This window comes from Macaca thibetana, chromosome 6, assembly GCF_024542745.1.
Source record: "Macaca thibetana thibetana isolate TM-01 chromosome 6, ASM2454274v1, whole genome shotgun sequence".
Taxonomy (NCBI): Eukaryota; Metazoa; Chordata; class Mammalia; order Primates; family Cercopithecidae; genus Macaca; species Macaca thibetana.
The window spans coordinates 136,565,768-136,854,125 of record NC_065583.1 but is presented as its reverse complement, the minus strand read 5'-3'; the positions used below and the strand labels follow the sequence as shown (position 1 = coordinate 136,854,125).

The window sequence follows — 288,358 nt, the reverse complement described above, 5'->3', positions numbered from 1 at the left end:
TTCATTTTTCACATGATGTTTTCCCCATGTGCATGTCTGTCTCTAAATTTTCCTTTTATGAGGACGCCAGTCATACTGGATTACGCTGCACCCTTATGACATTTTAAATTGATTACCTATTTAAAGAAACTATCTCCAAAGAAAGTCACATTCTGAGCTATTGCATGTTAAGAATTCAACATACGAATTTTGGGGGGACAGAACTCAATTCATACCACCATGTATCTAAAACTCCCAGGAGAATGGAAGGAGAAGACATCTGAATTTGACTGAAGATTTAACAAGAGACTGAACTAAAAATGGCATGACTGAGTTAGCTTGTGTGTCAACCAGGCTTTAATGTGGCCCCTGTGATGGCCAACTCCTGAGAATCTTGTCTTTGTATAATCCCCTCCCCTTGAGTATGGATGGGACCTCTGACTTGCTTCTAAACAAAAGAATATGACAACATGATGGAATGTCATGACTGTGGTTATATCACTTATATAAGACACTATCTTGCTAGTAGACTCACTCTCCCTTGCTGGCTTTGAAGAAGCAAGCTTTGGTTGAAAGAAAGTTTATGGGCCAGGCACGGTGGCTCACACCTGTAATCCCAGCACTTTGGGAGGCCAAGGTGGGTGGATCATCTGAGGTCAGGAGTTTGAGACCAGCTTGACCAACACGGCGAAACCCCATCTCTACTACAAAAAATACAAAAATTAGCCAGGCATGGTGGCGTGTACCTGTCATTCCAGCTACTCAGGAGGCTGAGGCAGGAGAATCTCTTGAAACTGGGAGGCAGAAGTTGCAGTGAGCCGAGATCGTGCCACTGCACTCCAACAGCCTGGGCAACTGAACGAGACTCTGTCACACACACACAAAAAAAAAAGTTTATGAAGAGGGTCATACGACAAGAGGCTGTGGGTGAACTTCAGGAGCCGAGAGTGAGCTATCAGGAAGCTGCAGCGCTCAGTTTTACAAGCACAAGAAAATAAATTCTGCCATAACCTAAGTAACTTTGGAAATGGACCCATTGCCAATGGAGCCTCCCAAAGAGAAGCAAGCCAGGGCCAACATTTTGATTGCAGCCTTGCTGAGGACTCAGCTAAGCCATGCCCAGACTTCTGACCCGCAGAGATTGTGAGAGAGGAAATGTGTGGTGTTTTAAGCTGTTAAAAAAAGAAAGAAGGAGGAAGAGGAAGAACAAGAACAAGAAAAGTAGGAGGGGGGAGGGGAAAGGAAAAAAGGAGGAAGAAGGGAGGAGGAAAAGGCCAAGAAGGGGGAGGAGTCAAGAGAACAAAAGCTATTATTTTCCTTTCTTTCCAAGTTCCCCTCATCACAAGTCTATGATAGGGTGTGTGTGGCTTTAATTAGAATATAAGACTGCGTGGCCGGATGCGGTGGCTTATGTCTGTAATCCCAGTAGTTTGGGAGGCCAAGGCGGGTGGATCACGAGGTTAGGACATAGAGACCATCCTGGCTAACACGGTGAAATCCTGTCTCTACTAAAAATACAAAAAATTATCCGAGCATGGTGGTGGGCACCCATACTCCCAGGTACTTGGGAGGCTGAGGGAGGAGAATGGTGTGAACCCAGGAGACAGAGCTTGCAGTGAGCCGAGATCACGCCACTGCACACTCCAGCCTGGGTGACAGAGAGAGACTTGGTCTCAAAAATAAAAAGAAAAAAAAAAAAGAATGTAAGACTGCATCTTAAAACTAGATGAATTAAGCTTTGGTCACTTAAAGTAATCTACTTCAGAAAGGGATATTCAATGGAGCATCTTTGGAGATGCGTAATTAAAGAAATGTCAGAATTATTTTATATTTATATCCTACTGAATTAAGATTCCTTCCTAAAACCTGATACACACATGCACAGAAAATGTATATTTCACATCACATTCCTGATTAAAATCCTGCCAAGCACCTCTATTTTCTGCAGAATAGATGACAACTTCTTAGGCTGCCATGCCAAATGCTTAATCATTGGCCCCCACCAATTCTTCCAAGCCTAATCTCCAGCCACTACTCTGCAGACTGTAGGGACTAGGTATACCAAGTGAAATAGGTGTCCATGCAGGGCTTCCATCGAACCACCTGTTGAGTGAAGCAACACTCTGTTCTCTCTGTTAAATACATTGACACATTGAGACTTAACTACTAGCAGGCTGTCTTCTAGTGCAGTGGTTCTCAACCTTTTTGGGACCAGTGACTGGTTTTGCGGAAGACAGTTTTTTCCATGGACATGGGGAGGTGAGTTTTCAGGGGCTGAAGAGACGTGTGGTCCATTCTGGGAATCCCTCTAGCCACGGTTTCCAGAGAAGACAGACACAGCCACAAAGAGTTCCATGGCATTTAATTAAATATGAGATGGTTACATACATTGTACACTTATATAGTAAGCAGCTTTGTGAAATGTTTGTAATGCATGTGGATAATACATGGTCAAATCAGAGATCTTCACTGTAGTGAACAATGGGTATTTTAAAGAATAATCCCAACAATAAACCATGGAGCTGACAAAAATGCCTCCTGATCTGCATCATTTCCAGGAGCTCTACCACATATTCTTCCTGACCTGTTCCAAGTCTTGTAGCCCCTCTAGAAGACCTAAGAAAACACAGGTATGCACCTCTGAAACAGCCCATACTTGGCTTTTCTGAAGCAAATTCCCATGGAAACCACTGTCTGAAGGAAGAGGCAAAGGCTGGTAGGAAATCAGCCAAATAAGCCAGGGTGCCCTAGACCCAGACATGGTTGTTGGACCAAATTAGTTGTCTTTTCATTTCATGCTATGTAGAACTGGCAGTTTACACTTCTGATTAATACATTGTCTCTGATCAGGAGGTTTACTTTTTTTCTTAATAAAATCTGAAAGGAGATTGGGCAGAATCAATTAGTAATCTTACATTACACATTGTCCCTAGGTATGTAATCAAGAATTAACAGCAGTTATGATTATATGATTATAGCACATGCATTTTAAATACTGCAGTAACAGACAGATGCTCAGACACTAAATTCCAATGAAACATATGCCAAACAACATTGAGACAAAGGATTTTAGAGCTGGAGATATCTCGACGTTTCTCTATGGTCATCTCTTCATTTCTTCGAGAGATTGTCTATTTATACCAAGGAAACAAAATTACGGCTCCCAGTTCTGACTTAACGTGTGAGGTTGGGTAGTTTACCTGTCTTCTTGTGTCCCAATTTTCCCGTAAGTCAAAGAAAGTAACAATAAATACTTCAAAGAACCTCTGTGAATAAGGTATCAGAGACCTAGGTTTGGCATGAGATTTTGTGGAGCCTCCTATTTGAGATTTGACTCCCATTTCTACAAAAGGAACACCTGCCCACTGATGAAAAATGTCTTCTGCTGCCCACAAACCAGGCAGATTCTACTTTTCCTCCATGGAAATTTACATCATTTTTGTGGCATTTGCCCTGTCTCCAACAGGGCACTTTCAATATGCCTCTTTTATAGCATTTTATAATATAACAATAATTTGTTTACCAAGTTGTCATTTTCATTAGGTTTTGTAATTTATGAGGCAGAATGCCATCCTTTTGTTTGTCTTTAGGTCCCCTGTGCCTAATACTATGATTGACACGTAGCAGGCTTTCCATAAATGTCTACCAAGGAGGTGGAAGGAATGCTTATGGAAGTGCTTTGAAAATTGTAAAAGCACTAGGCAAACCTAAGGGATTATGGCATTGTATTTATTACTGCTGGTGCAGAGGAGGGCACTTCAGAAAGTAAAACATTCACCTGAAGAATAAGATGGTCTGATTTTACCAGTCCTTTAAGCCAACAGATAAGGTCCATTCATCCGCAGTTAAAACCCCATTCACAGACAACACAAAACAAAACAAACAAGAAAACTAAAATATCAGAAACACCTAGTCCCCCTAAATAAAGTAAAAACAGAACAAAGAAGAAAATTCAAAACAGAAAAAAAATAACAACAAATCTCAAACAAAACCCTAAACCTATGACCCCTTCTCTAGTTTTCTGTGCAGCATCTGCCCTTTGTGGTTCTGTGAACAGCCAGGGTTTGGAGGTCTGTGGGAGAGGGGTTTGCTGCACTTCCCTGAGCTGACATTACTGAGTTGCCTTGACTTTGAGCTAGTCATTGTAAGTCAATCTAGACCAAGAAAGGTAAGATGATAAATATCAAGCATTAATATGTCTCTTCCGTGTATCTTCAAGAATGTAGCCACAGTCAGTTCACTCATTGCATGTACTTGTGACTCTTTTTCCCTGAAGTTTGTGGCAGCATCTATTGTTGGAGAACTTGGGACAATTTGGGGATGAATTTAGGTTGGGGTAGTGTCTATACACGTGGGAGGGGTCATGCCTCCTCTCACTCATCAAACGTACCCTTGTCCAGGGTCAGCGACATGTTCCTCTGAGATCATGGATGGATGTGGTTGGGTGGTAGCAGCAAAAGAATCACAGTCTTGGTAACAAACAGGAGAAATTGTGAGTTTCTAATTTATTCCCTCTTGAGCTTATTTTCAGAAAAATGAAATCAAATGGGCTTCATGGCTTTTTCTTGCCTTCTTTACCTTCTCTTGACATGGCTGGTCATGGGACTTCACACCCACAAGACCATTTCTTCCCCTCTTTCTTTCTTATAATCATTTTAATTTAAGCGACCATATGTATGTTCACACTTGTCTGGGGGCAGTCCTAGTTTCTGCTCATTGTCCTGGAGGGATTATATGTAAGTTCCCCTTTCACTTTCCAAAGTGACTCAGTTTGGATCATAAATTATCTAAGCACACCCTGTTACTAGTGAGACCTGGCACTCAAGAATGGGGCATTCCTCAGTGAACAGAAAGGCACATGGCTCAGGGAACTGCAATTAGACTCCCAGCCATCATATCTTGGCCCCACCCTTCACTGTGTGAACAACTTGGACAAGTTACTTAACTCCTTAGTTCTGAACTTAATGATCTATAAAAAAGTGAGTAGTCATAGTAATTGCACACACCTCCCAGTATTATTGTCAGGATGGAGTGAGACAAGGTGCACAGAGCTCTCTTCCTGCCTTCCTCACTCCTCATTCATTTTCTTTACTCTTTCATTGCTTCCTCTTAAAAAAAAAACAGCTGAATCATTTAGTCACCTTAAACCTTGTGACCAAATCCACATGGTAGAAGCAGGATGCTCTTGCCTCATGTTGAGTGCCACTGAACTCAGGAAGAGTGGTCAAAGCAAGGCTTCAGAATCCTGTAGACTGTGTAGTGAGGTTTTGCTAATTTTGTCTTCTCTTTGTTGTGAGGGAGAGTAGGAACTCTAGACTTCCCCTTTAAATCATCTTTGTCACTCACGGTAAGTTCAGTCTGGGTTTCTTACACTTCACTGGTTTTGGTAGAAGCTGGACATGGTGACATACGCTTCTTCTTGATTTGATCCCAGCGAAGTAAGAATGGGCTGCCCTTGAGCAACCGGGTTCAATGTCAGGATTCCGGATTGGAGAGAAAATGGAGGGGGCAGGGTGCTGTTTGTAGTCCCAAGGCTAAGCAGGAGGTCCTGGTACACATGAGGCCCATTCTTGCCACTCTCCCTGCAGTCTAGGGACCTGGAAGAGGAGAGTATAGGGGCATCACATGCACTGACATTCCCAGCCAGGCATCTGAGGGATGAATCTCTTTCAAAACTTTCTGGGGTGATGACCACATCCTCAGATGGGCAGCTGGGGCTCTGCACATCCCCTCCAAGCCTCTGCTTCTTAGATTCTTCTAGTTGCTGAGGAAACGTATCTTGCAGAAAACCTTCCACTTCATCTCTAGCTTGAATGTCATCCACCCTATGAATCTGGCAGTCCAGGAAACTTTCGGGATTGAAACTCACATTTAAATTCTGCATGGAAAAAGCAGAAAAGGCATTAAGATGGCACCAGAGAGACACACCACCAAATGTTCAGTTCCAGAGTAGGTCTAAAGAGTTTTCTGACAGGGAATGTCACAGAATTGCCTGCATATTCCTCAATGGACTCTTTGCTTCTGGAGCTTCTGAGACACTTCAAGACTTGAAGTGACCACTGGTGTGACCTCCAGCCCCAGGGAGCCCAGAAGTTCTGAGATGTGTATCTTATTTCAGTTCCCTACTACAGCTAGGGTCTTAGGAGGGACCCTAGTTACAGGATGGATCAAATACCAAAAGGTGAGGTTCAACTGTTCCTTGTCCTGGAATATCATTCTTGGCCACCGGGATGTTGCCAACACAATACTTTTTAAGCACCAAAAGCACTCACCTTTCTTGGTTTCTTACAAAGATGTTCCAGAGTCTTCTTATGATCAGGGAGACTGGGCCATACAATAGGCTTAATTCTGAAATCAGAGAACATTGATAGATGAAGTGAATGGCAGAGGGCACAGGCACACTGAGTCTTCCCACTTACTCTAAGCCTGGAATCAGAAGAACAGATTTCTAGTCTTGGCTCTATCACAATTAGGTGGGTGACCATGGTCAAGGGACTGGTTTTCTGTGGGCCTCGGTGCCCTATCAATTCAAGGAGGGGTTGGACCAGAGACCACTGCTATCAATCCATTCCGTGAATAAGACATGACAATAATATACCTCAGGGAAAAAGCCCTAGAGGGAAGGAACACCAAGGCTTGCAAGGAGGTAGTTTTGGTGGAGCTATGGAAGTACATTTCGACCCCGTTGTTTACTTCCAATTTAAGTGTTGTCTTTTTATTCCTTCCCTTTACTGACAGCAACTCTGGCAGCTAATTTTGGTGGAAGTGGGGGAATATTTTTCAAGTTACCCAGGGAAATTGCTTAGTACTTTCAAGGCAGTACTTTTCAAATTAAGGTATTTGTAATCCTGGGAATATATAGCCTTCTGCCCAGGGCATTCTCCTAGTATAGTAAGTAACTTAACAAGTGCCTGTTTAAAACATCATTTTTATGATGAAACAAACATAGCCTTAGCATGGATTAGAACACAAAATCCCATGAATTTATATGTTTAAAGTCAAGACTTCAAGTGCATTGTGCATTTGCCATGAATGATGGCTTCTGCAGCCTTTAGGAGATACTGGAAGAAAAGCTTGGGAAACATTGCATTACAGAATTCTTACTTTGGGGACAGGGTTTGCCTAATGTCCAGTTTATACATTTTTGCCTCTTATGAAATTAACTGTGGAAATTCACTGAGGATAGGTAGGGATATTGGGCACTAAATTTGTGAAATGCCTTAATCCCCTTTGTGGTTTTCTCATCAATAAATGGGACTCAAGCTCTGACTGTCTGTGATCCCACACAATCACCCTTTTTATTAGTTGAAGAAGGTCACCTTTTTTTCCATAACACACAGGCCAAGATGACCAACAGAGCCACAGAGAAAAAACTCAAAATGCTGATGGTTAGTAAGATAGGATCCATCTCCCCTGGAAAGCAAGAATAGATCGTAGTGAGCATTCAGTAGCCATGCAGTGGGGGTAGGGTCTCAGGATGCTTTGCATTTACTTAGTAATGTGGGCCGACTTACTACTTCCTGAAAGTTGCTTTTGAGTTAACAGAAAGATGTGACAGCTTTATAGAGGGAGTTTGGTTTAAAAGGCATTGACTTGGGTGACCAGGCCTAGAGCATCTGCCACTTGAAATGTAAACGTGATCTAGCATCAAAGGTACCAATGTTCTCTTCCCTTCTTAACTTTCTACCAATGGAAAGAAGCCAGAGCAGGAGATGATGAAAGAGATGTTCACCCCTGTTGCAAATTCTAGGGAGGGGATGTCTCAGTTCCTAGACATTCTCAGTTCCAGTCCCAAGGACATCTTCATCCTTCTGGAAAAGGACAGCCACACCTGTCCACATACCTGACACCAATAAAGGTGCTTCTTAGAGGGGCCTTAAAGACTGCAACCATTGGGGTCCCAGGCTAGATTGGTTAACTGGAGGTAGTGGGTGGGGATTTTGTTCAAAATGTATGGCAGCTTCCAGGAACACAGATGGCCTGTACTAATTCTCAGGTAATAAGGACCCCGCTCCCTCTGCTTCCTTGTTCTTTACAAAAGGGGCAAAGATAGCAGGCAAGTCATTCTCCAAACAAAGTGTAAGACTGTCCTCCAGGGGTGTCCTATTTTGCAGGTTAGTTTCAACAATCTTCCTCTCACTTGCTCCCACACTTTGACATGCAAAGCACTCTGGGGGAACAAAAACTCTACCACCATTCCTTACCTGGGCTATTGTTGATCTCTGGAGTTCTGAAGTAGTAACTTGGACTCCATTCACTCCAGAAGCCTTTAAAATAGTGATCAGGGATGGATCGAACTTTAATCTCATACATTGCTTCAGGTTGGAGGTTTCTCTGCAGGAGTGTCAGCTTTGTGCTGGATAAATTCACATGCTAGAGAGTAGAGGGCAGTTACATTCTTAGGATGGGAAAAGAGGTGTTGTCTAAATCTCCCACATCATTTCAAGTGGGATTCCTTTAGTCCCATAAGCATTCTCTCAAGGTTGTCTCATATTTGTTAGAATAAGGAGCTCTGATATGTAAAGGAGTCAACAGCAAAATTAGAGACAGAATCTGAGCTGATAAAGGATGTTGTGAGTAGTCTAGGAAGAGAGTGAAATGATGGGTCTTATTCAGGTGAGTTAGGCACTGCCCAGACTCTCCCTTTCCACACTTCAATATCTTCTTCTTTTCTCTCTATCCTTTTGCATATCAAGGGGAGAAGAAAGGTTAGGTTAGGTTAGTAAGCAGGAATCATTTCTCTCCAGAAAGATGCCATTTTACATTGTGAATAGTGATATAGAGACAAAAGCCTCCCCCACACAGTGTATTATCTTTAAGATAAAAAAACTCTATAAATTTGATAGATAAAAAGTAGTCCATTGTTATTTATATCTGTATTTATTTAATAATTAGTTCATTTCATGTATTTATTGAATTTATTCCATATTTCATGAGATTGTTCCCAAACTTTTTGCTCATTTTTCTATTGTGATTTTTTTAATGAATTATAAGAGTTTGTTATCTATTAATGATACTAACCATCTATCAGCTGTTTATGTGGCAATTTAAGCCTACTTTTAAATTTGCATTTTTGATTTTTGATTATTATGTGTGTTGACATATGTAAGCCTCTACATTTTATGTAGTCACATGTCTCAATCCTTTCCTTCCTTCTACAGCTTTGATGCTTAGAATGTTCTTCTTCATGTCAAGATTATGTAAACATTTGGCTATATTTTTTCTAGTTTGTTTAGAGTTTCACTTTCATATAATTTCCTTAAATCATCTGTTATTTTGTTGTTGTTATATGAAGGCGGCTAGGCATTTATCATAATTTTTTTTAATTAAAATATTTTTGGCTGGCGTGGCGGCTTATGCCTGTAATCCTCAGCACTTTGGGAGGCCAAGGTGGGTGGATCACCTGAGGTGAGGAGTTCAAGACCAGTCTGGCCAACATGGTGAAACCCCAGCTCTACAAAAATACAAAAATTAGCCAGGCATGATGGTGGGTGCCTGTAATTCCAGGTACTTGGGAGGCTGAGACAAGAGAATTGCTTGAACCTGGGAGGCGGAGATTACAGTGAGCCAAGATCGCGCCATTGCACTCCAGCCTGGATGACCGAGCAAGATTTCGTCTCAAAGAAAAAAAAAAAAAATTTTTTTTTTTTTTTTTAGTTAACTAATTGTCCTGGAAGCATTTATTCATAATCCTTCCTTTCTCCAGTAAGTTGCTTTTCCATTGGTGCAATTTTCAGATGAATAATGAAAGATGGCAGGATCAAGGGTGGGGTGGGTAAGTAGAAGGAGGGAGCAGGTGGCTTGGGGCAGGTGTTACATTTATGCAAGTGGCATCTTGCATCTTACTGCAAACAAACAAGGCCAATCTTGGCCGGAAAAAAGAGGACAGCAAGAATAAGAAGGCCTTGAGAAAGAGAAATCATCATCTCTCCTCTTCGTCTCTGAGGTGCAGAAAGAACAAAAGTTAGGCTGGTGGGTTAAGAGAAATCTCATAACCTGGTACACTCCACTCTTCTGCCACCTCCTCCCCAAAATAAATTTCAGGGACTGCCAAATCATTCCAACCTCAACAAATCATGAAGAGAGCATCTAAGTAACCCTCCTGATTATGAAGAAAAATTAAGCTGTTACTTCAAAAACAAAGACCTTGGGCTTTAAAATATAAACAAAGCAAAGACAAACATTATGCCTCTCTTCCTTACCTCATGGTGGTCCCATGAATCCCATAAGCCAGAATGTGGCTATGACTTGGTGATCATAACCAGATACACATTTTTGCCAGATTTGCCTATGAAAGCGGCACTAAACATGATACTTTTTGAGGCCCCTGAATACAGAGGATTAATTTGGCCTCAATCTTTATTGTTATCCATCTCACTAATGTAGAAACATTCTGAAGACCAAAATTAGAGCAGAAAAAATAACCAGAGCTAGAAGAGTATGCACCAGGGAAGATCCAGGTTTTTGTGGGGCCAATATTGGGAGCTTCTTTCAGTAGAAGGTAGGTTTTGAAAGCAAAATTGTTGGGTCCTCCCAGGGGAAATGCACCAGTAGGCCAACAAAATAGAAAACATGAATAAGTTTTTATTTTATTAATGTAGATGAACTACATACCATCCATTTGTTTTCATCCTTTTCCTGGCGGTAAGCTACATCGTGCATTAAAACTTTTACATACTTCTTTTGCAAGTGTGATGTATTAAATGTCACCACAAAGTCATTGGCTCCTTCACGATAGATGACACTTAGGTCGAAAGGAGCCTCAGGTTTAACTGGAAAAGAAAAAGAAATAAATTCTGTCTAAAGGGCAGCCAAGGAAATAATTATAGTATTTAAAATTCATCCCCTCTGCAAATCACTTTGACGCTTTTTGTGTCAGTAAATGGCCAACTATTCAGAAAACCATTTCTTCTTCTTGGGTTTAAATCCAGGCCACATTCTCCAGCCTCCCTTGCAGTGGGGTGTGGCCTTGTGAATGAAGTGGGCGGAAGAAATGCACACCCACTTCCATCCTGGCCCAGACACACACCCATATGTGACTCCTCGGCTGTGCCCTCTTCCACTACTTGGAGTCCTGCATTACAGACGGTGGAGCCACAGGATGGAAAGTGCCCTGAATACTGCTTGGAGAAGCCCCAGTTGCAGGTTAGAAACATCCATTTTGACTCTGATGTGAGTGAGAAATAAACTTACGGTGTTTGAGATATCATATGTTTGGGGGCTTATTTGTTACAGCAGCTTGTGTTAATTTTACACTATAACACATCCTCTTTGCTTTTGAATATTGGAGAACTTGTTACTAATGAGCCCCAAAGCAGGAGTATTTAAACTCTGAGTCTTCATTCTTGTAATAAAATTAGGTTATATGCTGTGAACCTTGCACCTCATCTCAGCTACAGTGACATGAAGGGTCTGCATCCTGGCCCTGGCTAAGACCTTCCAGAGTGGTCTCAGGGGGTCCCCTCTGTCAGTCTCACTGACTTAATGCTGAAGGAATGTCTTAATTCCTCTTGGGCTTCCTCCTACTGCCTTCCTGCCTTGCAGAGTTGCTGTTAGAATCAAATGCTCCACACATGCTAAGCTGTTGGAGGGAGATCAGTATCACTTCAGGTAGAACAAACCCAGAGAAAGGTATTGATTTCCTAGAAAGGTCCTGAGACTTCCCTGTCCTGGCCTCTTGGCTGCTCATTGATCACAGCCTGGGAAGTTAGCTGTCTGGGGATGGGGGTGCTACTTTTTGCATGACTGATCTCGGGCGCAGTTGTTCACAAGAGGATGTGGGTTCATCAAACTTTCACTCAGTAGAGTGTGAGCTGGGATTTAGAGCTGCTTGCCAGCCCAATAAAACGCAGAGTTTGGCCCAGTTCTTGTTGTAGTCACTTGTTCATAGTGGTGACTGCCTGTTTCTGCTGCTTTGCCTTAGAGGTACTGAAAAAAAAGCAGTGACTTCGTTTTTCACCCTTGGATCCGTTATAAAAGGGAAGTTTATCAAAAGGAAAGATGCCCTGGACCTAGAGGGAAGCAGGAGGAAAGGCAGTGGGTGGACAACAGCCCAACAGAGAATGCTGCCAATGCTTTTGCCCCTCTCCCCGGTTCCTGCCCTCCATTCCATTCTCAACAACGCCTTCTGAGCTGAAGCCCCTGCCCCGTGCCCATGTTTTAATAATAGAGGAATTAAAGGGAGAACCCATCTCCTAAGTACTGCATGCTTTGCTTATGCTGTCTTCAAACAACAGTCACTTATCACCAGCATATTGATAAGGAAACTGAATTTCAGAGAAGTTAATTATGTTCAGGTCCCTGTAAAATGGTTTAAAGGGATTCAAATTCATTTCTTTGATTCTGAGGCTCACTCTTCTTCATTTAGCTTTTGTTTCTCTACCTTGTTACATATCACAATGGCTGGTCCTGGTGCCCTCTGGACAGTTCTGCCTCAAGCCCAAATGATTTCTCTGAGCAAATTAGAAAAAGGGTCTCATTCGTCAAGCAATATTTTAGAGGGAATACATCCTTGTACAATCTGAACAATCATATCAATCTACTCTGCCCAGAGAAGTGGGAAGGCAGGAAGCTTCCCTCTTCAGCCTTACTGGGTTGGGAGACACCTAAACAAGGGGAAGTGAGGGTGCAGGTGGTGGCAGGGGAGCGCTAGCTCTGGGGCTCAATCAGAAGCATCCAGTTTAAATTCACTTAAATGGTAGTTCCATTAATGAAGTGTCCCATTAGGACCTAGGAGATGCTACTGTGAGACATGCCTCCACCACCTCTCATCCTGCTTGTCCAGGAGTGCTTTCTATAGCCCGAAGGGACTCACACCACCCCTTCCAAAGGGACCTGTGCTATCAGCAGTGTGTGTACCGTACCTCTCCCCATTGCCGTTCGGATGAGGCATGTCAGATTTACAGTCTTCTGGGGGATGGAGACTGTAAGTGCATTAAGCATGTGGGATATGGGGATTTGGAGGTGGCAGGTGTCACCTGGAGACTCTTGGTGTGTTGTTAGTGCTTATGTGCATGTAAATGCTTGCATGCTGGTGTGGAGTTTTGTAAGAATGGGCTCTCCCCTGATGCTCCAGAACCTCTGCCTTCTCTGCTCACTCTCAGAGAAGTGAATGTATATTTGCAATGTAAATGGTGAAACTTTAGATATGGTGCTCTATCCATAGAGGCCTCATCTCCAAATGATCAGAACCCAACTTTTTCATAACCTCAGATATACCCTGTTGTTGTCATCCCTGGTCCTTTGCCACTAATCAGGACCCACACTTGTCATGGCCAACACTGCTTCTGTGTGGCCAACATGCACAGCCATCTGCCTAATGTCTCTTTTCTACTACATTTGCTTTTTCACAAGTTAATTGTTCACACATGGAACTTCTGCTTTAACTCTCTATTTTACCATCTTAGTGAAACAAAACTGAGACAAAGCTGAGCTAGATTTCTCACTCTTTCCTGTCTTTAATGAGTATTGCTCTCTTACCTTTAATTTTATTTTTGAGTGCTGAAGTGGGTGCGAATAGGGAATGCTAAAGGTATTTTTTTAGACATGGTTAACATTTAAATCAGTAGACTTTGAGTAAAGTAGATTGCCTTCCATGATGTGGTGGGCATCACCCCATCAGTAGAAGGCCTCTAGAGCAAAGACTGAGGTTCCTTGAAGAAGAAGGAAGTCTGTCTCAAGAGTACGATACAGAAAATCCGCTTGAGTTTCTTGCCCTGCGGAATTTAGACTCAGTACTGCACTCTTTCCTGCATTTCTAGCCTACTGGCTTGCCTTATGGATTTTTGCAATTGCCAGTTCCCACAACTACAAAAGTCAGTTTCTTAATAGAAATCTCTCCTGTCAATTATCTATCGATCTGTCTGTCTGTCTGTCTATCTATCTATCTATCTATCTATCTATCTATCTATCTATCTATCTATCTATCTATCTATCATCTATCTATCCATTCTCCTATTGATTCCCTTTTTTTTTTTCTAGAAAACTCTGACTAATAAAGAAGGCATATATACTTTTAAAAATAACTTGACAAGTTAGCTAAGCTTATTTGGGGATTTGGGGAGAATACCACAAAGAATTCAGAAGAAGGACAGGTGAGGAAGGAAAGAACAGGTAAGGAAGGAAAGGACACCTGTGGATGGATGACAAGAAACCCAGCTCCAGTTAGACACTTCATGTAGATTTGCACAAACACTCTCTTTCACAGGTGGGTTTGAAGATCCTCAGAATTCTTTCATGGCAGGAAAGTATAAATTTCAAAATTTTCATTTATTAAAAAAATTTGCAGTAGGGAATTAGCTATTGTCTATTGCCAATTGTTTCCACTACTTGTCTACTTTTAACCTACAGAATGTCCAGACGCAGTGTTTTCAGGTATCCCCAAAATGACAACCATACCCTTATATACAACTTCTTACCTATAGTGGTTAGGTCTATTTTTTTGCAGGTTAGACTCTTTCCTCCAACCTTCACACATATATTGCTCTTTCCAATCAGTAAGAATTTCTTTGTCTCAATGAAATATATCTCTTGTAGTTTCCTGAAACTCAGGCACTTTACCTCCACGAGGGCCCCACTGTAGGAATAAAAAGGGGATATGTCTTGATTCAGGTAGGAGTTCCTGTATACTATGGAATAGTATCATATGCACATTGATGTATGTTAGACTTTAACTCTGTTCATAGGTATGTGGGTGGGTGAGTGGAGGCATGTTCAGGAATGAGAGATAATGAATTAAAATCATATGGCTTTCTGTTGCTATGATACTTACTGATGATTTACTTATAATTAGATGCAATTGAACCTGAAATAGTCAAAACATGTTTATAAAATTATAGGAAATTTCTGTATTTTTTATAATTGATCATTGAAACACAAATGCTTTGTTCGGGTAAAAAGGTAATTGCTTTTTTTTTTTTTTTTTTTGCTGTTCCATAGGAATATATGTGAGAAATAAGAGCCGTAAAAATATTGATTAAAAACGAGTTAAAGAAAATGATAACATAGTATAAAGGGTTATATACATAGTATCACATATACTTGATGGGTAACGTAAGGGATTTTCATAGGTAATTTTGGCTGATAAACCCTAACAAGACCGGTTAAGAAAACAAAAGATATAAATTACTAATATGTGGAATGTAAGAGGAGATATCACTATAGAACATGCAGATGTTAAAGGTACAATAAGGAAATTTTAAATGTTATTTTAATGTGTATAATAACTTAGATGTAATGAAAATGTTTTCGTAAACACAAATTAGTAAATCTGACCCACATAGAAATGGAATATTTCAAGAGTTATATTTCTCTCAAAGAAATTAAACTTATTATCAGTAAACGTTCCCACAAAGAAAACTCTATGCCTGATGGTTATATTCTGGTAAATTCTATCAAATGTATAAGGAAAGAAATAATGCCAATCTGACACAAATTCTTTTGGAAACTAGAGGAGGAATGACCCTTGTCAACCTATTTTTTGAAGCTAGCTTAATCCTTGTACCCAAACCTGGCCAAAATATTACAGAAAAGAAGCTGATAGACAAATATCCCTCAAAATGTATAAGCAAAATTTTACCAGAAAATACTAACACAGTAATTTTAATACATAATGACAAAGTAGGGCATATCTCAGGAAACCAAAGCAGGTTAAACATTCAAAAATTAATCAATATAATTTGCCACATTAACAGACTAGAAGACATAAATAACCTGGTTATAGTCAACTGATGCATTCAAAGCATAACTTAGTAACATGAATGCATCTATTCATATTAAAAACTCACAGCAAATAAGAAATAGAAAGTTACTTCCTCAACCCAATAGAGCGCATTTACAAAAGCCTATAGTTAATATCATATTTAATGCTGAAATTGTGAACACGAATTGTTTCCCTAAGACCAGGACACGACGGGATATCCACTTTCACCATTTCTATTCAGTGATGTACAAGAGGTTTTAGCCAATGCATAAGGCAAGAGAAACAAATAAAATGTATCCAGATTGGAAAGAAGGAAAAAATACTTCCAGCATTTGCAGACAACGTGTTTATTCACGTGGAAAATGGTAAAGAATATTCAATACAACTACAGAAATGAATAAAGTGAGTTATCAAGGCTATTATACAAAAGTAAGTTTATATGTCTATAGGCTAGCATCAAACAATTAGAAAATAAAATTTAAAAATGATATTTCAATTTATGATATAAATAAATACATAAAATATTTAGAAATAAAAGATGTTCAAGGTCTTTGCACTAGAAACGACAAAACATTGTTGACAGGTTTTAAAAGAAATCTAAATAAATAGAGAGCTATGTTTACGGACTAGCTAATTCAATATTGATAACATGAAATTTTCCCCAAAATGGCCTATATAATATTACTCAAAATCTCAGTAGAATTTTTTAAGAAATTGACAAGCTGATTCTAAAATTTATGTGGAAATACAAGGAACCCATGATAGCCAAAACAACACTGGAAAATGGAAGCCTCAGAAACCCGACTTCAAACTTAGTATAAAGCTATGATAATCAAAACAATTTAGTACTGGCATAAGGATAAATAAATTGACCAATAGAAAGAACAGAGAATTCAGAAATAGACTCACATATAATGTTGATGGATTTTTAAATGCAGGCACCCAATAAATTCAATGGAGTCATAGCACATCATTTTCAACCAATTTATTTGAAACAGCTGAGTAAATGTATAGAAAATATAAACCCTAGTTCCATATAGTTATATAGGGTTAATTATATGTCGGATATTAACCTAAATATGAAGGCTAAAATTGTAGAATATTTAAAAGAAAACATAAGAAAATATCTTCCCAATTTTGGGAGTAGGCAAAGGTATCTTAGCAAGGATACAAAAAGCACTACATATAAAAGAAAATGAATGATATATTAGACTCCATCAAGACAAAAAAAACTCTTGCTTATTAAAATGCACCGTTAAGAAAATAAAATGGCAAACTTCAGACTAGAAAATAGATGCAATACATCTATCTGACAAAGGAAATGTATACAGAATACATAAAGAACTCATATCCAGCAATAATAAACGGACAAATAACTCAATGATTTTAACAGATTCTAACCCAAAGAAGACATGCAAATGACCAAGTATATGAAAAGATGTTCAACATTTGTTATTTGAGAAATACAAATTAAAAGCCTAGTGAGATACTATCCCAAACTCAAATGTTGCAAATGATGTGTAGCTCTCATGCATTGCTGGGAGGAGAGTAGAATGGTATAACCACTTTGAAAAACTGTTGGGCAGTTTCCTATAAACTTAGATACCCTCTTACTTTATGACACAGCAATTCCATTCTGAGGTTTTATACCCCAGAGAAATGAAAATACATATTCACAAACTGATTTGTCCAAGAATGTGAACAGCAACCTAAAAAAGAATAGTCTCAAACTTGAAAAAACACAAATATTCATAAAGAGGAGAAAGAATTAAAAATTTGTGGTATATTCATACAGTGGAATTACTATTCAGCAATTGAAAAGATGAGCTATGAGATGGACATCAACATGGCTAACTCTCACAAACACCGTGTTAAATGAAAGAAGACAGAAAAGAATAAAGAGTATTCTATTAAAAAGAACTATCAGAAACAGGCAAAAACCAAAGGGTAATAAAATTGAGAATTATGATTGCTCCTGGGATTATGAAGATTGACTGGAAGGGAACATGAAGCGTCCTTCTAGGGAAAAAAAAAAAGTTCTATATCTTTACTGTTGGAATGGCTACACGTCCTAGACATTTCTCAAAATTCACTAAAGTTTTGTGCATTTGACCACACATAAATTTTACCCCTAAAATCCATTGTAATCAAACAAGAAAGTAAACAAAAATAAATAAAGTAAAAATTAAAGAAGTAACAAAGGTATATATTCTCATTGTAAAGATAGAATAAAAGTAAAATCCTAGGGTTATTTTCCTTTCCTAACCCTAAATTTAATTTTCCTCTTCTGTGATAAACACAGTTACCAATTTGTTTTTCCTATGTGCTCTTTAAGCTCAGCCAAATAGCTCTAAAGAGGCATAACTGGGTCAAATTGGAAGTGAAGATCTGGGCAGAAAAAAGTTCCTCTGGGTAAGTGTGCGTATATGAAAGAATTCTTTCCATTAACCAGATGTAATTTTGTTTAAATCCTAAGGAGTGTGTTCTAGGAAGGCCTTTTACTACCTACAACCCACAATGTGTGTTGGTTTTCCTTGGTGAACTGGATGTGTGTACACTCTTCTCTAAATGTGCTCAAATGAGTCCTTTCGAGAACGGCTCCTGGACTCAGCAGAAAAAGAGAAGCATGTTTGTCTAGCTTCGGGTGAGCTGGCCAGGAGGTTAAACACAGGGGAGAGTGCCCCAGCTTCAGGTACAGAATCTTTCACCTTTGGTTTATTGTGGTCTGAGTGACTGGTTAAGCTCCTACGGTCATGAAAACTAGAGATTGGTGAAGAAATGTTAAGTTAGTTAACTGGCAAAATATATTGATTACTTTGGGGACATTCCTTAAAACTGTTCTCCCAAATCGTTAGTTTTGTTAACTGCTGTCTTTTAGGGTATGCAATTGTTTAGGCTTTAAAGAGTATGCATGTATGTGTGTGTGTTTCAAAGTTACTAGGGAGTTGTATTCCTTGTTGGGGTAGATGGGCTTTCCCATTTGGAACAGGATAAAAATAAAAACTGAATTTTTGGGTGAGGTAGACAGATACCAGGGAATAAGCTTAGGACAAACATCAGGTGGAAAGATCTGAAGATGGCAATGTCACGATTTGATAAATAAATCTAGAAGGGGAGACTGGGAGCGGGGTCCCATTTCTGAATTTTAGGTAAACATGGGTTGTAGAGAAGCTAGGACAAAACTTTTAGTTCAATCCTTGAGTATAGAATATATTTGTAAGGAAAGTATGTGTGAAATATCCAATTACAGGCCCCAACCTGTAGCAAGTTTCTGGCACTGTTGGGAATTTAAGGGGGATCTAAAATGGTATTCTCAGCTCATTCCCATGTTTTTGAGAATGAAATTAATGAGCAATGGACAATCAAGGATGACCGTATGGCTGTCTTGTGAAACTGGGCATCCTTTTAAGGGCTCTGAACTCCAGGAGTTAATCTATTAAAGAACTCATACTTATATTTTCTGCTGAAAATATTTCTCAAGGCAGTCCCTTTCCAACTGAAATACCTGAATCCAATTGGAAAACCCAAATAGAGGAGGCTCTGGACAGATTACAATTACAATATGACAGGAAAAATCAAAAGACATGTTAAAGGGTAAGTGTGTTCAAGTGGGCAAGGAAGTGGTCAAATATGATGTGAATGAAAGTGAACAGAAAGGTCAACCTCAGCTTGGCCGAGAGAAACCAGGATGAACACTCAGCCCGCCATTCAAAAAGCCAAAGTCAAACCTCTGTGTGGGAGAGTGATTTGCCCATGAAAATGAGTGCATTGTTTGAATGAGTTGTTCGGCTATTTTAGTGCAATCCATTTCCAGCCTAGATTGTGGACAGTGAACAGGTTCCGGTTCTTCTGACATATTTTATTCCTGGAAAATGTGTTAGGGAAGTGAACAGAGGCAGACGGAGAACACAGTACACTACTCAAGTCCAAGAGCATGTTTATCTAAGGACTGCAGCAGGAAGCGCTGCAATGAATAGATGCAGGAAGCTCCCATAAATTAGCATAAACAGGAATTCAGGGCTTGTTTGGACTATGGACTGTGGAGAATTGTCTCAGTGTCTATGGAATGTAGGAAGCCTTCTATTACTACTGGTGGATCTTGATTTACTTTGCTCACTAGGACACTAAGTAAAAATTAGGTCATTCCGATACGAATTTGGAGATAGCCTCACATCAGAATTTCAAGTTAGAGTAGTGTCTCAAATCACCAGAGATAGTAACCCTTGGCAACAAGAGATGACTTATGGTGGAAGGAGAAGATAAAGTTCCCTGAGACCTTCAGTAAACTTTCAAATCAAAGACTCTTTTTCTTTGCCTTTTCTGTGAGACCTTGTGAAAAAAAATGCCAACTTGTTCCTGTCGATTTTTGGAAAATATACATTGAGAGGATCATCTGAAGTCAAATTGTGTCAAGATGGTAGAAGTTAGGTCAATATTCACAGAATTATAATTTAATGTTGCTTTCCCATTACTTGTTATTCACTGGCTATTTGGAATGATTTACATGATGAAACTATTTAACCATCACAACCTTCCTGTGAGGCAGGTTATCTCATTTTACAGGTGAGGAAACTGAGGCATAGGTATATCACATAACTTTCTCTTGGTCAAAAAGCTAGTAAGCACTGGTATTGGGATTGGAAACAACGCAGTTTAACTCTCAGATGCAACTTGAAGACACTGGATTGTCTCATGTTGGGCAAACAGATTTTTGGTGAGGCATGTTGAAGGAGACGCAGGTTTTAAATTCTGACATGAAGTTGGGAGGGATGTGGGATCCCCAAGATCCAGAGTGTCATTTGACTGAGCCTCAGGATCTGAAAGTTGGACCATGAGAGGAGCTTTGCACGAGTGTTTTTGGTGAAGGACAAGCAGTTTCAGGAGGCTGTTGGGAATTCCTTAGATGTTAACATTTGTTAATTAGGCCACATATTCTTTCTTTTGCAGCTATTAAAAACAACACATGAAAAGAGAGACAGAGGATGCCTAAGCAACCATTAAAACCACCATCCCTCACCATATTTCAAATTCCAGATTGGTGGTGTTGACATCTGGGTCCTCAAAAGCACAGGTCAGTGAGTGCTGGGATCCATTCACTTCCAACTGGCTATAGCATGAGAATGAGTAGTCATCCAGTTCTGCATCTTCCAAGTCTCCTGGGGAGGAACAAACATGCAGCTGTTAATGAAACAAATAAATGCATCCTTTTGAAATATGGCATGACCTTAATAAAATAGCAGACTCCGTGGCAGACATGCAGTAGTAATGGATTATGTATTATCTAAGGAAGGAAAGCCCAAGGGTGAAGACAAGAAAAATGCTTCAAAACCAACCAACCAACAAAAAACAAAAACCAAAAATGCTCAATGCTAACAGAGTTTTCCAATAGAAAAAAAATCCATCATAATGAGTAAGTAACCTCCAAATATTTCTGAGTTAAAGAACCAGAGGCACTGAACACATTTTTTTTCTGTATTTAAACTGGAGTTTCTTCTACTACATTTGTTACATTGATTGTCCCTATATTTCAAAGAAGAGACACTTTATTTCCATTATCCCCATGCTACCTAATCTCACTTTTGACTTTATTACAAATCATAATTTATTCCCTCCCTAGTATCTTTTTTTCTTAAATGAAGGACAATGATAGCTATCTTGCAGTCAGAATTTTGCTTTTTTAAGAGATCACTTTCCCTTGCCTAAAAAGGCATCCCAACTAAAAGTGGCACTGATTATCTCCATTGTCTTAAGCTACTGACTGAGACAAATATGGTTAGGAAAAAAATTAGATCTGGCAGGACTCAGATTTGGTGAAACTTCCTGTGAATGTTGTACATACTGCTTCTCCTCTTATAGATTCTTCTATAGACACAGTATCTTATAGATTCTAGCAGGATTCTGGAAGAAAGTGGGGAACCAAAAATTTTCTTTTTTTTTTGCTATTACTTTTGGAAAGTGTAATCTGTCACACATAGTATTTGGTTTCTTAAGCTGAGTTGTAGACCCTATAATGAAATCTGCGTTTTGTATGTATGTTTTACATGATAGCAAAGTGAGGCTGGAATAAATATGTCAGAAAGTGTACAACCACTGGGACCTGAGAAAATCCAGAGCAAGCAAAGCCATTCTCAGAGTGCTCAAGTGTGAGCCTAGGACTGCGTCCATGTATTTTTGGTTCACTGGTACTAGAAATTAGATGCTTCCAAGGCTTTACACTGGAAACAGAATATACTAAAATCGAATCCCAGTTGAGTGTCCCAGAGACCAAGGGCTGTTGGAACAGTACTTTCTTTACGTAAATAACTCAGTAGGGAAAATGGGAAAGTTAGTAAAGCTGATTGTGAATGGACCAACCAGTTGAATGACAGATTGGCTCAGTCAAAGCAACAAATCTCAAACAGTCCTAGCTAGACCATAGGTGTGGGCGCTGCTCACAGCCACAGGCATTTATCTTTCTGGCCATTCCCAGAATCCATCCAGCTCACAGCTCTGCCACCAACAAAACTCTTTATGTAATTTCAGCAGGGTATGGCCCTCCTTCTGATGACAGCATGAAATAATGAGAGGCAGCCCGCTAATTTTGTAGACTTAGATTTCTTCCCTGTGCAGTGATAGCTTTCTAAACGCAGTGGTTCTGACTTTACATGGCACTCCTCACACTGTCCTGACATTTTCTCTTCCACCAATCCTATACACAGAACATAGATTATTATTTGGATTCAGACATCCTGTGGGCCATCTTTGTCTTCACGATTGTTCAATAGAGACGGCACGCTCTAGCAGATGCCGGCACCCACATCACAAAACAAAGGACTCCCACTTCCACTCAGTCTGGCAAAGCATACAATATACAAAGAGCCATTTATACCCTGTTTCCTGCACCTAAAATGGCTGTGTTTTAGGAAGCAGCTCACTGACTTTTCAGTAGATATTACTGGGCAGAGTTCCTTTGTAACCCAGAAAAATTCCCTTCAATGACTTATAAAATGTGATGGCATTTTACAAAGAGAATATTCTGCATGACATGAGCTGAAAAATTCTTGGCTAAGAGTAGTAATGTACACAGTGGTTAAGACCTGTGGTGTCAGAGCTGGACAGATGTGCATTTAAATTCAGTCTGTGTAGTCTACCTGTGGTCCTCTGTCAGGTAGGCAACTTCTCTAAAACATGTGTTCTAATATGTAAACTCATGCTATGAGCAATCACTGAATGGATATATACAAAAAGGCAGCTTAGAACACAGTAAGGATTTAATAGAGATTAGCTATGAGTATAATATTTTCTGAGAAATAAGTAATGAAAAGGTAAAATAAGAATTCTAATTCTGAAAATGTACATGAAACATTTGAGCTTCTCTTTAAAAAGTTTATGTCAATTGAAGGTGTTATAATCACTATGGTTTTGAAATTACATGGAGCTTTTGAATAATGAGTTAATCTATTATTCTTTAAATGCTCAATAATTAATATTATTCATATTTAAATAGGTATCTAGACATATTTATCCATAAAAATTTAAATTTTGTGGAATATGTATCATAGGCAAGCCAGTGTCATTTAGAAGTCTTCTTCCTACTGAAATGGAGTTAGTTGATTAATAGTGTAAATGATTTGGATTTTTAAAAAGTGTACCTTTCTTCTCTTGATCATCCTTGTGATGATCAGAAAATTGACAGCTTTCGACAAGCAGCAACTGAATGTGAATTCCTTATACCCCAAACTGGGAAGTATTTTGATGTAATCATGTGAATAGGGTAATTATACATCTTCTAAAAAATCTGAAACTTAAAAAGTTGAAGTGAAACTCAGCTTTCAACTAGAATTCTTATATATTTTAAAAATAGTATGATCACCATGGTGAAATAGTGAGTATAGATGACACCAAAGAGAGTAAGATTTATGTTTCCTGCCACACATCAGTCTTTGTGGAAATCCAAGGCAATGTTTAGCATAGAATAATGATCATCCCCCATAAAGTGAGTCATACACTGTAAAAAATGTCAAATTCTCTGACAATTCCCTTAATGAGAAAATTCTAGGGATTTCCATCCTTCGTAATAACATGACTCAAAATATATAAGCTGAGTCATTAGGCTGATGTGTTTGATATTGTCTACAGGCAAATACTCTTTAACTCTTGAAGTGAAAGGGCTTAATTTGCAGGAGCAAGTTGATTGTCTAAATTCCCACATGTCTCCTGCTGCTGTTAGACACTTCTGTCTAGTTTTGTTATAATTACAATGTGTTTATATACGGGCAGGGTTGGCTTCTCAGTACTAAGTTTTTTAGATCCCAAAGAGAATCATTACATATGGCCAATTTGTTGGTGTAGAGGCAATTCAGTGTATTGCAATAAGTAAACTTATTTAGATCTTTCTCTAGTCAGTAATTTACTTAAAATCTCACATAAATCTCTCAAAACTAAAGTACTTTGAAAACACTTTCAAAAGTTATTGGATGTCTACTATATTCTAGCCACTGATTTAGGTGTTGAGGATATAGCACTGGTCAATGCAGACAAAGCTATTGATTGCTTCTGGACATTATCTCATCCTGAAAGTTATGCTTTCAGGATTTCTTAAAAAGTCAAACAAAATGAATCCAATTTGATCTCCTGACAAAGTAAAATGACTTTGGACATTTTCCTACAAGCACAGTCATAGCATCTACATGAGTGTTCCTTTTGTAAGAGCAGAGGAATCATTCAACATTTAAGATCTACACTTGGGAGTGAAATGCATTCCTTCTTGAGAATTCTGAGGTCTTATAAACCACCCATAGTACTGACCCCCTGCCCCCTGTCATGGTGGTTAGAACATCCAAAAAAATGACTGAATATGTAGTCAGTTCTCAAACTCCACTCCAACCCAGTGCCTGACTCAGGTCTGTTACGGAACTGAGTAGCCTGAAACCATGCTACAGATAATCCAAAATCCATAAGAAAAGTAAGAAATGACTCACCATTTTGCGCATAGCCACTTTCTCCAGAAACGACTTGAAGTAAAGAAAAAACCATGCCAAAAGTTGTACCTAGAATTGTCATTCTGAGAGAGAAAGAGAGAGAGAGATGTGTGAGCCAGTGTGTATGAAATGAATGAGAGGAAGAGGAAGGGAGGGAGGGAGGAAGACAGAGAAGCTTAGATCTAGGGCTTTATACTTATCTAACCACAGACAAGGGAAGTATAAACACAGCAAAAAAGAAGGCAAGTTCCAGAAACAGGAAGTCTGAGTAAAAATATTGCTGCTGTAAGCAGAGGTAAAGGACATGAAGAGAGAGAGCCTCTGAAATTATTGTTCCTCCTGGATATTCCCTGCAGCCCCCACACTTACTGCGCTTACTTTAAAGTAGGGCAGTAGATTCACACCTAGGCTCAAGCTATCTTAGGCTAGAGGCTACTTTATTTATTTTTTTAATTTTTATTTTTTTGAGACAGAGTCTTGCTCTGTTGCCCAGGCTGGGGTACAACTGCATGATCTTGGCTCACCGCAATCTCCACCTCCCAGGTTCAAGCAATTCTCCTGCCTCAGCCTCCTGAGTAGCTGGGACTACAGGCAAATGCCACCATGCTGGGCTAAGTTTTGGATTTTCAATGGAGATGGGGTTTCGCCATGTTGGCCGGCTTGTCTCGAACTCCTGACCTCAAGTGATCTGCCTGTCCCAGTCTCCCAAAGTGCTAGGATTACAGGCGTGAGCCACCGTGCCTAAGGGCCCACTTTAAAAGAATCTGACGACAAAAACTCAAACTTACAAAGTGAATCAATTGGTTGTTTGGAGTGAGTTTTGCTTTAAAGAAACAGTCTGCACTATATGAAGTACTTTATTGTAGGTCTATTTTAAATAGCTTACCTCCAACTTCCAAGTTTCACAAGAATAGCAGTTTTTCTCTTTTGTTCTCTGTGTATCCCTGGTATTTACTCATATCTTATGCATCATAGTAGACATTCAAGAATTATTTGTTTAATGTAATGCAGAAGTTGGCAAACTATGACCTAGGGACCAATTTTTTAAAAATTATTTATTTATTTTTTTCTTTTTCAAAAGATCATTTTTTCCCCAAGTAAGCCTTGGGACCAAATTTAGTCTACCACCTGTTTTTGCAAATAATGTTTCATTGGAATATAGCCTCACCCATCTGTGTATCATCTACAGCTGCTTTTATGCTACAATGGCAGAGCTGAGTAGATGGGTTAGAGATTGTATGGTACAAAAGGTATAAAATCTTTACTATCCCTTTGTAGAAAAAGTCTGCTGACCTCTTGTTTAAAGAATAAAGTAGGTCCTTTCTTAGTGTATGTAAAACAGGATTCTATTTGTGAAAATTTGATTGCCACACAACTTTTCAGGTACATATAGTACACATGAACTATATTACTGCCTAGGTATACAGGGCAGAAGTCTGAGACTATGGCACAGACAACTCAGACTCCCCCGAAGCTGTATGCCAGTCAAAAACCTTCTTAATATGGCCTCATGGTTAAAGTGGTGGTATTTGTAAAGCCTGACTGCTTCTTGGTAACTGTTGGATTTTTGTTTTTTCTTTCTCTTGAAAAAATAATCTAACCTGGATTCAGGCCATAAACCTCTATGTTTGATTCACAGTGGCTCTCTTTTGGAAAGACACCATAAGACTGCAATCATAAGGTGAGGAGTGCAGAGAAACTAAGCGATCAGAGTTATGAACTTCTGTTGGATTCACTGTCATTAGGTAGAATTGCACCTATGGGCTTGTGAAATGGCTAAAATTAGCGGAGAAAAGCAACATCCCCCCAGGTGCAAAACAAATCGGAGAGACTTTAAAAGACGAGTAACTGGCCAGGCGCGGTGGCTCACGCCTGTAATCCTAGCACTGTGGGAGGCCGAGGCAGGCGGATCACAAGGTCAGGAGATCGAGGCCATCCTGGCGAACACGGTGAAACCCCGTCTCTACTGAAAATACAAAAAATTAGCCGGGCGTGGTGGCAGGCACCTGTAGTCCCAACTACTCAGGAGGCTGAGGCAGGAGAATGGCGTGAACCTGGGAGGCGGAGCTTGCAGTGAGCCAAGATCGCGCCACTGCACTCCAACCTGGGCAACAGAGCCAGACTCAGTCTCAAAAAAAAAAAAAAAAAAAAAAAAAAAGACACGTGATTTAGCTTGTCCCATCATTACAATTATCTGACAATAATGACGTAAGAAAAAAAGGAGGTGGGACATTTGTACCAGTCTCTGGATTCTCCTTTTCAGTGTTAAGACACTCGGTCTGCACCAGTTATAATGCCACACTTTGGACTATAGGCTCAAGGAATACTTCGGAGCAAGAATCCAACTGAAGGGGACATATCCCATCTTCTCCATTTTTCAGGGCCTTCTCTGGGCATTTGAAAGCAGTTTCCAAGTCAAATAAAGAGTGAAAATTTTGTGCATTGATAATAATTTGTGTCCTCATTTCTAATCTTCTTTTGAAAGCTTGGTTAGAAAATTGTAAGCCTGATTCACAAAAATTGGTATGTTTTGTGCACTGAGCTCAATACCCGTTCAAGAAAGCTATAATTATAAATTCCCATGAATTAAGCAAGTGTTCAAGGAAAAATCCCAAATTATATCTATCTACCAACACAGATCTCCTAAACGGCTAACAGATTGTCACTTCATGGGTGAGTAACTGGGTCATGTCTCTTTAAATTCTCTTGTTTATCATTTAAGTGGACTATCATTTTGATTGTATCTCTTTCCTTTAGTTGTGAAGATGTAAAAGAACAAAGCCAAGACACAATATTTTGGTACAGCATGTGCTGGTTTGTTCTGGGGATTTCCACAGGGGTGCTTACTTTCTGGGTGGGGCAGGAGATGCTGAAAAGACCTCAGAGAGAAGCCTAAAGTGTGGGGAGCTCAAAGAAAAATGACATGCATCACCAGTCCTTCTAGAGATTGTTGGGGAACAACAGTGCCTTCTCTCTTTCCTCACTCAGGTCTTGCTAGTCCTTTGGAGACTTAGAAAAGCTGAGGAAGAACCACCTAGCTCACCCTATCCCCCAGGTAACACACATTTACTGTATTACTTTGTCATTACTTTCATGAGACAAGCACAGAAAGAAGAGGATGAGAAAGACTATTTGGGGGCGCTCAAGCCTCCAAATGTGAAATCAGGATGCAAGCATTGGGCTGTGGTAAAGCAAGCAGTTTGGCGTGGCAACTGGCTTGGACGTATTTCTTTTCCTCCTCTTCATCCATCACTTCCTTTCATGGCTACATTTTCTCATCTCTGTTTTGTACATTGTCTTCCTTTCGTTTAATGAGTTTGTATGATGTAGTGAATCATTAAAAAGGAAAGCCAGCTGGGTTCAGCGGCTCATGCCTGTAATCCCAACACCTTGGGAAGCTGAGGTGGGCAGATCACTTGAGCTCAGGAGTTCAAGACCAGCCCTGGTAAACAGTGAGACTCTGACTCTACAGAAAATAGAAAACTTAGCCAGGCATGGTGGGGCCCACCTGTAGTCCCAGCTACTTAGGGCTGCAGTAAGTAAACCGAGATTGCGCAGTGAACTGAGATTGCGCTACTGCACTCTATCCTGGGTGACAGAGCAGCACTCTGCCTCAAAAAAAAAAAAAAAAAAAAAAAAAAGAAAAAGCCATTTGATTCTTTCTCATGCACAAGCAGAATACATTAACCTTGTTAAGACTCCCGATACCAATTGGCCAAGTTTCCCTTTCTTCCTTTTTCGTGATTGTTCAGGCCATTTGCCCAACAGGCAAAACACAAAAAGACTTTCTTTTATCTTCAGATTGCAATAAGTTCTGTGGTATTCCTATACAACCGGTAGAGTCCTAGCAAGTTCAAAGAACCGATCTTTCAGTGAGATTGAGATCCTAAATTGTTAGAGGGGTGTATGCATTATTTGGTTGTTTGTTGTTTGTTAACTGGATAAAATTCTAGCCCAGGTCTTCCTTTTTTTTTTTCTAATTAGTAAGGACAAAGATTTTCCTGGGAAAATTATTCAGGCTGAGCATCTTGTCTTATTGCTAATGTTTAGTATCTGGATCCATCTATAAGGAACAGAAATTTTGACTCTATTTATGGACAGATACCAGTGTATCATGAGAACCCCGGGAAACAAACTGTTTCAAGGACAGAAGCATTCCTCTGACTCAGTTTTTAGATGAAGCTTATAAAACAGTCCTTAAGCATTTAGTAAATTGTCCTAAATAAGGATGATTTAAAAGTCACTCACCTTGCGACTGTATATTGAAGGACAATAAAGTGAAAGAGCAATAATAACAGGCAGTAAATGTTGCAACAGGAATATCCTGGGCAAAATCTGATATTTGAAAAGTATTGAAAACACATTCTATGACACATTCTATAAAATCTGTATGAACTGCCCCCATCTACTGTCAACTTACCTTTCTTAACAGGTTTTATCCTTAAGGTGGAAAACAATCCTGGGGACCAGTTTTCTTATTTTAAAAAAATCCAGTCCTGCACAAGAGAGAGGCTGGGGACCCCAAGAGCTGTGGACAAAAAAAAAAAATAATAAAAATAAAAACATCCAAGGGTGTCAAGAAGGTGCAGATGGCTGTAGGGAAAGCTAATGCCACTCTAGTCCTAAAAGAATAGTCTCTAGCATTTGATCAACATATGCTGAGTCAGTCCCTAGGGTTCAGAGGGGGAGTCCCAGTATCTTGAAGTTTCATTTCCAGGAGCATGACATTTTCCTTGTTGTGGCTCTTCTTTCATTTCCCTTTCCTCCTTCCCCCACGTCTTCAGCCTCATGTCTTGCTGCCATTTGTGTTCTTTCTGGGCAGAGTTTGAAATGTCACACTTTTTTCACCTTTATGAGATTTTAGCCTCTGTCTCTGGGTGCAATAAAAATGGAAACTTTGAGCACCAACCTTTCACTCTTTGCTGATGACATTTCTGCCAGAAAGGGAGTGGTATTTCAAATTCAGGACATGTCCACATTTTGATAAAACCGTGAACAAGAGGGCTGACCCTGGGAAGAGCGGGGAGAGTGGTATGCCTTCGGGCAAAGACTGAGTCAAGGCGCCCCTTTGGGCAGGGGAGCCAGTGTGGTGTCCCTGCAGCTCAGTGTCTCTCTCTCAGGCCCTCCCAGCAGACAGACAGTTCACGCAGCTCATGCTGCCCACTTCAGTGTCAGACACAGTGCCCCACTGTGTTTCTGAGAAAAGTCTGGATCAAGCAGATCCAGACTTTGCCCCTGCACACAGTACTTGCCTCAGGGTAAGCTCCTATCCTGCAGAGTGGTTCCTGAGGGACCACAGTTGGTGGCCACACCCTGCAGGTCATTTCCAAACCCAGACCACTGGGAAAGCTGGCAAGAGCCCTGAATTCTACTCTGAAGCTTCCTCTGCTCTATTAGAATGCAGTCCTCTGTGCAAATTGAGTCCCCAAGAACAACTCTGCTAGCCTATCATTTCCCAAACTTAATGTGCAAAGTCCAAGCCTGGGCAATATGGTGAAACCCTTTCTCTACCAAAAATACAAAAAATTAATCAAGTGTGGTGGCATGCACCTGTAAGCTACTCAGGAGGCTGAGGTGGGAGGATCACCTGAGTCTGGGAGGTTGAGGCTGCAGTGAGCCAAGATGGCACCACTGCACTCCAGCCTGTGTGACAGAGTGAGACCCTGTCTCAAGAAAAAAGAAAGTACAGTCAACCTTAAAAGTGACCCTGAGTGATACTGCTCATGGAATTGTCACAGAGAATTAGCAGATGTTCCTAAAAAGGCAGGAACAAGGGCTCTGTCTTTGGTCACACTGCATACCCCTGGGCTAAGTGATTAAGATACAATCATTCTTTCCAGATACTTTCCAAGAAAATGGTAATGTACTGCCAACTTTTGCTTTCACTTTATCGTAGGTCTTAGGAAACTCTGGAATTCAATAAAGGATTTTTTTTTGTTGTTATATGTGTTAGTTGAGCTATGCTGCCAAAACAGGGAGACCCAGAAACACAGTGGTTCTAGCAAGGCTGAAAATTTATTGCTCTCTCAATTAGTGGATTATCCACAATAGGCAGGCAGCTCTGTGAACTCATACAATTAGGAACCCGGTCTATCTTTCATTTCCTAGGTGGCTGCCCATGTCTACCTATTGTATTTGATGTTAGCTTACCAGCACTATGATCCCATTTCATCTCTGGGAGAGTAGATAAAAAGGAGAAAGTGACGGGGTTCCTTTTTAAGGACATGATCTGAAAGTTACTTCTGCTGATAACATTTTGGCCAGAAAGTAGTCACCGTGGGCACTTTAGCTGCAATGGACAAAAGGTAATGAGTCTGAAGAGGGGGTTGCTATATGCCCAACTAAAATTGGAGGTACTATTAGTTAAAGAAAGAAGGAGAGAATGGATGGTGAGAGAAGCAGCAGCCCCTGAAAGGGTTGTATATTTAGTGGTTATGCAGATGCATGCATCTCAAAGACCATGGGCAGGAATTTAAAGTCTGTATTCCAGTATGACAATTTTTGCTTGGAGCAATAGGTAACTGGTGGGAGAGGGTCAAAGGGTGAATTTAATGGGAGAAGGAGAAACATGGTTTAATATTTTCTAATATCACTTGCCATATTTGCTATCTTCTTGATTAAAGCAGACAGTGAAGAAAACTCACATGCACCCAATACCTGTGTGACAGGCACTGAACCATGTTCATTGGTCACAGAGTAACTCTCTGAAGTAAATGTTATTCTCCCATTTTGCAGATTAGGACAGTGTAGGTGAGATGCATTTGCAGGAATAGAATTGGAACCCAAGTACAATTCTAAGTTCATGCCCTATTTATTAGAATTCAGAGTTTTTTAAGCAGTAGAACTCATTTTCTTTCCAAACAAAATTCCATGCAGAGAACCACAACATAAAACAGATTTAAGCAGAGGGAGGTTGCCATTCTCCTCACTGAACACTCTCATGTTGATTCCCTCAGCCCCTCAGGTACAAATTTGTGGTGAGGATAAGAGAAAAGATTTTCTCCTTCTTTTTTTTTTTTTTTTTTTTTTTCCAGCCCCATACGAATGGTCAAAGGCATATATTTCTTCTTCAGGACTTAGCAATTACCTGAAGCTCTGTTGCTGTAGAAGCCAGACCAGATCAGAGCGTTGTTCTTACTGGCATGTCCATCTGTGCTCTAACTTGGGTCCTAAACACAGATTGGGGCAGGAGGGGCAGGAAACCCCTCACAGTGGTGTGCAAAACTTGCTGTCCATTTTTCTAGAGAGATCTGTAGCTTTTCCTAATTCTCATGTGTCTGTGACCTCCAAGATGTTAAGAACAACTGCCTGGCTGTGTAGCTGATCCATCCCCTTCCATCGCCTTCTCACCAGCTGTACCCTCATTTGAGGCCTGGCGGGTGGCAGCCTTTGGCTTTCTTACTGAAAAATCTTATTGCTGGAGACCCGAAGCATACCAGCAGTCCCAAGGTTCTCCTAATGATTTCTCTAGAAAGAATCACATCATGTACAAATTACATAGAGCTGGGTTGGGTGCAGTGGCTCACGCCTATAATCCCAGCAGTTTGGGAGGCCAAGGCAGGTGGATCACTTGAGGTCAGGAGATAAAGACCAGCCTGGCCAACATGGTGAAACCCCATCTCTACTAAAAATACAAAAATTAGCCAGGCATAGTGGTGGGCGCCTGTAGTCCTAGCTACTCATGAGGCTGAGTCAGAAGAATCTCTTCAACCTGGGAGGTGGAGGTTGCAGTGAACGGAGATCGTGCCACTGCACTCCAGCATGGGCTACAGAGTGATACTTCACCTCAAAAAAAAATTATATAGGAACTTAATTATTTTGGATATGTACATCCAGTTGATGGAAAAGCTACTTACTGAAGTTCTTTCTCCTTTCAGCTGTCTTGCCACTCTTGTCTGAAATCAATTAACCATATTTTACAGATTTTTTTTTTTTTTAGATTAGCAATTCTATTCCATTCATCTATATATCTATTCTTTTTGTGGCATTACGCTGTCCTCATTACTATAACTTTGTAGTAAGTTCTGAAATTGGGAAATTAAGATCTCCAATTTTATTTTTCCTTTTTTTCAAGGTTATTTTACATATTTTAGGTCTATTGCATTTTCATATAAATTTTAGGATTAATTTACTAATTTCCAAAAAAAGGCTGCTGGAATTTGACAGAACTCCATTAAATCTGAAGGTTAATTTTGAGAGCATTGCCATTATAATATCAAACCTCCTAATTCATTAGCACAGGATATTTTTCCATTCTTAAAGTTTTAAAACATTTCTTTCAATAGTGTTTCATAGTTCTCACTTCTTTTGTTAAATGTAATCCTAAGTATTTATTTTTCTTTTGAATGCTATTGCAAATGGATTTGTTTTCTGAATTTCCTTTTCATACTGTCAGTTGCTTGTTATAAAAATACAGTTGCTTTTAGTATATTTATCTTATATCCTACAATTTTTCTGAACAAATTTATTTGTTCTAATAGTGTTTTTTCTTGTGGATTTCTTTTTTTTTTTTCCTTGTGGATTCTTGTGAATGTAGACAATTTTCTATATCTAGAATCGTGTTTATGTATATGGTGATAGTTTTACTTCTTTCTTCCAGTCTGGAGGCTTTTTACTTCTTTCACTTGGCTAATTGTCCTGGTTAGACTCTCAAGGACAATGTAGAATATAATTTGTCAGAGTCTTTTTCCTGATTTCAGTGACAAAGTATTTATTTATTTTTTTTGCCATTAAACATACCCTTAGCTATGGGGTTTTCTTAGACGTCCTTTATCAGGTTAAAGAATTTCCTTCCTATCCTTTTGTCGCATGCTTTAATTGAAACAGATCCAATAGTGTCATAGACCGGGGTCCCCATGCCCTGGGACACAGACTGGTACTGCTCTGTGACCTGTTAGGAGCCAGGACACACAGCAGGACGTGAGCAGTGGGCAAGTGATCTGACTCCTGTCAGATCAGCGGCAGCCTTAGATTCTTATAGGAGTGTGAACCCTATTGTGAACTGCACATGCGAGGGATCTAGGTTACGTGCTCCCTGGGAGAATCTAACTAATGTCTGATGATCTGAAGTGGAACAGTTTCATCCCAATATCAGCCCCTGCTCCCACTTTGTGGAAAAATTGTAGTCCACGAAACTAGTCCCTGGTGCCAAAAAGTCTGGGACATCTGCCATAGTCAGTTATTATTTCTTTTTATAAACATAGAAATTGATGCTTTTCTTCTGAAGCAGAGCCAGACAGTGAGTTTAGGCCTCTCAAAAGGTATCAAAGACCTGAAACCCACCAGATAACGGTCCCTCATACATCATGATTGCTTCCTTAGCCCTCCTGGGCTCCTGTTTTCCCATACATAGTTACATTTCTTCCCTGCTGCATAGCCCCCTAATTTTAGTCAGTCAGGGAGATGGACTTGAGACTGATTTTCCATCTCCTCATTTGGCGCACCCGATTAAAGCCTTCTTCCTTGGCAATAATTGTTGTCTCAGTAATTGGCTTTCTGTGTAATGAGAACAGTACCTTAAGTGAACCCCTGGTGCTTTGGTAACAGATTTTAATTCCCTGACCATGACCGTGTTGCTCATGACTGGGCTGCTGTGTGTCAGCAGTCTCAGAAGGCTTTTTAAGCAGCTGTCTGCTCAATTTTGGCTGGTGATAACTTCCCATTTTTCTCTGGCTTCACTATTGCTGGCCCCAACCATGTTCCTGATTGCCTAGGAAAGACCACCCTCGAAATATGACATCTGCATCTGGAGAGATGAATGTCCTCTGTGGACCCAGACAGCAGGATCTGCCCCACTCAATTAGGGACATTTTTAAAGGAATTTCCATTTGTAGGCTGAACTAATCCAACTGACTAAGAGAGGGATGCACCCTGACTGTTTCAGTATAAAAACTCTTGGGGACTTGTTTGTAACTGCATGTTGTGTGTGTGTCCAGGCAAGTGAGTGTCTTTTGTGGGTCCCAGACAGTGGGACTGGCTCCTTTCAATTTGGGAAATTCCTAAGAAATTTTTGTTTGCAGGTGGATCAAGCCCAACTGATGGAGAAAGGAAGCACCTGGACTGTCTCAGTTTGGACACTTATATTCTTTGGCTGTGTCCCCACCCAAATCTCACCTTGAATGGTAGTTCCCATAATCCCCAAATGTCATGGGAGGGACCCAGAGAGGTAATTTAATCACAGGGATGCTGACCTCCATGCTGTTCGCTTGATAATGAGTTCTCACAAGATCTGGTTTTATAAGGGACTTTTCCCCTTTTGCTCAGCAATTCTCCTTGCTGCTGCCATATGAAGGACATGTTTGCTTCCCATTCCACCATGACTGTAAGTTTCCTCAGGCATCCCAGCCATGCTGAACTGTGAGTCTATTAAACCTATTTTCTTTATAAATCACCCAGTTTTGGGTATTTCTGCATAGCAGTGTGAGAATGGACTAATACAGTAAATTGGTACTGCAGAGATTGGAATGCTGCTATAAGGATACCCCAAAATGTGGAAGCAACTTTAGAACTGGATAACAGGCAGAGATTGGAACAGTTTGGAGGGCTCAGAAGAAGACAGAAAAATGTGAGAAAATTTGGAACTTCCTGGAGACTTGGAGGGCTCAGAAGACAGGAAGATGTGGGAAAGTTTGGAACTTCCTAGAGACTTGTTGAATGGCTTTTACCAAAATGCTGATAGAGATATGAACAATAAAGTCCTGGTTGAGGTTGTCTCAGATGGAGATGAGGAATTTGTTGGAACCAGAACAAAGGTGATTCTTGCTATGCTTTAATAATAAGACTGGTGGCATTTTGCCCCTGCCCTAGAGATCTGTGGAACTACTTTGAAGTTGAGAGAGATTATTTAGGATATCTGGTGAAACAAATTTCTTTTTTTCCTTTTTTTTTTTTTTTTTTTTTTTTTGAGACAGAGTCTCACTCTATTGCCCAGGCTGGAGTGCAATCGCATGATCTTGGCTCACTGCAACCTCCACCTCTCGGGTTCAAGCGATTCTCCTGCCTTAGCCTCCCAAGTAGCTGAGATTACAGGTATATGCCACCATTTTGTATTTTTAGTAGAGATAGGATTTCACCATGTCGGTCAGGCTGGTATCAAACTCCTGACCTCACGTGATCCACCTACCTTGGCTTTCCAAAGTGTTGGGATTACAGGCATGAGCCACTGTGCCCAGCCTGGTGGAAGAAATTTCTAAGCAGCAAAGGGTTCAAGCAGAAGCAGAGCATAAATGTTTGGAAAATTTGTGGCATGATGATGCAGTAGAAAAGAAAAACCCCCTTCCTGAGGAGAAATTCAAGCCTATTGCAGAAATTTGCATAAGTAATGAGGAGCCAAATGTTAATTACCAGAACAATGGGGAAAATGTCTCTAGGGCCCCTCTGCTATGTGCAGCCTTGGCATCTGGTGCCCTGTGTCCCAGCTGTTCCAACTATGACTAAATGGGGTAAAGGTACAGCTTAGGCTGTGGTTTCAGAGGGTGCAAGCCCCAAGCCTTGGCAGCTTCCATGTGGTGTTGAGCCTGCAGGTGCATAGAAATCAAGAATTGAGGTTTGGGAACCTCTGTTTAGATTTCACAGGATGTATAGAAATGCCTGGATGTCCAGGCAGAAGTTTGCTGCAGGGGAGGAGCCCTCATGGAGAACCTCTGCTAGGGCAGTGCAGAAGGGAAATTTGGGGTTGGAGCCCCCACACAAAGTCCCCACTGGGGCACTGTCTAGTAGAATTGTGAGAAGAGGGCCACCGTCCTTCAGACCCAGAATGGTAGATCCACTGACAGCTTGCAACACATGAGTGGAAAAGCCACAAACACTCAGTGCCAGCCATGAAAGCAGCTGGGAGGGGGGCTGTACCCTGCAAAGCCACAGGGGTGGAGCCACCCAAGGTTATGGGAGCTTACCTCTTGGATCAGCGTGACATGGATGTCAGACATAGAGTCAAATGAGATCATTTGGGAACTTTAAGGTTTAATCTCTGTCCTATTGGATTTTGGACTTGCATGGGGCCTGTAGCACCTTTGTTTTGGCCAATTTCTCCCATTTGGAATGGGTGTATTTATCTAATGCCTGTACCTCCATTGTATCTAGGAAGTAACTAACTTGCTTTTGATTTTGCAGGCTCATAGGCAAAAGGGACTTGTCTTGTCTCAGATGAGACTTTGGATTTGGACTTTTGGGTTAATGCTGGAATGAGCTAAGACTTTGGGGGACTGTTGGAAAAGCATGATTGTATTCTAAAATGTGAATACATGAGATTTGGGAGGGGCCAGGGATAGGGTAATATGGTTTGGCTGTGTCTCCATCCAAACCTAATCTTAAATTGTAGTTCCCATAATCCCCATATGTCATGGGAGGGACCCAGTGGGAAGTGATTGAATCATGGGGGCAGTTACCTCCATGCTGTTCTCATGATAGCGAGTTCTCATGAGATATGATGATTTGATAAGGAGTTTTCACCCTTTCCTAAGCACTTCTTCCTGCCACCATGTGAAGAAGGATATATTTGCTTCCCCTTCTGCCATGATTGTGAGTTTCCTGAGGCATCCCAGCCATGCTGAACTGTAAGTGAATTAAACCTATTTTCTATATAAATTACCCAGTCTCAGATATTTCTTCATAGCAGTGTGAGAATGGACTAATAGAGACACTCTTGGTGCTTGTTTGTTGCTGCAGCAGTTGGATTGTGTTTTGATGATTGTGTGTGTTTGATACAGTCATGGAAAATTAGAATTTGGTAAACGGACTTTCTTTTCATAATACTGTTTGGCTCATGTTTTCTTTGGAATCTGAAGTTTGTTGTTGAATGGGAAAATGAGATGGAGTTCCCATAAAAGAACAGGCTTTTATGTTGCTGTTCTAAACAGGGTTGGATCTCGTTAGTAGGTTTCAGGTGGTATTCTTCTGTGGTGCTATTTGGCCCCAGTGCTCTTTAGAGTTGGAGAGATTTGACCTTTAAAAATCAAACTACTATGGAAATTGCTTTACCCAAAATTTTACTTTGCAGCCTTCACTGGATTACTTATCAGAACTAACAAAGTTCAGCCATGTGAACATGTTTATAGACTGGTGAGTTTGTATTGCTATCTCATGGGTAGAGTTCCAAGGTAAAAGTTACTGGCTCATTTGTTCATGTGCATGTATAGATGTCTAGATGTGTTTATGTGTATGTATATTTAGTTATATATTGTGTCTACCAAATTGGCTTATAAATAAAATAGTGCTCATAAATTAAGTAAATAAAGCAGTTTTCAAATTCATGTGTGTTACTAAACAAGCTGTCTTTAAAATTATTGGTAAATTAAAATAGAAATATCTTCAGAATTGTCAGCATACATCTTTGTCTGGGTTTTATGTTTGTCTTTGCTAGATATTTTGAGATATCAAGGTTTGCCACAGATGGTTATAAAACTGTAAACCCAGCCAAAGCAAAGTGATCTTTATGTGAATCTTTTGATAAGTTAGGCTAATTAATGTTGTTGGTTTAATGAAAACAGCTGAGTCTTCTAAGTTATTGGTGAAAATGCCCATGTAGCTAACTTTAAGGTTCTTATTTAGGTGAATACCTGATATTCACAGGTTATCAAATGGTTAACACAAATAAATGATGCATAAATAATCTAGAGAAACTGCTAAAATAAATAAAATGTAAATGAGTGAATGCTATAGGTGAACTTTTTGTGTAATTTTAAATCTTAAAATTATTTTTGATGCTCATTAGACACCTGAGTCTTTTCCAATTAAGAGAGGATTATGATATGGGGAAATGTGTTTCTAAAAATTGTCAAATTGCTCTTATCCATAAAATGCAAATATCTGATAGTTCAGGATTTCTTGCTTCCTAAGGATTCCCTGAAATTTAAGTTAGTAAGGATAAAAATTCTAGTTAATATACAATTCTGTATATAAAATGTGCCAAAGAAAATGTGTTCTCAGTGAGAAAAAGAATACTTTTGACTAACTCAGAAGTTATTGTAAGGTGAATTCAAATTATAGACTTGAAAAGGTTATTTATAAAACAAGGTAGAAAGAAATCAGTAAGTAGAGGAGAGAGACGTGAAGAAAGTTATGGATATAAAGTTGTATTTTTAGTAAGAAAAGTTATAAAGAAAATAGAATAATTTTGTATGAAAAAGGATTTTGTATGGTGAATTTTTGTCTTAAAGTAAAATGACTGATTATTTAAAACAGAAAAGAAAATTTAGGACAAAATAGAAAGTCCAAGCATACCTTAGATGGTCTGTGTAAGTCATACATAGTTTTCCCCATTTCTCTGTGTGTCTATCTTCATGTACATACAGAGAAAATAGAAAGTTGAAAAAATTTAGGTAGTGAAATATTCTTTAAAACCTGATAGAAAATTGGAGAAATTTGGCTAATTAACATTGCTCACAGTTAAAACTTTTAGTCTTGATGAAGGTAAATTAAGCAATATTGTAAAGAAATATATTGGCAGTCAATTTTTTGTTAATTAAGTTAAAGCATGAAGCTAGATTTAACATGGAGCCAAATTTCACACACATGCTTGCATTACTTTATTTCACACTGTATTTACTCTTCTGCATAGATAGTGTTAGCACTGAGGTACTTACTGGTCATGTGCCTAAAGTGAATTTCTTAATTGCCCAAAATGTATAGTGGTATTGGTGGACTTAAAGACAGTAATTTGTGTATCAGGAGTGAAATATCTATCATGTCCTTTTTTTAGGCTCTGGGTTGCACTTGAGCTTCCAAGGTTAACTGAGTAGGAGAAAACTTTGGGGTGGTTTCCCATTTATTTGTTTTGCTTTTAATTTTCATTTATTTGCTGTTTGTTCTACTTTAGGTTTTACATATATATACATATACATATATACATACCCATATACATACAAATATATAAATATATATTTATATAATGTAAAACCCATATGTGTGTGTATATACATAGGTGTGTGTATATATGTGTCTATATAGGTGTATATATGTGTATATATGTACATATAGATGTGTATATATAGGTATATATACATATAATACACCTATATATACACACACATATGGGTTTTGCATATGTATAAATATATACATATATTTTACATATATTATATATGTAAAACTGAATTTTGCATATATATTACATATATAATTCTAGATATAGAAATCTAGAATTCTAGATAGATATATCTATATATTCTAGCTATTCTCTATATATTTACATCTATATATACATATATTCTAGATATATATATCTAGAATTCCTAAGTTACCTTTGTCAAGCATGCAAAAACTGATGGAGCACACCAGTCACTTAAAATTTGGTTGGTTTTGCTTACCCTGATAATCTAGAGAACTACAAGAGCTTTAAGGTTCATGACAAAAAAATAAGACTTATTTTTGCAAGTTCTGAGCAGAGATGGTGCATTCTTTATTTTGTTATTTGAAAAAGTGAGAAGAAATTATGTTTAAATGGTGTTTATTTCCAAGGTAATTTAATTCAATCAATAATTTGAGCTTGTTTCGGACCTTTTCCTTTAGGTAATGAAGAAAAATTGTGATGTGTGTTCAAAGTTTTAATGTTCAGGAAAAATTGGCCTTGTTCTTAAGGAAATTATATTGATTGAGATTTTTCTCAAACTAATTTAGTTATGTTTGCCATTATTAAAATTAAGTGGCATTCACTTAATTGGTTGAACCCAGGAGGCAGAGGTTGCAGTGAGCCGAGATGGAGCCACTGCATTCCAGCATGGGTGACAGAGACACTCCATCTCAAAAAAAAAAAAAAAAAAAAAAAAAAAAAAAAATGCTTGGTGATCTTTGATCCCAAGCTGTTTATCACAGATGGGCATTCATGTGTATTCATGTGTGTATTTAAAGACAAAATATGTACAAGTGTTGCACTTGTTTGAAGATTTTAGTAATGAAAGTTATCTAATCAGTTGTCAGTATTATATCTAGAAACTAGTCTTATAAATACGTGATGATGGCTGAAATAGCTGAAAAGAAATTACTATGTGCTTGTTCTTATTTTGCCCTCTTTTTGTTGTGTGAAAGGAAAATAAATCTTGAGGCCCCCAAATCACTAAGCTAAAGGGAAAAGTCAAGCTGGGAAATGCTTAGGGCAAACCTGCTTCCCATTCTAATCAAAGTCATTCCTCTGCTCACTGAGATAGATGCATATCTGATTGCCTCCTTTGGAAAGGCTGATCAGTGATTCAAAAGAATGCAACCCTTTGTCTCTCACCTACCTGTGACCTGAAACCCCCTCCCTGCTTTGAGTTGTCCTGACTTTCTGGACAGAAATGTACATCTTACATATATTGATTGATGTCTCATGTCTTCCTAAAATGTATAAAACGAAGCTGTGCCCCAATCCCCTTGGGAACACGTCAGGACCTCCTGAAGTTGTGTCACAAGCCATGTCCTCAACCTTGGCAAAATAAGCTTTCTAAGTTAACTGAGACTTGTCTCAGATATTTGGGGTTCACAGTTGTATGATATTTAAATGAAAGGAGATTATTTACCCTTATATTGAATTTCCGAAACCCATATTTGCATTTACCATTTTTTAAATGATGGAGATAAAAGTTAGTTGCCTTACTTTGATAAGTTTGGCATAGAACTTATCACATTTTTGATGCTTTTAGTCACAGTTCTGCCACTAGAATGCTAGCAATTAGACATATGTAGAGAGTAACCTAACTACTTTAATACTATGGTTTGAAGTGCTTCAGGCAGTAACTCTTAGACACAAAATCACAGTGTTTTAATTTGTGACATGTTAGAATGATAGGACTTTCTGCAGTATAAATATTGTATTAGTTAATCCTTGTGCTAAAGTTAAAGGGCTTTGATTCCTGGGTCTGAAAAAGGCACTGAACCCTGCTAAATCTTGAGCATTGACACCAGTTGAAACCTCATCTTCACACCAGGGAGAGGATGACAATCAAAATGAACTGCTTTCATGAGACACAGGGCCAGAAATTAAAACCATGTAATCCCTCTAATTTCAGGGGCATCGAGGAAGAGATGGGCAGATGAGATTGTAAGGGCTGATTTTGAGGGATATGATTAGTTCAGAGTTTGTCTATAAATTAAACATTAATATCAAAAGCATGCTGGTGCAAGGCCAGCATTGGGGTCTGTGTGTCAGAGTAACAGGTTTTCTTGGAGCCTTGATCTGCTTTTTAGTAGAAAATGGTAAAAGGTCATAAAAAGTTTATGGAAAATATTCCATCCTCTTTTATCTTTTGGAAGAATTTGTGAAGTATTGGCATTAATTCTTTAAATATTTGAGAGAATTCTTCAGTGAAGCAATCCAGGCCTGGGCTTTTCTTTGTGGGCATTTTTAAAATTACTATTTTGACCACTTTACTTGTTCAGGGTTATTTGAATTTTCAATTTCTTTCTTGAGTCAGTTTTGGTAGTTTGTATCTTTCTAGAAATTTGTCCATTATTTAGGTTATCTAATTTGTTGGCCTATAGTGGATTGTAGTATTCGCTTTTATTATTCTTAAATTATTTAATAATTCCTTTTATTACTGTAAAACCAGTAGTGATGTCTCCTCTTTCAGTCTTGATTTTAGTAATTTGAATCTTCTCTCTTTTTACATGGTGGTCTAGTTAATGGTTGCTGTCAATTTTGTTGATCGTTTCAATGGCATGTCTTTCTAACCTACTATATGTGTGTGTCTCTCTCTCTATATATATATTATATATTATCTATCTATCTATCTATCTATCTATCTATCTATCTATAATCTCATGGAGAGGAGAGAATAGAGGAGGGCAATATCTTGTTGAGAGCATCTGTTCAAGTCAAGTCCCATTCTGATATCTGATTGGAGAAAGCATTACTAATAAAAAAAATCATACTTTAGTATTCTAGTATGAATAAGTAGAATCACAGAATAGACACAAGAAGAGTGTCAATCATAGAGCAGATGATGTGATTTGAAGAATTATATGTTGTTCATGGGACTTCAGTGAGACTGATTGAAAATCTCTTACTTCACACTGAAATACTCATAGATGTGCCCATGCAATAGAGATCTCACTTCTTTGAAACTGGACTCTATTTCATAGAAGCTACAAGTGTGGTGGAGAGCATATTTGACCTACCAGACACTGCATCATTCTCTTTGGGTGCAAGGTGTTCAACAAGATCATTGTGTGGTTGGATGAATGGGGGCTGGCTCTTCAAGGGTGTGGTTATAGGCAATGGGTCGACTTGTGGCTGAAAAACAAGTTTTAGTATTGATAGACAATTGGTGTGTTTTGTTTTATTTAAGAAAAGAAATGGCTGATGTGCACTTGTAAGGAAAATATGGGGATAGATGCCAAGAGCTTGAGTGACCGGAAAAAAAAAAGATAGTGAGGGACTAAGGAGAGCCGGATGCAGCACAAGTTGGCAGTGCCATATGCCATAGATCTTTGTGCGAACTGAGAGTCCTGGGCTGTCTTACTGTGTGTATTGTACTACATAACAGCCTTGCTCCAAATTCTCAAAAAAATCTTCAGTAAAATCTATATTAGTACTACATGTTAAGAGAGAGAACAGACAATAATAACAACCTTGTATAATAGAAACTATCTTAAATGCTCATCATCACTGGCCATCAGAGAAATGCAAATCAAAACCACAATGAAATACCATCTCACACCAGTTAGAATGGCAATCACTAAAAAGCCAGGAAACAACAGGTGCTGGAGAGGATGTGGAGAAATAGGAACACTTTTACACTGTTGGTGGGATTGTAAACTGGTTCAACCATTATGGAAAACAGTATGGCGATTCCTCAAGAATCTAGAACTAGAAGTACCATATGACCCAGCCATCCCATTACTGGGTATATACCCAAACGATTATAAATCATGCTGCTCTAAAGACACATGCACACGTATGTTTATTGCGGCACTATTCACAATAGCAAAGACTGGGAACCAACCCAAATGTCCATCAGTGACAGACTGGGTTAAGAAAATGTGGCACATATACACCATGGAATACAATGCAGCCATTAAAAAGGATGAGTTTGTGTCCTTTGTAGGGACATGGATGCAGCTGGAAACCATCATTCTCAGCAAACTATCGCAAGAACAGAAAACTAAACACCGCATGTTCTCACTCATCGGTAGGAATTGAACAATGAGATCACTTGGACTCAGGAAGGGGAACATCACACACCGGGGCCTATCATGGGGAGGGGGAGAGGGGAGGGATTGCATTGGGAGTTATACCTGATGTAAATGACGAGTTGATGGGTGCTGACAAGTTGATGGGTGCAGCACACCAACATGGCACAAGTATACATATGTAACAAACCTGCACGTTATGCACATGTACCCTAGAACTTGAAGTATAATAATAATAAAGAAACTATCTTATCTGACCTTCCCATAACTGACTCCTCAGGCCTGCTGACCACCAAGCCACACTGCTCTGACCAGTGGAGCTGTTTATTTATGAAAGACAAATTGTGTGTGTCTGCAAACTTGTTTACACCAGATGTAATTGTTATTATAATTATACAGGTTAGTTAAGTACTAGATCAACTGGTGAACTATCAATATAAAATAAAAATTATCATTTCTATAAGACATGTTTGAATTATTTGAAAAGTAAAGTTGAGGCCGGGCATGATGGCTCACACCTTTCATCCCAGCACTTTGGGAGGCCAAGGAGGGTGGATCACCTGAGGTCAGGAGTTCGAGACCAGCCTGGTCAACATGGTGAAACCTCTTCTCTACTTAAAATACAAAAACTAGCTGGGCATGGTGGTGGGCACCTGAAATCCCAGATACTCTGGAGGCTGAGACAGAAGAATAGTTTGAACCTGGGAAGCAAAGGTTTTAGTGAGCCAAGAATCGTGCCACTGTACTCCAGCCTGAGAGACTCCATCTCAAAAAAGGGAAAGAAAAAAATTGCAGCAGATTAAGTGTGAGAGAATTTTTAATGATTAGTATAAAAACGTAAACATGTAAATGGCTGTTCACTCAACTTCACAGCAGAATATTACTCCACTTAAGAGAAAGATAAACTAAAAATTATTAGATGAAGCCTTATGAAATATAGGGAAAACAATATTAATCTCCAGTAAAAGAAACTATACTAAAAGAAAAACTGTTTAGTCTTATACCAACATTTTAGAAATGAATGCATATTAAGTGAAAAATGTTCACGTTATGATGTTTAATGATTTTACTCTTTATACTGTTATCTTCAGTATACTGATCAATTTCCACTTTAATAGGAGCATTTCTGCAGCAGTAGTTTTTGTCATTGCTTACTTTGTGCAGGTATTTATTGTTTTATTTATGCATCACTACAACTCTTGTAAATTGTAGCACTATTCTCATTTTACAGGTGAAGTATCTAAAACTTAGGAAGTTTAAATAACCAGCTTAGGCATAGAGTTAGAATATACATAGCAAGAAATAAACAAATAAAAAGACTTTTAGAAATCTCTCTTCTAGACAAAATTCTTAAACTGTAGTATTCAATTTTTAAAAAATACTGTAAAACAGGGACTAGATTTCAAGAATATGCAAACATTTTAAAGATCTATCTGCTCTTGACACGAGAGGATGAAGCAATTAAAACAGATAACCACAATACAACATGGAAAAGGCTGATTAGCATTAGAGAGCTATCAATCACATCAGAGATCATTTACAGAGCGGTGGAAAGAACAGGGCTGTGCAAGCCACTCCACTCAGTGCAAGCCACTCCACTCAGTCTCAGTTTTCTCGTTTCAAAAATGCAGATAATAATGCCTTTGTAAAGGGCAGTTATGAGCCTTAAACCATTTAGCAGGAAGCTGGCATGTAACAGGTACTCAGCAAATGGTGGCTATTATTGCTGGTTGGTCCATGATATCTGCTTTCTTTGTTGTCCTCAGCATCAAAGGTTGATTTTTCTACTTTGCTCCCTTCATTTGCTTTCATGCAAACCTGGGCTTTTCTAGTCAATCACCAAAGTCAGTCACTTCAAAATACTAACTGTCAAACCAGTCTTTCTCTGGAGGTCAGACGCACAATGCACTGAACTTTTCCCTGGTCAACCACCCGTTCTGGTGTTATGTGGATAGAGCACCTGCACTGTGTCCCAAATTAACATGGTCCTAGGAGGCTGAAGGAGAGGGCGGCCAGGGAAGAGGAGCAAGGCTACTCACTCTCCAGACTCATTTCAAAAACACATCTTATTGACAGATGGAGTATGTAAAGCAATCAGTCTTCACTGTGGTCTGACTTACATTGATCTTTCCTTTTTATATTTTGTGAGTTTTTAATTGCCTGTCATTTGGTCAAAAAAAAAAGATGTTTTTCATTGTCAGTTTCCCCGTACTTTGCTGTAGTGTTTTTCCCCCTCTTTGTGTTCACACCGATCTTGATTCACTGTTGCTCAGAACTTTTTCTCCTTTTTGGTAATCAAGATGATAACTCATTGCTATGTTTTGCACTCACAGACGAACTAGGATATGAGATCTAAGTGCATATTTTATGATATTTAAAGTTAAAATTATTCGGAAATTTTAAATTTCATCACTTGGCATATTTAAATTTTAAAAATTTAGTCAAGATAATAAAAGAGAACGTCGGAAGTGTCTGCTTAACACTAACCACAGATTCCAGACAAAGACTTCAACAACTTGAATAGTCTCATTTCTTCAAAAGTTTAGTCATAAAACATCACTTTCAGTCTTTCTCTGATTAACACTGAAAAAAGAAACCGGTGCCACCACTCCTTTCCCTCAACTTTCTAGGTAGATGTTTTGCAGTTACAAGAAATGTTTGTTTATGAGGCATTTGAAGGAACAACTATGATGCCAAGTAAGAATTTTAATTATGAGTGCCAGCAAATAATTTGGAATTGCTATGACTGGAATTGAGGAAGAATTGTGAGAATGTTTATCAAAAGAAAAATCTGAAAGTTCTAAATGGTAATGGAAAGGACCCCAGGCAGGAGAGAGAAGTAACAGCTCATGGCCAAAAAGCTATCAGTGAAAAAATAATTGCCAGCGGGCTATGTTACAGTGAGAGAAAGGCGACTCTTAATAGGCTTAAAATTGGCAAAAAACCCTTAAAGAACTGAATGAATAAATGCATGGACATGGGGCTCACTATCACTGGCATCCTCGATCATTGTCATCATCATCATCATCATTGCTAACACATGCTGGGATCTTCATTCTATTTCATTTAATTATTATGACAACTTTATTTCCTAGGAAAGAAAACTGAGGCTTTGAGATTTAAGTAATATTCCTGGAGTCACACTGCCATTTTAAGAAAGATGTAAGTTCATATGATTTCAAACCCATGCTCTTCGTGACTACATGAATATGCCTCTGAGAATACAACTTCGAAATCATATATGTAGGAACGAGCCAAACCCTAAAAATTAGTCTGGGCCTTGAAAAGACTCTTCCAAAATCATCTCAGTAAAAGAAAACTCCCCAATCCTGTGTCCAAGGAAGAGACTCCATCGGCTCTCTGGCATTCTACTCTGATGCCACGCAGTCCCCTGTGGTGCACATTCTAGTTGCCCCTTTGCTGCTTCCCATAGCCTCTTGGGGACTCACTACAATGGGGATGGGTGGGCAATGACCTGTTCTAGTCTGTGTCCTTCAGTAAGTAGGGAGTTCACTGAAGAGAGGCTTGATGTCCGAAACTGCCTGGAGCTTCATTGAGGTCTTCTAGTTCAATCTCATAAAAGTTTACTGAATAAAGAAAGCTTGGGCCGGGTGCAGTGGCTCATGCCTGTAATTCCAGCACTTTGGGAGGCTGAGGTGGGTGTATCACTTGAAGTCAGGAGTTTGAGACCAGCCTGGCCAACACAGTGAAACCCCTTCTCTACTAAAAATACAAAAATTAGCCGGAGTGGTGGTGCACAGCTGTAGTCCCAACTACTCAGGAGGCTGAGGGAGGGGAATCACTTGAACCCAGGAAGCGGAGGTTGCAGTGAGCCAAGATCGCACCACTGCACTCCAGCCTGGGTGACAGAGCGAGACTCCAACTCCAAAAAAAAAAAAAAAAAAAAAGAAAAAAAGCAAGCAAGCTTGGAAGTGAAGCTAATTCCTTTATGCAGTAGTTTAAGTTCATTTTCTTTTGTTGAAGTCAGTAAAACATCAAAAAAAATGTTATTCATGGCTTTTCAGAGGCATCTTCACATACATGAAAAACATTACTAAATTACACACACACCTTTCTTTCAGGAAGAATAATCTCAAATCAAATCCTCTATTTTTTCATTACTGTGTCATCTCTCAGCCCTCTAGCTATCTGAATGGTTCTCCTCTAACATTTCTCCAAGTTGTTCTGCCCTGGCTTAGTTTAAGATCACGGATTTGGGATGCCAGCAAATGTCTTTCAGCACGACTCTCTTGAGAGCCCTACCATGTTTTCTATAATCTGAAAAAGATTCCTGTACCTTCTAGGACAGCAAATGCACATGTTGATGCTACTTCAGTGGAACAAATCAGAAAAGAGTAATCTTTCAGGTTTTCAGAAACAAGGTAGTTTCTGATTTAAAATTTTCAAATAATGAAAATGGGTTAACTTCAAGTTTTAAAAGATTCGCTTAATTAATAATCCTGGTTCAATTTACCCTCACATTATTATTTCAGTTCTCAATGTAAGGAATTCATAATCTTGAACATGTTTTTGCCCATCTTTCTTCTTCCTTGGTCCCTTCCCCCTTTTTGTTGCAGATAACACACAATTGGCTAAGTTCTGGTTGGCTACATCTATTCCTTTCTTGGTTATCTTGTGGTAAGTTACGTTGTCAAAGAATCAGTATTTTAACCATTGCAGGCAGCATCTTGATGTTTCCTGATAATATATCAACGTGCTTGTTTGAACAACAACAACAAAAATGTGTTCAGGTAGGAAACTTTAGAGAAATTAGGTTTTCCTGTTTACATAGTTTAGACAACAGTTCTGTCTTGACACATCAGCTTTTATTTTTGTGATGCACCAGAAGTTAACTTTGTTTTAGCCACTTTGAGGTAGTGGTGCTCTGTGAAACTGAATTTTCAGATAAGTTGAAATTAATCTTGTTTTCCAGGCAATAAAAACACAACAAAAGTCTTGAGCCAATTTTGCTTTGAAATAAAAATGATTTTCTACACCCCTTTTCTGCTTGGTTTCTGAAGTCCAGTTCACCCTCAGCCTTTTATTTCTGTAGACCCACTACCTTCTGAGCTGTGAGTCCACATATGTTCTAAGTCAGCACTTCGGACCAGAATCATGCTGATAGCAACTTTTGCTTACGGATACAGTTGGTCTTGAACAAATTACGGGAACAAAGAGCTTAGTTTAATCTGACACTCTACTTGTGGTTTATAGGTGTTAAAAACATTTTTCCCAATAAGGGAACACCCAAAATACATGTAATCAACACATTGGCAATTATACAATAGAAATGAATGGATATATGGTTTATCTGGATAATTTCAGATACTGTAAATGATTAGATCCTTCAAAAGCTTAATCAAGTGTCATTTTGAGTTGCATTTCCATATGTCCTAAATAAAGATAATTTTATGTGCAGCAGTGTTCAGTATCAAAAACATAATATCCAGACAATGTTGCAACGATACTTCATAAAAACCCCACATAATTTGATCCAATCCTACAAACAGCTTTTTAATTCAGAGATTTGTTTAAAAGTTCATTTAGGTATGAGTCATCATTGTAGTAAAAAGGATTCAATTGGTTATTTGAGAGGAGATGAGTTAACTAAAGTAACAACTTGATTCTTGATGATAATGAATCAACACTCAAGGAAGAAGAAAAGAGGATCATGGAAAAAGATGACACTATCTGAAAAACAGAGGATAGGATTTTGTAGTAGCATTTTCTGTCATTTTGCTCTTGTTTGATTGAAGAGGCAATTCTATAATGATTTAAATTCATGTTCTCTCTTGCTAAGTGTTTCAGAGAAACCTTATATGATTGAAAATAGGTCAGTCAGTGTTGGTGATTTGCAATTGTTCAACACATTCCCATCGAAGTAGGTCAGACTGGTATCCTGCTAGGCACAAGCATATTTGTTTAAAAAGGTGTTCAGCTCTAACAATAAAAATCTATGTAACATTTGAAAGAAAACAAGGAGAAAAAAGTTAGAACTACATAGTCCTCCCTTTATATTGATTAAATATAAGTTACAGTCCATTCAAATGGAATCAGGTACAATGAGAAGACCAGACAGCTGGGCTTCAAGCCAGGATAGAAACAGATAAGATGATTACAGTAACATTAGAAATTGCCTTTAAAGCAAAATATCATTACTGTGGCATCAAATAATTCAGAATTTTAGTAAATCAGTTAACTTGGAAGTTTAATTAAGTACTAACAATAAAGAAAATGATTCCAAGGTTAAACATAGTTAAACCAACCAATAAACAAAAAACCTGACAGAGCATGATTAACACACAGCTTGAAGCTCAGCTGTCTGGTCTTCTCATTGTACCCGATTCCATTTGAATGCACTGTAACTTATATTTGATCAATATAAAGGGAGGACTATGTAGTTCTAACTTTTTTCTCCTTGTTTTCATTCAAATGTAAGAAAAATTACTGCAGGTAACAAGAAAAATGAGACAAGGAAGACTGTCTTTGTGCTAATCCATGATTAGAACCTTCTTTTAGGAAGGAATATTCTTAGAAGAGAAGGAAGCACATAGTAGATGTTTGGGATATCTAGGTATCTTACTACTTTTCAATTTCTCATAAAAATAAACATTTTGGGTGACAGCACCTGATGTATCAGATCACGTATTTGTTTAGGTCGAATAGCTTTATCATTGAAGTGAACTAAGATCTGTTCTAGAGCTTCCAAGGAGAAAGAGTTGGAAACCTATACTCTTTTTCATTTCTGAAATGGTTAAAGCATTGCCCTGAACTGTAAAACTGGGACTGCGGCTTGGAAACAATCTTTGATATTATCTGAAAATCTTCAAAACAAAATGCAAGTATGGCCGTATATTTTTTCTAGCTGATCTGCCATATGTGTATTTTGGCTGGCTGTCTGATTGTGCTCAGATGTGGGTAGTGGTAGGGAGGAAAAAATAATGTTTCTTAACTCTGAGGATAAAAAGACTTCAAATTGTGTGCCTCTCACATCCTTTGGTAATCTGCCCCACATTCTGCACCGTGATGTGGGATATAGATACTGCTAATTTGGTGTTTATTTCTTCGGAGTGGGGGTTGGGGAGTAAAGTGGGGAGAACAAGCATTAAAGAGGAAGGTGTTGCAGATAGGTGTCAGTTTCTGAGCTCAATGAAGAGGAATCAGGCTCTAACTCTCAAAGAAGAACTCAAGGAGCTTTAATCACTATTATTACTTAAGTAATAATAGGCACTATAGGTGCCTGCTATTAAGAGTAACTGATATGGGGTGATCCCAGATCATCACCTTCCTTGTCATTATTAAAATATTAGTCTTCACTGTCATTTATTTTTTCTACTCAGAGCAATCAAACTGAGAGGTACCATGTAGGCAGCAATGATCTAAGCAGAAATTCTCAAACCTTCATCTCAAAGTCATTTGAAGTAAGTTAAGAAAGGAGGACATGTTCTGAGGACACTGAAGTCTTGTGTTTTACCTTAAAATGTATTTATATATGTATATTGCACTTGATGGCATATATAGGTTTTTAAAAATAAAGAAAATAAGGTGACTGGGCACAGTGGCTCACTCCTATAATCCCTGCACTTTGGAAGGCCAAGGCGGGTGGATCACCTGAGGTTAGGAGTTTGAGACCAGCCTGACCAATACGGTGAAACCCCATCTCTACTAAAAATACAAAAATTAGCCCGGCGAGGTGGCATGCGCCTGTAGTCCCAGCTACTTGGGAGGCTGAGACAAGAGAATTGCTTAAACCCAGGAGGTGGAGGTTACAGTGAGCTGAGGTCCCGCTACTGCACTCCAACCTGAGTGACAGAGCGAGACTCCATCTCATAAAAAGAAAACAAAAACAAAACAAAAAACCAAGGTTTTCCAATTAATTTCTCTTTTTTTTTTTTTTTGAGATGGAGTCTCACTCTGTTGCCCAGGCCGGGGTACAGTGGCACGATCTCAGCTCACGATAGCCTCTGCCTCCCAGGCTCAAGAGGTTCTCTTGTCTCAGCCTCCTGAGTAGCGGGGATTACAGGTGTGAGCCACCACACCTAGCTAATTTAGGAGAGACAGGGTTTCACCATGTTGGATAGACTGGTCTTGAACTCCTGACTTCAAGTGATTGGTCCACCTTGGCCTCCCAAAGTGCTGGGATTACAGACGTGAACCACTGCACTGGGCCTCCAATTTCTTTATGTATAAAAATACACATACACCCATAATTTTGCATGAATATGATATTAAACATGCTATTCGAATGCAGTTTTCCTCTTATTTTTTTGTTTGCCCTTTCATGCACAATAATCTTTTATCCTCTAAATTCAGGCTAATAACTTAGAGTATATCTTACATATTTTTCTATATGTTCACAGAATCATATATAGCATATGCACATCTACGAGTATAGATGCTACACACATTCATATATGGAAACACAAACAAATGCATTTAATTTTTGTCTTTTATTTTGAAAAAAGATAATTATATAATACATACTTGCCTGAGTCTAGCTTTGCACACACAACAATACATTGTGGAAATCTCTGAACAAACCAGTTATCTCTGATATCTTACTCTCTTTAAATGATAGCACAGTGTCCCATGTTATAGTTATATTACAATTAATTGTTTCCTTGAAGTAGGGCTTTGTTTTCTACTTATTGAGAAACAAAACATTGATATATATACTATCTATCTATCTATCTATCTATCTATCTATCTATCTATCTATCATCTATCTATTATTTTCCTATGGATTAGATCCTCAATAATGAGATTTTTGAGTTTAAGACTTCAAATATTTTTAATTTTAATGGGGTTTTCTAAACTTGCTTCCAAAAAGCCTGTATTAATTCACATTTCTACCAGCATGGATTAGAGTAAACATAATGTTTAAAGTACTTGTTATTCGAACTAGCGTTCACGGACCAGAAACAACGGCCTCAGCTGGGAGCTTGTTGGAGATGCAGGCCATTCCAGACCTACTGAATCAGAATCTGCATTTTAATAAGATCTTTGGGTGATCCATAGGCACTTTACCATTTAAAAATTACTGTTTTAAAATCTCTTGCAATCTGTTAAGTTGGGAATATATTTATTAACTGTCTTCTCTGGAAGGATAATTAAGAAATTACTAACAGTGGCTAACTTTTGGATGGAGGACGGGAACTGACAGACAGACTGGGATGGAAATTGTTTTTCACTAAATATTTGTATAATGTTGAACTTTTTCATGTGCATGTATTCCTATTTAGAAAAATATGGTTCACATGTACTCATCACACACTAATGCCCACATGGTCAGTTAGTGTGTTCCAGTTTAAGAAATGCGGTGGTAAAGGAAAATTCTTCAAGCAGCATGGCTTGCTTTTTGAGGATATGAAAATGTAATGATGTCAATGAGGGTTTTTCTGACAGGGAACATTTGACAAAACAGACAGTGAGTCAGTGTCACAGAATACTTTCAAACCTTCCTCTGCAACATTCCCATAGTTTGAGTTGTGACCACCATCCGACTGTTAAATTTTTAATAATCTAAGACTTCCCCAAATCAGAAAGTTGCACTAAAAACTCTGACTGATTTATCTTCTCGGGATATGGGGATTCTCAGGTTTGCTGTGAATCAAGGAACTGGCAAACAAGTATGGAACATCTCGGTTGCAGGGTCCACAATTAGATTTGTTGACACCAAAGTAGGGGTGAGGTTCAAAGGAGTAGGGTAAGTAGTCCTGCCTTTTTAAGTTAGCAGGGAGCGTCCTCATCACACGGTTGGTTCCTGTAAATCTACCTAGGACAAGAATTCCCCTTCTACCTCAATAATGCATTGTACATACACCTTATTCTTAGGAAATATTTTATACAGGCTAAATTGAAAATATACGCAACTTCTAAAAAGTCTCTGAAGGTTAAAATATATCAGTCTTTGAAATCTAATTTCTCCAGGAGCCACAACCTTTTGGGTCTCCATGGCTTTCCATTAAGAGCAACGATTCAAATTTGTTTGGCTCATGTACCCAAACCCACCCAGTCTCTCAGGACCACCAGCCTGGAAAATGTTGCCCAACTATTTGGGGGACTTTTTTATGGGGGCGGAGTTGTACTCATTAATGCTCACAAACATCTGGTTGGCCACCAAATAATCTGCCATTTCTTACTTTTCACTGGCTTTGTCCCCTGCTTTCAGGTACCAACACTCCTGCCAGGAATTTTTTTTTCTTCTACAGAGCAGCTTCTTTCTCCCAGTGGGCATCTGTCTCCAGCTACAGCTGGGACACTGGAGTCCTAGCATGTGTGTAGGGTGGAGGGGACAAAGCTCGCATGACATTCTTCTGGATGAAAAGAAATAACTTAGTCTGTCTTCTTTAGGGGTATGAAGGTGCCAGGTCCAAGGATGTTAGTGAAACACCACTTTTGGCATTTACTTAACAGGTTCCTCTCTCCTGAGGCCATGAGTATCAGGGCTTTCCTAGAAGACAAATCCAAGTATCAGAAAACACACTGTGGCCATGGCCTTGTCATAAAATCTAGCTGCTGGGCTCTTGTTTCTTTGATGTTCAAGGTATATTTTGTCTCAGGATTATACCACCTGCATATGGGCGTCTGAGTCCCAAATTAAATTTACGCTGGGGTTCCTGCTACATTCACAGCAAAAAATCTACACTCAAAAGAAATAATCATTTATTGCTTGGACTTCTCTGAGCTCTAGTACCTGATTCAGAGGATTTCATGGCAAAGCAGATATGATCCACAAAACTCTTAAGGAGCTTCCAGGGGCAAGAGTCCAGCCAGCTGTTCAGTCACTGGCTCCACAGCAAGGTCAGTCCTATCTAAACCTTAGTCACCTCTTCTTGCCCTCTCTAGAGTGGAAATGGAAATCAGTTCCATTCTGCATGGGAGAGAGCAGCACCCAGCCCCTCACAGGATGAGGGAGTGAGGAGGAGGTTGCTGTCTGTTCTCAGTTCTGCGATGCTGCATGCTGCCTTGTGTAGCTCAGCTCTGGGGAATGTCTGGTGTGGGTGGTTGGGTCCTGGGACAGAAGGAAGGGAACAGAGGATGGGAGGAGAACAAAGGGGATGCTTTCCCTCAATGCTCCACTAGAATCAGTAATGTGGTTCTCAGAAGACACATTTCATTTTCAATAAAAATCTTACTTTATTCCCCAAAGAATAAAAAAAGATGTGTTGGTGGCCATGAAAGGAAACTGTGTGATGGGGTGGGTGTGGGGAATACATTTTCTTCCCATGCTCTCTTGTTCCTGAAAATTTCTGTGAAAGGAGAGGAGTGCCTTGTGAAGCGAGCCTGCAGCCAATTTGGAAATAGATCCCCCATCTGTGATTTCCAGTTCAACAGTGTGATTACAATTGATATGTGGGTAGATGGTAATTACCATCTCAGTGACCGTAGCCTGAAAATAGTGGTATTGGAGGGGTGGTTACAGGAAACTGTGCTGGCTTTTCCATTTCAGTTTAGTTTTGCAGATTAAATTGAAAGTTTCAGAAAGGTGCATTGCTAAACACTTTCTTTCTTTCTTTTTTCTATTTTCTTTTTTTTTTTTTTGAGACGGAGTCTCGCTCTGTTGCCAAGATGGAGTGCAGTGGCGCAATCTCGGCTTACTGCAACCTCTGCTTCCCAGGTTCAAGCGATTCTCCTGCCTCAGCCTCCCGAGTAGCAGGGATTATAGGCACACACCACCATGCCCAGCTAATTTTTGTACTTTTAGTAGAAACGGGGTTTCACCATGTTGGCCAGGATGGTCTTGATCTCTTGACCTTGTGATCCACCCTCCTTGGCCTCCCAAAGTGCTGGGTTTACAGGCATGAGCCACCGCGCCTGGCCTAAACATCCTCTTAATGCAGAGGAATGTGTGGGCAAATGGATCGACAGGTTGTGCAATGTGTTTGCAGGCTTGTTCTTGGGGCCTGTCCTACTCTACCACTTACAGGTTTCTTCAAGACTCAGCATCATCCCACGCATCTGTATAGTATCTCACTTCTAACCCTGTGTGTCTAACGTGGGCCAGAGATACAGGTGATGTGAAATCGGGCTGTCAAGAGGCTTGTAGCTCTGATTTTGAGCCAATTGTGCATCTCTAGACTCCCAGGAATCAAATGACTGGAAGCCTCAGAATTGAAGAGCAATAACTGGAGAACTTGGCTGCTGATCGTCTTCCTTCCTCAGATTTTTAAATTTTTTCACCCATATAGTTTGAGTGTCCAGGTTTGCTGGTTGGGGCCACCTAAAGCAGCCGCCTGTGGTTGGGTGGCTTATGCTCTGTAATAATGTAACCAGTTGAGAGGAGAATGGAGGCTAACCTCTGTTAGCCAGTCTTCGTTCCCTGCCATGTGCTACATCAGCCTGAAGGAAGGGATGTGTTTTTATCATTTATCCTCCCAGAGAGTGCCTTGTGAGGAGACCCAAGGGCCCTGAATGAGCTAGTGGTGGCCCTGGGCAGATAGTTTTAAACTGTGAAGCCTTGACTTGAAGCCTGTCCCCTCACTGCCAAGCCCAGACCTTCTCTGACTTGCTTGAATCTGACCTTGAAAAATTGATAACCACAGGCCATATATACAAGCTCCACGAACGTATTTATTTAGTTTACACAAAGCTAGACCACATAGTGTTGTGGAATATTTGAATTGGATGTCAATACTTAAAATTTAAGAGATTTTACATAAATATCTGAGTTTCTAGCTTCCCACAGCACTGCCAGGTAACATTTGGTAGCAACCAGTTAGTGTGTGACAGCCCTTGCCATGCCCTGTGGCCTCTCTAGCACTGAAGATGAAGGTCAATTGCTGTTTTTTGTTTGTTTGTTTGTTTGAGATGGAGTTTTGCTCTCATTCCCCAGGCTGGAGTACAATGGCACAATCTCAGCTCACTGCAACCTCCACTTCCCGGGTTCAAACAATTCTCCTGCCTCAGTCTCTCGAATAGCTAGGATTACAGGCATGCACCACTGTGCCTGCCTAATTTTGTATTTTTAGTAGAGACGGGGTTTCTCCATGTTGGTCAGGTTGGTCTCGAACTTCTGACCTCAGGTGATCTGCCCGCCTCGGCCTCCCAAGGTGCTGGGATGACAGATGTGAGCCACCACGCCCGGCAATTGCTATTTATCATAGTGCTTGTGCTCTGTTTTCTTCTAGAAGAGTTAAAAGGAAAGCAAAATCTATCTTGTGCTCACTTTTTAAAGTGGGAAGGTTTAAAAATAGATTGAGAAACCATTTGTGGAAAAGTCTGGCCTGCTACACATTTTCTAATTGCCTGCTAAGTCTTTATCATCTGAGTTTGCAGCCCATGTCCCCGTGTCTCATAATCATGCAGTTGAAGAAATTCAGTTCTAGCACATGCTCCTCTATTGGGCGGAGGAACCTGAATTTATCATGACCCCTCTGCAGCAGAGGGGCTGATTTGGAGGAGCGTATTCTGTGGGCTCATCTGTTCCACTGTCATCAGTCTGTAGTGTTTATCATGACAAAGAGTTTAGACTCTTCTTGCTGAGCTGTGAGGCTAGTCAGTGAGTAGATGACCCAGGGCAAGGTCAGATGGTCAAGGAAAAGAATACTGTGACGAGAATCAGGGGGTGAGGATAGGGGCATTAGGAACCTAGATGACGCAAGCCAAGCAGCTGCAAAAGAGGTACATAACTCAAGGAAATCAGGTTTCATAAGCTAAGGCCCCGATGGCAAAGTTTTTTTTTTTTGAGACAGTGTCTCATTCTGTCACCCAGACTGGAGTGCAGTGGCTCGATCCTGGCTTACCACAACCTCTGTCTCCTGGGTTCAAGCGGTTCTCCTGCCTCAGCCTCCCAAGTAGCTGGGGTGTGCGCCACCACTGCCTGGGTATTTTTGAATTTTAAATAGAGACAGGGTTTCACCATGTTGGTCAGGCTGGTCTTGAGCTCCTGACCTCAGATGATCCACCTGTCTCAGCCTCCCAAAGTGCTGGGATTACAGGTGTGAGCCAGTGTGCCTGGCCATGCAAAATTTTGCAGTAGGGAGCAGATGCTCAAAATGCAGAGGGTTGGGAGGCTCAGTCCTTAGCTCAGAGAAGCTCTTGGGGACTTTACATGCTTGGTCATCCCTCAAGATGCCTCTACATGGCCCATAGGTGACAGAGAGGCAGTCTAGTCAGACGGTTAAGGGCAAAGGCTCTGGAGACAGATCCCTTCCTAGGTGAAAATCCTAGCCTCTTGCTGGCTATGAATCAGGTGAGCTCCTTAACCCCTTCATGCATTAGCTCCCTTTTCTGTATAATGAAGATAGTGATATACTCACCTTATAAGGTTGCCTATACATGACGATTAAATGATCTAATTATTACAAAGTGCTTAGAATAGTAGCTGGCACATGCAAAACCTTCAAAAAGTGTTTATTATCACCTGCTTGCTAGTTTTCCCAGATTCCTTAGGAAAATGCAATCTTTAGAAACATGTTTATCAGCTTGGAGGAAATTGCCCTCTGGAAGAAATAACAGCAATATATGCATCTTAGTATTTTAAAGGAACTTGCCAAACATGCACCTGGCACAATGTGCAAACTTTATAAAGGGTAGTTAAATTCCGAAATAAATTGTAAAGGGCTCCTGTAGCATCAGAAAGCTAAGTGATATTTTCCAATCGAGGATGCTATTCTCTTGGACACTTTTGGAGGCAGCATGGTGCAAAGCTCTCTTTAATTTGAAAGGATGTTACCATGAAATGGGCTCACAGTGAAATCTGTTGGGAGAAGAGTGAGCCTCACTCTCTGGAGTGCATGGTGGAGTCTGCCGTACACAAGAAGGATGTTGTGGTTTCAGCCAGGTTTGTGGGGGCACAGCAAGGTGAGGCTGTCGCTATTTTCTCCGTGTGGTTAGTGTGAAGTGAGCAAAGACACAACAGCGTGTGTTTGGAACTCGAGTGCTCAAGGCGCTGCTTTGAGCCCAGTGCGGCCCTTTGGGGCTTTGAACTTCAGCCACAAGACTTTGGTGGCATCTCTTTCCAGATTTGTTTTGAAAGAAGCTTGAAAACAAGATTTCACCCAGTCCTTATGCTAAGATCTGCGAGTGAATGTGCTTGTGCATTTGCTTGTCCCTGGCTCAATAGAATCTTCAGCGATGTATCTAGTAACTAACAGAGGATGCCCTGCTAAGTCTTATGTCTTTGCCAGAGAACTTGGCAGAAAAGCTACTGGAAACAGTAGGAGCTATGCCAATAGGTAATATGAATTTGTTATAAGTCAAATTCAGTAAAGTATGAAAGGAGATAAATAAGTTGCAAAGGGTGTTGAGGCAGAGTTAGAACACCCTTTGTTTAGGTAAGAAATGGGTAGAGAGTGGGGGAGGGGTTAGATGCAGTCTGGATGTCAAGCTGCAGGGCTGACCTGTTTAGGATTAGACCAGGCTCCAGGTCCTAAAAGCAGCTGATTATAATAGACTTTGTGGTTCTCATTAGCTTTCATGTAGTAGACTAGAGCTTTTCAGCCTCTAGTAGATGCACCCTTATGGTGCCTAGTCTCATCTATCCTGAGCTACAAGGGGTCAGCTGGGGAGAAGAAAAGTGACATTCTTTCTACCTCCACACACTCATTTGCACACACACACACACAATCCTGTAAACATTAATTCAATTCTCTCTATAGATCTAGCATAAGGTACATATAAGATTATAGAAACATCTCCACTCTAAAGAGTTCATCTCCACTTCTGTTAGTAGGTGACTTCCATCTTCATTAATTAATTCATTCCAAATTTATTAAGTATACAACAAGTGCCAGAAGCTATGCTGAGTGAAGCTGGGTTGGGTGTTGAGTGTGAGAAAAAGATGAGCAAGCACTGAAACATATATTAGAGTCAGGTTCTGAATAACATTCTACGAAATCTAAAATGCATTTAGTAGGGAGGGGTCAGAGGGAAGGGTTTTTTGTGTTTTTCCTGAGACAAGGTTTCACTCTGTTGCCCAGGTTGGAGTGGAGTGGTGCAATTATGGCTCACTATAGTCTCATCCCCCATACTCAAGCAATCCTCCCGCCTCAACCTCCTGAGTAGCTAGGACTACAGGCATGCACCACCACATCTAGCTAACTAAAAAATATATATATTTTTTTGTAGAGACAGGGTCTTGCTCTGTCACCAAAGCTGGAGTGCAGTGGTGTGATCATAACTCACTGCAGCCTTGATTTCCTGGGCTCAAGTGATCCTCCCACCTTAGCCTCCTTAGTAGCTGAGATTACAGGTGCATGCCACCACACTCAGCTAGCTTTTAATTTTTTTGTAGAGATGGCATCTCACTATGTTGAGCAGGATGGTCTCGAACACCTGGCCTCAGGCAATCCTCCCACCTTGGCTTCCCAAAGTGCTGGGATTACAGGTGTGAGCCACCATACTTGGCCTCAGAAGGAAGGTTTTTTAAGCAAAAATGTGACATGCTTAATCAGAGTTTTAGGAATATTATGTTAAGAGTAGAGTAGAGACTGTGCTGGGAAAGAAATATAGAGGATTGGGGAGAAGATACAGAGGGGGTCAATTGAAGAGTATTTCAAGTCTAGAAAAAATATTTTGAGAGCTTTTGAAATAGAGTAGTGACCGTAGGAACCCAAAGGAGAGGAAAATTGTGAGAAAAAATTTACAAGGAGTAACCAGTAAGACTTGGGTATGATGGGAGAGAGAGAATGAGGAAGCAAGGACAGCACTGAAGTTTTGAGTATGGGAGACCAGAAGAACCACAGATGTTGCCATTAATATAGAATGGGAAGTTAGGAGGAGGAACTCTTCCTGTAGAGCCTCAGAAATGGAAGGGGCTACAAGGTCATCCAGTCAAAGGCTACATCTGATGTCGGTATCCCCTCGTCTCCCACTTTAATAATCTGTTAGGGAACCATAGACTGGCCCGGATGGGACAGCAACTAAGTGGCTGGGTATGGTATTGGGTTCTGAGGCCTGGAGTCCCATTGCAAGGAAATCTGGGATGCTCACAGTGCAATAAGGCTAGTCAGAGTGTTCTAGAGAATTGAGAGAACCACACATGATAAAGGATAAGCTGAAAGGGCCCTTTGGGGAGATAGAAGTTTGGGTAATAGAGCTGAGCAACTGATTCAGTAGAGATGAAATTGCAGGAGGAGGAGCAGGACAAAGAGGTAAAGGACTGGGCTCCTGCCATGGCTGTCAACTTCCCTGCTACAGTGAACCTGGCCTTTGTCAGAAAACTTCTGTGCTTTTGGTGAGAGGGAGCTCATAGCTTTCAATGGTCAGCTGAAATCTCTCATGCTTTATCATTCACCACTAGTGTTAGTTCATCGCTGGAGGCCTGGAAAGGATGCTTCATCTAAACAGCTTTTCAGATGGTTGGTGATAGCTCCCCTAAATCTGAAGTTTCTCTTCCTTGTCCCCCAAATCTGAAGCTTCTCTTCTCAAGGATGAAGTCTCCTCACTTCAGTCACACGTGTATGTGTATAGAACTGACATATATCCCAGTTCATCTGCATAGATAGAGTGCACATATATTAAATTGTGAGGCCATTAACTTTATCCAGAACTGCAGTTGAGGTCTGACCACCACATATCAGAGGAAAGTCAGCACCTCCTCGAGCTATTTTATTACCACTAATTCTCTGAAGATAATGGGTTCTCCTGGGGCCACATAACACAGCCAATTAGATTCACTTGACATTGAACAAAGCCTTTTGTTTTTATTTTTAAACACTGCTAAGCCATGCTTCATCCTGTGTTTGTGTGGTGGGTTATTTGTACCTGAGCATAGACAACTGGGTAAGAGGATGGCTTTTGGGGTTAGTATTGGGTTCCTAGTCTGTGTCTGTTTTTTACCAGCTGTATGACTTTGGGCAAGTTACGTAACTTCTCTAAACCTCATTTCTTCATATGTAAATGGCAATCTTAAGGGTACCTACTTCACAGAATTGTCAGAACTAAACGAGATAAGGAGCATTTAGCACAGTTCCTAGCTCACAGTAAACCCTCAATAATACTAGCTATTATTATCTATTGTTACCTAATATTAATATCTCAATCTTGTTAGGTGGGACTCATCCTTCAGGAAATTATTGGGTCCTCTTTCTCTTAGTAAACATAATTTAATTCCAATCTCTTTCAACTTTGTGTCAACCACAATTCTAATTAACATGAATTCTATACCTCTCTTTGAATATCTTTGTTGATGGACTGTATCACAGAGGTGAATAAGACAGACATGGTCAATATCCCCTATAGTCATCAGTCCAGTGAGGAAGACAGTTAATGAATAACCCATGTATGAATCTTCTGTGTTTGCTAAAGTTATTTCACCAGTTGCAAATTCACTTGTCTTTGCATCTAGCCATATTTGTTTACCTTGTTCCCAAGGATATCATGGAGATATGAATAACTGTAAAATGCCCTATTGATGTCCAAATGCCCTGTATCTGGAAAGAGATGAGTAATGATGAAGACTCAAATTTGGAGATTATGTCTAAGAAGCCTAGCAGGTTTTCAGGCTAGTAGGTAGATGTGTGTGAGCTTCTGGAGGTCACAGAAGTCAGAGATGAAGAAAAATATTTAAGTCCTTTACATACCGATGAGAATGGAAGATAAGTAGATGGTTGGAATAATCAAGAGAGAATGGAATGAGACATAGGAAGAGAAAATAAACTGCATAAGGAGAAGTAATTATAGAGATAAAAAGACAGCAGAGTTTGTAGTCTCTCTTGTAATCCAAGGGAGAATAAAATTTTGAAAATGAGGCAGTGATTAATAGGATACAAATATGGAGATAAATTGCAACTGCATTTGTTTATTGAAAGGCCATTTAGGACCTTTCTGAGGGGTAAGTTTCAGTGGATCAGCAAAGAGAAAGCAAGATATTTTACAGGTTAAAAAAAACTGGCTGCAAAGCAGAAAAATAATAGATAAAAATTTAACAAAATTTAAAAAGCTGGTTATTTGAAAAGATGAATAAAATTGATTAATCTCTAGACAGAGTGACCAAGAAAAAAGACAAAAAACATATATCAGGAATAAAAAGAGGTCATCACTACAGAACCTACCAATGTTAAAATAATAATAAGGGAATATTACAAATTTTTGTCAATAAATTTAGGAACTTAGATGTAAAGGACAAATTCCTTGAAAGACACCATATCTCACCCAAGAAGAAATAGATAATCTTAATACTCCTATAGCTATTAAATAAATTGAATTAGTAATTAAAATTCTTCCAACAAAGAAAACTCTGGGTCAGGAGGCTTTATTGGAAATACTTAAGGAAGAAAAACTAATTCTACATAAACTCTTCTATAAAATAGAAGGAATGCATACTAACTCATTTATGATGCCAGAATTAACCTGCTATGAAAACCAAGTGTATTACAACAAAATAAAACTATAGACCAATCTCTCTCCCAAACCTAGATCAAAAAATTCTCAAGAAAATATTAGTAACTCAAATCCATTTTTATACAAAAAGTGTAATACATTCCTGGAATGCAAGGCTGGTTCATCACTCAAAATTAAACTAAGTAATTTCCCATATCAATATACTAAAAAAGAGAAAACATGATAAATTTTTAGATGCAGAAAATAATTATCTGACAAAATTGAATATCTGTTCATAAAAATAACTGACAGGTGGTAAAGTAGGAGGAATGAGGGCAAATTATTATTTTAAGAAGTCTGACAGTAAAACAAAACAGAGACAGAAAAAGAGAAAAGTAACTCTAGGCGTAAGTAGAGTAGTGTTATAGGAAGGAGCTTTCCCCCATATCTTTTAAGTCTTGAACAGGTTTATATCCTGAGGGGAAGTGGCCAGAGGAGACAGACCAAAAACAGACAATATTGGAAATAATGATAGACTAGGGTTTTAGAGGTTGGGGAGGGATTATGACCCATAGCATGATAGGAACAAATAGACTTTAAGAGGTTTGCTACTCTGGGACTGAAGGGAAGGATGAGAGAATAAGTATGGATGCAGAGGTTACATGAAGCAGCAAAGTTTGGCACTGTTAGAGGTAAGAGGAAAAGTGAAAAGGCTCACACTGGACATTCTTACAGCTCTCAGAGATTCCCGTCTCAAAGGGAGGAAATGTGTTGTGGAGAAAAGAGCATGGGCTTTGGCACTGGTTTCTATTGGGGTTGAATCACAGTTCTGCCTGAGCCTAGTTGGGCAATCCTGTGCAAGTCACCTAACCTCTCTGATACTCAGTGTCCTCACCTGTAAAGGGGAAAGTAATAGCAAACCCAGAGCATTATTACAAGGACAAAAATAAGAAAATTATGCAGGCAACATAGCATAACCCATAGCCTCATAACCCATAGCAAGTGCTCAATACATGCTATTCTCATTTCTTTTGCCTTTATAAAGAAAATAGAGGTGGGACCAACATTGTGGGAAATAAAAAAGACATCTGGATCAGAGCTTGTGGGAAATGCAATGAGATGTTTACTAAAGACGTGTGAAAATAAGTGAGTAGTAGCAATGTCAGATAAGATTGCGGTTATGTGTTAAATAGATCATGCTATGATAAGCAAATAGGGGTAGGAGATAAATGTGCAAACAGTGGAAGAAGTGAGAGAGACTCTGGCTCATGCCTAGTCACCAGACCTGCTTCATTCTGATGATGATTAAGAGACTCTGATCTGGCAAAGACCAGGAGACACTTTGTGTGCTGGTTGCCATCCTACTGCTTAGAGGAGTTAATGAGCCTCAAAAGAAAGATTCCATAATTTTTCTATTTAACCACACTGTGCCAAAAATTATTATAAGAATGCTGCTTGCTATGCTTTAGTGTTTTTCTATTGCAATGTATTGTTGCCTTGTCTCGTTCAATTCTTAATGAAATGTGGATTCGCTTACTGCCTATGTCCTTATGATATTTTATTGATTTGAACTCTGTTTTCAGATATTCTTCTTCTCCCTTCTCTAGAATTACTAGAACTACCCTTTTGGCCCACATGTGAATCAGCTAAATTGAAATTTTGTAATCTCAGGTAGGGTTTCTTCTCCATCTCCCAAGCACACATCTGGATCAGTATCCTCCATTAGCTTGAAGATAAGTGCTCTTGGAATAGAGCTTCAAGTGAACTTTAGCCCACAAGAAGCAAAATTAGGAAATGTGTCTCTTTGTAGAATTAGAATTAGAATTCCCACTAACAATAAGAATTGTCTTGGGCTGCTCATTGACTTAGTGATCAATTTAAATGTGATTTTCCCACATATTTTGCACAAATGTATCAACATAACATAAAACTGGTATGGTTTTGAGTCTTAGGTTCTGGGGCACAGCAACAAAGAAAATACACAAAACTCTGACCTCACAGAATTTACAACTGACTGGAGTAATAGATGAGAGAGTAAAATATACTGTAGTTTGTTAGATGTTGATAAGTGTGATGGGAAAAAAAAATAAGCATGGGGGTAAGATGTGGTGAGTTGCTTCTATTTTGTATGAGGTAATGAGAGAAGGCTTTATTGATAAAGTGACATTTGAGCAGAGACCCGCAGGAATTTGTGGGACAAATAATGTAGAGATGTGGGAGGAAAATCATTCTAAGCAGAGAGAATAGCAAGCACAAAGGCCCTGTGGCAGGAGTATACCCGGTGGGTTCCAAGATGGGCAAGGTAGTTTTGTCACTTAAGCAGTGAGAAAGAGGAGAACAGGAGATGGGGTCAAAGAGGCGACGAGGGTAAGATCAAGATGAGGACTTGGGCTGGATTCTGGGTGACACAGGAAATAGAGGGTTGGAGCAGAAGTGTGACATGGCCTGACTTGAATTATAAAAGTTTCCCACTGGCTGCGGTGCTTAAAAACAGTCTGTAGGGGGAGCAAGAACAGAAACAGGATCACTGGTTACCCGGATACTGCAGTAATCCAAACAAGAGATGGTGATGGCTTGGACCAGACTTCCTGCGACAAAGAAGTAAAGAAGATCACCTTCTAGATGCATTTTCAGGGTCTATCCTACCTGATTTGCTGATAGACTGGAGGTAGGATATGAGAGAAAGAGGTAACTCAAGGATGACTTCAAGTTCTCTGGTTTGAATAGCAGGAGGACACAGTTGCCTAAAATGAAAGAGGACTTAGAGGAGCAGGTTTGAGGGAGAGGAAAATCAGAAATTCACCCTGGACACGCTGAGTTTGAGATGACTATTAGTCATCTATGTGGAAAATGGGGGGCCATTAAGACAGACAAGTTTGGATTTTGGACGAAGGTAGGAATAGAAATTTCAGTGTTGGGAGCCTCTATAATATCCATGAAGTCATGGAAATCAGTGGATCATCCAGGGATTGACTGTAGATGGAGAAGGCCCTCCTACACTCAGAGGTTGAGCAGAAGAGGAGGATCTAGCCAATGAGAAGACCCACAGGGGTTATCATAGAAGCAGCCCAGCCACCGAGAATACATCACCATTCTTGAAAGTTTCTTGATAAGTGTCATTGAATTTGAGTCACCAACTTATCAAGCAAAAAGATGAAATTGTACATCTATCTATGAAGTGTTAGGCAGGAATCTAGACCCAACATGGCAGTGTTACCCAGCATAGCAGGCCTTTTGTTAAAGACTCCCTTCACCCTTGTACACACCCGCAGACTTACATGCGTCAGAGTTCTGGCTGGGCAACCACACTGCCCCATGACCTGCAGCTCACCTGCATTCCATAAGTTCGTAAACAGCAATTTTGGTTGACAGTTTCGAAAGACCCCTTCCTCATGACCCTTACTCAACTCCTGCCCTAGTAGTTTCAAGACCCCCCAGGCCCTGTTTGCACAACCAGCTTCCCTACCTCTCGGGCTGTAAAAAGCCCCTACCCTCTTCCCTCAGCACAACTTCCTCGGCCCATGCCTTTGGACTGAGGAACCTTGCCCACAAGCCCTAATAAAAGGCTATTCTCACTGCCATTTGCCTTGTGTCTTCATTCCCGGATTGGCTCCAGCCTCAGTTTACCTTTACATTTGGTGCTGAAACCTGGGAGGAGACCCCCTCCCCGGACCCCTGCCAGGTCGGGTGGGCTCTCCTCTCCCCAAGCCGGGATCCCCTCCTCAAGCCTGGAGCCATCTCACCAAATTTGACTCAATTCGATCACTGTTGGGTAAGTTTCCCCCCATCCTGAAGGCTCCCTCCGGGAGTCCCTGTCTGAAATGTGCGGCCGCATCAGGGGCTCTCTCCGTTCAACTGTGACCTTGGCATGGGAGACTAGGAGACATCCAACCTCCCCGGAAGCCACCGTACCCCACACTCCACGTGGCAGTGAGAGGACGCTCCCATCGCCTCCAGACTGCCCGCCTTGAGACCATGGGAACTACCCAGTCCAAACCAAACCGAAAATCCCCTCTGAGGTGCCTCTTGGCTGATTTCCAGACTTTAGGCTTCAGCCAAGACCTAAAACAAAAGCGGCTTATTTTCTTCTGCACAGTAGCATGACCGCAGTATAAATTGGATAATCAGTCTCAGTAGCCTGCAGAAGGCACTCTGGACTTTAACATTCTCACAGATCTGACCAACTTCTGTGAGAGACTAGGCAAATGGTACGAGATACCCTATGTTCAAGCCTTTTGGGACTTGCATTCTCACTCAGATCTCTGCGCTCAATGCTCATTAGCTCAGGTCCTACTCGCAACGTCTCTTCCCTCAACCAAGGAGAGGGATGATTCCTCCTCTTTTTCTGAGCCTCCTAACACCCTATCCTGGCCACCCCTCCGGTCTCCCGCCCAACGTCCTCCTTACCCTGTCCCACCATTATCCCCGTCCTCGTCAGCGCCTCCCCTCCCTTCCACCCCTCCTGTGCCCTCGCCAAACCCGACAGATTCTGTCTCCCCTACCTCCACCTCCTCCCCTTCCTCACCTGTCTCAGCCCATACTCAGTCCAGGACCAACCTCCCGTGTCCCTTGCAAGAGGTGGCAGGTGCCAAAGGAGTAGTCCGGGTCCATGTGCTGTTTTCATGCACATGGCAGACTTGTCTAAGGTTGAAGAGTGTGTAGGCTCCTTTTCGGCCAACCCCACTCAGTATTTCAAAAAGTTCAGTATCTGTGCCAGGCATATGACCTCACCTGGCATGATCCCCATGTCGTCATGACCTCAACCCTGTCCCCTGAGGAATGGGAGTGTATCCTAGTGGCAGCCAGGCAGCACGCTGACCAGGTTCATTTAACCGACCATGCCATGCCAGTCGGCACTGAGGCGGTGCCCTCAGCCAAGCCCAACTAGGACTAGTAGGTTGGTCAGGTAGGCCGCCGCCACTGAGATATGATGGTCCAGTGCCTTCTTGCTGGCATGCAGGCAGCCTCCAATAAGTTAATCAATTTTAATAAGTTAAAGGAGGTAGTCCAAGGCTTAGATGAAAATCTGGCTGTTTTTCTTAACTGACTGACAGAGTCACTTATTCAGTACACCCGCCTTGACCCTGCCTCCCCTGCAGGAGGAGCCGTCTTAGCTTCATACCTTATTTTTCAGTCGGCTCCCGATATCCAAAAAAAGTTAAAAAAGGTGGAGGATGGCCCTCAAACTCCCATCCAGGACTTAGTCAAACTGGCCTTCAAGGACTACAACTCCAGGGAGGAAGCAGCTGAGGCCCAACGACAGGCCAGGCTAAAACAGAAGGTACAACTCCAAACCCAGGCCTTGGTAAGCAGCCCTGAGGCTGGCCAGCTCCAGGAGCTCCCAGAAAGGAGGTACTCCCCAAGCGCCATCTGGTGCCTGCTTCAAGTGAGGCAATGATGGCCACTGGGCCAGGCAGTGCCCTAACCCAAAGGAGCCAACTTGCCCCTGTCCGAACTGTCGGCAGATAGGCCACTGGAAGTCAGACTGCCCCAATCTGAGGATGGTCACTGCACCTCCACGTGATGACCCTCCTCCAGGTATGGGAGGTGCCTTCCAGCTCCTCGACACTGGTGAAGATTGAAGAGGCCCAGACTCAGGGACCCCTCTCACTCTCGCCGAGCCCAGGGTCATGCTCCAGGTAGCGGGTAAGTCCATATCCTTTCTTATGGACACGAGGGCTACCTACTCTGTTTTGCCTTCCTTCAGTGGCCCCAGCCACCCCTCCACTGTCACAGTCATGGGAATTGACAGCACTCCCTCCACCTACCGCCAGACTCCTCCTCTGTCTTGCCACCTGGATGACTCCCTCTTCTCACACTCATTTCTTATCATTCCTTCGTGCCCAGTCCCCTTGTTAGGACGAGATCTCCCCTCCAAGCTAGGGGCCTCAGTCCACTTCCGAACCAACCCCTCCCCACACCTCGTGTTCCTCTTCCCCCTTCTCTCACCTGACAAACCCAGCCAGGCTGACCCCCTACTCCTGTTTCCAGTCCCCATTAACCCTAAGGTGTGGGACACCTCCACCCCGATCATTGCCCAGCACCACACTCCAGTCCGCATCCGGCTAAAAGACCCTTCCAAGTTCCCCTCTAGACCCCAGTTCCCTATCTCCCTTAAACATCGACAGGGATTAAAACCTATCATTACATGCCTGCTCCAACAGCACATTCTGGTTCCCACCAACTCACCATGCAATACTCCTATCCTGCCTGTATGGAAAAGCTCTGGGGCTTATCATCTTGTGCAGGACCTACGTCTCATCAATGAGGCAGTAGTCCCTACCTTTCCAGTTGTTCCTAATCCAGGTACACTCCTCTCGCGCGTTCCACCCATTTCACTGTCCTTGGCCTGAAGGATGCCTTCTTTACCATCCTTCTACACCCAGACTGCCACTTTCTGTTTGCTTTTACATTGGAAGATCCAGACACTCATATTTCTTCCCAGCTGACTTGGACTGTTTTGCCTCAAAGGTTACGTGATAGCCCCCATTTTTTCAGGACAGGCACTGGCACAGGATGTTGTCCTCTGTCCCCTGACCCACAGCACACTATTGCAGTATGTCAATGACTTATTACTACCTAGTTCTTCCTAGGAGCGCTCCCTTGCAGACACTGCTACACTTTTAAATTTTCTAGGTGACCGAGGTTATCAGGTTACCCCGGCTAAGGCTCAACTTTGCAGCCCTTCTGTCACCTACCTAGGCATACTCCTCACGCCCACTACAAAAAGCCTCACAGCAGATAGAATAAGCCTCATTGAAACTCTCCAGCCTCCTCAGGATGCGGAAGAGATCTTGTCCTTCCTAGGACTGGTGGGCACAGTGAGTCTTATCCCGTGGCCCAACTCAGATCTTTAAGGCCTACATCAAGGTCATAAGCAGCCTCTCAGCCTGGCCTCTGACATCAGACAACAGGAGGAAGCCATCTCAGCTCTAGCCCAGGCAGCAAGCCCCACGACAGCAGCAACCCTTTTTCCTGGCTAACCTTAGTCAGGGAAGGGGCTCAAGTGGTACACATGGCCAAGGTACACAACATCTCTTGTTGTTTCTTGTGTGCAGCCTTGAATAAGCCCCCACTGGTTGCGGTACCCTTACCCAGCCCTTTTAACTCCTCTAACCTAACCCCTCCTTTCCCCTTCCCATCCGAACACTACATCAATGAGTCAGGACTAGTAGAAACCAGTCTCCTCACTCTAGAAAAGATTCAGGAAAGACTCCACAAGAAAAACCTCGGATCAAGGCCCTCACTTAGGAGGTGGCAGTCATCTGTGGCTGGTTAAGTCCTACCCTTTCTAAGCCCCTTACTAATCATTGGCTTCTTGCTACTCATAGCTCCCTGTGTCCTCCGCTTAATCCAGGACTGCATGAAAGAAGTCTCCCAAGTCACTTTCAATCAGATGCTGCTCCACCCCTATACCCGAGTTCCGACCTCCGAAGAACCCCACGACAACCCATACCAACAGGAAGCAGCCAGATGAACACGTTGCCCCATTTTCTTATTAGAAAGAGGTTGGAATGTTAGGCAGGAATCTAGACCCAACATGGTGGTGTTACCCAGCATAGCAGGCCTTTTGTTAAAGACTCCCTTCACCCTTGTACATACCAGCAGACTTAACATGCGTCAGAGTTCCGGCTGGGCAACCACATTCCCCCATGACCTGCAGCTCACCTGCATTCCACAAGTTCGTAAACAGCAGTTTCGGTTGACAGTTTCGAAAGACCCCTTCCTCATGACCCTTACTCAACTCCTGCCCTAGTAGTTTCAAGACCCCCCAGGCCCTGTTTGCACAACCAGCTTCCCTACCTCTCGGGCTATAAAAAGCCCCTACCCTCTTCCCTCAGCGCGACTTCCTCGGCCCATGCCTTTGGACCAAGGAACCTTGCCCACAAGCCCTAATAAAAGGCTATTCTCACTGCCATTTGCATTGTGTCTTCATTCCTGGTTTGGCTCCAGCCTCAGTTTACCTTTACATGAAGGAAATATATTCTATTAAGAAATAATTATGAATAGATGATGGAAACAAAGCTTTACTAGCAGTTCAATTATGCAGCCTTCTTCTTGGCTACTGAAATAAACCTGGAAATTTTACTGCATATGGAGCAAGAACTATAAGATGTACCTAGAAGCACTGTGCTGATGTGGAGTTTTGGGGAAATTTTCACTATATCTGCCTAATGTAGATAGCTCTCATAGGGAGTTTTCATGACTTCTTTATTTTTGAACATATTGTTTTGGGGCCTTCCATTTTCAGAATCACTTCAAAATGCATGCTGCTTATTTTGGATTTTTACTTTGGTTTTTTTTTTCTCTCTTTATTATGAAATATTCTCCAAGATAAGGAAGGTTCTCTTTTCAATGCTGATAATAAACTGGTAGGGTTCATTTCTATACTTAAAATCATAACATATTTGACAAACACCATGGTCACATTTAATTTTTGCAAGATTTATTGCTGAATTACAAAAACCACACTCTTTTGTCCTCATTTCTTTTCCTCTGTATGTCTTAAAGGTGATCTCTCTCCATCACTTCCTTGTACATGTTCACTCCTTTGGAGAATTATTTTAATATCCTAAGACAAATGATTCAAAGATAAGTTACAAATACTAATAAGGGATGATCAATACTATGCTACACAAATACTAATAAATGATCACATAGTACATGGCAATCATTAAACAGCTTTTATTTTTTTTTTCCACTGAGTAAACTTCTCCATTTAGTTTTAATCCCACCCTGAGACTTACTACTTGTACCTTTGGAAAGCTATCTAAGATCTTGGAACCTCAGTTTCCATGCCTAATAATGCAGTTGTCATATTAGGTTAACTAACATTTGTAAAAGCAGTTACACAGAACCTGGCATATAATGAATCTGCAAGTTAAAAGATTATTTCCTTATGAATGAATACAAAAACCAGTATTCACCTTCTATGAAAGAAAATGCCAATGATAAATTAATCATGTCTATAGATTTGTAGAATTTTAAAACAAAAGATTACTTTCCTGAAACTGTCTCATTCTTTGATTTAAAAAACATCAGGGAAAGAATGATCTGTTTTTCATTTGCTATACAGCTATCTTACATCTTAAATCACAGATATTTTTCAAAATATATTTAAACTATTATCACAATGTAGAAGGAGTACCAACACATGAAAAATACAGAATTGCATTTAGGTAGCTTTAGGTTTTTTTTTTTTTTTATTTCACAAATTTAGAGAAGTGTTTTAACAATATAAGTTCCTTTTCCTCAGAGCTGAGTTTCAAAGGCTTCAATTTGACTGTGATCATTTTAGCTGAGAAGACATGAGTTTGTTCACCATTTGTGTTGACCCTTGCTTCTATGCATTGCTTCTATCAGTCACTGCGAGGAATCATAATGAAACATTTTCTTTAGAGATCTTGTTCCTTATCTCCTAAAGCCACAGGTCAATGCTAAGTGAATCAAGTGGAAAAGAAAATCTGCTCCCCATTGACTTTTCTAGTCTTACCCACTACACTGCTTTCATTTAATATTTATTTTTTTAGAAATGGAGTTTCGCTCTGTCACCCAGGCTGGAGTGCTGTGGCAAGACCATAGCTCACTGCAGCCTCAATCTCCAAGGCTCAAGAAATCCTCCCACCTCAGTTTTCTAAGTAGCTGGGACTACAGGCACATGTCATCATGTCCAGCTAATTTTAAAGTTTTTTGTAGAGAGGAGTCTTGCTCTGTTGACCAGGTTTGTCTCAAACACCTGGCCTCAAGAAATCATCCCACCTCAGCCTCCCAAGGTGATGGAATTACAGATGGGAACCGCTGTGCCCAGCCCACTACAATTCTTAATAACATGTCTTCTTTATATAGTATGTTTATAATAACCAATGTCATTTTAATATTATCAGAAGTTAATTTGAGGATTAAGGAATAAGCTAACTTGTGATTATCTGACACTCCATAGCATGGGGAAAATGATAAGCTCCAGATATATTTAAACCAGTTTTAGCTAAATTTATAGCTGAAATCAGGGACCATAATTTTCAGTAGCAGTGAATGGAGAAGAGCCTGTGAAAGTCAGAAAATGTTTGACACTGGTGCTTTGAAAACACAAAGCACTGAAGCAGAGATCATATTTTGTTATAAAGATAAAGGAGAAGCTTAGAGAGTATTTTAAAGTCAGGTGCCTTGAAAACAAAGAGGGATGAAAGTCTCCTTCAGTTCACACTTATAATTATAGGTATGTTATCCTAATGTAATTGGGTCCTGATTCATTTGTTCATAAGATATTTTCTGGTGATATTCTGATTTTAACATTAAAAGATTTCTTGCTATCTCCCATTGAATATAAACCTCAATGATAAGGTAATATGCTTGATTTACAGATTTGTTATAAAAGATGTATAATAATTGAGCCTGTGTTCATCACAAGAGACTAAAGTTATCAAGTTTTTAGAGAAAATTGTTTATTCATTTACATTTATAAATATATATTTGTCACAGGAAATTGACTTTGTTCACCAACAACGCAGTTCCAATATCCTCACTGATCTTGTTATATTTATACAAATCATTTTTTTAATACTTTAGGAGAATTATTTGAAAATAACTTTTTTATACAAGGCCTATGAAAGTGGAAATTAAATAAGTGACTTTAGCTGAATGCCTATAATGTCCAACACAAAATCTGGAACTTCCACATAGGTATGGACCAGAGGCTTCCTGGGATGTGTTTGGACCCTTTATCATCATGGTCCTGCACCAGTGAAAGTCCTTCTTTTTTTCCAAAGATAAGACATGTGCATTCAAGAGATTTGATGCCAGCTCACTAGTCCATCCACATATAATTGCACATGATTCAGAATTATTTACTGTGCACGTAACTACTACAGACCAGCAGTAGTAGAAGTAGGTTGGTGCAAAAGTAATTGTGGTTCTTTGCCATTGAAAGTAATGGCAAAAACTACAACTACTTTTGCACCAACCTAATAGTAGTAGTAGTAGTAGTAGTAGTAGTAGTAGTAGTAGTAGTAGTATCTCACATTTATCGAGTGCTTTCTATCTTCCAGGAACTGAGCTAAGTACTTTATATGTATTATCTCATTTAATCTGTACAACCCCCCCACCATGAGGTGACTATGATAATTGGCCCTGTTTTACAGATGCAGACACCAAGGCACTTTGAGGTCACTTGCCTAAGGCCACACACTTCATAGGTATGAACCCAGTCAGTGAAGCTCCAGAGCCCACTCTCATAACCACAAAACCAGTCCACCTTAATACATTATTACAATTATGCATACTTAGTGTTTTCAAATATGTATCTTAAAATGTTGTCACTTCCAAACAAGAACCTTGTAAACATAAAGCTGTTAGGCAACAACCTTCACTTGCCACTGTTTATAATAGCAAACAACATTTTAACCTGAAAAACCACACTCTAGCTTTTGCTCTTCTTATCTTGAAAGATCTTCAAATGACATCACTGTGGTTGAAGTGTATTATAAAAATGTGATCTATTTACTTGTACATGGATATCTGAAGCAAAAAATGACAGGACAAGTGCAGTGGTTCTTCAAAGATTCTTTTCTCTCCATCCCTTCATTCCTTTTGTTGTTGTTGTTGTTGTTACCAAAAATGAGAATAGAACACCTTACTGGAAAGGGACCCTTTTTCACTGTAAATATCAGAATTTAGAGTTTTCAGGACACAGGCACAGCTCTTCTTGATGGACCATCATACGAATGACTCTCACTGGTGGTAGTTTACTGGCCTCTAATTAGATTCCTTGGTGGAGTGACCAGGACGAGGTGTGGAGGATGTGAGGAGGAAGAGTTAAAGCAGATGACTCGGGTATATCTTAGAGAAACATTCTGGCAATGAACTAACTCACTAACTCACTCTCTGCTATGAGAATGCCAAGTGCTACTGGTATTGTGAAACTGGTTAACAGAAGACAGACACCCTGCCACTGGGCGGCTTTCAGCCAGAGGGCTACTGTGCACCAAGGAAGGTTTGCAAATGTGCAGGCAGAGGTAGGTTCGGAGGTCAGTATGTCGGAATGCTCCTGGAATACAGGGGGTAGGGCCTGAACTGTTAGGTATTCTGCCACACTTGGGACAGTTATCCTCAAAGAGGAACTGTGCTGCTCCAAATGCCAATAGTACTTCAGTTTAACGTTGCTAGTTGCTGACACTCCTTCAGAAATGAGGGGAATGTGTAACTTAAAAGGAGTCCTCCAGAACTTTGGGAGGCCGAGGCAGGTGGATCACCTGAGGTCAGGAGTTCGAGACCAGCCTGGCCAACATAGTGAAGCCCCATCTGTATAAAAATACAAAAAATTAGCTGGTTGTGGTGGCAGGCACCTGTCATTCCAGCTACTCAGGAGGCTGAGGCAGGAGAATTGCGTGAACCTGGGAGGTGGAGGTTGCAGTGAGCCCAGATCATGCCACTGCACTCCAGCCTGGGCAACAAGAACAAAACTGTCTCAGAAAAAAAAAAAAAAAAAAAAAAAAAAAAAGCAGGGCAGGGAGTCCTATGGATGACAGCTTTCCTGGGAAGTCAGAGCACCTATTCGGAAAGGCTAACTCTTGAAGGCAGCCATCCGTTGGCTATTTTCTTTTCTGAAGCAAAATGTCAAATAGAATCTTCTCTGCAAGTTTATTGTATTTAATCACTCTGCTCAGAGTGAAGATATTTTCAAACCATCCTGACTTTGTGGGAGTCTTCCTCCCAGTATGAGAGGAAATAATTGTGGCATCATTTTTACGCTCCTACTTGTAATGAGCAATATAAAATAAGTCCTATTTTACATAATCCCAAAGAATTTTGCAAATTATTTTGCTGGTTCAACGTAAGAGAGCTGTTGCCTGATAAGTGGAGCAGGGCATGTAAGCTAAAATGCAGTCTAGAGAGATGGGCCTATGGAACCCACGTTGTGCAGGATGATATTATGGCACAGTATCCCCAAGGAATGCTTGGGGATGAAGAAATATCATATCACGCCCTGCTCAGCAGCCTGTTCATTCTCTCTTGCTTTTCAAATGGAATCCACATTTTCCTGTGTGATATCTGGGTTCTTCGCAATCTGGCCTGATCTTACCAATTTAATGGGATCATTTTATACCTTTCCCAGGCTCTTCATGGGGTGAGGCTCCTGCAGTCCTTCTTCCATGCCTTCCCCAGACCTTGCCTTCACCCAGGACCCTGCTGCCTCCCTACCCCAGCAGCAAAATCCATGTAGACTTCCCTTTCCCTCTCTCTACCTTCCCAAACCCTGGCCATCGTTCAAGACCCAGTTTATTCCTTCTTGGGTAGACTCCCTCCATGCTTCCAGCACAAAAATATCATGTATTGAATTCCTATAATTTTGCACTTGGTTGGTTTAACTTACATCATTTTCTTGCGATTCCCGCATGTAAAAATTATCTTGCAAAAAGGAGTTAATTTTTTTTAGAGCAGTGACCAAATTATGTACTCAATTTTCTCTCTCCAATGGAAGCTTATGACATGGGTCTCAGTAGTAGGTGATCAATATTGAATAGTACCCCTAACAGCCATCATTTCTGTAGCCCTTCCCCTGTGTCAGATACCATGCCAAGTGCTTTACATGCACGACCTCACTTAATCCTCACCATCACCCTTTCAATATGAATGTCTCATCCCCATTTAACAGATGAGAAAGCCAGGATTAAGAGAAAGTTAAGGTCAGGGAGCTACTGAGGGGTGGACCTGAGATTCAGTCCCATGACCTGAGTCCAGAGCCTGTGTTCTTAAATGCTATAATCATATTTCATTACTGCATAGGCTTTGTGTCTAAACAGCTGCTAGCTTGTTAGAAATCAACTTCAGTTATACTAATGCAGGCAATAAAATTAATTTTAATATTAATAATTTAATATTTTAAAGAATCAGCAATTTAGAACAAAAACATTTAGGCACACAGAAAGATATTTAAGTCTGAAGAGTTTCATTTGTGGGTATAGGAAGAAAACAGCAAAATGTAACTTGTTATCATTGAGAAGTCAAGATACACAATCTATACTTTACAAAAGTGAAAGTGCTTTTATTTTCAACTCAGCAAACCCTTTGTAGTTCAATATAGAACTCACAGGAGCCAAACAGGGAGACTTCATGTTAAACTGGTATCTGAGAGGAATGTAGTCCCACGGTATGAAAGGGAGTTGGTGTCAGTCTCTGCCCTCCTTAGCCCCTGCTGTTAAAGGCCCGGGACTCGCCTTAGTGGATGCACATTTAGCACGTGTGGTCCAGACCTGCTTGGTGGTTATGTGATTTCTGAGTTGCAGTTCTTCCTTTCTTCTGCTGGGTTTGTCCAGTTTCTCTGGGGTTTGTCCTTAGTTTCTCCATCTTGCACACTGTTTTCCTGATGGAAGTGGTGCCCAACCTTTTGCACACACTATCATTTCCACGACAGAGATGATGTGTACCATGAGTGATTAGAGTACAATGAATATGTCAGCACTTGGCTGGAGATCATGGTCTTGGTTAGCTCTTTTTGGCAGGAGGAATCTTATTCTCCAAACTCTTCAATCACAGGCTAGGGTCACTACACAGCTACAGTGACAATCCTAACACTGTCACCCACCCAGCTTTAACTACCACCTATCAACTGTGTCTAAGCTTGCTGCCCTGTGGATATTTCAGGCTGACTTTTCTGGCCTGGTATGATTACCAGCTTAGCTTCTCCAGATTCTGGCCTGGCCTGGCCTAGCAGAGTCCAGTTTCTTTCTCTTCCATGCCAGCTCACATTTAGAAACATCGTAGCATGTCCTGAACTGGAGCCCAACCACATTAGAGCACTTTGGGGTAATACTCACAGGAAACTTATAGTCTGAATAATTTGAAATCAGGTCTTGAATAAAAGGATGCTTCAAGAGAACAGCAACTTCAATTGGCTCCAGGTTCTTGGCACCTAGGTCTTGAAATGTTTTTATGAAGCCCTTTAAAGAAGAAGAAAATGAAGTCAATCAACCTTACAATCCAGCAGCTGTTAAAAAATACTTGTATTTACTAAAGAGATTCTGTATAATTTCTATACAATGATATATTTTGAGAGCAGTTCCATAAAAATATGCTCAGAATTGAGGCCAACTTTTTACAAAATAATCTAACCAACCTCTGCATAAATGTTCTCTATCTTTAGGTGGCTGGCAAATCTGTTAGAGTCCTGTGCTTCACTTCCCCCTTTGAACACTTTGAGTAATGTTTCCATGGATATCTTTTCATTGTTTGCATTTTCAGGGATTTCTTCATCCTTCTGTTCCCTTTCCTCCCTGTTGTCTTTTAACTTCCTTTCTTCTTTTGCAGCATTTTCCTCAGGTTCAGGAAATTCTTCAGCTGGACTTGCATCAGTTGAGGAGGTCTGCAAAGTTAAATGAAGAGAACATGAAGTCAACCTGAAGTTTTTTCCACTAATAGAGACTTTTAGAATTTACCAATTTCATAATCACACACTTTTCATGAATGACAGAGCCTACCACAAACTAGCTAGCCAGTCTAGAAGACAATATGCTAGCTGTCTTGAAAATCACAATGTCAAAATTCAAGACCAGTTTTACTTGTAGTGTATAGAAGCTTGTATAGTGTGGGGTGTGTCCTACACATCTTCATACATTCTTGGGCTGACTACACTGCCAGGTACTTCTACACCTGTAATAGATACAGATATACACATGTATATAGATGTTAAATGAGATTTGCTTTTGAAATTGATTGCAATTGAGAGGCTAAGGCAAGTCAATTGCTCTAGCTTGACAGATTCTAAGAGCTTCAGAAACATTTCTTTGGACACTGGAGGATATCCCAACTAAACACTCGGAAGGCAAAAATAGAAAACAAATCCAGTATACAAAATCAGGTTGAGATTTTTACTGCTGCTCTTTGAAATCTGGCCAAAAGCTATGAACTCAGGCACTCATGAGTATGGTGAGGAGAAAATTGTTTCGATTTCTTATGTATCAAAAGCCTGAATGTATATATTCTTCTTATGTATCCTACCATTGACCCAGTAGTTACAGGACTAGGAATTGATCCTGAAGAAATATTCATTTGCACAAATACTTTTGTATATGGCTGTTCATTCAGTGTTACAGCAAACATAGAAAACCTAAGATTCCTAAAAATGGGGGAATGGTAATATGAACTCTATTTCTGCAACAGAATATTACACTGCCATGAAAAATGATGGTTTAGCAGAATTCTTAATAACACAAGAAAACACTCAGGATAGGATAAGTGCAAAAAGAAAGCAGAAAACAAAGTAATACATGCAGTAGGATACTTTGCTTATATATCTATACTATTGATGAAAATGGAAAGCAAACACATTAAAGAGTTAACAGTGGTGACTTCTGGATAGCAGAATAGACAATTTCCTTTGCTTTGTGCTTCTTACATTCTCTATAGTAAATTTGTGTGTATATGTGTGTGTATACATGTGTGTATGTATGTATGCTTCAATATTTGATAATTTGCCAAGAGAAAAAGCAGCATTTTGGCATTTTGGCTAGCCAGATATCACAGAATATCTGAGATCTGATCTCCTTTATTCCAAAGAAGAAAAAAATGCGAATTTAGGAGGGTGCCAATGCTGTAAATATTTAATTCAGTAGAATTATTAAGTCTATATATAGATTGTGTAAGCTCTTTCTAAATAGTCATGTAAATGTCATGTATGGAAGAATTATGATGCAGCATAAAATTAAGCCTCTGGTAGTCACATGTCCCTATAAAAAATTTGGAGGGACAGTGGGCAGTGTAATGAAGGCAGATTTGCTATAGCTCTGTGTGGTCACTTTGCCTTAGTTGGGTCTCTATATCCATTGTTAAGTTCGGAATTTAAGCTTGAAAAAAGCTTAAATTTAAGCTTGAAAAAAGCTTGAAAAAAAAAAAAGAGAAAAAAAGACAGAGAGGGAAAATTTCGGAATCAAAATTTTGGAATAAAAATCATACATATTTATATAATTTTCCTCCAGGCTTTTGTCCATGTTAAACAATTGGAAATGCTACATGGCAGAAAAGTGAAATCAGCTTTAGCATTTCTACCCAGGAATCTTGGGGATTATTGCATTGGCTACCCATCAATAATTTTCCAGGGCAACGAAACAGTATAGTGAAATGAACATAGTTGTGATGTAAAACATCTTTCTGAGTGAGTCCAGGATGAATAAATTTATATTCAGAGTGTAGCATAGGTTCTGTGTACCCAAGATAGAACATACCCAACATAGCTGTGGGCAAGCAAACGACTAGCTGCTTAGACGAGCAGATGATATCAAACTTAAGCAAAGAAGGAACCTGGCCTCTCTGTAACTCTTTCCATAATTAGGGAGAAGCTTACTTTCCAAAGGCCTGATGTAAGCATAATGGAATAAATCATTCCAAAGTCCTGATGTAAGCCTAATGGAATAAATGATTTTTAAAAAAATTTAAGAGGTAGCAATGTAAACCTCTGAAATGTCAGAGTGAGTAATCCTTAACTTATTAGTGTCAGAGGATGCTTTTCACATGTTTGCTATTTTTGCTCTCTAGGGGGTTGGTACAGAACAGGCTTAGTGGCTCAGTGGGAGGGGAAGGAAGGGAGAGAGACTGAGATCAAACTGAAGACGTTGGCATGGTCCTGCAGGGAGGGAAATGTGTGCAAGAGGCGGTGGTTATCTCCAATAGAGTCTCTGAAAGCTGGTGATGTTGAATGTGGGTGCAGGAACAAAACCAGAGAGGCCAATTTGGAGAAAAGCCAGTACTTTTGAATGAGCAATTATCAGTGGTATCAAAGATCTACAGAAGTCACATTATTATCTAAGCAGGGGAACAGATTGTGGTGCTGTCAAGCACTATGTCACACTTGGCTAACCCTCAGGACTCCCAACAAATATGTCCCCAGAGTGCTACCTGTGTGTCTTCCTGACCATGCATTTCCATCATTCAATCAGCTCAGTCCCACATCTCGGATGGCAGCACAGAAGTCTGTTCTTGGACTAATGTGGGCAAAGCCTCAAAGAGCAGAAGGGCATAGAAATGTATGTGTTTTCTACCCCAGGGCCTCAAACATTCCTTACTAAGATGTTTTTACAAGACTTTTGCAATGTGAGAGATTCAAGCTCACAATTTACTAACCCCATGCCACACAGGTGGCAGAAGGAACCATTTTCCCAAATGTCATTTATTTAAAGATCCACCTAGACTAGTGCATGACTGATGAATGCCTTGCTCTTAAATTTCTTTTAAATTACCCAAGAAGCTGTGGCTTTAAACAGAAGGCCTGAGCTGCATTGAATAAAATCAGCATGAATAGCAGAAATAGAGTAAAGAAAACTGAAACGCTGGGGAGATTTCCAGTTGTTTGTGTGGAAAGCAAAAGCAGAGATCTGATTGAATGGCTTGGGAGTGAATATGAATCTGCTGGAGGTGTTATTTCTGAGCATTATGGCTTCCTGGGTCAGGGTTGCCCAGGAAACTGGAACACAGTGGAAATGGCACAGAAATGCAGTGCCACAGCTGGAGACAGCAGGATGAGGAGTGAGTGAGAATGAGGGAGGTGGGTGGCTCCTGTGTTCCAAATGCCCCTAGGGTTCACTCCAAGTCAGGAACAGGCCTGTGTGTGAGAGAGAGCCCTGTGCTCCATCCTGGCTCCACCTCCCACCCACTAGCTTAATCTCTGCAGTGCAGTGTTCTTGGTTCAGTTCCTCCACGGCGTCTTTGGATTTAAAAGGAGCTCTTGAGAACAGCACTCAAGGGGAGCTGCTTCCTGGGTGGGAACACTAGCATACGGTGAATGCAGCACTCAGGGATGGAAGGCATTAAGCGCCTTCCTGTGCTAGCTAGCCTGGCTGCCAGCCTCAGAGACAGCTGTCTGTTGCTATGGCAACAGCTCTAGCACAGGCTTCCTTTTTCCTGGCCTTTCATGCTCATCGCGGCCTCCTGGAGTCTGCTGTTGCCTCTGCCTGCCTGGAATGTCTGCTTTCCTCCTCTCTACCATGGAGACTAGACTAAACTCCATTCATTTCACTGTCCCTCTCTTCCTTCTTCCCTTCTTTCCTGGCCATGTTCACAAATACTAATCAAGCACTGGCTATGTGGCAGCTACTTCAGAGGACATGAAGATGGGTAACAAGGTGTCCCAAACTCAAGGCAGGAACCATTTAGCGGTAGAAATAAATAGATAAGTGGTCCCCTGCCTGAAAGCCTAGGTCTCTTTATTTCCCTCCTTTGCCCGCTATAGTCTCTCCTCAACACAGAGAGATACTGACTTAGTGAAGCCAGGTGACTGCACTCTTCCAATGACTTCTCATCCTGCACAGAGTTAAAACTAACGTCCCTGCAGTGGCCCTCAGGGTCCTCTCCCTCTCACTTCCCTTCCTTATTACTCCCCTCCAGCCTGGTCCTCTCTAGTTCTGCTGGCTAGCCCTAGTTCTTGGAACACACCAGTCATGACCGCACTGAGGGGCTTTTGCACTCACTGTTGTCCTCACTTCAAGTGCTCGTGCCCCAGAGACCTGCAAGGCTCTCTCCCTCACCTTCTCCATGCCTCTGTTTATATGTCTCTTCACAGAGAGGCCTTCTCTGGCCACCCTAATGAACATTGCCACCCCTATTCCAATGCCTGTATTTTCCCCCACATTCTTTTTTTTTTTCCATAGAATTTATCACCGTTCGATGTAGTCTCTATTTTGCTTATTTGTTTATTGCCTGTCTTCCTCCTGCCTGGAATAATTTTTGTTCACTGCCATACCCCCGAATCAAGAGTGGTCCCCAGCACAGGCAGGTGCTCAATAAATGTTTGTGGAAGCAGTGAATGTGTGTGTGTGAGGGTGCTCCGCCCTGCCAGGGAAGTTCTGGTTATAACCTGGGTCTCGCTGCGAGAGTGCTCAGTGTTGTCAGGGTGAAACATGTGGTACTGCCGTAGGCCTTGGATAATGGGGAGGCCTCAGATCCTTTGAGATGAGATGAAGGGTGGAGAGCGTAACAAGAGTAAAGAAGAGGGGCAGGAAAGGAGAGGACATCCACACCTCTTCTGGCTGGCAAGGCCTCATGTTAATCTGTCTTTTATTCCATGCTCCCTCCCTGTTTGGGGCATCATTCATTCTTTTCTGTATGAATGAGGCCAATTAGAGTCCCTTCAGGAGAGCAAGTTCGGCTTCTTTTGTGTTCCTCACGGGGCCATGTAAAAAGCATAGTTTACAAAGTGAATGAACTAATTAATTGATCAATGAATTAATGCAATGTTTACTGAGCTCTGTACCAGGCCTTGCCTCAAGTTTAGGGATGCAGAACAAAACAGATGCCTCCTGTCCACCAAACTCCCTGTCCACAGGATGCTTAGAGTCTAGAGAGAAGCAGATCTCAAGGAAGTCATTGCCAGGTGAGGAGTATCTCATAGGGGAAGCAGGGTGCACCATGGGAACATATAGGTGCGGGTCTGACATCATTTGAGGTGAGGGAAGACAGACATTAATGAGATCTCACAGCATGCTGTGATCTGGGCTTAGATCACGGATTCAGAGTTAGGTTAGGGAACTCCCATCTACAGGGAGATACAGAAACATCTCTGGGAAAGTGGCAAATTCAGTGCCCGTGAATGCACATCATACCTAACTCCTCACTTATTTGGGAAACTTATTTATTTATTTTTTTTGAGATGGAGCCTTGCTCTGTCACCCAGGCTGGAGAGCAGTGGCACAATCTTCGCTCACTGCAACCTCTGCCTCCCAGGTTCAAATAATTCTCCAGTCTCAGTCTCTCGAGTAGCTGGGACTACAGGCACACACCACCACACCCAAGTAATGTTGTATTTTTAGTAGAGACGGGGTTTCACCATATTGGTCAGGTTGGTCTCGAACTCCTGACCTCAGGTGATCCACCTGCCTTGGCCTCCCAAAGTGCTGAGATTACAGGTGGGAGCCACTACACCCAGCCCCTTATTTGGGAGACTTTTAAACTGAGGTTCTACTGTCAAAGAAGGCAGCATTCTTGAATGGAAATACATACTCCTGGCTGAACTTTCTGCCACTGTGTGTTGAGACACTATTTACAGCACACTGGTTTGAAGAGTTGTTAGCTCACTAGATATGTATCTGGCCTCACTCTGGCTCTGGTGGAATGGGAAGGAAATCTTTCTGTCCACATGCTCAGGGCCAAACTTTAAGGTGGCATTTAAGAGTTTCTCTCTTCCCTCCCATGAATGCAGTTACAGGAACCTCCCATTCCTTTCAGACTACTTCTACTTCATATTTTCACAAGTATGTGTGAAAAAGACAGAAGTTTGTGTCTAGAACATCTGAGGAGTCTGGACTGGGTGGCAATCTTTTCCCCTCTGTTTCTACAAAGGAAAAATAGAAACAAGCATCCCATCAGATGGAGCCACTGCTCTGGCTCCCAAAGAACAGAACCAAAAGCCATGTCAAGAACAAATGGGCACCTAGCAAGCACATTACCTAGCACCCTGCTGGAGACTATCCCATCCCAAAAGCCAGGGAATGCCAATGCCTTAGAGATCTCAAGGGGAAGGTGAGGTGGCATCTTAATCGGATATTATTAAGCTTCTTTGTCCTTGGACACAGGTGATATGAAATGCAGGTTTCCAGTGGCCGGGCTTTGGCCTGAAACACTACCAAGCCACATATATGTGGCGTGCATATAGACCTGAACTTGTTTCATCTATCGTTTCTACACAGAATCCCAAATGGATAGGGTTGATACCCATTTCTGTTTGATTTATCAGGATCAGCACTCACGCCAAATAAAGGCCATCCTTTACAGAGTAAAGCTTGACTCCACCAAGACACTTTGAACAAATTTTGATTTTACTACAGACATGGTCGATGGCAATCGGGTCCCCAGGTCTTAATCCAATTGAGTAAGGCTTTGTTGAAGACCTAGTATGTGTAAAGCATCATATTACACACCTAGGAAAATATGGAGATGAAAAGAACAGAGTCCTTGTTGCCAGTTTAGGGTCTTCAGGCATCCCCTCTAGACTCTATAGTTAGTCTATTTCTGGAATGCAATTACCTTTTCTGCATTTGGAGTGGAAGCTTCGACTTGTTGGAAGACATGAGTCCCAACAGCCACACTGAGGGCCCTGTAGACTCCTTCCACGGTGTCTGGGTGGCAAGCAAAGTAAAGCAGCATCTGTGTGTAGTCAAGTTGGGGTGGATCCTTCTCATAGTCAGCAAATAGCCTAAAGAAAAACTGCACACAAAAAGAATTCCAAAGATAAAATGGGTGCACTCTCATAGTCAATAGTTAGTCATGGCAATGAAGAATCCCCCCAGGAGCTTTGGAATAAGGTTACCTTCTGAGGGTTGAATTACTAAAGCTAACATAAAATGAAAGGTATGAACTGAATAATGTTAAGAAGAAAAGCAGTAAAAGTAAGGCCCTGAAATATTGTAAAAGAAATGTTGTGCTAATTAATGCTACTAACATATTTAGGAAATGATGTACTGATTAAGGGTAGTTGGGGGCTGCACATTAAATAGGAAAAGAGAGTCACAAGCCCAAGGACCCATTTATCTGTCCTCAGCATTCTCCGGACAAACTAGGCCCTGGCCCTAAATATGAGGCTTCTGGTCCATCGGTCTCTGTGGGAGGTGAAAGGAGGGAAAGAAAATGATGCCTAAAGCCACTGGGATTCTAGCTATTAAAAAGTCTTCAAACTGGTTCACCTCTTCTGGATTTCATACTCAAGCTACTGACCCTAGTTGGCTTCACATCCAGGCAGAGAGTGTACTAAACACCAAATATCAAATCAGCAGTTTTCTCACTCTGAATACCCAAGCTGGCATTGACACAGTGTCTTGTGCATTTGGCAGCATGAGGAGTTAGCGCTTGGGAGTCAAATATCCTCTGGGGCCCTCCAAAGCAGAGGCCCAAACCCAGGAACACATAGGCCACACCTAGGCACATAAGCAGCGCTGTCTGGGGAGACTGCTATCTTCCAGCTCTTCACAAATGTATATTTATGACCTGGAGAACGTTTTCAAAATGTGAATTCTGATTAAGTATGTGGTGCTGGGCCATCTAAGGTTCTGCACATCTAGCAAGGTTCCAGGTACTTCTAATGTTGCTGGTTCTGGCCCATACTTTGAGAAGCAAGTTCCAAGAGTCAGAGGGTATTTCCACCAGGTTATTTGTTACCAAAAACCCTTACAACTATGAATAGTTTTACCTAGGCATAAATGAAGTTAACAGGTGGAAAAATAATTTCTGATATTTGGAAAATCCAACAAAAATTTAAATAATGTCTCAAAGAAATGAGAGAGTCCAGGCGTGGTGGCTCACGTCTGTAATCCCAGCACTTTGGGAGACCAAGGCAGGCAGATCACTTGAAGCCAGGAGTTGGAGACCACTCTGGCCAACATAGCAAAACCCCATCTCTACAAAAAGTACAAAAATTAGCCGGGTGTGGTGGTGGGCGCCTGTAATCCCAGCTACTCGGGAGGCTGAGGCAGGAGAATTGCTTCAACCTGGGAGGCGGAGGTTGCAGTGAGCTGAGATCTTGCCACTGCACTCCAGCCTGAAAAAAAAGAAGAAGATAAAAGAATAAATAAAATAAGTAAACTATGTGGTGATTATGAACACACAGAAAAAAGAGCAGGTCAAGGAAAGGGGAATTGAGAGTGAAGAGTGGGGAGGGGCTAGATAGCAAGATTGAGGTGAAGTTTGACCAATGACGTGGAGGAGGGCAGGGAGTTAGCTGGGGAAGACATCCAGGGGAAGAGCATGACAGAAAAAGGGGCTGCTGAGGCCGAACTCCCAAGGTCGGGGCAGGCCTTGCATGTTTGATCAACAATGAGCAGGTTCAGTGTGGCTGAGCCAGAATGGGCAAAGGGATCATGGCAGGAGGTGAAATGAAAGAGGCAACAAGATCAGAACACACAAGGCCTGGTGGGACACAGAAGGATTTGGGCCTTTCCTCTGAGTAAAACACAGAGTTACGGAAGTTTTGAGCCGGGGCTGCTGTGATTTGATCTGCAAACTGGGTGAAGACAAAGCATAATCAGGGAGACCTATCATGAGGCCGTTGCAGCCATCTAGGTGAAGTTGATTGTGGCTTGTTCCAGGTGATAGCAATAGGGCTGGGAAGAAGTGGTCTCATTCGGGATTTACACGTTTTGAAGGTAGAACTATCAGGATTTCCTAAGGTATTGGATGTGAAGTTTGAGAGAAGAGAGGAACTGGGATGACTCCTGGGTTTTTGACCTGAGCAACTGGAAGGATAGGTTGCCATTGACTGAAATGGCACTCACTGTTCTAAGAGTGCCACACACATGAACTCCCTCTGCACAACAGCCCCACCAGAGAGGGATAAAAAAGCAAGGCGCAGAGAGGTTGGGTCATGCCATGGATACCTCACAGCTTGTAAACAGTGAAATCTGTGCTTCTATCCCAGTGTAAGAACACTGAGATTTATGTAACTTCTGAGCATTGAGTATCACAGACACCCACGGGGAGTATAGAAAACACCACTCCTTTCACCTTTTCTGTCATACGGACATCACACACATCCCTGTCAGCTATCTTTTGTTCCATAACAACACTTTTTGCTCAGCCTCCACAGTCCTGCCTCTGCTGCTGACTTTGTTCCTTTCCTCCCTGTAATCTTCCAGCAGCAGGTGGGAGCCACCTGCTCCAAAAGTACTAAAAGGTCCTTTTCTGTTTCGCTGCCAGGTGAGCAGCTCAAAGATTCTGCCTTTGATTGACATTTCTAAAAACTTCTGGCTGACAATGAAAGTACTTTGCACTTGGTATAATATTCAAACTGCCAGTTGCTTCCAACTAATAAAGAACCTGTTTATGTTGATGGTAGATTTGTTCACAAAAGCATATAGAGACCATTCCAAAAGTCTCCAGGATAATTGGTTTTCAGTCCTCCAGTTTCACATTAAAAATAACAACACACAAAATACTGCCCCTGCAACTGCCAACCTTATATCTTGGGCTTTTTTGGTAACTCTCTGACCCTTTATCTTACCTGCTCTCCTGCTAGCATCTAGCAGAGGTGTTCAAAAAATATGCATCCAGTTGAAGGAAATTGCTCCATTTATGGCTACAACTGGAGTGCTGCTCAATTTTGTACTGCAATTTGGAACTAATGGCTAGAAATTGAACAATCCATATATTATACAGAGTTCACTGTGATGTCTAAATCTACCATTCAGTTTTTTTCATGTCTTACTGAGGATAGAGTGGCATTGAGATTTTTAAGGTCTGGCTTTTCATTGTGGCCTCAGAAATAGAGGCTCATAAAATGCTATTATTGAGGATAATAATAATATTGAGAGCAGCAAGCTCTGATGGGCCATGGGCAACGCTATAGGCAAACCCTTGCTGTATTAGTCAAAATCAAAGAGAAATGGACATAGGTAAAATGACAAATTTTATCCTAAGCTTTTAGAATTGGAAGGAAACTCAGAGAAAAATGTGTTAACTTAGCTTATTTGACAGATGAGGAAGGTGAATTCTGAGAGGCCATGGAATTGTCCAGGTTCACAGAGAATTAACAGTAAGGCTCTGATATTCTGGCCGCTGCCTCCTCCCCCGAGCTTCTCTACACTGACTCCTCAGTGAGTACTAAGGTCTGCACTTTGGAAAGACAGCAGAGGAACTGAGGGGCAGGCGTGCAGTCCAAAGCAAGTTACACAAGTGGAAGAAAACACAAAGAAAATGGTTAGTGCTTTAATGCCACATTTTTTTGAAGATCTCAGTAATTACCTCTATAAGACGCTCCTGCCTATTAAATGGCAGAGGTTCAAGAGGATTTTCTGGAATTTTTATATCTTCATCTCCTGTAAACCACAGACCAGCCTACATAAAAACAAAACAAAACAAAAACAAAAAAACAACGAAAATTATTAAAGTATGTGTTATGCTGAGATGTTCCTCTAAAAGCCTCAGAGACTGAGCCAATCTTGTCTCTAGAGCAGTTATCTCCCAAGTAGGATGCAGAAACCACAGGGGTGTAGGAGAAAATACTAGAACTCTGATTTACATTTCTTTTTATCTCATTCTTATGTAATTTTTATTTTTACATCTTTGATAATGTTCATAATGTATTATGTGCTGTTGTATATGTATATACTTTATAAATAAGTACCCATAGACTAGGAGTGCTGGCTACTTTTTTTTTTTTTGAGAGGGAGTCTCATTCTGTCGCCCAGGCTGGAGTGCAGTGGTGTGATCTCGGCTCACTGCAAGCTCCGCCTCCCGGGTTCACACCATTCTCCTGCCTCAGCCTCTCTAGTAGCTGGGACTACAGGCACCCACCACCACGCCCGGCTAATTGTTTATACTTTTAGTAGAGACGGGGTTTCACCGTGTTAGCCAGGATGGTCTCGATCTTCTGACCTCGTGATCCACCCGCCTCGGCCTCCCAAAGTGCTGGGATTACAGGCGTAAGCCACTGCCCCCCGTCAACGCTGACTATTTTTAATGATTGGATGAGGCTTGGAGGCTGCTACCCTGTATTAATCTTGCATTAGTCATATTTTGGAGGAGTCTGTGCCCCCATTAAAAATAGCTCACATTCCTTATGTACTGTTCATGTCCTATCTGTTTGTGGAGACTTGCATGGTGCTGGTATACATTGCTGGTTTTAGAAAACTCTTTCTTAAGTAACTGAATAACTGACTCAAGATCTCGGTGACCTCTTGTTCATGACGTCCCTCTGTCTCAGTTTATAACTGACACCAATTAGAACTTCATTTCCGCAATGCAAGCATACTATTTTACCGTCCTAATGGGGCGTTTTCGACAAATCTTGTAAAATTTTGACCTCAAGTTATTTTGATTTTTCCACTGAAACAACATTGTGGGGGAGGGGTAGTGAGCTGGCAAGTGCTGATAATCTGTGAAAGGCATGCAGGCTGGTCAAGTGGGCCTTTCCAAATGGGGGTTTCAGAGGAGGGGGACCTGAGGGCGGAAGGGGAAAGGTCAGAGCTCAGAAAACAACCATTCCCAAAACACAGGCAGTGTTCAAAGAAGTATTGCTGAGTTTCTCTTAAACGCAGCATCCAGTTTTCTCTAAGAAACTCACACCTTTGGTAAAATAGTTTCCTGGTTTTAGCTCAGCACTTTGGTGAAAATTGCCAACACCCTTTGTTCTTCTCATATTTGTGCAAAAGAATATTCAAATTGATATCCTATGCTGATTGCCACATACAATAAATAGCAAAGGTCAATAATTTCATGAGTGCGCACTTGTTAAAATCTTAAGACAGCTATGGAAACAAAGTAAGTTTTGCTCTGCTGCTTTTGTTTTCAAACAAAACCACCTCAACAAATTGTAAATCTACTTGGAAAATAAATGTAGCAGAACTCAAATAACCGAACACCTGTCTTGATCAGCCCTGAAAGAGCCTTGTCATAGTTTGTGTTTTTCCTTCTGGCTCAACTCTATGAGCCTGGAAACCTCAGAGCTCTCACACAAAAAAAAGGAGGCCATGCATTAAGGAAGAAAAGGGAAGCAGGAATGTATGTGATTGGTGAAATACATGTGAGATGCAGGCACCTGGAGAATATTACTCTGTTTCAAAGTTAGTTCCTTCTGAAAGTTTCCCTCTTTCATGTCTACCAGCAATGTGAAATGGTGAGCAACATAATGACATTAATAAAGATCAAGTAAGTAAATCAGGCCCCTCTCTGTTATGAAATTTTGCTTTTACTCTTTTCTTAGTCAAACTTCTCAAAAATCAGTTGATTTTTCTTGTTTTCACTTTCTATAGACTCATTCATTTCCTCAACCCTCTGCCATCTAACTTCTGTAATTATTATTCCACCACAATTTTTCTAGCACAAGTTACCAGTTACATCCCACCTGCCACGTCCAATGACCAAGTATTACATACCCTACTGGGTTATCCATCACTTTCCTTGAGTGATCTCATACAATCATAAATTCAATAACCATTTATATGGTATTGACTCGTGATCCCTTCTGTATGGGCCATATTAGACGGGACATTTCTCTCTTCATTTCCCACAGATATTTCAAACTCAACTTCTCAGAAATAATCTCAACATTCATCACCCTCTCACCCCAAAGAGAAAAAACTTGCTCCTTTCCGTGTGTGTGTGTGTGTGTGTGTGTGTGTGTGTGTTTAAATCACTGTTCTTTCTACTCTGGGAGCTTAGAGTGTTGGACATTGGGCTTATTAAAAGCTTTGCAGATGATTCTAATGTACAGCCAAGGATAAGAACCACTGGTTAGGAACTCAGGAGAAGAACAAAAAAATTTATGTAACTGCTTTCAGAACCCTTTGTTCTCCTGGAAGTTCTGACTTTTTCAGGTCTTTTCCCTGGGGATGGAAGTCAGGCTTCTGCCTGGGGCTTTGACACTGCCTGTGCTGCCTCTGGGTGCCTAGATAAGGGCAGCTGAGAAGCAACGCACTGGCCTGAGACCTGGCAATGTAACATCAGTGAGTAATTCACTTGTTAGGTCACGAGTGTTCTGGTGTTATCAATGCCATCAGGTGCTGGTAACAACCTGCATATACTGCTCGAAAGTGATGGTGCCCAACTGCGCCTTATCCACAGCCTTGAATTTCTGAAGGGTCTCAAGGAGCTCCTCCTCCAAGGGAATAGGCCAAGGCATTGAGGTTACTAACAGGAACTTCCGCCAGTCCACAAACTCAGAGTTGACTGTTAATAAAGATGTTAATTCCTGTAACTAGAAGAAAGTTATAAAGTTATAAAGGTAGTTATAGATAGAAACTCACTGGTTGAACATCACAGTCTCTATAATATTCCAGTGACAGATCATCACTTATTTTTCAAATATTGAGCATGTGCATACTATATGTTTTAATTGGAAGTTCATTCATTTTTCATTCACTCACGTTTCATTGATTGTATATTAAATGTCAGACCCTATGCAAGTACTCGTTATTTTAGAACTATTGATGCATTGATCAAATAAGAATGCTTAAAGCTTTAAAACTCAAACAACATAGAAGCTTACTTCAGGTTGGGTAAGGTGCATCCAACTACTAGGAAAGTTGTTTGTGCCAAGGTTCAGGGTCACCAAATCGATCAGAATGTCAGTAAATGCTTTATTTCCTATTATGCCTATAATACAATGAAAAATATTTTGTCACTTGGTTTAGGTGATGGTTTTTATATTCTTTTGCTAAAATAGAAGTAATGAGTATTTGAAAAATCTCTTTATTCGTATTATATAAAATGGTAAGTTTTAAAGAAACAGAAGACATTTTGGAAATATAAAAATAATAATTTCCTGATGCTGTCTCATTATTGTTTCTCAACTAAGTCAAAATGTCTTTTTTGGCTTAGTAATAATTAAATCCAGATTGGGTAAAATTATAAAACTGTATACTTTTTAGTTTAGAGTGTTCTTTGACCTTTCACTCAGAATAGGCTGAATTTTTCAAAAAATATATGATTTTAAGGTTTCTTACATGCAGTAGAGCACAAGAGTAAAATATTTTGGCAAATATTAAATAAAAGTGTTCCAAATGCATGCAGATCACCACTACAATCAAGGTAATACATTTATCCTCATCTTGCCTTTTGGATCAGACCATATTTGCTTTTGTAAATGTAGAGAAATTTGAATTGTTAAATTACCGGATTGAAAGTGCTAATTTAGTCACCTAATTGACTCAGTATTCCTAAGTATTTCATGAAAGGCCACTAACCTTTTAAATTATTCGCTCTTATGAACTAACCTACTTAACTCAATCTAAAAGAGATATCTACCTTGTTTTTCACTTCAAATTGCATGCACATGCATTAAGAAAGAAGTAAGAAAACAAAATAAATGAATCTACTTAAAACAAAATATCTGGCTAACCAACACAAAGAGGTACCTTCTAGAACAAGGAGAGACTACTAATGTGTATCCAGGGATCTTTCAGGTCCAGAGTACATAGCTATTCTTTGTTTTGGGAATAAAAAGAATGAAACATAGCCTTGCTATCCCAAGATTTTCTTTTTACATCGAAGTTTTTAGCATTTCTAAAAGTTCACATGAACTTTAGCATTTCCTCTAACCTCCGGGGAAATGCAATAATCCTTCTAAAATCTCAGTGCTTCAAACCAAATACACAATTTTGAGATTTGGAAGGTAATTTTCTCGGTAGCAGGAATGAAACCTTTCTTCTTTGATATAATTGGCCATTCAGCAGGCTGGTCAGAAATACATTCTGTATCCTTTTTCATTAAACTTAAGCATCCAGTTCTATAGACACGAGAACATTTTCCCAGATAGCAGAATTTTCAGTGATTTGTGGTTTATATGATCCTATGTTGGTTTTTAGATAAGTCAGACATAAATCAGTCATGTTCTTCAAGCTACAGCCATAAATAAAATCTACTGAAACCATGAAGAGGCTCAGAGTATTTTAAAAATCTTGTAAGCTGCAATTCATTTCTGCAATCTCGAATGGATATGGTGTAAAACAAAGTGTAATAAGACAGTACCTTCGGTTTACATAAGAATTGTTTACCTGAGGATTTAGCATGAAACGTGAAAACTGTTTTAATATTTGCCTTTGTTACTTACATGGCCAAAGCATGTAGTGATATAGTTGCAATAAAATAATTACATAAACTTACAAATTTTGTTCACAGATGAAAAGAGAAGCTCTCTTTCAGTTTGGCTCTAAGTTAATTACCTAATGCAACTATCACTTAGAATTATCGAGGAAAAATAATGAATTGTATGCCAGGCCTAAGGGAACTCAGACCGTAATCATATTCTGGTCACCCTTAGGGATAACTCTCAAAAAAAACGACATCAAAATAACACCATTGTGTGGAAGCATACAGCTCCACCAAAATAGTGTGAAAGAACACATGAATACATAAGGGAAGTTAGAAAGCTATAGAAGAAACAATCTTGGGCTTTTTACTCTGTATGTTTGGAAGAAGCCAAATGCCTTTTGTTTGATGTGAAGACAAGTTACTGTTTTACTTTTAAATTTCAGGTTTCTGGAAAATATTTATTTTATTTTATTTTTTTACTATGCAAAAGAGCTACATTCATATGCAACAACAATGTCAACATTTGCATACTGCTAATCACTTTCATAATGGCTTTCTGAGTTTGATGAGCAATCTGAATTAGGTCTTGTGTCACCAGTTGAAGACAGTGTTCTTGTATTCCATAAATGGATAGCTTTCCTAGGGTCAAAATTATTAATGTCTGGAGAATTCAACTGAATAATTAGGACATCCGTCATAATTTCAGCCTTGATTTTTTCATGCATGTGTGACTTGGTCCATTTCACCTGACTAAAGCCACGTTCTGCTTCAGCTGAACTTGCAGGAAGGGTCAACACTAGATCGACCAGTGTCAGGATATTTGGATACTTGTGTAAGTAAATGGAATTCACAAAATCCCAGGTCAATTTTCGAATGTTCGGAAATCTAGGAGGGAGGAGAAGAAATGGAAAAGGTTAAGACTCCCAAGTTTTACCCAAACATTTATAAATATCAGCCACTTTCCTCAGCTTGCTTTCTTGCTTACCTGGCATAAATCTCTAATTTCAACATGCTCCATTCAGCATCCATTTCACTAAGTTTCACATTGGCAGCTTCTAATACTGGTTCATAATGTGCAGTCAGGATGGATACCTCTTTTTCTCCAAATTCTATAATCAAGATACCAAAAATGGTCACATAAAGAAAAGAAACTCACACAGACCATCAGAGAATAATAGGTTCAAAGTCAGCACATATAGATTACCTTGATTTATCTTTGTGGGCCATAATTTAAAACTTCCAATCATGGTAGCCCTCACCACATTTTGGCTGGCATCTCTGAAACAGCCTTGAAGCCTCTTGATAAGATGTGTTAAAACAATGTTTCTCACAGCAGAAATGTTTTCTTTCCCTCTGAGGCAGTTACCATGAAAGTGTGTGGCTGAATCCATCATGCGTTCTTTTGGCCCTAGTCTGGGGAGAAAAAAATCACCCAAATAACAACTAACAAATTAAATGAAGAAACATATGGCAGATAATTTCACAAGTCAAACTGTCTAGTTTGACAGACCTCAGATCATCCCAACCTCTCACCTTGTTTGATACATTTGGAGCATTTCCAGCATTGACTCTAAAGTGGCAAATGTGTCAGCAATTGAGGAATTTCTATTCTTACTGACACCAGACAGAATGCTAAGAACATTAATGACATCCAACAAGAAGTGGGCAAATTTAACAATGTCAGCTTGGAGAGGGGACTCCAGAAGTTCTTTGGATTTCTTTTGATTGGTGTCACTTTTGCCTTCGCCTGCCTGTAACACAGATTGGGAACAATATGGTGGTTATCTTTCCCAAAATTATTATTCCAAGGATCTCAAGAAAAGTATTTTCTGTGATTCTGAAAAAGTAAAATAATGTGGCATTTCAAAATTACTTACTGAGTACAGTTGCCGAACAATTGCAGGATATCCCTTGAGAAAGTTCTGGAGGGCTGCCTGTAATCCATGAAGCCACTTCCTGTCTCCTATTTGAGAAGGCATCACAGGTCGAAGGTGAAGGCCTTTGAAAGCAGTTCTCAGAGCACTCTTATGAAGAGGAGAATTGTGATAAAAGTGATAAATGCTGTGAAGGAGATCTTTGACATCATTGTACAGAGGAATGTTCTGGAACACCACTTTGTAAGATAGTTCAAGGTGATGTGCAAAGCAATATACAGTCTGTACACATGGTTGTATTTCTCTTAATAGCAGGGCCACCTCATTGTTCTCTCCCTCTATGCCATGGGTACCATCACTTCCAAAACCAACCAGCTTCTTTGCCCAGTCTTGGCTCGACAGTCTAAGTTGAAGATTTATCTCTAGAGTTTTCTCAGTGGCATTTTTTATTGCCAGAGGATCATTTCTTTCTACTGTCTGTACCCCAACAAATTGACAGTGCACTTTTCCTGCATGTGCAAACTGCACATAAACAAGTTCGACTTCTTTGATTAAACTGTCTGTGATTCCATCACTGATGACAGAAAAAAATTTACTTTTTTCTAGTTTCTCTCTTAGATTTTTTCGTTCTACTTCAGCAATAAAGTATGTAAACATTCTTGCTGATTTTTTAGTTCTGAATACTGGGCCAATATCAACACCTTTCATATCATCCAATTTGCACATCCAAATAAAATCTTTGAGGGTACGTCCGGTCTTGGCAATAGCATGGCATGATCTGAATAAGTTCTCTACTCTCCCGAGGGTTACTTTGCTCATGGTCCTCATCATTAGTTTGGTGGTGGCTCTGTTCACTGGAGAGCTACTTGTTGCTTCCATTAATGAAGCCTTGGCATGAGCCTCGCTGAGTTGATGTGCATTGAGAAATTCAGTCCTAAAGTTGTCAGTACCATAAAAGAAATTCACTTGACTTCCCCCTGACTTCACTCCATGCTTACGACACAGGGCACAGAACATAAGATTTAATAGCTCATCATATATAAGCCATGAATATTTTTTAAGCCAAATTTTCAAAAATTGATGGCTTCTCTTTGGAAGGTAATGGTCAAGCTTCCGTGGCCTTTTCTGCTTTTCGGTGACTTTATTCACATCATCCGAAGGATTCCTGCCTTTAAAATAACTCCACGTTGTTATTTTAAGTAATCACAATTTCTACCCTCAGTTTTGCTTAATCTCTGACCCCCCACATTTGCTCACTATTTTTGGAAAAATTTTATTGAGTGCTTATTACTTACCAGGCATTCCGGTAAGTGCTTTAACTAGTTTATATCACAGAATCCTTACAATCCATTACCCCTATTATTTAGTTCAGAAAATGTACTGACTATTATTATCACCGTTTTATAGATAAGAAAACTGGGGCACAGGGAGGTTTATTAAACTGTCCAACGTTGCAGTGCTTGTAAGTGGTGGAGCTGAGATTCACCAGTAGCCCGACACTCCACAGCCTGTTTGTACACGTCCCTCTTTCACGTGTCTTGTATGAAGAAAGGACTGCTATGTTCTTCTTCGCTTTAGAATCCATTTCTCCAGGCATAAGAGTGACATGACTTTTAGCTAAAATTTTCTTCCCTTGGTGAGAAAAAGGAATAATAAAGCTTGCATGGTAGTGTGTCTGCAAGATCTGCCTTGGACATCCCTTCCCTCCTGCCTAAGTCCTACCTTCTGTTGCAATGCCATAGCAAACTTGTTAATTTACAAAAAAAGGATGTGAAGCTTTGAAATCCTTGCCAGGTGGTTTTGTAAAGGAGCTGTGCCTCATGCCTCATCTTTTTCTTTCCCCCGAAGGTCTAATTTTTGACACATATTTGATTATTTGTCAGACAAGCGGACATATATTTATCTGAACAGAAGGATAAAAAACCAAAAACTACACAAAACAAAGTCCTCAAGTACCAGTTTCTCCCTGAAGGCAGAGATCCTAGACCACGTATATGTGTCCCTTCTTCACATTCTTTGATGCTACTAATCATTAGATTATATTGTCCATTTTATCATATAATAAAAAATTGAATGTGTTTACTAAAATATTTCATGTTGACATATATTCAGGGTTTTTTTTGTCAATACTTTATGGTTCTAGGGTTTGACCCCTCTGACTAGAACTAAATAATGTGCTTTGTAAGTCTGGCTGACTGCTAAGCACTTGTTAGATGCTTAGGAAAATTTATCTTCTTTCCTAATTGGTTTTCATGATTTCCTATCTCAACCTCTTTTAATTGAAAACCTTGACATTAGTTGATCTGTCTCTGCCTTTCATACCTTATTTGGGTCTATCTTCTCCTTTACGTTCTTTTTTTTTTTGAGATGGAGTCTCGTGATGTTGCACAGGTTGTAGTCCAGTGGCACGATCTCGGCTCACTACAACCTCCACCTCCTGGGTTCAAGCAATTCTCCTGTCTCAGCCTCCTGAGTAGCTGGGAATACAGGCACCTGCCACCACACCCAGCTAATTTTTGTATGTTTAGTAGAGACAGGGTTTCACCATATTGGTCAGGCTGGTCTCAAACTCCTGACCTCAGGTGATCCACCCACCTCAGCCTCTCAAAGTGCTGGGATTACAGGCGTGAGCCACCACGCCCAGCCTCTCGTTTGCTTTTTAGTCAGTCTTTTGAGGCTGTAATTAAAATAGACCCCTGGTTTTGCAAATTCTAAATGTTACTGTATTTCATTTAAAATTAGTCTTCTTGTAGTTGACAGCTACTGCCTTCATTTTCTTACTCAAACATTGGGCTACTTGTCAGTCTTCCATATTAGGCCTGTTGCACTATGCCTGGGGGCTGCTCACATGATGCTGGTGAATAAATGAATAAGGAAATGAAAAAATAAAGTATCTTTTTGTTAACATCTCTTTTTGTCTCTGTCTCAGAGACAGAGGGTACACATTTAGAACTCTAGGCTGTCGTGGTTAAGCTAGATCATTTAGCAGCATGGTTTTTACAGGAGTTCAAAGGCAGAAGTAGCTATTGCTGCCTATGTGAGTCAGCATGAGGGTTAGCCCAGAGGCTTTTGAAACTGAACTTTCCAGGAAGAAAAGGAGGGGAAGGGTATTCCAGGCAAAGGGGAAAATGGAGCAGCTGTGGAGATTCTGAGATTGCATGACATATTGAGGGAGCATGGTAGCTCATGGCTGTACTCCCAGCACTTTGGGAGGCTGAGGTGGGAGGAGCACAAGCCCAGGGGTTCAAGACAGCATAGGCAACACAGTGAAACCTCATTTCTACAAAAGAAAAGAAAAGAGAAGAAAATTAAAAAAACAAATTAGCTGAGCATGGTGGCAGGCACCTGTAGACCCAGTTACTTGGAAGGCTGAGGTGGAGGGGGTGTGTTGAGGCTGCAGTGAGCCATGATTGTGCCACTGCACTCTACCCTGAGCTACAGAGTGAAACCTTGTCTAAATATATAAATATATATATATATGTGTGTGTGTATATGTGTATATATATATAAATTTAAATTTAAAAGTAAATTTAAAATTAAAATTTACATTTAAAAAATAAAATTTAATTTCCAGTACTGATTGTGCTAGTTTCAAAACAGAATTTTAGTTCTATGGACAGATTTTCCAAAAGATATTACCTTGAATTCTGAGTATATACTTTCATTTGTCTAACGTAAGTTGTCTGGCTTCAGAATACCTGTGTGTTTCATTCTGAAGACACATTTGAAACTCTACCCATAAACAGTTTTAACAGGTCTAAAGCCTTCTAGATTCACTACTGCATTTATGAATGCAGTATGAATCTGACCTAATGGAAAGAGTTCGCCCATTGAAAGAAGCAAAGGCAGATGGGGGCCATAGTCCTCTTTGCTGTAATCCCCATATTTTGCCACTTGCTGTGATAATTCTGTCAATAACACCTATTCTTCTATAGTATTCCCTTCTCTAAGAAATCTTTCGGTATTTCTTGATTTGGGTTAATGTCAGACTAACTTAGACAATTTTCAGATCAAAATACTTACCTGCAAATACATAATATTGTATTTTAATAATTTTCCCACAGGCACTAAGACTGGTAAAATCCATAGAACTTTCTAGTTACTCCTTTCAGGCAACCAACCACTCCGGTGCCCTTATTCCTGCCTCTGGGTTCTTTGAGGCTTTGCAGAGAGACTGACAGTGCCTGCCACTCTCTCACACATAGCCTCTTCCCTGCTCCAATCCATTCTCCACGACACTTGGCTCTAAATGCCTTTGAAAATCCTTTCCTACATGTCATTTGCAAGCCACTTGAGACTTCACAACCTGACCACAAGCTCTCTGTGGTCCCATCTCCTGCCTCTTGTTTCTTCACAGTTCCCTCAATACGTCATGCAATCTCAAAATCTCCACAGCTGCTCCATTTTCCCCTTCGCCTGGAATACCCTTCCCCTGCTTCTCTTCCTGGAAAGTCCAGTTTCAAAAGCCTCTGAGCTAACCCTCCTGCTGATTCACATAGGCAGTAATAGCTACTTCTGCTTTTGACCTCCTGTGAAAACCATGCTGCTGAATGATCTAGCTTAACCACGACAGCCTAGAGTTCTGAATGTGCACCCTCTGTCTCTGAGACCAGTCATTAAATCCATGGGTCTCGGCCGGGCACGGTGGCTCACGCCTGTAATCCCAGTACTTTGGGAGGGCAAGGCGGGCAGATCACGAGGTCAGGAGATCGAGACCATTCTGGCTAACATGGTGAAACCTCGTCTCTACTAAAAAGACAAAAAAAATCAGCTGGGCGTGGTGGCACGTGCCTGTAATCCCAGCTACTCAGGAGGCTGAGGCAGGAGAATGGCGTGAACCCGGGAGGCGGAGCTTGCAGTGAGCCGAGATCGCGCCACTCCAGCCTGGGTGACAGAGCCGGACTCCATCTCAACAACAACAAAAAAATCTATCTGTCTCCAAAAGGGATTCAAAAAAGGGGTCCTTGCCAGCTTCTTAGAGCAATGTTACAGGCCTTAAACAAATGCTGCCTCTTTTGAAGAAAAAGAGAGGGTGTAGAATTTGCTAAACTATGTTCTCTTCAGGTAGCTTCTCAGTAGAAGCAAAAATAGCTATGAACCAAGTCTCTGCAGGCATTTCATAGAGTACCGATGGGCTTACAAGGAAAAAGGGTTCTATGGCTTAAGTGTGGGCAGAGGAACATTGCTAAAGTATTCTAGTTTCAACAGAATCCAAATTGCTTCCATCAGAAAAAGGCTGTCTTCCTTACGTACTTGGCATTTGATGTTTGGAGACAAGATGTACCTACCCAGAACTTACTGGAGTACACAAAATTAATGTTTTTGTTTGGAATGCTTGTACTCCCTAGGAAGCCACATTACTTTATGATTTAATTCTACCAGGTGATGTACATTTTTTTTTGGAAGTACTCAGCGGTAATATTGCAAATGCCTACTAGGGTATTTCCATCTTCAAGACACCAAGCTAACATTTTGGATAATAGACTACTTTGTATCAATATTGTATAATATTATATATTATATACTAATATGACATTACTATAATTATATAATCAAGTCACAATGGCTTATATGATTACACTTAAATTGCACATTCTATGTGCTATGCTCTTTCTAAGCACTTTACATATATTAATTACTTTAATCCTCATAACAACCTGATTTCAATACATGGAATATGTATCATTATTATTCTTATTTTACAGATGCAGTAACTGACACAGAGAGAAATTTAGTAACTTGTCCAAGATCATATGACAGTCATTTGACAAGAGGTGAACTTGAGAAAGAACCGTTTGGCTCTAGACATCCCATCATAGACTGAGGTGGATAATAAGTGAATTAACATATGAAAATGTTAGCAAAGGATCTGACACATAGTGACCAGGTCAAATTGGCTATTGTTATAATTCAGAAAATATTCAGTAGATCTAACTCTGCCGGGAGTATGCTCATAGGAATGATTCCTAGGATACGCGATGGAAAGAATGGTTTGTTAATTCATTAGCTTTCTTTTACTCATGCTGTTCTCATGCTTCTAAAGTATGGATCTTTGCTAAGTGGCAGGAAAAATGCAAGTGTAATCAACTGTTTCATTGCATTTTGCATGATCTCATTTGATTATCATGTATAAGGTCATTATTTTTCTGGTATATTTGTGTCAATCATATCAATAAATACTATTTTAGGTCTCATCATTATCTTTACCAAAAGAGAGGTAGAATCATCATTAAGTGGCAGAATTTGACCAGAAAAGGAGTGTTGAATATGTTACAATACATGATGCTTTTCAATTTTATGTTTTCTTTAGTGAGGGCTATTTTAATGAAGACTTTTGTTTTCGAAGGAATTAAACAATATGTAGCAGAAAACCCCTGAAGCTTTAGTTCTTTCCATTTACATCCTGATACCATCTTGTCACAAGAATTTAACCCATTCAGCCATTGTTTTAATAAAAGATTAAATAATAATCCAATAATTGTATTTGTGTGGCATGATTAAAACTTGCAAAGTGTAATTTAGTAACATCAGTGCTCCTTATAAATCTGCTAAAAAATCTTACCATGGGCATAGTAACATAATGGCTATTATATGCAAATATGTATGCTTCCCCCACAAAAAAAATCCATCTGTGTTAACATATTTTAGTGAACTTGAAAGTTGCATCTTAGATATTATATGTTACATGGGCATATATGAAATAATATAGGAAAATGTTTATATTTCTTGGCATAGAAATAATAGCAAGTTTGAGCAGGAAGTTCTGCAGGATCACACATTTGAAACACACCATGTTCAGTCAGCTCCTCCATACTCTCAAACCTGTTATCACTCAGTAAGATTGTCTTTTGAAATTGTAGAGTTCTAGGGTAAATACAATGGAAGGTATCATAAAGGATTGTTTTCCATTTCTTGGAAGAAATACAACAAAAGCCTTCATTTAAAAGACGGATGGGTGTGTATCATGTTTCTTAAGTGAACAATTGCCAAATGGGGTAGAAAAACAAAAAAGTCAGAGTATACTTTGTGGGGCCAGAAGAGACGGGGAAAAGGGGTGAGCAGCAGTTAATGGGTTTTCTGAGGTATGGCCATTGTCAATGTTTGGAGCCTGATTTCAAGGGTATCAGTAGAGAACCTCCAATTCTGTGACTCTGGGAAGCAGAAAATGGAATAGTACTTTTCTCTGCCCTCTATAAGAATAGTAAGAATAATAACAATGAACATTACTCCTGTCAATCAAATTCCCAACACTTATTAATTATTTTAGATACGCCTAAAAAGCAATATATGCAATACATAGTTTTTCAAATGGTATAATTGAGTTAATAGAGAAAAGAGTCTAAACTGTTTGCCCATAGACCATGCATAACTCACTTTGAATGATCACAATCCCCAATTCCTACAGTATTGTATAGCCTTGTAAATTCTGTGTTAATTACAACTGTTATTCTTGCATATGGGTTAATTCTCCAGTTTGGCTGGGTGGAGGTGGTTCCTCAGACAGAGAAAGTCTCCTCTTCCATTCGCCTGAAGTTCATGCAGTTGGAGAAAGAAAAGCAGAGCAGTCTCCTAACCGTTTCCCAAACATCATGCTCCTATCCTCACGCTTCTTGTCTGCAGGGTTTCCAGCAGCTGTTTCCCTAGCTGTAAACATTCTCTCTAGCCTTGCCACAAAATCTCTTTACCCTCTTCAATTTCCCCTCCTAAGTTTTGCTCCACAAACTTTTCTCTGACCAATTTCAGGACACACTGATGCTTTGCATTCTTGAGCACTTGAATAACGTTCATATTGTGTCCCAGAAAGAACTCTAATAGTTGTTCATATTTCCTTCTTCTTTGCTTGCCTTTTCAAATTAAACTCTCAGCTCCTAGAGCAAGTGGTTTCCTTTTACTCTGCTTTTTAAAAAATAAAAATTAAAAAAAAAAAACTCTTTCTGTTTCTCCCTCCCTCCCTTCCTATATTTCCTCTCCCTCCCTTCTTATTTCTCCCATAGTCTGAAAACATTTATCTGTCGACATCTTTGTTTCCCAAGGGTTTCTAGAGTTAATCTTCTGAGACACATGTCAAGTTATAGCTGCTATTTTTTAAAATTTATTTTTAAAATTTTAGTTGAAATATGAGCTATGGATTTGAGGTTGGATCCAAGAAAGTATTATGATTAACATCATGGATACTAGGGTCCCTTCTGAAAGATATTATAAGTGGATCATAATTTTCAAAATCCACTTCTACCTATGCAAGTGTCCCCAGATGCCTTTAGTTTTTACCTATTGAGTGATTTCCTCCCAGTCACCAGAATGTAGGATTAAAGCAAACCACATGTCATGATTAGAATCCATTTACACATATCTTTTTATTTTATGTGTAAAATAATGGCCTGGATAAAATGAAGAGAAAAAGCAAGTCTGAAGAGGGAAGTACATAATAACAGGGCATTGTGAAACTCGCACCATGGAGAAGAGGGTGCACTCTGCCTGACCAAAGGACTGAAGGGATTTCATGGGCTGATTTGTAAAGTCGAGATTTTTTGTACCTGCTGATGGCCATGTTTCCTTCATGCCCAAATGCTGCCAAACAGCACCTCTGTCCCTCCACAGCTGAAGTATTAGCTTTTATACCTTGGAGCTGTAAAGCCTGCTCTAGCTGATTTGATGAGCTGACATATCAAAGCACAAGGCTCACCCAGGCACACATATATACACCAATTTCACCCACTGAGCTTGGCAAGGAAGCTTTCAGACTTAGAGTAATGCTCTTTTTACTAATGATATATGATGTGAATTTCTAGAAATACTGAACTTTTTTTTAAAAGTAACATTGTATTAATACTAAAGTCAGTTGATTATGCTACAGGCAAAAGTAATAATTTCCCAATAAGTAGTATATGTTGAAAGATAAAAGAAATCTGCTTATGAGAGGCAACTTAGTTCAGTGAGAAGGGGCAAGAACTTTGGATCTGCAGAGTTCTGAATGACATATGATCATAGGCAAAAAATCTGCTAAACTCCTCTGCGAGTCAGTGTCTAGACCTTTAAAGTGGAGATGATAATCCTATGTGATCTGTCTGAATTACTTGAGCTATCAATCGACAGAACTCATTGAAGAATATCTGGAAGTAGGAAAAGCCTGAATAAAAAAAGCCTGTGCAGATGCTGTAGGTCCATGCTGATAAAATGTGAAAGAGCTAAAATTGTTGTGTGCAGAAAACATTTACACATACACATGAACAAACTAATTAATTAAGCCAACATTTTCTGACAGCTTATTTGATTCTGCTTATGGTCTACAAGCACTGAGGGAAAAGGCCAACATAAAAGGGAGATCTTCTATTCCCTGGTCTCCACTCAGAGAGACACAAACTCATAATCTCAATACAATATCTAAACTAGAAGTATGCATAAAATCTTTCTGTAAGCTGCCAAGTGGAGTAATACTCAAATATACAAACCTGTCAGCAAGGGGCGGGGAGGACAGGAGAGGGAATTACCAGGAATGAAGATCACCACACTGCTCAAGCATTATTCACAGTGGGTTCTGCTTGTTTAATTAGGGTCTGTGCTGTATGAAACAAATATTTAATAAACTAGAACAAAGCAAGGACATGTTTTAGTGCTACACGATCCCATAGAGCTGATTTTACTTGCTGGCAAGTGATTGCTGTCCTGGTTAATCTTAACCTTTTTTTGTGCTCTTTTCACAATAATTATTTTTCTTACCTTTAGGTGCCATATCTAAGAACTGATCCCGAAGATTGTCAAGCTGTTCGATGGTCAGGGTGCCATCTTCTTCCTTTTCTACAGGTGGAGGACGTATCGGTGGGGGAGGATCTGGAAAGACTTTTACATTGCCATTAATGAAGAAGTCTTCTTGGTTTAAATAAAGTTCATTCTGAATTTTTGTAGATGTTTCAATGTGATAGCGAGCTACGTCAGTTAATTTTTCTACACTGAAAGTGGTAAAATGGATAGCATTAACTCCATGAAAGATACTATTAGATTAATAAAGTTTGCTTATAAGACATACACACAAAAGTAAACACATTATATAGCTGTTAGACAACTCCATCTGCATGCTTATAAATTTCAATTTGTCCCCAAATCTATTTTGTAAAAAGGCAGGGCATAAATAAATGCAGATTAAATAGAAAATGCATGCTTATTAAATAGCTAATAGTTACACATTTTACACAAAACTGAACTTAAAGAGAATCTATTAAATATAGTTTTTATTAGTATTAGAATATATTTTACTACGTAAGCAAGATTATATCAAGGGTTATATTTCATTCTAAGTATGAACCAGAATAAGGTTATATGGCACAATACTCTGTAAAACATGACTATTAGAATAATACATTTATTTGGAATAAGGATGAATTATGAAGTGAATCAAGTTCGATAATGTATTTCTAGAAGGGTGGCTTTTCTCTATTTCTGTCAAGAAGTTTGATGTTATCTAAAACAAATGATATCAGAATAGCCTCTTTTGCATATAATCCATTGAAATTGCTTTGCTGTCTTCATGAAGAATAACAATTCCTAGCTAGATCACATGGTAAAGGAGCAACAGTTGGGAACCACTATGATGTGGTAGAAAGAGTACTGGAATCTGAGTTCTCATCCTAGGACACTCTCTAGCTACAGATCCTGGGGCAAGTAACCTAAGCTCTCTAAATTTCCTTGTCTTTGCAATGGAATCAACCACACAACACTCCCTATCTTATGGCTATTAATGTGAACTCACATACGGCAAGGATTTAAACTGTACTACGGGTATAGTTAATGACATTTTAAAAGTCGTTTTAAAGGCTAGAGAGGTTTCATACATGAATAAGTGCATTATCGCTGTACCGAAGACAAGATCTTGTTTATATATTACAATGAAAGTGAGCATCACAGAAAAATGCATATTTAATCTGATTTTATATAATTCATAAGCACCAAATATACCATATACTGAACATATAACTGAAAATTTAAAAAGTAGTATTAGTTGCTGTCTTTCAAAAGATACTCGAATTCAACTCCAGAACGTTGTCTTTGTGAGTGTCCATGTAATACGGATTAGTCAATTAGTTTATGCTTTAGGGTGGTTGCGTGCTCGGGGACAGAGGAGAAGGTCACTGGATAGCTGCTGAGTTTACGTGAGTGAGGAGGGACTCCAAATGTGGATGGAGACCCAACCATAACCCTGTAGGATACTCTGTAAAACAAGACTAATAGAATAACAGTACCTTTATTGGGAATCAGGATACTAAAACAGATGCGCGCCACCTAGTGGAAGGTTACTAGGAGTAATCTTAACAATGGAAGGAAAAAAGTGCCCGGAAAATGAAAACAGGATTTGAAGGTCAAAGGGATCTGCCAACTATTTTTTTATTTATTTGTATCACATTTCTAGGTTTTAACTTCTTGGGCTACGGTTCATGACAGCATATGTATATTCACAGAGAAAAGACATATACAATATAAATCTGAGCAATATGAGTACATTTGCTAAAACTAATATGCATTTACACTGGATGGCCACATGGATGGGAGTCATGGATCCCAAAAATGAAGACGATACACTTTCATTTGAAAATAGTAGGCAGAGAACAGAACTGAATATTACTGCTGTGTGATGCTGATGAGTAACTGACTTGGTTATCCAGTAGCAAAATGATTTTAAGTATTACTGCAGTAAACTTACTTACTTATGCTTGTGTTTGCATTTTTTATTCTGTTTAATGCTTGTTTGTTTGTTTTACTATGGAGCAGCAGTTCTAAACAACTAGGCTGAAGACTTTACAGAAGAACTTCACTATGAGACAAGGACCAGAGAAAACAAACCGTAACAGCTGCTTTTTACATGACAATTGTTGCTTCTAAGAATACTTGCCTTTTGAATACTCTTTGTGTAGCAACTTACAAGTTTGCAGTAAATGTTTATTGTAAACTGTAGTGCACCTTGGAATCTAGATCTAGTGTAAACTTCTGAAATAGCTGGCTGGAGTATTTGCTTGTATAGATGAAGCCAATGAGGCCCAGAGCCGTCAACCATGCTTCTAATTTGTGGACAAGATGGAGCTCCTGGTCTGGACAATCATGACTCATTCTGCTGAGCTACCTTTTTGTACCTTTTAGGGGTGAACTAACAGGATGGGAGTCATTGCCCCTCAGTAGCAATGGAAGTCTGGGAAGTCTTCGGAACTCAACAGAAAAGTAAAACTTGGGGTTGGTCTTAAAAGAGAATAAGTCTAGTTGGTAAAACATTCCAGTGAATGACTTTTTAATCTCCCCTTAATTGGCTCTGACTAATAATAAATCTACCATTAGAAAAGTATGGAGCATTATTTTACTTCTGAAAACTATTTTTAAATTAACTATAATCTTACCTTGTAAAATAAGGTTCGTATTGATCAGTATGACAGCTAAACTTATAAATACTGTGCAAAGTTAAATATAGCAATAGAACCCTCTGATGCATGATTTACTGTTAGAAAAGAGTTAATACAAACATAATAGTAAAGCTCATGTTGTCTGTTTATACACGTGATTTCCTAAAATGTCAAAATTTATATTTGTAATTGTAATTTAAATTTGTAAATACCTTAAAAATCTTCATCAATTTTGGTACTTAGAATACACAAAACATATTTTCAGAAAGTCATGTGGTACTTTACCTGGCCATTTCATTCAAATATCTCTCACCAAGCCATTTTTCCATGAGTTTATATACATCAACCACCTTTGTTACTAAATCTTCAAGAAGAGCCAATGCTTTTGCCTTTATCAGTTCAAGTCGAAACTGTGTGGCTGTTTCTATTTGCAAAGAGAAATAAGAATGTTTTAACATATTGCAGTGCACTCATTTAGTAATGAACAGATTCACTTTGAAACCACTCATGCTTCAATTTTTGAAGCTTTAGGTGCACATTTAACATACCAGAATAGGTAAGATAATATCCATCTCACTGAGAAGTAAAATGTAGTATGTGGTAGAGTCATTTGAGAAATTATCTGAACCAAAACTATAATTGAGCTTTTTATCTATTGCACTTTATAGCAGTCTACTCTTTGACAAACGAAATGTGAGAACACACATAGGTAATTTCTGAATTTTGAAAAGGGAGTGGGGGACAAAGTCTCTTGCTTATCTCCCTACTTTAGAACCTGGAGTGGCATTGCCATTGTATTTCTCAGTGCCACTAAAAGCAGGGCAAACTCCATGTGCTCCCGGGCCCATTACTGATCCTAGCACATAATTTGTTTAGTGGATTTTATCTCCAAAATTTTTCCAGTTTCTCTTTTTGGCTTTTTCCATTGTCACTGCCTAGTTTGGGTGCTGATTATCTCTCACTTAAACTGTTGCAATAGCCTCAATCCTACTTTTTCTAACTTTCTTCCCCCACCTCAAATCCAAATCCACCTCCACACTATCCAGAGTAATTTGTCTCACCTGCAGATGTGATCATAATCACTTTTCTGCTCACAATTTTTCACTAGCTCCCAGCTACCACCAGGGAAGAATCGAACATTCTTGGCAGGGCCTAAATAACCCTCCATGGTCTAGCCTCTCCATCTCCCAAGTCGCTCCTTTCCAGAACATGACTCATGTTCCTAAGCTACTCACAGGCTAATATCCCTCTTAGCCCTCTCTCTGCCATGGCATGCAATACTTCTCTTCATCCTCAAGCCAGTTTTTCCCCTGGAAAAACTTCTCCATAGTCTTCCACTTCAGCTCAAGAATTAGTTCCTCGGGTAAGTCAGGAACTCCCCTCATGTCCCCTTTGCCCCATATGCCCACCACCAATATCACATTTTTTTTTTTTTGAGACAGGATCTCACTATGTTGCCCAGGCTGGATTCAAACACAATCGATCCTTCACCTCAATCTCTTCAGTAGCTGTGACTACAGGCCCAGCTGTCAACAGGTCAACATGCAACAGTGATTGCATTTCTCTTCCTTGAGACTGAGTTTTATTTTTTGTTTATGTTCGTACATACAAGTATGTGTCTCCAGCAACTGTCACAGGACTTGGTACAGACTGGAAAGTCACTAATCATTTGTTATATGAATAAATGAATTTTGCTACACTAAGGATCATGTATGGAATGAACTGAAAGATGAAGTATACTGAAAACCACTGAAATCAGATGCAGGGCAGGCAATAGGGGAGATGCATCTGTCTTGGACTTGCCTGATGCCACAATCTCCCTGTGTTCAACTGACTTCAGATTTTATTGTTGGAGTTATAGAAGTTGGTGGTAGTAAGATGGGGAAGACAGGGGAGAAAACAAGAGAAACAAGGGATGGAAAGCATCCTTAGTAGTTAATAGTCACTGAGTAGTTATAGGTCTCTCGACATGCCACATTTTTGTGGTTTTGTCATCTTGTATATTGACCATGTTTTTTCCCCTTAGGATAGGTTTGCTCAGTTTCCTGATCTTTTCAGATTTCATTTAGAATTGCATTACAAGACAATTAGGAGAGCCATAAGGAAAATGTTTTGTGGAGTCATTGCTCTTATAGAGAAGAACACCCCTGAACATAACAGATATATGACTGGCTCTTCTATGGCCTTTGTTCCCAAGAACTCACTTTCAGGGCCTGTTAGCCTTTAGTTAGAATTTATTTTCCTAATGAGGGACCTAAATTATTCTTACTGTAATATAAAACCACTTACTTTAGGTAGTCCCTACCTAAACCTATAAAATCATACCAACTTTCAACATTTTCTTTTGTTTCTGTTTTATGAGATCTTAATTACTGCTATTGCTTTTTCCAACCCATTCCCAAATTCTTTTTGATCCTTTTTGAGATACTGCCATCAGTTAAGACTGATTAGGTGATGTCAAAACATCTGACTTATGCAACACTCAAATCTAGTCCTTGTGTGGTCAAACAAAATCAGTCAACTGAATATTGTACTTTTCAACCTCTTTGCTGTATGTTCTTATAGACATAGTCTGAGGCAGTTGATGAGTCAGTTGTGGGCTGTTTGGCTACTGGTCTCCTTTCTACTGAACAGCATCATCTTAGTCTTTTCAATTGCTACCTTCAAATTGCAAGGCAGCAAGGTGTTCTTCTTTTATTTTGAGCCTCAGCTCATTTTTCCTTTCGATTTCAGCAATTTCCTCTGTTGTTACTATGACAGGAGTTGCTTCTGCAATAGGTGGTGATTTACCTGAAAGGGCAATGAAACATGCTGAGTAAACTAACGAAATACAAAGGTATGCACATAGTATTGCACAGAATGAGCACAAAGCAAAATTTGTTAAGCTATAAACCTCTAGTGATTTGGAAACAATGAAACCTTGGTCCTCCCAGTGTGTGTGATGAAATTACTGAATTTTTCCTTGAGAATTTTCTGTATGGTTCCTGGGCTGGACTCATATAAAAACACCCCATTTGTGTAGTATAATTAAAAAATAAGGTATGTAGCAAGTGCAGAGATGGTTACAGTTTCCAAATATAGTGAAATCCAGAGTTTGGGGACAGAAATTAGCAAATCCCAACATAGTGCTGACCCCATTAGACACCTGCAGAATTACCACTCCATAAAGGATAACTTCCGTTAGCAAAATATTTCCTAGATCTTCACCAAAAAAAGAAGATACGAGAATAACCTCAAGAAGATGTGAGTGAAATGCGGGTGATGGTCAAGAATCTAGAATCTATTTAAATATCATTATTATCTTTTGAAACAGTCTTGCTCTGTCACCCAGGCTGGAGTGCAGTGGCATGCTCATGGTTCACTGCAGCCTCGACCTCCTAAGCTCAGGCAATCTTTCCACCTCAGCCTCCCTAGTAGCTGGGACTACAGAAGTGTGCCACCACACCCAACTATTTTATTGTATTTTTTTGTAAAGACAGAGTTTTGTCATGTTGCTCAGGCTGATCTCAAACTCCTGGGCTCAAGCAATCCACCTGCCTTGGCCTCCCAAAGTGCAGGATTACAGGTGTGAGGCACTGCTCCTGGCTAATTTAATTATATTTTAATTACAACTTAACTATAAGTACATCAGTGATTATATAAGATAATTAGAAAATATAAATTTGTCAGTACTTAACAAAGGATTTACCCATGGGCTATGGCAATATGATTCTAGTTGCAGGGTTTATTTACATAGCTCTATTTTCAGTTCAACTAATCTTTCTTTTAGGGTCTGACCTCGAAGGGTTCAAGTCTTGTAAAGAAGACATACTGTAAACAAAGAAATTGTAATATGTTGCAATAATAGATGTATATGTAAGTTACAGATGAAGGAGAGATTAATCTCTCTAGATTTCTGTTTTATCATCTGTAAAATTAAGGGATCAGACCCCAACAGTTATTCCATTAAAGTTAACAGAAGCACTTCCCTTATTCCTGCCACTTGAGATGGACTTAAGCCGTGTGTTCTTTATCAAGGTAATACCCTTCCCTTTCCTTCAAGTGCCACTGACCCACTCCTTCCTCCATCCTCAGTGCTTTTCTTTAACTCCCATTCCTGGCTGCTTGAATGTTCTCCATCTAAGAAGCGTCTTATACATCCTAAGACGGAGTGGGGAGACCTTGTTCTCAAGGTACTTGTACCTCCCCTATCAAAGAACAATAGTCACATGTCTTTACTGCAAGACTACAGCTGGGTTAGGGCAGGGACTGTGGTTGTGATTTTTGGTTTTATTTTTAATTTACTATTGTGTTCTTGGCATCCATCTAGAGCATTTCACATAGCAGGTGTATAATAAACATATCATGGGCAATCTATGAGTGGAGTGAGTTCTGTTCATTTGCTTCCTAGGATTCCACTTCAGGGTGGCAGGGTAATGTTGATGCCAAAGCTATTCATTCCTAAGGTTAATTAGGGATCTCTTTCAAGATGTATTTTCTCAACTCCGTTTTTCCTCATGCTACTGAGGCAGAGATTTAGGCAGGAGGCCTCCAGGAGAAAAGGACTTGCCCCTGAAACACACACACAGCTTTTAAAAACATAGCTTTTAAACTTCTCTTTGTTACTGCAGTGTTAGCCTTTCTGCACAGACTTTTCAGATGACATAGTACCATCCTGGAAGTTCTTTTAACATTTCGAAACTGTCTTTGAGGTTTATTTTACCCTTGGTACATCTGACTATTTGGTTAAACAAGTTAGGTGGGCTTGGTATGCAATACGATTTGCCACTAACATCACAAATCATAGAAGCCTGGGTCTCTAGTTTAAACCTAATGAGTAGCATTTTAGTGGCTTAGAAGCTAATAACGTGTCTAGTTAAATACTTGTTTTCTACCAAGGAGAGGTTTAGGCATCCAGAGTTCTGAGTGCTAAAAGCATAAATACCTTTGGGTTTTTTGTCTTCCTGTTTTTTCTTGGGTGGCTCCTTTTTGACTTTTTTATTTGCACCCATCTGAGGAGATTTTTCTTTGGGGTCTGCTGGCTGGTTTTCTTTTTCTTCTTCCATGAGCCTCTGATGAATTTCAGCAGCCACCTGGTTGCATAACAGCAACATTTCAGTTAATGTAGCATTTATAAAATATGGTAACCATTTGGATGTAGGCATACATTCTGCTGAAACCTTAATCCACTGTAAACAGTTGAGCCCATGTACTCGAACTTTACAAAATACACCCCACCATGTTTTACTGAAGTGGGAACCTGGCCCTGTCCCAAGATGCGGCTTCCCTGCCACCATCTGTGTGGAGGCTGCTCACTTTCTCAAGCCCCACCTGCAAATCATCCTTATGTTTCCTCACTGCCCCCTCCAGAGTGTCACAGCTCCATGGTTATGCAAAAAGTCCTTTCTTTTAAATCTCAAACACACATTTATACTTCTCAGTTCCTTTAATCTCTCGACTTCCAATTCGGGGTATTTCCCTGTATCATTGTTTCTTAACCTTTTTTGATAACTGATCCCCTACAGAGTTTGGTTTTTTTTTACATTTTTTTTATTTGCATTCATAAAATTTTAATACTGCAAAAGCCTATTTGCTTATGTTCTGGGTGTATATTTGTGGTATCAACCTACATATATTCATCACCCTCGGCAACAACCAATTTTTGGGACTGCATGCCCTGTGTTAATTGGGTCATTGAATCCTGGGCTTCTATTTTACTTAAGCACTAAATATCACCCCCAAAAGACTCAGTATTTGTGAGGTTGACCCATTCCACAGGCTAACCCCAAGGTTCTTAGCTTCCTCCGCTGGGCTGACTTTCAGCTTCTCTCCATTCCACCAAGCGCCTCCTTTCATTCTCACAAGTGTCCTGGCTTGAGATTAGTTGTTCTGTCACCTCATTCTAAGTATTGAATGGAGAAGCTCTGTCCTTGCCCACCCATGGGGTCAGGAACCGCAGGTATCCCTCCACCCCTCCTCTGTGGCTGGCTCTGCACTTCAGGCAGAAGAAAAACCTTGTCTCATGACAACACAGATGAACCTGGAGGACATTATGCTAAGCAAAATAAGCCAGGCACAGAAAGGCAAATACTGCGTGATCTCACTTATTTGTAGAGTCTTAAAAAGTCAAAGCATAGAAGTAGAAAGTAGAAGAGTGGTTACCAGGGACTGGGGTGGGTGAGTAGGTGGGACAGGGAAAGCGGAGATGTTGGTCAAAGGTACTAAGTTTCAGTTAGATAAAAGGAATAAGCTCTGGTTATGTATTGCCCAGCACGGTGACTATAGTTAATAATAATGTATTGTATTTTTCAAAATTGCTAAAAGAGTAAAATTTCAATGTTCTAACCACAAAAATAATGTGAGGTAATAGATATGGTAATTAGCTTGATTCAAGCATCCCACAATGTATACAGACATCAAAACTTCACACTGTACTTTACAAATATATGCAATTGTTATTTGTAAATTAAGATTATATATATGTACACTCTTGTCTTGAGGCTTGTGTCACTGGGGTTGTAATTGTAGTTAGAAATACTGGACATTTGGCAATAAGTTCAACTGCCCCGGGAGGTGAAGGTTGTTTATGAGTGTTGCCCCAAGAAATGAGAAACCAGGAAAGAATCCCAAAGGTAGAAACAACACACACGCGCACACACACACACACACACACACACACACACACACGCGCACACACACACATTGTGGAGGCCGTAGCAACATAGGGTTTAAAACTCTAAAATCTCAATTAAAAAAGCAATTGGTGAAAAAATGGGGGCTATTGAGGGCTTATTTAATTATTTATAATTCCTGGGGAGAATGGGGTGAGGGGATGAGAGGACAAAGAGAAAGATTAATGGAGGTGAATAGAAAAATAAATAAGGCATAATCTCTACCCTCAAAGACTGTTGCAGTTTTGTGGGTGAGATAGACTAGCCAGTTTCTGCCTTCTCCAAAATTCTGCCACACTTCATACCCCATGGCAGCATGTAACTGTTCCCAAGTGTTCTATGAGTGTTAAATCTTGCCCCACCCTCCAAAGGCGCCTCATGCTTCCCAGAACTAAGCCAGTCCTACTTCTTTGTATTCTTCATAGCTTTGAGTATATGTGCTGTGCTCAAAGGGGATGCCCAGTAGATCCTTAATAATCAATGGACTTTCTTTCAAAAGAATCATATTCCACAGAATGCACCCTCAACTTCTTCAATATCAACAGAATCTTGGAGGAATACAGAAAGGTTTCAGAGAGCAAGCAGATTTCTTTGTGTGTGCGTGTGTTTCTGTTTTGGTCTTTTTCTTTCTTTCTGCCTTTGCTTTTTCCTTTTTTTTTTTTTTAAAACCAGATGCCCTTTTGACAAAAATGAGTACCAGATACTGTACTTGCAAGTTCTTAGTAAAGCGGAAAGCAGACTTGCTAAAATTCCTCCCCTAAATTGCACGCAATTAAATTTTTAATCGGTTCCTGCAAAGCACTGTAAGTTAGCAATTTTCTTCAAAATTGGATTTTTCTCCTTTGTAAACAACTTTGTGATGATGATAATTATCATAATTACCTGCATAATTATGCATCATAATTGTCTGAATTTTTCTGGTCCACTTTCCTCAAAGACCTCTGGGTTGCTATCAAAAATTAACATAAGTCACAGTTCATTCAGCAATCTAGCTTATAACACTGGAGAGAACTTTAGACATAATGCCTTGACATTGTGGGCGTTAAAAACATGACTTGTTTCTTTGAAATCACTGCATATCTGCTAATTAGAAGAAAGTTTTGCCAAAAATTAACACAGTCTACTAAATGGATAGCTCCTGGTAAAACTGCTGTGTAGAAAAAAGCCTATGTTAAAGTGCTCTCATTTTTAGTCGCACTAATCTCAGCTGGTGCTGTTTGCCCCACAACAGTTTAGTGAATCACACCTGTTTCATTTGAAATTCCAAGTTCCCTTAAGATTGTGTGACATCAAAGTCAAGCAGGATTCAAATATAATTGTTAGTAATATTAATCACTAAGCAGTCCATTTTCCTATGCTTTCTACAAGATTTTTAAAAGTCCACAAGGAAAAGGGTACAATTTTGAATACATTTCTTAGCATAATAATAAGTTAAAATGTACAGTTTCTAAAACACTTTACATACAGTATTTCGTTGGATTTTTTTCAGCCATTCAATAAAGGAAAGATAGACTATCTCCAATATTACAGACACACCACTAAAGAATTAGAGAAGTTAAGTGATTTCCCTAAAATTGTATCAGCTTAATCAAGAGGCATAGCCAATGTTTTTTGTGCTATATGACCCTCCCTTTCTAAGAATATACTATTTTTAAATGTCATTTTCCCAGGTAATTTTAATGAGATTCATAAGACTTGCAGATTATGTCTATGCTGCTCATTTAACAATAAGAATAACTCATTTTTTTCTAGAGCTTCTACATCTGGTTTTCCACTTTCTGGTGCTTGGTACTTGTTGTGGTCTCTGCTATGATCATTATTGTCACTAACGTCATTGCTAATATTGACATCAGCATCATCAGCATAGCAGCAGCAGCACCTCAAGACTATATTGAGGGCTTATTATTATATTATGTTTGATGTGGGCATTATGCTAAGTCCAAGGCATACAAAAAGTTTTAGAATCTAGTTAAGTATTCAGACTAAAACTAACAAGATACAAATTACAAAACAACAACAAAAACCTAGATACTAAGAGCCAAATGAATGGGAAAGACAATAACTGCTACGAGAATAGAAAGCACACAATCACAGATGCCTAGGACTTCTGGAAAGAGACAATTAACTGGTCAGGAATCAAGGTAGAAACTAACGCTGAAGACCAAAAGAAGGTCAAGGGTGTGAGATTCTATGATGGCAAGTGGAGATCATCACACTAACCCATTCTTAGGTCAATAATGAAAAACCATTTTAGTATCCTTATACGCATCATATCCCATTTTTTAAAAATCTAATACTTATTTTCTTTCATCTAGTTCATTTTGCCCATTTAAATTTAATGTAGTCATAGATATATTTGGGCTATAAATCTACCATCTTCTCTGTACTTTCTATTTGTATTGCTTGTCCTGAATATTTTTTCTGCCCTCTTTTCTTTGCTTCTTTTGGATTAAATATTTTAAATTTCATCTTTCCCCCACGTTAGCTTGGAAACAGCACACACTAAATCACTTAGTGGCTACCCTAGGAATAACACCATGAATTATTGACTAAATAATACACTTTGTGAAGCCACTAATTCATGGTGTAATTCCTACGGTAACTGCTAAGAGACTAGTAACAGAATACATGATGACCAAACTTACAGAGGGGAATAAAAGCAGAAAAGACACAGAGAAGATGAAAATGAAAGGATGAAAAGATATGACATATAAACAATATCTAAAAGTATAATTTACAAAACAAAGGCACTATATATACAGAAGATTACTTCATAATAACAAAAGGTTCAATTCACCAGAAAGATTTAACAATTTAACATCTATATTTTCCCAATTTCATTCTCAAATATACATAAAGCAAATTGACCAAATTACAGATGATCTTATTAAAACTCTCTTGATAATTCAAAGGAGAAAACAAATGAGAAAAGTAAGATTTGAACAATGATATATAATCTATATGTAAAAATACATAATAAAATAATATATCAAAATATTTATATATAAACAATAAGTTACAATATGTATACCAAACACTTAAGTGAATATATTTCAAGTACACACATAACGTTTCAAAAAATGACCATAAGGCAACTTCAAAAATTTTTATAAGAATATGTTCCACAAATAAAATGTAATCAAGCCAGAAAACAACATATTATTTTGAAAATTAAAAATATATTTCTAAAATGCTTTGAATTCGATGATAAAAGTAACATATTAGAAGCTTTGAGATGAAGCTAAAGTGGTCATAGAGGAAACTTTAGAGTAGCAAATGTGTATATTAGAAAAAAAGACTGGATACTAATAAACTGTGATCTATCTCAAATCCCTAGGGAAAGAATGGAAAAGTAAACCCAAAGAAAATAGCAAGAGAAAAAAATGATATTAAGAAAAGAAAAAACACACACAGTAAAATAAATGAATGAAGTTAAAAGTCAGTTATTGGAAAGCCTGGTATAATTGATAAACATCTGGCTAAGCTGATTAAAAAAAAGAAGAAAAGCACAAATAATAAACATCAGAAGTGACAAAGTGAACATCATATAGACACTGCAAATATTAACACAAATGTAGGCCACTTTAAATAACTTCATACACATAAATTTAAACATTTAGAAATAGAAAAATTCTTAGCAAAATAATATTTACCAAAATCAACTCAAGTTTTTTCTAAGAAGAAACAAAACCAGAAAGCATTGCATAATCTATTAAAGATAATGAATTCCTGGGTGGGAGGAGGGCAACAAAAACTCCTGCTACAAACTCCTATAAAACTTTAGTTCTAGATGGCCTCTTAGTGAATGTTACCAAGCATTTCAAGAAGAAATAATCCTAACTTCGATAAAATTTTCCAAAGTATAAGAGGAAACATATCCAGGCTTGATTTATGAAGCTAGTATTATCTGGATGCTCCAAGCCATCAAAGATAGCATGAGAAAGGAAAATTACAGAACTCTCTCACTTTCACTGTCTTACTCAAAGACTAAAATTCTAAACAAAGTATTAACAAAACAAATCCACCCATATGTAAGAAACATGATGTCTCATTAAAATGTTGGACTTATTCTAGGAATGTGATATAAGTTTAACATTAGAAAATTGGTCAGTGTGATTTTTCACATTAACAGAAAATGTAGAAAAAAGTATATAATAGAGGCAGAAAAAGCATTTGAAAATACAATTCATGAAAAAACCTCTCAGAGTAAACAGGGTATGAAAAGGAATGCTCATAATCTGATAAATACTGCCCTAAAAATCAGCAGCCAACATTTTTGTGAATCTTGATGAGCTGATTTGAAAATTAATATGGAAAGGCAAAAAGTTATGAAAATCCAAAATGTTCTTGGCAGATGACAAGATGGGAAGATTTGCTCATCCAGGTAACAAATAAATGGTATGATATCAGTGTGGTGTTGGCATAAGGATAGACAATTGGAGCAATGCAACAGACTTACACATAAGTGGTCATCTAATGTATAACAAAGATGATAGTTCAGTGAAACGGTGAAAGGGTTTAGCACTACCTATGAAAACTGAGGTATTATGTATAGTATTGTCTACTAACTTTGAAGATAGCACATATTGCTAGATGTATACCCAACAGTTATCTATGCCCATGGGTACCAGTAGACATGGTCAAACATTCATAGTATCCATACCAACACCAAATTGAAAACTCAAAGGTATATCAAAAGCACACTGGTTAAATAAATTGTGATACATTAATGTAATGAGACACAATACAGCAACAAAAAATGAACAATATAAGATGAATCTCACAAAGAAACTTGAGCAAAAAAAGACACAGAAAAGACAAAAGATATGAGTCCATTTATCTAAAGCTCAAAAGCAAGGAAAGCTACACATCAGTGTTTAGAGCTATAGACTTTGGTAATAAAACTTTTAAGAACATCAAGGAAATGATTCCTAAAAAGGCAATACGGTGGTCCCCTTTAGAGAATATGAAGTGCGTTAGGAATGGGAAGAAGCAAAGTATGACTAGGTAGCTGCACCCTTTATTCTATTTCTCCCCAGGTAGTGGTGCCATGAGTATTTACTTTAGCTGGGTTCATTAAGTCATGCAAAACAATGAGAGGAGTTATCATTGCTTCTGAGAGGGAAAAAAGAACAAAAGAAAGAGAGGGAGGAAGAAAGGAAACACTGAGTCTGCTTGCATGAGAAGGTCAGAGAATAAGAAGCCTGAAGGCAGAGAGGCCAAGAAGGGACTTGGAAAGTGCCCAGTAGGAAATTTTGTTTGCTGTGAGATCTGCGATGCAAGGCCCTCTTCTGCCTCTTTCACAAAGTCTTTTGGAAAGTTGATGCTGCTTTCTGTTTGAATGAGATATTTCATGGAAACTCAAAGAAGGCTTGGCATGTTGTGAAAAGAGAAGACATCTTGGTATACCCAGGACCCGGTAGATGAGGGAATAGCAATTGATCATCTGAGTTAAACTCCGTGTGTATCTTCTTCATGGTGTGGACCTTCTGCTTGGATTAAAGTTACGTGTATGCCTCCCCTTTCCCTTTTGATTTGGGTAGAAATGACATAAGCTTTGAAGTCATATAGACCTAGGTTCAAATTTCATTTTGATATTTACCTGCTAGGAGAATTTGGACAAGTTTCTTAGCCTTTCTGAACCTTAATTTCCCACCGTAAATTGGATAATAACAATACTTACCCCACAGGTGACTTAGGAAAAATGCCTAGCAGAGGGGTTGCCAGCTAGAGCCCTATAGGCCAGATGTGTGATTTGCTTGGCTCTGCAGAATATTTTAAAAAAATTTTTCTTTCATTTCTTACATGTTAAAATTAGTAGTTTTACATAAAAATCTGAATGCTTGGTTTTTCTTGGAAAATTGGAAAATCTGACCATGCCAGACCTCATTTTTAAATGGCAATTGCATGTGCCCCTGCAAGCAGGGGTGTGACTTCCACTTGGTTCCAGACCCATTCCGTCTTGATTTTCTTACACTTGATCCGCCTCATTAACATTTCCTGAATGCCTTTAGGCCCTGCACTTGGAACCAGAGTCCAGCACAGAAAATAACCTAAGTGTTTGTTCATTTGTTTCATGATCTCAAAAATTTATTGACCAAATCACATTTCTCTATTTCTTTCAGAAAAAAAAAAAAAATGTTTTGAAGGTACAACTTTCTACAGTGCTTGAGAACATTGTGTAAATTTTCTACTTATAGCATATTACCAACCTTGGTATTCAATGAATGTGTATTACTAACAGGAAATACAACGAACATTGCTTACCATGTGAGATACTGCTAAAGAAGCCTGTTGCCAGGTGTCCATGACCAACTTTTCATCAGCCTCAAAGTTGGACTCAACGTTTTCTAGGGAGTTATCCATCTTGCCCTTCAGTATTGATTTTGTTTTTGGTTTGGGCGTAACTGTTTCCAGAGAAATGGATATTCGAGGAAATAGAGGAATTCTTTGAGAAACAAACAAGCAAAAGGGATATAAAAATTTTGCTTAACAGAATTCTGTTTTTGTGACCATGTTACTTTGTAAATTTTACTCTCTTGGTTTAATTTCAATTTTCAAAGTTTTCCTGGAAGAATTATTTTAATGGAGAAAAGATTACAAAAGACTGCATTCAAGTTTTTGTGGTCTAGAACGTCTTGTTAATAAGAAGAGACTCAAAGCAAACAACAACAAAAAACATAACTTTGAGACTTAATTCTCAGTAATTATAAAGCAGAGGATTAGACAATGGCCATTATAAAAATAATGTGACTTTGTAATTTGTTCCAGAGCATACACTTCCCATGAAGGATAAATTAAAAAGTCAGTCATGAAAAAGCAAACCAAACAAAACTGGGCATCACTTTTCCAAGGTGACAAGTATCATTTGGCATCCCGGAGGGCACAACTGAAGGTAGGACATGACTGTCCATGGCCATATCACATTGAACACACCTGATCTCCTCTGACAGTAGCACATGACTAATAGTCATGTGAGGTCTGAAAGGGGCTACTGCACAGAGGCAGCTAAGTTTTGATGGTAGGTGGGGTAGCCTGCAGCACCATCCCCACAAAGGTTTTTTCTTTGTTTTATAAAGTGCTGTGGGGACACAAAGTTAAGCTCTCCCTCCCTCTTCCCTTATTGCTGCTCCTGTGAAGAAATTTTTGAGCTGCCTCTGGGAATATCTTATCCCAGAAGGATCCCAGGATCTCAAAGGTTAACAGAAGCAGGGAAAGATCTACAAGGTAGAATGCTTATTGTGACTGAGATCTCCCTTTAGTAATAGAAAGAGCAAAGGGCTATCAGCTTGGGGAAGAAATGAGAAGAGAACAGCTCCAAGGATGCCTTTGTTGAAACTAGAGGAAGAGAGTCAGAATCAGTAATCTAGGAACAAGCATTTGGTTTTGTAGACTCAAGTTGCTGGAGAACAGAGCAGTGATTCAGAAAAATGAATCACTGGTACAGCATCACAGTCACAGTCTACCATGCCTAAAAAGGCAGTGTATTGAGGATCTGCTACTCATCTATCCCCAAATTAAATTACATTTTAAAAATCAAATAAGGCTAAATCACTGTTACTCCAGTTTGACTGTGATTCATGTGCTCAAAAAGTTAGGGTAAGGCTTATGTGATCATCTTGAGATGTTTAATACAGTACAACATGTATTTTTCAACATCTTGCTTTGGACGACAGAACTGGTGGTATATAACTTAGAATAAGAATTTGCATTTAGAATTTATTTACTGGAAAATACTCTGATTGAGGTAGCTCTCTCACTATTAGTAGGTATAAACTTGAGCATGTCATTTGACTTTATCAAGTTCAGTTCCTCTTGGAATAATACAAATATGATAATTATTACAAGCATTCATTATCAACTAAGAGTTATTACTATCATTGTGAATAATCTTATGATACTACTACTAATATTATTACTATATGGTTGTTGGGAGGAATAAAGCATACAAAATATATGAAAATTTTTAACATTGTTCTTGTTTTCCTTTATATATGACAGGTTGATAGGTTAATTGGTTGATATATTGATTGACTGATAGTTCCAGTAGGTACCCAAAGCTGTGATTTGAGGCTGAGATTGGTGCAGAGTTATTCACAGGAAATAAGAACTGGCTGTTCTTTTGCCAGTTTCATTCTACTACCCAACATCAACAGCTTACCCATTATGCCTAACTTGCTATCGTGTGCTGAGAACAGAATGTACTGCCACTCTAGACATAGACATTTGGCCTCTTTTGATGGTTCTAGTGGTTTATATTGCTTTTGGATTTTTTAAAATTGCTTTTAATCTCAAAGTTCTCTTTCAGCATCTTGCTGAATATTTTCCTTCTATTTGTGTCAAAAAGAGGGGGCACGTTTTTACTCTTAGATATTCTTGTGTACACATGGGCCTGACAGGGATGTGAGGGGAGTAGATGGAAAAAGCCAGGAGAGAACAGAAATGGGCTTTGGATCACTGCATAAAATATTGTGTTCAGGCCATCTCAAATTCTTTTTGGAACAAGGGAGGGTAAAAGAAACAAATCAGGAAGATACAATAGATAATAATCAATATTTATTGAGAGTTATTGGGACTCAGTCTCATCTTCTGATACCACGAGATGGTACTAAATGCTTTGTAGATTTTATTTTCCGTAATCTTCACAACATCCTTTCTTTACCGATAAGGAAACTGAGGGTTAAGAGAGATGGAGTGACTTGACAACAAATAAATTGTCTTAATTTATTTACATACAATGATTAACAGAACTAGGATTCAAACCAGATCTGTCTTACTTCAAAATATATTCATTATTCTGCGTTTAGTTTGTGCAACTCCTGACACCTGCATTGACTGAGCAAACTTGTAAAAATATGGTACACTGCCTTCAACATAAAATATATAGCTCACCCCCTTGGAGATTTACTTTTAACTTTCAGTGACTTTATATTATTTTTTTAAATCTGACTTTCTTTTTCCCCTCCTCATATGTGATATAATGTTTTTTATCACCTGCCTACTGATCATTTAAAAGGATTGTTTTAATTCTTCACTATATTTTATTGATTTAGTTCAAATTAAAATTCATTTAATTTTTAAGGATTTTGATTTCTATTTTTTAATTGCTTTAATTTTAAAAGCTCTCTTAATTTTTTATAGCTGGAAACCATGCCACAGGAATCACCACCACTCCTACCTCCCATTTCTAGAAGACATTTTTCTATTTGTTCAGAACTTCTCAGAGTTGGGGATCTTGCCTTTCCCTTGCCCCTACCCATTGGATGTACAAAAACAATGACTTACAGACTTTTACATTGCACAGGATTTTCTTGGCAGAAAATAAAATTTTTCTTCTATCCTACCACCAAGTTTATTTTTTTGCTGGCAGAAATCTGATGTTAGACTATTAATAGGTCTTTCAGTCACTCTCATAAGGTCATTATCACATACTACTGAGACTTTACTGTTTCTCAATGTCTTTACCTGTAAAAGACTCAAAACACCTTTCATTTTCATTTATATAATACAATATGTACACACACACACACACACACACACCTGCTTTGGTCCTTTCATAAAAGTGTTAGATGTTCATAATTTCTTTCTCTCTCTCTTTTTCTTTTCTTTTTTTTTTTTCTTTCTTTTTTTTTTTTTGAGATTGGAGTCTCGCTCTGTCGCCCAGGCTGGAGTGCAGTGCCGCGATCTCGGCTCACTGCAACGGGTTCACACCATTCTCAGCCTCCTGAATAGCTGGGACTACAGGTGCCTGCCACCACGCCCAGCTAATGTTTTTTGTATTTTTAGTAGAGACGGGGTTTCACCGTGTTAGCCAGGATGGTCTCGATTTCCTGACCTCGTGATCCCCTGCCTCGGCCTCCCAAAGTGCTGGGATTACAGGCGTGAGCCACCGCGCCTGGCCGAGGTTCATAATTTCTTACCAGAAACCGTTGGGGCCAAAAGTGTTTCAGAATTCAGAATTTGTGTGTTCCATATATTCCTGAATACCACCTGCAGAGTCTGTGGGATGACTCCATCATAAAACGCATTTTATCTCTGCAGCAAAATGAGTAAATATTCCCTATAAATTGGATCATGTATATTAGTAGTCTTAAGTCAATGACACAAAAACGATTAAAAAAAAGTTTGGTTATTAGAGCTTTTTTGGACCTTGGATTTGCAGATAAAGGAGTGTGATTTTTTATTAGTGGTAATTAATTTTAAATCACAAAACTTTATGTTTAAAACAATTACAGTGTGATATAATAGCCTGCCTTACCCAAGTTGGCTTTCGGAATTGTCTTTATTATCCAGCTGGACCAAAGGGATTCGAGTAAATCTCTTATTGTCCTCTATTGGGATTTTACTTTCCATTCCCCGGTAATAATCTTGAAGGAGTCTCTTCGTATCTTGGAAACGGTTCAGTTCTGCCTTTAATAGGAAATGTGAATGTTAATATCCAAGAAAGAACAAGCTGATCTGTACATATTTCTGATATAAGCCTCTGAAAGCGCTAGTTTGAAAACATTTACATTGAAAATAATTTTCTGGAAATTAAGAAGGAGCATTGGTTATAAGTCTATATCTAAGATTTTCATTAAAATTAAAGATAACTAGTGACTGCATTCTCTATATTTATGAAACATGATTCTACTTAACAAAATGACTTTTCTATGCCTCTTGACATTGTGACAGTTACAGGATATATGATGTTTCAAGTAATGCATGCTATTCACTATTTTAACATTAGCAATTCCTGTGTCCTAGATTCAATCAGCCAATATAGTAGCAAACTTCTTTGCCATAGGTAGCATATGAGTTGATTTGGGAGATGCCAAAAAACACTATACACACAAATACAAAATACAAATACAAAAAGACACTAGGTTCTGGTTCACTAGAGCAACTTAACTTAGCTGTGGAGAAACGACAAAGGGCAACATAAAGTTTTTTTTTTTTTTTTTTTTTTTTTTTTGTTTCCTTTTTGAGACAGAGTCTTGCTCTATCACACAGGCTGGAATGCAGTGGTATGATCCCAGCTCATTGCAACCTCCACCTTCTGGGTTCAAGCGATTTTCCTGCCTCAGCCTCCTGAGTAGCTGGGTTTACAGGGCCCTACCCCCACGCCCTCCTAATTTTTGTATATTTAGTCAAGACAGGGTTTTGCAATGTTGGCCAGGCTGGTTTCGAACTCCTGACCTCAGGTGATCTGTATACCTCAGCCTCCCAAAGTGCTGGGATTACAGGCATGAGCCACTGCGCCCGGCAACATAGAGTCTAAAGAATAGTTCTCTTTCCACAATTTCCTCTGTTGTTCAATATGCGGAGAAGAGAGATAATTCAGTTCCTCCAGTGCTCACAGCTAAACCCTTCTGCTTGCTTTGCAAGTAAGTACCTTGTGAAAAATGGAGCAACCCAGAGGAGCTGGTGGCAAGGTGAGCATCGGTCATTCCCTTGTTGTGTCTCCCTGTCAGCAAAGGTCATTTCCTTTTGTGGTATGCATACGCTGAAGTGTGTGCATAGTGAGATTCTGCACAGTGCCAACAACACAAATGTAGAATGTGGTATTTTTCAACCTGGTCTCCCATTGGGTTTAGAACAATATGGTGTATATCTGTGCTTCTCTTTGTTAGTGCAAACATGACCTCCAGACTTTAGTCACCTGGGCTACTTAAATCAGTACCTGAGGGCCTAAATATTGACGCTCTTTACATAGATGAATTCCATGATATCTAGCTAATTACAGAAAGCATCATTTTAAAAAGAAAAACAAAATTGACCTAATGTTCAAAGCCTTATCTAAACCAAACTCAAAGATATTTATGAAGAGATCCCTACATTTATCAAACAATTATGTCACTATTTATTTTGTAAAATATCAAGAAATATTCTCTTATTGCCATATTCACAGTACAGAATAAAAAAAGTCTGGTTTTTTACTGTAGTCTACAACAAAAGACAAGAACAGTTTCAATAAGTCTGTGTTTGATATAGAAAAGGTTAAGCCAAATTGCTCCTGGAAAAAGCTGTTTTCTGTACTATTCAACTTTTCTAATCAAATGACTGAAACAGGAAAAAATTAATTTGGTGAATGTGCATCTAAGTTAAAAAATAAAAGTACCATTTATGTATTGTTTCACATTACAGAACATTTTCAATAGTCTCCTTGGATTTTAAACATAAATATATATTTAAGTAGTTTTTTAAACTAGCATTTTGAAATGACAAGAAAAACTAAACCTTTTTCTCTTTCCTTGCAAAACAACAAAATTAAGTTTTAAAATATTAATGTATGAACAAATCCTACAGTTTGACAATAAGTGTTTGCACCTGTCATGCTTAGGTTTGGTAAAACAGAGGAGAAAAATGAGTCTTGTAAATTATGAGAACTTGCAGAATGCCACATTTATGGTGAATTGGATCATATAGAAACCCAATTTGTACAAACTGAATATTGACAACTTTGGGGAATTAAAATAAGTGTGTTGAGGTTATAAAAATTATTAGTCATTAAATCATAGCATTGTATTATTTAGTAAATAAATTTAGAAATCAGAAAATTATTTCCTCCTTAACTTATAGAACTAAACTATTTAATAAAGATTAGGTTTAGTAGAGCTTCTTTTACACAATTGGTATTTGGGACAGTGCTGTTCTCTGTGCCTTAGGCTTACCTTACTGTAGTGATTATCTTATGCAAAATATTAATTTATTTTTAGAAGGCATAATTTAATTAACTAAATCTGAATAAGATGCCATACTATATCCAAGATTTTCATAAAGGCAGAATTAATAAAAATTCCTGTTATATTTATGATAACTAGTAAACAATATTTTCTCTTAAGATTTTTAATTGTGACAGAATCTTAGATTTAAAAGGAATTTTAGAAATCATCTAGCATAGCATTTTCTAAAATACATTTTGTAGAAAACTTGTCCTATAGGCAGTTAATGAGTACCTTGTTGGGGAAGAAACAAAAACTTCTCAAGATCAAATAGTGTAGAAAATAGAAATAGAAAAAGGATTTCCTTCCTGTAGGGCATTTCGATATCTAAACACATCGATACACTCGTCAATCTCCCAGGGAGAGGTAGGAAGGCTAGAGTAGATAGCACTTCCCAAAGTCATTTGATCACAGAGTCCTTGTTTTGTGAAACACCTTGTAGGACTAATGTCTATGGAACCTGCTTTGGGATACATTTATCTAGCTGTCTGTTATCCAATACCACAGATTCTTGAAGGCTTTCTCTAGTGTACTTTCCAGTGTTCCTCCAAAACCACGTGCAAACTTCTGCTTTTGAGCATCCTGGACAAAAAGCTCATTGCCTCCAAAGTCTGTTACTTGATGGGCTGTTCATTAGGCTCTTTCTTTAAATATTGAATTGAAACCTTCTCTTTTGTAATTTCCACCCTTGGTTTTTATAGGATCTTATTGATCAGTGCAAAATAAGGCTCTCTACAGTTCTATGCGGCAAACTTTCAACTATTTGAAAAATAAAGCAGTGGTTAGGAATACAGTAGACACTCCCTTATCCATGGGGGATAAGTTTCAAGACCCCCAATGGATGTGTGAAACCTCAGATAGTTCCAAACATTATATACACTATGATTTTTCATCTGATAACTAAATTGGCTACTAAGTGACTAACAGATGGGCAGGTAGCATCTACAGGGTGGATACTATGGACAGGGGGATGACTCACATTCTGAGCAAGACAAAATGAAACAGTGTGAAACTTCATCACACTACTCAAAATGGAGCACAATTTAAAACTTATGAATTATTTATTTTTGGAAATTTCCATGTAATATTTTCAGACTGTGGGTAACAAACTATGGAAAATAAACCCGAGGAGAATGGGGAGCTACTGTACTGGCTTTGAAGTCAGATGGGCAAATTGTTTCACCTGTGTTTGCCTCAATGTCTTCATTTGTGAAATGAAGATAATGGAACTTGCAGTAGGCTGGGTGTGGTGGCTCACTCCTGCAATCCCAGCACTGTGGGAGGCCGAGGCGGATGGATCACCTGAGGTCAGGAGTTCGAGACCAGCCTGGCCAACACGGTGAAACCGTGTCTCTACTAAAAATACCAAAATTAGCCAGGCGTGGTAGTGGGCACCTGTAATCCCAGCTACTTGGGAGGCTGAGGCAGGAGAATCGCTTGAACCCGGGAGGCGGAGGTTGCAGTGAGGTGAGATTGTACCATTGCACTCCAACTTGGGTGCAAGAGTGAAAACTTGTTGGGAAGTTTTAATGTATTCTACATAAAAATCTTTAGAATGGTGCCTGGCATATATATAGTAAGAATTTAGTAAATGTTAGCTTTTATTTACTGCTTTTTTCTCTTTATTCCTTGTCGGTCTTAGATATTAGTTCAGTTTCTCAAGATAAAAGTCCTATACCTAGGGATTATTGAAATATTGAGTCATATAACATTTCCAAAGGTGGTATGTATTGCTGTTAATCAAGAATGATTCATAAAAAGTATCTGCCTTCATTATTGGTTTTCAACTATTTCTGCCATAAGCTTTTGATACAACTGTTTATAATACTTGATTTTTGCTTGCCCAAACCAATGTCATGGGGATGCTATACAGACTGGTCTAGGCTGCTTAGGCACCTCACTTTAATCTTTGCATACAACTCATGCCATGTGGATCTGTCCTCCTGGTTGTGACCCAGCTTTGTCCTCTGCTTTGGATGACATCTTTCTAACTCCATCTTCTCTTTCCAATCCAGATTCCTAACATGGCTGCATGGGGTCTTCACTGTCCTGGTATCCTGATTTCTTGAAACCTCCTACCTGAGGGGCTGCTCCTGCCTCTCAGATTTCTGCTGATATTTCAGACCTTCTGTGGTCTGGCCTATGCCTGAGCCATGAATTGTCCCTTTGAGGACTGGAAGTATCAGCATGTATTGGTCCTTTGATGAAAAGACATTTACTGAACACCTATTATGCACTAGCTGTAGGGATTGCCAGATAAGTACTCTCATTTCCTGTAGTATCTCTTTATCTAAGTAAATCAACTAAAGACCAGAAATGTACCCTTTTCCATTCTCTATCTTCACTCCTGTTGTTTTAGGAAAAAAATACTCACGTACACACAACTTGAACGAAGACAGCCTTCATATTCTCTTCAGCTTGACCCAACTTTAGACAGGCTGCTTCCTGACTCTAGACCCCACCTCCCTTTTGTTAGAGCATTTGCTTTAAGAAAACTTGACGTTGTAAATCCTTTCACTGTTCCTTTGAGATGTAAATCTTTTCAAAAGCCTCCTACCATTTGTACAACCCAGAAAAGAATGTCTTTCTCAAGGACCCAAAAACCATCTCTTTGGAATGTAGTTAATCATCAAGGAATACAGTGCCTCTGTCTCCCGGTTCCTGTGTGAGAGTAGGAGCCTAACTTCACTGGGTGCATTGCTTCAAGTCCTAAAACTACCTCCTGTGATGAAGATTGTAGAAAGTTGACTTTTCCTTCTGATAACGTCAATTGGCAAACACAGTTGGCCTATGACCCATACCTTCTAACCTACTCAGGCTCTTAAAAACTCTCTAGCCCTTTGTCTTGGCAGAATTGGGTTTGTGCTTTCTCCCCGATTGCTGGCAATGGTGTCAGAATAAAATCAGCACCTGTCTTCTAATCTTGTCCTGTGCAATTTTTTTTTAACTTAATAGGCTGCAAATATAAGTTAATCAGGTTGCATTGATTATGGTCTGTTTTTCTAGTCCAGTATTGGAAAACTTTTTATTTTCAGGAATCAAATGTCTGCCTGACCTGATCTTGCCTATGTTTATTGTGGTCAGGCTGCTTTCCTGGGCTTTCTTTGCCCACTTAAGGGGTCTGCTTTGAGAGTCTGGTGAGGTAACTCAGTTGTAGACACTATTTCTAATGTGGCTTTCTACATATCTAGGCCACCTGGAGCAACGCTGGTGGGTAGTTGCTTGAGATGCTTTCAATTTGGGTGCATATTGGGCTGGACCAAAATGTATTATTTCAGCTAGCTTTCTTGGTGAGTTGGAGCTCATACCAGGCATAGTGCTATACCAAAATGAGCCCTGAACAGATCTCTCATATTCCCAAGAAAGTGTCATATGAGGGACTGAGGGATGAGGCTGTGAAGGGAAGTGCCTGGGTCATTGTGACCACTGCTCTTACCTGCATCAGGCAAAAGAAATGGTTCATTGTCATTCCAAGAGAGTCCTGTAACCAGTTCTCATTAATGATGTCAAGCCGCTCCTGCTCTGCCTCTTCCTTCCGTGCGTCACAAATGTCCCACAGGCGGTCTCGCAGATCCTAGACAGAAAACAGGCATCGGCATTGTCACTATGCTTTAGACTGCTGCTCAAACCACCTAGGTTTGCAATAAAACTAAAATCCTTTGCCTCTCTTAAAAATGTCTCTAAAGAAATTTTACACCAATTGCACTCGTGCATTGTATGTGCTCATTCAACCAATATTCATTTTGAGTCTACTCTGTCAGTCCCTCACATTTGAAGAGGACCTCACCACATCATATGTCTATGCCTACCACAAACCCACTATGTTTTACTTTATTCATGAATGGCTATGTTTTATGTGCTTTAATCCTTCCTAAAAAAAATGTGTTTGATTGAAAAAGTCCTTTCAGTGAATTTTTTTGGGGGAAATGGCAATTGTTGGTGGAAAAAATATGCAGCTGTATTAAATTAGGGGCATAAATTTGTTAATTAATACCACAGGTGTAACATATTGTTCACCAAAAATATATATATCACAGTTTCTTTATCCACTCATTGATTGACGGTTATTTGGGTTGGTTCCACGATTTTGCAATTGTGAATTGTGCTGCTATAAACAGCGTGGGCAAGTATCTTTTTCAAATAATGACTTCCTTTCAACTGGGTAGATACCCAATAGTAGGATTGCTGGATCAAATGATAGTTCTACTTTTAGTTCTTAAAGGAATCTCCACACTGTTTTCCATAGTGTCTGTACTAGTTTACATTACCACCAGCAGCGTAGAAGTGTTCCCTGATCACCGCATCCTCGCCAACATCTACTGGTTTTTGTTTTTTTCATTATGGCCATTCTTGCAGGAGTAAGGTGGTATCACATTGTGGTTTTGATTTGCATTTCCCTGATCATTAGTGATGCTGAGCATCTTTTCATATGTTTATTGCCCATTTGTATATCTTCTTTTGAGAATTGTCTATTTATATCAGTAGCCCACTTCTTGATGGGATTGTTTTTTTCTTACTGATTTGAGTTCGTTGTAGATTCTGGATATTAGTCTTTTGTCAGATGTATAGATTGTGAAAATTTTCTCCCATTCTGTGGGTTGTCTGTTTACTCTGCTGACTGTCCATTTACTGTGCAAAAGCTGTTTGGCTTAATTAAGTCCCAGCTATTTATCTTTGCTTTTATTGCATTTGCTTTTGGGTTTTTCATCATGAAATCCTTGCCTAAGCCAATGTCTAGAAGGGTTCTTCCAATGTTATCTTGTAGAATGTTTAGTTTCAGGTCTTAGGTTTAAGACCTGAATTCATCTTGAGTTGATTTTTGTATAAGGTGAAAGATGAGGATCCAGTTTCATTCCCCTGTGTGTGGCTAGCCAATTACCCCAGCACCATTTGTTGAATAGGGTGTCCTTTCCCCAATTTATGCTATTGTTTGCTTTGTCAAAGATCAGTTGACTGTAGGTATTTGGGTTTATTTCTGGGTTCTCTATTCTGTTCCATTGGCCTATTTTGATACCAGTATCATGCTGTTTTGGTTACTATGGTCTTATGGTATAGTTTGAAATCAGGTAGTCTGATGCTTCTAGATTTGTTCATTTTGCTTAGTCTTGCTTTGGCAATGTAGGCTCTTTGTGGTTCCATATGCATTTTAGAATTGTTTTTTCTAATTCTCTGAAGAATGTTTGTGGTATCTTGATGGGGATTGCATTTAATTTGTAGATTGCTTTGGGCAGTATAATCATTTTCACAATATTGATTCTACCCATCCATGAGCATGGGATGTGTTTCCATTTGTTTGCGTCATTGTGTCATTTATGATTTTTTTCAGCAGTGTTTTGTAGTTTTCCTTGTAGAGGTCTTTTGACTCCTTGGTTAGGCATATTCCTAAGTATTTCATTTTTTTTGCGGCTATTGTAAAAGGGGTTGAGTTCTTGATTTGATCCTCTGCTTGGCTGCTGTTGGTGTATAGAAGAACTACTGATTTGTGTACATTAATCTTGTATCCAGAAACTTTGCTGAATTCTTTTATTAGTTCTAGGAGCTTTCTGGAGGAGTCTTTAGGGTTTTCAAGGTAAATGATCATATCGTCGGCAAATGGACAGTTTGACTTCCTCTTTACTGACTTCAATGCCTTTTATTTTTTTCTCTAGTCTGATTGCTCTGGCTAGGACCTCCAGTATTATGTTGAAGAGGAGTGGTGAGAGTGGGCATATTTGTCTTGTTTCAGTTTTCAGAGGGAATGCTTTCAACTTTTCCCCATTGAGTATTATGTTGGCTGTGGGTTTGTCATAGATGGCTTTTATTACATTGAGGTATGTCCCTTGTATGCCAATTTTTGCTGAGAGTTTTAATCATAAAGGCATCCTGGATTTTGTCAAATGCTTTTTCTGCATCTGTTGAGATGATCACATGATTTTTGTCTTTAATTCTGTTTATGTGGTGTATCACATTTATTGACTTGTGTATGTTAAAGCATCCCTGGTATAAAAACCACTTGATCATGGTGGATTATCTTTTTGACATGTTGTTGGATTTGGTTAGCTAGTGTTTTGTTAAGGATTTTTAGCATCTATGTTTATCAAGGATATCAGTCTGTAATTTTCTTTTTTGGTTGTCCTTTGCTGGTTTTGATATTAGGGTAATGCTGGCTTCATAGAATGAATTAGAGAGGGTTCCTTCTTTCTCTGTACTGTGAAGTAGTATCAAAAGGATTGGTATCAATTCTTCTTTGAATGTCTGGTAGAATTTTACTGTGAATCCATCTGGTCCTGGACTTTTTTATGTTGGTAATTTTTAAATTACCATTTCAATCTTGCTGCTTGTTATTGGTCAGTTCAGGGTATCTAATTCTTCTTGATTTAAGTTAGGAAGGTTGTATTTTTCCAGGAATATATCCATCTCTTCTAGGTTTTCAGGTTTATGTGTGTAAAGGTGTTCACAGTAGCCTTGAATGATCTTTTGTATTTCACTGAGGTCAGTTGTAATATCTCCTGTTTTGTTTCTTAGTGAGGTTATTTGCATTTTCTCTCTTCTTTTCTTGGTTGATCTTGAGAATGGCCTATCAATTTTATTTTCAAAGAACCAGCTTTTTGATTCAATTGTCTTTCATATTTTTGTTGTTGTTGTTGTTGTTCCAATTTCATTTAGTTCTGCTCTGATGTTTTTTTCCTTTCTTCTACTGGGTTTGAGTTTGGTTTGTTCTTGTTTTCTAGTTCCTTGAGGTGTGACCTTAGAATGTCAGTTTGTGCTCTTTCGATCTTTTTGATGTAGGCATTTAGGGCTATGAACTTTCCTCTTAGCACCACCTTTGCTGTATCCGAGGTTTTGGTAGGTTGTGTCATTGTCATTCAGTTTGAAGAATTTTTAAATTTCCATCTTGATTTCGTTTTTGATCCAATGCTCATTCAGAAGCAGGTTATTTAATTTCCATGTGTTTGCATAGTTTTGAAGATTCCTTTTGGAGTTGATTTCCAGTTTTATTCCACTGTAGTCTAAGAGAGTGCTTGATATAATTTCAATTTTCTTAAATTTATTGAGGCTCATTTCATGGCCTATCATACGGTCTATCTTGGAGAAAGTTCTATGCTCTGTTGAATAGAATGTGTATTTTGCGGTTGTTGGGTGGAATGTTCGTATATATCTGTTAAGTCCATTTGTTCCAAGGAATAGTTTAAATCCATTGTTTCTTTGTTGATTTTCTATCTTGATTACCTGTCTAGTGCTGTCAGTGGAATATTATTGTCCCCCATTATTATTGCGTTGCTGTGTGTCTCATTTCTTAGGTCTATTAGTGATTGTTTTATAAATTTGGAGCTCCAATGTTAGGTACATATATGTTTAGGATTGTGATATTTTCCTGTTGCACAAGGCCTTTTACCATTATATAATGTCCCTCTTTGTCTCTTTTAACTGCTGTTGCTTTACAGTTTGTTTTGCCTGATATAAGAATAGCTATCCCTGCTCACTTTTTGTGTCCATTTGCATGAAATGCCTTTTTCCACCCCTTTACTTTAAGTTTATGTAAGTCCTTATGCGTTAGGTGAGTCCACTGATGGCAGTAGATGGTTGGTGAGCTGTTATCCATTCTGCAGTTCTGTATCTTTTAAGTGGAGCCTTTAGGCCATTTACATTCAATGTTAGTATTGAAAGTGAGGTACCATTGCATTCGTCATGCTCTTTGTTGCCTGTGTACTTTTGGCTTTTTTGTTTGTTTGTTTTGACTTTTTAACTTGTATTTTTGTTTTATAGGTCCTGTGTGATTTATGCATTAAAGAGGTTCTGTTTTGATGTGTTTCCAGGATTTGTTTCAAGATTTAGAGCTCCTTTTAGCAGTTCTTGTAGTGGTGACTTGGTAATGGCAAATTCTCTGAGCATTTGTCGTTTGAAAAAGACTATGTCTTTCCTTCATATATGATGCTTAGTTTTGCTTGATACAAAACTGTTGGCTGATAATTGTTTTGTTTGAGGAGGCTGAAGATAGGGCCCCAAGCCCTTCTAGCTTGTAGGGTTTCTGCTGAGAAATCTGCTGTTAATTTGATAGGTTTTCCTTTATAAGTTACCTGGTGCTTCTGTCTCACAGCTCTGAAGATTCCTTCCTTTGTCTTAACTTTGGATAACCTGATAACAATGTGCCTAGGCGATGATTTTTTTGTGATAAATTTCCCAGGTGTTCTTTGTACTTCTTGTGTTTGAATGTCTAGGACTCTAGCAAGGCTGGGGAAGTTTTCCTCAATTATTCCTCTAAATATGTTTTCCAAGCTTTTATGATTCTCTTCTTCCTCAGGAACGCTAGCAAGGCTGGGGAAGTTTTCCTCAATTATTCCTCTAAATATGTTTTCCAAGCTTTTATGATTCTCTTCTTCCTCAGGAACACCAATTATTGTTAGGTTTGGTCATTTAGCATAATCCCAGACTTCTTGGAGGCTTTGCTCATATTTTCTTTTTCTTTTTTCATTGTCTTTGTTGGACTGGGTTAATTTGAGGACCTTGTCTTTGAGTTCTGAATTTCTTTCTTCTACCTGTTCAATTCTATTGCTGAGACTTTCCAGAGCATTTCAGGTTTCTAAAAGTGTGTACAAAGTTTCCTGAATTTTTATTTGTTTTTTCTTTCAGCTACCTATTTCCTTGAATATCTCTCCCTTCACTCCTTGTATTGTTTTTTGGATTTCCTTGCATTTGGCTTTGCCTTTGTCTGGTGCCTCCCTGATTAGCTTAATAACTAACCTCCTGCATTCTTTTTCAGATAAATCAGGGATTTCTTGGTTTGGATCCATTGCTGGTGAACTAGTGTGATTTTTTTCGGGGTGTTAGCCTTGTTTTGTCATATTACCAGGGCTGATTTTTTGGTTTCTTCTCATTTGGGTAGGCTCTGCAGAGGAAAGGTCTAGGACTGAAGGCTCTTGTTCAGATTCTTTTGTCCCATAAAGTGTTCCCTTGATGTAATACTCTCCCGCTTTTCCTATGGATGTGGTTTTCCTTGAACCAAACTGCAGTGACTGTTGTCTCTCTTGTGGGTGTAGCCACCCAGTAAGTCTACCCTGCTGCAGGTTGGAACTGGGGGTTGTCTGACAGAGTCCTGTGATGTGAATTGTCTGTGGGTCTCCCAGCCATGGGTACCAGTGCCTGTTCTGGTGGAGGTGGTGGGGGAGTGCAATGGACTCCATGAGGGTTCTTAACCTTGGTGGTTTAATGATCTATTTTTGTGCTGGTTGGCATCCTGCCAGGAGGTGGTGCTTTCCAGAGAACATCAGCTATAGTAGTGTGGAGAGGGACCAGCAGTGGGCGGGGCCCTAGAACTCCCAAGATTATATGTCCTTTGTCTTCTGCTACCAGGGTGGCTAGGGAAGGACCATCAGGTGGGGGCAGGGCTAAGCATGTCTGAGCTCAGACTCTCCTTGGGTGGGTTTTGCTGTAGCTGCTGTTGGGAATGGGGGTGAGATTCCCAGGTCATTGGAGTTATGTACCTAGGAGGATTATGGCTGCCTCTGCTGAGTCATGTAGGTTGTCAGGGAAGTGGAGGGAAAGCCGGCAGTCACAGCCTCATGCAGCTTCCATGCAAACCGAAGGGCCGGTCTCACTCCCGCCAGGCCTCTGCCAACAGCCCCGAGTCTGTTTCCAGGCAGTGGGTGAGATGGGCTTGAGAACTTGTTCAAGGATACCCACCTCCCAGCTGTGAAACAAAAGGGCTTAGGTCTTCCCCCACCTGGGAGTCTGCACACCGGATGTGCACCCTCCCCGAGCTCTGGCCAGGAGGCTTCTTGCCCAGTTCAAATTGTTACAAGGTTCAGCTACAGATGTCCTTCTCCCTGTGGAGTTTTACTCCCTGCTCCTTTGGCCACCCTCCCGATGGAACCCTGTGGTGCCAGGCGGGAATGGGCTGCTTGGGCACCCAGCGAGCTCCCAGTGCCTTTCTGCTACTTCCTCCACCCCTGTATTTCACTCATCTCTAGAAATTGACTCAGCTCCAGGTAAGGTCAGAAACTTCTTCTGCAAACAGACTTTCAGTTTCTCCAGTGAGGGTGTGTTCAGGAGAGGAGGGTCTCCCTTCCCACTTACGCAGTTGGGGCACTCATAGTATCTGGCGTGTCTCCCAGGTCCCGCAGGAGCAGTCTGCCTCCTTCAGAGGGTCTGTGAGTCCTCTCGGGATTGCTGGTTTGTTCTTGCAGTTGATCTGGAGCTAAAATTCACAGTGCAAGCCTCCACACACTGCTCTGTCCAGAGTTGTAATCTAGTCCTGCCTTGTATCTGCCATGATGATCCAGTTTTGTTTGTTTGTTTGTTTTTGTTTTTTTAAGGCAGAGTCTCACTCTGTCGCCCAGGCTGGAATGTGCCCTGAGCGTGATCTTGGCTCACTGAAGCCTCCACCTCCCGGGTTCATGCAATTCTCCTCTTTATATATTTTTAAAGAAAAGAGAGGACACAGCAGAGGAAAAAGCACAAAAGCAGGGTGACCTTGATTCTAGTTCTTTTTCTCCCACGGACTCAGTGTGAAACCTTTGCAAGTAACATCATGTCTGTGGCTCAGTTTTGTAATGGACAAAATGAGAACAATGCAACACCAGAACCTCTCTATTAATTTAATAGGATTGGAATGGAATAATTGAAGAACAAGGAATATTACCAGGGGTAAAAAGGGATTAAAGCAATGAGTTTTTGTTATGAACTTGCCCAGAGGCATTGCTGGTTTTCACATTTTATTTAGCAAGAATTAGGGAATTACTAAATATATAAATCAGAGATGTATTTAAGAGAGATTCATAACTATTAATTGAGAAGATCATGCAGACTAAATCATTAAAAACTTCTATTCTTAAAAAAGTTGTAAAGACTTTCCACTGGGTAAAAACCCACATTCAACTTATGTGGTGCTTACTAGAGATACATAAAACAAAATGACACAAAATGGTCAGTGTGGAAACTTATATGACCACATACAAATTAAAAATAAAGCAAGGTTTATGGTATTTATATAAGATAGCAGTCAAATTTAAGACAAAAACACTTTGGACACAAAGATTTCATACCATAATGAGGAACAGGGCAACTTGAGCACAGAATCCCAACACTACTGCTTACTATGTTGGCTTCTTTACCATATTTGTTCATCTATAAAATGAGAGTATTACTAGTACCTGCCTCAGAGGGTGGTTGTGGGGATGAAAAAGACAGTGCCAGAACATAGTGCATGCTCAGCAATTAGTTATTACTGTTGCTGCCTTAAAATTGATGAAAATCAAAAACCATAGCAAAGAAAATGGATAGAAATATAATAGTCACAGGAGTTTTTCACTTACTTTCACCAGTTTTTACAAGATCATGTAACTATAAAAATGTCAAAAAAAAAAAAAAAAAGGAATAGCATGTTTATTTCAATCAGAATTACCTGTACCCTTTTAAAAATAAATGTGATACAAGGATTTATACTAAATCTAATTAGTTTGGTCATAAGGAATGAAACAAAGGCAGGTTTATTTATTTTTTTAACTTGACTTCAGAAGTTTTTCTACTGTATACTGTTGCTGAAGATCCACTGCTAAAAATGTTATAATGTCTTTGATTAGGTTGATTTGGCCAAAATTTACCGAACCTCCCAAGTAGAAATTATGTATGTTGTTCTCCAGTATCCATGGATAATTTCTAATATCCAAATTTCTACCTAAAGTTTATTTTTCTTCCCTTGACCATTCTTTCTAGAGGTTTATCTGCCTTTATCGCCTGGATTGAATTTTAAGTTTAATATGTTTTATTTGCCAAATTTTAAATTTAAATTTAATTCCAAGTTTTTAAGAATTATCCTCATTAATTCCTTTCTCCTTTCCTCAGCTTTATTTTCTAGCTTCTTTTTGAAGTTATATTTATTTCTATTCTTCCATGACTAATAATAAGTGAAGAAAAATAAAAGTGATTGTGTCCACCATATCTAACCATGTAGCTAAATATCCACATATTATATATATATATATACATTTTTATATATATATAAAATGTAAGTCTATGTTAATATATTTTAGAGTCTTCTCACATCATTGGATTAACTTTCTGGAAAAAAAATAAATGAGATTCCTATCGAAGTAACATAATATTTTAAATATTTAAAAGTAAAATAAAGAACTATAAAAGTATTAAAAATTGCTATATAATCTTGGGGTGAAGTATTTTTTAATTGATCACAAAAATGCTATAAAGGAAATTTCCTTATTTATCTATATAAACTTAGAAAACCTTCTGCATATTAAAAAACTTCAAACATCAAACTGGGAATATATATGTATTATATGATCAACAGATGGCTTGTTTCCTTAATACATAAAAAGATCTTAGAAGTCAGTAAGAAACAGAGCATGCTCTATCAAAAAAGGGGCAGAAATCACAAACAGATTTCAGCAGGAGGAAAATAAATGGCCATTAAACTCAGGAGAAAATGGTCAACTTCAATTGTAAATTGAAGAAAAAATGTAAATTACAGGAATATATTCATATTTTTACCCATTAAATTGGCAAAGATTAACAAAAAAGAATCTAATATTTGATATAAATCTAAAAATTTAGATTTAAAATATTTTTATAATTTAAAATATACAAATCAGATATTTGCATAATCTGTTGGCATAAAATTTACAAGTTATTACTGTGTAAATTTTCAAATTGTAAATTTTTAATATATTTTAAAAACCTTAAAAATAAGCATAATCTTAAACAATTTTCACTTAAAAATGTTTGCCCATGGAAATAATTAAAGATGTGGTCAATAGTTAGCTGGATGAAAATTTTACTGTAAAATTCCCTGTAATAAAACATTGGTACTCAAGAAATTGTTAATAAGATGGTGACTAAACATAGAAATCTGTAAAATAAATGATATAGTCCACTAGTCATATCTTTTAGTCATAAAAATGATGTTGTAGATGAATGTTTATTGAAAAAGAAAACATGTTCTATTGATTTAAAAAGAATGTTACAAAACAATACATATTTTGCTATCAAATTTTTGAAAAAACTATCTGGAAAGACATGCAGATGTGCACCAAGGTAGCAACCACCATTGACTATTAGGGATTTGTCATTTTAAATTTTGCTTCTTATTATCTAATTTACCTACAATAAAAATATGTTGCATTTGGAATTAGGAAAAAGGAAATCCCAAATAAGATATTTTAAATTTCCAAATCTTCTCATTCTCTGCCAACAATCACCTGAATAATATGGGGAAGAAGTATGCAGGAAGGCTGGCTTTATGAATAGGTAGGAAAAAAGAAAACAGAAAAAAAAATTGTAGGGTTTATATAGATATTAATTACTCTTTGAGGAGTGTCAATGAATAGGCAAAATACTTTGATTTTACCAGGATATTTGAATACCTGTTGGGATAAACCCTTCAGCACCCACCCTATCACCCAAGCCACAATGACGCCTTGCTTCCATTGCAGAAGCTTCCCATCTGGTCTTCCAACGTGTCTTCCTGCTGTTTGTACTCTACTGTAGACTCTTTTAAAACCAGAGAGCAATGCTTCCCGTTCTCACTCAGATCAATGGCAATATTCTTGTAATAACCTCCAAGGCCTTAGGTAATCTGGTTACCTAACAATCTCTCTGACCCTATCATCAGTCAACTGTTGCCTAGCTCACTCTGCTCCAGACATACCAGCCTCCTTGCTGTTCTTCAAACACATCAAGTGTCCTCCCCCTTCAGTGTCATTGCTCTTGCTTTCGTCTGTGCGTCATACACCCTTTCTCCAAATATTTACATGGCTTACCCAATTACTTCTGTCCTCAGTCTGTTCAAATGCCACCTTCTCAGTGAGATTTTCCACAGCCACTGTTTACAAAATGGCACATCCAACTTTCTTTTCCCCTTGCCCTGCTTTCTTGTTCTCTACATAGCTCTTATGACTAAGGACACATTCACTATATGCTTATATGTTTATTGCTTATTCTGTGTCTCCTGGACACAAGGATATAAACACCGTGTGGTCACAGATTTATTTTGTCCACTGCTGAATCCCTAGCCTCTTTAATAGTGCTAGGACCATAATAGGTGCTCAATAAGTATTTATTGAGCAAATGAATGGGGTATGGGTTTGAGATTGGCAATGTTTTAATTACATAAATCAATATTTAGGTCATAATCAGTTTTGACTATTAGTAATCTATACTTAAGGTAGTAGCAAAGTACCCCTCTGATGGGATAAGGGGGACTGTCAATTTAAAAGGAAAGATGAAGGGTAAGAGAATGAAATTAGGTTTTTTGTACATCAGAGGCCCCTTTCTAAAGCATCAGGGTAATATAATTCATTCATGAGTTTATGAAAATCTGCTTGTCATTGTGCTTGCTGGAGCATTACCAGGAATTGTGCTTGCTAAAAATACAAAGACGTGTAGTATTTAGTACTAGCCCTTAAGAGATCTATTCAACAGAGGCAATTCTAGGTTTTCCATGTCATTCCCTTATTCCCCTTCTCCTTGCTATCAACCAAATGTGTAACTGTGCTCAAGGCAGGAATGTGATTAACACCAGGCGTAAACACAGTTACATAGACTCACAAAGGGACTAAGGGACTAGAAATCTACAAGACAGATGCCAAGAATGCGCTTGCACTGCGGACTTTGGCCCTTCTTTCCAGAAGTGTTGCTATGGTATTCTAATTCTAAACTCAAAGTAGGGGAAAGCCGCTACTCTTGAAAGTTAGCTGGTTAATCGTTCAAACTATTTTCTTTCTCATCCTCATACCTCACAAAAGTAAGGAGCAAATGAGTTGGGGTTTTGCAGGACAAGATATGAAAGCCAGCTAACCCTGTCCCAACAGGTCACTATTTCCTTACATTCACTCGTTGGTGTAGTTCAGCCTTTGTTTCCTCATCATCCCACAGGTCATCAGGAAGGGAGTTGAAATCAGCCTGCCATTGAGCTACAAAATCTTGCTTGTGATCTGGACGCTTTAGAAACTCCTGGAAACTTGTTCTGTAGACATGAAAAGAATGAGATAAATTTTATATGTCATGCCTCTAAACTGTAAAATTCTAACTTTGGAAACTTTACTTACCTAATCTCATATAAGTAAGCAAGCACAGTATGCTGGTCTTCCCTCAGATGCCTGAGTACTGTTTTGATGGTGTTTATATAGGAATTTTCTATTAGTTCCCAGTAAGGTACTAAAAACGAAGGCATTTCCTGTTAAATTGTAAAGTATAGAAATTTTTACTTCAAAATGAAAGTTCTTCTGAATAATAGAGTCAAAGGAATAGTCCCAAGTAAAAAGGTCAAGATGCAACTGCAACTACCTAAAGCATTCCTTGTGAGACTTTTTGCTCCTCTTCTCTCCCACGTCCCTACTACAGCAAATTCATATTCCAAATAATCCTCCATGTCTCAGCCCAGATATTATTTATTCCAGAAATTGGGGGACCGGGCACGGTGGCTCATGCCTGCAATCCCAGCACTTTGGGAGGCCAAGGTGGGCAGATCACGTAAGGTCAGGAGTTCTAGACCAGCCTAGCCAACATCATGAAAGCCTGTCTTTACTAAAAATACAAAAAAATAGCCAGGTGTGGTGCCATGTGCCAGTAATCCCAGCTACTCAGGAGGCAGAGGCAGGAGAATTGCTTGAACCTGAGAGGCAGAGCTTGCGGTGAGCTAAGATTGTGCCATTACACTCCAGCCTGGGCAACAAGAGTGAAATTCCATCTCAAAAAAATTATTTATTCCAGAAATCCTTCCCAGATACAACAAGTCTGCAAGGTCACACACTGAGGTTCTGAGGTTCTCCCTTAGCATCCTGTACTTTTCCCATCATAACACTGATGCTGTTAATTGTAACATCATCATTTACTTGTCTGTACTCACCTCTAGAATGGCAGTTCCATAAAGCCAGAAACTGATTGTCTTGTTTACCATTATAAGAAGACTCTTCAAAAAGTTTATGAAAAATGCACATTATGAAAAAACTATGCATGAATTTTGAAATTCAATATTTGAACACATCTGAATAGGATGTAGTTTCAGACACTGAGAAAGATGAGATATCAGCTTGAAAAAAGCCCCTATCTGAGCAACATGAATTCTGCAAAAACTGAAACAAGAACAAACATCAAATTGCTGGTGAAGCTTGGGAGGAAGAATGGTGAAATCATCGATGCTTTACAAAAAGTTTATGGGCACAATGTTCCAAAGAAATTAGCAGTTTACTAACTGATCTTAAGAAGGTGAGGTAATGTTGAAGATGAAGACTGTAGCAGTAGACCAATTCATATCAATTTTCAAAGAAAAATTAACTTTTTGTGCCCTCACTGAAGAGGACCAATGATTAACAGCAGAACAATAGCCAACCCCACAGACATCTCAATTGGTTCAGCTTACACAACTCTGACTAAAAATAAAAGTGGAGCAAACTGTCCACTAGATGGATGTCAAAACCATTGTGCCCAGAATAGTGGTAGACAAGAGCAAAGCTTTCAATAGAAATTGTTAACAAGTGAGATCAAGATTCTAAAGCATTTCTTCAAAGAATTTGTAATGGGAGATGACGTGTGGCTTTATCAGTATGATTCTGAAGACAAAGCACAATCAAAGCAATGGCTACCAAGAGATAGAAGTGGTCCAGCCAAAGTAAAAGCAGACTGTATCAAGAGGAAAGGTCATGTAAAGAGTTTTTTTTTTTTTTTTTTTGGATGCTCCAGGCATTTTGTTTGTTAAATTTCTGAGGGGCCAAAGAAAAATAACATCTGCTTATTATGAGAGTATTTGAGAAAGTTTGCTAAAGCTTTAGTAGAAAAACAACTGAGAAGCTTCACCAGAGAGTTGTTCTCCACCACCACAATTCTCCTGCTCATTCCCCTCATCAAACAAGAGCAATTTTGTAAAACACTTGATGGGAAATCATTAGGCATCCATAATATTGTTTGGCTCTGTGTCTCCACCCAAATCTCATCTCAAATTGTAATCCCCATAATCTCCATGTGTCAAGGGGAGGACCTGGTAGGAGGTGATTGGATCATCAGGTGGGTTTTCCCCATGCTGTTCTCATGATAGTGAGTTAGTTCTCATGCGACACGATGATTTTATGTGTTTGACAATTCCTCCTTCACACACACACATACACACTTTCACTTGCCTCCATGTAGTATGTGCCTGCTTTCCTCTCTGCCATGATCGTAAGTTTCCCAAGGCCTCCCCAGCCATGTGGAACTGTGTGAGTCAATTAAACCTCTTTCTTTTATAAATGACCCAGTCTTGGTATTTCTTTATAGCATTGTGAAAACAAACTAATACAATCCACCTTGTATTTCTGATTTGGCTCCATCTACCTTCTTTTTGTTTCCTAATCTTGAAATAGCTGTAAAGGGTACCCATTTTTTTTAAAACAAATAACGTAAAAAAGACTGCATTGACATGGTTCAACTCTCGGGACCCTCATTTCCTTAAGGATGGACCACATTGTTGGCATTATCTCCTACAAAAGTGTCTTAAACTTGAAGCTTATGTTGATAAATAAGGCTTATTTTTAAGTTTTTATCTTTTAATTCAATTTTTCCACAAGCTTTTTGAAGTCCTCTCATGCCATCTTTTCTTTAATTACCATAGTGTTTGGGACATAGTTGGCCCTCAAGGAATAGTTATTGAATGAAGAAATTGAATCATCACAGGTGACATATTTTGTCTCAGTTAGGAAACTGTCTAGCATGAAGAACACCTAGTGTTCATGTCAGGGTGATGATGAGTTATTTCTCTGATTACATTTAGAAGGTTCTTTCATTCCTGTGTGCTTCATGAAAATCAGAAATTTTCTTTTATATTTTCTTTAATAATGCAAATAAACAATCAAAACCAAGAAATAATCTAAATTAATAAAGCTGAGGATCCATATTATATTTATTATATTTTTATTGGCTGTGCATTTATTTACTCAGGGAGTTACACATGGAGACATTAAAGGTCATCTGGGCTAATTTCCTCTCCAATCAAGAAACGCCAAACGCTAGAGATATATTATCTAATCTCCCTGTGGACCTCATGTATGCATCAAGCACAGAATTTCAAGGCAGCCTCCTTCAATGTTCACAACTCATGTTACTGGAAAACTTTTTCTTCTGTTGAGCAGACATTTGTCTTTCTGTAATTTCCACTGAGTCCTAGCTATCCTCTTTGGAGAAGGACAGACTACATTCTCACTATTTTTCTTATGGCAGAGACTGGCTTCAAGGAAAGCAATGACATAGGGAAAGAGGGAGGAAGGGACAGAATCCGGGAACGGATTGTACTATGTGTACTATGTTTTTTCCTATGCATACATTCCTATGATATAATTTAATTCATAATCAGGCACAGTAAAATATTAACAACTAATAATAAAATAGAACAATTATGACAATATACTGTAAAAAAAGTTACGTGATTGAGGGCTCTTCCTCTCTTTCTCTTACTCCCTGATCCACATATCCAGCCTTGCTCTCAAGGCTAGAGCAGGAATGGGTCTGCTCAACAGGAGTTATTCTTGCTGTGCAGGCTCCAAATGATCATCTTTATATTTTATTAGTGCTCAAAAGTAATGTGTTTAATAATTTGCTCTTAAATTACAACAATAATTAATGTATACATTATTGGTCTGTATGTTACTAAGTCCCACTGCCCTTTCTTAAGTATTTAAGCATTTGCCTGCGTCTAGTTTTCTGGAATCCCCTGTACCCTCTGTGACTTCTGTGAGTCGTGGATAATGTAATATCTGTAGGTTCTTCCAGCCCCTGAGATGTAATTTTTCTGGGGTCTGGGAACTTGAATTTTCATGATGTAATGAGGTGCTCAGAGCTGTACTTTCCAATTAAATAGTTTTCCCTTTGTTAGAGAACACAAAATCATAGTAGGAATTCAGTAACCAAGGCAATATTCACTGAAGTTTCAGAGACCCTCACTTTATACAGGCGTTGTCCAAGTTCCTGAGAGGAGCGTAGTAATTTGCTCACACAAGCAACAGATTCATCTTCAGGTACCACTGGTCAGGTCTTCTGCCTTTTTCCAATTTGACTTCCTCTCTGTCACATTTCCTTCCATAATGAGTTATGAAGCTAAAAGAAAATGTTCTAACTATCAACACTAAAAAATCCAATGAACCTTGCTAGAGGGAAGCCTCAATTATCTTTCTGTTCTCTCTGTAGGAAAATGAGCTTACAAAATCATTGTCACATGTAAAGACCTGCAAAAATAAAGAAAAACAGAGGGGTACTGGGCACGTAAAAAGTGTTTGTGGTGCTTGTCTGTTTCTTCCAGTTATAAAAATATTTCTTAACTGAATACAAATCAGTTCTAAATAAATATTCACTTCATGACTGATTCTGTATCTGCAATTTTGTGCTTCTTTTCTTAAAGAGGGTCCACCAAGTCTTTGGGACTCACAAAACCTTATTACTACCATTAATTAATTTGACTTCATTTCATTTCTCATTTAAGATGATTTCAGGTTACCCAAGCTGGATTTCCATTTTCAGTCTTCTATTATCTTCTTAGACAATGTAACTACAAAATCTTTTTATTTTTGGCATTTTGGCAGAGACATCTACACATACCCTTGACTGTATTCTTTCAACATTTGAGTGCCTATGATGGGCTAGACACTCACTAAATTCCTATCCTTTTATAATTTTCTCAAATTTTTTGAGTACCTCCTCACTATCGCCCCTTTCCCCTGTAAAATGCCCTGGGATCACATTAGTTTCTTTGGTACATAATTGGGATTTTAAGGGCAAATTTTCTTGTTATTTGAGCCCATCCACTTCTCTTAGAGCCTTATTCCCCTTTAGAGGCTGATTATGATTTCACTATAGGTTTGAAATACGCTTTCCTGATAACTAGGGCACATATTTCTTATGTTCTGCCAGATCCTTCCTTTACTATTACACCTCCTTTATTAGTACTTTCTCCTAAATTATTGATCATTTCCATTTATCTAACTGTCCATATTTGTTGGTCAGTACTAAATTCGAAGCATAGACCCCTCTGTATTTTGAATGTTGAAATTGTCAGCAAGGCCAGTAGAGAATTGATCAAAAGCTCTGCTTTAATCTGAGTTACACGTCTGGCAGTAGAGTCCTATGTCTGTCAGCCTCCTGAAGGAGGACAGGTTTCCAAACCCAGCACACATGGCCCTGTGGCCCCTGGGCCCAGTTTCAGGGAGGAGTGTTGCTACAGGTGGGTTGAACGTGAGTGAGGGCACTAAGTGGGCCACATGGCCAGAGGCATGGCTACCTCTTTCATGGAGTCCTAGCCTTGGGAGTCTGTTCTTGTGACTCCACAGGATGGAAGCAAAGACCTCTCACTCTATCTGCCTTCTGTGTTCTCTCTGCACCTTCCTTTGTGGCTGGCAAAGGGTAGAGATCCCAGGTTCTCCTTACATTTGGCTGCTACCTGAATGCTGTATGGAAGCAGCCTCTGTTTTCAATCTCTCTCCCTCCATTTGTCTGCTGAAGTAAGGTTCACCTGGGGCCCTCAGAAGGTCTGGAAACAGGGTTACCAGATAAAGTACAGGATTCTCAGTTAAATTTGTTGTTTAACTGAAATCCAAGTTGAACTGGGCATCTGTCTTCCTCTTCCTTGGCAGGTGTATTAGTCCGTTTTCATGCAGCTGATAAAGACATACTTGAGACTGGGAAGAAAAAGAGGTTTAATTGGATTTCCAGTTCCACATGGCTGGGGAGGCCTCAGAGTCATGGTGTGAGGTGAAAGACACTTCTTACATGGCAGTGGCAAGAGAAAATGAGGAAGAAGCAAACGCGGAAACCCCTGTTAAACCCATCAGATCTCGTGATACTTGTTCACTATCACGAGAACAGCATGGTAAAGAGTGGCCCCTATGATCAGTGATCTCCCCTGAGTCTCTCCCACAACATGTGGGAATTCTGGGAGATACAATTCAAGTTGAGATTTGGGTAGGGACAAAACCAAACCATATCAGCAGGTAAACTCGGCAGTTCACATGTGGGGAGTCCAGAGTGGAAAAGAACTAGACTGGGCCTGTTTTGCTGTAGCAAAAGGTGTTTGCTACCTGACCTTACTTAGGAAATGAGAGGTGAGTGCTACACATCTTCCATGTCCCTCCACATCACTTTCCTTCACTTTGCTTAGTGGCTGGGGAGGCTAATGTATGTAAGCTACTTCAGGAAACTCCCTGGCCGTCCATCTTCTTGGCCAGAGTATTTTTCTGCTCTTGTTTGTGGGGTCACACTGCTTCCCTCTGGGGGAAAGCCACAGCTCCTGTCAGATGGCCCTCTAAGTGCAGAAGTTCTCTTGAGGCCCAAGGATCTACTCCCTTTCTGCACCTCCTCAGCCTAGGGGCCTTAGTGACCCCCAGCTGCCACTTGTTGGAGGGGAGGGAATAATCTAATCCTTGTAGGCTGCCATACTTATTGCCTATACATTTGTAAATAGTCTTTTATTCTACTCTTCTCAAATTATCATGTTTTCCATCAAATCCTGAGTGATAGAAGATCTACTTGGAGCTGGTGCCATATTTCAATATTAATTTTGTTTTAAAAAAATTCCTGTTTTTTATTTCTCTCTTGTCCTCTATAGATTTATTTCTTTCAAGGGCTTCAAGTTTTGGAGTTAAGGAATGAATTTAGGTGTTTTTGCCCCACACTCCCCATCACTTACCATATTGTATCATTTTAATTTTATCTCATTGCTAACACCCACTTCTATATCTTGCTTCTATGGTAAGTTTTTTGAACCTACATATATATGTTAATATTAATATATATTAAAGTAGCTTCTGTTTGGCTGAGTGAGGTCAATTACATACCTTCATAATTACATCATTTAGTATTCTCAATTTTAAATATTTTCTGTTCTAATTTCACTCTCAATGCTAATTAATCAATTAGAAATCTATCAAGTTACATACTCTGTACTGTGTTTGTGTTGAATACAGTGAATTATTCCATGTTCCTACCCTCGCCAAAGAGTTTATAATTTAATTGGGAGAGAAGACATATCCCTAGGAAAGCTCAATAATAACAGCAACACCACAATTGCTGCATTTCATAATTGGGTCTCAAATGCCTGGCACAGATGGTCGCTGCTGAGTTCATCAGAGTAAGAGATCATTGGGGACTGGAATGAGGGAGAAGGAGACCTTGTCTTTTAAAAAACTCTTTGCTGTTTAAAAAGTTTTAAAGGAAGGACTATTCTGTGGACTTTCTGAGAATTCATCTGTTAAAGCAACCAAAAATGGTAGATGGCAACCAGGCCTTGCGAGTTGAGCTGGGCGGAGCTTCCAGCGCTACCCTGGGACATCTCCTTGCCTTACACCAGCACACCCATTAACATTCCCAGGTCAGATAGCTGTCTGTTCTTTTATGGGTTTAGTTCGCTTCAAAAATATTCTTCTACTTCTAAAAAGTCAAAGATTAAACTTCTTTTAAAAGCATTATGATGGGGGTATTAAAACATGAATAGAAGGCTAGAAATTTGCTGGATATGTGTTCTGGGGAAGTCATTCTTCCAGGAATCTGCATCTCTGTGTGTTCCTGAGAAGAAAATTGTTCCTCACAGAACCCATTTGTTCCCCTGATTTTAGCACTCAATAGCAGTTCAAAGCATGACTCAGAAACTCAAGTAGGAGAAAGGATGAGATATGGGTCATTGAGTAGTCTCTAAAAAAAATCTCAGCTTTTTGATGGGTAAATATATATTACCTGCTGTAAAAGACCTTCAGGATGTTGCAAATGACAGCATGAATCTTACTACATGCAGGAGAAAGAATGAATTCTACCAGCTTGATTCTAAATGGCCATACCTCAGGAACTGGTTCATTCACATAGACCCATTCTTCTGATCCTGGCTTAGGTGGCTGCGGCACTATTGCAACAGGTGATGTGTCTGTAGAGTCAGCAGGTGATTTCTTTACTGGTACTTTTCCTCCTGATGATTTTCCTTTAGGAGAACCTTAAACATGCGTATCAAATTATTCCAATACAAGTAAATGAATGGGACAGAATTCTGGTGGAGGAATACATCTATAATTGCCATGGACTTCAGGTGATTCATTAACTACTTTTTAAGGTTTTCTGAGGAGTCTTACAAAAAATTCTTATTCTCCACAGCCCCCAAATTAACCAATAATATTAATAATAGTAAATGTCTTAAAGCAATCCAACCTATCTAAGTGGCTAATATATTTGATATTTTATTTTCATCTCTGTTCTTGCTTTCATAATGAACATGTGACTTTTATAAAGTTTAGACTCTAGAACAAAGTGTATTTCACTTACTATTTCAAAAACTGGCAAATTAAACTCTCCACGCTGAATGAGAAAGAAGGTAGCTAGAACATGAGTGGTGCTCTTGGTATCCCTTGGAGACCAGGTAAGAGGGCAGAGAGAAAGGAGGATATTAAAAGAGTCAGCTGGAGTAGGTGAGGGATGCAGGGGAGGAGAAGAGGAGCTATTGTAGCCCCTGAACATTCTCTGCACATGACACAGGGTTTCTGTGGGGAAACTATATTTCTTGCTACAGTTATGGAGTAAAGATGAAGGTAGTTGCTGTGCCATAAGCCTGGCAGAATCAAGGCATGAGAGAAAGAGAAAGGAAAAGAAAGGGAAGGAAAGGAAGGGGAGGCGAGGGGAGGAAAGCGAGGGATGCTTGAGAAGAAAACAAGAAAGAGAAGGTCTAATTTTCAATTCAGAATCTGAAAAGGACATTCACTTCACTTTCCCTGATGACATAAAGAGGGGAATCTAGATCTGTTAAGTGGTACCCTATGGTATGAACAACTTTGGTCCTTAACTCAGAGAGCACTAATATTCCCTGAAAAGATCAAGTTATTACAGTTTGGAAATTCACTCCATTTAAAATTCCACTTACCTTTAGATTAATTATTGAAATTTTTAGATGCAGTTTGCAGACACCTGTACAACTAGGAGCACTTTCTTCCTCCAAAATGTATTTCTTTAATGAGTATTATTTAATGATAATGCCGTTTAGAAAAACAAATACATCTTCCACTTTTATGTTAGTTAAAAATAAGTGGATTGTAAGTAGAGGAGAAATTGTTAATTATATCTTGTGGGCAGTTTAGGTGATCTCCACTTATATATTTAAAAACAGTATCTATTATCTGTAGATCTGAAGTTATATCTAAATTATATAAAATTTAGAAAAATTTAAGAAAGTCTTTGTTTAGGCAGTAACTGACAATTTTCACAATTTGCTATATTTTTCTATATAATGATTTTCCCTTGACCTGAATCTCTGGTGAAGTACAAATGATAACTCTATGACCAATTTAAAATGAATTTCTCTAAATAAAATTCCTAAGAAGAAGAATTTTGTAATGATAAATTAGAGACTGGAATGAGTTTCTTTTTCTTTTCTTAAACATCATGATCATCCATTGAAAACAGAGAGAGTCAGGGAATATTTCTGGACTATTGTGCTTTGATTCTATACAACTTTTGTGTAACTTTTAACAATGAAAATGCTGAAGGGCAAAATATTTGAACAAATAAAAATGAATCTATGCGTTAGTGAATATTCACTTTTGAACAACATCTTTATCAGCATCTTAAATGTAACAAGCAGCATTACTTTTTAAGTATCCTCCATGCAACCATATGAAGGCTTCATTTTCTAATAAGATGTTTGCTTTTACTTGTAGAGCTGGATCATTGAGTCCTCAGTATAACTATTCCTCATGCTCATGGATGAAAGGTTTGGAAAATAATCTATGGATTAGCATATGGTAAAGGTACATATTACCAATTTTTTTGTTGTAAGAACCTGGTAGTATCACACAGAAACCCACGGCACTACAATGAGTATAAATAAAAATAAAATGCAGTAAAAAGAGAAATTCAATTTTAGAACACTGGATTTTAAAAATCAATGTTATAAATAAAGAAACAAAGACAAAGTGACAGATCAGTAGGTTTGAGCAAAGAGATAATAATAGGAACTCAGTGAAGATCTGAGTAATTAAAAGTCAAGAGCTGGAACCAAAATTTACAACTAAGAAAGTAAATAGTTAATTCTAAGATAAGAGGATCAATTGATGAGAGGGCATTAGGAAAAGCAAACACTTTCAAATTAAATTGGCCTTCCTCAGGGAGGTAAAAGGATTGGGAGGTGAGAATTGTAGGAGGGAGGAAAAGATAGGGAAAGTCCGCTTTATGTGTTTTTTTGTTGTTGTTGTTTTCTTTTAAGAAAGGCATTATTTTTACAATATGTCCTCTAGGACTGAATTTAATTAACAGCTTCACTAGATAGAAACCAGATCAATTAACAGTGATGGCTTTCTTATTGCCTTGGGGGTCAACCATGTTCAGCAAAAACTATCTTTTTGTTAACAGTGCTAATGGCTGCCTGGGCTGCCAACAATGGCAATCAAAGTGGAGATTTAGAGTGTATTAGATAAGATGAAAATTTTAGCTCAGAAATGGACCAGACTGAAGCAACATGACCAGGAAGAGAAGAGGTCCAGTGTTGAGCAAGGAGCCAGAGACTGAGCATGTGTTCTCAGAACTCACTGCTGAAAAACTATTCTGAAAAAGCTCATGGAGGGAAAGCTTTCTCTGCTTACTGTCCTAAAATTTATGCTGTTACTCTATGTAGAGCTGGAGATACAGAATGTGGACGACTATAAAGTAATGAGACTGGTTATCTGGGGTTGCTTATAAAACCTAATTTTAGCATCTTTATAATCAATGACAAGAGGGAACTCTGCAGGTCAGCTTTGCAAAGGATTCCCCCTTCTGCCCACTGTCTTTAGTAACTTGGTCTGGGGCCAATAATAATAGTCCATATTTATTTACAGTTTATTCTGGGCCAGACCCTGTACTATTTACTTTTTTGCACATTTACTTATTCTTTATAATAGCCACATGAGTAGATACTCCTATTACTCCATTTCACAGATGAGGAAATTGAGGCATATTAAGGTACAGTACTTGCCAGAGGTAACCCATATATGGTAAATGGCAGAGCTAGAATTTCAGTTTAGGCAGGGTGGCTGTAGACTCGATGCTTTTGATTGTCATACCTCATTGCCTTTTAGTGGCTATTGATGTATTTCATATTGATAAATGTTCTTTTGATTCATACTTAGAAGTCTGCAAACTCACAGAAGTTCTTATACTACTATTTACTTGGCTCGTTGATTTTAAGATGATTTTATTTATTTTGCATACCAATTTTCTTTTTGGTAAATTTCTGGTAAAAATTTTTAAACTACAGTCTGATAAACAGATTCATTAAAAGACTCGTACTTAAGAGCATAAATAGTATTTATTTAATTTATTTAAACAATTGTAACATTATTGAGGCAAAATCCAGGAAAGTTATGAGCAATTTAGTGTGCAAATTAATGTGGGAGGGTAGATAATATTCTCCAAAGAGTGAAGAAGCTCTTTTTTGTTTTCTCCTCATAGGTTAACAGTTCTTAACAAAACACTTCTTTATTCATTTTGACTGCCAATTTCCTCATCTTTGACATGGTAAAATGATCATTTCTACTTCATAGGTGATTGTGAGAACTTAATGAGATTGTATATGTAAATTATCTTGTGTAGTGCCTGGTGCATAAAAGGTACTCTATAAGAGGTAGTTTGTTATTGTGCTTATAAATTGTATTATAAAAGATGACTATGGTTGAATTTTGCTACCAGAACCATGATCAATCATAAATTGCCAGCTTTTGTATGTGTGGCATCAACCTTCCAATGAAACCCAATGTATTTTGCATTTGCTATAAATCTATGATGACCTTGCATATTGTGCCACTTATTGTCCTCTGTTAAAGGTCTCAGGTGATAAAAATCTATTTTAGAAATTAATCCTGTTAAAACTTAAACGCATCATACTTCCTTCATCATCTTGCTTGTCAGGTTGTTCTGATTAATGAGTCATCACAATAAGCATTGTGTCTTTGAGCTGAATGTGCTAATTTCCTCATTTAAGGGCTTTGGATTTTTATTTGTATTTCAACAGCGTTATTATAAACATGTTTTTATTGTAATCTAACTTCAATATTTGAAGGAAGAGGTATATTATAAATAATATACCAGAAATCATTGAATGTTTCTGATTTTCCAGTGGCTACAATAGAGCAGTAAGCCTTGGGCTCCAGTAAAGTAGTTCTCAAATGTTAATGATCATCAGAATCCTCTAGTGGGCTTGTTAAAACACAAAACTGCTGGCGCCACTCCTGGAGTTTCAGATTTAGTATCTATGTTTCTAACAATTTTCCAGGTTATGCAGATGCAGATACTGCTGGTCCCAAAACCATACTTTTAATTTAAGAGTCTCTGCTCTCATAGATGATCTAGTTATTTCAATTTCCTTTCACTTTTGTCTTTTTTCCTCTGTTCTTCCAGATCCTTCAAATTAAGTGGCATTAATGAGACAGCCAGGTGGGAGGGGATCCCTGGACCAGCCTGCTTACTGGGGTGGAGACTTGGGAAGTTCATGCCATCTGTGGTGGGGAGGAGCCTGGTCCCTCTGTTTCCTGTGTGGAATCTGGGATTCAAACTGCCAGGCAGGAGGTGCTCTAGCAGAGAGACTCTGGCCCTGCAATAGTCCCTGTTTCCCCCTTTTTCTGTTTTAACCAAGTAAAACCTTGCTTTACTCACCATTTAAACCATCTGTGAGCCTAAATTTTCATGGCTGTGGGCAGACAAGAACCCCATCTTTAGCTGAACTAAGGAAAAGTCTTGCAACATTTTTGGCACCCAACGTGGGACTTGAAAAGCAGTGAGTAAAATGGGGACTCAAAACCGCTCACTGTTGCTTCTAAGCCTTTTCATCCTTGGACTTCTGAGGGTGGGGGAAACCAAGCCCCCAACCCCTGTGAATCCCAGGTCTTTTCATGGTCTTTTCATTTTTTTTACTAGATAGATGGATAAACATCAGCTCCCCGATGCTCCCTGCCCCATGTCAGGACTGGGACGCATTCCCAGGGTCCTGACCAGCTGGATGGCTGGTTTCCAGCCACAAGCCACCACAGTCTTCCCCTTCCCCAGCCAAAGGGTTTTACTCCATTGGACAGTAATTGAAAGCATCACCCTGGTGGAGGAACAACTTGCATAAGAGTAAGAGGCTCTTTCCTAGACGTTTTTAAACTGTTTTTTTTTTCCTTTCCTCTTCTCCATCCTGTCAGCAGTTAACCTTTAAAGTTTCCCCCCACCTTTACTAGGCCAGGCCCCTCAACTAATACTGTTCATATTTTCTGTAAAGCTTTAATTCTGAAAAAGGATTTGTGGGGCTAGTCTTGGACTGGGGCTAGTCTTAGGCTGTGGCCAATCTGGTGTGCTTTGCATGTCTGTATGGCTTGTGCTGAAAGCCTCCATCTTGCTTTACATCCTGGGGGCATAACCACTTGGCAAGGCTTTGTTTAGTAATACTGCATTAGGGGATGAGCCCTCTCTGGTTCAATGTCTGCATGTTTTACCATCTCTGTCTCTTAAAGGACCCCACCCAGCAAATGGATTTTCTTCTCCCTGTCTATGTATGTACTGTGTGTGATGTCTGTGAAAAGAGCTCTAATTAATTTGACCTAAAGAAAGACAAGCACTTGGATCAAATACATTTTTTAAGGGAAGTTAAAAGCTGTGGTACCTTTCAGTTCACGTGACTTTAATCTTTAAGAAGTAAAAACAGCCTGAAAGACTATTGGTAAAATCCAGGTCAGATGCAAGGTTTGCTAAGTGTTTTAAGGTTACAAACTGCTTTTTGGGTTTTGAGAACTATTTGTTGACATGTGACTTCACAATTGGTAAGGTCTGGGCACATATGGAACTAACCACACCCTTAATTAAGAAGGCAAACCTTGGCTACACTTAGCACACAATTAAAGCAACTCACCAAGCTTTACCTTAAAGTTAAAATTCATAGGAGTTAATTGAAACTATTAGAAATAGATTTATATGCAAGGTGTGTAAGAACAGTAAAATGTGTTTTTTAGTAAAAGGTTATAAGAAGGCATGGAAATGTAAAACTTTGCCTAGGGTTACAGGATTGTATTGAGTTAAATTAGGAAAAAGCTGAAGGTTCAAAGAAGTGGTACAATAATTGTGGAAAGTAATCTTGCAGAAAAGGTTCTCTATGTGAACATATTGACTAAATTCCAAAAAGGGTATTATACGGTTTTCCTGTAAATTGAGCACTGAAATAAAAGCATAACAAGGTTTTCCTAAGGCATTAATCTGTTCTTTGGTAAAATTTGTAAAGGGATATAAAAGGTTTGTGCTTCTTTAAAATTTCTGAGTCATCATTTTGGCAAAATAAATAGTTTATGGTAATATGGAATTCTATTTAATAATATCAAGTGCTTCACACATATTTAAAAGGCTTCCCAAAATCAAACTTCAGTATCAAAATTATCTTCACTGGCACCTGGCTTTTTGAATACTTCAGAGGGCCCCTGAAGTGTCCAGAAAAGAGAAGTAAACAGGATTGTTTGACAGGTTTAGGTATGTCGGATTGCCAAAATGATGCTCAAGTTTCTTTAGGTTATATCTTGGTAAATAATGCTAATATATGTTCCAAAATTGTATAAAATTTCTAAAATTCTGATGTCTAAGTTTATGCTATCAATCATAATTAAGGTTGTTACATTAAGTTATTGAAAACCATGGAGAAAACCAAACTTCTTTGTCAATCATATTTCTAACTGTAACTACCCTGGACATTTTGCTATCCACAGACAATTGTCCTGTTTTAATCCTTTTCAAAGATGGTTTATAATGAGCTATAGAACTTTAACAGATGCTCTCAAACACAGGTTTCTGATAACTTTGGAGACTGTGACACTGGAATAAAAAAATGTACAGAACTCATGAATAGCTGAAATGTTCATAAATATCAAGTGAAGCAAGAACTAAATGGACTGAACTCAGAAAGCTGAAGCAACCTTTTTGACTTTTGCTTGGAATATTGCTGAGCCTTATTTTGTTTCTCAGAGTCAAGGAAACTTATTTTGAGCTATTTATGGCCTTTAATAATTAAGGAATAAGCAAAGTATACTCCTGTGATCAAAATTTGGAGCATGTTTGTTTCTCTCTGCCTGGTTCCTCCAGAATTTAGAACCTATCTGTGAGTATTCTTATGGCAATATAGTTGTTTGCATCAGTGCAATAAAAATCCATTTTTCTTTTACAACAGGACACAATTGGAGAAAGAGGTTATTTCACCAAGGCTTTGACTGGAAGGGTATGCTTCCCTTTAAGGAGTAAATCTCTACTTGCAGAGCCAATAAAAGCCAGGAGGGGAAACTGGCCTCATACCTTCATCTATGCAGTCCCTGTACAGGGTTCCTGACCTGTGGTCAGTAAAGAATATCACTTTCTGGCCGGGTGTGGTGGCTCACACTTGTAATCCCAGCACTTTGGAAGGCTGAGATGGGTGGACCATAAGGTCAGTAGTTTGAGACCAGCCTGGCCAATACAGCAAAACCCTGTCTCTATTAAAAATACAAAAATTAGCTGGCTGTGGTGGCATGTGCCTGTAATCTCAGCTACTTGGGAGGCTGAGGCAGGAGAATTGCTTGAACTCAGGAGGCAGAGCTTGCAGTGAGCCAAGATTGCACTACTGCATCCCAGCCTAGGTGACAGAGCTAGACTCCATCTCAAAAAAAAAAAAAAAAAAAAAAAAAAAAAAAAAAAAAAAAAACACTATTGCCACTTTCTAACAGGTTCAGGAGCTCCAAGTTTATCTTGGGACCATAAGAGAAGACGGCCACCCACCTCACAGGTATTTGAGGATACAAACCCATGGTTGGGCTTGGCTTTAAAAGGTCTCATGTGAGATTCCTTATGGAACAGACTTCCATCAAAACCAATCCAAAAGGCCTATACAGAAATAATTATTATTGCTGAACTTTATGCAAATAATCAGGCCAAGTATAAGACTAAAATCTATTTTGCAAACCATTCAGTCCTGTGATGACTTTTTAACAAAAATGAGGACAGGAGAGAGATAAATCATGTTTCAAAACTTAAACATTTGTCATTAAATTCAAAAGTCATTGGTTGTTTTTAAGTTTTCACCTACATTTTAGACTAACCCTGCTTACTCCTGTGAACCAACCAGCAATTTCTGGCTCAAGGTCACAAAGAACAAAAGGGATGAGTAATATAAAAATCTGAATGGATATTCTAGTTCTAAGCAATTATCCTGCAAATCCTGCGAGGTGATGGGAATAAATAGGATGCCCATCACTCGGAGGTTTCCTTTTTGGGAAAGTAAGACCAAGGCAGCTAACCAAACCCAAGCCCCATGCACCCAAATCCTAGCAAGCATAACTATAGCTACTTGTTATCTGGGTGTGTCACAAGACATTTTTTCCTCTTCCTTGTTGGAGGAGGACTCAGTTCCACAGTGTCACCTTAGCATTCGGCTTATGATAAGGAGTCCACGCAACTCCCTGAGGCACATTTTTGTACCAAACTCAATTCCAAGCTTTGGGTCAAAGCCCTAGGAAGGAAAACTGGATCTAGGGAATTCAGGGGCAAATGACAACAGAGGTTAAAAGGCACAGCAAAGCTGAGAGTGGCTGATTCCTGCCGATTAAGTCAACCCCAAGCTTCCTGTTTCATGGATAAAGGTCAAGTTAGTATCCATGACATAAATGATATCTAGGAAACTCCAGGGCTACTGGCAGCAGGTGAGATAAGGCATACATGGGTAAGAGCAGATAATTCCTATTCTCTAGGCCCTCCCTGCTTCATGGGTGCAAGGTGCTTTGGCACTCATGGCGGGACCTGCCAAAATCACTCAGATGCAAGTATGGAAGAGGGAAAGTGGACACGCTTCCCTCTCCCTCATGTACCCTGGTTATTTGCTAGGAAGAGACAGAAACCAGGGATGCCTGCTCCCCACTTTCTAGATGGGTGACCATTCATCTTCATTCCGTATCCCTTTCAAATGCATCCTGACCCTCTGGGACCCCTTGAAAAGGTGTTACTTTTTTCTTTCTCCTCCTCTGCCCTCTCTTCACAGGTAATTGTATCTCCGTACTATGGGACACTCCCCTCAGATGCATCCTACAAACTTGAAAGAGTTTATTTCCCAAGCCTTAAACTAGTTGGCTTAGGATTGGGCTCAGGGGAAGGGAACCCAGAAGCCTGACATGCCAGCAAAAGAGTAGAGTTTTTTTAACCAGCTGGGGTTTGGCCTCCCTCTCCCTGTGCAAACTGGTAAAAGGCCTCAGAATTTTTGAGCTGTCCTTATCCCTCCCCTTGTTTCGTTTTGATACATGTTTTCTAATAACTCCATTTGTCTGCTCTTGCTTTCAGGCCATCAAACTGTAAATAGTCAGGCAAGTGGAGCATCTGACGATGGCCCCTTCTGCTGGGAACCTTTAAATAGGCCTCTGAGGGAGCTCTGATTGCCATTTCCCCAAAACAGCGACCCCTGTCAGCAGGAAGCAGTTAAGATGAGTCTTTGTCCTTATCCTTAATCTAACAACAAATAGTTAGATAGATGTACTTCTTTAGAGAGGGGAATGAGACAGCCAGGTAGCAGGGGGTCCCTGGAGAAACTCCAACCAGCCTGCCCACTAAGGTGGAGACTTGGGAAGTTCACACCATTTGTGATGGGGAGGAGCCTGCCCCCTCCTTTTCCGGTGTGGAAACAGGGATTCAAACTGCCAGGCAGGAAGGGCTCCAGTGGAGGGACTCTGACCTTGCGAGAGTCCCTGTTTCCCTCTTTTTTTCCCTTTTCACCCAATAAAACCCTGTTTTACTCACCCTTCAAACCGTTTGTGAGCCTAAATTTTCATGGCCATGGGATGGACAAGAACCCCGTCTTTAGGTGAACTAAGGAAAAGTCCTATGACATTAATGCTTATAACATTGATACTAAATTTATTATTTTAAGTGGCTTGGTAGCACCTACAATAATTGACCCTGTAAGACAAATCAGAAGGCAAACACTGGAACAATACTAACACTAATACATGTGGCAAAGCATCGGAACTAAAGATGGCATTATTTCCAAGTGTTTGTTCCAGAGAACTCTGATCCCAACAGATATTCCTCCAAGGGAGAAGAATTCTGCAGCCAGAATGCCCTGGGATCTTACATATGGTGTCTCCTGCTCCCTTTGAAATGCACATTGTTATAGAAAAAAAAATCCTGTAATTAAAAACATTTTAACTTGATGTAACTTGGCATTTTCTGAATTTAGTTGATTATTGAGAACTTTCTTCATTTGGCTCCTAATTAACATCTCTCCTGGGTAAGGCTATATGTTTGAAAAGCCATTGTTTAATGAAGAAACGTAATGGAACAGTGGCAAATGGGCTCAAAAGGAGGTGAAATATTTTTTAAGAACACTCTAAATACCATTGTTAATGGCATCTCAGTGTCAAGATTTGGGAGGGAGAAGGGTAGAGATTGATCTACTATGCAGAGAAGGATATAAATGAATCAAAGACATCGACAGCAGGAAATAATAAGTTTGAAGAAAGGAAAAAAATAGATGGTTCCTCAACTAGGAGGCACTTTAAATATAATTGGTATCAAATGGCCTGCGAAATAAACAGATGAACAATTAATGGTGTTCACCTGCAATGGTGTTAATTTGAAATATTAAGAAATAAAATTATTTCTTCCACAGGAAGGATGTCCAAAACCACATTATTTATATGTAACATAAAAATGTCTAAATCTTGAGAGTTCACCTATTTCAAATATTATTTAATGCAATAGAATAGTAAAATAAAAGCAAAAAATATTTGGAAGTCTTTGTAGTTAATTTGAGCTAGCTACATGCCTCCAATGTATGTATTTTGCTGTTGAACTTGTGTTTGCTTATGAATTGTTTGGAGTCTGTATGCTTTTATTAAGGATGCTCTTAGAGCATGTGTTAATTATGTCTAATTTGATGCTTTGGTACCTAATATACACAAGTCTTTAATTTCTATTTTTGATGATTCTATAATGATGTTTCATTTGCTTTTTTGATCCTGATGAGAAAAAAGGGATGAGTAATGTAAAATATGAAAATTATTCTATTAGTAAACAAGTGAGAGCTGAGCATAAATTACAGTCCTTAAAATTTTAACTAAAACTTTTATCTCAGTGTTAACTCACCAGTTAGCTCTAGTTATATAAACCCATCATATTATATAATTAGAGAAGGGTGAGATTCTCTGTGAGAATCATGGTTATATATATTTAAATGTCCAAACGTCTATTTTAGCATGTTGTATTTTGAACATTACACACTCTTGGACTGCAACAGCACTGGCAATTTGTGATGAACAATTTTAAAAAGACACATACTTCATGACAATGCCACTTGAATGAACCTGGAAGAAGTAAATTGCATGCATCCATAACTGCGTTTCAATCTTTAGTTAATTGGTTGCTACAGCAGCTTCAGTATGAATCCAACTGATAAGTATTTTAGAGCCTGGGATTTTCTTTCACCAACTATCAATTACTTTAGAAATTATATCCCCCTATTTCACAGAAATAAAGTAAAATAGAAAAAAGAACATAAAGGAAACTAGGGTCAGGAAAAATATAACTTAAAGTAGAAGTTCAAAATCAGGAGAGGAATCAGAAGGCACACATGGAGATCTAGGTCTTTGCATAGATACTAAACCTGAGCCATGAGTTTTTTTCTGAACTTCTACTCAGCCAGAACACAAAGGAGAATGCTCTCATTTAGAGGTGCCCATTATCTAGTCACCCGGAGGAAGAGGCATTTTCCTGTCCCTTGATTCTGAACAAAATTTATCACCTAGGATTTCATACAGGGGCCACTGAATGATGTAGTGGGCATAATATTCCTTCAGAAAATATAATACCAGGTTATTATTGGTATAATAAAAGTGTCACCCCCACTGCTATGTTAAGTTGTGGAGGACTTTTTTTTTTTTTTTTAACTGGAAGTTTTATTTCATTTCAATGGACATTAAAGTTGGCCTACTAAATTAGAAAACTAAGGAAAGTCATGCATGAGTTTTGAGTGAAAACATGGTCTTCAGAAAAACTGTTCTTAACAAAATTCTTTCCAATAAATAACTCTATAAAAACTTAAAATTGGTCTGGTGTGATGGCTCAGGCCTGTAATCCCAGCACTTTGGAAGGCTGAGGCAGGGAGACTGCTTGAGCCCAGGAGTTTGAGACCAGCTTGGGCAACATGCTGACACCCCATCTCTACAAAAAAATTATAAAAATTAGCCAGGCTTGGTGGCATATGCCTGTTGTCCCAGCTACTCAGGAGGCTGGGATGGGAGGATTGCTTGATCCTAGGAGGTGAAGGCTGCAATGAGCCATGATCACACCACTGCACTCCAGCCTGGGCAACAGAATGAGACCCTGTTTCAAAACAAGAAACAACAACTTAAAATCAAATATTATTGTTTCATAATCAAACATTATGCAGAAGAAGAACTTTGCAAGCCTGATATTTTAGAGACAGTGTCGCACGGATAAAGCCATAGGCATTTACAATTAACTGAAAAAGGCAAGCAATGCAATGCCACCAGATTAAGTGTAAGATACCTGGGCAGTAGGGAAGCAGTCAAGGACAATAAATAAATAAATAAATAAAAACATAAAAGTAAACCCAAAGGACAAACCAACCTAACCTAAAAGCAAGCTGAACTTAATAGCTTGCATTTCAGAACTGAGGCCATGGAACTGTAATACTGAGAAAAGAAATACAAAGTAAATACCAAATACGAATGTCAGGTCAGAATAATTTTCAATAAAACAACATCAACAAAAATAACTTGTTAACGCTCAGATAGATAACTTAAAAGTACCTGACTGTTAAAAAAATTGTTACAGAGTACACATCCAAATACCCTAAAAAGGTCACCAGCTCTCATAAATAGGCTTTTAAAAGTTTACTTATTGAGGGTATATGCATGACATACATTTTCCAGGGAATTTATGATTCTTTAAAAACGCAGGGAGTGGGGTTGAGGGTGGGGAAAGTAACTCAAAGTTCTCTAAAATATTTGCAAGGTTCTCTTTACTCTTTGATGGTTGAAGAATTTTCTGAAGAAACTCAAACAAGTAATAAGAATTAAAATCCATTGCATGAAATACGAATTAGAACAAAGTAAAATCATTAAAATCCTTTGCCAGTATGTAGTTACACCAAGAAGTTACATCAAGCTGTAAACATTTGTTAATTCAAATTCATGTATATAATATATATATTTATATATGTAAATATATATATATAAAAAATATATATATATACACACTCTTTTTTTTTTTTTTTTGAGATGGAGTCTCTCTCTGTCACCCAGGCTGGAGTGCAGTGGTGCAGTCTTGACTCACTGCAACCTCTGTGTCTCCCAGATTCAAGGGATTCTCCTGCCTCAGCCTCCCGAGTAGCTGGGACTACAGGTGCACGCCACCACGCCCAGCTAATTTTTGTATTTTTTTAGTACAGATGGGGTTTCACCATGTTGGCCAGGATGGTCTCGATCTCCTGACCTCAGGATCTGCCCACCTCAGCCTCCCAAAGTGATGGGATTACAGGCATAAGCCACTGCGCCCAGCCCTAATTCACATTTTTAATTGTTTATAAATTACTGGTTTAAATGATTACAAAAAAAAAAAAATGTAGACAGGTCTCAAAAACTTCAAGAGTTCCACTAAAAATAGATGATAAAGATTAAATGTTCTACTTTACTTAACAGTATTGTACCAAGGTTATTTTCTTAGTTTTGTGAATGTTCTAAGGTAACGTAAGATTTTTATTTTATTTTTTACCAAAGTGCTTATCAGTGAAGGAAATTCAATAAGGGGTCCAAGAAATCTTGTTTCAGTATATAGCTTTCTGATGGCACAGCTTAGCCCAAGGATAACAGTCAAAATATCTCTGATGAATGGATATTCTGCATATTAGATATTGTCTAAATTATCCTGGCAAGCATCACTTTTCTTAGCAGGGCCTCTGGTAAGTGCCAGGATGCAGAAAGTTTGAGACTATATTCCGCAAGGGCTTATGATTTACAAATGCCTGAGAGAAGTGGTCAATGTATACTACTATACAAATCTAGCTATTTGCACTGAGATAGTTATAAAATGCAGAATTACATGTAATTATATCTATTTTTATCTGCTGTACCTTTTCTTTTGAGTGCGGTTTCACCTTTCTTCCCTTTTCCTTCCTGAAGAGATTCTTGCTTACCATGCGGGGCTTCTAAACAAAATTCAACACACAAAAATCATTGATGATTTACTTCAATAACTTGGGCTATATGATTGTAAGCAAGCTAATGCTATTTCCCATAGGTAAACAGTTACATTTGTGAACTGCATAAAATGGCTCTGGTCTTAACTTTGAGTTAAAATTATCCTGAAGACAGACTATGGGTTGAAACTTCTGGAATGATAGCTCTAATAGCAGCATTATTCTGTCACATTGAGATGTTTAGTCCTAACTTTAATATGAACATTTGGTAGTGGATTTGATCATAAACTCTTTAATGGAACTAGCTGTGGTGTTTTTAAAAGATAATCACAAATCCACTTGAAGCACCTGGCTGTATTTGGATTTATTTCAATTGAATGTGCCTACACAATAAGACAACTGTATCTGTCATAAAAATGATGTCAAAGCCGGGTACAGTGGCATGCACCTGTAGTCCCAGCTATTGATGAGGTTGAGGCTAGAGGATGGCTTGAGCCCAGGAGTTTGAGTATGGCCTGGGCAACATAGTGAGACCCTGTCTCTAAAAATTAAATAAATAAATAAATGAAATAATAAAATAAAATAAAAATGATGGCCAAACACTTTGAAGAAGAGGTAAATAACCACATTGTTTTGATATGTTGCGCCCTGAACTTCTCTTGGTCACACGCTTTGTTGCCTTGTGACTTCTACATTTTTTCATTGACTGTAATTGTGATGCGAAGAATGATGTGAGTATATTTATCTTAAATTCCCTAGGATATAGTTCAGAAACATATTGGAAGGGAGAAATTGGAAAACTGATGATCTGGAGATGTCCCAATTAACGAGTTTGTTCCTTGAAAAATAATTCACTACATTCTGCATTATTTACCAAACAAATTTAATTATTTTCCTCCCTTGGTCCTGGGCTATATTTTTTTCTTCATTTTAAAGGATGAACCAGTATGGCAATTCAAATGCCTGTGATGGACACAGACTCCCTCTATCCTATTTTTTTTTTTTTTTTGTATTTAGAAGTGATAGTTATAAGAATGTATAAATGCCTAGCAGATCTCACTTACATTTAAATATCATGGACATGACAACCAAGATTCCATAGAAATAAGACAAGTGACTTTGTTAATCTCTCTAAATGAATGTTTAAAAATCCAAATAGTTGACCACTAAATTTGGAAGAAAGAGAGGGGACGACACGGAGGGAGGGAGGGAGGAAGGGAGGGAAAGAAGGAAAGAAGGAAGGAAGGGAGGGAGGGAGGGAGGGAGGGAAAGAAGGAAAAACCTAAATAGAAGTATAGGTAGTATTATTCTATTATGCCATACTAAGAAGTAATTCTCAGTTAAATAGTGACAATTGATACTGCATTTGACAATAGATCCTTCAATGGAACATTAACTATGGAGTTTTTCAAATTTAATCCCAAGTATAATGGAAGCAAATATAAAATATGGAACTGAATAAAATATAGAACAATTTTTTTAACAAAATAACTGTTAGGATTCAATGTACTACACCTTCTCTAGCCCTTTTAAATTTTTTTTTTTATTTTAGTGAATAATTCCTCTTTTCATCTCAACTTCTGCTGAAGATTGTAATTAGATGTTTGAGTAGGGCATGTTCAGAAGCCTCAGGTTTTCAGTTCTAAAAATGTTCCATTTTGGAAAATTTGTAAATTATTTACACAAAAAATTTTAAAAACCTGTGATAAATGTTCCTCTCTTAAATTGCCTAACCAAGCTTCCCTGAGCTGCAGGGGCAGTACTGTCTGCTCTCCTGCCCCATCAATGTCCATCACAGTGAGGTTGGCTGGCAGCAATTAGGACTCTGGAGATTAACCTTTCTAAACATGCTTAAATAGCAGGCACTAGCCCTGACCTTGGTGGGAAAAAAAAGACAAGTACAACCACTCTTTAAAGCAACAATAGATTTATTATTTCTTCAATGCACACTATTCAAGAATACAATTATAAAATAGCAAACGAACTTCAGAAACTTAAAGACTGAGCTGGTCCTGATCAGAAGCACTAGAGACTGGTTTCAGGAAATGGCTCAAATATATAGATACTCTTGACTAGAGCAAACTGAGGAGGAGCAAGAGTTGTAGAGCCATAGCTATAGGTTAAAGGACTATATTAGATAATTCCAGGCTCACCGGACCCACTGTGAAAACTGTCTCCCCAGTTCTTTTTCTTTCTTTCTTTCTTTTCTTTTTTTTTTTCTGGAGGCAGAGTTTCACTCTATCCCCCAGGCTGGAGTGCAGTGGCGCCATCTCGGCTCACTGCAACCTCCGCCTCCCAGGTTCAAGCAATTCTCCTGCCTCAGCCTCCCAAGCAGCTGGGATTACAGGCGCCTGCCACCACGCCCAGCTAATGTTTGTATTTTTGGTAGAGATGGGGTTTTGCCATGTTGGCCAGGCAGGTTTTCAACTCCTGATCTCTGGTGATCCAAAGTGCTGGGATTACAGGGATGAGCCACCACGCTCGGCCTGTCTTCCCCAGTTCTAAAAAGCATTTTACATATTTCCATTTTCCTCCAGACCTCTGAATTGTTTTTTTAATTTCCTAATGAGATAGTGGGAAAAGGGTGTATATTTAATTCATGTCTTTGTGTTTTATTGTTGACATGATAAAAGCATTTTTTAGGGTTTGTGTATTTTGCCTGTAGTTAAGTTCTAATTTCCTGGAGTGAAATGGTCTTTAATATACCATAATATCTTACTAAAGTCTTCAAATTTTTTTTGTTTAATATGAATTAAGTTTAATTTTAAAAATTCAGACCTATCTCAAATCTCCATAAGACTATAGAGTTTAGAAGTGTGGTCATGACACAGTATCAAAGATACTTAGGTAGACATGGTGTAACTGCACAGTCAGCCATTTATGAAGCTGAAACTAGAAACCAAAGCCTCATTTGTTTTATACACACACACAAATAGATACTGACACTCTACCAATATCATGCATTAAACAATTAAGCACTTCAATTTTGTCATTATATTTATTGTCTACCACTGAATGCTAGACTTATGGTCCTTAGGAGTTAAGGATCTAGAAAAAACTTAAACTAAAAATGTTCTCTATCTAGGCTCTTTATCTCTATGTCCATAAATATATGTTTACTGAGATGGCAGGAGCGTGTTTCTGTACTTTTATAATCACATAGTCCTGAAGATTTACAATTACATATAAATTCTAGTTCTATTGGTTGCTGTTAATTTGTTCCCTTATTCTGGTGGAAAACCAGCTATAGTCATTCTTATTTTATTAAGATGCTCTTACTCATTACATAAATCTAACTCCGTAGTTCAGCAAACAGACGTGTATCCTCTTGATCTGCCTGAAGTTACCTGTTGCTCTGTGTCTTTTCCTCTTCTCCTCTGTGATCTTACTCTAATCAGTAGACCTAGGTGTGATGACTCCATGTCTCCTCCTACACAGCGAAGAAGCTGGGCTTTGTAACAACTACGCATTTAGCTACTCCAAGAGCTTTTCCACCTCCATCTGAGTGTAAAGCCTTGTTTCATATGATTGAAGTTGCCCAAAGTCTGAATGTAGATAGACTACAATTTATAATTCTTTACTGAGTAAAATTAAGAAACTGAAAAACAGGATTATAAATCATTCTGTCAATCACCTGATTGAGGTTTTCCTTTTGCAGTAGGAGTTTTTGAAGGCACATGATGAAGATGAATTTCCTTCTCTTTTTCTGGTTCAGGAGGAGGAGCGGGAGGAGGTGTAGGAAGTGGAAGCTCAGCCAGGGAAGCTGCTGCTTTTTTCTCAGCTTCCTTTTCTTCTAATTTCTTCTCAACTTCAAAAGGATGATAAGAATTGACCTTCATTAGCGACTCTAGATATCTACTATTTCACTTGAACTAAGAGAAATCTAAATTAATACAAAACACTCTTATGTATTTAAAGTTAATTCATGGTTTTGGGCTTTCTCTTAAATCTTCTAGTCCTTAAAGCTAAGATTTCAAGTCTTCTCTTCCTTGTCAGAAATATGGTTGCCCTTGCCTCTTGATGGCAGTGGTGGTAATGTTGATGGGTAGTGGTGGTGATGATGGTGTAGTTGTGATGGTGGTTGTGGTATTAATAACAGTGGTGTTGACTGTGGTGGAGGTAGAAGTGGTGATGGCTGTGGGGAGGATGGTGGTAGTGACGGTGGTGGTGGTAGTGATGGTGGTGGTGGTGATGGGGGTGGTGGTGGTGATGATGGTGATGATGGTGGTGATGGTGGCAGAGGTAGAGGTAGTGGTGGTGGTAATGGTGCTGGTGATAGTGGTGGTGGAGGAAGAGCTGGTAATGGTGGTGGAGGTGGTGATGACTATGGTGGGGATGGTGGTAGTGGTAGTGGAGATAGAGGTGATGATGGTGGTGATGGTGGTGGAGGTAGAGGTGGTAATGGTGCTGGTGGTAGTGGTGGTGGAGGTAGAGGTGGTGATGGTAGTGGAGGTGGTGATGGCTATGGTGGGGATGGTGGTAGTGATGGTGGTAGTGGAAATAGAGGTGATGATGGTGGTGATGGTGGTGGAGGTAGAGCTGGTAGTGGTGGTGATGGTGGTGGAGGTGGTGATGGCTGTGGTAGGGATGGTGGTAGTGATGGTGGTGGTGGTAGTGGTAGTGGAGACAGAGGTGATGATGGTGGTGATGGTGATGGAGGTAGAGGTGGTGATGGGTCTGGTGGTAGTGGTGGTGGAGGTGCTGGTAGAAGTGATCGTGGTGGAGGTAGAGGTGGTGATGGCTGTGATGAGGATGGTGGCAGTGATGGTGGTGGTGATAGTGATGGTGATGGTGGTGGTGTGGTAGTGGTGATGGTAGGAGTGGTGATGGTGGTGGTTGGCATGGGGGTGATGAGTAATATATGTGTATTTGTGTGTACGGAGCTGATATAAAGGGTTAGCAAGTGGGTGCCAAATGTAAAAGTGATAATCTGGAAGTAGCTAATAAAGATGAAGAGAAAAATAAAAGATTGTTTGAAAATATCCAGTGGGAAAGCAAAATGAACAAGTATAAAAAGACTGTAAAGGGCAATGTAATACAAGAGGTGGGGTGAGGAGGAAATGGAAGGGGAAAGAAATGTGTATCACTAACTTTAATAAGTGAATACAAAGCACTTAGAATACTGCACAGTACATACATCCTCGATTAAGCCTTAGCAATTCATTCATTCCTGCAACAACCATTTATTGAACCTGAATTATGCCTTGAAGAAAAGGAAGGATTACAACAATAAAGTAAAACTACTATTTCTAATGATAATAATTATAATAATATTGCAAACAATAGTTCTGATTGCTGGAGATACAACAGTAAAACAAAACAGAAAAATCAATGGCCTTATGAAGCTTACATTCTAGTGGTAGGAAACAAACCATAAATATGATGAATAAGTTAATTTATACAAGAGTTAAGATGGTGATAAGTGCTACGGAAAAAAAATAGAACAGAGTAAGGGAGACCAAAGTGTTGTGGGCAGCTTCTTACGTTTTAGACAGAGTGCCAGGGTGAGTATGCCCAACCATAGGGTGACGTCTGAGCAAAGACATGAAGCAAGCCAGGGAGTGAGCCTCGTGGATTTCTGCTGAAAGTGTGTCCCAGTCAGAGGAGATGGTTAGCCCAGATGCCTGGAGGGATGGAGCATGGCCAACTGGAGTCTTTCTAGGCTCCCATCATTGTGATGACCCTTTGCCTTTCGTGATGCAGTTTCACCTTTCCTGGCACACCTTCCCTGACTGCCCAGTCTTTCCATCCCTTCACACTGCGGAGGCCCACAGCTCTACTGAATGTACCACTGGCGATGAATGCCTATGTTCTTGCATGGCTATTTCTCTTTACATGTGCTCACTCCACCCTTGGATTACTCTTTTCATTTCAGCAAGCCAGGAGGTTTCATTCTATTAGACATTCTTTCGAAGTGGAAATTCGGGGTTTTAGTTCTGATTTTTGAAGTAATTCATCATTATTGTTTTAAACATCCAAGAATTAAGACAAGTAGAAAGGGGAATTGCCTGTTAAGTCTCTTTAAGTCCCATCTCCTTCCCCACCATCAAGTATTATATATGCTGCCCGACTCTTCTGTGCATATGTATTTTAATACATAAATATGTACACTTTCCTTAAAAGAGACTATTTTATATGTAACCTGCTTTTTCCTACTTAACAGTATATTGTGGTCAGAATATAGAAGTACCACATTCTTTTAGTTTTTTAACTTAATTGGGATGTTTAATATAGAGCACCGGGCTAGGTTAATGTTTATTGTTTTAATGATTAAACATCTGTTAATTACCTGTTTGAAATATAAATCTTAAATAAGTGATAACTGAGTCTATTAATGTAGTCAGTGATTATTAGAATGCAAACTCTTTAGGAAAATGTTGAAGTTGAGTCTAATAGTTGGCAAAAACAAACTGATTCTAACCCATAACTTCAAGCCTTTATGGGTTAGAATTGGTTTGTTTCTGCTTCCCAACCAAGACTCTGTAAGATTGCTATTCTGTCAAATGACATGTTAAGCCTCTTAAAATACTATATGATTGTTTTTCTCTTTGAAAGGTTCATGCTGGTAGTTTTTGGAGTAGGCATTTAGATGTAGGAGTTTGTCTTTCTAAGTGTGAGCTCCTGGATATCCATGGTGATTGTGGTTTATGTCTATGGGCTATTTTAATGTTAATTAACTGGTACATTATGGTAGTTAGGTCACAAATTTAGTGACAGGAGACAGTACGCTATCAAGGCAACTTTAGAATCCTTTTCACACCATTAACTTTGACCATTTTTTACTATACCAAGAAACTGTAGTTGCCAATATAATTTGGGATAATTGATAAACAAAAAGGAAACATTTATTTTTCAAATCATGTCTCCAAGGTAAAATCCCAGAGGAAATATGACATTGGACTGAAGTTAAAATCTCTTTCAATAAAAAGCTTCAATAATAATATAAAAAGTTAGTGGGCAATTATCATTGGTTGAATGAAGGAGGAAGGAGATCTGTGTAGTTTTATTTGTGTAAGATAAAATATGAAAGCAAGTTAATATATAATTAATAATCAATTTAATAATAAACTTATAACAAAATAGGTGGATTTGAGAAAAAATGGCCTAGTGTGTCCATCCTAAAAGAGGAATTCACATGGTTTCTTTATAATGCTAAAGCTAACAAAGTAAAACCTTTACCTTTATCTACAATATCCCTAATTTTCATTAATTTTACTTAAAAACATCTAATTAACAAATAAAGATTGCATATATCCCGAGAATAAAATGTGAATTAATATCCTTAAATTTAACTCTGCTGGGTTTTGTTGTTGTTGTTGTTGTTGTTTTGACATGAAAACAATGTTTTCAGAGTGATGGTCTCTTTTTGATTAAAATAAGAGAGAAAAATCTTTTATTCAGAAACACATACAACAGAAAGCTAAAGACAGAGGCAGAACACACTTGTAGATAGAATAAATCCAAAGATAAGAAAGAACTTTTGAATCACATCTTCCTTTCGCCCCAAACTCATTAAAACCACACATTTTAGTTGCCTAAACTCAAGACTATAAACAAATGTAAATACCTTTATTCTTTTTTTTTACTATTTCAGTCGTAAGAATTTCTTTTAGTTTTTCGCATAAAGATTCCTTATCTATTTCAGCATTGATTTTTATCAAAATATTTTCTGGCTCTGAAAACCTTTGCTTCAATAAAGGCCAGTTGTCCAAGAAGCCTATAATTCTGCAAAATCAAAATATGATATGAATATCTCATACTGATCAAAAGATTAGAATGATATTAAGCATAAATTATCCGACATGCATAATGAAAAGATAGGCTGCCAATATAATTGCATCTGAAAAAGAAACAATGTTATTTATTTTAGATTAAAGAAGAAATTACTTAATGTCATCAAGACATATTTTTTGAGATGTATGAGAGTAAAAGAGGAAAATGTCATTGGTTCAGGAAAACTTTTAGTGTAAGTTCAGGTCTCCAAGTGAAAATCTAAGAAAACATCATCTATGCTCCTAGTAGAATAACTCTGAACTCTCTTTGGATGGTAGCTACAGCCTGATTCACCTAGGCCATCTATTTTTCTCTCAGAGATAGAAATTGAAGAGATCTTTGAGTAAGTATAGTTGGTTTAGACTTATATACTTTACTCAAAAGTGTTCTTGGAATAATTCTTGAAACTTTTTTTTTTCTTCCTGGAGAGCAGACAGCCTTAATGTAGCTCAAATTACTCTTCCCTGGTTCATTTCATATTGTTAAACTTATCAGGGTTTCATAAAATTGTCTAATTTTGTCTAAATTTCCCTTTCCAATGGCAAATTGCACAAAACCAAAAGAATAATTTTATTTTAGCAAAATAGAAGTAGTTTACAGTCCGATGCCTACCTTTTTGAAGTTTACAGTCCGATGCCTACCTTTTTGAAGTTCCATCACTGTCACCGGCATTTCCTTAAAGAGTGCTGAATCAGGATTCCATATAATTAACTTATAAGTTCATGTAACCATAAAGGGAAGTATTGCCTGATTTAATTCTTCTTTTTTCAGACTATAATGACTTGCGCTCTAAATATGACAGCTAGCACATAAATATTTCACTAATTATCAAAACTACTTAGTTTTCTTTAACCTGTTAAAGACTGAATGCTAAGAAATAGATATTCTTCTAGGTCTGATGATTCCAAAGTGGTTGTCAATCTATTCTAAAAGCATGAAACAAGAAGCAGAGCATTTAGTTAAAAACTAACCTATGTTGTATCTGGTCTCTTAAATTTTGGTCTCCACCCTTATCTTGATTTTCAGCAGCTACACGTTGACTGATGTCTTCGTGAGCAGTTTTGTAGGACAATTCTTCAGCTACGGTATAAAATTTATTTAATTAGATAATTTTCAAAACCAAAGTTGCTACTTACTGCTAAAATATACTGATGAAAGATGCCAAACAAGATAGAGTCCTGTATTTGGTACAGTGTTACTTAAAAATATTTTAAAAGATGTTGGGTCCAGTGTTACTTAAAAATATTTTAAAAGATGTTGAAAGAGTATAGTTTTGAGATAAGAATTCGATTGTTTTCTTGGAAATTGGGGAAAATAAGTAAAACATTAAGATAAGCTGTAGTTTCAGTGTAAGGATCTCAGGATTGTCTATGATAGACGAGAATGAAAAATGATGGGTCATCATGAATAACTAACTTGAAAAGAATTGGAAAAATTAACAGGGTGATGTAAAAATTAAGGCGAAAGAACAAGGTGGCTGGAACGTCAACATAAAAATTATTTTTTGATATTATATTGCAATATAATAAAATTATTCTGTTTCTTTCTAGACTTTATGATCTCCCTGCAGAATAGACATAAAGGAATAGACCCAAAGAGATCAAAAACAAACAAACAAAAAAACCAATCTCAACAGCTCTGATTGAGTCCTATTCTGGATTAATGATACAAAGTCCAGAATACTCACCAATTTAGAATAAATAAAAAATCATAAAGAGGAAAGAAAGCCTTGAACTAGATTAAAAGAAATTAGAATTACTCAATATAAGAAAACATTGAATAGTGAATTAATACAGTTCAAGCAAATGAAGAACCCTCACAGGATATAGTAATCAGTTGTTCTTCATCTCCATTCATAACAGAACAAGGTGAAATGAATTTAGAATGCAGAACGATGCTTTGAAATGATTAATAAAACCCAAGGATCACATTGGAACAGGTAACTGAAGAAAACTGTGGAAGTGCCCTTCTTGGGAGATGCCCATGCATCATCTCATGTTTGCTACCTCGCGGCTGTCAGGACTTCAGTGCACGGATTAGCATTCCTCTCTGTCCAACCTCCCAACCTCCCAGCCCCAGGCAGTGCTCCTTCCCCTTCCCTTCACTCGTGGTACTCTGTACCACGGCCACTGAATTTTGTGATCATCCTGAATGGCTCCATCTTTGCAATCTTAAAGACCTATACTCCTACCACAAACTTTCCAGCTCTGGTATTGTTGATGAATTTCTTCACTAGCATCCAGTCCCTACATTCCTACCTCCTTTTTCCCCAAATGTATCAGCATTATCCTGACTTCACTTTATGCTTTCTAGCAAACCTAAACTGCATGAATGAACACTTCAAGTTCTCCCTGCCTCTTAACAACTCCAATTTCTGTGTCCTTCTGCTGTACCAGCCTTAAATGATATCTTTTTTATTTTTTAAGGCTTATGCTTATAGGCATTTTTGAATAAAAATACACAACCTTTATTCTCACTAATTCCCTAGCTAAAAAAATCAGTTGAGCTCTTTCATATATATATATATATATATGGACCCTTTTCTAAAATAAATAAAGAGATAAATAAAAAAACTAAAAAAGTAACAAATATCCTGTGGCCATGGCTCTTTTTTCTTCTTTCAGAGATAAACTTCTTGGGAGTTATCTCCACTCGCTCTCCATCTCTGTACCTCCCACTCACACCTCAACACACCGCAATCGTTCCTTCTCTCTCCTACCCTCCATGAAATGGCTCACATACCAGTCACCAAAAATGCCAAAGGACACATTTCAGTCCTTATTTTGGCTTGTTTTATAATACTTATAGGTAAAATTTAGTGTATAATTCTTAAAAGCTGTTACATATATTATGTCATTTAATACTCAACAAAAACTTGTAAGTGGGATTGAGATTCTATAATTGGCTCCAAATTGCACCGTTCATAAATAGTAGAGAAGGGATTTGATTCCAGGCAATACGACTCCAGGTTCTGGACTTCTTTTTAATTTTTATAGTCTTTGTTGCATTATACTTGCCAAAAAATGCATACACTAATATTCATCTCCATGAATTAATGAACCGAAGACAGTCAGCACCCAGATATACAAACATCATCAGTCCCAGAAGCCCTTTCCTGTTCTTTTTCAGTCACCATTAGCCACAAAGGGTCAGTATTTGATGCCCTGAACTCAAAATCTGTTTCTACTCTCACCAGAGGGTGAACATTACTGTTCTGTCTCAGGTTGACCAATGGCTAAACAGCGGAGGCAGCCACCTCTTCTTCCATTCCGATGTAGACTTTTACTCTCACAATGGCCATTCCCCATCCTTATGTCCGCCAGTCTCCTGCCCATTGGCTTTGAGTCTGGATCATTTACCACAGCCCAGCCCTGGCAGGACTTTGTAGCCCACATCGCTTTGGATGTAGCATGTTTCTCTGTGATGATGTTCTTCAGGTTTCTCCATAGACCCCGAACCCCATGCTGCACCTGACCCTAGTGGCTAGGCTCCCACTCAGCCTAGGCTCCTGCTGGTCTGGAAGGGGGATTACATGACACATTTGCCTTGAAGACTTGTCCTTCTTTGGCTTATGAGACACTACTGTCCCAGGCTTTCTTCTTCACCATTAGCTGCTGCTTCTAAACACTTATTCCTTTGCTCTCCCCCAGTAAATTCTGGTTATTATGTATAGAGCAATATGATTTTTTTGGAGACGGGGTCTCACTCTGTTACCCAGGTTGAAGTGCAGTGGTGTGATCATACCTCATTGCAGCGTTGAATTCCTGGGCTCAAGTGATCCTCCCACCTCAGCCTCCCATGTAGCTAGGATCAGAGACATGTGTCACCATGTTGGGCTAATATTTTTATTTTTTGCAGAGACAGGGCCTTGCCATGTTGCCTAGGCTGATCTCAAACTCTTGGGCTCAAGTATTTCAAATCATCTTTTTTACAGTGTGGAAATTGTCTCAGCTGGACAAAATTTACTTTCATTTCTAAGAACAGGAATCATTTGCATTACTATCAATTTCCTACTATTTATAGCGTTATAGAAGAGTTGAGTCAAAACCAATGAAAAACACAGACCCTTATAGAATCAGGCATCCCCAAGGGCCCAAGAGGCAATAGTCAGCCTTGTAGTAAAATGATGTGCAGGTAATCATTTGTCGATTTCAAAGTCTTCCATCATTTTTCCCTGATGTATTTACCACATGCTTATTATCATGTGCCAGATTCTGTTCTAAACATGTAACTCTGATCTCATTTAATACCCACAACAAAAAAAGAGCCATTTTATCATATAGGTTGTGACACCAAGGCTTAGAATAATAAAGTAACTTTCTCAAGGTCAGATACGTCATATGTAAGAAAGCCAAGGTTCAAGAAGTGCTTTTACCCATAAGTATATAATTTGTGGAATAAAGGATTTTTTTCAAGGTTGAAAAATAGTTAAACTATGAATTTTTGCAAGAAGATTTAACCCCATCATGTGAAGTCTTCAGCTGACTGATACCTGCTCTTCAGAGTTAATACTCAGTCCAAGAAAAGGATGTTATCAGATCCTTTCTTACAGCACAGATGTGGTTTATGACCCTCAAGAGGGTGACCCACCAAAACATGCTAGACAGCCACAAAGCACTCCTCCATATGCGCACATCTCAAAAAAACACCCCTATGACAGGGGAACTCCCAAGTTGATGGGAAGGTTCAGTGAGATGCTACAGTTGGACTGCAATTCACTAGTTCCAGTCTTTGTCCACAGTGCTGAATGCTAACAGTCAGAGCAAGAGGCAACTGTGCTCAGCTAGATAATTCTTTGATAGGCTGAAGTAGATTATTTTGTACTCACTTATAATTGTAAATGGGAGTACTCACTGATTCAAAGAACAAATAAAGTTTTCATTGTAAAAAGAGCATCAAAAAAGGTGTCCAGCTTACCTATTATATCCTTCATGCGACTCATTGAGGAAGTATCTGAAACGTCTAATAATATGACAAAATCAAATGCAGGAGAGGGAAGAGGTACTTCTTTGGAAGTCGCAGGATCAATAGCCAATGTGGATTTTTGTGCTTTTTTTCTCTCCAGTTCTGTGAGGTTTCTATTGTAGCCTGTAAGAGCTTCTTCCAGAAGCTGTGCTTGGTTTAAAGTCATTGGAAAACCATCTAGGATCCAGTGCTGATTCACAGGTATCTCGCTAAATTGAAACAGGACAACTCATGAATATTTTGTTAGACACAAATACTTTGGAAATTATATGATAAATCTTTCCTTTTTCTTTCAGCTCCACAATAACTTCCTACTGCATGAATTTCATTACTTTATAGCTAAAAGATTAGGCTCACTAATGTGCCACAATCACTCCTTTGCTTAAAATACTTTTGTGAATACTTGCTGCCCTCCAAATCTGTTCCAGAAGCTTTAACACATTAAAATTAACTGGCCACACCTGTATTAGTCCCTTTTCATGCTGCTGATAAAGACGTACCCAAGACTGGGCAATTTACAAAGAAAGAGGTTTAATTGGACTCACAGTTCCACAAGGCTGGGGAGGCCTCACAATCATGGCAGGAGGCAAAGAGGAGCAAGTCACATGGATGGCAGCAGGCAAATCGAGAGCTTGTGCCGAGAAACTCCCGTTTTTAAAACCATCAGATCTTGTGAGACCCATTCACTATCACGAGAACAGCATGGGAAAGACCCGCCCCCATGATTCAGTCATCTCCCACCAGGTCCCTCCCACAACACGTGGGAATTACGGGAGCTACAATTCAAGATGAGATTTGGATGGGGATATAGTCAAACCATATCAACACCTTATTTCTCTATAACTTGTTGTCTCTTACAATTTTGCACCATTTACTTCAAACAAACTCATCTCCTCAATGTAAGGTGAGTGTGAATTGCATTTTCTATATTGTTCATAGACTGTTCCTCCTTTGCACCTCAGTTTCCTAATTTATACAATGGGGTAACATAACATACTTCATAAGGCAGTTGTGAGGATGAACTGAAATGATGCATTTTAAAAACTCGGCACAGAGCTTAGCACATACTGGATACTTGTACTGCCAACCTGGAGAGCTCTTCCTATCCCACCCAAGCCTGTGTAGAGTCATAGTATCCTGATCTCAGTTTCTCTGACTTTCACTTTGCCATGCAAATGGTTATATTTCTCTGCTTAACACAAATTCAAGTGAGTCTTTTAAAATCTCAGTTAGATTATAGGATGCTGAAGTGCAATTGGGGTTTTGCACTCAGCACAGTGTCCTCTTTAGAGAATGGGTGTTGAATAATTATTGTTTTAATTTGCAGCTGGAAAACAAGGTGAGAAAGGCATAAACTTAGACTGTGTTCTTCTAAGCCCTTAAATTATGCAAAATTGTGTTTTTGGCCTTTGGATTCAAATATATAATTTCATTTATTTCTGTCGAAAATCATATTAAACAATGGAATCCCCTTTCCAGAGGTTTCTGAGTCTACTTTGGGGCCTGCATATGATCCTACCAATAATGTAGCAAGGAAGGAGGGGGAAAACAGAAGTTAAAGGAAATTTCATTACTTGTGCAAAGTCATGAAACTAAAAATCACCCAAATCCAATGATCTTTCCATAGTATCAAGCTATCTTCATGTCACTGTCTATTTCTCTCATTAGGTTATTAAGAGCAGGAAAAGACTTCAATTTGGTTTTATAACTTGTTTAGAGCTTGGTGAAGCATTCTGCATAGAACAAATTTGTTGATTTGGGCCTAAGATGGGAAAGAGAATTTCCTTGAGTTCCTTCCTCCACCCACAGTCACAGGAGCCACTTCAGAGGAAGTGGGAGGTGAGGGCCACCCTTGTTCAGCCGTAGTGTGAGGACATGAGATGATGGGGAGTCAGGAAACCTGGACTTTGGCTGGGGCTACACCACTAGCCAGACATATAACTGGAGTACCTCACTGAACTGTCATGTGCCTCCCTTTCCTTATAGAAAAAATGACGGATTTAGACTGGATCAAAGATTTCACACTGATGACTGTCATCTGGAGGAGCCTTAGGGGCAATGAGGATAGTGGTAGTGGAAGGAGGGTAATGGAGTTCTGACGATGGGGTGTGGAGGTTTCAGTTCCACTGAAACTAAAGGGAAGAACTGCTTTATATCTGATACTTTTCATATACATTATTCTTTGGAGCAGGAGCAAAGAATCCCATGGCTGAAACATGCTTTACATCACTTCTGAGAAATGTTACAACTGTTAGAGTGAGGTCCCTCCTAGCTCTGGGCGGCCCTGTGATCTGATTTCTAGACACATCATCATTGAGAAGCAGCTTAAATCTTTAATGTCATCTTTTAAGAAAACACTAAGGGAAGTCCATTCCAGATGCAGAGTAGAACTCTCAGTCCTCCTTCCTCATCTCTCTTGGTCTCACTGGTTCCACATTCCACATCTCACTACTCAGTTCTGCTTCCTCACCTACTTCAAGCTGTCTGCAGCTCTTTCTCAGGGGGCTTTTTGACAGTTTTATCCAGCCTACTTGGCCTTCTCTCTTTATTACATTCATTAGCCAAGTCTCTATGGCTTCTTTTTTCCCCGTGGTCTGTGACCACGCAATTGAGTGTTTCCCTTGGCTTTTCCAATTACTCAATTTCTCCTTGAATTCCCCCCAGGTAATAGAACCTGACTTTATTCATATCTGGGTAAAAGAAGTCAAGCTTGGTATGGGAGAAGAAGTGGAATATAGGCATGTAAATCACAAAATATATCTATCTTTTCATTGCTATATATTTTCTTATACAGATGAGTGAAACTTATGAGATATTAAAACAAAAAAATTTCCATATTATTCTGGATACATCTTTGTGTGATAAAGAATATATTAAATAGATAAGAAGAAGAAAAATGCAGTACATACTTAATAGCATTTACCACGATGTCAACAAGCAGCACATCAGGAATGCTCTTTCCTTTCTTCAGCAACTGTTCTGATTTTGCACCAAGTTGAGCACGCGTAGTGAGCTGGGAAAATAAACAAGAAATGACAGAAGATGGCTAATTTAAAAGTCAAATTCCAAATGTTTGGAGGAAAAGTCAATTAAATGACCATGCTCTCTGATGATGACACTGATCATGTGGCACAGTTGGGGAGTCAGGGAAGCATTTCAGGAAAATGTGTGCACAGAATGTGAGGCTCTTCCTTCGAGGCTCCCTCCCTTCCCAGATTGTACTCTTCAATTGCAGCTGCTCTTGCATCCCCAGACTTAATTCTCTAATACCTTAAATCAGAAAGATTGAGCTCTCTGCTTGGGCTGTAGCCACTCATGCCATGCAGACAGGGGCATGCCCTCTGGGGGAAAACTCATATAAACATGGCCCTTGCCCAGTGAAGTTCTCATCTTTCCATGGTCAAATTCCACAGATTTTCTGCCTGTTGTTTGCTGCTTGCTTGTTTGCTGTCTTCTTTTAGCCCTCAAATAATTATCTTTTCTATTTTGCCTAGTGTTTATACTTGTTATTTGTAGGTTAGTCCAGTACAAGCTACTCAATATCACTGAAACAGGAACTTACTTAGAGTCTATTCTTAGCTCAGCTGCCAGAGTGAGAATGTTATGTCAAATGGTATGGCTCTATTCCAAGCCCTGTTAAAATTCTCCCTTTTACTCCAAATGTCCCAATAATTGCCTGAGGGCCTGACTGACCTGATTCTTTTCCTTTCTCACCCATGTCTCTAACCTCATCCCTTACTAAATACTCTCTGGCCCAGCTGGCCAGGCACTTTCCTGCCTCACTATCCTCACAGCCTGGAACACTTCCCCCGATCCCGTGGGCTGGTTCTGTCACCTCTTTCAATCTGCTTAAGTCTCCCTTTCCCAAGGAGGCCTGCCCGATGTCATAAGGTGACCAGCTGTGCCTCTTTCACTGCCCTTGGCCTGTGCTCCTGCTCCCCTTGCTCCACTCTATGTTTCCTTTTCTTATGACACTCATCATCATCTTCAATTTCATACTTATCTCTATGTTCATAGTTTATTATGTCTCTCTCCATTAGAGAGACATAAACACCACAAGGGCAGGGAATCCTGTCGTTTGTATTCACTGATATATCCAAGGTATTAAAACACTGTACAAAACAACATATGCTCTTTGAATTGAATTGAATATGGAATTTGTGAGATTTTAAAGTCAATAAAGGTAAATATAAAACATACTTATCCTTTCTGCTAATTCATATTTCAAATTCACAGAGTAAATAAGTCTCCTTTTCCTGCTTTTTCTGAACCCATTTCTCTCCCATTGCTCATCTTGTTTACAGTTTGGTGTATATCCTTCCAAAACTTTTTCTATCTTTAAGCACTTTTGAAACCTAAAATATTATAAAACTGTTTTTCATGATAAGATGCATAATAAAAAAATCAAATGTAATACAAACAATAAAATTTCACTTGGTTTAATCTGGTCATTCTATTTGATGACCAATTAGTTTCCATTAGCAGAAATAGTGAGTGAACTGTTGTAAACATTTTTTCAGGCATTAATAAAAAAAATTCTGTAGAGTCACTAACAAGAGTAAAGATAAATTCTGGAAAAAATATTTAAAGGTAAAGAGGGTATGAGTGAAATAAAAGTCATAAATTAAATGGTAAAGATTAAATGAATTTGGCCTCAGTCTAAAATTTTTAAAAGCACATATTTATTATCCTGGCAAAATTGAAGAGTAATTTCCACTGCTTTCAATATGAATATTGAGAATACAAAGAATGCTAAGTAAAGTCAGATGACCTAATATTATACCATCAAATTTACTTTGAAACCAAAGAAGAACACATTGCCATTTCATTGCGTTTGAAGACACTCCAAAACGCCATTAATCATGACATGTTTTATTATGCTAGTAGCTAAAATTAGATCATAATACTTACTTTTAAGAAACTATCACTGGATTTGATTTCTTCAGCTTTTGGTGTTTTATCAGCATTAGCACCTAGCAATAGGAAAAGCGGTAAAAACAAATTTCTGGTATTTACACCTAACAACCACAGCAGTATTTGACCATCTATGGTTTTGGACATAAGGGTTATGAGATCCAGCTATGCCTGAGATACTCAGAGGAAAGAAGTAATAGAATCACCACAGCATAGCTTTTACCTTCACTCACACCATTAAGATCCTGGCCACTATGTGTCTTGGTGGTTCCCATCCTTCCCTATCTCCCTCCCTTCCTCCCTCCCTTTCTGCATGATCTGAGCTCATAAAAATATCGTTAGGAATACTTTAACACAGTCAGGGGTCGCTTTTCAGAAGACAGTCAAGTTTTTCAAAAAAATGTTAAAATGTTATTTTTTTACACTTTTATTTTCCTGGATTACCAAGTTATAGATAAACGTCTTAAAAGCAGATGACTCTAGAAGTCAGAGGTGTTTTAACTTAAATTCTATGAAAAAAAGAGAAGTTTTAACAGTGTGTTTATAATTACTTAGACTAATGTATAATAAAATATGTAATAAAATACTTATAATAGTTTTAAAAAATCAACTAAAATTATCTCTTAAGAAACAGATAACAGGAATAAGGGACAGATAGCATCCTCTTAAGAAAGGAAAGTCCAACCTCTCTGGAGTGTTGTATGCTCATAGTAAACCTGGACATTGTTCAATGGTAATGGCAATAATAATGATAGCACAGGAGGAGCTCACTTCATGCTAGAATATGAGGAAGCTATTTAATATGGCAAAGCCTTCACTAGCACATACAGGAAAAAATATTTAATACTTAAAATTGTTTTCCTTCAATGGTTCTACAAAGGAGTTGAAGGACTGCAGCCCAGATCCCAAGGGAGATAACTTTTTGTTATGTTTGGGAAACTTAATTGCATTGGCAGTGCCCAAGGCTGAGAATAAACTTAGGAACCACTGTGCATATAGGTTAAAAAGACCAGCCCCTACAGCCTTCTGCAATACAATAAACAAAGCAGGAGTACGTTTGTAGAAAGCCCCAATTGTACTCATACACACAGTCTTACACACAGGTGAGAACAAGAAAAGACTGTCTGTCCCCTTGCACAGACAGGAAGAATGAGGATGATTTATTCTGGCTTCTTTCATAGTAGCAGCAAAACTAATTAACCATTTGAAGGAGACTCAAAAGGTTTTCTTGTAATTTTCATCTCATCCCCAGTTGTAGGAAAGAGTGATCTTGCTCCCTCTGTCAAATGGCCATATGTAGACAACTATATAAAACTCCCTTTGGTTCTTGTTTATTTCCCTGAAAGCATGTTCGTGCTCACATATATGTGTTCTCATTGTTTCTCTCTCTAATGTAAATAATAGATGATTTGTTTTGAGATCTTACTAAGTATTGTTTCACCTTCTGTTTCTGGTAATACTTCATTTGAAACTGGACCAGCTGAAAATACATTTTGTGGATCCTTTGGAGAGAAAACAAACACAGGGAGGGACTTTACCATTGCTATATTTAATAATTCTCCTAATTTTATATCTATAAGTAAAGGTTTGAGAACAAATACTTTTTATCTATAACATTAATGATTTTAAAGGAGATTAAAGTTTCAGTCCTAAATTCTTATTTCCAGAAACAAACAAGATTGGATAATTGCACTTATAGAAATACACAGTAACCTGTGATGTAATCTGTCTTTTGAATGATCTTCAATTACTATGTAAAATATGCCCATTACTATTTTGAAAAGATAATGGAACCTAAGGAAAGGGTAGAGTTTACGGAAAACCATCTTGAACAATCCTAGAGATGTCAGTCATAGCCATAGGGTAATTTTTAAAAAATGTACATTGTCTATTACTTTATTGATTAAAATATAAAGATATTACAACATGGAAGAAGAGAGAGCCCACCATGAAGAAAACTTCTCCCAGTTATTTTCAAAATTAATTGTTAAATGACATTTATTTTTGCAGGCTATGCAAATGATCTGGATCAGATTATCAGCTAATTCATTCAGTTGCAGAGGCAGCATAAGGTAGAGAGAGGAAAGAGTAGTGGACTTACAATCTGGAACCTTAATCACAGAGAAGCCATTGACAAGCCTTCTGACTCCAAGCAAACCAATTCATGCTTAGGGTCTTTACTACATGCTCTGTAGAATGAGGGAGCTGGACTACATCAAGGATTCTGAAGGTGGGGCTACATTTTCCTATTCACCCCTCCACTCCAGGAATCATTATGCAATAATGAAATGAGATGCAATATTGATGGGAATATGATACAGGTAAACCTTTCAGAGAGCCATCCCCCAATTGAGATCTACTAATGTAGATCAGGTGTCAGCATACTACAGCTCATAGACCACAAAGGCCTACCAACAGTTTTCATACTTTTTCTGAACACCACTTCAGCAGTTGACCACTGTGAGACTGGAGACAGAGACTGGAGTCCTCCTCTACCTCTGTACCTGCTGGGATTCTACATCTGCCTCAACCACTGCCCAGGGCCAGCACTGGTCTCTGACTATACACTGGGGACTCTGATGTTGGCAACTGCCAGAAGCTGGGTGGGAGGATCTCCGTGCAGGAGTTGGTGACTTCTTGAGTTCCCGCAAAAGAATTATATACCACCCTCCCAACCTCCACAATTCAATCACTTCACCCACCCCCACTTACCAGCTAGTGGCTCTTTCATCGGGAGAATGGCTCCAGCTGACGGCTACTAGACCCAGAGGGGGCCCATCACACAAGACGGTCTACCCAGACAAACTGGTGGGAAGCAGGAGTTTTCTCTCTTGTTATACAAGTACCCACATAATATCCTTGATTTTACCTCTTGGCCTCAAATTTATCCTAAATATTTAACTTAAATATTTATTCTCTAGACTTTTGCAGAACCTAAAATTTTACTCTCTGGGTTTGTACAGAAGAAACTTCTGGTCTAGAAGACGTTTTAAATTCCATCCAGCTCCAAATCTCTAATGTGCTAGGCGCAGAAGAGAAAACTAGAATCACACTTGCCTGGCTTTCTTTAATCTCCTCCTGCAGAACTGGTAGAGCATTTTCTTCGTCTTTTTTCTGAATTGGTAGGACCTCACTGACTTTTTCATTGTCATGAAATGCTTGGATAGCTTCTTGGACAAGAGTGTCAATAGAAAGTATCCGCATAGGAAAGTCTAAAGTACAAAATATAATCTTATAAATAGCTTTTCATTTGGGAACTGGAAATTGTCTTTATGTGCTGGTTTTGCCCTATAACAGTCTTTCAGGCCCACTAGAACTGTCTTTTGGATCAAGCTTATTTTTGTTTGTTTTGTTTTGTTTGAGACAGAGTCTCACTCTGTGGCCCAGGCTGGAGTGCAGTGGCGTTATCTCGGCTCACTGCAATCTCCGTCTCCCAGGTTCAAGTAATTCTACTGCCTCAGCCTCCTGAGTAGCTGGGATTACAGGTGCATGCCACCACACCCGGCTAAATTTTGTATTTTTAGTAGAGATGGGGTTTCACCATGTTGGACAGGTTGGTCTCAAACTGTTGACCTCAGATGATCCACTCATCTCGGCCTCCCAAAGTGCAGGGATTACAAGCATGGGCCACCGCACCCAGGTGGATCAAGCTTCTTTTTAAAAAATGTGATAAGGCCTGGCGCGGTGGCTCATGCTTGTAATCCCAGCATTTAAGGGGCCAAGGTGGGTGGATCATGAGATGAGGAGATTGAGACCATCCTGGCCAACATGGTGAAACCCTGTCTCTACTAAAAATACAAAAATTAGCCGGTGTGGTGGCACGAAAAAATAAATCCGTCTCAAAATAAATAAATAAATAAATAAATAAATAAAAAAAATAAAATAGATAAAAAGTGTGATAAAATTCAAATAACATAAAGTTAAGTACTTCCACCATTTAAAGGATACATTTCAGTAGCACTTAGATATTCACAATGTGTGCAACCATCACCATTATTTTGTTCCTGAAATTTTTAATCACCCTGAAAGGAAATCCCAAATCAATTGAGCTGTCACTTTCATTCCCCTACCCCTGCCTCTCATGTCCAATAATTCGCTTCTTTCTCTATGGATTTGCCTATTTTGGATATTTCATACAAGTGGGCTCATACATTATGTGACCTTTTGTGTCTGGCTTTTTTCACTTAGCATAACGTGGTCAAGGATCATCCATGTTGTAGCATGTATCAATATTTCACTCGTTTTTATGGCTGAATAATCATAGCCTGGAAAATTATAAAATTTTTGATGATAGAGATTTCCCAACATATCATCAATGCTTCTTGTATGGTTTTTTTTTTTTTTTTTTTTTTTTTATAGACATAGACATTTGCAGCTACAGTCAGTGTAAATAGGACCTAATGGCAGGCAGAGCAGGAGAAAAAATTCTACCTTTTTGTAGAGACCTTAAAATGGTAGTTTTTCCACTTAATGTTTTCCCCAGTAAGCATCCTTTAACAGCAAATGAAGGTAATTCAGGTGTTGTTGATTCTGCTCGAGGAGGAAGAGATTTTTCAACTAGCCTATGAAGAATATGGCCCAGTATGCAATTGTTGGAGGGTGGTAAATTGTCAACCATTTCTTCTGGTAAGGCCCACTCTCCAACCATGTTCTGTAAAAATAACAATCAAATAAACAGAAATATTCTGAAAAGTGGAATTTAGGTATATGAAATATTTAAAAGTCAAAAGTAAATCCAAATCATAGCCAACAAAAGCCAATCAATACTTTAATTATATTATAAAAATGAGTAATAACATTAATAATAGTTTCATAGTAGAGGGCAGAAAAATGCTTCCTACATAAAAGCAAAAAATAAAAATAAAAAATAAAAAATCTTAGCTTATGAAAGTGAGCATATAAATTGAGACATTTTGTAATCTAGGTTGAATTTTAAGACATTTAAATTGATGTTATCACCAGTAAGCAGATAAAAGACAGTAATCATTTCTCTGCTATCTTATGCAAGTATTAACTTTATTTTATAATATTTTAAAGTAATAAAGATAAAAGAGAATTTTCATGTTCAATATCTCTAAGTCTAGCGTATTTAACTCCCACTTCATTCAGGTTTCTTGATGAAATGATCAAATGATTAGATGGAGAGAAAAAACACAGTACAGATCACATTCTCTGACTTGCATGTAATATAACTAGAAGTTGATTTCAGAAACATAGAAAAAAATAAGTATTTAAAATGAAAAGCATTCTTTAAAAATGATTCTTGTATGAAAGAGGAAATTGAGACTATAAAGTCTAAAAGGAACATTAAAACAACAGATTTATTAAAAATATGGGGTGGGATCAAAGTGTACACATAGGAAAATACCCCTTAGCCTAAAATGCCTTGATCGAGGTGCAGCGTTCAGTAAATCAGTAGACTAGAGTAAATAATATTCTATTGAATATTTCAAAATAGCCAGTAGAGAACCATTCAAAAGTTCCTAGCATAAAGAAAAGATAAATGTTTAATATGACAGATATCCCAATTACCCTGATTTGATTATTACATATTTTATAAATGCATCAATACATGTGTTTATTATGTATCAATAAAAAAATTAAAAAGAAGGAAAATAAACAAAGTAGACATTAAAATCGGGAATAAGAGTAATTTTAAAATAATCAAACTGGGAAGAAGAAACTTGTAAAAATAAAAATGGAAATTAATAAATTACAGAGGAAAACTATCCAGATACACTTTATTGATAAAATTCTAAAACTTATCCTTATTAATAATGATAATGAAATTTCTACTACTTTGACACAAAAGTGAAGAATAGCAAGTATCAATGTTGTAACATAATAGGAAAAATAGCAGACACATGTACTCTCTGTTCATCATAGCACTATTCACAATAGCAAAAACATTGAATCAACCGAAGTACCCATGAAGAGTGGAATGGATAAAGAAAATGTGGTATATGTACACCATGGAATAGCACAGTCATAAAAAAGAATGATGTCGTGTCCTTTGCAGCAATATGGGTGCAGCTGGAGGCCATTATCTTAAGCAAACTAATGCAGAAGCAGAAAATCAATGCTGCATGTTCTCACTTATAAGTGGGAACTAAACACTGGGTACACACGGACATAACGATGAGAACAGTGAACACTGGGGACTACTAGAGGGAGGAGATGCAGAGAGTGGCAAGGGCTAAAAAACTACCTGTTGGGAACTATGCTCATTAGCTGGGTGACAGGTTCAGTCACACCCCAAACCTAGCATCATGCAATATACTTCTGTAACAATCTGTAACAAATGTTTGCATGGTATAATTTTAATAAAAGTAGGAAGCGGGAAGAAAAAGAAGACGTTAGGCACAACTATACTATAGTAAATTTGGATTTATAACTGCATGGTAATAAATGATATTCTAAGAAAGTGCAAACGATTAAAATTAAGTAAAATCTTTGAAAAAATAAAAGCCATGAAATAAATGAAAACGATGTCATAGAACTATACTTATGAAAATTGAAGACACTAATGGTTTACAGAAAAATTTTGTTTCCTTAACTGAACAGAGATTTAAATGTTTAAAAGTCTTCTGGAGTATAGAAGAAGATAGAAAGCTTTCCTGTTTATTTGGCAAGACTAATATAACCCTTATACAGAAAATGTATCAAAGATAATTGACAAAAACAACATCCCAAAAGAAAACTACAAGCCAATCTCCCTTGGAAATATTTGGCACAAATCATGCATCAACATTAAAGTCAACGTAATATTAACAGACAATAAAGATACTAATTGACATTGACTCCATACTACGTAGCATATACTGTTGTTTTCATGCATTATGTCAAACGATTCTCACACAACTCTTACACACATAGTATTATTATTATCTTCCCGATTTACGGAAGAAAAATCTGAGTATTGCAAAGACTAAGTTATTTTTCCATGGTCACAATAAAGAGTAATGGCAAAACCTAGATTGGAACCCAGGCAGTCAGATCCCAGAACATGTACTCATATCCAGTATATGATGTTGACTTTATCCCACCATGACTGAATAAGAATTATTTCATGAATCCAAGGAAGGTTAAATACTAGAAAGCCTATGTACTATATTCATTAATAGGTTAAAATAAAAAAATAAAAGCATAAGATCATTCTGACAAAGAAACAACTGATACAACTCAAAATTCATTTCTGATTTTAAAAATACAAGAAAAACAAACAAAATAAAACCATATCTTAGTAAGTCATGAATTGAAGATACCTTTCCTAACACTCTCTAGACCAATGGTAAACCAAAATAAACTACACATTTTTCCATTAAAGGCAAGAACAAGAAAAAGTTGCTCATCATGAGTACTATTAGTCACATTATTTGGGAAGTTCTAGCTAGTGCAACAAAATAAGAAAAAGAAAGAAGCAGCACTGTCTCTAGGAGTAATGGTGGCTGCTGAAGAGCAGAGTTCCTTGTGCAGAGGTGGCAGCTATAACCTGAACTGCTGCTAGTGCTCTGGGGTGGTGGTGGCAGTGACAGTTTTCTTGTCAGACTTTGCTATGATTGTTCCAGTGATTTTCTTTGGAAGTTTAACCTTGAGTCTACTTTTGCGCCCACCTACGGATTCTTTGAGCCACCCACCATATTTTGAGTATTTTCTTTTCTTGCTTATTCAACAAGGATCCTTTTGTTTTTGCCTGCAAATATTTTGCTTGCAAAATTTTTTTGCTTGCAATTTTTTTTTGCTTGCAAAAGCTGACAACATCAATGGAATTAACAAAAAATTTATAGAGTCTATATATAGAAAGCTTCAAAATTTGACTATTAAGAAAAATGACTTGAACAGAGGGTGAGATAAAAAGGTTCAAAATTATAAACCATTTAATTCTCCCCCAAATTAATCTAATTTAATGTTTAATGACAATAAAAGTGCTAGTGTCATTTCCCCCTAGTCATCGCTCAAAGATTGATATGACAAATGATTTGAAAGTTAAAGTGGGCCAGGTGCAGTGGCTTACACCTGTAATCCCAGCACTTTGGGAGGCTGAGGTGGGCAGATCACGAGGTCAGGAGTTTGAAACCAGCCTGAACAACATGGTGAAACCCTGTCTCTACTAAAAATACAAAAATTTGTGCCACTGCACTCCAGCCTGGGCGACAGAGCTAGACTCCATCTCAAAACAAAAGTTAAAGTGCAAGAAGATATATAATGGGCAAAAAAACAATCCATTAAAAATACTTAAAAAGGAAAGTAATGGTAGTGTTGCCTTATTAGTTATGAAAGTGCTTTTAAAAAATATGGTAATGAAAAGAATGAGTTACAGGGACAGAATATTCAGTGTACAAAAATATAGATTCCAGAAACAGATCTAATTATATGTAAAAGTTTAGTATGTAATAAGGTTTATACTTCACATTAGCAGAGAAAGATTATTTTACAACTGGTATTTGAATAACTATTTATATATTTGGAAAAAAATAATGTTAGATATCCTTATACTTTCATAAAAATAAATTGACACCAGAAGAATGAACGACGTAAACAAGAACTCTAACAGCATGAAAATTTGGGCAAACACTGATATGCTCCACGATTGTTTCTCCAAGCACAACACCAAAGCTGAAAATCACAAAGGAAAAAGTTGGTAGTTTGATCACACTCTACAAAAACAAAATCTTCGGCACATTCTCAAGCACACACACACAAACACACGTAACTCACACACTTCAAAAACAAAAAACAAAAGCAAAATATCTGCAATATATGTATGTGTATATTCATATATATTTGACAATAGGTTAAGAATTTTAGTACATAAAATAGATATTCAGAAAAAGAAAAATAAAAGAAAAATGGTGGAAAGGATATAAATGGGCAATTTTGACAGTAGAACAAAATGGCCAATGAGTTTATAAAGAAATGTTCAAATTCATAGTAATAAAAGATATCCAGATAAAGCTATTATGTATCATATTTTGCCTAAAACCAAAAGATTGAGTCATACTTCTCATTCACCACTGTTAAGAGGGTAAATTAGTATATTGATTTATCGTATTTTCAAAAGTATCAAAAATTGCTGCAATAGTTCTGTCATAACAATAAAAATAATTAAGACATACAAGTCAGAGAAGAATTAAGATTTTTTATTTACATATACATATAGGTAAAATGGTATTTTTCTGTAGTCACTTGAGGATCTTTAAAAATTATCTTCAGTGCACATAAAATATATTTAGTAACATGATATGTGATAATTTCATTATCTAGATATTATTCCATTTGCACTCTATCAAAGAGAGAATAGAAATACATGTAATTTATATTTTAAAATTATTTGGAATTAGTACTTATAACCTATTTATTAAACTATTCAAACTTCAAAAAACCCCATATATTGTTTCAGCAGTGCAGAGATGTCAAATCATAGTGCAATATTGAAAATTAGAAATTCCAAGATACAGGCCGGGCGCGGTGGCTCAAGCCTGTAATCCCAGCACTTTGGGAGGCCGAGACGGGCGGATCATGAGGTCAGGAGATCGAGACCATCCTGGCTAACACGGTGAAACCCCGTCTCTAATAAAAAATACAAAAAAAAAAAACTAGCCGGGCGAGGTGGCGGGTGCCTGTAGTCCCAGCTACTCGAGAGGCTGAGGCAGGAGAATGGCGTGAACCCGGGAGGCGGAGCTTGCAGTGAGCCGAGATCTGGCCATTGCACTCCAGCCTGGGTGACACAGCAAGACTCCGTCTCAAAAAAAAAAAAAAAAAAAAAAGAAATTCCAAGATATATTAGTATTTTTTTAATCATGTAGGTCTCCTCAAAATTGTATCTCAGATGATCAGTTCTATTAGCACTTCTATTATATCACTGCCCTTAATCATCTTAATGTAAATCTTTTCAGTCCAAAGATCAGGGATAGAGAAGCATAAGCAATGTCCATTTGGGGAGATAAAGGAGCTGCCTCATCAACATAGGTGCTTGTGAAATCCAAAGAGGGAACCAAAACAAAAGACAGGATACGTTATATTTCATTATATTTCTTTAAAAACACCAGCCAACTACTGCTAGTCTGGATTGTCTTAAGTCAGTTTTTTTTTTTTTTTTTTTTTTTTTTTTTTTTAAAGAAGGTATGTGTCTTTGTCTTGTGTGTGATTTAGCTCAAGTTTCCTAATCATTTTCTGGAGGGGACCTCTCTGAAAAGCTCTAGTTTAAAAATGATTGGCCAAATTTGACCACTAATTTGAATGACTTTTTTTCATATTAGTCAAATAGATGATGTATGGTTTATAAATATTACTACACTATCATTAAGTAATGAGCAAGTCACATTTCTGGCTTATAAATAAATGCCCATATTATATTTTTAATCCTTAACTCTTAATTAATATGACAAAGTGGCCCTCAGTAACAGATTAAGTCTACAAGTGGAGTTATTTATTTAAATAACTTGAAGTAAGAAAAGTTTGTTTAGGCCACTTTTGACAATATTTCTATAATTATGCTATGTCATATAGAAATAAGCATATCCCTATGTTCTTGCTTTTCTTTCATCAGTATTCTTTTCATACCCATTATCTGACAAAGCACGCTTACTTAGAATATAAGTTGTCAAATTTGGTAAATGTTATGAATGGCTTGTCTGATTTGGCACCAGAATTTCTGATATGAGAACATTGCAGATAAGAAAACACTTTTTGAAACAAATTTTTAAAACCCTAAAGTGCTCGTAGTTTTTCTTTAAAATTGGTGTAATGTAGTTATACACAAATTTTAGTACATTTAGTATATAAATATAATCCTATTTGGCTGCCAATTCTATACATACTATTCTGTATTTATAAAAATTATTTTGTTTTAGTTTACTGCCTTTGGTCTTTCTAGGAGCTCTGCACATAATAATAATCTGCATTGTTCAAAATTAGCCAGATACTAATAGGATCTGCAAAATTATTGATTGCACTATAATTGATTTCTTGCTTCTGCTTTCATTTGTTGGAATTATTTATTCTTCAAATTAGACAAATGGTGATTATTTTATGTAATGTGGCCAATTAGAAACTAACCAAATAAGAAAACAGAAGCTATAGAAATTATGTAATTTTACAATAAAAAAGGTGATATTTCCAAGGCCAAGTTGAAGTGGAAAGTTGCCAATATTGTAATGATTTTGAGCTGTTCAGTCACTTAACCCTTTGAAAAGAAGCAGTCTTAGGCTTAACTCAGATGACTTGAGTTTCTATTGTATAATGCTTCTGCTACTTGCTTGCTTTGCACTCTCACTAATTCCGTCATCTTTGCAGCATAGTAACAATATGTGTATCACCAGACTGTTGTAAAGATTAAATGAAATAATGCTTGTGTGAGAAGCCTATGTGCCCTCTGACTATAAACAGTTTAGGAGTTCTCAGGCAGCTGCTGAAGGCATGTAAGAGCGCCACATCCAGCCACACTCCAATCTGAAAGGCCTGCTTCCTCACAAAGAATCCGAATAGCCCTCTTCCATCACTAAGCTAGCTGTAGAATGTGGCCAAACACAATGGAATAGGATGTCACTGTGGTGAGAACAGAATGCTTAGGCTGACCTGTGGAGATTAGCATATAAAGGATTTGGTGGAACACATTGAGCAGAATCACTGTCAAAGGAAAGCCTATGAAGTTCCTAGCAAAGACCAAAAATAAAGGCTGAGTCAAGATAAGCATCTCAAAGGGGAGGAAATTGGAACATCATGAGTGAAAAGAGATCAGAAGAACTGGAGAAAGAAGAAATTCAGATTAAAAAGATGGTTATTAGTTTAACGACAATGAGCTAAAGAGATTTACTAGTTCATTAGTGATGAGGAATCAAAAATTTTTATCAGATCTCTATTTTACATATTTGTTATCTATGTAGATATGATTAAATTATTTATATAATAAAACATAAATTATTTACTCTTTCAGATATTGTTGTAAATAGACACCTGACTATGAGGCCCACACTTTGACACCCAGAGTGGGTAAAACTAGGTAAGTATCACATGGTATAAACAATTGCTTTAACGAGATACTCTTTCTGTGTAGATGTACTAGTCCCTGATTTATGTAAACTGTCATGAACATGTAGGAAACAATTATTAATATGTCTTGATTTTAATAAAAATATTTTAATTGCACCTGCATAAATACTATCAGTATGCATTTTTGAGAAGGTGTAAGTATAAGATTCAGGATCCATCAACACCTAGGAGGTCTGACTCTCCCTGTGAAGTTTAGTCTACCTAAACAGAGATCATAAAATTACAACAGAGAGTAAATAGACTCTGCCTATGGTAAAAAGTCACAACCTGTTCACCAGCACTGGTTTTTGTTTATTTGTTTTGAGACGGAGTCTCACTCTGTCACCCAGGCCAGAGTGCAATAGTGCGATCTTGGCTCACTGCAGCCTCCATCTCCCAAGTTCAAGCAATTATCCTGCTTCAGCCTCCCAAATAGCAGGGATTGCAGGCATGCGCCACCACATAGCTAATTTTTGTATTTTTAGTAGAGACGAGGTTTCACCATGTTGGCCAGGTTGGTCTTGAACTCCTGAACTCAAATGATCCACCCACCTCAGCCTCCCAAAGTGCTGGGATTACAGGCGTGAGTCACAGTGTCTGGTCAACTAGCACTGTTTTTATTAATTGACCTACACTGACCTTTCCAGAACCTGAATTCTGAATTCCTCAACCCATAGTATCTACCATTTTTACAGATCCCATCTTTACAGATCACATGGGCCTACCACTCTGCTATCTAGTCTGGATCCAAAGCACTCACATGCCTCCCTATACCCTAATGTAGGAGCCTAATGGTGACCTGGGGTTCTGATTCTGGTTACTTCCAGTCTCTCGTATCTTTTTATTTTTTTGTGGCCTAATGTGTCAGTATCCTTGGTCTCCTTGTTATGAATCATGGCTAATAGAATCATGAGCATTTACAAACAGAGTCTACTTGGAAACAAACATGCTTGAATGTTGGCTGAGTTGCACACTTCAAGGGCAAACTTGGGCTCCCACGTGTCCACTGGGTTCCCTTCTTGATTGTATCGTTGCCCAAGTGATTGAATGATGCTGCTGATTACCCCTGTAAAAACCACATGTATCTCATTCTCATTCTTGCCACTTCTAAACATCCAAGTTGGGAATGGAGCTTCCTCATTCACCCTTTCAAAAAGTGGGGAGAGCTGACTTACTTAGATCCATTTGAATAAACAGAATCTGGGCCTTTGGACATATTCGTTAATGCATAAAATCTCAGAGCATCTAGCACAAAATTCAACAAACAAATAATAGAGTTACAAGAATAATACTTTAGTAGAGACATTCAAAGGTGGCTTTTGTAGAGGAGTAGTACTAGTCTGAAGGTACATATAATCCAGTGTTTGTCTTCATGGATCACTAGAACTTCCCAACATCTGCATGGCCTGATATGTCCCAGATGTTCCCAATTTAGTGTGTTCTAAATACTTCAGAATTAAATTACTGATACATTTAGAAAGACAAGGTAAGTGCCTTTTCCTCTAAGAGACAGAAAGGACCTTCTAGGAGGATACAACACTTACACTGTTTTTGATACCTCCTAGTTTCCTTGGTTTCCTGAAATGCAATCTTTTTTAAACCTATATTTGATAAGACCCAACAACAGATTATCTTGCTGCAGTGGCCCAAGGACTTAGGGCAGAAGCTTCTAACAGACTGACTTCAAGACATTCTGTATGCAGTGACTCCACAAAATGAGGCTATGCCCCTTTTAGAGGGCAGCCAATGTACTGTAACTCTACCATGGCAAGACATTCAAGCTGCCTTGATCTACGGCTAGCTTTCCCTTGGCCTACCACTCTGCAGGTGTGGCTTGGCTGGCTCTTCCCTTGGCACACCACTTTCCCTTGGCACAACACTCTATAATACTTAAAATATAGTTAAGACTTGTACTAGCAGCCTCAGAAGTAGTTGTAGCCATTACCAATCCTCAAATTTCAGAGAAATTTGAATTTATGTTCATCATGATGGACATTTCTTTAGCTATTCAAGACGTCCAGGAAGTCTTTTTCACCAGACATGTCCATTTTTATTGGTCTGAATCCCTGTAAAGCACTCCTATAACTCCCTGGCTTCTCTTGGAGCACAATTACCACTTGGACTACATCTTCTAAGACAGTGGCTTTTAAACATTTTTGACTAGGTCTCCCTGTAAAAAAAAAAAAAAAAAAAAAAAAAAAAAAAATGCATTCTACATTGTGACCCAGCATTTCTGTACAAGTAGATATAAAATGCACAAAAAAATTTATGAAATGCTTATCATCACTACTTGTGATATGCTTTATTTCCTGTTGTATTGCATTGCATTTTATTATATTTACTTTGTCCTTTTTAAAAATAAATACTGGTTGTGACCTAAATTAATTTCACAATCTGGTTTCAATCTCTTTTTGGACAACAAATAGTAAAGGATATTTCACTGGACAAGATACCAGGAACCCTCAGTTCTAATCTCATGTCTATAATTACCATCTTGGGTTTATTTTTCTAGATATCTTCAAATAGGGAGAGTAATTCTTTTTTTTTTTTTTTTTGATACAGAGTCTCGCTCTGTCACCCAGGCTGGAGTACAGTGGCACGATCTCGATTCACTGCAAGCTCCGTCTCCCAGGTTCATGCCATTCTCCTGCCTCAACCTTCTGAGTAGCTGGGACTACAGGTGCCCACCACCACAGCCAGCTATTTTTGTTGTTGTTGTTGTTGTATTTTTAGTAGAGATGGGGTTTCACCGTGTTAGTCAGGATGGTCTCAATCTCCTGACGTTGTGATCCGCCTGCCTCAGCCTCCCAAAATGCTGGGATTACAGACTTGAGCCACCGTGCCCGGCCGTAATTCTTAATTTTATACTAACAGTGACTCAACTCAGAGAGTTAGAGAGTCAAAGTATATTTTTAAAGTAATATAGTTCTCAGTATAATTTCTCATAATTGGTTATAATTAATTTAAAGACCAGCTCACTCATATGCTAGATTTTATTTGTATTATTAGATTTTAGTTATTGGTTACCTGTTTTCTAGTACTTTGGAAAACTGTATTTTGTACAATTGCTGTTCTTAAATTTTTTTATAATGTGAATCTCTAAAAACTCTTATCAACAGGTACATTATTATTATTCAAAATGCAATAAAACTTTAGGCTTATTGGAAAATAGACAAATTAATAGTTAAATTGTATCCAAAAAAAAAAAAGTATTAGTGAGTGAGAGGTTAGGTAATTTATTAACTCAAGCCCAAACCCTTGGGCAGAAAATGATGTCTTAACCAGGGACAAGCCGATTGCCCATTTATAGTATTTTGAGTTGTTGCACAGTCTACATGTTTCCGTTGGAAGATTGTTAGAAATAACCAAGATTGGTATCTTCAGAGATTATTGAAAAAGTATGGATGCTGGAAGTGACTCTTAGTTAAGGACACCCAAACACACTTCATAAGCTTAGTTTGGGCTACAGGCTTGAAATTTAATGAAGCCATGGAAAAAATACAAAGATAGAAGAATCTAAGCTCACAGCTCATAGGGTTAGGTCCGTTTTGCGCTAATACCTTTAAATCAACTGACGCCTACTCATACTTCACAAATCAACCGAATTTCATCCCTTCCAATGTGTCCCATAAACTCCTACTCTTATCTACACAGCATCATTCTCTGGAATGGTTTTTCTCTCATCCCTACTAAACTATGAACACTGGGAGGGAAGGATCTCTGTCTTATTTAACTTTATATCTTCAAGACCTAGAACAGTGCTGGTAGAAGTAGGCACTCAATAGATATCTATTTATTGAATGAATGAATCAATCAGTATTATAGGCTTAATATATGTGAACAGAATAAGTGACTGACTAAATTGAAATTCAATTTTAGTGATTTAAACTAAGTACAAAGATGACTTAGGCCTCCAAATAAGATAGGCATAACCCAAAACTAGGGACAAGATCAGAAAGTATAATCCTCATAGACAGAAGCTAGCAAAAATCCACATACCACAGATGACATTAGCTAATACAGTAAGCATCTCCCAAAGTAACAACCTGTAGTATGATTTAAAGTGTGCTGTTAAATTAAGGCATCTCTTTTTTTGTCAGCAAAAAGCATTTCATTTAAGATGTAATATATGAAAAACAATTTATTAATTTGGGTCTTTCCAACAAACTATGCCAGAGACTTAACAGGGAGGAGAGAGGTGTTGTAATGCCATTTTTAGGTACAAAAACAAATTAAAGTATTTCAATTTTCTGATGTTTTATCTCAGAGAAAAGATGGAGGACAAGTCTTAATTTTTTAAATAGAAATATCCCCAAATCACCTAAAGCAAATGGGTAACATCATTTAGGGAAAAATAAATCCCTTGAGAACATTGACTATATTCACATTACCACAAATCCTATGGTTGCAAATAGTTTTTCAAAGTGAATCCATATTTGGGAAGAGATCTGTCACACTTGAACGTAGGTAGCAATAGATTAGAACTGGTCAGAAATTCAAATAAGCAGCCTGCAAGATGCCAGAAAACTAGACAGGAAAGAAGTCAGGTTTAAAACAGTCAGGAGCTGGCAGGTCCTAAAAATCCAAGCACCTGGGCTGAGTCCAGGGTCCTGGAGTGGGAAAGAGCAGCCCATGTCAATGGGTAGGTACAATCTGCTCTATGACAGAAGCTGTTTGTGACCTGGTTAATTTCATATTCCTAACTAGGTATTTGCTTTGGGTCTCCTAGACTAGTATGAGCCAGCTGTATTCCACATGACTGGCAGATGAGAAAAACAAGCTGCAGATGTTCTAACTCTATTTGTGGCAATTGCCTAGAGCCTCCTCACTTTGCTTCCAAGCCTTTAATGTGTGTCCTGTTCTGTTCCAGTTCTGCCTAGCTTGCAACCTGCCAGCTTTGTTTTCATTTTCTAGTCTGGTTCTCACCCAATCTCAGTTTCCATCACTGGCATGCTCAAAGGACTTGGCTTGATCCCACCTCTGTCTCTTCCTGTTTCTGGCCACATCAGGGAAATTATCTTGACTGTCTTGGTTCCAGTTCTAAGAATTAAACCCCTGGCACTGTATCTCCTGGCTGACCTTCCAACTGGGTCTGTCCTGGTCTCCTACCATAGGGAATAAAATACTATAGAAGTATACCTATTGCTAGGGTAGAATGAAAAGTCTAGTGGCTATATTTCAGTTACTGTGCCTGGGGAATATGGCACTCTGAATGAAGCCATACTCCATGGGAAAGTAATAAGGTAACACTTTCAGTTTTAGAGCCTCTGTTGTCATCTCTTCCAGGGCTTTCTGTCCTCCAAGTACCCCCAAACCCTGAGGAAATCTGGAAGAACTGCCTGAATTTTATTCAGACTTAAACATTTATAATAACTTCCCAGGTTTCTTAGAAGAGGCAGAAAGTGTGGTTATTTATCTTCCCTAAGGGGAGTTCAGCTTTGTAATCTGGCATCCCCACAGGGTTTCTTGAACACTGTATGGGACCTGTTTGATAGCCACGTGACAGTGGAAAAGATTGATGCTGCCACATACTGCCTTAGATAAAAAGGCAGAGAGAAGAGAGGATGATTAGCTGAAGTGCAGCTGAATTCTGTCTTTTTATCCAGGAGCTGTCAGGAAACGGGCTCTGTGTTGGGGCCCAGTTTCAAGAAGGACTTAGAACAACTTTGGAAGATGAATTGACCCTGTTGTGTGAGCCTGGAAGCCTTGTTAGGTCACTTGACCTCCAGTCAGGTCAGCATATGGTTAGCTACCTGGACACATCTTTCTACCAGACACTCTGGCCTTCAGATTCCAGAGGAGCCAGTGGGCAGGGGTGTCTATCTTTCACTGACATTGACAGGGTGGGTGCACCTCTAGAGAGAAGGTCCTATCTATTGCCAGGAAATGCAGAGTCTGCACTATCAAGGGGAAGGCAGAGGTTAGCTCAACTTCATCTGCCATGTGGAGCCCCACGCTGAGCTGAACAGTGTTCTGGCTAGAAGCAGACTGTGGGTGGCCAATGCCTTGCCTATGGATCCATATCATGGTTAATTCTGGATCATTAGGAAATCTAATGAATTTGACCTGATTCAATAATGCCTTTCACTCAGCAATCTGATCACTTCTGTTCCAGGAGTAGCCTTCCTCAGTCTGCCCTAATCTAATGGTACGAAAACAGGCATGTTTAATTTTAGCCTATTGCAAAAGAAGACCCAGGGCAGTAGACTGCATCTACCTTATGCTTGGTTTTGGAGGGAAATTTACATTGGCCACAGTCAGTTACTCAGTGTGTGACAGTGGTCACTGTCAAGGCCTGTAGGCCCACACTGGAGAGAGCCTGGCACCTCACGATGCAATCCAATCACTCCAGCTTGTCACATATTCAGAAGCTCAGAAAGCTCAGCAGTGACAGGTTTATTTTTCAGAAATGCTGAGCTACAAATTAATAATATATCAAGCAGCCAGAATCACTGGGCTGACTGCAGGTCTGATTGCCATAGGTAACTGACACTATGCCATTATGGGAGATCCTCTCGCTTAAAAACCTACATTTCAGCGCTGCTGAAATTCAGTGACCAGATGCAAACAATGGGTAGGGGCTTCTGCTTAGCACTCTGATTTCCAGCTGTGCTCGAAGTGACTCACTCAGGAGATCAGTGGAAAAGTAGTTCAGTCACCCCAAAATGATAGGTTCCTACTCCTTGTTCCATTCTCTATCCCTGGAAAGCCACCATGGCCCTTCCAAGGCACTGAATGTGGCACACTGAGAATTACAGCAGCCCAGTGCTTTTCAAAGCACAATCGCCTGGGTCAAACAAACAAACAAACAAAAAATAAGACTCTAAGGTCACTCACTGCATTGCTCCCCAAGTGCCCTTGAGACTGAATCACCCTGGACTTCATATCAGATTTCTCCCTGTTCTGGGGCCACCAAACAATTCTAGTGGTGGTGGTGGCTATCCTTATCAAAAAGTAAATGTCATTCCCCAACTGCTTAAACTATGCTCTATTCATCAGGCAGTGGTATCCTACCTCAGGATCACTTTTATAGTAATTTCCATGGTCTTACTATTTAAAGGAACTCTTCCAGAAGCATCTACATCTGAATTCACCTGTCTACTGCTATTACCTAGCCAGGGATAGTAAGAAAGAGATTTGGTTGGAATTTCTGTGGTGTCACAAAATACATAAGCATTATGACTTGTTCTGCCTATCTGGTAACTGCAAAATTCACACAGTATTTTTTCACATGGAATAACCTCTTCTATAATGACTATTACCACCCTCTTTATTTCACTGCTAAGATTGATACCTCAAAGAGGTATAAGCCACCCCCAAAAAGCTTAGAGGTGACACTGACCAATGTGTCAAAGACTACTATAGGCCCGCTGTACCAAATATGGCTGACAATTCCTGACAATGGACAGGAGTGGTGGCATTGGGGGTCTCTTAGGTGGGAGAGTTTATGATTCTCAGTCCTACACATCTGAGCCAAATTAAAAATTAAACACTTTCTTGGATCCATTCAAGTTTTCAAGATTACAAATCCCATTGTGTCTTTCCTATCTGTTAAGACATTGCTTTAAAATATTTTTTTTTTCTTTTGAGACAGAGTCTTGCTCTGTCACCCAGGCGGGAGTATAGTGGCACAATCTTGGCTCACTGCAACCTCCGACTCCCGGGTTGAAGGGATTCTTGTGCCTTAGCCTCCCAAATAGCTGGAATTACAGGTGCCCGCCAAAATGCCCAGCTAATTTTTGTATTTTTAGGAGACACATGGTTTCACCATGTTGGCCAGCCTGGTCTTGAACTCCTGATCTCAAGTGATCTGCCTGCCTTGGCCTCCCAAAGTGCTGGGATTACAGGTGTGAGCTCCCGCATCCAGCCTATAGTTTTAAAACTTAAAATTTTACAGCCAACTCTAAAATCCTAGCTGGTAATTCCAAGGAATTGATTGAAGAGAAAGTGGGCTTGATGCATAGAAGCTGGCTCTTGTAGTTGCTAAAGTAGGTAGAGAACAAACCCAAAACTCTGAAGAAAGCCCAGAAAAGCCCTGACCACCTTCTGTTTCCCTGGTCCCACAGAGGAGGGAGCTTGGAAGAGGGTTGGCTTCTCTCTATGTGATCAAGAACAAATAAAAATGAATGGTGGACAATCACTCTGATCTTATTCACGTCAGTCATCCAGGACTCCTCTCTTTGGCTTTGTCCTTCTCACATCCCATTCCACTTCTATCTGGCTGCCAACTTTTTGGAAACCATTTCTCAATTCTGGTCTAATGTCTTGAACTTGATACCTTAATTCAACTATTTCTACCATGGTCTTCAAATGAACTTACCTTGTCTCCAGTGTTAATAATAAATGAAGCCTAATACCCTTCACATGACCCGAGTTCATCTTCTATTTCTCCTATTCCATAGACACAAGTCCCAGACCTCTATCAAGCCCTGTGAAATCCTTGGCCTACAACCATTAGAAAATAGCCTTGTTTCTTGGCAACCATAGACCTAGGGCAACTAGAGCCCTCTTTGAAAACCAATACATTGATGCTCTGCTCTGTAAGTTAGAATCAGTGTGTTTGATTACTACAAAGAAGAAGCCTGGCTAACATGGTGAAACCCCATCTCTACTAAAAATACAAAAAATTAGCTGGGCGTGGTGGCGGGTGCCTGTAGTCCAAGCTACTGGGAAGGCTGAGGCAGGATGGCATGAACCCGGGAGGCAGAGCTTGCAGTGAGCGGAGATTGTGCCACTGCACTTCAGCCTGGGTGACAGAGTGAGACTCCGTCTCAAAAAAAAAAAAAACAGAAAAAAAAAAAAAAAAAAAAAAAGTATCCTACTCAACCAAGATACAATGAGGCTTAGTCTAAAAAAGCCATTTAGATAGCCTTACCATTAGTGAAGGAATCTGGGGAGTTAGAGGTAAAACTGTAAACAAATGGAGAAAAGCAACTGTAGGTATGAAATGGCACATTCTTAAAAACTAAACTAGAATGATATGAGAATATTCCTTTCAACATCAAATTTCCTTCCCAGCTCCTTTCTATTTTGGAGGCTGATCATGATTCTTATTGCCTATCTTAAGAAATGTTTGTATTTTAAGAAGTGCTGGTGTCTTAATTCAAAGGAATGATATTATGAGGCATTGAGTGCAATGACAGGCAGAATTTTTACAATAGAATAGCCTTAGAGAATATCTCAGCCTCCATCATATGAGCAAGTGCTTACTCTGTCCACTTAGAGGTCAGCTGTATTCCTCCATATCTGAAAATAAAAGATGAAACCATCATATTTTTCAGGGCCCTCCAGTACTACACAATGCAATTATATATATTTATATTAAAATGACTAATTAAAATAGAATTAATGTTCAGGTTTATCAATAGAAGCATCATCATAGTCAAAAGACAAGAAAATTTAAGACTTCTTGGCAAGAAACAGAAGAGGCCATAAAACAAGCAAGTTCATGTGAAATTAGAAGTTCCTATACCTTATTAGTAAGTTTCCATATTGTGACACTTTGTAAGTATCCTGAATAATGCATGTATTATGGGCTGAATGTTTGTGTCTCCCCCAAATCCATATGTTGAAGCCCTAACCTCCAATGTGATGGTACTTGGAGGCTAGGCCTGTGGAATGCAATTAGGTTTAGAAGAGGTCATGAGGGAGGGGCTCCCATGATGAGATTAGTTTCCTTATAAGAAGAAAAGAGACAAGAGCTCACTCCCTCTCTCGCTGCCCTGTGAGAACACAGCAGGAAGGCAGTCTTCTGTGAGCCAGGAAGAAAGATCTCACTGGGGAGCCAAACTGGCTAACACCTTAATCTTGGGCTTCTCAGTCTCCAGAACTATGAAAAATCAGTTCCTGTTGTTTAAACCACCCAATCTATGGTGTATTATTATAGCAGCCTAGCTGATCAATGCAATGTATATGTTTTAAATGTAAAAAAGTGTTCGATTCACATGCCCTTAACATTCATCTACTAAAATCTCTCTGTTCTTGGGTCAATGATCTAGGGATGTCTTTGGGCCAAACAATTCAGATGAGACAGGAAAACAGAGAATTCCACGGCCCATTTAGTCCGATATTTCTATTCTTTGGTGGAAAAAGACCTGGTGGCAATAAATGTCATTGTAAAAAATTTTGGGGATAGGTATCCATACATGTGCTGTAGTGACAGGCATACACATGTTAAAACATAACATATACAACCACATCTTAAAGTCTAGTTGATGGAAAATCATAGGCCAAAAATAATGTTAATAAAAATGTACATTATAACACACTGTAGGGTTAACCCCATAACCACAACAAGCTCACCTGATCATGAACTTAAACAGTAATTTGCCATTAAAGGCAAAAAATAGCAGCAATTAAAAATCATGAACAACTTAAGACAACATGGATGATGTCCTGGAAATGAAATATCCTTCCTCTAAATTATAGAAATTCCAACTATCACTTGGTTGTGGGCATGCACAGTAGAGCTCTGAAAATGGTTAAGTGCTTTGTGGCAGGGACTTCTTAGAAAAATCTAAATCTTCAGGAAACCATAGCCATGAGCTAATTTTAGTTTTTGAACACTAAATTTTAGTAACTCTTAAACTCATTCAACTAGTAATTGCTAGTAAGCAGCTTATATAAAAGTGAAATGCTGTGAATTGCAACTCATTTGCTAGTAAGACCTATCAAAAGAATTTGCATTAGGGGGAATTTGAGGTTCACCGGCAGGCGTCCACTGCATGATTGAGAACCACTGGCTGCTGTGTGGGGCTGTGCTGCTAGCTGCACTAGAGGAATCAGGCTTCCTGGCTTAGCCTGCTACCCATGGTCCATTCGGCTTTAAGGGCCGTGCCTCACTCTCTACTAAATAACTCAATGTTGTTATGCTGCGGTAGTTGCCTAGGAACCCCAGAGAGGTCTGGCTGCTCCATGATGCTGTTCTTGCCTCTTTCGTGGGAGAGAGAAATGTTATTTCTAGCCACTGGGCTAGAGCTCCCTCATATTCAGTCATTCTCACATAAACAGAGTGTGATGATTTAGGAAATAACGTTAAGAAACAAGAGTCAAATTTTTGGCAGCTACATATGACATGTACATAAGCAAACACCTGTTTTAATTGCAATTTCTAGGTACAATATTTAAAAAGTTTAAGCACAATAGCTTATTCTAACAGAACATGGGCTTTTAAAAGCACAGACTCAAAACTGGGAACTGTCAGTTCTTTAAAGGTAGAGGGTATGGACATCAATTAAGCATGCTAAGAATATAAACTTTTTGAAGATTAATTTCTGAATAATACATTTGCTTGAACAATAATGTTCATTATAATGTTATTGAACATGATATATAATGAACATTATATATAATAACATCAATAATGATATTCAATAATGTTTGATAACATTATAATGAACATTATTATGTGCAAGCAAATGTATTAATTTCTGAGTAATATATTTGCATTAAAACTCCTAAACAAATTTAATAATGACAAATGTGTACCACTGGTTCTTTTAGATAAGCCAGGATGCATTGCCCCTCTGCATCTTGTGATAGACTATTTAAGCCAGATAATATATTTTACAAGTTGAAACATTTATTTTTTACTTGTATGTAGGAACATTTAGGACAAGTTCTTGAAGAGACCAAAGGTCTAAAAATAAAGAATGATAGTATAATAGTTTACAGTACATCCTAAAACCTGTATATGGCATATTTTCCATTATGGTGTCAAAGAGAGCTTGTGAAAACATATTATAAATCCTAAGGTAATTTTCATTTCCAGAAAAACAGCAAAGTCAATACACAAAATAAAGTGCATTGCTAGATGATCACAAACTCCTAACAAAAGTTTACAATTTCCTGCAAAAGAAATGCATCATCTGCTTCAGGATGTGGGCAAGACAAGCATGTTCCTGTGGTAACCATTTCTCATACAAGGAAAATAGCTAGAGAGACAAAAATCTTTGCTAAGCTGCAGCCTACTAGGTCTCCTGATTTGTAAGAGCAACAAGAATAGAGATTGAGCTGTTTAAGAAGTAATTTAGAAATCAACATTCGATGAATGAGTAAAGTCTGTCAAATAAAATGACTTCTAATTTACAATGGAAAGAAATATCTTAACACAGTTTGATACTGTCAAAGCATTTTATTATATGGCATTATACTTTAGGTGGATGTAATAGGTCTAGTATATTTTACAACCATACAAAACAAACATCCACATTTATCTTTTAAGGTTCTAGTCAATCCTTAATAATTATTCTCTTAGTGCTACAAATATAGATTCATTTAATTAAAATATAGTGTACATTTAATTTCTCATAATTTCATATTATTTCCTTATCTTTTAACCACAAGGTAATCTTCTTGTAATATTTACTTATTAGTGTTATTTTGCACTTTTCTTTGCTCATTGTACTTTATTCATTTTATTCACTCTTTGTTCCATAAACCTTTGTTGAGTATTTACTATTAGTGAATAATTAGGTCAAATCATCTTTCCATAGATTTTTTTCATGTTGCACTTACTGAACTTCTGGGACTCATTTTGTAATTTTTCTAATAAAAAGCCTCACTCCTCATTCCATTGATGTTGATCCACTCAAAACTTCTATCCAAAAGCTATGATTGTTACACCTTTACTTCTAAGGGTGAGATGGAGTGGGATGGGGAGAGTAGGATGGTGAGGAAAGAAATGGATATGTATTATATGCATCCAACATGAAGTGCACTCAGCTGTGTTTAACTCATGTTATTTTAAATGAAGTAGGTATAGTAGTATTCCCTTTCCATAAATTGAAAAATGGAAATCTATTAGCCCTTAAGGAACTGGTCACCTAAGATTGCACAGTTAGTAGCTGGCAATTTCAATAATGTAGCTCTAGTCTGTCTAATCTCAAAGGCTTTACAACAGTTCTTCTAAAAATCACAGTTGGCACCTGATACTTTTTATTTCAATCTTTGAAGAAAAGATTGTTTGAATCTATGCTATTCATAAAACCCAGACCTCCTCCTCTTTCATTTTGCCCGTAAAAAAATCTATTATTTAGATCGATTACAAAAGAAATACATTTTAACAATGGTTTTTGAAGCCAAAGCAGACAGCTCATAGAAAGAAAAATGCTAATAAATAAACTAAAGCATTTTAAAAATTCTGAAATCTGTCTACTTAGACAATTACTATGCTTGATGTTTTTTCAGACCACTCCCCTAAGATTACTAGAAACAATAGATAATAGCTTATGTATAGTTTAAGCAGCTAAAAAGTAGCACAAATATACAAATTAAAAGAAGGGAAAATGCAAACAAAACATGCCTATTTTTATTAGTAGAAATGAAATAAGGAATATCACAAAATTAATGTTAAAGAAAAAGGATTTATTATGTAGCATTCTAATTATTTCATAACAGTAGGTACCTTATATTCTTCATAATCATTGGTATCTAGCAAGTCCCTTTTCTCCAGTTCTATAAGTTGTTGTCTTGAGGGGTTAGCAGGTAGTGTCTTAACAGAGGCTTGTTCATATATGGGTTTTGCATTAAAAAATAGTTCCTTCCAATCATGCATCAACTTATATGGAATCAGGCTATTGCACAAAGAAAAGGTAGAGATGAATCAATGGTTAGTCAAATATAGATTTTAAACATTGGTATTTGTATTATATTTATGTAAATTAGCTCACTTTCATCAGACAAACAGAATTACTGAAAAATGATCTTAAAGGTTACCATGTGTGCAATGACAGTAAGACTAATATATATTAGATTTTTCTGTTACAAATTATTTACAAAATGTAAACCTAATGTTCTCTTAAAGGGGCCTTGAAAAGCACTCAGTTTGTTCATTTTGCACAGGAGGACACTGATACCAGAGTATTTAAATAATTTCCTAAGGTTGCATAGTAAGCTGACATCAGAGCTGAGAATTAAGGAACCTAAGTGTTCTGACTGTGCTCACTATTTTTAGATATATTGTTCTGCTATGAAACAGTCAATAAAAAAGTTTAAAGAACCAGTGGCATAAAGTAACAATCATTCTTCAAACCCACTAAGTTCCAAACATTTTACTAGCCACTAGAAATATAATCGCAAGTGGAATACCTGGCTTTAAATAGCAGACTCTGGGAAAGAAGGGCAAAAAATAGTTGCATAAATACATGAAAGTTCTGAATAAGAATTATACAATGGGAAAGTATAACAGTATGACTCAACTTAACTTGTTGGTTCCAGGAAGGTCTCTTTAAAGAAATCACTGCCAAGCTGAGGCCTAAAGAATGCTTAGGAGGCAGCAAGGACAGAGTGATGGGAAAATTGTTTCAAGACAAGATGTGCGAAATGTCCTGATGTGATCATAAACAGTTGGACTAGAACTTGAAATTACAACTTAAAAAGTAGTATTTCATTCTGATTCATGCTACAACATGAATGGACCTTGAAGACATTATGCTACGCGAAATAAACCAGACACAAAAAGGATGAATATTATATTATTCCACTTATATAAGGTACCTAGAAGAAACAAATTCAGAGACATCAAGTTGGATAGAGATTATCAGCGGCTGGGGATTGGAGGGGATGAGGAGCTATTATTTAATGCGTACAGACCTAACAACTTTTCCTGTTTAAAAGGCTGTGTGTTCAGGGCTCTTGAACTCCTGACAAACCTCATATTCAGGTACTTCCTCCGTTTTGCTTTCTCCACCACTTGTTAGGGCTTTAAAAAGCCCCCAAATTACCTATTTCCTCCTAAAAACCTTTTAACATTCTCTTTCAGTATGACTTACTATGACATCTGTAGACATTCTATGGCTTCATGATTGCAACCCACTAAAGTAGTCCATGTATTTTGAAAAAAAAAAACTGTAGAAGGAAAAAACCTTAGCTATCTGACCTTTACCGTAAAATTCTTTTCACATTTAAGGATATGAGGATAGAAACAGATAAAATGGCAAAAGTAGGAACATTTTTAAAATAGCTTCTCTAGTCATACAGAATATTGGTGTCCATGTTCTTGCCAAACTTCTCCTTTTCCTCAAGATTCTGACCTTGCCATTCCCCACCTGATCCACTGAGGCTCCCGAATAAGAAAATCACCTGCTATGGCTTCTGGGGCCCTGAATACCTTCCTTGTTAGCTGACATTATTAAGATTCCATGCATACTTTTGGGCTAGCAATTCAGTTTTCTTAGAGGATTCAAATTCCGTCAGCTCACTTCAGATCAACCTGTTCTGGTGAAGCAATTATTAATTCAAAATAAAACAGTGAGGAAAAAAATGCTATTATATATATTTAAAAAAATAAAAAATAAAGGGCTGCTTTAGAAGCAGTATTATACTTTCCATTTCAGAATGAGATCTGTTGACTTTATATAAGTTAGTCTGGAAATTCCAGCTATGTGGTCTGCTTTTTTTTTTTTTTTTTGAAACGGAGTCTCACTCTGTCACCCAGCCTGGAGTGCAGTGGCGTGATCTCTGCTCACCGCAACCTCCTTCCCCGTGTTCAAGCGATTCTCCTGCCTCAGCCCCTCGAGTGGCTGGGATTACAGGCACCTGCCACCGCACCTGGCTAATTTTTGTATTTTTAGTAGAGATGGGGTTTCACTATCTTGACCAGGCTGGTCTTGAACACCTGACTTCGTGATCCACCCGCCTCAGCCTCCCAAAGTGCTGGGATTACCAGCGTGAGTCTGCTTTAGCTTATGTGAAAGGAAAATATCTTGGGCCCTTTCGAGCTGGGAACCACTCGGGCAAATCTGCCTCCCATTCTATTTAAGTCATCCCTTTGCTCACAGAGACAGATGCAAATTCTGATTGCCTTCTTTGGAAAGACCTACCAGAAACTCAAAAGAATGCAGTCTTCAGTCTCTCACCTATATGTGACCTGGAAGCCCCCAGTGGGTGGGCCTTGCTTTGAGCTGTCTCCATCTTTCTAGATGGAACTAATGTACTTACTTCTTGCATATTGATTGATGTCTCATGTCTCCCTAAAATGTATAAAACCAAGCTGTGGCCTGACCACCTTGAGCACATGTCGTCAGGACTTCCTGAGGCTGTGTCACAGGTACGTCCTCAACCTTGGTAAAATAAACTTTCTAAGTAACTGAGACCTGTCTCAAGTTTTCAGGGTTCACACCTAGTAGTCTCTATGAATCATTTATCCCACTTTCATGTTATTCTGTTGCTATTTAGATATACTTTGATTTTTAAAATTAATCTTTCTATTTTGAGGTAATTATACATTCACATTAGGTGTAAGAAATAATATGGAGATCCATATACCCTTTACCCAGTGTCTCCTGATTGTAATATTTTGCAAAACCACAGTACAGTATCACAACCAGGATATTAACATTGATACAGTCAAGATACAGAACGTTCTATCACCACAAAACCCATCATGTTGCCCTTTCAGAGCTACACTCACTTCCCTCTCACCTCCAACCCAGTCTTAGCCCCTGGCAATCACTAATCTGTTCTGTTTCTATAACTTTGGTTATTTCAAGAATGTTTTGTAAATGAAATCATAGCGCAAGTAACATTTTGAGATTAGCTTTTTTCCACTCAGCATAAGTATCTGGAGGTTCATCCAGATTGTGGCATGCATTAATAGTGTATTATTTTATATTTCTCAGCAATATTCCATGATATGGATGTATCACACTTTATTACCTATTGAGAGACATCTGAATTGTTATCAGTTTTAAGTTACTAGAAATAAAGGTGATATAAACATTTCTATACAGATTTTAGTGTGAATTTAAGTCTTAATTTCTCTAGGATAAACGCCCAGAAGTGTAATCGCTAGGTTGTATGGGAGTTGCATATTCAGCTTTTTAAGAAATTGCCAAATTGTTTTCCAGAGGGGCTGTACCATATCATATTCTCAGCAGCAATGAATTGGTGGTTTTCTCCAGAGCCTTGTCAGTATTTGGTGTTCTCATTTTTTTTTTTAAATTTTAGCCATTGTTATAGGAATGTAATGACAAATCATTGTGATTTCAATTTGAATTTCTCTAATGACTAACGAGGATGAAGTTTTTTACGTGTGTATTTGTCATCTGAATATCCTCTTCAGTGAAATGTCTTTTCATATCTTTTGCCTATTTTTGAACTGGCTTATTTTTTATTGTTGAGTTTTGAGAATACTTTATATATTCTAGATACTAGTCTTTTGTTGGATAGGCAGTTTGAAATATCTTCTCCTATTCTATACATCCTTTCAGCTTTTTCAAAGCAAAAAGTTTTAATTTTGAAGAAGTTCAACTTATAAAGTTTTGTCTTTTGCAGAGCAAAACGTTTTAATTTTAATGAAGTCCAATTTGTCAAGTTTTCCTCTTATGGATCATGCTTTTGGTGTCAAGTCTAAGAACTTGTTGCCTAGTCATAGAGCCCAAAGATTTTCTCCCATTTTTTCCTCAAAGTTTTATAGTGCTATATTTTACATTTAAGTACATGATCCACTTTGAGTTAATTTTCATAAAAGGTATGGTAAAAGGCATGTAGGCATCTTAAATGAAAGTAGTCAGTGAGTAAGTCAAGCCAGTAATCAAGGTCTCCTGGATCCCACCTTTTAGTCTTTTCATGAATCATTTGTATCTCTCTTTACTTATCAGCTTAGTATCTACTTTACAATCTTATCCTTCCTCATTCTCTATCGTGTCTTTACTATGTTATTTAAAAAACAATACTTACTTATTTGTCAACGTTCGATAGTCTGCCACTTTAGTGGACAAATCAACTATTTGGTCCAAAATTTCTGCACATATTGAATAATGCTTTTTATAACGAGCTTGAGCTCTTTCCACAGCAATCTGATCATGAAATCTCTTTTCTTTAAGGAACTGTTCTTCAAAATCAATCTTGGCTTGTTTTGCCAAAGCCTAAAAAGGCAAAAACATATTTTTAAGTCACTATAACTGAATCAAATAAAAATAATGTCATCATTTCAATAGCCAAAACGTTTTTCAGTAGAATGAAACCTCTTCTCACACCAGGAAAAAAATTAATTATGAATGAACACTTTTTGCTTAATACATTAGTACTGAGTATGATGGCAAAGACAATATTGGAAAAATCCCACTCTCAGCTTATCTTATCAACAAAGCATAATACAGTGAGAAGTGATCTAACTGGGGAAAGCCTAATTTGGATTAATGAGGAATTGGATCTTAAGCCTTCAAAAAGAAGTCCTGAGTTCACCGGTTGCAAATAGGGATCAGAGAGAAACAGGCAAGTCCGTGCCAGATCCTAAGCATAGCTGACCCCTCACTCCTACCTCCAGAGTGTCAGTTTGGACACATCTGCTATAGTCATTGCCCTTTGTCTTTCAATGGGAGAGTTCTATAATACTGATTTATACTTAGAAAATATTTTAGAAAGTCCCTGATTATACTGGCTTGAGAATATAAAGTATTTGCCAACATGTGTTAAATGTGTTAATTACAAAACCTCTATGGTTACAGCCTTAATAAGCTGATGGCATTCATTTGTAGGAACATCTATGTATGTAGAAAGCAATGAAACACTTAGCTTGTTATCACCCTCTCCTTAGTGCACTATTATTTTGTTCAGGGAATCTTTTCTTCACACAAGGTACAAAGGTTGAACTCAGTCCAGCCAAGCTGAGGATAACATAATACTTAATTAGTGGGATTCAGATGACCCAATATTGCTTTTCAGATAGCTATGCCAGCTTCTTGAGAAATTTAGTTACATGCTAGCCTGCTGTAGGAAAAAGACTTGCCTCCTGTAACAACCCAGTGAGTATCAGACAGAAGTAAACTTGGGCTTTGGAGGAGCTATGGTCGAGTTCAAGCCCTAGATTTTATATAGAATTCAAGCACTAGCTGTGAGATCTTGGGCAAGTCATTAGTCTCCTTATGTCTCCATTTCCTCAAAGTCAGGATATTAAGAGTACTTAGCATACCCAGAAAAATTACCAAACCATCTCATCAAAACAAGTATTTCCTATTATAATACTATTCATAAATGACTAGATGTGTGACAATGGATTGCTGTGTAAGGTCCACCATTTGTTTTGCTATTGCTATTTTATTTTGTGTGCTTATTTCATTTTTGTTGGGAAAGGGGTTAAGCTGGATGATCACTAAGGTCAATTCTGTACATTTGACAGATTCAGGAATTACACCAGAGTTTGTTATTCTTGTATTATTCTGTATACCCTGTTTTCATGGAGAAAGAGTACAATTTAAGTACAAAGCTTTATGACATGATTCATGAAGTGAAGAATTCAGAGGAAAAATGAATCTAAGAGAGCAGAAATATCCGATGAGAATTTATGGAGAGAGTGACACAAAAATGGATCATGAGGTTGGTTTACTACAGAGTTCTCTGAAACACATGGAAATATTTAGGATGTGAGGAATAAAAACCTTTAAGGGAATGGTAGAATGTTCCTACCAGTAATAGTGTAGCTTTCAACCCTGGTTGCTGCCATTGCCTGTCTCCCCATATCCCTCTCTTCCTCCCTTCCCCGCTCCCTCCCTCCCTTCCTCTATTCCTCTCCCTCCCTTCCTCCAGCTTAGTCTTCCTTCTCCTTTTCTATATCTACCATCAATCCTCTGCCAAAGCCACCACAACTTCCTGTCTCATTACAGCTAAGTGGGTTGCAGCCATAAAAAAAGGAGGAAAAGGAAAAAGGAAGTCTGTGGGAGGTAGTAAATCTCAGTGGTTATGAGCTTGGACTCTAAAATCTGATCAAGCTGGCCTTGCTCCCTGCTACACCGCTGAGAAGCTGTGTGACTTTAAGCCTTCTAGTCTTCAATTTCCTGATGTGTAAAATGTAAATAAGGATGGTATCCATTTATGGTCATTGCAAGAATTATTTTATACATGCTTGTAACAAACATAGTACAATGCTTGACTCAAAGTAAAGCTCAAAAAAATTAAGTATTATTGTAATTATTAATAATAATAGTAGTTAGCACAGAAATTTGAAATCAGGAACTGTCTTAATACAGAATACTTTTGCAGTTGCCTCAAAGGAAGAGATTAGCAGATTTAATCTAAAAACAAAACAAAAACCCTCAAAAAATTGAGAGTGAAAGAAAAACACAAAGTTCTTCTCCCTCGTTTTCTTTCTCTCTCTCCTCCTGCCTTCCTCTTTCTCTCTCTCTCTTTCTCTCTTTCTCTCTCTCTCTCTCCCTCTCTCTCTTTCTTTCCTATCTTTTCCCCCAAGATGGAGTCTTGCTCTGTCATCCAGACCTAGAGTGCAACGGGGCGATCTCAGCTCACTGCAACCTCCGCCTCCTATGTTCAAGTAATTCTCCTGCCTCAGCCTCCCAAGTAGCTGGGATTACAGGTGTACGCCACCATCCCTGGCTAATTTTTGCATTTTTAGTAGAGATGGGGTTTCAACATGTTGGCCAGGCTGGTCTCGAAGTCTTGACCTCATGATCCACCTGCCTCGGCCTCCCAAAGTCGTGGGATTACAGATGTGAGCCATCATGCACAGCCCTTACTTCCTTCTTTCCTTCCTTCCTTTCTTCCTTCCTTCCTTCCTTCCTTCCTTCCTTCCTTCCTTCCTTCCTTCCTTCTTTCCTCTCTGTTCCTTCCTTTCTCCCTTTCTTTCTTTCTTTTCCTTTCTTTCTTTCTTTTTCTTCCTTCCCCTTCCTTCCTCCCTCCCTCCCTCCCTTCCTTCCTTCCCTCTCTCCCTCCCTCCCTCTTTCTTTCTTTCTTTCTTTCTTTCTTTCTTTCTTTCTTTCTTTCTTTCTTTCTTTCTTTCTTTCTTTCTTTCTTTCCTTCCTTCCTTCCTTCCTTCCTTCCTTCCTTCCTTCCTTCCTTTCTCTTCCTTCCTTTCCTTTCCTTTATTTTCCTTCCTTCCTTCCTTCTTTTTTTTTCTTTCTTTATTTCATGAGCAAGAGCAAATGTGGTCCTGCCCTCATGGACTTTACATGCCAGTGGGATAGGCAAACAGTCAAAGAGTCACACAAATACATGTATAAGTACACACTATGACAAGTGTCATTAGGGCAAGACCACGGAGTATGAGGCTGTATAACAGGGGCCTGACCTAGACAAGAAGGGGCATATGCATGGAGCTTTGAAAACAAGTATTAATTGGGTGAAGGCACTTGGAAAGAGGGGCAAAGTAGAGGAAATGACTTGTTCAAGGATCTCAGAGCAAACCAATGCTGCCAGAGCCCAGGCAATGAAGGGGGGCAATGAAGCCTCAGAGGGGATTATATGGGAGACCAACAAAGGCTGGAGCAGCTTCCCCAAAGTTTCCTGTGCCACTGAGGGGACATGTGGGCTGCAGTAGCTGAGGTCTCAATAGGACTGGGCTTGCATCTGATGACCGTAGTGTTTCCAAGATGGCTTGGCCCTTATAACTTGGGGAATTGTACATTGTCTGTGTGCAGAGTTGGGGTGAAAGAGTACAACTTAGGGTTGACTTAAGGAACATATATAATGTTATATTCTTACACTCTCCAGTTTTTGGTCACCAATTCATAACCACTAAAAATGGATGAAGGAAACCACTGCAGTAGTAGTACTGCAGTAGAAACCAGGGATGGTAGTGTAGACATAGAGGAAAATGGCCACAATGAAGAGAAATTTAATGCATGAAAATGATAGCACTTAGTGGATGTTTTGGGTATGGAAGAATAAGGGTGAAGCAATTTTAACGTGGACCGTGAGGTTTCAGGATTGTACAATTAGATAAATAATGATGCCATTTGTTGAGCTATGGAACACTGAAATAGACTAGTTGCATAGGAAAGGTTATACATTTGGCTTGGAACATGTTGAATTTGAAGTGTCTCTGAGACATACGACCACAGATGTCAAGGAATACTAAAACTATGGCCCTTCATCTCAGAGGACAGAGGCATAACTGTATGGGTCATCTGTCTGTTGCAGTAAATACACCACCATGGTTGTGGATGCAGCTGTCTGAGAAGTAACATAGAAAAGAAAATAAGGCAGCCTAAGATGAAGCTTTGAGGAATCTGTCAATAAATGTTTTGATACAAAAGAACAATGAGCCTGTAAAGACAATGACCCTGCTCCTGAGAAGGAGCAGCCAAAGAAGTAGAAACAAAATCAGTATTTTCCACAGCAATACTTAATAGAAAGTAGCCATGGAATAGCAAATCAATACTATTAAAATAAGTAACACAAATATTATTAATAGTCTGTGAGCATAGTTAAGAAACCTTAAAGACCTTAATAGATTTAAAAGTAATTTTAGAATGTTCCAACTCCTCCCACTCTCAAATAATAATAAAAATGACAAGAACAATAAAATCTAAGGACAAAGCTGGAAGCATCACGCTACCTGATTTCAAACTACACTACACTATACAGGGTTACAGTAATCAAAACACAAAAACAGACACATAGACCAATGGAACAGAATAGAGAACCCAGAAATAAGACTACACACCTCCAGTTATCAGATCTTCAACAAACCTTACAAATACAAGCAATGGTGAAAGGATTTCCCATTTGATAGATGGTGCTGGGAAAACTGGTTAGCCCTATGCAGAAGATAGAAACTGGACCCCTTCCTTACACCATATACGATAATTAACTCAAGATGGATTAAAGACTTAAATGTAAAACCCAAAGCCATAAAAACCTGGAAGACAACCTAAGTAATACCATTCAGGACATAAGCACGGGCAAATATTTCATGATGAATATGTCAAAAGCAATTGCAACAAAAGCAAAAATTGACCTAATTAAGCTAAAGAGCTTCTACACAGCAAAAGAAACTGTTAACAGAGTATACTGACAACCTACAGAATGGGAGAAAACTTTTACAAACTATGCATCTGACAAAGGTCTAATATCCAATATCTATAAGGAACTTAGACAAATTTACAAGAGAAAAACAAACAACCCCATTAAAAACTGGGCAAATGACATGAACGGACACTTTGCAAAAGAATACATACAAGCAGCTAACAAACACATGAAAAAAAAGCTTAACATCACTGACCATTAGATACATGCAAATCAAAACCATAATGAGTTACCATCTCATACCAGTCAGAATGACTATTATCAAAAAGTCAAAAAACAACAGACGCTGGTGAGGTTGTAGAGAAAAAGGAACAAGTTTACACTGTAAGTGGAAGAGTAAAATAGTTCAACCATTGTGAAGGACAGTGTGGCAATTCCTCAAAGATCTAGAGGCAGAAATATCATTCAACCCAGCACTCCCATTACTGGGTATATACCCAAAGGAATACAAATCATTCTATTTTAAAGACACATGAATGCCTACATTCATTGCAACACTATTCACAATAGTAAAGACATGGAATCAACCTAAATGCCCATCAATGATAGACTGGATAAAGAAAATGTGGTATATATACACCATGGAATACTATGCAGCCATAAAAAGGAATGAGATCATGTCTTTTGCAGGGACATGGATTGAGCTGGAGGCTATTAACCTCAGCAAACTAATGCAGGAATAGAAAAGCAAATACTGCATGTTCTCACTTATAAGTGGAAGCTAAATGATGAGAACACATGGATACACAGAGGGGAACAACAACACTGGGACCTTTCAGAGGGTGGTGGGTGGGAGGAAAGAGAGTATCAGGCAAAATAACTAATGGACACTAGTCTTAATATCTGGGTGATGAAATAATCTGTACAACAAATCCCCATGACTCACATTTACCTATGTAACAAACCTGCACTTATACCCCTGAACTTAAAATAAACGTTAAGCAAGTATATATATATGTATATATACGTATATATACATATATACACGTGTGTGTGTGTGTGTGTATATATATAAAACCCTCCTTTATTCACATAAAAAAAGTAGTAGAATGATAATGTTGTAGGGAATAAAATGGATTTTGTTTAGTTAGTGAATGATACTGGAAAGATGAGGTGACTGTTAATTTGGCAAACTGAATTAAACATATATTGATTTATTTATTCAGCTCCTACTTATGCACCAGCCACTGTTGGTGGAGAGTTGATAAACTCAACATGTATGGATGAAAGTCATAAAATCCAACCATCTCTAAGGGAGAGATGCCAAGGAACTAGATAGCTTCGCTGTTGGAAAAAAAAATCATGTGAGAGGAAGAAATATAATTTTTTCAGGTACTTCAGAAACTCACAATTTAGGTCTCTGAGGCTTTAGCAGGCCCAACTGCTCCAGTCCTCTGAAGTTAGTTCAACCCCAGTTTAAGAAAGAATAGATGATTCTTATCACCATGAGACCAGTCCAGCTAAACATACTTTGCTATTTAGCTGAGCTTGTGAAATAAACATATTTTTCAAATAGGCACTTAGAAAGATAAACACATCATTTCTAATGTAAGTAAATGCCACTCAATCTAGTCAAGTCTATTTTCGTCAAAGAAGAGAGATGAAACAATCATCCAGATAACTCAGCTCTTGAAGACAAAGAAGACATTGAGGTCAGCATTCATTCAGCTCAAATTCATGGGGTATGGCTCCCTCTCCCTATTCCATACCCACCATTTAGGCTATGCCTGTTCCACAAAGGCAAAAGCAACACTCTCCTCTCTGCAAAATATGCTACTTTCCAACTGATATTTCTAAAAATTGCACAATTTTGGCAAAAGTTACATTGCACTTACATGGGGTATCACAGTGGAAGCTATGAAGCTAGTAAATAAAACACTGCCCTCCCGTTTTCTTTAAGGTTTCTCTTTTGCCCAGTCTGGTTTTGTGAATATTTTATGACAGTAAAGACAGGCTATCTAAAACGCCACTCACATGAGTTCTCTTCAATCAAATGTGGACTAAAGGATTAAATAAATCTGAAACATCCCCAATAGGAAGTAGACAAGAAGTAATCCGTATACTCCATTAATAAAATCAATCTATTTTTGTTACTAGAACCTACATATACATAAAGTTTGGGACAAAAATAATCTATTAAATAATTAAAAGATAGGATATTTTGATTTTCAGAGTTGTAAAAAGGCCAAGACACAATGATACCACAGTAGCAAAAAGCACAGCTAGCAGCCCAGATCTGAGTTTCTGTATACAATTCTCAACTACAGTGCACCAGAGTACCCTAGATAAAGCACTTATGCTCATTCTGAGGAAGGAATAGCACAATATGGGCCTGAGGAATCTCTTTTTTCTTTTCCAGAAGGCAAGGAATTTTTGAATAAAGACTAATGATGTCCAGTTGAAAGGAAGCAGTTTAAAAGTTCTCTCACTGCCCGAGGATATTCACCTAGAATAACCAATACCAATGCCTACTCTAGTAAACTTAGGGAATTTTTAAAGAAAAAAAATAAAGTATCTAAAAAAAAAAAAGTAATGACTCAAGGAATTGAAAGTTAGATTATCACCATTCTTTTTGGCAGCATACTTTATACTTGAAAAAAATAGACTGACATATTTAAGATATTCAAGGAAACAAAGTGTGAACTAACCATTTTATATACAGTCAACTTACAGTCAAGTTACCAATATATAAGAACTCAGGGAATATGGTTTCCATGAGCCCTTCCTGAGAAATCCTGAGAAAGAGTTTCAAACAATCAAAATGACTAGAGAGACACGGACATTAGGGTTGGTGGTGAGCATTAAGTACTTAGCTACTTGTAGAATCAAGGCTAAAAGAAGACAGTATAGTTCTACGTAGTGGCTATATGCCCTATTGATGGAGTTACATAAAAATAAAAATTGGCAGATAATAGGCTAATCATATAAAAAAAATCAACTCTTATTAGATGATTGGCAACAAAATACAGCTTTGTTTACCACGACTTGGTAGAAAGGATCAAAAGTAACCTTAGAAAGATTTCTAAGGGAGATAGTATTTACCGCTTCTCGATCAAGAGCATCCTGGAAATCTTTAAGTCGTCTTTCCTCATGTTGTTTTTCTCTGAAAATTCTGTTTTGCCATAAAACTTCCTTTTCATGCCGAACGTGCATGAGCTGCACGGCAATCCTGCGCTCCTGCTGGGACTGCCGCATCAGCCGGTTAATCAGCTGTTCCTCCCGATAAGCCTCCTGAAAACACCAGGGGAGTTATTTGTTAAAGTGATGTCCAAATTTCCCACTGAGCTAGGAAGCCTATAATAAATAATATACAAAAGTATAATGTTCATCTAAATAATTTCTGTCATTTGATTTAATTTGAACATGGCCAAAAAAAATCAAGTTATGAAATGAGGATTTCCAACAAAAGTTGGTGTTTAGAAACATTATGGTTTTGCAACTCACAATTACTTTAAACAAATTGTGATTCAAAACATTATTCATTATTCATTCAAAACATTATTAAAAATAAATTAGGTGTTTTTTTTCAAAGTTTTAAAAACAAGCAAATAGCTAATGGATACCAGGCTTAATATCTGGGTGACAAAATAATCTGTACAACAAATCCCTATAACACGAGTTTACCTGTATAACAAACCTGCACATGTACCCCTGAATTTAAAATAAAAGTTAAAACAAAAGTGCTATGACTCTAAATTTCAAAGCGTGTTTTCAGAAGGTTGGGATTATGTTATACGCATTTTAACATAACTACTAGTTGTAAAACAAATGCAGGCATTGTCAGCTGAAGACTGCAGATTGGATTAGTTCCCACTGAGGACATTGCAATACCATCGGGAGGAAAAGCTATTAATACAAACTGACAGAATGGGAAGCCTGGAGAAGAGGCTGGGGAAAATGACCTACTGCTGATCTTAGAAAATCTGAGTGGTCATCATCTGAAAGAAAAGCTAGATGTATTCTTGGCAGTTTGAGGAGAATAGAAGGGTGACCAGTAAATGAACAGTGGAAAAAAAAACCATTAAACTGGGAATCAGAGGACCTGGTCATCATAATAGGCTGGGTGGCCTTGGGCAATTAACTCAGTTTCTTGGTTTATTTCTCGTCAGGTAAAATGATGGGTTTAGATAGAAGATGATATCCAAGGCCTCATCAAGTTCTCTCACTCTTTCGAAACAGAGACATCATGTGGAAAGGGGAGGTATCTATAGTACTCAATGGGGAAGACAGAAAGATATCTAGAGACTGGAGTAACTTACTCTAGTCTACAACCACTACCTAATATTCCAAAGATGCCCGAGCAGCTCTATAGAGGAATAGGGCACTGCAGGAAAGACCTGACAGCTAAGTATTCAAGGGTCTTCTAGTTAAGAAGTGAGGGAAGGGCCTGGAGTTCAAATGTCAGTTCCAAAGAAATGGCATAGAAAAGATTCTTAGAAGGCAGAGGTAACTGACTTGGGGCAAAACTTAATTGGCCAAGATACTAGCCAAATGACCACGGAACCAGGTGGGAGTCAAACTGTGTTCCCAGTTTGAATACACTTAAATGCCTATGAAGTACTTTAACTCAACAAGTCCAAAACTCAACTCACTAACTCAACTTCAGACCTGGTCCTCTCCCCATATTTCCCCATCTCGGTTGATGATCCTACAATAATCCACTCTGTGATCTAAGACATTAGGGTCATCCTAAGTTCATTCCACTCTCATCACTCCTAATACTCAATTGTTCAAAAAGTAGTCTAGCATACCTCCTAGGCATGTTTTTAAACCACCACCCCCCATTCCATTCCATACCCACTGACACCAGCGCTATCTTGAACAACATCAGCCCCCTCCCTACCAATCCTTTTCTTACCATCCCCACTCTCAAAATCTATCCCCTAAAAAGTCAAATTGATTTTTATAACTTTAAATCTCATCATTTAATTCACATAATTCCACGTATTTATGAATCAGTAGGCAAAATATCAACTTGAGCACAGGTCTCTGGTTCTCTCTTCACCAGCCAAACTGAAACAGGAATACCTAAATTCCAGGGAGAAACTGGAACAACTCAAAAGCTAGGGAAGATATTTTGAGGCATTTCTGATAGATTAAGTACAAATGGCACCAGAAGAAAACATTCAGGGCTGACGTGGGATTTATGTTATACTTGTGAAAAGCAGCAGGTAACTGAAGGAAGTAGAAGAATTCCTAGCCCCGACATACACCATTTTTCCTTTGGAGGAGAGGATAATGGATGGAAAAACCAGCCACTGTACACATAAGAATTTCCCATTCCACCACTGTGGGCCAGCATCTCTTGTGTCAGTTGCACAGGAGCCTGGGTTCACTACATTCCATAGGAAGGAGGTGGTAGGAATGGAGGGAATGCAGCATATGCATCAGGCCTGGTTCTAGGAATAGCAGCTTCCCCACACGCAGAAAAGAGGCAGCACAAGATGAGGTTCCTGTGATGGAAATATATAGAGCCCTGACTCTTTTTTAGGTCCCTTAGGTTGCTGGATTTCCAAACCGATAAATATACCTCCAAGTCTCGTTTTGAAAATTCAGCGTTAATAGCATCCTAGTGGAAAGTGAGGAAATCCAGAAAGAATTCATCTACTCCATTTTCCAGGCAAACACCAGGCCTAGATTACAAGCAGGAAAATAGTAAGAAAAAACCTTGCAGCCAACACACAAGTGCTTTGGAACATACATCAAAGTGTGTCCAAAATGTCATTGCTACATGATGACACTTGAAATGGGTAGTTATTTTTCATTTTATTTTATTTTTTCTGAGACGGAGTCTCGCTCTGTCACCCAGGCTGGAGTGCAGTGGCCGGATCTCGGCTCACTGCAAGCTCCGCCTCCCAGGTTTATGCCATTCTCCTGCCTCAGCCTCCCGAGTAGCTGGGACTACAAGCACCCGCCACCTCGCCCAGCTAGTTTTTTGTATTTTTTTTTTTTTAGTGGAGACGGGGTTTCACCGTGTTAGCCAGGATGGTCTCGATCTCCTGACTTCGTGATCCGCCCGTCTTGGCCTTGGTAGTTATTTTAAAATAAACTTTTCGATTATCTAGTTTTCATAATTTGAAATTCTTCCAATGAAAAGGAGATAATCAAACTGATTGAATAAAGATATAATTTGAAGAAATCTGAATATGAAGAAATAACTTTCTAGCACAAAGAGATGTCCAGAGCTATTTTTTTGAACTTTCACTAAGAAAGAGTGGAATCCATGAATAAATTTCACTTCTTCATATTTGTGTGAAGCCTTTATTTCCTTTCAGTGAACAAGCAGACCAGACGTGGGCAGGTGAATAAAAGCATCTTCAAATGGTCTTTGTAGACATGCAGATTTGTCCTATTTACATTCACAACTGAAATCGCCGTCCACCCCAAGTTTGTTCCTCTCACCATCTTCCATATCTCAGCAAATTACACGTCCAGCCATCCAGGTGCACAACCTAGAAATCCAGCTTTTCATCCCACTTCTTCACTTTCCCATGTCTAATGAATCATTAAGTCCTATTGATTTTACCTCCAAAATAGCTCTTAAAGCTACTTCTCTCAATCCCTATTGCCACTACACTACATTTAAACTGGGATAATCTCTTGCCTGAATTACAGCAACAACGGACTTGGATTGCCCTTCTGTAATCTATTCTCCAAACTAAAGCCAGAGTGATCTTTCGAAAGGCAAGTTGGACCTGGTCACTCTTATTCCACTTTGCATTCAAACAAGAAATCACAAAATCTCCTATTTCATTCTGTGTATCTTACAAGGCTCATCATAATTTGGCCTCTAGTGACTCCTGCCAGATGATATGACTTTCCGTTAGCTAAAAGCACTGAGCTTTCCATGTGGTATTCTCTTGTCTGGAAACACTCACCTTCCACCATTTCAGCCTCTCTTGGAAACTGCCTCTCACCCCAACCCCACCACGACCACCCCACCTTCAGTTAGCTAACTCCTGACTCTTTATCCATGCTTCTGCTATTGTCCTCCAGACACTGTATCCTGAAGCAAGCCAGGTGGACTTCTCTAAGTATCACTCCCCCAATCCCCCTTTCACCTTCACAGCACTTTCATACTCCAATGTTCTTGCTGTTTTCAGAAAGCTCTGGGAGACAAGTATCTTGTTATTCTTGCCCTCTGTTATATCTGTGGGCCTATCACAAGTACTCAAAGCATAGAAGTTCAATAAATATGTGTTCAATGTAAGAAATGATCAGTGATTCTCAAGCTGTAGTGGAGTCAGGATCACGTAGAGAGCTTGTTAAAACAGATCACTGGGCCCTACCTCCAGAGTTTCAGGTCTGATCTGGGGTGGGGCCCAATAATCTCTATTCCTAAAAGTCCCAAGCAATACTGCTGCTGCTGGTCCAGGAGCCATGCTTTAAGAACCACTGGAATAGGATTGTGAACAAAAGGAGAGGACGAACAACTTTTCCATATTGTTTTCATTAAACCCTTCCCTTTTTCCTCTAAAAGTAACAATAGAGTACACATGGCAGACATAGATTTTGGGTTCCTTTTAATGTATTCTTTATTATGGTAAAATATACGTAACATAAAATTTACCATTTTAAAGTATACATTTGTCTTAATTACATTCATAATGTTGTACAACTATCACCAGATTTTAGATTCATCAGTAAATAGCTGTTTTTTTCTAGTATATTTCCTATTATGATATGATATTTGATGCAGAGTAGCAGATAATACATATATAAACTACATATTATGTGTATAGAAGACTATATTTTGTAGAATTCCCAGCACTATTATTTAACCTTCATCTAAATATCTTACCTCTTGTGCTTCGTGGGCTATTAACTGGTCCATTAACAATTTCCGCCGTCTTTTCTCCCTTTGCTCTCGTGCAAAAGCATCTTCTTCGAGGCGCTTCTGGATTTTTTTAATGTACTCATCATCCGAGTAAGTATTTAACAAATCGGTGGTTGTCTGGCCTGCTGTATCTAAAGAAGTCTTGGATGCACTAAGAATAATAGTTTTTATTTTAGATTTTTTAAAAATAATGTGATCCCATGCCACTATCTGTGACTATGGAGAAAGACCTCAGGAGAAGGATCCCTTGAGTTCACTGTTAATTTGTTAATACAAGCATTGAAGAAAATATTCAAAATCAGTGAGTTCACTGTTAATTTATTAATACAAGCATTGAAGAAAATATTCAAAATCAGTGTGATACCAGTAGCTTAGCAACAGATCCCATTTGCTTCACCCCATTTCTAAATTCTCTTTGAGGTCCTTAGCATAGCCTTCTTTCAAGGCCCATCAGCTTTTTGTTCTTTCACCTTTTTTTTTTTTTTTTGAGATAAAGTTTGGCTCTTGTTGCCCAGGCTAGAGTACAATGGCACATCTTGGCCCACTGCAACCTCTGCCTCCTGGGTTCAAGCGATTCTCCTGCCTCAGCCTCCTGAGTAGCTGGGATTACAGGCATGCGCCATCATGCTGGGGTAATTTTGTATTTTTAGTAGAGACAGGGTTTCACCATGTTGGGGAGGCTGGTCTCAAACTCTTGACCTCATGTGATCAGCCCTCCTTGGCCTCCCAAAGTGCTGGCATTACAGGCGTGAGTCATCGTGCCCAGCCTTACTTTTTATGATTTTCATTCTACCCAGAGATTCTGGATTTCTTTTCCTTTTGTTCCTGCTGGCTCTGGGTCTCTGACCTCCCCTGTTTTGAATCAACAAGAGGCAGACTATTGATAACCCAAGTGTCAGGGAAGGCACAGCTCGCAACAGCAGACCAGGCACACTAAAGCCAGGTCACTAGAGAGTACTTCTATGTACAAATGTTTCCATCTACTACACTCTTCCATCACCTATGAAAATGCAAATTACTCTATCCACTCCCAGATGAACTTCTGACTGCTTAGAACAGTGGCTGAACTCTTATCAAAAACATAGCAGTTGAAAGTTTGCATGCTTACCATGCCACACATGTAAGCACAGGTCTGACTGGCTTCTTGCCCATGTCCTAGAGACTCAAGTAAGAAGACTCAACTCAGAGCTCTTGTCCTATCTCATGTCCAAAACGTAAAGGATCAGGAAGAACCCAGTGGTCTTCGCAACAGAAAGTTAAGCACATTCAATTTAGTGAGTCAAATGGTGGCTTAGTACAGAATTCATAGATTCATTCCAAATTTATCATTAAAAGATACGTTTTTATGTATATAAAGATCAAATAATCATCGATTCTCATCTGCATCTCTTCAAAAAGTAAACAGAATAATACAATAGTACAAGGTATACCATAATGTTACTTGCCTAGAAATAATGAATTTTTATATTATGTATAATCATTGTTTTTGTTATAAGTAATTAATATATTTGGTTTATAATATTACTTATAATCTTATTCAAAAAATAAGGACACATTATTAAAGTGTGTAGAGATTTGTCATCAATTCTTATATAGACACAAGTGCTCTGGTAAAACAAAGTTAACTCATGTTTGATGTTTAATGATGTAATACCTGTATATTTATAATATAGACCACATTGTAATATAGGTCATAATTTGGAGGTTTGCTGCTCCCAGCTGATCTCCTAGTGAATAAGAGAAGTATCCTATTTTTCTTCTGTCTGCACTTGTGCCTAGCATGCCTGGCAAGAAGTTGAAGACTGCTAAATTTCAAATAATGTGCTAAAAAGCACCATTCATGCATAAAAATCAAACTAAAGTTCCGATCATTTTATCAGCAGGGGCTCATCCTTTGATTTTATTCTGTCACTGAGAAGAGCTGAGCACACATTATGTAGGTAGCAAGCACTCAGTAAGGCCAAAGACAAGAGTTTAAGCCTATCTATTTATTAAGATTTAGTATTTAATTGTGTAGCGTAACACTTTTAGATCTTTCATCAAAAATCTTATTATATTTGTACTTAAGTGTGTTGTGCAAAAAGCTCCTGCCCTGGATTGAGCATGGGTTAACAGCTCTCTCAACACAATATTTATGCTGTCAATAACATATTTAACAAATTGCTTCTCCTTTATCAATTAGTCAACTCATCCATCTGTTGTCTTACTCCAATAAAGGTGAAAAAAGCTACGCATTATGTACTTGAATAAATATTCATTTTACTAGATGTAAGTTTCTTGAGGGCAGTGATTATATTTTCTTTTTATCTGTTTGCTTGCCAGACCTTCATCTAATGTAATAATTGTATGTGTATAACCTATTAGTAGCAGAAACCTTGGTCAAATTTGTATTTCTTAAAAAGTAGTTGCTGGGAAAAGCCTCTGATAAATCTATTAATCCAAATACCAAATTACAGCAGCTAATAACCCAGCTAAAGAAACAAATAGCAGACAGTATTTATTATTCATATAAAAAATGAAAAAATGGAGGAACATTGTTACATGGGGAAAAAACAGTTATGAGGGCTCTTGCATTGCTGACATGAGACATCATTTCATTCTTCCACAAAAGAAAAACAGTGGACTTTGAGGTGGCATCCTGAGAAACTGTTCAGGAGCAGGCTATGAAAGAGGCAGCTGCAGAAAGTGCTCCTGCGGTTCAAGCTGGGAGATTTTATTGCCTTCTGGAGTCAAGTTAGTGTGAAGCTTCTCAATGTGCCCAGAACACACTTGATTCTAAGCTAAGATTCAGCATGAACTATAAAAGTATTGAATAATGAAATGGCTTAAGAAGGGTCCTATATCATAACCATAGCCTCTGTTTTCTTGAAACGTTTGCTCTAGGCCAATGCTTCCCAGCATATTTCTTTTTAAGTCCAAAAGAGAAAAGGAACTTTGTGCAACACACTGGAAAGGATTTAGATTCTCAGATGAAGCTGTTCACAGCCAGAGGTAACTGGCCCAGGGATTTCAGCTGCCCCAGGCCTTCTCCTCCTACTGTAAGTAAGGTGTCAATATCTCAGATGCCCTCTGCTGGAAATCTCTGGCAGGACCAAGTGGAGGCTTCTGTGAAGAAGGGACCTGACACTACTATTCCCCTCCCTTTTCTCTCAAAATAGAGCCCCAACTTTATGCAGGGAAACAGTGTGTCCAGTTAAAGACTACATTTCCCAGCTTCCCACTCTGCCAGGTGTGACCATGTGACTGAATGCTTTCCAATAAGATATAAGCAGAAATGTTATATGGGACTTCTGGGAAGGTTTTTGAAAGAAGCTATTTCAGATAGGAGATAACTACTTTTTTTGTCTGTCTTCCTTCCTGATATCTGGAACATGGGCCAAGTGGCCGGAGTCCCAGCAACCAACTTGTATCATGAATGTAACCTTGAGGATGAAAACCACACAACAGGACAGTGAGGCAAAAGTGAAGAGAGGAGGAGCCTCAGTCCTTGATAACCTTGGAGCTACAGCATACGCTATGGGCTGCTTACCTTCTGATTTCTATTACATGAGAGACAAGCAGATTTCCCTCTAATTTCATTCACTGTTGTTTTGGGGTTTCTGAAACTAACTGATAGAGACCTAGGGTCTGGTTGGGTTGGCAAAGGCAATAGGGAGCAGGTAAATGTTTGCAGCTGTAATGCACAGGGATGATCTTTAAGACATTTAATAACTGACATGGCAAGGACACTAACCAATAGATATAGATACTGGTACAGGGCCTGGGAGACAGTGCTGTGTTTCATCTTAACTCTGGTTGCTAAACTGTGTGGAAACTGATGGGTCCCAGGAAAGGGGCAGGCCAGGGAGCTACAGAAGGTAGCATTCATCAAGTAGCAAAGTATTCAGTAGTTTAAGATGGTCTTTTTGGTGGACACCATCTGTTTATCACCACAGAGCCTGTGGCTAGAGAGGTGGGTGAAATAATTAGAAGAAATTGGTGTTTACATGGGCCAAGGTCAGGGTAGGTGTGTACTAGGGTTCAAGTGGTGGCTGCATGGATAAGGAGACGTGGCTTATGTTGCTTTTATGGGTCAGGAGCAACACTGATAAATGGGAGTGGGAATCAGAATAGGGCATCAGGAGTTTCCGCAGAGAGTAGGAGGAAAGGTGATGTACGTAAGTATTCTCCATTTTGCTTGATTTTCTTTCTTACATCTGACTTCATCATTTCTTCCTTATGGCGCTGATTGTCCTTGTTCCTCCTCGTTTGACTGTCTCTCCCTTCCTTCAGAAAATTTTAATATAAAACTGAAGTATGTAATTTTTTTCTGCTTTTCTTTAGAATTAGTACCTTCTTTAACAGAGATTTATCTCATATTTCATAAGATGTAAATGCATAGAGTTTGGATTGTTTCCATTTAAAAATGTAAAAAAACCCAAGCTGTTCCTACATATGTCATCTCTAATGAATTACTTACTGTGAATCAATGACCTCCCATAGAAAACAAAGTGTGAAGGAGCTTTATCTTTAGGTAAATGAAGCCAATTAATGAGGAACTTTGTTCAATGAACCCACCAAAGTGACGGTCTTAGTGACATTTGTTCAATGAACTCATTCACTCAACTTCCTACTGCTGGTGTCTATGCTAACTGCTGAGAGTCTAATAAAGGATTTACTGTGACAAACTTAAATTAGTGGTACCTTGAAACAATTTTAGTTAATGTTTAAAAAATATGTGTGAACTTAGAATAATAAACATAGCACAGAAAAATATATCAACTTTACATTTCATAATAGTCACTTTCTCTAGATGTTTATAAAAGTTGCTAACAAACAATCTGAACTTTAGCTCATTTATCTTCCCTAATATACTCTCTGAATCAACATTCTTCAGAGTGAAAAGATCCTGGAATAGCTCTTCCAGATAAACTATTTCTAAATATTCAAAAGCTAAGTGTAGAACATAATGCAGTTTTGTGATTATTAAAATAGCTCACATCTCACCTTTCTTTTGCTTGGAGATCCTTCTTTATTAATGCTTCGAACTTCTTAATTTCATTAGCTACATCCTTTAAAGAAAATTCATCATCAGTTCTCTGCATCTAAAAACCATTGAAACATCTTCATTTACCATATTCATTCAAGTTTATAAAATGACATGTACTACTAATTCAAGGTAATTAGGATATGAAAAGCTGCATTCTAAAAATTTTTTTATAATTTTGATGTGTTGCTTTTAGACTGGGCTAACTATACCTAAAAGAATGTGAAAATTGCCTCCCCTGAATCATTCACTTCATGATTTTGACAGGGCACCAAAGGGCATTTCATTAGAATACAGATTATCAAAGAGTCAGGACATACATTTTTGGATACAAATACTTCTTTTTCTTTCTTTCTTTCTTTTTTTTTTTTTTTTTTTTTTTTTTTTTTTTTGAGACTCACAGAGTGAGTCTCACTCTGTCGCCCAGGCTAGAATGCAGTGGCGCGATCTTGGCTCAAGGCAACCTCCACCTCCCAGGTTCAAGTGATTCTTCTGCCTCAGCCTTCCAAGTAGCTGGGATCACAGGCATGCGCCACCACACCCGGCCAACTTTTGTATTTTTAACATAGACGGGGTTTCACCATGTTGACAAGGGTGGTCTCAAACTCCTGACCTCATGCGATCCTCCCGCGGCCTCCCAAAGTCAAATATTTCTTTAAAAATTGTTGTCTCGGGTGTTTTAAACAATATTAAACAATATTAAATATATTGTAACATTTACACTATTAATTTGTTACCTGAAGTTTAACTTTAGCTCACCTTTGTGTTTTACAAACATTTTTTTAAAAACTTTAATCAGGCCAGGTGCAGTGGCTCACACCTGTAATCCCAATACTCTGGGAGGCCGAGGCCAGCGGTTTGCTTGAGCCCGGGAGTTCAAGACCAGCCTTGCGTACCTGTGGTCCCAGGTACTCAGGAGGCTGAGGCGGGAGGATCACTTGAGCCTGGGAGGTTGAGGCTGCAATGATCCATGATTTTACCACTGCACTCCAGCCTGGGCAACAGAGTAAGACTGTGTCAAAAAAGGAAAACAAAAACAAACAAAAAAAATTTAATCAACTCAGGGACATACGAGAGATAGATACGGAAATGGAATCAGATGAAAGCCTCTGTAGGTGGTAATTTTACAATCCAAGTACAGAATATTTTGTTAATATTTAAAAAACAAAAAAATGTGAATTAATATAAAACTCAATGGATATAGGAATCAGAGAGATCTGTCAGTCTCTGCTTTACTACCACTGGGTAAAACATGTCAACTACCTGGGTCTCAGTTTCCTCATCTACAAAACCAGAAAAATAATACCCTACTTAGAGAGTTCTTTACAAATTAAAGATAATGTGAAGTGTCCAATCCACAGCTTGATATACAGCGCATGTTCAATAAATGGTAGCTATTAATCATCTTTATAGGTCACATGAGAGAATATGAATCATCATTGTAGCAGTATGCAGTGTGAATTGCAGGAATTTGTATCAAACTGAACTGTAACATTGTTCTCCTGGGAAATATAATCAGATTGCATCTTACTGAAATGATTGACAGTTGGTGTGGTCTAGTAAAATGTCACTGGTATAGGTATCTTAAATTTAAATATACTGATAGCAATAAGTCACTTACCATTCCTGGGATTTATAGAAAAATAGTGTGGTATGATGAGGAATTGAGTAAAAGTATATAGTAGGAATGGCATATGTATGCTATGTGTACCTTGACTGGCCCCTGCTGTACCCATGGCAGTTATGACCTGCTATGGTTTGTATGATTGTCCCTGAAACCACATGTGAAATCTGATCCCAGTGTTGAAGGTGGAACCTAACGGGAGGTGTCTGGGTCATAGTGGTGGATCCCTCATGAATAGACTGATGCCCTCCCTGTGGGTAAGTGAGTTCTTACTCTGTTAGTTCTCATGAGAGCTATTTGTTAAAAAGAGCCTGGCACCTCCTCTCTCACTCTCTTTATCCCTCATGAATAGATCGATTCCCTCCCTAGGGGTGGGTTCTCACTCTGCTAGTTCCCATGAAAGCTGGTTGTTAAAAAGAACCTGGCACTTTCTCTCTCCCTCTCTCCCTCCCTACCCGCTCTCTCTCACTTTCTCTCTCTCCATGTAATGTCTGCACATGCTGGCTCCACTTCCCCTCCCCGTTCTCCTTACTAAGGCCCTCACCAGATGCCCAGTCTTGAATCTTCCAAATAAGCGACATAAACCTCTTTTTCTTTATAAATTACCCAGCCTCAGGTATTCTTTTATAGCAACACAGATGGATAAGACATGACCCATTACAACAGCACCCATTCTGACCTACTTTGTTATTGACCACAGAATCTTTTTCAACATAGGAGTCCAGACTGCCATTTAATAGGAGTTTGCCATTGCTGGCCTAAAGCTATATTCTTCGTTCTGAACAAATAAGAATATAAAATGAGTTGAATATGCATATAGTAGAGGAATTCTGAATGAGAAAGGACAAAGTCAGAGATAATTTGGAAAGCAAGTGTGAAGTTTTGGAAGGTCTCTTTATATGTTTCAAGGGGAGATTACTCTTTAGTTAAGACAAACACAGCACACTATTAAAGGATTATCACTTACCTCTGCCTCTTTTTTCTTTTTCATCATTTTTTGGGCCTCGAGTGCTTTCAAAGTACGATTTGATGCAGGTTTAGGAATCTGTATAATAGCTGCTTGGATTTTGGCCATTATTTCATTTTGTCGTCTTCTGTTTAAGTATTGCTGAATATCCCATATACATTAGTTTAGTGATTCAGAATAACAGAATAAGCAATATAATACACTCATACGTACAAATATATAAAATTTATCTATTGAAATTTTCAGAACCCAGCAATTAGCCAAGGGACTAGGTGTCACAATTGTGTAATGTTAAGAAGCACGTGTCAATATGACTTACTCTGAAAAGTATGATGTTAAAACACAATTCTGGAATCTGAAAATTGTATCTATCAAATGTCTGTATTTTCATTCTGTGTGCTGATACTAAAAGGACAATAAAGATGTCCCAAATCTAAATAAGAGTATAATTCTTTCCCAATCCTACTGTCATGACCTTACCAAGCATGGGAAGAAAAAAATTCTATCTCTGAAGATGGTCCAATTAGAAAATTCTATCTAGGAGACAGTTTCTAGGTGGGCTCCTGGGAAACCCAATAAAAATGACAAACTTCCCCAAAACCCAGTCACACTTTAACAATGAGTTCAGGGGCAACCTCAAACATTGAATTAACACTAAATTATGTGATATAATTATTGGATATTCTCTTCTGTATGTAGGCAGTAGTTATTTTAAGAAGAATATAAGCAGGAGAATGTAACTGAAAAGAAAAAGTGACTGAAAATCAGATAAAGTATTTTAAATGATTTAAGAGGCAATATGTGAAACTAATCATGACTTTACTACTAATACATTATATTAGAACTAATATGATCATTAGTTCCCATGTCCAACGATAAAAAATTTCAATTTACCATTAAAAAGGCCTAAATAATAGACAATTTTCATTTCATTTTCTAAAATATGAATATTTATTTAATTGCAATATGTGTATCTTTTTTTCTTAAAACCAGGAAGACACAGGGTCTCCCTTTTGCCTTATTTGTTCCCTATGATCATTTTGAACATAATTTATTTCAGAATATTTAATGGTATTATATTTCCTTTTTCTCAACTTTCTTGGAGACCGTCTGCATTAGGCTTGGCACTAATGGACAGGCTGATTCCACATAAATTAGAGTCACTACAATTGGCCTCAACTTAAACACTACTTTAAGAGTGCGTTCTCTCTTTATCATGTGACACCAAAGGGAAATATAATCCTTTATTTACCCTCTGGCAAGTCATAGAATTACATGACTGCTTTACATTGTATTATATATAAACTCTACTCCAGTTAGTCCACTCTTCTTCTTGAAGCTACTAAAACATCCAATTCTGAACTCTGAGGCAGGTAGAAATAAGCATCCCTGTTTTTACAGTTGGAGAAATTGAAGCTGAGAGTTGTTTAGAGGCTGGCTCAATGTTAACCAGCTTGCAAGTGATCTTCCAGTTTGTTTGTCATCTTTTCATTCTTCCCTACAAAGAGCTGACTATGTTCAGAATAGAATTGCTTATCATTCCAAATAAATCCATGAATTTAAAAAGTGATTTTACAGGGCAATGGGAAGAACTACATAATTCTTTTGCCTGTAGTTTACACATTCCATATACCCAGTCACCTGAAATACTCTTAAAAATTTTTAATGATTCCATGTACCATTATTCTCTCATCCACAAAGGCACAGAAGATCATTAAAGAGTTTTAAAGAAATTTGAGAAGGAGCAGAGAGTTAGTCAAAGCAAGAAGCAAGGGCCAGAAGTAAGTTAAGAGTTGTTCAAGGTGATTGAAAAGGTAAGCAAGCAAAGGATTACCTCACATTTCCAAGAACAGAGAAATGGGGCAGCACTAAAGGTTGCAAAAGAGGAGAAAGCGAGGGGACAATGTCTGATCTATCTCCCTCAGTGGTGACAATGGCAAGTGCCTTTGACCAATGGGGTAGCTAGTAGCAACCCTCCATCCCTAAAGCAGCTGAAACAATGATTTCTACCAGTGAAGGTAATGCAGTTATCTTGCCACTCCACAGGATGGCAGTTCTTGTTCTCAGTCACAAGTAGAGGGGACAGTCAGCAAGAGTCAGGATGGAGAAAAGGAGCAGGGGAGAGATAGAAAGGGTGAGAGTAGGGCAGGACAAAGTCATGCATCAGGAAAGTGCAACTTGTGCTCCACTACTGCTTATGCAATGTGTACTATAGGCATAAATCACAAACTGTATACTATGCACTAATGAATTTCTGAAAAAATAGTTCTATAGAACCTTTTTTATAGCAAAACATCTTTGCTCTTCTTTGAGTTTTTGAAATCTTTCAAGTTTCTCAAAATGCAAATGGGCAAGATCTTCTTTCACGTGTTTATATTTTTCTTGAAACCTGTATGTAATCCGCATCAGATTGAAATCAGTTTGACGTGGGATCATGTGTCTAAGTCTCTAAATGAAAAAAGCATTTCAAAAGATTCTGTTATTAGAGAATAAAAAGCACATGTTCATTATAAGCACAAATAAAATTTGTCTTCAAAATGAAATTCTTTAAATTACTATTGTTGATAGTTAAGCTAAATTCAAGCCTGTTCCAATTACTCATATTTTTAATTGATGTAAGTGCAATTACAAAAACATTATCCTTTGTGTTCCTTCTTACAAAATAGCCTCGTATATACTTTTATAGTTAAACTTTTTACACTGAGTTTAATTTTCAATAAGTGGTATTTATATTCTTGGAAATGTATTTTTGCAAAAATAATTTCATTAAACCAATTTTAACATATACGAGATAATATAAGAAGCTCGATTCTTCCCATTGCTTAGCCACTGCTTAGTAAAAAGTGAAGAAACATTAAAACTTCCTAGGTTTGTGTTTCAGCTTTCCCACTTACTAGCTGCATAAAATTGGGCAAGTTACCTAATCCACCTATGTCTTAGTTTCATCCTCTGTAAAATGGGATTAATGAAAGTACCTATCTTTTATGGCTGTTGTGAAGATCAAGTAAAATAATATTCACAAAGCACCTGAAACAGGGCTTGGCACATCACTAGGCATGCCATTCAATAAATTTCAACCTTATTGGTATTACCTGCATCTCTTCTCATCTAGTATCAAAGAAGACGGTATCTCTACTTCTTTCCTACGATAGATATCATCTCTTCCACATGAACCATTGATTGTATATTCCTCTTTCCGTCCCCAGAGGGCCTCTTACCATCTGGTCCTCATACCATTTTCATCTCTCCTGCCACTGACTCTTTTTCTCAACTGATAAGTGGCCCCAGTCTCTAGGCCCATAAAACAAGCAATCTCATACTTCACTTGAGCTTTTCTTTCCTACTGTTCTCTTCTTTACCTCCACATTTCTTGAAAGAATAATCTATGCTACCCTCTTCCTCATTTCCAAAGTCCTTCTCAACTCACTGCAATCCATATCACTCTAATGAAACATTTTTCTCTCCCTAATATGTAAGCTCTAAGAGGGTTGGGGCTTTTCCAGTGTGTTTGTTGTGCAAGTGCTTGACAAAAAGTAGGAGCCCAATAAATATCTGTTCAGTGAATGAATTATTGACTCTGGAAGTTCACCCATGACCAACATCAAATGAGCTAATAGGCTCTTGTTTGTCTTCATCTACACAGCTCTTATAGCACTTGCCACTGTTGACCGCTTTACATTTTATTATATATAAACTCCACTCCAGTTAGTCCACTCTTCTTCTTGAAGCTACAAAAATGTCCAATTCTGAACTCTGAGGCAGGTAGAAATAAGCATCCTGTTTTTATAGTTGGGAAAATTGAAGCTGAGAGTTGTTTAGAGGCTCACTCAATGTTAACCAGCTTGCAAGTGAAGGAGGCTGAATGCAATATTAAATTATTCATATTAAGCCTAATCTAATTTCTAGCTCTCAAGGAGTGCTGAGTCCATTCTGCTACTAGACTTATAATGATATCCATGAAGAATGGACAAATATAAACATGGAGATGGCCCTCATATCTATTATGTCATTGCTGCTTCAAAAATTAAATTTAAAAATATAATTCTATCCACTGATATTTACTATTTTGCATGAGTGCAGCACTCATGATTGTTCCAGAGGCCTGTAAAAGTTAACACACTTCATTTGCCATAGGAAATGCATAAGAACGGGAGAGAATTGTCAACTAAAAAGTCATATCAATTAGTCAATAACACATTTAATGAGTATTTACAACGTTTGAAACATTGTACTAGACATACTCATCAAGTCTGATGTACTAAAAATCTGGTACGGTCATATGACAAATAAATAATGAATACTTAGCCAACAATATCAGTATCAGGAGGGTAAAGCCAAGAGAGTGAGAATTACTTACACTCTAGAGTTCCAAAGGAAGAAACCATGTGTACTGGGCTGCACAGTTCATGAGGAACAGTTTGGGGAAGAGGAGAGATGAGAAGGGTGAGCTTGGGTGTGAGGGAAGGAAAAGCAGGAATAGACAGTCATATTTAAGGACAGACTGTCAATTAACATAGAAGAAAGAAATACCATGCTGAGGACTAGAAAGAAGTCAAAATAGGTTTCTGAGCAGAAGAATCCAATAAAAGTAAAATTTAGGGAGGATTCACTTAGCAGTTGATTGACTTATCCGGGAGATTGAGAGACATTTTAGCAGGTTGTTGCAGTAGCTGATAAGATCTGGGCAGATATGATGGGGTAGAAACAGCAGGGGAGGAGCAGGCACAAAAAGTATTAGGCCTGTAGTCCTAGCTACTCGGGAGGCTCAGGCAGGAGGACTGCTTGAGCTCAGGAGTTCAAGACCAGCATGGGCAAAAAAGCAAGGCCCTGTCTCTCTAAAACAACAACAACAACAAAAAGTACTGGAAATTAGGAAAAGAGTTTGATAAGCTATTGCCAATATGGATAGGATAGAGAGAGACATCAAAAATGGCTAAATAAATTCAAAATATTAATATAAAATAAAACCCAAGTATGGCCAGTAACATATGTAAGGGATATATTTGCCTAATGAGGTTTCTTTGAGAATTCAATATCATTGTCATTTCTCTTTATCAAATTTTACATTGTGACATGCTTATTACGCTTTTTTATGTACCTACCTCTCGAAAAGTTTCACTTTTCATGTGTTGAGGTCTTAAATTTGTCAGAGGTTGCATGGTTTGCATCTCCACTCCAGTCAGTCCACTTTTCTTCTTTTTCTGAAGAGCAATGTACAATTGATATAACAGCTTTGTTGCCACCCCAGGCTTTTCTGTGATGATGCCATGGGCCACATTCTGATCAAACTGCACACCCAGAAGGTGAAGTGTTGGCTCCAAGCGAGAAAAATTATTAAGTTTGGCACTTGAAACCCTGGACAGTAAAATATTTTACATAATTAGACATTGGCATTAAAGACAACAAACATCAGAAATATTATTATCTAATATTTTGAATTATTTCATGTTCTTTTAGCCGTATCATTCCTCTGTAAAACCACTCTAATGTAAATACATTGAGATTTTTTATTGACCATGCCTACCTGAACTCCATGCATTCATTTCTCTTAAATGACTACACTAAAATTTTCTGCCCTAAATTGACAGTAGAATTTCTTCAGAAGTGAATACAGAATTCACAACACCTAAACTTGATATACTGTTCCTAGTATACAATTTCTCAAGAGATTGCATTCAGGTAGTGGTTCTAAATCTTTTGTTTTTGAATCACAGATACCTTTGAAAATCTGACAGCTATGGAACCTTTTTTACAGAAAAGAAAACATACATTTACATATATAGACAAAGCATGTATAACATCTTACAGCATGTTTTTTTTTTTTTTTTGAGACGGAGTCTCGCTCTGTCGCCCAGGCTGGAGTGCAGTGGCCGGATCTCAGCTCACTGCAAGCTCCGCCTCCCGGGTTCACGCCATTCTCCTGCCTCAGCCTCCCGAGTAGCTGGGACTACAGGCGCCTGCCACCTCGCCCGGCTAATTTTTTTGTATTTTTTTTTAGTAGAGACGGGGTTTCACCGTGTTAGCCAGGATGGTCTCGATCTCCTGACCTTGTGATCTGCCATCTCAGCCTCCCAAAGTGCTGGGATTACAGGCTTGAGCCACCGTGCCCGGCCTTAGCATGTTTTTGAGCCTCTTACAATCTAACCTAAAAGCACCCATCCTCTAAAAGGATGTGGAGCTGAGGAAATATAAGAGTGATTTCTAAATATGAATGAGGAGCCAGCACCACGAGATGGCCAATGTCAACAAAAATAGTGATGCAATATCTTGAATTCATGTTCTGGTCACGTGGTGTAACTTACTGTCCTGTTTCCTCTGTGTATTAATAACTCTTTTAACAGAAATATTTAGCAACGTATATTTAGTATATTATGCTGCATCAATCAAACTTCAAATAAAATATTTTAAATTAATAAAAGAGAAACAGGCCTCAGAGGAGACAAGAAGAGATATTGCATGCTACAAGAAAACCTTCTCAGCATGAGACTAAATATACTTTTTTAAAGGTCTTCTCAGGTCCAGTTTTACAATCCGTTTCTCCACAAATCACCATACAGTTGGAGATACAACATTTGTCTATAATGACTCAGGTAAAGCAGACCATGTTTTGAGGAATATGATTGTCAAAGAAGATAGTCAAATCAATGACATGTGCTTCCATTCTCTAGAAAGGCATCTATCACCCCTTTTGATCTTCCATCATAGTTGTCCTTTCACACCCTTCCCATCCTAGGAGTCTTGTGTGCTTCACTCACTACACATAATTGGAAAGATGTGAACTGAGAGCGATCGGTCAGAGCTTTGGTCTGGGTTATATATAACCTTGGGCTACAGATTTTAGGGGCATGCTAATTCAGGAGGGAGAGTCCAAAAGCAAACATTACCCATTTCCAAATTTTGTCAAAGCTTAGCCCTGCACTCAAGAAAAAGAAGAGGTTTCTCTTTCTCTCACTTGTATCACGTGGCTCCCAGAATGCAGTTAACAAGCCTGTTAATGTTATAGTTCAGTTACCTACTAGGGTTTAAATGTATTTTACGAACTGGCCAAAGTGCACAGGTCTAATAATACTTCTCTCTGGAAACGTATTTCTAATCAATCAAATTTGGGGAACAGAACTTGTGTGTAAATTGGTGGAAGCCTACTCTTGTTAAAGCATGGGTAGAATCAGAATGGCAGGATAATCAACAGTTGTTTTTTGAACACGGAAAAACCACTGGGACATCTTTGCTCTAGAGACAGAGCATATGAGGTAAACGATGACCTCTGAGGGAATTAAGAAATGTGTGTTAGGAAAAACTTTTCCCTCTCTAATAGCAATCCTTACTTGCTAAGAGACTACCTGTCTCCTTCCCTTCTTGCCATCTGGTGAGGGAATACATCCTCTTACAAGGCAAGTGGTAGCTGCCCTCCCAGAAATTGTCTTGACTATTTACTTTAAAAAAAACAAATCTTCTCAAGTTTCACTATTTGTGAAGGAATAAAAATATTCAAAATCAGGGAATTCTTTCAGAGTTAGATGAGTATTCTTAGAATTAAATTATTTCCAAGATGAATAACGTTATTTACAAAATATATTTCCAGTTTACATTTTAAACTAAATAAACTAAGTGTTAGATAATATCCCCAAATCATAAGCCCTGGTACCAGTTGCCTCAAAATTAGGCTATGACAAAAAAGGGATTGTTTTCTCGACCAAATATACCATTACAAAGGTCATACTCATAAGATGTACTGATTCTTGTCTTATTTAAAAGATCATCTGCCCTGGGGAGAAAAATGGGTTGTTCCAAGAATTGAAGATGGATATTTGGTTCTTAATACAAGTAGGACCCTCTTCCCACATTAAGGAATGCAGTGACTCTTGGTGAGAGAGAAAGTTAGTCCTTTGTAGTATATGACAAGCAGGGCTGTTACAAAGGACACACACCTGTCCAAAGGTGGAACAAGAGTATGAAATCTACCCTCTGTTCAGATTGCTAAGCCTTGTTCCTGGCATGAGATTGCTTCATCAAAAATGTGGCTCCTTTTTCCTTGTAAAAAGGGCTTTCTGTTCACCAAGGCCTGCATTTTTACAGTCATTTCCAGCCAGATGGGGACCCTTTTTCCATTTCACAAAAGGCCCTCTGTGGTCCTGCCTACAACAGCCACTTTGGTACACCTGAAACACTGCATCTGCGATCTGGTCAGGATGGTCTTTTAACTTTTCCATGGTTAAGCAGATATCCTCTCTGATATCTCTCATTTATTCATTGGAAACAATATTATAAGCCTGCTATGGACCAGGACAATGCTTGGAGCACAAAGAATAAACACACTCTGCAACTTTCAGGATCTTTGCAATCTAGTTGAGGGGTAAACATTCATTTATCATTCATCAAACATTGTTTGGTCTCCTTCATGTGGCAGGCACTCTGATAAGAACTGATATATAAATAAATAATTATAACTTGATAACGATAATGTAATAAGGAAAGGGATGTCCAAAGTTTTGTTAGAACAAAGAGAAAAGGGGGACTAAATCTAAGAAAGTAAAAGAAGAGTTTAGAGAAGGAATAGATTTTTAGCTGGCACTTCAGAATAAACACAAGTTTCTCATGGTAGAACTGAAAAAATAACATTAATCTGCAAAGGTGCAAGGCATAACAAAAACATATGATGTGTGTGTGGACCAGAGAAGCTTAGGTTAGGATTCTAGGTTAATGGGAAATGTGGCTGGAAAGGTGAATGAGGGTCACACTGAGAAGCACCTTATAAAGCCATGACCTTGAGAGCGACAGAGACCGGAACACTCAAATTTCTTAAGCTGATGGGGATATCACACCTAGAGATATAAGTGTAGAGTTTTAGCTTCATGGTGGGAAGTCTAAACAAGGTCTCTATCTGGAGAATTTACTAGGAAATGTAGGCATTCATTAATTTAAAAAAACATTGACTGAAAGTTAAATATGTACCAGGCCTCTGTTAAGCCCTAAAGATATAAAGAAAAATAACCTAACACCCCTAACTTCATGGTGTTTTGTGCAATGTGAAAGAAACACAGATGAAGAAACTGACAACAAAGTGATCAGTGTTATAAAAATTAAATGTGTAGGTTGAGTTTCTAACTTTCATAAAAGGATAGACAGCAACAACAACAAAAGGATTGGACATCTGGTTATGTGCAAGTCATAACACATCAATCTATACGTATAAGAACTCCTGAGAAATCACAAAAAAGAAAAGGAGGGCATAGACACTGACCTACCTACCCTGGCATTCTTATACCTTGGAGGATAATCCAGCTTCTATTGGCAGCAGCAAAGCTAGGAACAGAGGGAGCGAAGGGCTGAGAGGTGAGGCAGAGTGGGGAGCCGGGGCTAACAAAGAATTTATATGTCATGCCCTTGAGGAAGAGATGTGTAATATGAGATGTAGGTATGGGTTAGGATGTTACCCTGTACACCAGAAGGTCAAGAAATTGGATGGGATTAGCAAAACAGGGTTTATTTGGTATGATAGTATAGTTCTAATCTATGGCTTCTTTTGTGTCATACAGTTACTATATATACAACTAGGATAATCTAGATTATGAAAGAATAATTCCTCTAGCATGAAAATATCAGAGATTCTTTTGCTCAGAAGTCTTATAACACAGGTGCAGCTTCATAAAGGCCTATCATTTCAGACAAACAAAAATAAGAAGTACTTGAGCAGGAAGTATCAGGTTAAAATATTATGGATTTGAAGTAGATCTTCATAAATGGCAGAGCGAGAACCTCCAAAAATCTAGTCCTCCTTAAAGACAACAATAAAACTGACAAAAAATTGTAAAAGTCAACTTTTTCATAACTCTGGAAATTAGCTAAAAGCTTGCAACAACTCAAGGAGCATTTATTTAAGAAAAGTTGCTTAATAGTGGTAAGGACAGAGAGCTTTTTGTCATTTTAGCTTGCTCCATGTCCATACCCCTCTCCCTAGCTCCATGGCGGCTGTGAAAACCACCAGCAGACTTACAACCATGGCAGCTATAAAAACCAGCAGTTTAGCAGTCATCAAAGCAGCAGACAGATTTGAAGTGCCTCTGAAGTCCTGTCTTCAGAGTGTTGCTTTTTTTTTTTGAGACAGAGTCTTACTCTGTCACCCAGGCTGGAGTGCAACGGCATAATCTTAGCTCGTTGCAACCTCCAACTCCCAGGTTCAAGAGATTCTCCTGCCTCAGCCTCCCGAGTAGCTGGGATTAAAGGTGCCCACCACCACGCCCAGCTAATTTTTTGGTATTTTTAGCAGAGACAGGGTTTCACCATGTTGGCCAAGCTGGTCTCAAACTCCTGACCTCAGGTGATCCACCCGCCTTGGCCTCCCAAAGTGTTAGGATTACAGGCATGAGCCACCACACCTGGTCCAGAGTGTTGCTATTTAACTATTTAACGCAGTAGTGTTGTGAAAATCCCCATTTTCACACCTTGTCATTATTTGACCTAATAGAGCTTACTCACTGAAAAAAGTCCTATCCCAAGGGTGTTAGGAAAAAACAATCATAGCAATTGTTTATAATCACAGTTACCTGAGACAGTAAAACCAATTGGAACAAAGAGGAGCCTGGCCAAAAACTTAAAAGGAAAACCTATGAATGAGATGTCTGTTAGGGACTCTGAGGCCATATGCATGTGTAGGAATGTATGGATGCCTAGGAAAGACATGAGGAGGTCCAAATCTCTCACCTTTGGCTGACTTTGAGATGTTGCATAAGCAGGAAGTAAAGGCTAAGGGAAAGTTGTAAACTGCCAGAGCATTGAAAACATGCCATAAGCCACTCATAGAGTTTCTTAGCAAAGGAAAATGTATTGGTCCAAGGTGTTAAAAGATATCTCTGTTCAATTGCTGACCACTAAGCAAATCAACTAAAGACTTCAGGTGCAGTATACAAGAGAGAATATAGACTTCACAGAATTAGTCCAGGAGAGTTACTAAACAAACAAACAAACAAACAAACAAACAAAAAGCAGAAGCAGCAGCAACAACAACAAACTCTGGGAATATGTAATAGTCTGAATTGACACATTATATTGTTTTAAATGTCCAATTTTCAAAAATTATGAGATGCACAAAGAAACAAGAAAGTATGACCTATAAACAAGGAAAAAAAAGGTGAATAGAAACTCTGTGGGGAAGTCTTGGACAAAGACCTGCAATGACCTATTATAAATATGTTAAAGAAGGGAAAATAAACTATGTTTATAAACCCTCTTCCTGTTTAGAAAAAAAAAAGTGCAGCTCACTGCCAGTGCTCATTTAATTTTACATAAACACATTCTATGAGGCTGAAGCAAATCTGACTAATTTTCAATGTGAAAATAAAATATAAAGACTGTTCTTGGAATGATTTCTAAATAGAACAAACACCAGAATCATCAGAATCATGTATTTTGGAAAAACTGGATTCACCAAATAAATATTTGGCCAACAACTGTTGGAGAACGATGTTAACGTTATACATAGGAATGCTATGTTTTCTGGGATTTGATATTTTTGGTGATCGATAAATACTACATTTTGTAAATGGAAATACTACTGCTAAAAATAGAATCCTGTAAATAGAATGATGCCTTTTGTTTCCAAAGTCAAAACACTAGAGCAATGCAAAAACAATAATAAAAGCAAGATATTTCATGGTAAAGTTATCTCAAGGTAAATGCTTCACCTGCAAGCACTGCCAGCTAGTGCTCTCAGGGTAAATGGGAAAATGGTTAAAGTTCAAATAAAGTATGAGAACACTGTTTCAACAAAAAGAGAGTATCAATAAAGAAACAGAAATTATAAAATTAGGAACACAGTGAAATTTTGAAGTTGAGAAGTACAACTGAAATAAAAACATTCACAATAATAGTTCAACAGCAAACTAGAGTTGGCAGAGGAAAGAATCCGAGATCTGAGAACCCAAAGATAGGTCAACTAAAACTATTCAGGAAAGGGAAAAAAAAAGCATGAAGAAAAATGACCAGAACCTCAAAACACATACATCCAATCTAATCATGAGAAAAACATTAGAGAAATTCCACCTGAGGGAAAATCACTTCACTAGTATGCTTCAAAACTGTCAAGATCATTGAAAATAAGAAAAGTCTGTCTGAGAAAGTATCACATTCAAGAAGAGCCTAAGCAGATATGATATGATATGCTGGATGGGATCCTGGAACAAGACAGACATTAGGTAAAAAATTACAAAAAAAATCTAAATGGCATATAGATTTTATTTGATAATAATATACAAATATTGGCTCATTAATTGTAACAAATGTACCACACCAATGTAAGATGCTAGCAATATGTACAAATAGATATGTACAATATAGGAAATTTCTGTATTATGTCAATAATTTTTCTGTAAATCTAAAACTGTTCTGTAACAAAAAGTTTATTTAATAATGAACAAAGTCTCAGAGACCTACAGGACATCACCAAGTATACCAATATACACATAATTGGTGAAATATATGGGAGAGAGAAAGAAAGGGGACAAAAATAATCTTTGGAGAAATAGTGGCCAAAATTTCACAAATGTGATGAAAGATACGGATCCACACATCCAAGAAGCTTAATGAACTGCAGTAGGTTAGTCACAAAGATGTCTACACCTAGACATATTATAGTCAAACTGTTGAAAGACAAAGACAGAGAGAATCTTAAAAGCATCAAGAGAAAAATAAGTCATCAAATACAAGAGTTTCTCTATAAAATAAACAGCTGACTTATCAGAAATTAGGGAGGCCAGAAGGCAGCTGGATGACATGGTCACAGTGCTGAAAAAGAAAAACTGCAAATCAAGAATTCTATGACTGGTAAAAATATATATCAAAACTGAAGGATAAACAAAAACTAAGATAACTCATTGTTAACATACCTGCCCTATAAGAAATACTAAAGGGAATCTTTAAGTCCTAAATGAAAGGACAATATTCAGTAACTCAAATCACATGAATAAATTTTAAAGCACGTCAGTAGAAGTAACTACATAGAGTAACATAAAAAATAGTTTAAATATATTTTTGTTTGTAACTATTTTCTTCTCCTTATCTGATTTAAAAGTTAAGTGCATACAGCAATAATTATAAAACTGACTTGATGGGTTTAAGATGTAATTTGTAGGACAACAATAGCATAAAAAATGGAGGAGACAATTGAGCTACACTGGAGCAAATTTTTTTCTATACTAATGAAATTAAAGTAGTATTAATCTGAATAGTTTGATTTAAATTAAAATATTAATTGTAATCTTCATGAAAACCACTAAGAAAATGACTCAAAAAATACAGTAAAGGAAACAATAAGGGAATTAAAATGGTATTAGAAAATATCTAACACAAAAGAAGGCAGTAGTAGAGCAGTAAAAAAGACATAAAACATATACACAACAAATATCAAAATTGCACACTCAAATCTTCCTTCATAATTATATTGTAAATAAATGGATTAAATAACTACAATTACAAAGAGGGAATTGGCAGAACAGATATACAATCCAATCGTATGCTTTCTACAAGAAAATACACTTTAGATTCAAATACACAAATTTATTGAAAGTAAAAGGATGGAAAAACGTGTATCAAGCAAATAATAACCAAAACAGGACTAGAGTGACTATAGTATCAGGCAAAATTGACTTTAAGAAAAAAAAAAGTACTAGTTGATACTAAGAATATTTTATATTGTTAAAAAGGTCAATCTCTCAAGAAGACATAACAATTATAAACATATATGCATCTAACAATGGAGTCACAAAATACATGGAGCAAAAACTGAAAGAATTAGAGGGAGAAATAGACGATTCAACAAGAACAATTTGAGACTTTGGCTCCAACTTTCAATAATGGATACAGCAACCAGGCAGAAGAGCAGTAAGGAAATGTAAGACCTGGATAACACTATAAACCTACTGGACCTCACAGATATCTGTAAACACTCTATTGAACAATAATAGAATATACATTCTCTTCAAGTACATATGAAACATTTTCAAAAGGAGAATATATGTTAGACCATTTTTAAAAACAGCTTCAATAAGTGTTGCAGCTCTTTTAGAATTTGTCTAGCTGGTTTTACAGGTTTTACCAGAAACCTCTCACCAAAAAAAAATTTCATTAAGTTTAAAGAGATTGAAATAACTGTGTTGTCCAATGACATTGTAATTAAATTAGAAATAAGTAACACAGCAAATTTGGAAAATTCAAAAGTATGTGGAAATTAAATAACATCCTCCTAAATAATAAAGAATCAGAAGAAATCACAAGGGAAATTAGAATATTATTTGAGATAAATAAAGACGCAAAATGACATACCAAAACTTACCTGATACAGCTAAATCAGTGCTTACAGGGAAATTTATAGCCATCAATGCAAATGTTAAAAAAGAAAATCTAAAATAAAAAAGTTAACCATCCATAACAAGAAACTACAAAAAGAAAACTAAACCCAAAACAAGCAGAAGTCCAGAAATGACAATAAGAACAGAAATAATAAAGCAGCTGATATGGTTAAGCTTTGTGTCCCCACCCAAATCTCATCTTGAACTGTAATCCCCATAATTCTTACATGTCTAAGGAGATACCTGGTGGGAGGTATAGGATTGGATCATGGAGGCAGCTTCCCCCATGCTGGTCCTGTGATAGTGAGTGAGTTCTCATGAGATCTGATAGTTTTATGAGGGGCCCTTCCCACTTTGCTACTCACTCTTCTCTCTCCTGCTGCCTTGTGAAGAAGGATGTGTTTGCTTCCTCGGCTGCCATGACTGTAAGTTTCCTGAGGCCTCCCCAGCAATGTGGAAGTATAAGTCAATTAAACCTTTTTCCTTTATAAATTACCCAGTCTCGGGTATATATTTATAGCAGTGTGAAAATGGACTAATACAGTAACTTGGTACTGCAGAGAGTGGGATACTACTATAAAGATAATGGAAAATGTGGAAGCAACTTTGTACCTGGGTAACAGGCAAAGGTTGGAACAGTTTGGAGGGCTCAGAAGAAAACAGGAAAATGTTGAAAAGTTTGGAACTTCTTAGAGACTTGTTGAATGGCTTTGACCAAAATGCTGACAGTGATATGGACAATGAAGTCCAGGTTGAGGTGGTTTCACATAAGATAGTATAGTATTTGTATATAATCTATATACATCCTTTTGTATATTTTCAATCATCTCTAGATTGCTTATAATATCTAATACAATGCCTGCATATTACTTCATTCTTGTGGATTCAATGTAGTACTCAGTTTGTGACAAATACAAGTTTTTCTCTTTGGAACTCTGTGACTTTTTTTTCCCAAATATTTTTGAATTGCAAGTGGTTGAATTCATGGATGTGGAAATCATGGATACAGAGGGCCAACTATATTTGAGTTGTTTCTACTTTTTGGCTATTAGGAATAATCTGCTATGAACATTGTGTTATCACGTGGATAGGTTTTCATTTCTCTTGGGTGTATACCTACAAGTGGAATTGTTGGGTATGACAGTCTATGTTTACCTTTTGAGGCACACCTAAACAGTTTTTTTAAGTGCCTGAATTAAATTCGCACTAACATTATGTGAGGGTTTTGATTTCTCTATGTCCTTATCATCACTTGTTATTGTCTATCTTTCTGCCTATAGCCATTCTAGTGGGTGTGAAGTGGTATCTCGTGATCTTGATTTGCATTTTCCTAAACACAAATTGATATGGTTTGGCTCTGTGTTCCGACCCAAATCTCAACTTGTAGCTCCCATAATTCTCACATGTTGTGGGAGGAACCCAGTGGGAGACGACTGAATCATAGGGGTGGGTCTTTCCCATGCTGTTCTCATGATAGTGAATGTGTCTCACAAGGTCTGATGGTTTTAAAAACAAGAGCTTCTCTGCACAACCCTCTCTTTGCCTGCTGCCATCGATGTAAGATGTGGCTTGCCCCTCCTTGCCTTCCACCATGATTGTGAGGCCTCCCCATCCATGTGGAACTACAAGTCCAATAAACAACTCTCTTTTGTAAATTGCCCAGTCTTGGGTGTGTCTTTATCAGCAGTGTGAAAATGGAATAATACACTAATGATGTTGAGCATCTATTCGTCTCCTTATTAGTTGTGTGTTAGCTTCTTTGGTGAAATGTCTATTCAGATCCTTTGCCTATTGTTAAATTGGATTGTCTTTTTATTATTGAGTTATAAGTGTTACTTATATATTCTAATAGCCACATGGAGATGAGGAACTTATTGGGAACTGAAATAAAGGTGATTTTGCTATACTTTAGCAAAGAGACTGGTGGCATTTTACTCCTGCCTTAGAGATCTGTGGAACTTTGAACCTGAGAGAGATGATTTAGGATTTCTGGTGGAAGAAATTTCTAAGCAGCAAAGCATTCAAGAAGTTTGCTGCAGGCATGGAGCCCTCATGGAGAACTTCTGCTAGGGCAGTGTAGATGGGAAATGTGGGGTCAGAGCCCCCAAACACAGTCTCTAGTGGGGCACCACCTAGTGGAGCTATGAGAAGAGGGCAACTGTCCTCCAGAAACCAGAATGGTAGATCCACCGACAGCTTGCACCATGCACCTGGAAAATCCACATACACTCAACACCAGCCTGTGAATGCAGCCAGGAGAGGGGCTGTACCCTGAAAGTCACAGGGGCAGAGATTTCCAATGCCATAGGAGCTCACTTCTTGCATCAATGTGCCCTGGATGTGAGATATGGAGTCAAAGAAGATGATTTTGGAACTTTAAACTTTAATGGCTGCCCTATTGGGTTCTGATATCTGTAGAGGGTCCAGGAACCAATACCCCAAGAATACCAAAGGAGGATTGTATCCATCAATTGATAAATAGATAAAAAAAATATGGTATGGTGTATCCATATAATAGAAATTATTCAGAAAATAAATATAAATGAAGAAATACTGATACTTGCTAACATGGGTGAACCTTGAAAACATTATCCTAAGTGAAGAAGCCAGTCACAAAATGTCACAAATTGTGTGATTCCATTGATATAAAATGTGTAGAATAGGCAAATCCATAGAGACAGAAAAGTAGATTAGTAGGTGCCAGAGGCTGGATGTTTAGATGGTGGTGATGGTTGTGAAGATACTAAATATGTGAATATATTAGGTGAATTGTGGTACATAAATTATATTTCAATATAGCCACTAAAAACAAAAACCATTGTGAATTTTTTATTAGTAGTTAAGTTCTATTTTATAGTTTTAAACCACAAATAATAATACTAATTGTCTACCCAAAGCACTATATGTTGTTTCACTTCTTCTCTTAAAAGAAGGAACAATCAATTAACAAAACAGGAAGAAATCTGGTGTAAAATAAGTCCCCTTTAGAGATGAGGTCTTGCTGCAACCACATAACAGTCTCTCCTTTGTACTCTTGAGAAAATAAAAAATGTATGTGCCAGGAAGGAACAATTTCCATATTAATGGTTCTGCTTGGGTGTTTGAGGTTTGGAAGGGATCTTATGATTAATGATTCTTTGAAGTTAACTTTGGATTTTCCAAATGCCAAAGAAATTAACTTTTCTTGAAACTAAAGAGTAGGCCAGGAGTGGAGGTGCACGCATGTAATCCCAACACTTTGGAAGGTTGAAGCAGGAGGATCACTTGAGCCCAGGGGTTCAAGACCAGCCTGGGCAACATGGCAAAACCCCGTCTATACCAAAAATACAAAAATTAGCCAGGCGTGGTGGCATGCACTTGTAGTCCCACCTATTTGGGAAGCCGAGGCAAGAGGATTGCTTGATCCCAGGAGTTCAAGGTTGCAGTGAGCTATGATCACGCTACTGCACTCCAGTCTCGGTAACAGAACAAGACCTTGTCTCAAAACAAATCAATAACAACAACAACAAAGAATAATCTCACTAACCTGCTGTCCAAAAATTCTGAAAAATCATCCTGAAGTTCAAACTTGTATAGAACTTCTCCAAGTAGAAAGCCACTGGAAAATGCCTTTGCAAATGACTTGGGACCTGAGTTTCAAAACATTGAGATAAAAACCATGAATACAATGTTGCTCATAGAGCTAATGATCCCTTTAAATATACATACACTAAAAACTACACAATTTAACTGGAACTCAATATGCTATGAATATATTTCTAGAAATGTCTTTTAATAACCAAAGGAAAAGGTTGACATTTAACATAGATATTTTACAAAGATCCCCAAATAAATATAAATCAATAATTGATGAAATACAAATTTTTGAAGGAAGAGAAAGACAATGGATAAAATTTTTTTAAAAAATGCTACCAAAAAAATTTGTAAATAACATTAGATTAAAAACCAGCCTTAAAGATATTTTATAAAATTATACTCTAATACTTTAGTTGGATAACCCATGCAATCTAGTGGCCAAGTGAGATGCAAGCTAACTTCTTTTAAACAAAGACTTCATTTTAACCTGTAAAACAATGGAAAGTTTACTAAAGCCATTTGCACGTTCTTAAATAAAACCTCCTGAGCATAATCAAACTTCTCCTTCATGGTTCAGAGGGGACACTATGGCCCAGTTATTGTCCCATGCAATTATGGAGAGATAGCCCAGGGAAAACTGACTTTGGAGCCAGAGACATCTGTCTTGGAATCTTGGCTCTGCCTCTTACTAGCTGTGTGACATTGGGCAAGCTGCTTCATCTTCCTGAGTTTCAGCCTCATGTCTAGAATAGAGATAATCATATCTATATCTGATCTCAGAGAGCTGTTTAATATTAATAGCTCTCTTATGCAGTAATGTTTGAGAATTGCTGGATACCATGCCTGCCACATAGTAGGCACATAATGATAAGTGCAGAATTTTTTTCTTTGTTTTTTTTTGATGGAGTCTCACTGTTGCCCAGGCTGGAGTGCAGTGGCATGATCTACAACCTCTGCCTCCCAGGTTCAAGTGATTCTCCTGACTCAGCCTCCCGAGGAGCTGGGACTACAGGCGTGTGCCACCACACCCGGCTAATTTGTGTATTTTTAGTAGAGAGGGGGGTTTCACCATGTTGCCCAGGTTGGTGTCGATCTTTTGACTTCAAGATCTACCCGACTCAGCCTCCCAAAGTGCTGGGATTACAGGCATGAGCCACCACGCCCAGCCGAGAAAAGAATTTTTTTTTAAGTGTTCAATAGAATTTGCTTTTTTTAAAAAAAAATGTTCTTAGTTTTGAGTTACTTGTATTTTTCTTATAAAGTAAAATATATAGAGTTACATGGTATTTAAGGATTATATATAAAATAAATTATATTATCATAGGCCAAAGCCATCATCTCTCAAATCACTTCAAAATCCTCCACAAACATTCAACATGCTTCCATCAGGGTCCTTTAGTTAGCATCGGTTGAAATATTATATGTCATTCAGTATCACAAATTCATTTTTACCAGATTCTTCTATTTTACCTGTCTGACTAATAATGAGGTGGCTAGTTGACCGTGAAGAAATAACATTCCGTCATGATTTGTAGACGTGACGCTTGGTTGTGTAGTTGCAGGAAGGTGAGCTAAATTGCTCCATAACAGCCACTGCACAGTCCACACTCCAAAGATTACACCATATTATGATACTTTTTTGCATATCTGATGCCAGACCACAGTTTTCCCTAAGACTTTCTTAAGATCTGTTCTCAAAACCCTTTAGACTCAGAGGAATACCCCAATCCTTAAGTTGAGTCAATACAATAATAAAAGTAGTTTAAAAAGATGTCAATGATTCCCATTGATTCTATTTATTCAGGGTGAGTTCTTGAACTGTCTAGAATTAGAATCTATTAATTATGGTTACATAATTTTTATTTGCAATAGAAAAAATAAAAGGTAAAAAACATTAAGGGGAAACAGTGCTTTTGTCTATGGATCACTTTAGCAATAGGTAAAAAGAAATGAAACTTTTATAAGCTCTAGGAAAATGAAAGCTTCCAATCACATAAACTTGTGTTCAGCTATATAGTTCATGTGAGAACAGACACATTCCATCTATTCTTAAAGTCCACAGTCTGGCACCTATTAGTGGAGTTTTGCAAGCTTTTCCACAAACAGACCAGTTTTATCATCATTTTAAAACTATTTAGGGCAGAATGATCTCACTCTAAACCCATGATACATTCTTTCAGAGTTGATGGTTTGATGCCCTTCCTATCAGTCATATCTGTCCTTCCAAAGCTATGTCTTAATGTGAAACACTGAAGCAATTCTTGAGAAAATATAGTTAGAGAACCGTATGTCCCAAAGCTTCCAGCAGGAGAATTTGAAATCCATGGCATACCTGAGCTTTATAACTCAGCTAGATCTACTGTACCGCCTGGAACACCTTACAGCACAAGTTAAGCTTGAGCTTCATAACCTAGGCAATGATGTTTTCTGACTTTAATGCGACACCACTTGAATATCATAATGCCTTGTGATGCTAGTAAAATGAGGATTGGCTTGATCTTATACCAAATGTCATCTGTTATTCAGCAAGTGTCTTCCGGCTTCATACCTCAGTAGTCTTTAAAGCAACTGAAATCCAAAGGGTTCCTTCTGCTCCAATGGGCCAAAGTGTGCCACCTCCTCCTGTGTCACTGCAGCTTTCTCCTTCCCTCACAGACTCCAAAGCTCTCGTTGCCACCACGATCCTCAATGTGCCACCCAGGGTGCTCTAGCTGTGTCTTTCACCTCTTCTCTCTGTTGCTTCCTTCTTTCTGCCTCTTCCCTTCTCTCCTCCCTAACCTATCCCTATACTTCCCTTAGTTTTCTAAAGAGCCACTGGACCTAAAACCATTATTCATCTAGGGATGTACGTGTGTCTTTCTCTTCCTATGCTATCAGGCTCGTGTCCCAGTTTTTGGCTTATTGCTTTCTGTTCAAGAGCTGTTGCTATGTTACCTTCAGGTAATCTCTTTTCCTTCCTGCCTCCCTCTGGGGTTTGCACTGTGCCTGTTGTTCACGTTGACTGAATGCTAAAAGTCTAGCCCAGGAATAACTGGGGAATACTAAATCCCTTTCCTTCATCTTCAATTTGGCTGACAAACGGTCTGTAGCAAACCATTTTCTACAAAAAGGTAGCCAGAAAAATAAAATCATTACCCATTTCCTTTGAAATGGCATGACATATTAATAAGGCAATTATGATATGGATGAAATAGAAGTATTTATAGTATAAAGGTTAAAGAAGGATAGTAAACACTTATGTACTTCATTATCAGAGTAGTTTACAACAAATAAGCAAGTACCAAAATATCTGTCTGAAGTTTTTTATGCATAAGACACTTCAGATTTCCCATGTGCCACATTAGCAGAAACTAGAACAATGAATGAAGAATATAGCAAATGAGAAAAGCAACAAAGGGGAAACTTGGAGAAAAAAATTAAAGAAAAAGAAAAAAGAACACGTATAAGAAATTAGACAAGGAAAGAAAAGGCTGAAGAAAAAGTGTATACACTAGGACTAATAGATTAAAACATATAAGAAGACAGGGCCGGACCCGGTGGCTCATGCCTGTAATCCCAGCACTTTAGGCTGAGGCGGGCGGATCACGAGGTCAGAAGTTCGACACCAGCCTGGCCAATATGGTAAAACCCTGTCTCTACTAAAAATACAAAAAGTAGCTGGGCATGGTGGCATGTGCCTGTAGCCCCAGCTACTCAGGAGGCTGAGGCAGGGGAATTGCTTGAACCCGGGAGGCGGAGGTTGCAGTAGGCCAAGATTGCGCCACTGCACTCCAGCCTGGTGACAGAGCAAGACTCCATGTCAAAAAATAAAAGAAGACAGATAAGAAGCCACAGAGAGACAGAGCAAGAGACAAAGGTGATAGGGAGAGAGAGAAACAGTGAGGAAAAAAGAAAAGGAAAGAAAACGCTTATTTTTTTTTTTCTGTTTGGTTTGTCATGTTCTTCTTCCCACAAATGTCACTGAATACTATGACTAATTTCAGGATGCCCACCTCTATAAAGTAATTTGCACTAACAACTGAAATTTTGTATGGGGAAAAAGAGGTAGGTTGACTCCAGAACAAGCAACAATGAAAGAATATGATAAGTAAATAAACCGTGGGAGCCCAGTGACAATCTTCATCCTAAACCCAAAATTACTTACATCTGGGATTAAAATTATTTAGCAGCAACTGAACCCCGCCTCTAATCTTCCAAGCCACATGCCTGGTCCCCATCACTAAAGTTTCCTTTTCTAATAAATCTTTGATGCAGGCCTCGGTGATGGGTCTATGTTAGGCTAGGACAGCAGGTGAAATGATCTATGTGCCTTTCCATCAAAATGGCCCTTAGCCAGCTGGAGGAAGCACAGAAAGCCATCCACATTCCACATGGTGATAAGGAGAACACAGGTTCTGGAGAAAGATTCTCTGTTAGACTGGTGGCTCATTTACAAGCTGCTTCACCTTGGACAACTATGTAGCCACAGTTTCTCATCTGTAAAAATGAGAAAGTGATGGGCTCTACCTTAGAAGAGTAGTTTTGAGAATTAAATCTTGTATGTAAAATGCTTAGCACACTGCCTGGTCCACAGTGAAAGTTCAGTGATTATTTTTATTGTTATTATTACTGTCTTCCAATTTAAGAAAACAGGTCATATTAATTACACAAACTGTGAATAACAGATCCTTAAATGATTACAGTATAAACATGCTTGTTTAAAACACAATTCAGTACTCAGAAAGCAAATATTTGGCAATTCCTGGCATTCATATACAGGTCCACTCTTTAGGCCAGATAGGCTACAACTCCCCCACTGGTCTGGGGAAGCACCTGTACTTAAACACAGTCTATTGATACAGCAAAATATTTAAATAGTCACATCCAGTGAAATAAATAAGGACTAAACAGCCTCATGGCATTTCTGGTCAGGTTTTGCTGCCAAATGAGTAATGGTACAAAGTTGCAGTTTTCAGAGATTTTTGGATTTTAGAATTTTTGAGGTAAGGGACTGCAGACCCATACCATTTTACGCTCTGTGGCCTTTACTCCTCCTTTACTAGAGTAGGAAAGATCTAGCCTGCACTATCAACTACATTTAAAAAGCCATGCAAATTTACTCTCATTTGAGATCAAACAAACAAACAAACAAAAAACCCTGCTGAAGGCTTGGAACTGGCTTGGTCCTACCAGGCTGTGATGTTCCTAGAAACTGGCTGGGTGCCCACACCTAGGCCTTGGCATTCTCCCGCTGAACATAACCAATTTCACAGCACACCAACATCAGACTCTGTGACACTGATGGAGCAAAACAAAAACAAAATCCCTCTGTAATCACGTCTGAGCTCAGACCAAAACAAGAATATTGTCCAAAACACAAAAATAACCAAGTATGTCCCTATTCCGGCCAATAAGAATGATTGCTGCTTCTCTACTAATTATAGCTTTGCTTTGATCATTTTTATCACCTTCTAGATAAGATTTATTAAGATACCTAAATCATAAAATTTCCTATGCTTCTGGACAGGATTTCATTCACAGCAAGGCACCACTTCCTGGAACCCTCCTCAAAAATACCTAACACAAGCCCAAGTCATTTCTAGCACCTTCTTACCGAGATGCCCCGCAGTCCTCATGGTACATGTTCTCTCTTGTTACAACAAATCTATAAATCTAATTTTGTGCAAATACAGATGTGTCCTGAGATCTTCGGCAGGGGATACTGATGTTTTCTTTCCTTTAGTCAGAATAGGATGCTCAGTCTTCACAGTTTTATCCTTTGAAGGCTTTGTCATAATTCCTGAGATTTACTATCTGAAACTAAATCTCAATTGCTATATTATAACCCTTTTTAATTGTGAAAATACTGAGCATCAGTCTTTTCTTGGAACTCTATTTCTTAAAATTTTTGCTTTGATTTACACAATAGCCTTCTGCTAGTAGACTTGCTGTATTAATTTTTAGTCAATGATAGCCAAGTTTTAATCAAGAAAAACGCTGCAAGGCTAGCCAGGAAGTATCGAAATCTGTTGCTTTACATCAGAAGCAGTATATTTTCTAATGATTCTGAGAGTTTAAGTATGAGAAGATGTGTAAGGTTTAGACTCCAGGTTTAAAGAAGACAAGAACTAAAAGGTAGCAGGCTCAGAATCTCCTGCTAACTTGCTACTACCTAGGTGGATAATCCTAAACAACGCTCTTAACACATCTGATTAGATTTCCTCATCTGCTAAAGAATTAAATGATGTTCAAGATTATTTTTCAGATCCAAAGTTATATGATTCCGTAATGTGGTAAGGTTACCACAATACATTATGAACTTTATTTTATTTTATTTTTATTTTGTTGCACAAAAATGAATATTCAATGGGATTTTTTGATATCTCTATCTTTTCCTAAAATAAAATATGATCCTTCTGAAAATGTTAGGACAAAAGAACGAATCAAGAAAGTATCATTAATGCAGGAGAGGATGCCCCTAAAATTTAGGACAAAGAGTAGAAAATATCACTCTCCAAAACAAATGCTACTAAGGTTTAATATAAAAGGACAAGATTAATCATCTATGGAAACCCATTTGAAAAAAAAACCCAAACCCAATTAACAAGGAGCATAGATTGTCTCTTAAAACCCACAAAAATGTATCTATTTAATTTTTTGATATATCATGTAAGCAATGATTAATATATCCCAATATATTAATTAACCTTATTTAAAATAGGAATATGCCCTAGCAGTAGAATAATTCACAACTATTGTAATTTCAGAAGCTTTTGGTAGTAGAAGTAACATTGGAAAATACTATTGAACAATGTGGCTTCCCTAAGTACTGTAAGTCAGAGGGGCAGGAATTATGACTTTAATCTAATCTAATTTCACCTATCACTGCTATCTAGATGAAATATCTCTAGATCAGAAAAAGTAAAACACAGCACACATTAGCTTTGACTGCCTCTCCAACAATGGAACCATTATTTAGCCTCACAAGGCAGCAAATGCACAGGCTCGGCATTCTCTCCTGTTTCTTTGTCCCAACAAGCAACGATGGACTGGGCCACTTCTGAACAAACACTAATTCATCCACCTTTGCCACTTAACCATCTAGGAATTAGGTTATGCCCTATGATATTATAACATGCCTAGATGTCTGAATTTTTGTATTTCTTGTGACTTCAAATGAAAAATAATCCTTATAAAAAGAGCTCAAATGAATATATTTGAGAGAGTTACTTAAACATATATATTTATACCTAAGTTTAAAACTTTAATGTCCAATATAGGACCTACAAGCTTAAGTTCAAACTCTAGCTCTACGGCCTACTGGCTATAAGACCTTGAACAAATTACTAAGCCCTCTCCTCCTCCTGACTCACCTGAACATCCAGGGCAATACCTCTTAGGGTTGTTTTTAAGATTAAATAAGAAAATATATGTAAAGAGCTTAGAACAGGGTCTGGTATACCTACATAAATGTTCAATAAGGGATAACTTTCATTATTTATTCTTCTTTCATTCGTAGACTTCATTTGAACTCCATATAACTGTTCCACAAGCTCCCACAATACTTTATTATAATATGCTTATGACATTTCAACTAAAGTATTAAACCTCTTTTTCTCCTATTTTGTCATGTGACATTTGGCTTCTTTTGATTTTTTTTCTTTAATGCTCTATTGAATTTTCCCTTCAAATTACAAAGGCAATATAAGCAACAAGCCAGATAACAGAGATGTATAAAGAAAAGCTAGCAATCTCCCACTTCCCCAGGGTAATCCCTATAACACACTTGCTTATATCCTTCCACACTTTCCTTTATTCTTACACCAACCATAATATGAAGACTCATGTGTATGTCAATAGTCCAGTATATGTCTTTCCATACTTTTCTTCATGTCCATATAAATGGCCATATTCATAAGTGTATGTTTCCTAATTGGTACAAATATATAATTATACTAGTCACAGTAAGCTCTAACTTTTGGTTTTTACTTGACAAAAATACATAAATATCCTTTAGGCCAAAAGTTATAGCAGTTAACTCACTCTTTGTAATAACTGCATAACAATTCATAGTATGAATAAAGCACCATTTATCCAAGCATTACACTTCTGAAGGATACTCAGATTGTTTTCAATTTTTATTTTTGCCCCTGTAATTCATGTAGCAATAAACATCCTTGTTCAAATATCCTTATACGTTGGTGTTTTTATTTTTATTTGATAGATGTGGAGAAATAAGATTTAGAATTTATATCCAAAGTGCTATTTTAAATGCTTTACATTTAATATCCCATTTAATCTTGATACAACCAGATGAGGTATCATTATTATTGTTGTTTTTAAGTATGATGAAATTTAGGTAAATAACTTGTCCAAAAGATTTCCAAGCAGTCTAACCTCCAAGTTCTTGCTCTTTACATTTCCCTTACCCAGAAATTGCCTGATTGCTTTCCCCAGAGGTTGTACCTACTCACAGTCCTTCCATGATAGATTCTACTAACCATCCAAAGCCTTCCGTTGTGCACCACAGAACAGTTTATCTGGTGATGGGACAGCAGCAGTAGGAAATGTGCTTCCTTGGGTGCACAAATCCTAGCTTGTTGGCTTACAAACACAGTTAAGTGTGTTCCCTATAGTCCAAAGGCCTTTTACAATGTGGAATCTGGTTACCTCCTCGAGGACTCTTTAGGTCTATCTCTCTTATAGTAGTTGCGATTAAAAAAAATTAATACGTTTGCTAGTGAATGGAAAGCAGGACACTCCATTAGAACGGGGTGTCTCTGCTAGCTTCCAGATCTACAACTCAGGAAAGCAGATGCCAGGAAGTTTCCATTCATAGGCTAAATGTTGTTAAAATTCTTACTTAGTCTTCAGCCTTTTCATGTTTACAGAATGAAGTCATTCTTTCTCCACCTCTCAAAACCAAAATTTCCAAAACTAATTAAAATTATAATGGCATCTACTGCTTTTATTTTATGTGTCTTTATTAATTTCATTTATTTCTCCTAAAAGTATTTCAAAATGTTGCAATAGAGTCCTGGGGACTTCAGCAAAGAGTGGTTTTTGTTTTGTTTTGTTTTGTTTTTTGTTTGTTTTTTGAGACAGAGTCTCGCCCTGTCACCCAGGCTGGAGTGCAGTGGCGCAATCTCGGCTCTCTGCAACCTCCGCCTCCCGGGTTCAAGTGATTCTCCTGCCTCAGCCTCCCAAGTAGCTGGGACTACAGGCACCCGCCACCATGCCCGGCTAATTGTTGTATTTTTAGCAGAGACAGGATTTCACTATGTTAGCCAGGCTGGTCTCAAACTCCTGACCTCATGATCCGCCTGCCTCAGCCTCCCAAAGGGCTAGGATTACAGGCATGAGCCACAGTGCCCAGCCCGGGTGTGGTTTTTACTAATAAAATAAATGAACTAAATTAAACTAAACAATATGTATCTGCTTTTCCTTTAGAAGAGTACAACTTAAGGGCATGATATTTTATTTTGGCACCTATGGTGAGACAGGAATAAGAAACAATAAATGCTAAATATTGTACCCAGTCCATCATATTTTAGCAAATAAACAGTTGGAGACACAATGGGATAATTATAGAATACCAGGAAAGAATTTATTGCAGTTCATAGGGAGTGTGTACATGGTCATTTGACAAAGAAAGAGTCTGACGTTTCTGCCTCAAGAAATGCAACAGGAGATGCTCTGTGTTAAAGATCCTCATGCTGAGAGTATTAATAACTACTTTGCACCCACAGAAACACTACCATCTAGCAACTTCTGTGGATAACCTAAAGTTGAACTGGCACCACTGCCTCTCTGGTAGCAAGATGGTGTTAAGCAAGTTCTTCTGGGAAAATGAACTGAAATGACTTCCTGAAAACCTCTTGCCTTAAGGAAAAAAAAAAAAAAACCCAACTGAAAAATGAACTCCTACTGAAGAATTACCAGGCAGTCAAGGAAGCTGCCAGCATGTAAAATTGCCTCTGCGGTTGTCAGACTTGGAAACTTTGGGTGGCAACTGCATGGTTAGGATAAAATTAGGTTGGTGAATAAGGTCAGCTCTGGGCAAGAGCCAATAGTGACCAGAAATAGCTAAAGTTTGTGATTTGGGGCTTAAAATTTACTAAAATTTGTAAATGTTAACGTATTCTACATTAACTTATTTTACACCCACCCTCCCCTGCCGGTCAGTTAAGTATGGAAAGCATTATTAGGTCCATTTTATAGAGAAGGAAACACATTCAGAGAAGGTATTGTAACTTGTCCAGGGGCTTCATATTTCATCGACTAGCCAGCGAGCACACCATGCTTCTGCTTCTGGTGATGTGAAGGAGGCATCATTAGGGTCACACTACAGAGTTCAGCAAAGTTTCCTCTCCATAGAAGCAAAAGAGACCTTCCTAAACCCGCTGATTGCCTAGAACCACATCACAAGTCAAAATGCCTGCGGGTTGGGCCCACCGTGACAAGAGTGGGGACGTGAGAGCGGCAGAGTAGGGACGTGACAAGGCCTTGCCCTGGCTGGGGTGAGCTGTAGGGAGGTGGCGGGACGGACCTGGGGCACTACCGAGCAGAGTTGCTCACTGTGGGGTGCTGCCGGCTCCGCAGGTGCCCCACCTGCGCAGCTCGCGCCCCGCCCGCCACCTTCCCTGAGTGCTCTGAGCTGCAGGTTCTGCGCTCCGCTAGCCCCTCAGCCGCTCGCCCCTGGCTATGGTCACTCACTCACTGTCCGGGACACCTTCAACTCCTTGTTGAGCCACTGGCACAGGATCTCCGACATGGTTCAGCAGGTGCCTCAGACCGCAGGCGGGTGTTAAGAAACTCGCCAGGAACCAAGCCCGCCCTCCCGCGTCCTCCTGTTGCCAAGGGCAACCCTTTGCTAAGGAAGCGTATCCTGGCTGGAACTAGACGAAAGGCATAGAGAAGAGGGGACGCCAGGGCTCAGCCGCAGACGACAGAAAATCGTGTTCCGCCACCTGCTGGCGGGTAAGACCTGAGCGTGCGCCAGCGCAGGAGGAGCCAGTGGGGGCCTGTGAGAGAAGTTAGGGAGCTGTGGGTGTGGGCAGGGGCGAGGCGGGAACACTTAGGGACACAGCAGGGGCTTCTTAGGTGAGCAGAAAGAAAAACGAGAGTCTCCGCAGGGCTCCGTGGCTCACGCCAATAATCCTACCACTTTGTAGAGTGTGTGGCGCTCTCTTGACCCTGGGGGTTCAAGACCAGCCTGGGCAAGGTAGCAGAAACCTTTTTTTTCTATAAGAAATTAAGCGGGCGTGGTGGCCTGCGCCTGTGGTCCAGCTGTTCAAGATGCTGATGTGGAAGGATCAACCCAGGAGGCAGAGTTTACAGTGAACCGAGATCGAGCCACCGCACTCCAGCCTGGGCAACAGAAGGAGACTCTGTCTCGAAAAAAGAAAAAAGAAGAACAAGAAGGAGAAGGAGAGGGAGAGGAAGAAGAGGAGGAGGAGGGGGAAGAGGAGGAACAGGAAGAAGAGAAGAAAGGAGAAGGAGAACAAGAAAGAGGAGAACCAGGAGAGATCAAAGAAGAGGAAGAAAAATTAAAAAGAAGAGGAAGAAGAAAAAGGGTATTTGGGGTATCCATCACCTTGAGTATTTATCATTTATATACGTTGGTAACATTTCAAATCTTCTCTTCTAGCTATTTTGAAATATACAATGTATCATTGCTAACTATAGTCACCCCAGTTGCTAGCTAACATTAGACCCTATTTCTTCCATCTAACTATAAGTTTGTACCCATTCACCAACCACTCTTCATTTCCCCTTCGCACCCTCACATCCTTTCCAGCCTGTGGTACTGATAATTTTGTTCTCTATATCCAGGAGATCAACTTTTTTAGCTACCACATATGAGTAAGAACATGCAGTATTTGTCTTTCTGTTGCCTGGCCTATTTCACTGAACATAATGGCCTCCAGTTCCATCTATGTTGCTGCAAATGACCTGTTTTCATTTTTTTCTGTAGACAAATGGTATTCCATTATGTATATATACATTTAAGTCTTTAATCCATCTTGAGTTGATATTTGCATGTGGTGAGAAATACTTTTCAGCTTTTCTCTTCTGCATATAGATAGCCAATTTATCCAGCACCATTTATGGAAGAGGGTGTTCTTTCAACATAGTTCTTGGTACTTCTGTTGAAAATCAGTTGTTTGTAAGTACGTGGATTTATTTCTGGGTTCTCTATTCTGTTAGGTTGTTCTTTGTGTCTATTTTTATACCACTACCAAGCTGTTTTGATTACCATAGCCTTGTAATGTAATTTGAAGTCAAATATTGTGCTGTTTCCAGCTTATGCTGTATTAATTACTATAGCCTTGTAATATAATTTAAAGTCAGATACTGTGCTGTTTCCAGCTTTGTTCTTTATGCTTAGGATTGCTTTGGCTATATGGGTTCTTTATTGGTTCCATATGAATTTTAGGATTGTTTTTTCTATTTCTGTGAAAATGATATTGGTATTTTTATAGGAATTGAATCAAATCTATAGATTGTCTTAGGTAACATGATCATTTTAATGATATTAATTCTTCCAATTCATGAACATGGGGTGTCTTTCCGTTTGTTTGTGTCCTCTTCAATTTCTGTCATCAATGTTTTGCAATTGTTCTTGTAGGGTCCTTCATTGCCTTGGTTAAATTTATTCCTAGGTATATATTTGTACTGTACTAATTGTAAATGAAATTGCTTTATTTATTTATTTATTTATTCATTCATTCATTGGTGGAGATGAGTTCTTTCTATGTTGCACAAGCTAGTCTTGAACTCCTGGGCTCAAGCAATCCTCTGCCTTGGCCTCCTAAAGACTTGGGACTACAGGTTTGAGCCACTGCACCTGGCCTTGATTTATTTTTCAGCTATTTCAGTATTAGTGTACAGAAATGCTACTAATTTTTGTATGTTCATTTTGTATCCTGTTACTTTATTGAATTTGCTTATCAGCTATAAAAGCTATTTGGTGGTTTTTAAATTTTTCAAAATATAAGATTATGTCATTTACAAAAAGGGACTATCTTCCAATTTAAATACGTTTTCTTTCTTCTCTTGCCTAATTTATTTGGCTAGGACTTTCAGTTCTCTCTTGAATAAGAGTAGTGAAAGTGGGTATCCTTGTCTTGTTCCAGTTTTTAGAGAAAAGGCTTTCAACTTTCCTCCATTCAATATGTTAGCTGTGGGCTTGTCATATATGGTCTATTATTTTGAGGTATGTTCCTTCTATGCCTAGTTTGTTGAGAGTTTTTATCACGATGGAATGATGAATTTTATTAAGTGCTTTTTCTGCATCTATTGAGATCATCACATGGTTTTTGTCCTTCATTCTGTTGGTGTGATGTATAACATTTATTGGTGTGTGTATGTCAAACCATCCTTGCATCCCTGGTATAAATCCCCTTTGATCATTGTGTATTATCTTTTTGATGTGCTATTGAATTCAGTTTGCTTGTATTTTGTTAAGGATTCTTGCATCTATATTCATCAATATATTAACCTGTAGTTTCCTATTTGTGTTGCATTCTTATCTATTTTTGACATCAGGGTAATACAGAGAATGCATCAGGGAGAATTCACTCCTCCTCAGTTTTTTAAAGAGTAGTTTGAGGAAGATTGGTATTAATTCTTTATACATTTCGTAGTATTCAGCACTGAATCCATCTGGTCCTGTGCTTTTGTTTGTTAGGATAATTTTTATTACTGATTCATTCTCTCTAGTTGTGATTGGTCTGTTCAGGTGTTGTATTTCTTCCTGATTCAATCTTGCTAAGTTGAGTTGTTCCAGAAATGTATCCATTTCCCCTGAATTTTCCAGTATGTTAGCATATAGTTGTATATAATAGTCTCTGATAATAGTTTATATTTCTGTGATATCAATTGTAATATCTCCATTATCATTTGCTGATATTATTTGGGTTTTCTCTCTCCTTTTATTGATTACTCTAGTTAGTAGTTTATCAATTTTGTTTATCTTTTCAAAGAACCAACTTATCATTTTGTTGACCCTTTGTGTTTCTTTTTTATTAAAGTCCCTATTTTGTTTAGTTCTGTGCTGTTTGTTATTTCTTGCTTTCTGCTAATTTTGGATTTGGTTTGTTCTTGCTTTTCTTGTTTCTTGAGGTGTGTTGTTACACTGTTTATTTGAAATTTTTCTACTTATTTGATGTGGGCATTTGATGCTATAAACTTTCGTATTAGTTCTACTTTTGCTGTATCCCACAGGTCTTGGTATGTCGTGTTTCCATTTTCATTTGTTTCAAGAAATGTTTTAACCTCCATCTGAATTTTTTCATTAACCTATGGAAGTTCAGGAGCATGTTATTTAATTTCTGTGTATTTATATGATTTATGTGGTTTCCAAAAATTCTCTATATATTGATGTCCATTTTTATTCCACTGTGGTCTGAGAAGATACTTAATATGATTCTAATTTTAAAAATTTTTTTGAGACATGTTTTGTGGCCTAACATACAGTCTATCCTAGAAAGTGTTCCATGTTCCATGTGCTATTGGGGAAAAAAAATGTATATTGTGGTAGTTGAATACAAAGAGAGTCTTGATTGAAAATTTTTGTTTGTCTTTTCAAGAAGCCATATTGAGGCTCTTGTTCTAATGGCAGCGATTTTGTCATTGATTTACAAATAGTTTTAGTTGCTATATTATATGGGCTACCCTTGCATTAATAGAATGTGTCTTATTCCTTTTATTCTCAGACCTAGTATAGGACCTGACATGCAGCTAGCATTCAATAATTTTTATTGGCAATGGTGGCAGAACTAACAATTAGGATTATTGACATCTCTATATTGTTTTGAGAGGTGAGATTTTATTAAACTACTTTTCTAGTCAGTTTTACCTTTCAAGTAATTATTTAAAATTGTATTTTGACAAAAACTCATCCGTGGCATGCTAATTCAGTTTTAGCAAAAATGCGGCTGGGTTCATTCAGTGAAAATCCCCAACCTTGGATATCTGATCAAATTCTAATCTTCCACCATTCCCAGGACTTATCACTATGGCCTGTCTTCAGCAAGAAGAATCCTGTCAAGTCAGTCTAGCTAGAATCCCCCTGACCCTGACGTTTCCTTTTAGTAATTTTTTATCCACTGATCACCACCATGCTCTTTGGCTATAAATCCCCACTTTTCTTTGTATTTGGAGTTGAACTTGATTTTTCTCCCCTATTGTAAAACCCCATTGCAGTGGTCCCTTGAATAAAGTCTTTCTTACCCTCTTTAACAAGTATCAGAAAAATTTTTGTTTAACAATTTCTAAAGGTTTAGATGGAATGATAGAAAAAAAAGTATATATATAAAATCTATGCATTATCTTATATGTACAATAATATAGAAGTAATTGTTTGTTGTAAATACAAGAAACTTCCTGCAATGAGACCTAGATACACCAAATTATGATTCTTTTCAATCGTTGGCACAGTAACAGTAATGTCCAATTAGACCAATCTCTCTTGAGATTGATCTGAAGTTAATCTGGGTGTCCTGTTGAATAAAAACTTAGTACCATTACTAAGTACTTAGTACCATTTCATTCTTGGCTTTACTTCTAAACATCCCATCACATGAGTTTTCTTGGTATCTCTAATGTGTGCACATTGTCATTTTGGTTTGATGGTTCTGTTTCAAATATGTTCTTATAGTAAACTCAAATTTCTTCTCCAGAGAACTGACTTCCTATGTCCATTTTATAGAGCTAACTAATTGTATTTAGTAACAATATCTCAGGAAGTGGGAAGTCCAAGCAGGATATCATCTTATTCAGAGTAATTATCTTAACAACTTATGGAAAAATGTGGATTATTTTGGTTGAGGTAAAACGGCCTAATCAACCCAATACAGCAGGCAAGGCTACAGTTGGAATTCTGAGAGAGCTTTATTGCCCCAAAATTGGAGCCTGATATATTCAATGTGTTTCACTCTAGAGTTATTCAAATTAGGAAGACTGCAAGATTGTACAAAGCCCCTATAGCTTGGGGAATATATGTCCTAAAACTGTGTCTGCTGGAAGCACTGAATCCCTGAGCATGCTTCTAGGCAGTGGATACATACCATGCGGTGGCCTCTGAGGCAGTTCTGCTTGTGGTCCTCCTAGTAGTATGTTTAAATTGATGACCAGAGTTAAGTTAGTAAAAGGTTCCAAGCTTTACTATTAGTCAGTAGGACCTGGGGGATTGAAGTTCATGATATGCAGGTTGCTGAAAAGATTGCTCTTTGGGAAGGGCATAGATGATAGAGCACCAAACTTCACAGCAGCATTGATAGAGAATGACTGAGCTCATAAACACTGGTAGATATGTGTCGGCTGTTATTCTCACATCAAAGTGAAATACTTCTGTGCCTATCTATAGGAATTGTTTGGTTGTTGTTTGTATCAAAAGCTATTTGTGCTATTCATTTTTGGTATCCAGCTTGGAACAACATAGTCTGCCCATACGGTGTTTTGGAAAAAGAGTGTCTATACAGGATTTGGATAAATGAAGATGCAGACACGTTACAAAAAGATAAAAGACAAAGTCATTCATTTTACAAAAAAGAGCATGATACTCATTTCAGTTCACAAAACATCCAACTTGAAAATGATCTGACATTAAAATACCAATAAAAATGTGCTGTCACTGAAATACGTGCATTTTACTATGTAAATGCATAGTAACTTGAAATTGCTATTTTATTTATTTACTTACTTACTTACTTATTTTTGAGACACAGTCTTGCTCTGTCACCAGGCTGGAGTGCAATGGTGTGATCTCGGCTCCCTGCAACCTCTGCCTTCCAGGTTCAAGCGATTCTCCTGCCTTAGTCTCCTGAGTAGCTAGGGCTACAGGCACGTACCACGCCCAGCTAATTTTTGTATTTTTAGTAGAAATGGGGTTTCACCATGTTGGCCAGGATGGTTTTGATCTCTTGACCTCATGATTTGCCCTCTTGGGCCTCCCAAAGTGCTGGGGTTACAGGCGTGGGCCACCGCGCCCAGTCAAGTTTAAGATTAAACCTATTGTGCGCCCATTAAACTCCCTGCTTTGGACAAGGTTTCTAGCACAGCCCATATTAGTATTTAGAATTATTAAATGATATATTCGTTCTCCCATGAAGAATCAGCTGGAAGAGATTAAATAACTTGACAGTTCTCTTTCTCTTCCTGAGATGGCTTTCTTGTTGTTTTTAATAAAACATTTTAGAATATTTGGTCCCCTCACCTGATTGTAACTACCACAGCAATCCTAAAACTAAAAGCTTTCTTTTTTAAAGCATCACCTGTCATTTTAATTGTAAATCTTTATTTGTTTTTTTGTAAATACTCAAGGAGAAATTATAGTTACTTTGAGACCACAAGTTGGTTTGGAAATGTATGCTTTGTAATAAAATGCAATTCATTAAAAGTATACCTAATTCTTTTAATAATTAATTAATTAATATTATTCATTATTATAACATTTTTTACACCAATGCAACAATCAACACAAGATTTCCATGACCAAATATTTGGGGGGTTTTCTCCACATACCAAGCAGTGGACAGCAACTGGGTGTCCTCTAATTCAATTCAATTCTGGTGCTGTCTTCCTGGAGATAGCCTTAGATCTCGCAGATTGAGGGCTCATTCCCACAAGAATGCCTCCCCTTCAGATACCAGTACTGAGTCTAAGCCTCTGGAACTTCTGACTGATCAGCTTCAAGCCGGGCTTCTCATGGCCTCCCTCTTTGGGCTTGATTAATTTGCTAGAGTGGCTCAGAGAACGTTTACTTAGGTTTGTTGGTTTATTATAAAGGGTATTATATTACAAAGGATCCAGGTGAAGAGTTGCATAGGGCAAGGCATAGGAGAAGGGGTGCAGAGCTTCCATGCCATCCACAGGTGCGCCATCATCCCGGAAACTCTACATGTTTAGCTATATGGGAACTCTCCTAACCCTGTCCTCTTGGGCCTTTTATGGAGACTCCATTTGATAGGCATGATTGGCAACCCTATAGAAATGTGACTGAACAAAAAGAGTATGATTTAAACCCAGAGGGGCCTGTCTGTTCAGATTCTTCTTGACCTCTCTGTACAGCATTCCTTCCTCCATGGTATGAGAGTCTTATGACATATAGTCAGATTAGAGTCTGCCTTGGGCAGCTGAAAGGAGAGAAGGAGAAGGTAAGAGAGGGAGAGATTCTATTTACTCTAACAAGAGCTGTGGAGTTACAAGCCAGGAACTGTGAATGAAAACCAATATATGTAAATTATAATATCACACTTTCCCCTCTATTATGTCCTGTGCAATGGTTCCAGTTTATATTCCTAAAGCCCTGCGCTAGTCCAGATACTTCTATGAACTTCATTGGAGCAGTGTTTACCTACTGTGGGGCTTACCCTCGTAAGAGATGATGTAATTCCTTCAGTGAGTCATGCCAGAATCCTTCATAAATGAAGCAATGTAGAATGAATTTAAGTAAAAAATATCAAAGGGCATTTCAGATAGTAAGGGTAAATGCGTATGTGGAGGTTTTTGGAAAAATGTTTGCCTTAGTTATGTTTGTACGTGTGTGTGTGTGTGTGTGTGTGTGTGATTAAAGATGGATGTGTGTATGTGGTTTGCATGTAGGGAAAAGTATTTTTTTTCCTGTGAGTCATTGTCAATAAAATTTGCAAGCCACTGTTGGAGGATAAAGACCCCATTGAAAGCAATCCATGATCTAGCCTCAATTCAACCTTAACTATAAGCCACAAACTCATTTATACATCGTGTTCACATTCCTTTCTCAGGTCCCAACTTTCCCATCTCAACATCTGTCTTTCCTCCTCCCTCTGCAAAAAAGACATCTGAATACTTTTCATTTTCACATACCCAGAGCCTAGAACAGTGACTGTCCAAATGCTCACTCAGTAAATGATATAGCATGAATCCATGCAGACCAACAGGACTGTTAACACACACCACTCACTTTAACATCTATGTATTATGTTGCACAATTTCTCGTTTGTGTGTGTGTGTTATTGGATGGTTCCAGTCCTTTTTACTCAGAACAATGAGGATCACAAAAAGACATGTGAATGTGGAAACTGCTTGTTTTTCTTTTTCTCTTTCTTTTTTTTTTTTTTTTTTTTTTTGAGATGGAATCTTGCTTTGTCACCTAGGCTGGAGTGCAGTGGCACGATCTCCAGTCACTGGAACCTCTGCCTCCTGGGTTCAAGCCATTCTCCTGCCTCAGCCTCCCGAGTAGTTGGGATTACAGGTGCTTGTCAGCATGCCCGGCTAATTTTTGTGTTTTTAGTAAAGACAGGGTTTCACCGTGTTGTCCAGACTGGTCTCAAACTCCTGACCTCAGATGATCCACCAGCCTTGGCCTCCCAAAGTGCTGGGATTACAGGTGTAAGTCACCGTGCCCAGCCAGAACCTGCTTTTTTTATGTTCTACTTTTAGTTATGCCATGATGAAATAAAGTATATTAGACTTCCCATCCTACCATGATTAACTATAAAACAGAAAAAGTATGTAAAGCAACTTTTTAGGCAAGGTACAGATAGTGTACAAAAATGTCAGTTTTCTTCCTGGGGAAGTTTCTTGACCGTGCCTTAAAGAAGCAGACACCAAGCAGAGAGCAAAGATCTTTCTGGGTGGAGGAAACAAAGATTGGAATGTAAGGCTTCTGGAATTCCGAGGGTAATGTAATGGAGAAGAGGAATGTAGAATCTGGGGGGTAAGACAATGCAGAAGAGGAAGTTATAGTGAGAAAGGAGCTCTAGAAATTAGCTTGGTGTCTCCTTGAGTCTTTAACCAAATACAAGGCTGCCCATGCACAGGAGAATAGGAAGCTTATTGAAGATACTGTATGCTGTATAATGCTAGGAATCACTGGAATTTCAATCAGACTAAGTGAAGAAACTTCATTGGAACACTCAGAGAATTCAGGTAAAGACCCAGAGAGAAAAAGATTTTTTTTTTTCTTTTCATTATAAAGGTACTTTAATCATAGTGTAAGGGCTAACAAATCCTAAAATAAAATTTTAAAAACTCTAGTGAGATAAAGCTGATTATCCAATGAATTAATTTACTTCCAGAAGAAAAATCAAAATTTAAAACCAAAAATTTTAGACTCTTAACAATGTAGCACCCATAATGTCAGACATAAAATCAAGAAGAAAGAACATATGAATCATAACCAGGGGGAAACAATCGTCAAAAGAAATAGACTCAGAGGTGACACTGGTGTTAAAATGAGCAGACAAAGACAATAAGCACTATAAAAATATTATAAATATTTTTAATATGAAAATTAAGATATAGATGTAATGTATGAACAGTTGTGAAATGTAATAGTGCAATGGAAGCTATTTTTTTAAATATGGAAGGTCTACAGCTGACAAATCTTTCATCTGAAATGTAAAATTCATTGAATGGACCTTAACAGCGGATTCAAGATTCAGAAGAAAAGATAAACTTGTAGCAAGACAACAGTAACTATCCAAACTAAAACACAAAGAGTAGGCAGTCTAAAAATAATAACTAGAATTTCAGTGACCTGTGGAAGAATAACAAATGGTCGAATTTGTAATTAAAGGCCCAAAAGAAGAAAAAGAGTTTGAAGCAGAAAAAAAATTTAAACACGTAATAGCCAAGTATTTTCTAAATATAATGGAGAATATATATTTTAAAAACCAAACACTTGACAAAATCCAACAGGAAAAGCACACCATAAAACTATAAATAGGCACATTGTCAAATGTCAAGTTGTTCAAATGCATAAAAATAAAGACCAGTTGAAAGAGTAAGATTGCAGAAAAATGAAGAGAAAGCCTTAAAAGTACACAGAAGAAAAAAGACATTGGGAGAGCAATAAGAAGAATGACAACTGATATGATAAGGAACAATGCAGGCCAGGAGATAGTAGCTTTAAAATATTGAAGAAGAATAAATTAATCCTATAATTTCATAACCAGCAAAAATGATCCCTCAACAATGAAGACAAAATAAAGACATTTTCAGATAACAAAGGCTGAGAAAATTTGATACATACATTGTAAAGATGGTAAAGTAAACTCTTCAAGCTGAAGGAAAGTGATACCAAATAGAAACTCACATCAACATAAAAGAAAGAACACTACGAATAGGTAGTATATAGGCTAATATGAGAGAGGCATGTCTTACATGGCAGCAGACAAGAGAGAATGAGAGCCAAGCGAAAGGGGTTTCCTTGTATAAAACCACCAGATCTCTTGAGACTTATTCACTACCATGAGAATGGTATGGAAGAAACTGACCCCCATGATTCAGTAATTTCCCACTGAGTCCTCCCACAACACATGGGAATTATGGGAGCTACAATTAAAGATGAGATTTGGGTGGGGACATAGCCAAGTCATATCAATGATATAGCTAAAGCTGATGAAGAAAATTATGGGAAACTAAGCAAACACTCAAGCCAACAGAATGCAGGAAAGGAAACAAATGAGACAATTATAAAATAAGTAGCAATATTATAGATTAAACCTAACTAGAGCAATGAATCTATTGTATATAAATTTAGAACTCTAATTAAGATGCATAGATTACCAAGTTAAACTTTAAGAAAATCAAGGCCCAACTATATATTTTTAAAAGAAATGCAGTTTAAATATAAAGATACATATAAATTAAAAGTAAAATTATAGATAATATATATAATGGGAACATTATTTATAGCCAAATATTTATAGCGTCATTCATAGTAAAGTATCATTTATAGCAACATCATTCAAAGCTGAAGTAAAGATATTTCTGACAAAGTAGACTTTCACACAGTAGTTACTAAAGAGAAGCGCTTCATAAAATTAAAAAAAGATTGATCAAGAATACATTATAATGCTATTGCCATGTGCCTTGTAACAGAAGCAAAAGCTGGCAAAACTAAAGGGAAATTAAAATTATATAAATTGTAGTTAATAATTTTTAATAATTATTCAATAATTTTTAGGGAACAGGTGGTTTTGGTTACATGGGCAAGTTATTTAGTGGTGATTTCTGATATTTTGGTGCATCTGTCACATGAGCAGTGTACACTATACCCAATGTGTAGTCTTTTGTCTGTTACCCCCTTCCACCCTTCTCCCTGTGTCCCCAAGGTCCATTATATCATTCTTATGCCTTTGCATCCTCATAGTTTAGCTCCCATTTATAAGTGAGAACATACAATATTTGGTTTTTCATTCCTGAGTTACTTCACTTAGAATAATGGTCTCCAATTCCATCCAGATTGCTGCAAATGACATTATTTTGTTCCTTTTTATGACTGAATAGTACCCCATAGTGTATATATACCACATTTTCTTTATCCACTTGTTGGCTGATGGGCATTTGGGCTTGTTCCGTATTTTTGTAATTGTGAATTGTGCTACTGAAAACATTCATGTTTAAGTGTCTTTTTCATATAATTACTTATTTTCCTCTGGGTAGATACCCAGTAGTGCGATTGCTAGATCAAATGATAGTTCTACTTTTAGTTGTTTAAGGAATCTCCACCCTGTTTTCCGTGGTGTTTGTACTAGTTTACATTCCCACCAGTAGTGTAAGAGTGTTCTTTTTTTTTTTTTTTTTTTTACCACATCCACACCAACATCTATTAATTTGAGGTTTTTAAAATTATGGCCATTCTTGTAGGAGTAGAATGGTATCTCATTATAGTTTTAATTTGCTTTTCCCTGATAATTAGTGATGTTGAGCATTTTTTCATGTGTTTGTTGGCCATTTGTATATTTTCTTTTGATAATTGTCTATTCATGTCCTTTGCCCACTTTTTGATGGAAATATTATTTTTTTTCTTGACGATTTGTTCGAGTTTCTTGTAGATTCTGGATATTAGTCCTTTATTGGATGCATAGTTTGCAAATACTTTCTCCCACTCTGTGGGTTGTGTGTTTACTCTGCTGATTTTTTTTGCTGTGCAGAAACTTTCTAGTTTAATTAGGTCCCATCTCTTTATTTTTGTTTCATTTGCTTTTGGGTTCTTGGTCATGATCTTTGCCTAAGCCAACAACTAGAACAGTTTTTCCAATGTTATCTTCTAGAATTTTTCTGGTTTCAGGCCTTAGATTTAAGACTTTGATCCACATTAAATTGATGTTTATATAAGGTGAGAGATGAAGACCTAGTTTTATTCTGCTACACGTGGCTTGCCAATTATCCCAGCACCTTTTGTTGAATAGGGTGTTCTTTCCCTACTTTATGTTCTTGTTCGCTTTATCAAAGATCAGTTGGCTATAAATATTTGTCTTTATTTCTGGGTTCCCTCAGTCTATGTGGTCTGTTCCATTGGTCTATGTGCCTGTTTTTATACCAGTACCATGCTGATCTGGTAACTAGATCCTTATAGTATAGTTTGAAGTCAGATAATGTGAAGCCTCCAGATTTGTTCTTTTTGCTTAGTCTTGCTTTGGCTAGCTATGTAGGCTCTTTTTCGGTTTCATATGAATTTTAGGATTTTTTCTTTGAGTTCTGTGAAGAATGATGATGGTACTTTGATAGGAATTGCATTAAATCTGTATGTTGCTTTTGGCAGTATGGTCATTTTCACTATATTGATTCTACCCATCTGAGTGCGGGATGTGTTTCCATTTGTTTGTATCCTCTATGATTTCTTACAGCAGTGTTTTGTAGTTTTCCTTGTAGAGATCTTCCACCTCCTTGGTTAGGTATATTTCTAAGTGGTTTTTGTTGTTTGTTTTTTTGTTTTGCAGCTGTTGTAAAAGAGATTGAGTTCTTGATTTGATTCTCAGCTTGGTCGTTATTGGTGTATAGCAGTACTACTGATTTGTGTACATTGATTTTGTATCCTGAAACTTGACTGAAATAATTTATCAGATCTAGGAACTGTTTGGATGAGTCCTTAGGTTTTCTAGGTATAAAAATTATATCCTTGGTGAACAGTGAGAGTTCGACTTCCTCTTTACCAATCTGGGTGCCGTTTATTTATTTCTCTTGTCTGATTGCCCTAGCTAGGATTTCCAGTACTATGTTGAATGGAAGCAGTGCAAGTGGGCATCCTTGTCTTGTTCTAGTTCTCAGGAGGAATGTTTTCAACTTTTCCTCATTCAATATGATGTCAGCTGTGTGTTTGTCATAGGTAGTTTTTATTACCTAGAGGTATGTTTCTTCTATGCCAAGTTTACTAAGGGTTTTAATCATAAAGGATGCTGGATATTATCAAATGCTTTTTCTGCATCTACTGAGATAATCATATGATTTTTGTTTTTAATTCTGTTTATGTGATGTATCACATTTATTGACTTGTGTATGTTAGACCGTCCCTGCATCCCTTGTATAAAATCCACTTGTTCATGGTGTATTATCTTTTTGATATGCTGTTGGATTTGGTTAGCTAGTATTTTGATGAGGATTTTTGCATTATGTTCATTGGGAATATTGGTCTGTAGTTTACTTCTTTTCTTATATCCTTTCCTGGTTTTGGTATTAGGGTGATATTAGCTTCATAGAATGCTTTAGGGAGAATTTCCTCTTTATCTTTTGGAATAGTTTCAGTAAGATTGGTACCAAGTTTTCTTTGAATGTCTGATAGAATTTAGCTCTGAATCCATCTGGTCCTGGACTTGTTTTTGTTAACAGTTTTTATTACTATTTTAATCTTACTACTTGATATTGAACTGTTTAGAGTTTCTATTTCTTCCTGATTTAATCTGGGAGTGTTGTATATTTCCGGGAATTTATTCATCTCCTCTAGATTTTCTGGTTTGTGTGCATAAAGGTGTTCATAGTAGCCTTGAATTATCTTTTGTATTTCTGTGGCGGTGGTTGTAATATCTCCCATTTCATTTCTAATTGAGCTTGTTTGGATCTTCTCTCTTCTTTTCTTGGTTAGTATTGCTAATGGTCTTTCAGTTTAGTTCATCTTTTCAAAGAACCAGCTTTTTGTTTCATTTGTCTTTTGTGTCATTTTTGTTTGTTTGTTTCAATTTCATTTAGTTCTGCTCAGATCTTTGTTATTTCTTTTCTTCTGCTGGGTTTGGGTTTGGTTTATTCTTTTTTGATAGTTCCTTAAAGTATGACCTTAGATTGTCTATTTGTGCTTTTTCAGGCTTTTTGATATAGGGATTTAATGCTATGAACTTTTCTCTTACCACTGCTTTTACTGTTTCCTAGAGGCTTTGCTGAGTTTTGTTTCACTGTTATCATTCAGTTCAAATAATTATTTAATTATCTTCTCCTGATTTCATTGTTGACCCATGGATCATTCAAGATCAGGTTCTTTTCTTTTTCTTTTTTTCCTGAGACTGGGTTTTGCTCTTGTTGCCTAGGCTGGGGTGCAATTTTGCGATCTCGACTCACTGCAACCTCTGCCTCCTGGGTTCAAGTGATTCTCCTGCCTCAGCCTCCTGAGTAACTGGGATTACAGGCATGTGCCACCATGCCCAGCTGTTTTTTGTATTCTTAGTAGAGACAGAGTTTTGCCATGTTGGCCCGGCTGATCTCAAACTCCTGGCCTCAGGTGATCCACCTGCCTCAGCCTCCCAAAGTGCGGGGATTACAGGCATGAGCCACCACTCCCAGCCAATTTTCATGTATTTGTATAGTTTTGAGGGTTCTTTTTGGAATTAATTTTCTGTATTATTCCACTAGAGTCTGAGAGGATACTTGGTATGATTTCAATTTTCTTAAATTTATTGAGACTTATTTTGTGACCTATCATATGTGACCTATCATATGTGACCTATCATATGACCTATCATATTATCTTTGAGTATGTTCCCATTTTCAATGGGAATATTTGAGAATGTTCCCATTCTCAATGAAAATGTTCTCAAAGATAGGCCATATGACCATATAATAGGTCACAAAAGAAGTGACCTATGTGTGTGCCAATGAAAGAAGTGTGCCAATGAAAAGAATGTACATTCTGCAGCTGTTGGGTAGAATGTCCTGTTAAAATCTGTTAAGTCCATTTTGTTCTAGGGTATAGTTTAAGTCTATTGTTTTTTTGTTTTTTTCTTTTTTTTTTTTTTTTTGAGACAGATTCCCACTCTGTCACCCAGGCTGGAGTGCGGTGGCGAGATCTCCGCTCACTGCAAGCTCCGCATCCCGGGTTCACACCATTCTCCTGCCTCAACCTCCCGGGTAGCTGGGACTACAGGCGCCTGCCACCACGCCCGGCTAGTTTTTTTTATTTTTAGGAGAGATGGGGTTTCACTGTGTTAGCCAGGATGGTCTCGATCTCCTGACCTTGTGATCTACCCACCTCAGCCTCCCAAAGTGCTGGGATTACAAGCGTGAGCCACCGTGCCCGGCCTAAGTCTATTGTTTCTTTGTTGACTTTCTGCCTTAATTACCTGTCTAGTGCAGTCAGTGGAGTATTGAAATTCCCCAGTATTACTGTGTTGTCATCTATCTTATTTCTGAGGTCTAGTACCAATTGTTTTATAAAATTGGGAGCTCCAGTGTTAGGTGCATGTATATTTAGGATTATAATATTTTCCTGCTGTACTAATCCTTTTATTGTTATATAATGTACCTCTTTGTCCTTTTTTTTTTTTTTTTAACTTCTGTTGCTTTAAAGTCTGTTTTGTCTGATATAAGGATAGCTGCTCCTGCTCACTTTTGGTTTCCATTTGCATGGAATATCTTTTCCACCTCTTTACCTTAAGTTTATGTGAGTCCTTATGTGTTAGGTGAGTCTTTTGAAGATAGCAGATACTTGGTTGGTGGATTTTTATCCATTCTGCCATTCTGTACTTTTTAAGCAGAGCATTTAGGCCATTTACATTCAATGTTAGTATTGAGATGTGAGGTACTGTTCTATACATTGTGTTAGTTGTTGCCTTAATACCTTGTTTTTTCCCATTGTTTCATTGTTTCATAGGCCCTATGAAATTTAAGTTTTAAGGAGGTTCTATTTTGGTGTATTTCAAGGTTTTATTTCAATATTTAGAATTCCTTTTAGCATTTCTTGTAGTGCTGGCTTGGTAGTGGCAAATTTTCTCGGCATTTGTTTGTCTGAAAAATACTTTATCTGTTCTTCATTTATGAAGCCTAGTTTCACTGGATACAAAATTCTTGGGTGATAATTGTTTTGTTTAAGGAGGCTATGGATAGGACCCCAATCCCTTCTTACTTGGGGGGTTTTTGCTGAGACATCTTCTGTTAATCTGATAGGTTTTCCTATATAGGTTACCTGATGCTTTTTCATCACAACTCTTAAGTTTCTTTCCTTTGTCTTGACTTTAGATAAGCTGATGACTAAGTGCCTAGGTGATGATCTTTTCATGATAAACTTTCCAGGTGTTCTTTGAGCTTCTTGCATTTGGATGTCTAGATCTCTAGCATGGCCAGGGAAGTTTTCCTTGGTTATTCCCTCAAATAATTTTCCAGACTTTTAGATTTCTCTTCTTCCTCGGGAACACCAATGATTTTTAGTTTTGGTTGTTTAACATAATCCCAAACTTCTTGGAGGCTTTGTTCATTTTTAAAATTCTTTTTCCTTTGTCTTTGTCTGACTGGGTTAATTTGAAAGCGTTATCTTTGAGTTCCCAAGTTCCTCCTACTTGTTCCATTCTACTGTTGAAACTTTCCAGTCTATTTTGCGTTTCTCTAAGTGTATCTTTCATTTCCAGAAGTTGTGATTGTTTTTAATTTTTGATATCAATTTCTCTGGAGAATTTTTCATCCATATCCTGTATTTTTTAAAATTTTTTAGGTTGGTTTTCACCTTTCTCTGGTATCCCCTTGAGTAGCTTAATAATCAACCTTCTGAATCCTTCATCTGTCAATTCAGAGATCTTCTTGGTTTGGATCCATTGCTGGGGAGCTAGTGTGATCCTTTAAGGGTGTTATAGAACCCTGTTTTGTCATGTTACCAGAATTATTTTTCTGGTTCTTTCTCATTTGGACAGACTATTTCAGTGGAAAGGTCTGAGACTCAAGCTCTGTTGTTCAGATTATTTTGTTTTACCGGGTGATCTCTTGATGTAGTGCTCTTCCCTTCCCCTAGGGATGGGGCTTCCTGAGAGCTGAACTGCTGTAATTGTTATTGCTCTTCTGGGTCTAGCCACCAACCTGGATGCCCAGGCTCCCCTTGTTGATGGTGGGGACTGTCTGCAAAGTGTCCTGTGATGTAATCTGTCTTCAGGTCTCACAGCCTGGATACCAGCACCTGCTCTGGTGGAGGTTGCAGGGAAGTGAAGTAGACTCTGAGAGTCTTTGGTTTTTGTATTAGCCATTTTCACACTGTTGATAAAGACATACCCAAGACTGGGCAATTTACAAAGGAAAGAGGTTTAATGGACTTACAGTTCCATGTGGCTGAGGAGGTCTCACAATCATTGTGGAAGGTGAAAGTCATATCTCACATGGTGGCAGACGAGAGAAAACAGTTTGTGCAGGGAAACTACACTTTATAAAACCAATAGATCTTGTGAGACTTATTCACTATCATGAGAACAGTACAGGAAAGACCTGCCCCCATGATTCAATTACCTCCCACCAGGTGTCTCCCACGACAAGCTGGAATTCAAGATGAGATTTGGGTGGGGACATAGCCAAACCATGTCAGTTGTAGATATGTTTTGTGTTCTGGCTTTTTCAAATGCTGGTTATGTGAGCAGTGAAGTTGTCATGTGGGCATACTCAGGACCCCTAGTTAGCCAAGATGTTGCAAGCAGTAGAATTAGCTGTTGTTTCCTTCTTCCTGGGATCATGACTTTTGTGTAATGAGTTTCTGTAATGTTCTGAGTTGGTTGGCCTCCAGCCAGGAGGTGGCACTTTCAAGAGAGCACACCAGCTGCAGTAGTAGCAGGGATATCTAAACTTGCCTTAAGTTGGCCAGGTTAAGTATTTTGGTTTCTCAGGCAATAGGTGGGGCTATAAGCTTCCCAAACGTTTCTGTCTTTTGTGCTCAGCTACCAGGGTGGGTAAAGAAATACCATCAGGTGGGGTCAGCATTAGATGCATCTGGCCTCAGATTCTTCTTGGGCAGGGCTTGCTGTGACCACTGAGGGGGATGGGGGAGGTGGTTCTCAGGCTAATGTGGTTATTTTCCAGAGAGAATTATGGCTGCCTCTGCTATGTTATATAGTTCACCAGGGAGGTGGGGGATAGCTGATAGTGAGAGGCCTCACCTAGGTCCAACGTAATTGGCAAGGCTCATGTCACTCTTGCAGTTCCCTGCTCAGACTTTGCCCCAGACCCTGAGCTTCCCCACTGAGAAAGCAAGCACAGCTTCCAAACTTCACCCCTCCCCATCTGCCCACACTGTCAGTGGTGGCTCCTGCAATTGTATCTGCAGCAGTTCATATTTGACTCCAGATTCTGCTCAAGAAAATTTGTACCCTGTCAAAATTATTACTAATTTCAGTTGGAAGCTTCTTTCATCCTGTGACTCCTCCCTAATTCTGCTGGCTGTCTTCCTTGAGGTCCCCTGTGAGATACAGTCAGGGATGGCTTCCCTGGGCTCAGGCGGGAGACTGGGAGTGCCTATAAGGCTCTTTCTGCTGCTGCTTCTACTTTTGTATTTTGCACAGCTCTCTAAGTCTGTTTCAGCTCTAAGTAAGGTTAAATCCTTTTCCCGTAATCTGGATTTTCAGATTCCCCAGTGGGGATGTGTGTTCAGTGCCAGGTTTCCCCCTCCCACTTTGGAAACTCACAGTTTTTTGTCTGTCTCACAGAATTTGCAACAGTATGCCACTTCTTTCAAAGGATCTATGAATTATTTTGGTTTTCCTGGTTTGCTCCTGTGGTGGTTCTAGGAGCAAAAGTTCACACTACGAGTCTTCACACACTGTTCTGCCCATCCAAGTGGGAGCTTCACATTAGCCCTCTGTTTTATCTGCCATCTTGTCCTCAATTTCTAATATTAAAATTATATAAAATGATTAGAGATCCTAACACTTAACTCGCAGTACTTGATATGCTAAATAAAACCAAAGCCTTTATTAAGGACATGGAAAACTTAAAAAAAAACCCACTATATCAGCAACATCAACACAATTAATATTTATAAAACACTATACCCAACAATATAGCTTCAAGTACACATGGAACATTCCTAAAGAAAGAGTATATTTTAGGTGACACAATAAATCTCAAAAAATGTAAAACAATTGAAATAATATAGAATGAGTTCTCTGACGAAAATTGAGTTAAATTAAAATGAAATATACCTGGAAAATTCCAAAATACTTGTACATTAAGCCATATACCCTTAAATAACCTATAAGGCAAAAATGAAATCACTAGTAAAATTAGAAAAATTTTTAATTAAATGATAATAAAAATATAGCAAAGCAAAATTTGTCAGAAACCACTTCAGCTATTGATATGGTTAGGCTTTGTGTCCCTACCAAAATATCATCTTGAATTGTAATTTCATAATCCCCATAATCCCCAGGTGTCAAGGAAGAGACCAGGTGGAGGTAATTGAATCATGGAGGTGGTTTCCCTCATGCTCTTCTCAAGATTGTGAGTGAATTCTTATGAGATCCAATGGTTTTATAAGGGACTCTTCTCCCTTTGCTCAGCGCTTCTCCTTCCCGCTGCCTTATAAAGAAAGTCCTTGCTTCCCCTTTGCCTTCTGCCATGATTGTAAGTTTCCTGAGGCCTCCCCAGCCATGCTGAACTGTGAGTCAATTAAACCTCTTTCCTTTAGAAATTACCCAGTCTCAGTTCTTTAAGCATTATGAAAATAGACCAATACAGTCATGTTGAGAAGGAAACTTATTATTTCAAATTGTATATGAAAAAAAGAATAAAGGTATAAAATCAAAGATATCAGCCTTCAATTTAAGCAGCTAAAAATAAAAAGCAAATTAAACACAAAGTAAGTAGAATGAGGAAAACAAAGAAGAGTGTAAATCAAGGAAATTGATAAAAGAAGCCCAATAAAAACAATTTTAAAAATCAAATGTCATTATTTGAAAATATAAAATCCTAACTATACTTACGAAGAAAATAAGACACAAGTTACTAGTGATAGGAATGGAGAGAAGACATCATCACAGCTCCTTCAGACATTAAAAGCAAAAATAAAACCTTTTGAAAACTTTTATATCAATAAATTTAATTATGTAAATAAATTTCTTGAAAGTTACAAACTACCAAGGCTCCTTCAAGATGAAATAGATGAGTGCTCCTCATACTATTTTCTAACCTCCCAGATTTTTCTAATAATTTTTGCCAGTGTATCTTTCTTTAGTTAAGATAACCAGATCTGTAACAGTATTCCAGGCAGATGCACCTATAAAGTCCTCCATAAATATGTATCTGCTGGCCATCTTAGATCCTTTCAAAACAAGACTCACAAAGCTGTACCAGATTCCTCAAGCCACACTCATGTTTCACTCATTGAAGTGTCCATAACAATGCATAGTTTAGTGAACACTTAATTGTAGCTCATCAAACTATTTAATAAACTTTTCAGGCATCTGAAGCAGCCCCTTAGGAAAATCAACAATCTCTCAAGCTCAGAAGTCTTATCTTTACTTCTTTTGTAGCCTTCACAACCTTGATCACTGTGCACATCACAGCTCTAAAGGTTCCATAGGATCATTGGCCCTGCCCCTTCCCAGCAGCAGCTATTAGAGACTGGCTGTTGAACTACACAATAATACAAGTAGAGCTAGAGAATATATAGAAGTTTAGGCTGATTCTTTGATGGCCATAAAACACTTAAGATAAAAGTTGCATTTTATTTTTCTCCCTACTGTAAGTCTATTTTGTTATCATTCAAGTGTTCCTTCTAAGAGAGAAAAAATATCTGATTAATCAAGAGTCCCAGGTGTGTTTTACTCAACTCAAATTTTGCTGAATGCTAAAATTTACAGTAGAAGAATACAGGTATACCTGCTTATGGTGCTTTGCTTTATTGTGCTTTTCAGATATTGCATTTTTCACAAGTTGAAGGTTTGCGGCAAACCTGCACTGAGCAAAGTCTACAGGTACTGTTTTCTTCAACAGCACATGTTTACATTGTGTCTCTGTGTCACATTGTGGTAATTCTCACAACATTTCAACTTTATTATTATTATTATTGTGATATTTCTTTTGGTGAACTGTAATCAGGGATTTTTGATGTTACTATTGTAATTATTTTGGGACACCACAAACCACACCCATATAAGATGGCAGACTTAATTGATAAATGTAGTATGTGTTCTCCACAGGTCAGTTTTTTCTCAATTTTTCTCCCTCATCTTAGGCCTCCCTATTCCCTGAGATACAATAATGTTAAAATTAGGCCAATTAATAACCCTACAATTACCCATAAGTGTTCAAATGAAAATGAGTCAAATGAAAGGACGAGACACACTCTCATTTTAAGTCAAAAGCTAGAAATGATTAACCTTAGTAAGAAAGACATATCTAAAGGTGAGGTAGGCAGAAATCTAGGCCTCTAGTTTCAGTTAGCCAAGTTGTAAATGTAAAGGAAAAGTTATTGAAGGAAGTTAAAAGTGTTACACCAGTGAATACACAAATAAGAAAGCGAAACAGCCTTCTTGCTGATAGGGAGAACGTTTGAGTGTTCTGGATAAAAGATCAAAGGATCTGCAACATTCCCTTAAGCCAAAGCCTAATTCATAGCAAGGTCCTAATTTTCTTCAATTCTAGGAAGGCTGAGAGAGGTAAAGAAGCTGCAGAAGAAAAATCTGAAGCTAGCAGAGATTGGTTCATATGGAAAGAAACCATCTCCATAACAAAAAAGTACAAGGAGAAGCAGCATGTGTTGATGTAGAAGCTGCAGCAAGTTATCTAGAAGATCTACCTAAGATCACTGATGAAGGTAGCTACATTTATCATCAGGTTTTAATGTAAATAAAACAGCCTTCTAATGGAAGATGATGCCATGTAGGACTTTCATAGCTAGAGAGGAGATGTCAATGCCTGGCCTTAAAGCTTCAAAAGACAGGCTGACTCTCTTGTTAGGGGGTAATGCAGCTGGTGACTAAGTTGAAGCCAGTGCTAATTGACCATTCTGAAAATCCTAGGGCTCTTAAGAATTAAGCTAAACTGTGCTTTAGACATGGAACAACAAAGCCTGGATGACAGAACATCTGTTTATAGCATGGTTTACTTAATATGTTTAAGCTCACTGTTGAAACCTACTGTTAAAATATTATTTTCAAATATTACCACTCACTGACAATGCACCTAGTCACTCAAGGACTCTGATGGACATGTACAAGGAGAAAGCTGTTGTTTTCATGCCTGCCAACACAACATCCTTCTCCAGCCCATGGATCAAGGAGTCATTTCAACTTTCAAGCCTTATTATTTAAGAAATACATTTTGTAAGGTGAATGCTTATACACCGATGGTAGAATGTAGACTAGTATAACTTCTATAGAAAGTAATATGGAGATTTGTTAAAGAACTAAAAATAGATATACCATTTGATCCAGCAATCTCACTACTGGCTATCTACCCAAGGAAAATAAGTCATTATATCAAAAAGACACCTGAACACATATTTTTACTGCAACACAGTTCATAATGGCAAAGATATGGAACCAACCTAAATGCCCACTGACTAATGAGTGGGAATGTATATATACACCATGGAATACCTACTCAGCCATAAAAAAGAACAAAATAATGTATTTTACAGCAACTTTGATGCAGTTGAGGCCATTATTCTAAGTGAAGTAACTCAGAAATAGAAAGCCAAATACCATCTGTTCTCACTTATGCTTAAGTGGGGGCTAAGCTATGGTTATGCAGAGGCATACAGAGTTCTATAATGGACTTTAGAGACTCAGAACGGTGAGGGTGGAAGCAGGGTGAGAGTTAAAAACTACATATTGAGTACAATGTACACTACTCAAGTGATGGGTGCACTAAAATCCCAGATTTCACCACTGTACAAGTCATTCATGTCACCAAAAACCACTTGTACCCCAAAAGCCATTGATATAAAAAAAGTTTAAAAATAAGTACATTTTGTAAGGCTAAAGTTATTATAGATAGCGATTCCTGTGATGGATCTGGACAAAGTAAATTGAAAGCCTTCTGGAAAGGATTTACCATTCTAGATGCCTGTCAGAACTTTCATGATTCAGGGGAGGAGGTCAAAATATCAACATTAACTGGAGTTTGGAAACAGTTGATTCCAACTTTCATGGATGATTTTGAGCTGTTCAAGACTTCAGTGGAGGAAGTAACTAAAGATGTGGTGGAAATAGCAAAATATCTAGAATTAGAAGTGGATCCTAAAGATGTGACTGGATTGCTGCAATCTCATGATAAATCTTGAACGAATGAGGAGCTGCTTCTTATGGATGGGCAAAGAAAATGGTTTCTTAAAACGGAATCCACTTCTGGTGAGGATGCTATGAATGTTACTGAAATGACGACAGAGGATTTTGTTGAGAATATTGCATCAACTTACTTGATGAAGCAGTGGCAAGGTTTGAGAGGATTGACTCGAATTTTGAAAGAATTTCTACCGTGGGTAGAATGTCATCAAAGACCATGTGTTATAGAGAAATATTTCATGAAAGGAAGACTCAATTGATGCAGCAAACTTCATTGTCATCTTATTTCAAGAAATTGCCACAGCCGCCTCAACCTTCAGCAAGCAAAATCCTGATCAGTCAGCAACCAACAACATTGAGGCAAGACTTTCCACCAGCAAAAAGATTATGAGTCACTGAAGGCTCAGATGATTGTTAGCATTTTTTAGCAAGATAATTTTTAAATTAAGGAATGGATATATTGCTTTAGACATACTGCTATTGCACACCTAATAATAGACTACAGTATAGGAATAAACACTTCTTTTATGTGCACCAGGAAACCAAAAAAACATGTAACTCACTTTGCAGCATTCATTTTATTGTGATGGTCTGGAATCGAACTCACAATGTCCCTGAACTATGTCTGTACTAAATGGAGCAACTGGTTTTATAAATATTTTTGAAAGATTTCTCAACTGTGCAATCCACAACTATGTTCATTTTCTGTGTGTATTCTCCAAAATGTGCATTTTTATTTTAACATTTACAGTGACATTTTGAATTATTATCTCTGCAATGTTTCAGAGTTTTCTCTTCTTAATACAAACCTAGATGTTTATTTTTAAGGTTAACATAACCACTAGAGAATGGCAGGTTTTTGCTCCACTGGAGTGCTTACCGGAAATGTAATGACCTTTTCATATGTTAGATTCTATTTAAACGGTCCTTGGTCTTTTGAACTTCATCTGTTCACATTTTTAATTTTTTATTGGTACCTTTTTAAACATGTAATCAAAATATTTACCATTTCATAATCATTTTACTGGATTACTAAAAAGTCTATACCATAAACATAATTCATGTGGTATTTTCATTTCAATGAAAATCACATTACCAATTTTGTGAGAAAGGTGAAATTAGAGGTAAAGAAATCTGATATCTTAGCAGAATTTCAGTCACATATATCCTCCATGAAATAAGCTAAAACTACACTAAAGTTGCAAACTCCGTTGATTAACTTTTTAGCTTCTATGGGGGTGGGGAGAGGCACTTCTCTGAATGGCCAAAGCAAGATTATAAAATCGAATTTCTATGAAGTGGCTTCTAAAACCAGAGTGAAGGGAGTGTGTGTCCCATGTTGAGCAGCCATTTTTCTAGACTCCTGGAATTTACCAGCTAGTAATATTCCAAAAGCAAATTTGGTAGTCAATTAAGGTTGCAAATTTTTTTTTGTTTTTGCAAGTAAGAACATACAAACAAACACTACTATCTTCTCTAGCTATTATTTCACATAAGAAAATAAAATTATACCAAAAGAAGTAGGAAGCCTTAATTTTGAGAATGAAGGATGTTTCTTGAAACTGAAGAATAGGCTACATGAAAAACCTACATTTTATCTTGACAGACTTGTACATGTCTTTATAGATTAAACTCATTGTTGCCAAACTCTGTTTTCAAACCTGAAACCTAGGCAGCACTACTTGCATATGGATTCCCAGTCTCCGTGGTATTTACAATATTGCAATGTTGGAGAGTTAGGGGTGTGTGTGTGTGTGTGTGCGCGCGCGCGTGCGCGCGTGTGCACATTTTGAATACAAAGAATCTGTGATTGCCCATTTTTGGTCTAAAGCAATTTTTTGGGGGTATCATCTATCTTTCTACGTCCTCTAAGAAGAAATACAGAGTTAGATGTTAGAGGATTTTAAGGCTTCCATGGAGATTACAATTGTTAAGTGAATTTGAAGATATTTTATAGAAAGCATAGAATTGATGCTCACAAACTTTATCTGGGAAATTCCACAGTTTAGGAGAACATTATCCTTACTATGTCAAATCCTCAAGGAGGAAAACATTTACCTTTGAATTATGTACCTCCTGAGGGACTGCTGAATTCATGTAATACTAATGTAGATGCTTAAATCATGCTGTTTTGAATTTATCAGGAAGCCAAATCCAAAGTAAGTCCTTTATTTTCTTCTGGCTACTGGTAGTTTCTATTCTACATTTTTAAGTATCTTATTTGAGCATGTTACTGAATTATCAAAACCCCTGAAAGTCTGAGAAGATTAGGTCAAGCTGTATCAAAAAGAGATGCAGATATTTAAATGAAGCATGAAGTTAACTTCCATTTTCTTACTTAGTTATTATCTACTCTATTTCACCAGGTTGATAACAGGTCTGCACAAGTGTGTATTCTAAACCACCCAGATGTGAGAAAGGCAACCTATGATGAAATTATAATAAAAACACATTTATATTTGTTAAGACATTTGATGTAGTTGTACCTAATCAATTTTGAAAAGTAGAACTCAATGTTCAAGTACTATTAATTTGATATCTCTACCAGATGGATCTCTTTTCAGATTAAATTCCCGCTAAGCTCACCAAATAGTTTCTATTAAAGACACCTGGGGAATCTTCAAAGACCAGGTAAGATTTTAACAGCTCCTAGGAAATTAATGATTATAATGTATGCTAAAATAGTAATGATGTGACGACCAATAATTATGTTAACTTCTGTCACTTTGAAAGTACCTTTATGTCATCAGTCAAGGTAGAATTTTTATTCTGACAGAAGGTTTATGAGGACAAGTCTGCTGGGTATGAATACACATAGTTTGTCCGTCAAAAGGTGGAAATATTCTGTATTAGGAAGTCAAGTCCAAAGAAAAATCTGTATTTGCTTTTCCATACTAGCTACCAGAAATTTCCATACCATATTCTTTGATATGTGAATATAAACTTTTGTGTGAATCTGTGTGTATAAAACTGCACACAAAGTGGAAAAGAGGAAATCACTCTGTTTACTTGTAGTGCAGGTGGAAAATACATGAGTATTTAAAAGGACAGTTGCTTATAAACAGAATAGGCCACCATTATGTAAAAAATCTTTGAAAAATAGAAACCCAGTGCTTATCAATTCATTGTAAAAGCTGCTTTTCTTGGAGTCTTCAAAGCTTTTGGAAATGAGGAGCCCCCTATTACCATAGTGATCATCAGAGACTGAAGGGATCACACCTCACACTTCATTTCAATTACACCACTGTTATCCGTTAACATCTTAGGAGAAGTCAGGAATTCTGGTCGGAATTCAGGTAGGGGGTGCAGGAACTTGTAGATCGAAGAGCTAAGCATAATGAAAGAGACAGTGGTTCCAGAAATGGGAAATAAAAGGGGGGCTGATAAGGAATGTGGGGAGGGGACGAACTTTCATTCCTTTCAAAATTTACATGAGGTTAAGTCTGACTTTTAGGGAGAAATCTGGGGCAAGGGTAGAGTAAATCCTCATTTAACATTGTCTTGGAAATTGCAACTTTAATTGAAATAACATATAATGAAATCAGTTTTAGTAGGCTAATTGATATAACTAAGAGTTAGGTTCTTATGGCATATTTCTGGTCACAAATCATCATCAAAATTCTAAATAAAGATCAAAATACTTCCAATATTGAACACTAAAATACACATGAGCTTCGTATGTTTAAGAAAGATTAATAAAAACAAGTAAAAGCATTATTTACCCACTTACGCTGGTTCAAGGAGACAGGTGGCCAGAGGGTATCTTAGAAACTCAGAGTGTCAGACAGGAAGCAGCCCTGGACAGGATTGCCATTTCATTGCAAGATGCCCTCATACACACCCCCACTCACTCTGGGACCAGGTAGACATGCCAGGTCACCCCACGTGCACAGCTTTGGGATGTAGGGGGAAACTGAAGTACCTAGAGAAAACCCACGCAGACATGGGGAAACCATGTGCACTGCATACACACAGTGGCCCCAGCCGGGAATCCCTTTTTTTTTCTTGTCAATGTCATAAAGAAATGACGCTGAATAAATTCACGTTATTCAAAGACCTGCTGTACTACAGAAAAGTCA

General features: G+C 38.3%; 2 protein-coding genes, 1 long non-coding RNA gene and 1 other non-coding gene across 11 annotated transcripts; 2 read left to right on the top strand and 2 right to left on the bottom strand.

The window, feature by feature from the left end:
* Positions 1 to 5,029: 5,029 nt before the first annotated feature.
* IL7R (interleukin 7 receptor) lies at positions 5,030 to 24,863 on the bottom strand. 2 transcript variants are annotated; one of them, XM_050793132.1, is made up of 8 exons: positions 24,640 to 24,863; positions 20,697 to 20,835; positions 14,397 to 14,554; positions 10,594 to 10,751; positions 8,184 to 8,352; positions 7,299 to 7,392; positions 6,252 to 6,327; positions 5,030 to 5,857 (listed from the first exon to the last, which is right to left on the bottom strand). In XM_050793132.1, exons 1-8 carry the CDS (start codon positions 24,719 to 24,721, stop codon positions 5,354 to 5,356), a joined length of 1,380 nt encoding a protein of 459 aa, XP_050649089.1. In that variant the 5' UTR covers positions 24,722 to 24,863; the 3' UTR covers positions 5,030 to 5,353. The 2 variants fall into 2 exon arrangements, with proteins under 2 accessions (XP_050649089.1, XP_050649090.1); XM_050793133.1 differs by lacking the exons at positions 5,030 to 5,857; positions 7,299 to 7,392 and having other exon boundaries at positions 6,248 to 6,327; positions 24,640 to 24,861.
* On the top strand, positions 11,004 to 20,800 carry LOC126956292 (uncharacterized). The gene is made up of 3 exons (XR_007726285.1): positions 11,004 to 11,124; positions 18,015 to 18,091; positions 20,627 to 20,800. It is a non-coding gene; the product is annotated as an uncharacterized LOC126956292 (long non-coding RNA).
* A 46,570-nt stretch (positions 24,864 to 71,433) lies between the features above and the next one.
* On the bottom strand, positions 71,434 to 260,974 carry SPEF2 (sperm flagellar 2). Of its 7 annotated transcripts, XM_050795775.1 has the most exons (37): positions 260,764 to 260,974; positions 250,019 to 250,121; positions 237,253 to 237,505; positions 234,428 to 234,598; positions 232,151 to 232,291; positions 229,520 to 229,584; positions 224,498 to 224,684; positions 219,739 to 219,927; positions 211,618 to 211,805; positions 207,344 to 207,512; positions 186,340 to 186,559; positions 184,966 to 185,120; positions 183,335 to 183,410; positions 181,906 to 181,967; positions 179,904 to 180,007; positions 176,947 to 177,203; positions 173,001 to 173,109; positions 171,824 to 171,981; positions 167,891 to 168,064; positions 164,191 to 164,265; positions 149,894 to 150,042; positions 142,154 to 142,281; positions 141,933 to 142,071; positions 130,552 to 130,689; positions 124,670 to 124,821; positions 120,679 to 120,859; positions 112,686 to 112,833; positions 110,423 to 110,551; positions 108,047 to 108,185; positions 105,099 to 105,328; positions 91,964 to 92,070; positions 91,490 to 91,672; positions 88,720 to 88,812; positions 85,015 to 85,194; positions 78,122 to 78,367; positions 77,823 to 77,945; positions 71,434 to 71,581 (listed from the first exon to the last, which is right to left on the bottom strand). In XM_050795775.1, the coding sequence occupies exons 1-37, from the start codon at positions 260,819 to 260,821 to the stop codon at positions 71,492 to 71,494; spliced, it is 5,469 nt and encodes a 1,822-aa protein (XP_050651732.1). In that variant the 5' UTR covers positions 260,822 to 260,974; the 3' UTR covers positions 71,434 to 71,491. The 7 variants fall into 7 exon arrangements, 4 of the variants coding, with proteins under 4 accessions (XP_050651732.1, XP_050651730.1, XP_050651731.1 ...); XM_050795773.1 differs by lacking the exon at positions 71,434 to 71,581 and having other exon boundaries at positions 76,840 to 77,945; positions 260,764 to 260,902; XM_050795774.1 differs by lacking the exon at positions 71,434 to 71,581 and having other exon boundaries at positions 76,840 to 77,945; positions 183,350 to 183,410; positions 260,764 to 260,902.
* On the top strand, positions 246,190 to 246,250 carry LOC126957753 (U7 small nuclear RNA). Its single transcript, XR_007726923.1, has one exon. It is a non-coding gene; the product is annotated as a U7 small nuclear RNA (small nuclear RNA).
* Positions 260,975 to 288,358: the final 27,384 nt, after the last annotated feature.

Excerpts from the sequence above, each read along its gene's own strand:
- IL7R (XM_050793132.1), bottom strand. The coding sequence starts at position 24,721 with ATGACAATTCTAGGTACAACTTTTGGCATGGTTTTTTCTTTACTTCAA. Across the intron at positions 7,393-8,183 it reads AGAGATCAACAATAGCCCAG|GGGAGATGGATCCTATCTTA; the intron begins GTAAGGAATGGT and ends CTTGCTTTCCAG. Across the intron at positions 6,328-7,298 it reads TGTGTGTTATGGAAAAAAAG|AATTAAGCCTATTGTATGGC; the intron begins GTGACCTTCTTC and ends CTCTGATTTCAG.
- SPEF2 (XM_050795772.1), bottom strand. The coding sequence starts at position 260,821 with ATGTCGGAGATCCTGTGCCAGTGGCTCAACAAGGAGTTGAAGGTGTCC. Across the intron at positions 168,065-171,823 it reads AGTAAAAAAAAAGAATAAAG|TTGAGAAGAAATTAGAAGAA; the intron begins GTATTTACATTT and ends ATCCTTTTGAAG. Across the intron at positions 96,551-105,098 it reads CTTAGATATGGCACCTAAAG|GCAGGAATCCTTCGGATGAT; the intron begins GTAAGAAAAATA and ends GTTATTTTAAAG.